This window comes from Canis lupus, chromosome 22, assembly GCF_011100685.1.
Source record: "Canis lupus familiaris isolate Mischka breed German Shepherd chromosome 22, alternate assembly UU_Cfam_GSD_1.0, whole genome shotgun sequence".
NCBI classification, from domain to species: domain Eukaryota; kingdom Metazoa; phylum Chordata; class Mammalia; order Carnivora; family Canidae; genus Canis; species Canis lupus.
The window spans coordinates 49,400,269-49,678,244 of NC_049243.1; the positions used below are offsets into that span (position 1 = coordinate 49,400,269).

The 277,976-nt window shown below is 41.8% G+C and overlaps 3 protein-coding genes, 3 long non-coding RNA genes and 2 other non-coding genes across 12 annotated transcripts; 2 read left to right on the forward strand and 6 right to left on the reverse strand.

The window, feature by feature from the left end:
- The first annotated feature begins 9,186 nt into the window (after window positions 1–9,186).
- Window positions 9,187–188,877, forward strand: UBAC2 (UBA domain containing 2). Of its 2 annotated transcripts, XM_038569945.1 has the most exons (10): window positions 9,382–9,539; window positions 40,679–40,806; window positions 43,941–44,060; window positions 44,603–44,712; window positions 119,387–119,510; window positions 123,105–123,152; window positions 143,765–144,007; window positions 173,329–173,451; window positions 176,665–176,719; window positions 187,646–188,877. In XM_038569945.1, exons 1-9 carry the CDS (start codon window positions 9,509–9,511, stop codon window positions 176,698–176,700), a joined length of 963 nt encoding a protein of 320 aa, XP_038425873.1. In that variant the 5' UTR covers window positions 9,382–9,508; the 3' UTR covers window positions 176,701–176,719; window positions 187,646–188,877. The 2 variants fall into 2 exon arrangements, with proteins under 2 accessions (XP_038425874.1, XP_038425873.1); XM_038569946.1 differs by lacking the exon at window positions 176,665–176,719 and having other exon boundaries at window positions 9,187–9,539.
- Window positions 39,062–42,118, reverse strand: LOC119865225. The gene is made up of 2 exons (XR_005376520.1): window positions 41,978–42,118; window positions 39,062–39,734 (listed from the first exon to the last, which is right to left on the reverse strand). It is a non-coding gene; the product is annotated as an uncharacterized LOC119865225 (long non-coding RNA).
- Window positions 50,846–57,995, reverse strand: GPR18 (G protein-coupled receptor 18). Of its 2 annotated transcripts, none has more exons than XM_038569944.1 (3): window positions 57,837–57,995; window positions 55,424–55,480; window positions 50,846–51,996 (listed from the first exon to the last, which is right to left on the reverse strand). In XM_038569944.1, exon 3 carries the CDS (start codon window positions 51,961–51,963, stop codon window positions 50,968–50,970), a length of 996 nt encoding a protein of 331 aa, XP_038425872.1. In that variant the 5' UTR covers window positions 51,964–51,996; window positions 55,424–55,480; window positions 57,837–57,995; the 3' UTR covers window positions 50,846–50,967. The 2 variants fall into 2 exon arrangements, with proteins under 2 accessions (XP_038425872.1, XP_038425871.1); XM_038569943.1 differs by having other exon boundaries at window positions 55,424–55,777.
- On the forward strand, window positions 66,152–66,258 carry LOC119865291. The gene has a single exon (XR_005376666.1). It is a non-coding gene; the product is annotated as a U6 spliceosomal RNA (small nuclear RNA).
- Window positions 95,507–110,563, reverse strand: GPR183 (G protein-coupled receptor 183). 3 transcript variants are annotated; one of them, XM_038569941.1, is made up of 4 exons: window positions 110,414–110,547; window positions 104,981–105,161; window positions 102,345–102,514; window positions 95,507–97,134 (listed from the first exon to the last, which is right to left on the reverse strand). In XM_038569941.1, exon 4 carries the CDS (start codon window positions 97,102–97,104, stop codon window positions 96,034–96,036), a length of 1,071 nt encoding a protein of 356 aa, XP_038425869.1. In that variant the 5' UTR covers window positions 97,105–97,134; window positions 102,345–102,514; window positions 104,981–105,161; window positions 110,414–110,547; the 3' UTR covers window positions 95,507–96,033. The 3 variants fall into 3 exon arrangements, with proteins under 3 accessions (XP_038425869.1, XP_038425870.1, XP_038425868.1); XM_038569942.1 differs by lacking the exon at window positions 104,981–105,161 and having other exon boundaries at window positions 95,507–97,132; window positions 110,414–110,563; XM_038569940.1 differs by lacking the exons at window positions 102,345–102,514; window positions 104,981–105,161 and having other exon boundaries at window positions 110,414–110,556.
- A 16,891-nt stretch (window positions 188,878–205,768) lies between the features above and the next one.
- LOC119877395 lies at window positions 205,769–210,125 on the reverse strand. The gene is made up of 4 exons (XR_005376076.1): window positions 209,970–210,125; window positions 207,726–207,830; window positions 207,019–207,154; window positions 205,769–206,585 (listed from the first exon to the last, which is right to left on the reverse strand). It is a non-coding gene; the product is annotated as an uncharacterized LOC119877395 (long non-coding RNA).
- Window positions 210,126–217,137: 7,012 nt separating this feature from the next.
- On the reverse strand, window positions 217,138–217,210 carry TRNAG-CCC. Its single transcript has one exon. It is a non-coding gene; the product is annotated as a tRNA-Gly (tRNA).
- A 37,965-nt stretch (window positions 217,211–255,175) lies between these two features.
- Window positions 255,176–257,030, reverse strand: LOC119865151. The gene is made up of 3 exons (XR_005376077.1): window positions 256,734–257,030; window positions 256,226–256,387; window positions 255,176–255,642 (listed from the first exon to the last, which is right to left on the reverse strand). It is a non-coding gene; the product is annotated as an uncharacterized LOC119865151 (long non-coding RNA).
- Between the last annotated feature and the right edge of the window lie 20,946 nt (window positions 257,031–277,976).

Genomic DNA, 277,976 nt, shown 5'->3' on the forward strand with positions numbered 1-277,976 from the left:
TTGGTGAGCAAATAGCTCAGCTTTCTTGCCCGTTGGTGAGACATTTTTGAGGTGCATTCTGCTCAGTCTCTTAGAGTGTCTTTAGCAGGATTTAATTCTCAACCCGCATAGCTGTAACCTGCTCATTATTGACAGCCCTCTTCCCTAGCTTCTCACCGTGCTTCCTGGGATTGCCTCTCAAATACAGAGGTGGGATTTGCACCAAAATCCTTGTCTCGAGGTTGGCTTTTGGGGGAACAGGAGCTAATAGCATTATAATCAATATCCTCTTTCATGGGGAATATTCAATTTTTTAAAATAATACGGATGGGCCTGGAAATGAGGGGTGTGGTATTTATACACCTTCCACTGCAGTGGAAGGCTAGGAATCCATCAGCAAGACTCTCCGGAAAGAAAAATGGATAAGAAGCAGAATAATCCTATTGTGTACAATTATAAATATTCTCAACAATGGTTAGAGTTACGGAATACGTATGGCTATATTAAGATAATTAAAAACTTCTGTGTCTCCTATTTATGTAACATACCTGAAAACAAGGTATAAGAAAATGTCTCGTACGTAATGCGATCATGTATAATTTTGAAGATTACCTAAGACTGCATTATCTTTATTCACATCAGGCTATTCAAAACCCAAATACATTTTGTCAAATGTATGCATGGCATAAATGGCAGAGATCTAGAATAATGGCTCTCAATCCTAAGTGACCCAACTCTTACTTTTATAACAAATATTCTGCAATTCTGCCTTTAGTATACTTAATGAAACTTAAGGAAAATATGCTACACATAATTTTAATAATCAATATAACATCCATACATTGATGATATAAACAAAACAAAGGAAAGAAATTTATAATGAAATAATGCATATTTTCATTTCTTTGTGTTTGAGTATGACAACCCCGGAGGCACAATGCATGCATCCATCTATAAATATGTTAGATGGATGTTTGTGCAGCATATAGAAGTAGGTTCAGGAATGATACCACACAGGATGCATAGAAAAATGAGAGGGGGATGCCTGGGTAGCTCAGCGATTAAGCTTTCTGCCTTCAGCCCAGCACATGATCCTGGAGTCTGGGATCGAGTCCCACATTGGGTTCCCTGCATGGAGCCTGCTTCCCCCTCTGCCTGTGTCTCTGCCTCTATCTCTCTCTCATGAATAAATAAATAAAATCTTAAAAAATAAAGAAAAATGAAAAATGAGAGGGCAGAAGGACGATGCACAGCAGAATAAAAACTAGCACAGGACAAGTAAGTGCACGTCTGGTAGGAACAGATGGGACACGTTTGTATGGACACAAGAAAGAGAAGTAACCTTAACTTAGCCTCTGAGAAAGAGCAGATGGTGTGAGTGGAGAAGATGAGGAAGTGTGATTGTCTCACAAATGTGACAGGTTCTATATGAATGATTTAAAAATACTTCTCTATGGGTAGTGATAAAGCAACAGAAAACTGATCTCCTATTCTGAAATCCCACCACGTTAGGGCATGTGCTCCATCTTTAGAACTTAAATCCAGGAGATCACATCCTTTGATATGTGATGTGAAACAGAGATGAACCAGAAAAAGAAAAAGCTCTATAGAAATAAAGTGGTGGTCTAGGGTGAGCACTGGAGGAAGACAGGAAGGAAAAGGCAAACCAACCCTACCACTTCCCAAATCACACCCCAGCACCATAATTTTCATATGTAAATTTCTCAGCCAAGCTTTCTTCTGAGGGTGCCCTGAAAACATGAACCCCACAGGCAGAATGGTGTCAGGCCTTTGCCCCAAGCCTTAACCTTGCCAAGCCTTACTTCCTACTTGCAGCTCTTCGCCTGGAGTCTGGCCTTGCCACTGCAGCCTCTGCTCACTCACAGCCCAGGCTGCAAGTGCTAGGAAATTGCACTGCTCCCGGGTAGCCTTCTGGGACCCATGGGAGCCAGTGGGTAAATAGCCACCTACCGCCCCCTCTGGTGGGATGACTCGGAAGCACTCGCTCCGGTTGCCCACAGTGCTAATTTGTTTGGTCATTCATCTCTATTGGCTTCTACCCTTCCTTTCCCGGTCTCACTTCCCATTCTCCCACTGGTCTTTCCTAGGACAGCTTCCAGACAACTTAAAACTTTGTTTCCAAGTCTACCTTTGGTGAGACCCAAGATAAGACAGATGGTGATCATCTGAAACATTTTTTTTAATTAATTGATGAAACGTAATGAGGTTCTAATTATCTTAAAAGAAATCTCAAATGTTATATTACATTTTGTTGCTTCTGCAGGAAGTGCTCCACTCACTGAAATCTTTTCCACATAAACATGCAATTGGGGAGCACTTGGGTGGCTCAGGGGTTGAGCATCTGCCTTTTGGTACAGGTCGTGATCCTGGGGTCCTGGGATCCGGTCCAGCACTGGGGTCCCTGCAGGGGGCCTGCTTCTCCCTCTGCCTATGTCTCTGCCTCTCTGTGTCTCTCATGAATGAATAAATAATCTTAAAAAAACATGCAGTTGGGAAAATAATGTGAAGAAAAGAACAACCCCCCTAAATCACATTTTAGTTTAATTAACATTTCTTGCAAATTGGCTAATATGTTGCAGCATTTTCAACTGGATTAGTCACCTAATTTGATATTATAAATCCACACTGATCTTTAGAACTAACCGTTATGTGTTTTTAAGTAGCATGAAAGGTAGTAATACAATCCCAAACCAGTATTTTAGACCTCTCCAGTCTTTTCTGCTACAGATTCTGGAACTGTGAAAATTGTGGATAAGAAAGCATCTCTTAAAATGATATGTTTGTTGAAAAGTTTCACGATAATTCCTTCCTCTTTAATAATCTTAATCTTATTTACTTGCAGTTTAAAGTCTTCACTTAACAGTTCTGATACATGCATTATATGTGTCAAATCACTTTGTAATATTTTGGAATTACTATTTAATTTTTCATTGATTGAAACAAAAATTGCATGTCAGTATCAGAGAACAATTAAGTATTTTAAAACAATTTTCTTTGGAATATCATCCTACTTCATATGTAGCATAAAGCAGTCAATCTCCTTTTCAGTCACTGCAAACATTACAAAATATCTTTTACTCAAGGCATTAGTTTGAATTTTATCAATAGAACTGATAGGGTTCATTGATTTTTGGGTGTTTCACTAAGATTTTTGGTGACTGAGGTTGTCAATGAATAATTCAATGACTCACTAACATGGCTGTTTATACTTTCCAGTTGTTTATCAACCCATGTTACTCACTGACCATCTGTTGCAAAAGGACATTGGAAAAGGAAAACATTTCCTGTGAAATAATTTTTAAGAATTTCAAAATTTCACAACTCTGAGTATCCACTGTCTGTACATACAGAAGTGCATTTTCTGCTCAGTGTTTTTACTTCCGTGGATCTTAAATTTGTGGTCAGCAAAGTTTCATTATCATGTAGGTTACTTGCATTCACTTGCAACAGGCTTTCTTTTGTTTGTAGATGACTCCATAGCCTATTTTTTACCTCTTTGGATTTCTTGTAGATCCTTCTATGTACAATATTATTGCTCAACAGAATAGAAGAAATCTTTAAAATTTCTTACTCTTGCAATAGTTAACCTTTCATTTGGGTGGTAAAATTAATTTTTCTCCTATATTGTTTGGATTACCACAGATTGCTATAATTTGTGCCATTCTATAAGAAATGGTACCTGTATCTTTCAGATTAGATTTAAAAGAAACGTTTCAGGGACAATACTATGATTTTCAAGCTTTCCTTAAATCTGTGAAGTTTCTACCTTTGCCAACTCTATGTCTTTATAAAATATTCACTTAATCTTGGTGGGTTCATCTAAATGAATTGGAAAAAAACTATGTTGTACATATGGACACTTTCAAATATTCAACTGAGTATTCTCAACACTTTTTCTAAATATTTTTCTTTATATAGAGTATTTTTACAGTAACAATTTATAATAAGCGCTAGATTTGTACATCCTTTGAAAGACATAGAATCACAAAGACTACATCAGACACATGTAAACTGGTACTGGTGACTCAAATGCAAAAACCTACTACTCAAATGCTGTAGGTGGTATGGTGTTTTGAATGGGTGGACAACTCTTGATTAAGTTCCAAATAATTGCATTCAGCATGTATTAAGACTCTGCCAAGCACACATTTACATGTAAAATGGAATTGGTTCTATTTTTTTTTATTTTTAAAGATTTTATTTATTTATTTATTCATGAGAGACACACACAGAGAGAGAGGTAGAGACACAGGCGGAGGGAGAAGCAGGCTCCATGCAGAGAACCCGATGTGGGACCCAATCCCGGTCTCTAGGATCACGCCCTGGGCTGGGCTGAAGGTGGGCGTTAAACTGCTGAGCCCAGGGATCCCCTGGGATTGGTTCTAGATTCAAATAAATACAATTGGACTTTTACCTACATAAGAAGCATGAGGTTGGAGAGTAAGACATAGCAAAGAGAACAATTAACTTTTTTTTTTTTTGGTAAAAGGATTGTGTCTGGCAGTTACCGGAACCCATGCAGTATTCTTCAATTTACAAAATACACTTTGAGAACCACTGAAATTTTGAAGTTTAGAAAAACAAAGACAAAAAACCTTTCACTTATTTACATTCAATTCTGCAACATTCTTAACTCGTTGCACAGTAACTTATTATGATATGCTCCCTGCTCAGTAAATATCTATTATGAATATTACTGAATCAGTAACAAGATATAACTATCTTTAAAAAGCTTCCAGACTTATTTTCTTATAAATATTAATTTAAAGAAATTAAAATGCTGAAAATGCATTTGATGTCGTATAAAGGCTCCTTTATCTAAGGACTGACCATCAACCCTAGTCATTATCTACTGATTCCTCGAAAAGATTGCTGACTACAATCCCTGGGGATTTGGAAAGGGTGTCCTGGGCCAGAGCATGGAAATAGGATGTGGTTTACAAGTTTAAGGCGCAAAGGCTGTCATGTGATCAGAACTTGGTACTTTGGAAGTTTGTGGTTCTTTTTTTTTTTTTAATTTATTTTTTATTGGTGTTCAATTTACCAACATACAGAATAACCCCCAGTGCCCGTCACCCAATCACTCCCACCCCCCGCCCTCCTCCCCTTCTACCACCCCTAGTTCGTTTCCCAGAGTTAGCAGTCTTTACGTTCTGTCTCCCTTTCTGATATTTCCCACACATTTCTTCTCCCTTCCCTTATATTCCCTTTCACTATTATTTATATTCCCCACATGAATGAGAACATATAATGTTTGTCCTTCTCCGACTGACTTACTTCACTCAGCATAATACCCTCCAGAAGTTTGTGGTTCTTAATTGGGCTGTTGTCCTCCTCTACTGTTAGTAATCTTTAGGAAAAATTGTTTCTAGCTCTGCTCTCTGCTTTCATAGAACGTTGAGCTAAAGGCAAACTGAAATATAGGGAATGCACCTGTCAGGGATATTTGCTCAGCAACCTTCCCCCAGGACTCTCCTAGAGATTTGCTTTTTAATGCTAAAACTTTAGAGATGCTGTGTTTTATTTTATGAAAGGAAGACAATGCCTTCACACCAAGAGGATACAACATTTGGTAAGACCTATCTATTCCCTGCCTGCTAGGGGCTTACTCTTAAACTACCATCCCAATATAGAAAGCAGATTCAGCAAGACATGGTAAGGCAAATGAGGATTCCTAGTACTTGACAGAATTAGTTCTCCATAATACAATCTAGAGAAGAGACAAGGTAGAAATACAGGCAAGGACATTAGAAATGATATACACTGTTTATCACAAATCTGGGACTGTGTGATAAACATTGGCTAAATCACACCAGTGTAGGAGTGCTCAACCTCACACTACTGACAGTTTTGTTGTTTTTTTAAGTAGGCTCCACACCCAGAGTAGGGCCCAACTCGGGGCTTGATCTCACAACACAGACTAAGACTTGAGCTCAGATCAAGAATCAGACACTTAACTGACTGGCTACCCAGGCTCCTGGGAGAATTCTTAATTGTGGGGGTGGCCCTGTGTCTTGTAGGATGTTTAGCAGCATTCCATCTGCACATTAGATGCCAGTAATGGCCCCCCCTTGCAATTCCTTTTTTTTTTTTTTAAGATTTTATTTATTTATTCATGATAGACAGAGAGAGAGAGAGAGAGAGAGAGAGAGAGAGGAAGAGACACAGCCAGAGGGAGAAGCAGGCTCCAAAGCGGGAGCCCGATGTGAGACTCGATACCGGGGCTCCAGGATCACACACTGGGCCAAAGGCAGGCGCTAAACCACTGAGCCACCCAGGGATTCCCATCCCCCCCCCTTGCAATTCTAACACCAAAAAGGTCTTCAAATATTGGCAAGTGTCCTCTGGAGGCCCCAAACTGCCCCCTGTTGAGAATTGCTGCACCAGTGCTTCTCAGACTTTTAAAGCATACAAAGCAGTTGAGGGTCTTGTTAAATGCTGCTTTAGTAGGTCTGGGGGTAGGGCCTGGCACCCTAGTCCAAACAAGATCCCAGGTGAAGCCATGTTGCCCATCCAAGGACAATACTTGCTTCTTAAAAGACAAACCTACAGCTTTCTCCCAGTTAATATGCACAGGTTCTGAGTACAGAGTAGATGTATACCCAGGGTATGAGTATCTGAAAATACTCTCAAGCATACCATATTGTTACTGTGTATCTAGTTAAGAATGTTGCAGAATTTAACATAAATAAGTGTAGGGTTTTTGTCTTTGTTTTTCTAAACTTCAGAACGCTGCTGTATCTCCTATTTCAGTGGTTTTCAAGCCTTTTATCTTGGGATCTCTTCAGAACCCTCAAGGATAAGTGAGAACTATCAGCTTTTGCTAACATGGGTTTATATCTATAGGTACTTATCATGTTAGAAATTAAGAGACAGAAAAATTTAAAACCCATTTGAAATTCATTTAAAAATAAAAATATATCCATTGCACATTAACATAAAATATTTTTGTGAAAAATTACTGTACATTTCCAAACAAAAAATTATGGGGAAAAATAGCATTATTGCACATTTTTGCAAATGTCTAAGATCTGACTTTATAGAAGACTGGATCCTCATACCTGCTTCTGCTTCCAGTTTGTTGGGATACATTGTTTTGGTTGAAATATATGAAGAGGGATCCCTGGGTGGCGCAGCAGTTTGGCGCCTGCCTTTGGCCCAGGGCGCGATCCTGGAGACCCGGGATCGAATCCCACGTCGGGCTGCCGGTGCATGGAGCCTGCTTCTCCCTCTGCCTATGTCTCTGCCTCTCTCTCTCTCTCTGTGACTATCATAAATAAATAAAAATAAAAAAAAAAAGAAATATATGAAGAAAACTTGGCCTCACACAGCATTGTGGTTGGAAAAGGAAGCATTTTTAATAGTCATTTCAGATCATATGGACTTTTTTTGATACTACAGTGGAACTTAACAAGCAGTAGTTTCTTAAAAGTTAGTTGCAATGAGAACTCTGAAACCCTATCAATGAGCTTTTTGTACTCTTACACTAAAGTTTATTGGTTTATCTTGTTTTTTAAAAAATACTTTATTTAAATTCAATTTGCCAACGTATAACACCTAGTGCTCATCTCATCAGTGCCCTCCTTTTTTTTTTTAAGATTTATTTATTCATGTTTTGTTGTTGTTGTTTATTTATTCATAGAGACAGAGAGGGAGAGGCAGAGACACAGGCAGAGGGAGAAGCAGGCTCCACTCATGGAGCCGGATGTGGGACTCGATCCCGGGTCTCCAGGATCACACCCTGGGGGCTGACGGTGGCACTAAACCGCTAAGCCACGGGGGCTGTCCAATCATGTGCCCTCCTTAATGCCGATCACCCAGTCACCCCATTCCCACAATCCTCCTCTTCTGCAACCCTTTGTTTCCCAGAGTTAGGAGTCTCTTACAGTTTGTTTTCCTCTCTAGTTTTTCCCCACTCAGTTCCCCTCCTTTCCCCTATGGTCCCTTTCACTATTTCTTATATTCCACATGAGTGAAACCATATAATTGTCTTTCTCTGATTGACTTATTTCATTCAGCATAATATGCTCTAGTCCCATCCCAGGGGAAGTGAATGGCATAGGTATTCATCTATCTTGCAGTTTGACTCCATCTTACCCACGCAGGATTTTGTAACATGATGCATTGATCAGCTGGAGAATGTTGGTTCACAGAGTTTGCAGCCCTTCCAAAGGCACAATGGGAAGCTCCACTGTACACTCCTGAGTAAAAGGAAATGTCTTTGTACAATCATGAAAATAGTTCTGGCCTTCTGGATTCCCCAAATTGGGGTGGGGGAAGTAGCCACACCTACTTTGAGAACCAGTGACCTATGCTGGCTACCGGTTTTGTTGCTAACCAACAGCTTCTGCAAAAACAAAGAAAAGCCCAATAAATAAAGTCACTTATACTTTCGCCTTCTAGCAATAAATCCGTGTTGAAATTTTGGGTCACTGGCACCTCTCTTCAGAGGCAGGGACTGTGTTTGATTGATCCACAAATTCCAGATTGAGCTCAGCGCCTGGTCCTTATAAACACTAAAAAAATGTTTGTTTGTTTGTTTTTCCTGTAGTTTTGTAAGGTGTCCTTTCCATTTAGCCTTGTCAATTTCGCAAAAAGTATTCTTTAATAACTACACTAGATAATATAGTTTTCAGGTTCAAACTCATTTAAAAAAAAGCATGACTTTGCCTTAAAGATTAATATCATTTTGGGGATCCCTGGGTGGCGCAGCGGTTTGGCGCCTGCCTTTGGCCCAGGGCGCGATCCTGGAGACCCGGGTTCGAATCCCATGTCGGGCTCCTGGTGCATGGAGCCTGCTTCTCCCTCTGCCTATGTCTCTGCCTCTCTCATCTCTCTCTCTCATAAAAAAAAAAAATTAATATCATTTTGCAAGAGAGGAAAAAAAAAAAAAAAAAAAGGCCAGGTCTGGAGGGCGCCAGAGCAGACGCCTGGGGAGCAAGGCGGCTCAGAGCCTCTCGCCCTCGGCCGGACGCCGCACCCCGGGGAGCCCCTGCCGACGCCCTGGGGGAGCGAGCTTCGGCGCCCAGACACACTGAGCATGCGTGGAGCTCGCCCGCGTCCCGTCCCGGGAGAGGTTAGAGGTCGCCAGGAATTAGCCCCGCACCCCCGCCCCGACGCCGGCACTCGGAGGAATCCGCTGCCACGCTGCTCCACGGGGCGTGGGCGCCGCTGAGCGCTGGAACGTTGCTCGCGGCAGCTGCCCTCCGGCTCCTCCCACCATCTCCCCTTCCTTCACTATAGCAGGCCCGCGGCAGTCGGAAAAACCCGGACGGGCGGACGCCTCCGGCTGCGGACCGACTTCCCTTCCCGGGCAGGAAGGGAGGGGGCGGGCGGAGCGGTGCGGCCCGCGGGCCGCGCATGCGCCGCTCACGGGCAGCCCCAGGAGTGGAATCCAGTTGCCGGATTCGCCGCTGCGCCGGGAGTGCGCCTGCGCGGTCTCCGGGTCCCTCCACCTCCGCTTCCCCTCCCCCTGTCCCCCCTCGGGGGCTCCGGGTCCGGCGGGACCATGTTCGCCAGCACCGGCTCCAGCGGGCTTTGTGAGTACCGGCCGCCGCCATCCTGGCTCTTTCCCACGCGGCACCCTGGGCACCTCCTTGAGAAGCCTGGGGGCAGCGGGGACCCTCGGGGTTGTAGGAGGTTTGGGGGCCGACCCTCCATCCCCGCGCCCGAACCTTGGGGGCTCCTCCTGCGGGTGAGGGGCGGCGGGCCCGGCCCCCCCTCCCCCGCCCTCAGCCCGGAGGGGCCAGTGGGCGCTGAGTCCCGCCGGCAGCCCCGGCCCTCACCTGTGAACCCCAGGTACGATGCTCAGGTGTTCCAGGTGGACCGGAAAGTTAGGGTCGGCCTGGGCGTCCCGGTGTTCTCCGGGCTCGACCCCTTGCGCTCCGCGGCGCGGGTGCCAGGCTGAAAGAGGAGGCTGTCCTGGTGGAGCCGATGCTGGAAGCCTGCCCCCTTCCCAGTCACCTTGCTCCATTTAGGCTACAGAGGGACCGAACTGGCTCCCCCCCAGGTGCACATTCCAGCCTCGGTCTCAGGAGCCGACCCCAAGGGTTTACTTAGATTTTTTTTCTTCCTCGGTTTCCCGTGAGAGTTTTTCGACAAATAAAAACTGATTAAAGTACATTAAAGTGGAAGGAAGTGAAGAAGTCATCTGGCAGGAAAGTGCGGACATTGCTGCTGGATGTTGCTGTCATCGTTCACTTGAACGTCCGCGGTGGTCAGCAGATAGAGGGCAAAGCAGTGCATGGAGCCTTTTAAATGACAATTTTTTTTTTTTTTTTCGCTGAAATTGTTTAGTTGGCTTTCGGTAAGGTGGACTGTATGTTAAGTAAACAGCACCGAGATTAGGCACTGGTACAGTAACAGGAACTGTTTGAACAGGCGTAATTTAAAATTGCTTGTCACTGTTGGTACTTCAGAGCTCTCTGCACGCGAACTTAATCGTGCCTCAGTATGGAAGCAGTTGACATTTTCAAATATTAAAAGATGTATTGTGATTGTCAGAAATCTTTTCTGAGAATACAGGTCTCAGTCCGAGACTGCCCATCAGAGCCACAGGCGCAAGGTTAAATCTTCCTCTCTCAACCTCTCGGGTTCTGGAGCGGGTTGAGTATTTATGATTTTCCTTGTTTCATAATTAATTCGATTTATGGTACTCGTTGGCCTCAGAGTAGGTTACAACTACGAGCTAATCTTCTCCAAACCACCCTTGAGATAAAATACATACACATAGGACTGTTGATACTGCTGGTCAAGAAAGTGGTGATTTTCTTGGGATCACACAGTGAGTCCTACACTGGTGGATATAAAATTAATGGTAGAATCTTCCATTTTAGTTATTTCAGCATTCTGAGCTATTTTTACTTGCTGACCAAAATACATGAAAAAATTAAAAAGGTTACTATACTGCATTACTGGGTTACTGGTTACTGCTGGTGATTACTATATTGTAGTAGCCATTGTATTGCAAAGTTTATTCAGATGTGATACGTGGTGACATTGGGGTTAACACTTGATCACGTGGCACAGGGTTGATGAGTACTGAATTCTAGGAACCAAACTCCTACCCAGGGAGAGGCATAGGCCAAGGCTTAGGCCAGGGCCTAAGCTGTCCTGCCCTGTTTCTAAAGTAAGTGTTTCCTCAGGGTAAGACTTGATGGGATGAAAAAAAAAAAAAAAAAAAAAAAGACTTGATGGGATGGCCATTCCTCAGAAGGCCATGTCTTCTGTGCCCATTTAACAAACATTTTGAACATCGATTGTGAGCTAGAAACTGCTAGGTGCTGGGATTGCGATGTTGAACACGTCTTGGTCCCTTGTGTTTGCAGTGTTTACAGTGGACTTTGGGCGGTTTTTCCAGGACTGGTCTTGGCAAGACTGGGTATGAGCAGTTACCTACTTTAAAATTTCTCCTTGCAAGGCTACCCACTGAGAAGTAAGTGATTTCATTTACTAAGTTGTATGGCTCTTTGGCAAGTCAAAGCTCAGATTTTAAGTTAAGTATCCTAAGGAAGGCTAATCTGCCTACCCATGACCCCATGGATGATGAGTAACATTCTCTTTTCAAGAGAAAAAGTCTCTGCATTTCCTACCACCTGCATAGGTTCCTCATTTTGTGACTGGTAGATAATGGGGTTTTAGTGTTACATTTGCCTTCTGATTTATTTATTCATTAAGTGTCTATTGGGTAAGCCACACACTGTGTACAAAGGATAGAGAGGTAAACAGGATAAAGGAGACCAACATGCAATAAGTTAACAAACAGTGTGATTTCCCTTAGTGTTAAGTGTCATGAAGACAAGATGAGTGTAATGGCATGATTGCCTGCTTCAGCAAGTGTGGTCAGGGAGGGTAACCTGGGAATGTGACATTTGAGGTGAGAACCAAATGGTGGGAAGGAGCCAGCCACGTCAGAATTTGTCAAAAAATGTGCATTTTGCAGAAAGGGAGCAGCAAACACAAAGACCGAAACAGGCACGGCAGGGCATTTTCAAGGTACTAAAGAAAGCTGGGTGTTAAATCAAGGGTAGGGCATTTTTGACTGTCTTTGAAACTGTATTGCTCTCTATCTAGTCATGTAGTTATAACTCCATCAAAGTGCGTAGGAAACATGTTTAAGACGTATTTTAGGGTGCTTGTTTATAGACCAGTGCATCACTTAATTATATGTTGAGTAATAAATATATTATTTATTATACTTACTAATAAGTTTTCCCATTACTTAGTCACTTCGTAGTATATTCACTGGGAAACAATAGACATAACCTACATTAATTGCATGTCTAATGTATTCCAGGCTTAGTTCCCAGACTCAAGGAGTTCATTGTCTAGTGGGGAAATATTTTTAAAAAGAAAGGAAACAACTTGTGTACTTGGTGCTGTGGGTGTATTGCCGGGGATGGGGTGGTGAGGGGAGAGGCACAGTTGTTAGCATAGGGTGATACTTGAACTGAGTTTTGACGGATAAGTAAGAATTTTTCAGGCATGCAAGTTGGGAGAGGGCCTCAAAGAGGGATGGGGCCTGGGCAGGCCTGGCAGAGAAGCAGGAAGTAATGAATTAGAGGATTGTTGGTTATGGCTGGACTGAGCAGTTTAGGAGGTGTGTGGTAAAATCATCCACTTGAAGATAGAGAAGAGGGAGGAGCTAGGGAAGAAGGCAGAGGAATGGCTAAGGTTCCTCCTCATCAGGAACACAGATAGGAATGAATGATAGAGGAAAGTCCAGAGAAGCAGAAGGTGATGATCTAGATCACTACTTGGGAATGCTACATGTTGCCATGGGAAGGAAGATGGGAGATTATTGTTGGTGATGGGAGCAGTATTTTCCACATGCTGCCTGAGTCCTAGCTGTAAAAAATATCAGCCATGGAGCTTTCTTTTTTTTTTTTTTTTAAATGTTAAGATCTCTTTTTTTTTTTTTTAATTTTTATTTATTTATCATAGTCACAGAGAGAGAGGCAGAGACACAGGCAGAGGGAGAAGCAGGCTCCATGCACTGGGAGCCCGATGTGGGATTCGATCCTGGGTCTCCAGGATTGCGCCCTGGGCCAAAGGCAGGCGCCAAACCGCTGCGCCACCCAGGGATCCCAGCCATGGAGCTTTCTGAATGTCCATACACCTGGGTCTCATCCCCAGAGAGACAGATTGAGAAGGGCTAATGTGGGCATCAGAAATCTGAATTTTTAAAGCATCCCCAGGAGATTCTAAGGGAAAAAGAGATTTGGATCAAAACGAGGGTGGCCAACAGAAGAGGCAGAGAGAATAGAGTCCAGTGGGAGATGCTGAAGGCACCAGATAAGGCAGTGAACAGGTTAGAGAAGGAGGATTTTAAAGATGTGCAAGTAGGTAGATTGTGTCAATAAAACTTGTTGGATTTGCGGGAGGAGGAGTTGAAGGTGGCTCTTGCTAGACAGATGGTCTTACTATTCACTAAGGTAGGGGAGGCAGAAAACGGGGGTGGAGGGGAAAGAGAGAGAGGCAGAGACACAGGCAGAGGGAGAAGCAGGCTCCATGCAGGGAGCCCGATGTGGGACTCAATCCTGGGACTCCAGGATCATGCCCTGGGCCAGAGGCAGGTGCTAAACCGCTGAGTCACCCAGGGATCCCAAGATTTTCATTTATTTATTTGCAAGAGATAGCATACACAAGCGGGGAGGAGGGGCAGAGGGAGAGGGAGATGGAGACCTGAGTTGAAGGCACACACTTAACTGACTGAGCCACCCAGGGGCCCCTACCCATCTCATCCTAAGGTACCCCAAAATAGGAGCTGTCACTTGTTTATATCTACCCTTTAACAGTTGTCAGTGACTTCCCATTGTAGGTGATATTTGAGTTGATCTTTGAGGGATGAGTAGGAGTTGGTCAGGCATGCAGATTTTGTTCCTTTCCCTTTTCCCCAAGCTAAAAGAATAAAGCACTCTTCTAGCTGGAGCCCACCTCCCATCTCTTCTTAACTCATTCTCTACTGCCTTTTCTAACACCACTTCTTCATCCTCTCCTCTGAGAGGATGAGCCTGGCATGTGGTTAAATCTGGTGCTTTCTCCTGTTGATGCTGTAGTGGGCTTTCCAGAGACTCCCAGAGTACTTCAGATCCCTTACCTGTGGAAAGGAGAGAATATTATTGTCTATTTTGTTGAGTTGTTGTGAAGATTAAGAGTTACTGTGTGTAAAGCTCCTTGGCCAGGGTTAGGTATTTTTAGCTGGATCCTTCTGAGTGTGTTCTCAAGAATACAAAAGCATAGCCCATCTGTTGACCCTATCCTGTACCTTCCGGGCTGCTGACTTCTGTTTCTTCTTCCCAACCTTGGTCCTTGAAAGATGATCTTCACTTTATTTCCTCTCTCACTTCCCTAATCTTTAGCCCTCTGCAGTTCATCAGCTGTTCTTTGATGTTGCTCACTGGCATGATGGTTGCTCTGTACTCTACCCATTGCAAGCCTGAATCTGCCCCACTGTGCCACAAACCAGGTGACCAGGGACGTCCACTCCAGTGGATCTACCAGATGCTTCTCAGTCCTTGACTTCGTGGAATGTTCTCTTGCATTAGCCTTGGTGAACATTTCCTTCTAAAATTCTGTACTCCTTGACTTTTATTTTTGAATTCCATGCCCACCTGGTTTTCTTCATACCTCTTGACCACCTCTTCTTAGTTTCTCTCATCTCCTCAGAGTTTACTGAATTTGGCATTACTGGGTTATTATAGTTACTGTAAGGAGAGCAGTTTCAGTGGTGCATTAAGGCTGAAACCTGCTTTGTTGAGATAAGGAGTGAACTAGGTGGACAGTACAAGTAGTGAGACTGGACCATGGGGACATGCAGCAGGGAGGGAATCTGGGGAAGACACAGCTGAGTTAGGCCCTTTGAAGACTCAGGAGCTTGGGTGTTTTGTTAGCTAAAATTTACACAGCACTGAGATGGAAACCGGAGCAAATTTATTAGCGTGAGAAATATGGTTTTGAGCTGAACTGAAACCAGTGAAACTGGTTTTGGCCCGAAACCAGTTAGAGAGCCTGGAATCAGATGTAGTTAGGGAAATTGGATGCATCCAAGGTCCAGTGAGTGGTGTGAGCCTGCAGGAAGGACATTCATCTCACTCTAGAGATGGGTGAGCCGTAAGGATTGGTGGGGTCATTCATGGCCTGCCTACTCTGTCCCCTGCATAAGGCTGAAATGGACACCATGAAAATTTACCACTACCGCTATTTTTGTGCTGTAGTGGTACAAAGTACCAAGCTGTGTTATGGATTCAGTGTGTTAAATACCAAACTTGTAGGAGACGATCAAATATTTTTATCTCTCACCATCTCTTTAAAATGTACTCAGCTTGGAGAGCTTTGTGCTTTTGTGAAAGGGTATCAGACCTATGACTTTGTATTTACTCTTCAAGTTATTGATTCAGCAACTGTTTAATGAGCACTCCTGTGAGCCAGCCACTCTTCAGGTGCTTGGAATTCAGTAGCAAATAAAAGACAAAAAGTACATTCAAGTAGCAATAATCTTAGGGAATAAAAGTCACAAAATAGAGGCTCTATTTAAAATTCAAAATATGCAGTTAGGGACTCCTGGATGGTTCAGTTGGTAGAGCATGTGACTCTTGATCTCAGGGTCATGAGTTCAAGTCCCATGTTGGACATGGAGCTTACTTTAAAAAAAAGTAAAAATAGGGCAGCCCCGATGGCGCAGTGGCTTAGCGCCGCCTGCAGCCCGGGGTGTGATCCTGGAGACCCGGGATTGGGTCCCACGTCGGGCTCCCTGCATGGAGCCTGCTTTTCCCTCTGCCTCTCTCTCTCTCTCTCTCTCTCTCTGTGTCTCTATGAATTAAAAAAACAAAACAAAACAAAACAACAACAAAAAAACTCTCTACAAAAATTAAATAAAAAAAGTAAAAATAGGGCAGCCCAGGTGGCTCAGCAGTTTAGTGCTGCCTTCAGCCCAGGGCCTGATCCTGGAGACCCGGGATCAAGTCCCACATTGGGCTCCCTGCATGGAATTTGCTTCTCTCTCTCTCTCTCTCTCTCTCTCTCTCTCTGTCTCTCATGAATAAATAAAAAATCTTAAAAAAATAAAGTAAAAATATAAATATGCAGTTGAGTATTTGAATCAATACTTAAGTCTTCATTCAAAGGTAAGACTTTTTCTTCCTTTTTCTCCTGGTTAAGACTTGTACTTGACAACCACTTGCTGTGAGAGAAAGGAGGGTGATTGGCTTCTGCTCTTTTTGTGTTCCTCTATTGTCTCTCAGATTTTCTGTTTCTGCCCTTATTAGGTTCTAGATTAGGTGGAGTGGGAGGAGGAAGGAGGGAGGAACTAGGAGAGTTCTTTTGTGGCGCCCTCAGCCTGGTACATGGTTACAGCTGACTCTCCTCAGGGCTCTTGAGATTCTTTTGAGATTCCCATGTCTGGTGCTCCCCTGTCTTCAGGGGATGCATCTTTATGTTGTTGGGCTTTCTTTGGTTTGCTATTCCTTAGTTCCTTCCACCTTCAGTTTCCTCCTTCTGGAGTCCTTTGGCTTGCTTAAGGGCACTGTCAGACTGAGCCAAAGATAACCCCAGTGGTGACTCTTACATGTGGTCTACCACGTCTCTGCTGGAATTGCTGATTCTTTGCCTTGGTTGTACATTTTGAACCCTAAAATCAATGTGGGTTCTCCTTCCAGTCTTTAGGTTTCCCAAGGTGGAAATCCACTGGACTCCCACCTCTTGAGTCACTTACTTAACTCACTGGAGAGGCCCTTTGAGCCCCTGACTCAAGGGGGATGTGAAGATATGGTTGTGATGTGAAGATATGGTTGTACTCAAAGCACTTGGATGCTTACTCTACAAATCTTTTTCCTAATTTTCTCTGTGCAGTAGAGAACTCTTGCTATTTCACTCACTCTTTCTGTATTCATAATCGGGCTGAGAGGAGACTAAGAGTTTTGGTACTACATTTAGATTAATTTTCTTTGTAAATTCTGCATTTTGGTATAGAACCTCCCTTTGGTTGCAGCAGCTTATGTATTTGGTACTTTAATGGAAACTCCAATTTTATTGTCTTGTTTTAGTTGGGTTTCTGTTTTGGTGGCCAAGATTCATCTGGCTGGCCTCTTTATTTATTTATTTCTTATTTTGTTTTAAGATTTTATTTATTCATGAGAGACAGAGAGAGAGAGAGGTAGAGACTTAAGCAGAGGGAGAAGCAGGCTCACTCTCAGGAGCTGGATGTAGGACTCTATCCCAGGACCCCGACCCCGGGATTACGCCCTAAGCCAAAGGCAGACACTCAACCACTAAGCCACCCAGGCATCCTGGCTGACCTCTTTAAAGGTGACTTTAGAATTTATATATCTCTGCTCTAATTTCATTCTTCGTTGCAGTAAAGATTAACTAACTCATCAGGCCTGGATTGCCCAAACCCTGCACTGCCTTTAATGCCTGACTCTTGGGGAGAAGCTATTTCCTATATTTCTTAAGTTTTGGAGGAGTATATTCTTGAATTTCTTTTCTTTTTTTTTTTTAAGATTTTATTTATTCATGAGAGACACAGAGACAGAGACACAGGCAGAGGGAGAAGCAGGCTCCATGCAGGGAGCCCGACATGGGCCTGGATCCCGGGTCTCCAGGATCATGTCCCGGGCCAAAGGCGGCGCTAAACCGCTGAGCCACCCAGGCTGTCCTATTATTGAAATTCTTGAGGAATGTATTATTTATTTAAGAAGATGTCCTGAGTGACTCAGTCGGTTAAGTGTCTTACTTCATCTCAGGTCATGATCTCAGGGTCTTGGGATCGAGCCTCGCGTTGGGTGCCCTGCTCAATAGGCACTCTGCTTCTCCCTCTCCTGTCCACCCCTACTGTGTTCTCTCTCTCTCAAAAAAAAAAAAAAAAAAAAAATCTTAAATTTTTTTTTTTTTTAGCTGAGAAGGAAAGGCAGGTATTCATTAGGGAAGGATAAGCTTGGTATTATTTTTTATTTTTTAAATTATTCATTTACTACACCCAGTGTGGAGCTCAAACTCAGGACTTGGAGATCAAGAGTTGCATGCCCTACTGACTGAGCCAGCTGGGTATCCCAAGGCAGAATGCATTTATTTATTTATATATATAAAATATATATAAAAAATATATATATTTATGGGCAGCCCAGGTGGCTCAGCGGTTTAGCACCGCCTTCGGCCCAGGGCCTGATCCTGGAGACCCGGGATCAAGTTCCACATTGGACTCCCTGCATGGAGCCTGCTTCTCCCTCTGCCTATGTCTCTGCCTCTCTCTCTCTATCTCTCATGAATAAAAATAAATAAAATCTTTAAAAAATATATATACATATATTTATTATTTATTTTATTTAAAATCAAGTTAGTTAACATAACTGTAGTATTAGTTTCAGGAGTAGAATTTGGTGATTCATCACTTACATATAATGACCAATGCTCATCCCAAGTGCCCTCCTTAATGCCTGTCACCCATTTAGCCCATCCTCCCACCCACCACCGGTCTAGCAACCCTCAGCAACCAAATTATATTTATAGTTTGCCTCCCTCTCTGTTTTTTATTTTTTATTTTTATTTATTTTTTTTAGATTTTTTTTTCCTTTAAGATTTTATTTATTCATCCATAGATACACAGAGAGAGAGAGAGAGAGAGAGAGGCAGAGACACAGGCAGAGGGAGGAGCAGGCTCCATGCAGAGAGCCTGATGTGGGACTCGATCCAGGGTCTCCAAGATCATGCCCTGGGCTGCAGGCGGCACTAAACCGCTGCGCCACTGGGGCTGCCCTGTTTTTTTTTTTTTTTTTTTTTTTTAATATTTTATTTATTTATTCATGAGAGACACAGACTGAGAGAGAAGCAGAGACACAGGCAGAGGGAGAAGCAGGCTTCATGCCGGGAGCCCGACGTGGGACTTGATCCCGGGACCCCAGGATCACACCCTGGACGGAAGGCAGGCACCAAACCGCTGAGCTACCCTTGGATCCCCTCCCTCTCTGTTTTTATCTTATTTTATTTTTCCTTCCCTTCCCCTGTGTTCATGTTTTTTAAATTCCACATATGAGTGAAATCATATTTGTCTTTCTCTGACTGACTTACTTCACTTAGCATAATACACTCTGGTTCCATCCATATCATTGCAAGTGGCAAGATTTCAATCTTTTTTTTTTTTAATTTTTATTTATTTATGATAGTCACAGAGAGAGAGAGAGGCAGAGACACAGGCAGAGGGAAAAGCAGGCTCCATGGACCGGAAGCCCGACGTGGGATTTGATCCCGGGTCTCCAGGATCGCGCCCTGGGCCAAAGGCAGGCGCCAAACTGCTGTGCCACCCAGGGATCCCGATTTCAATCTTTTTGAAGGCTGTGTAATATTTTATTGTAGGTGTATACCATATTTTCTTTATCCATTCATCAGTCGATGGACATTTGGGTTCTTTCCATAATTTGGCTATTGTTGATAGTGCTGCTGTAAACATTGGGATACATGTGCCCCTTCAAATCAGCATTTTTCTGTCTTTCGGATAAATACCTAGTAGTGCAATTGCTAGGTCATAGGTAGTTCTGTTTTTAACTTTTTAAGGAAACTCCATACTGTTTTCTAAGGAGAAAGCTTTTAAAAACAATGTTTCTTTTTCAGTCTAAAAGTAATTAATCATGTTACAGAAAGTTTGAAAGATAGAAAAAAGCGCTGTTAGTATTTCACTTAATTTTCTTCATCTTTTTTTTTTTTTAAACATTTTTTAATTTATTTATGATAGTCATACAGAGAGAGAGAGAGGCAGAGACACAACAGGCAGAGGGAGAAGCAGGCTCCATGCACCGGGAGCCCGACGTGGGATTCGATCCCGGGTCTCCAGGATTGCACCCTGGGCCAAAGGCAGGCGCCAAACTGCTGTGCCACCCAGGGATCCCTTAATCTTTTTTTCTGACACATTTATGTTCTTGTTTTAAATGAACTGATTTTGTTATGATAAAATGAATAGAATTCATTTTAGAAAATTCCAAAATATGGAAAGGTAGTAGAAAGGAATAAAGATAGCATTTATTGACATCTTGGTGTTTATATTCATACTTACTCTAGTGCAAAAATGAAAATCTAAGTAATTAAAAATAAATTTATCACTCTCAAATACTATTTTGTAACTTGCCTTTATTTCACACCAAGACTTTTAAAAAGCAATCACAGTGACTATGTGTGTATCCTGCTTTTCTCTGATTTATCATGAGTGTTTCTCAAGTATGCTCTTCTTAAAGAATTAGGTTGGTGCTTTTCTTTCTTTCTTTCTTTCTTTCTTTCTTTCTTTCTTTCTTTCTTTCTTTCTTTCTTCTTTCTTTCTTTCTTTCTTTCTTCTCTCTCTCTCTCTCTCTCTCTCTTTCTTTCTTTCTTTCTTTCTTTTTTTCTCCCTATTATGGGGATGCTTAGAGCATCTTAATTTTCAGATGTTTCTAGAAATGAAAGAAAAGTAAATAAAGAGTATTCTCTTGGGAAGCCTGGTGACTCAGCGGTTGAGTGCCTGCCTTTGGCCCAGGGTGTGATCCTGGAGACCTGGGATGGAGTCCCACATCGGGCTCCCTGCAGGGAGCCTGCTTCTCTCTCTGCTTATGTGTCTGCCTCTCTTTCTCTCTTTGTGTCTCTCATGAATAAATAAATAAAATCTTTAAAAAAAAAAAGAGCATATTCTCTTATAACTTTTGATACATACTGCTAAATTCCAACCCTAAAGGATGGTATGTATAACTTCACCAGCAGTTTAAGAGAGAAAGGATTGCTTTACTAAAGTTATTACATTAAAAAAGTTATTACATTTAATTTTCAGAGTAATGCTAGATACTGTTCTGTTTTTGCTATACAAATGAACATTTTGAAGCTCAGAATATAATTTGTCCAAAATCATATAGCTAGTATGTCAGAGAGCTAGGATCTGAATCCAGGTTTGCCTAGGTTTAAGTAAAATGCTAGGAGCAATGGCAATATAAATTCTAAGCATTAGGAAAAATACCTGGGGGAAAGAATCATAATCTAAATGAGGATTCTGTGTATCTATATGATTTCTTAAGAATTTTCAATCAATAAGTAATAGGTTGTTGGTTTTATTTCTGTCACAGTCTAAGTTTCATTTATATAACACATTGCTTATGTAACAGTTACTACTAGGCTCTGTTCTAAGCAGTTTACATATATTAACTCATTTAATTCTCAGAACAATGAGGTATTAGTATTATTATCCCCAGTTTGCAGATAAGAAAGTTTAGGCACAGACATTTAAGTAGCTTCACTAAGATCACATAGCTGGTAAGAAGCACAGTTGGCATTTGAACCTAGGGACACCTATGTGGCTCAGTCAGTTAGGCGTCTGCCTTAGGCTCAGGTCACGATCTCAGGATCCTGGGATCAAGCCCTATGTTAGGCTCCCTGCTTGGTGGGAGCCTGCTTCTCCTCCCTCTGCTGTTCCCCCCATTTGTGCTATCAAATAAATTAATAAAATCTTTAAAAAAAATAGAATTTGAACCTAGACAATCTGAGTCCATTGTGTTCTGAATGAATGCACACTACTGCTTCACAGACTTAAGGGAGTTTATTTATATTTATGTCTCCTGACCACTGAGATAGTCAGTCTGGTGACTAAGATAATAGTTCAGTTTAGCTGCTGAGCTGGTTTCCCAGTCCTTGGAAGCTGCAATACTGTTGCTTTTCCTTCCTCCCCTTGCACCTGCTCCTCTGTTCTACCTGTTGTTTTCAACCCTTACCCCCCCCCCCCCCCCCCCCCCCCCGCCCCGCCCCGCCCCGCAGTCTCCCTCTGTTCCCTCTTTGTTCCTAAGGCGGAACCAAGATCCAGTTTGGCTTTTAGTAGGTATAGTTCATCACCTAATTATGATCTTCTTGTCATTGCTAATGAACTATAATTATTTGCATTTTCTCCTTTTTCCCTTTTCTTCATTCATTAGTCAAGTTACTATCTGCCTTCTTCCATTCTCAAATTGTCTCAGTTGTATTAATGAAGATGGGACCTATCTTAAATCATGCTATGTTAAAAGTATATTTCTATAGAATTTTAATAAGTATAATATGCGGAAGAATATCTTGTTGTGGCGCCTGAGTGGCTCAGTTGGTTAAGTGTCCTACTCTTGATTTTGGCTCAGTCATGATCTCAGGGCTGTAGGATCAAGCCGCCACATTAGGGTCTGCACCGGCCAGAAAGCCTACTTAAGATTGTCTCTGCCCTCCCCTCACCCTCTCTTGCTCTCCATCTCTTAAAAAAAAAAAAAAAGTATCTTGTAAATAATTTACTCCAGCATTTTTGAAGTGTGGGGCTGCTTGAGTTTTTTCTTTTTTTAAATTGCTTTAAGCTTATTTTTACGTTGAATATTACAATGTTTTTTTTTTTTAAGATTTATTTATATTTTTTAGTAACGTCTACATCTAACGTGGGGCTTGAACTTGCAGCCCTGAGATCAAGAGTTGCATGCTCTTCTGACTGAGCCAGCAAGGCACCCCTTACTTAGTTTATTTTTACTAGCTTTATTGAGATCTAACTGACAAAAGCTTTATATATATGTTGTATGTGACATTTTGTTATATGTACATGTTGTGAAATGATTACTGAAATCAAGTGAATTAATGTATCTATCACCTCACATAGTTATCTTTGTGTGTATATGTATGTGTGAAAACATTTGCGATCTACTCTCAACAGATTTCAGGTATACAATACAATGTTATCACCTAGAGTCATTGTTCTGTACATTGCTTAAGTTTTCACCCTCATTTAAATCATGATTATAAATGAGAATTGTAATTTAACCTTCATTTAAATCATTATTCTCTTTCCCAGATATTTGTCTTAAGATTTTGTAAGTTATATTGCCGTTGTTTTCAGACATTTCCCAGTGTTATATCATCTTAGTCCGTTGAATGTAGTATGATAGAGTGGAAAGAGCACAGAATTCTTTGGAAAGTGTTCCGTAGTGGCGTGTGGTCCTAATGTTGTCAGGTAGACTGTTTCTTAAAGACTGAGAAGGCAGATTAGTGCTTCTGAGACCCTTAGAGGCCCTGCAACAAAGAGATTTAACTTTACTCTTTGTCTCTTAAGACTAGAGGGTATGGTTTTCCATTGTATAAAATTTGGGACTGTAAGGAAGAAACATAAAGTTGAATGTCTGTACTGCTCAGGCTTCATCCCTACTTACATATTGGTTTTGTACAAGTTTTTTAGGCCTGTATGTATATGTATAAACATTTTTTAAAAGTAAAATTGGACCTGTACACAGTTTTGTATTCTTTAATCTTTTTAAATGAATTTGCCTCCTATCATTAATAATGCTCAAAGTTGACTTCTAACAGTTTTGCCTTATTACAAAATTGAGACATGCTTGGCTGCCAAAAATTTAAAAATTATATAAATCATAACATAAAAATAGTACCATATAATTACTCCCCCATTTAAATAAACATCACTATAGTTTATTGCTCAGTCTTTTAGACTTTTTTCATGCATGTGCTTTCCTGTGCATTTTTTCCTCTCTCACACACGTATATATGCTTACATGTATGTGTATGTAGTTTTACACAGACATGGCCTTCAAATATGCATTTGTTGGCTCCCCCCAAATTATCTTAGATACAGAATTATAAGTCTGAAAGATTATGTTATATTAAATTGTTTTTCTCCAGCATTTTCCCATTTAAACAGTGTTGTGGTGAACATCTTTATAATTAAGTTATTGATCATCAGACAGCCTCGGTGGTGCAGCTGTTTAGTGCCACCTGCAGCCCGGGGTGTGATCCTGGAGATCCGGGATCGAGTCCCGCGTTGGGCTTCCTGCATGGAGCCTGCTTCTCCCTCTGCCTGTGTCTCTTCCTCTCTCTCGCTCTCTCTGAATAAATAAATAAATCTTAAAAAAAAAAAAGTTATTGATCATCTCTTTGACTTCATCTGAAGAAATGTTCACAGGGGCACCCGGGTGGCTCAGTCATTTGAGCATCTGATTCTTGATTTTGGCTCAGGTGATGATCTCAGGATCCTGGAATTGAGCCTCTCCACCCCCGCCCCCCCCAAGTCAGGCTCCATCATCAGCAGGGAGTCTGCTTGAGATTCTGTCCCTCTCCCCTCGCACCTTCCCCATGCACTCTTTCTCAAATAAGTAAATAAATTTTACTTCACACTTTTCAGCAGTTCAGTAACGTATCTTTCTCACCAAACTTGTAACAGTGGAACACGATAAGTTAAAATAATTTTTGCCCCTTGAGAGATGAAAAAATGGCATTTTATTGTTGCCTTAATCTGCATTTCTTTGAATATCTGGGAAAGTGAACTTTTTTCCTCTTTCATTTTTACTGGCCATTTTAATATAGTTTTTGAACAAATTTGACTGCTTATGTGCTTTGCTCATTCTTTTTCTACTGGAATATTAGTATTTTATTAACTTGATTTATAAAAGCCTTGTAAAGTATTAGCTTTTGTCTTGGTGTATGTTATAAATATTTTTACCACTTATCAGTTGCTTTTTAATTTTATTCATGAATTTTTTCATATAAAATTTTTCATAAATAAGTCATTAAAATAAAGATATTTAGCTCATAAATTTTATTAGGCCAAATTTATTCTTTATCAGGCCCTAAGCCTCTGAGATCTGTTGAATATTTATCTAACATTTTTGTTTCTTTTTACCTAACAATGAAGGTACTATATACTGCTGGTACAAATACGAACAGTCCAGGAGAGTAAAAAACAAAATGTGAAATTCTCTCTCATTGCCAGCAATGGTATGGAGTATACTTTTCTCTATGAATTGTGTATGTGTGTGATTACTATGAGTAATATAAGTGTATGGTAAAAATAATTAAATAAGGATATAATATGAATTTTCCTCACTAGGAGTAACCACTTTTAAGTTCCTTTTTCTTTGCTGCTTCTATTATAGCTTTGAATGACGTATTTATGCCTCTACTAATTTGTTGACTACTGGAGATTGTTTATAGATTCCACATAATGAAGGATGAGGAATTTCCATACCTCCAACATCTCCTTCATCTTTTACTTTTGTTTTGGTTACTCCTTGGTTACCTTTATAGTTTTAAATAATGGAGGAAACTCCTTTTTGTGATTTATCAATTTTTGCCATGATTGGTAGACTCTATTGTGATAATGAAAAACTAGATCAAGAACGTGTGTACCTCTTCTGTACTCTAATTCCTGGTTTGTGTTCTGTATATGCTATGTGTGTTTACAGTCTGTTTTTTTTTTTTTAAGATTTTATTTATTTTTTCATGAAAGACACGCACACAGAGGGGCAGAGACACAGGCAGAGGGAGAAGCAGACTCCATGCTGGGAGCCTGATGTGGGATTTGATCTTGGGTCTCCAGGATCATGCCCTGGGCCAAACCCCTGAGCCACCCAGGGATTCCCTACAGTCTGTTTTGTAATGGTGATGAAGCCTTTCATGCATTATCAGTTAGTTGATTTTTATGTAGAAAGTCAAAACCAATAGTCCTATTTATGTTACTATGATTGTATGTTTATGATAGAACCAAGATGTGTGATTGGAGTCAGGAGGAAAGAGAGCCCACGTCAGAAAACCTGTGCTGTTTCAAGGAGTCTCTTAATCAGTTCTGGTAGTTCTTCTGCTTTAAGTTCAACTCCATTCCTGCTGTTTCTCGAATGTTACATCATTTTTTTCTTGACTTCCTCTTTGTTTTTTCTCTGAGGCCAAGGACACTCTCCTGGAATAAACTTTCATCTAGAGGACACAGGTAGTGAGCTTTCTAGATACGTGCTTGGCCACTCTTGTATGTAGTGAAAGAATTCGTAAGTAGTTGGTGTGGGTTTCTCTCTATTTGTGGGTAGGTCATTTCTCCACGAGGCCCATACCTTAAACGTCAGGGCTGATTGTGAGCTCTGCTCAAGTATGTGGGGCATGTGGATAAGCTGGTCTCCATCTAGGGCGCAGAGATGGGAAGCAGGCCTTGGGGCAAGGGAGGGTGAGAAGCTGGTGCAGACAGCAGAATTAGGCGGGCTTGGCACTTTCTGTGAATTTTAATCTTATGTAAACCCTCTAGCCCCTCTTGTTTCTTTTTTTTAAGATTTTATTTATTTATTTATTCATGATAGACAGAGAGAGAGAGAGAGAGAGGCAGAGACACAGGCCCAGGGATCCCCTGAGCCACCCAGGGATCCCCCCCTCTTGTTTCCATTGCCTGTCACCCAGGCTGTCATCTGCTTTGGGAGTTTGACATTGCCCCAAGCTCTTCTGTACTTTTTTCTCAGACTTCCCGCCCTCTCAGGGTCCTCCTGAAGTGATTTGCCCCCTTTCTTTGGAGAGCATTTCTCAGATTTTATTTTGTAGGTAAAGCCTTTTTTCCAACTGGAGTGGTCGAGTGAATGGCCAAGTATGGGAAGAAACGTGAGAGAGTGTGTCTAGGGGCGGGGTTTTGTGGAAAGGCCTGCAGGCCTAGCTGTCACCTGTACACATGTGAGGTTGACACCACTGGACATGGTTTAAACAGGATGTGGGTCCAACATTAAGTGTCATTGAAACAAAGGTAAGATGATGACTCCCTTTCAGAAAGTTTTTCATCTTGATTGCATCAAAGAGCAAGTCTCAGCTAGGAACTAGTCTGAAATACCTCTTTGATAGCAGCTAGTTTCCTATCATAGCAGAGAACAGGAGGCAGACCCAGGTCTTTCTATCAGCAATAAAATTAGTTAGAATTTAATAAAGTGTGTTTATTTTTGTAGTTACCACCTACTGATGACAAAGTGACACTCATTTTCCATTTATTGTAGTAATTCTAAGTTTCAATTAAAATATGTTTGGTTAACTAAATCATAGTATGATGATTTGAAGAAAATATTAAATAATAGGATACATGATATGGGATATAGCAATTATGGTGCGACAATGGGAATGACTGAAGTTTGAAAAATATTCTTATGAATAATTTATATTATTCAGATGAGTAATTCTTGCTGTTCTTGCTTCTCCCCAGGTCTTCTTATTTATTGATTAGTTCCCTGGACTCACTTGGAAGGAGACATTTCTCTGGTATTTTGAGGGTTGTTCTATTTCAGTATAACTTTAGAAGGGAGGAAAAGTGGACAGGTGTAGGAGTCTGTCATCTTGAACTGAAATTTTATCTAGCTATCTTTTTGGTTTCATTGCTTTTGTTTGATTCTGTAGTCCATTTAGAATTAGTCCTAGTGCTTAGAGTTTAAGTGGGGCTTTTTGCCCCATCAGCTAGCCAATCTCAGTATGAGGGGTTTAGAGATGTCAGTTGCATGTCTGCTCACACACAGATTAGGTGCCCAAAGACCATGTACAGATCCAAAAAAATAGATTTTAAATTTGGTTCTCTTATGATTTTCCAGCAGACATGAGTGGAAGAGGTTCATTAGATCCTCAAAGATTTAAAGTCAGACTTGAGTTTTCCCACCTTGTGGATATTTGTTCTGTTTGCATCCTTTCCCAAAATAGTTCCATTTAGTCTGTGTTTAAACATCTGCTGACTAGGTAACTCCGTTTCCCATTTGTCTTCTCAGATGTTCTAGTGTATATCTTTGTAGCTGTGTCCTTGTCACATTGCATTGATTCATTCAAAGATCCATTGGGTCTTTGAACATGTAGAACCATCTGTGGCTTGTCAGGACGCTGTTACTGGCTACACTTTGCTCTCACTTGGCCTTTACAGTTCAGCCCTCTCTTTTTTTTTTTTTTTTTTCAGCCCTCTCAAATTAGCATTTGTCTGGTAGACATCCACCTCTCTGGTGATTCTCTAGACCAGGCTTTGAAAGCTGATAGGCTAACAGATGTGTTTTGTATGATTCATGTGTTGTTGGTGAGGGTACAGGGGTGGAGAAGAGAGTTACTTTCCCAATAGTTTAAAGTCGGAGTATTAAAGATAAAAATCCAGATTTTGCTTATATCTGGCAACATCGAGACTGAATTGTTATGTGACAGAAATCTCCTGATCACATACTTTATGCCATCTACTTCTGTTTCACTGACTCCTGCCTGGCCTTTTTAGGTACTTGAATGGATTTCCTTGCCAATAATCACACATTTCCCCCTTTTCTAAAATTACTTTTTTTGTTCTGTTTTGTTTTACAATTTATCGCAGGGTTCAGAACTATCTACAGATTCACTTTTTCAGAGTCATTCTTACAGTTGAATAATTTATCCTCTGTGATAAATTTCTGGTTTTCTTACTTTGGTTTTCAAAATTATTATTTCATTATAATTATATTCCCTATTAAATGAGCAGAAGACATTCGTTCCTCCCTAACTTAAGTGCTATTTCTAATTAGCACTTTTAACAATCACTACATTTTATGCTTAATGAAAGGCTTAATGTTGGATTGTTCCTTTTTTTTTTTTTTTTTTTGAAAGGCATTATGTTTGTATAAAATCTTCCTAAAAAGGATAAACCTTGGGATCCCTGGGTGGCGCAGCGGTTTGGCGCCTGCCTTTGGCCCAGGGCGCGATCCTGGAGACCCGGGATCGAATCCCACGTCGGGCTCCCGGTGCATGGAGCCTGCTTGTCCCTCTGCCTGTGTCTCTGCCTCTCTTTCTCTCTCTGTGACTATCATAAATAAATAAAAAATTAAAAAAAAAAAAAAGGATAAACCTGAGGTAGTGGCAGGATCAAAATAAAAGCATAGGTGACTAATGCCATTGTTGATGACTTGCACATTTGGCACACTTTTCTCTGGCATATAAGCCTTTGTGTTAGGTTCTGTTTTAGAACTTTTTAAATTTTATTGCTTCATCCCCACCCCCAAATTACACTGTCTAAATATTTTAGATTTAGAATATATTTTGTATCTAGAGGATTTTGTTGTTGTTTTCTAGAAACTCTTTGTCATTTCTTCTATTCATTTCCCTGATAAATTTACCAGCATTGGTCCAGTAACCAGTGTTTATTGGCTGCCCTCATGAGCCAGGCACTCTGCCAAATTGTCTGGTGACCTACGTGAGAAGCAGTCAGTGTGGCAGGTGCCCAGTATCCTTCAGTTCTGTTCCGTAAATGAGGATGAATATGGATAGGAAATGAATGTGACAAAAATAAAGTTGGAGCCTTTTGATTCCCAGGCAATTTTATGGAAATCTTTGTTGAGATGTTAGCAAAAGACACTCGTTCCTCCCTAACTTAGTGAGGATGTATCATTGAGTTTTCTTCTAGTTTTCTCATAGGCCAAAGAAGAAATCATGATGGCAGCAGAAGGTGGCCCTTGAAGTGCACAGGTTATTGCACTGTTGTGGACTTCCATACTTATTTTTGCTCTAGCCCCTTTCTGATGAAAAACCTTAAGGAACTTACTTCATGAGACACCATTCTTGTGAACCCTGAGAAGTTTTAAGTTCAAGTGGTCAGAAATAGGAAAACCAATATGATAGGATATGGTGGCCTCTCCTCTCTGGGGTGTGAACCACACTGGGGTTTTTGATGAGTGTATTTTTACATGACTGACTTGTAGGGACGGGCGTAGTTGCTGGGCTGCTGCCTTTTTCTTCCCCCCCCAGTCCCGCCCCTCCTGTTTCTCTTTAGCTCTGATGCTTCTGTAACAGCCCACATGGCTAAGCTCTGCAAGACCTGTGGTTAGTGTCTTCAGTATGGAAAAAAAGCTTATTTTTATTTCAGTAACATTGACATGACACAGAATTCACCATTTTGTAGTGTTCACCTATTGACTTCGGTACATTCACATTGTTGTGCAGTCATTACCACTCACTATCTAATAACAGAACATTTTTATCACCCCAAAAAGAAACCCAGTACCCACGTTAAGCAGTCACTTCACCTCCCTTCCTCTGGCAACTGCTAACCTGCTTTCTGTCTCTGTGGATTTTTAAATTCTGAGCATTACTTATAAATGGAATCATGCAGTATGTTGCTTTTGTGGCTGCCTTCTTTCAGTGAATGATGTTTTCAAGGTCCATCCATACTGAAACACGCATCAGTACTTCATTCCTCTGCTGACTGAGTCATATTCTGTTGTAAGGATACACCAACATTTTATTTATCCATTTGTCTGTTGAACATTTGGGATTATTTCCACTTTTTGGCTCTTATGATAATGCTGATGTGCATATTTAGATTTTTGTTTGAACATCTGTTTTTCGGTTCTCTTGGGTGTATAGCAAGGAGTAGATTTGTTGGGTTATATGGTAATTCTGTTTTTAACTTTTTGAGGAACCAAAAAGATAACGTGTAAAGTACAAAAAATAGTAATAATGAAAATCTCTTTGGACCATGGGCCATGATATCAAGATACCATATTTCCTTGTTCCATGTTAGAAAATCTTTTTTTTTTTTTTAGAATCAGGCAGAACTGGGTTTAAATCTCAGCTCCTCAACTAACTAGCTGTGACCTTGGGCAAGTTATTTAACCTTTCTAAGCCTATTTTTCTTTCTTTTTTTAAAAGATTTTATTTATTTTTCAGAGACAGAGGCAGAGACATAGGCATACGGAAAAGCAGGTTCCCCATGGGGAGTCTCATGCGGGACTTGATCCTGGCACCCCGGGATCACGCATGACCTGAGCCAAAGGCAGATGCTTAACCACGGAACCACCCCCCAGCTGCCCCTCTAATCTGTTTTTCATGTAGAGTATGCAGATAACTAATTGCTGCCTCATGGTTACAGTAAGCATTCACTGAGATGGTATTACACAGAAAGTGCTTGTTAAAACACAATGCTTAGTGTAAAGTAATCCACATATACTGTAATAATTATTTTGGGATAATACATAGTCACCAAAGCCTGATTGCTATTCATTGCCACAAAGAGATGGCTGTGTTCTTTGGTCATACCAAAGAGGTGAATGACCCCCCCAAAATATCTTAAACTTTGTTGTTGTATATTATCTTGGCTATAGATGTTTTGCATCTTTACTTTTAGATTAATATATTGTCTGTTATTCTCAAAATTTGTAACATGTTTATTTTCAGAGGTAGTAGGACCTGTTGCAGAGAAGTGACTTTTTTTTTTTAAACTTTCATTTGATCACTGTTTGGGTACTTCATATATGAACCACTTCCTGGCTCTATTCAGAGAGAGGCTAGAATGATTGCTAGTGACTTGCCTTATCTCAGTGTGTAGGGATTTAATGAAACTTTTTATTGAATTAGTAGCTAGTTAACAAAAATTATTTTTTTGAATTCTTAAAATAGATTTTTATTTAAAAAAACTTGAATCTTCTATGAACAGATAATTCAGAGATTATCACTGGTTATACTTTGATAGATGCTTAGAAAAAAACCCATGTACTATTTATGTACTATTTTTAAAAGTATTATTATATAATAATCTTGCTAGAAATATTTTGCACTTATTATTTAGGAACAGTTTCCAAGGCCTGAAATAGTTTTCTGCTACTTAAAATTGAATATTATTTCATTTTATGGATAGAACATAATTTACCCATTTTCCTACTGGACATCATGTTTCTAGTCTTTTTACTATTATATATATTGCTGTGATGAACATCTTTGTAGCAAAATCTTTGTGCATATCCATGATAATTAGTTTGGGCTAAATTCCTAGGTTAATGTAGACTTTTTTTGGATCAAAGGGTTTACATATATTTTAAAACTTTTGATCAGTTCAGCATTGTTAAGTACCCACTGCTCTCTGTTGCACCCTCCCCCAACTGCAGTCTTTATATCTCTATTCACAATTGCATTTAGTTTATTTACACAAGACACCACTTTAATTTCTACTACTGATGTTTGTGACTGTATATGTCTTTCACTTAAAACCTGCCATTCAGTTGAAAATCCCTTTTAGCTCTAGAGTTCTTTTTTTTTTTTTTTTTAATTTTTTTTAAATTTATTTATGATAGTCACACAGAGAGAGAGAGAGAGGCAGAGACATAGGCAGAGGGAGAAGCAGGCTGCATGCCGGGAGCCTGACGTGGGATTCGATCCCGGGTCTCCAGGATCGCGCCCTGGTCCAAAGGCAGGTGCTAAACCACTGCGCCACCCAGGGATCCCTAGCTCTAGAGTTCTATGGCAGTGCAACATAGGAAGCAGTTTTATTTGCAGCTGGATTGTCAGGGTTTGGACCTGGGTCTATCTTTCCCTAACCAGCACAGCAGATATCTTATACTACACAGCATTTCAGTGCACTCAACCTCACCTCTTATTCCATATGTTTCTATAGTCTTGTTTGGATTAGCCAGTCTAGTTTGCTAAAGCCTATTTGTTCCTCCCACAGGACTTTTCTGTGGCCTCTCTACACTATTGAAGGATGATAGATAAAAATGCTTTTCTGTTTGCCAGGTGATAATTCTGAGATATATGTGCAAGACTTCTTAGAAAATCCTGCAGGATCAAGCCTTTGTCAGAAACATCTGTCGGGATGCCTGGGTGGCCCAGTGGTTGAGCGTCTCCCTTTGGCTCAGGACGTGATCCCAGGGGTCCTGGGATCAAGTCCTGCATCAAGGTCCCCTTGAGGAGCCTGCTTCTCCCTCTACCTATGTCTCTGCCTCTCTCTGTGTCTCTCATGAATAAATAAATAAAATCTTAAAAAAAAAAAAGAGAAACATTGTCACTCATAGTGGTGGCCAGCTTGATGATGAATCCTTGCATTGACTCTCCCTGTTTGATTCCCTATATTCTTCATTCCTGCTCCCTGGGATCACATTCCAAAATAAACTCCCTGCCTATAAACCTTTGTCTTTCCCTTTACTTTCATTGGAACCCAGACTAAGACATTTTGTGATCACAGGCAGGTAGTTTCTCTTTGAGTTGCAGTTTTCTCATGTGTTAGTTTGCAGAGTAGTTTCTACCTTACATTATTCATTCACCAAATACATTGAAACACTACTATGTGCTAGGTGCAATTTTGGGTATAGGAATATAGCAGAGCAAGACAAACAGGAACCCTGCCTTCATAGAGTTCACATTGTGATAAAGGAGACAGACAAAGAAGTAAGCAAACAAGAAATTTAGTAAATAAAACAGGATAGTGTGCTCCAGAACAATAAAGTCAGGAGAGAAAGCCAGTCTGAGTAGATGCTGTTTGAAATGAGGACTGAATGATGAGGAAAAGCTGGATTTGGGAAGAACATTTTGGGTAGCAAGTGTAAAGGTCCTGAGGTGCAATTGTTAGGAGCAAGGTAGTATACATAAGTGCTGTGTATAGTACTTGGCATTTCGTAAGTGCTCAATACATTTTGGATAGGATTAGTAGTAAGGTTTGATCAAGGAGATAGTTATCATTAACTACACAACAGTAAGTGGCCTGTTTTGACTGAGTTGACAAAAATGGACTTTGTAGAATAAGCAGATAATTGTACAGGTTGTGAATAGAGTTACATGGTTAAACTTTATTGATTTGGTGAAGTACATTGACTTGCTTTGCATTCCTAATATAAATTTCACTTTGTTGTGATGTTTTATCCTTTTTCTATGTAGCTGGATTCAGTTTGCTAACATTTTGTTGAGAATTTTGCATCTCTGTTCCTAAGAAATATTGGTCTCCAGTTTTAATGCCTTTGTCTGGTTTTGATATCAGTGTAATAATGTTGGCTTCATGAAATGAATTGGGAAGCGTTTCACCTCTTTATGGTGGAAGAGTTTGTGTAGAATTGGTACTCTTTCCTCCTTAAATACTTGGTAGAATTGTTCAATGAAACCCTCAGGCCTGGACTCTTTGTTGGAAGACTTTTAAGAAATTCAATGTCTTCATTTTTATAATTCAAGTTATCTATTTCTTTTTGAGTAAACTTTGGTAGAATATATTTTTCAAGGAATTGGTCTGTTTTGTCTAAGTGGTCAAGTTAAGGGATAGAATTTTATGTCTAATACTCCCTTATCTTTTTACAAAATTATTTGTGATAAAAACTACATACATAAAATTTACCGTTCTAACCATTTTTAAGTGTACAGTCCACTGGCATGAATTACATTTTACAATGTCGTGCAACCCCTTATTAGCCTATTGATGTCTGTGGCATCTGTAGTGATGTCTTCTCCTTCATTGCTGATACTGGTACTTGTATCTTCTTTTTCTTCTGATCAATCCTCCTAGAGGGGTATCAATTTCATTGATCTTCTCAAAGAATTAGCTTTTAGTTTTATAGACTTTATTATATATATTGGTTTTCTATTTCATTGATTTTTGCTCATATGTTATTTCTTTTGATCTGCTTGTTTAGGGGTTTAATTTACCCTTCTTTTTCTATTTTTTTTTAAAGCTTGTAGTCTATATCATCATTTGAGACCTTTCTCTTCCTATACAAGCATTTAGTTCTCTAAGTTTACCTTTGAGCACTGCTTTATTTTTAGGCTACAAATTTTACTTGGCTGTACTTTCACTTTTCATTGTCTTTGACATATATCCTAATTTCCCTTATCACTTCATTTGACCTAGATATCGTTTAGAAATATGTTGTTTTGAAATGCATCAAAAAATAAGACGGATTGCGGCAGCTGGGTGGCTCAGTTGGTTAAGTGTTTGATTTTGGCTCAGGTCTTGTGATCTTGGGGTCCTGGGATAAAGTCCATATCTGGCTCTGTGCTCAGCAGGGAGTCTGCTGCTCCCTCTCCCTCTGCCCCTCCTCCCATTCATTCTTTCTCTCAAATAAATGAAAATCTTTTAAAAGAGTATGTTGTTTAATTTTCAAATTTTGGGAGTATTTTCCATCCATCTTTCTGTTTCCTAGTTTAATTCTCTTATAGTCAGGGAACATACTTTGAATGATTTTAATTTCTTTATATTATTGAGGTGTGTTTTATGGCCTAGAATATGATCTTTTTGGGGGAATGTTCCATATACATGTGGGAAAAAATGTAATTTGCTGTTTTTGGGTGGAGTGTTCTCTAAAAGTCAATCAGGTCAAAGTGATGGATGTTGTTTTTCAAGTCTTATATATTTTTACTGATTGCCATAACAGTATATCACAGACTGCCTGGCTTAGATAACTGAGGTTTATATTCTCACAGGTTAGGAGACTGGAAGTCCAAGATCAAGGTGTTGGCAAGTTTGTTTTTTCCTGAGGCCTCCTTGTTTGACTTGTAGGTGGCTGTCTCCCTGTATGTTCATATGGTATTTTCTCTATATGTCTATATTACTGGTGTCTCTTCTTATATGGACAGACTGGGTTTGGTCCCTACCTTTATGACTTCACTTAACTTTACCTCTTCAAAGGCTCTGTTTCCACATGTAACCACACTGAGTGTTGGGAGGCATGAATTTTTTTTTTTTTTAAACTTTTATTTATTATTTATGATAGTCACAGAGAGAGAGAGAGAGGCAGAGACTCAGGCAGAGGGAGAAGCAGGCTCCATGCACCGGGAGCCCGATGTGGGACTCAATCCCGGGTCTCCAGGATCGTGCCCTGGGCCAAAGGCAGGCGCCAAACCGCTGAGCCACCCAGGGATCCCGGGAGGCATGAATTTTGAATACAATTCAGTCCACAACACTGATTTTTTTCTACTTACATTATTGATTCTAGACAGAGGAGTGCTGAAGTATCCAGCTTTATTTGTGGATTTATCTTTTTCTTTTTTCATTCCTATCACTTATTGCTTCATGTATTTTCAGCGTTTTTTTTTTTAAGATTTTATTTATTCATAGAGACACACAGAGAGAGAGAGAGAGACAGAGAGAGAGAGAGAGAGAGAGAGAGAGGCAGAGACACAGGCTCCATGCAGGGAGCCCGACATGGGACTCGATCCCGGGTCTCCAGGATCACACCCCAGGCTGCAGGCGGCGCCAAGCCGCTGCGCCATGGGGGCTGCCCAGTATTTTCAGCTTCTTAATCAGTTTTCAAATTCTGTGATTCACTGTGTGCCCTCCTTCCATGTTTTCTTATGAACATTTTCAAACATGCTTAAAGTTGAGAGAATGGTACAGGAACATCATATACCTACCACCTAGAATCTACAATTAATGTTTTCTTATATTTGTTGTAGCACATATCCATCCCTCTATTTCATCAATCCCCCCCTCCCCCTTTTTTTAAAGTAGGCTTTATGCCCCGCACAGAGCCCAACACAGGGCCTTAACTCTTGACTCTGAGATCAAGACCCGAGCTGAGATCAGGAGTTGGATGCTCAACCAACTGAGCCACCCAGGCGCTGCAATTCATTTTTTGATGCATTTCAAAAAATTTGTAGCCACTTTGTCTCTCAACACTTAAGTATGCATGTTATTAATGAGAATTTAATAACTTTTTAAAGTTCCTTTTTTTAGTTAAAATTTTCTTTTTCTTTTTCTTTTTTTTTAAGATTTTATTTAGTCATGAGAATGCAGAGAGGAGAGAGAGAGAGGCGGAGACACAAGCAGAGGGAGATCCTGGGTCTCCAGGATCGCCCTAGGCTGAAGGCAGTGCTAAACCGCTGACAACCTACTTATAGTGACAAATTACTTATTAGTGTAATTTTTAACTAGGCTGCCCTAGGTAAAATTTTCATATAATGACCTGTACGGATCATGAGTTGATCACTAAATCTTGCTGTCTGTAGTAATATTGTATACTTATCCTGTAATGTGGGACTTCTTGGACATTTGTATATTGTTGCTTTCTGCATAGACTCTTGAGATCTGATTTTTGTTCATCCTAAGAAGAGGACTCAATTTAAGTTACCAGATCTGTGTTTTTAGGGATTTGTTTAGGCCTGGACAGGATTAAAATGATTGTATAAATTAGGATCAGTTATTCACTCAGTAATTATTTTGTTTCTTTTTAGTCTTGATATTTAATTGTGGTAAAATATATCTAACATAAAATCGACATCCTAACCATTTTTAAGCATACAGTTCTGTGGCATTAAGTACATTCACACTGTTGTGCATCTATCTCTAGAACTCTTTTCATCTTGCAAAACTGAAACTTTATACCCATTGAACAGCTCCCTATTCCTCCCTCCCCTAGCCCCTGGCAACCATCATTCTACTTCCTGTCTGTATGAGTTTGACTACTTAGGTACTTCATATAAGTGGAGTTATATGATATTTATCTTTTTGTGTCTGGCTTATTTCACTCAGCGTAATGTCTGAAAGGTGTGTCCATATTGTAGCATGTGCCAGATTTTCCTTCCTTTTTAGGACAGAATGTTATTCCATTAGATGTGTATACCATATTTTGTTTGTCTACCTATCTATGGATGGACACTGGGGTGGCTTCCACCAGTATTTATTGAGCACCTCTTATGCGTCAGTCACCTTTCATTAAACACTTATTGACTCCCTTAATGGGCCAGATCATGTTCTAGGCATGGGGGATACTGCAACAATGAATATCCCGGACAGAATTACTGCCTTCAAGAAGCAATACACAAAGAAGTGTATTTCTTGGTTCTGAATTGGATTTTTCATGTTTTAGTGATTCTGAAATTGGATGTACTTTATAATTAATAACATCTTATAATTTTATAAGGCAGTATTTCTTTTTTAGTGACACCTACAATAATGGTGTATCTTACAGTCATTTTGAATCATAGATTTGATGAGTCACCAATAAGTAGGTTGTAGATAAGGGCTATGAAAAAAATAATCCAGAACAATGGGGATAGAAAGTTAGTTACATGGGGTAGTCACAAATAAGGTGACATTTGAGCAAAGCACATGTTCAGGTTTTTTTTTTTTTTTTTTTTTTCCGGAGCAGGACTTTCTTCCTGAAGGATACACTGTGCTGGTCACATATTGGTGCAAACTCTGTACCTCTGTGGACTGTGGACTGCTAGCAGTTTGTGGACTGATTACTTTGAGTAGCAGGGTAGAGGGTAGAGCCCTGACAAGTGGGGTTAGGGATGGGGGTTGGGAGTATTTTGCAAGATGGGACCAGATTTTGTATGCCTGGAAAGGGCAAGGCTGATGGCATTTTCCATCTTAGTAAACAGTAAACAGTGTTTCCAGTTGCTCAGAACAAAAATTTTGGAGTCATCTTTGACTTCTCCATTTTCCCATACTTTACATTCAGTCAGCCAGCAAATCCTGCCTGCTGTGCCTTCAAACTGCATCCTGATTCTGACCACTCTTAACTACCCCGACCTAGAACACCATGGTTCAGGCCATCTTCATCTGTTGCCTGGATTATCATGATAGCCTCCTAACCAGTCTCCTTTCTTCTACTTGCCTTCCTGTAATCTCTTCTCAATATAGCAACCAAAATGATCCTTTTGAAACATGTCTGATCATATTACTCCTCCCCTTAGGATCTCCTAAAAGCATCCCGTCACTTTTATAGAAAAGGTTAAAATCCTTATGCTTGCCTACAGGGCTCTACTCCATCTGCTACCCCACTTCTTTGACCTTCTATCCTACTTGTCTGCTTTGTGCTTCTTTTGCTCTGAGCTGCCTCTGGCAGCTTTGTTGCTTCTTAATCATATTGAGCATGTTCCTGTCTCAGAGCATTTGTACTTGCTGTTTCCCCTGCAAGAACAGTCCCCAGATATCTGCAAGGCCCATTTTCTCAGGTCCCTTCTCAAATCTCACCATATCAGAGGGGCCTTCTAAACACCCTATGTAAAATAATACCCTCTTTCCCGCCAGCACTGTGTTTTCCCCTAAATCAGGCTAGATTGAGTTATGCTGCAGTAGCAACAACTGCAAAATATTGGGGGCCTAATTCGACAAGACTTCTCACTGAAGGTATGCCTCTGTTGCAAGTCCCCTGGGTGGTCTTCACACTGTCTTCAACTCCGAGAGCTGTCAGATGGCCTAGCTACTACCATCTTGAGCACTGGCAGAGGCAAACACCATTCACTGCCCTGCAGGTGTCTTCATGGAAGTGACATCTATCACACTGACTTGACCAAAGGTAGTCATTTTGTCATACCTCATTTCAGCTAGGGGCACGTATGAGTGACTGAGCAGTCTTATCACGTATCTGGAAAGAGATCAGGAAATTCATGGTGGATAAATAGCCACACTTTTTTTTTATCCTGCTTAATTTTTCCCTAGCATTTATTTCCTTCTGACACAATACACATTTACCTCATTTTGTGTATTTTCTTTTCTCTTCTGTCTAGACCACAGAGAAGTGGGACTTTGTCCGTCCTTAATTGCTGTACCCTAGGGGCATAGGATGATGTGTGATCTGTAGGAAGTGCTTACTAATTTTATGGGATGTTGAGAAAAACCAGGGCAAATCATTCATTTCTTTACTTGGCAACATGTAAGCTCAGGTGGAAGTGTTGAGTAGAGAGAGATGTTTGAAAAGAAAGGAGGAGACTGTGTGAAATGAGAAGTTGGAGAAAAGCCGTAGAAATGCTGGTCGGTGGAGAGTGTTGAGATCTGACACCATGAACCTGCAGGGAGATCTTGTTGCTCAGCTGTGTGACTTCCTCTAGGAATGTCAAGTTGCTCTGGAGCTGGTAAAGCAGAGGCAGGCAGGAAGGTTGGGGCCCATCTCATAAGGATAGGGAGAGGTCAGGTTGAAGGAGGAAATGAGATCCTCATTGGCCCTTCAGGGTGCAGCGGTATCACCCCTGCTCTGTCTTGCATCCTGTCAGAAAGATGAAGGAGCTCACCTGTCCCAAAGGAAACAGTTTCTCCTGGATGGTGTGGGTGGTGGCAGGAGCCCTCTGGCCTGTAGGCATCCTTTCTTTCATTTGCTTCTCCTACACTTTTGAGATAGTTTTTCTTCTCTTCATTTTACAGGTGGGCAGATAGAGTTAGTGGTCAAGCTCACAGCTGCAGTGCTCTCCTGTACTTGTGTGGTGCTCGGCCATGAGGAGCTCTCTTAGTTTTTAGTGCCTTGTGCCTTGATTGCATCTGGGTCATGAAGATAGTATGGTTCCAATTTAGATGTTTGCAAGACCTTACCAGAAAGGAAACAGTTGGTCTATTTTTGTACACTTCAACGGGTGTGATAACCACATTACCAACTGTAACTAGTATATTCACTCCCAGGGAATTTCTTATGAATACAATTAAAGTGAACCTCACATGATCTAAGAATGTTGCATTGGTGATACTTTTCCTCTGGTTTTACCTGTTGACCTGAACATTTCATATGTGCAAGGAACTGCTCTAGGCTCTATGACCACTATAGAGAAGAAAAGGCAGGTGGCCTCCCCTCAGAAATGTGGTTAAGAAGGCAAAACAAGTATAAAACCCTGATTATTCAAACAGTACCTAGAAACAAGGGTGCAGAGTGGGGGAAAAGCCCCTGAGGTTAAAATTTGTTTCCTTGAGACTCATGGAGGGAAGTGGAAATTGAGCTGTAACTTGAAGGCTGCATAAGACTTAGAGGAGGCTCTCCAGTGGAAAACTGACTTGGGCCCCAGTGGTACCTCTGGTGGAAAATCTCAGCATGCCACTGCAGTCAGCAATGGTAGCATTTTTAACTGCTTTTAAAATTTTTTGAATAATTGTTTTTGTGTGTGAATCTCATAGATGCTCAGGAGCTAACCAGTCAATTTAGCAGAAAACATACTCCTCTATTTCTTCACACTCTGGTGGCCGTTTTCTGAAAAGTATCGTGTGGGAGTTACTGGCTGTAAACTTGGTTTGGTCTCATGTGAGAGCCAAATGATAATGACCCCTTGCCTGCAAATTCCACTTGTTTTCCAGTGCCCTTTGATCACATACCTCTGCAGGTAAAGGTTTTGAAAATATACGTTAATAAGAAATAAATTCTAGAGTTTGTGAACTTTGTCTTCATTCTAACACAAAAGAAGTGAATTCTCTTGCTTTTCACTCAGGTGGTTTTTTAAGTCTTAAAATCAGTCATTCTGAAAGAAGTTTTCTTTTTCCATCTAGATAAGGCACCTCTGTCTAAGAGTCTTCTGCTGGTCCCCAGTGCCCTGTCCCTTTTGCTGGCCCTTCTCCTGCCACACTGTCAGAGGTTCTTTGTGTATGACCTCCAAGCAGTCAAGGAAGACCTCCAGGTGAGCTCTACTTCATTGGCATTTATGAGGAGAGAAGGCAGAATTTTTTCTCGATTGGCTATTTCTTTTCTATTTTTAGTTCCTCAAAGCCTCTAACTTTTAAGAAATATTATTATTCATAATTCATTAGAAAGTGAATTTTCTAGTTGCAGGAAAGCTGGTTGACAAAGCAGTATTTCCTTTCTCTAGTAGGCACATCTCGCATTCATGTCTTACTCATGGAAATGCAATTTACAACTTCGAAAGAAAAACAATATTAAATCTGTTTTTTATCATTAGTATGCATTCTTAACATTTTAAAAAACATTTTCATACTTAACATTTCAAAGCTTTATATTCCAAGTTTGAGTGTTGATTAAATGATCTAAGCTCTTGCAGCTCTAACATATTGTGAATCTCTGAATTACTTTTATAGTGGTAGTTATACCAATATTCCAAGTTTGAGTGTTGATTAAATGATCTAAGCTCTTGCAGCTCTAACATATTGTGAATCTCTGAATTACTTTTATAGTGGTAGTTATACCAAGTAGGAAATTTCTCTTGGGTTTTTATTTCTGGGAAGAGCAGGACTCTATGGCTTTTGAGATTTATGGGCTGATCTCTTTGAAGATGCTGGTGCTGGGTCTTACTGGTGAGTTGGAGCATAAAAGGGATGTTCTGGCACCAATCCTGGAGTGGGAGCTTTCCCCACACCACCAGGAAATTTTTGGATACCAGGTGGGTGTCCTACAATTCAACTAAATCCTACCACAGTCTACCTGGAGATAGCATCAGATCTCACAGGTGAAGGCTGCCTGCCCCCATCTCCATGCTAGTTGCAAAGCCCAGGTTATTACCTGTGCTTCTGACCAACTGGCAACAGATTAGAGATTACCATGATCTCCCCCTTGGACATGAGATGCCAGTTGCAAGTCCAGGTTGTTACTAGTACTAATGATTGATTGATTGGCTTTAAATCAGAGGTTCCCATGACCCCTTCCTTAGGTTTGATTAGTTTGCTAGAGTGGCTTACAGAACTCAAAGAAATATTTTACCTACTGGATTACCTCTTTATCATAAAAGGATAGGATAAAGGACACAGATGACCATCCAGATGGAAGAGATGCATTGGACAAGGAATAGGGGTAGGGCACGGAGCTTCTGTGGTCTCTCTGAGGTGCTACTTACTAACCTGGAAGCTCTCTGAACCCTGTCCTTTCGGGTGTTTAGGGAGACTTTGGCCATTGGCAGTTGATCCAACCTCCAGTCCCTCACTGTCCCTTGTAGATAGGTCAGAGGGTGGAACTAAAAGTTCCAGGCCCTTTAATCCCAAGGTTGGTTCCCCTGGCAACCAGCCCCCATTCTGAGGTACATCTAAAAGTCACACATTGATAGAAAAAAAGCCACCTTTCTGGCTTTCATCAGTTAGGAAATTCAAAGGGTTTTAAGAGTTCTGTACCAGAAATGAGAGTGAAGACCAAATCTGGGGCAGCACTCAGCTGCAGTGGCTGGCTCAGCAGTTTAGCGCTGCCTTCAGCCCAGGGCCTGATCATGGAGACCTGGGATCGAGTCCCACATTGGACTCCCTGCATGGAGACTGCTTCTCCCTCTGTGTCTCTGCCTCTCTCTCTGTGTCTCTCATGAATAAATAAATAAATCTTAAAAAAAAAGAAGACCAAATCTGTATTTCTTTCTTTCTCTTTCTTTTCTCTCCCTCCCTCCCTCCCTCCCTCCCTCCCTCCCTCCCTCCCTCCCTTCCTTCCTTCCTTTTTCTTTCTTTCTTTCAAGATTTTATTCATTTATTCATGAGAGACACAGAGACAGAGAGAGGCAGAGACACAGGCAGAGGGAGAAGCAGGCTCCATGCAAGAAGCCTGATGTGGAACTCGATCCCAGGACTCCAGGATCACACCCTGGGCTGAAGGCAGGCACCAAAGCACTGAGCCACCCAGGGATTCCCCCAAATCTATATTTCTTATCATAACTTACAATATCACAGTGTGTTAGTGCAAATTATGGTGTATAACCTACTACCTTTTCTTTATACTTGATTAGCCATTTTAAGCCTAATACTCTCTTGACATCTTTTCTTCATAGTGATGTTATTAATACCATTGCTTATGTTGACTTTATCAAGTTCCTCTGAAAGTCTTTCAGTTATTTATCCAAATTACTGCTTTCTGTCAGAATATAATATTGCTTCTGTATTATTTCAGTTGCTCTAATGCACTTCTGGATCCTGGTTGCACGTTAGAATTACCTGAATAAACTAAACACACACAGACACACACACACACACACACACACACACACACACACACGCCTAGATCTCACCTTGGACCAACTGAGTTGAAAAATCTAGTAGTAGGATCCCTGGATGGCTCAGCGGTTTAGTGCCTGCCTTCGGCCCAGGGCGTGGTCTTGGAGTCCCGAGATTGAGTCCCACATCGGACTCCCTGTGTGGAGCCTGCTTCTTTCTCTGCCTGTGTCTCTGCCTCTCTCTCTGTGTCTCTCATGAATAAATAAATAAATAAAATCTTAAAAAAAAAAGAAAGAAAAAGAAAAATCTAGTAGTAGGCCTGGGTGTTGGTGTTTTTGTTTTTGATTTTTTTGTTGTTGTTGTTGTTGTATTTCTCTGGGGATTCTATTAAGTGGCCAGCTCTGAGAACCACTGCTGTAAAGGAGCATAAAGGCCCTTTAGCTACAAGTTGATACCTACCTTTCTTTCTTTTCTTTTCCTTTCACTTTTATTTATTTATTCATGAGAGACACACAGAGAGAGGCAAAGACATAGGTAGAGGGAGAAGCCGGTCCCTCCCCACAGGGAGCCTGGACCTGGGATCACGCCCTGAGCCAAAGGCAGATGCTCCACCACTGAGCCGTTCAGGCATCCCTAGCTGATACATTTCTGATTTGGGGGATTAATTTGGTTTATCTGGCCACATAGGCAAGAGTCCCCTTCTAATGCCCCACTATATGAGCACCTGTGCTGTACAGGTGGGGACCCACTTACATGGAGGATTTTCTTTTTGTGCATTCATTGTGATTTTTATTAGAGTATTAAAAATAAGCAGTATAAAGTAAATGTAATAAATTTGCTAAGGCAGAGATCTGAACAAATCTTACTCATTATTCTTTTTTGAATCCCCATTTAGATTTGGAGGTTGATATGTGGAAGAATAATTTGCCTTGATTTGAAAGATACTTTCTGCAGTAGTCTGCTTATTTATAATTTTAGGATATTTGAAAGAAGATATGGAAGCAGAAAATTTGCAGTAAGTTTTTATGTATTTTACCTTTGCTACTTAGGTTATGGAAAAAGTGTTTTTTGTTTTCTTATTTTTAAATAGTTTTAAGTTTGTGTTCATTAAGGTAGGTATTACTATTAACAATTATCTTTTAATTACATGATCCTCTATCTTATTTGGAGCATAGATATTAGCCAAAGAAAAATTTTAAATTTAAGCCACTTGCATAGTAAAATAATAATGATAGTGTTAATAGATAATATGAGGTGTGAGTGGCAAATACAAATTTTTATTAGGATTTTAACTTCAATAAAATTTTAATCACTTATTTTGTTTAATGGTTTGTGTGTTACTTGTTAAAAATAAATTGTGCTATATCTTTTTTTACCATACTTAGAGATTATGGAAGTGATACTACATTTAACCAATATGGCTTTACACCCTCATTTTGAAAACTCTATATAATAAAAACAAATTAAAACAATAATGTACCTGAGCTGGTTCTAGTTAAATGTAAGTTTATTTTTTGAATACTCCTTTCAGTAACAGTCTTCTTGTTTTATTTTTAGTCCTTTTTGCTGGGTTCCTGGGTTTTGTCGGCCTTGGTTGACCTCATCCTCGTTGAGGCTATGTGGTATTTCTTTGGTATTGCTACAGCCGGGAATTTGCCTTCTGGATTGTAAGTAGCTCTCAGAGATTAGCTTAATAATTACTTAAATCTGATTTAAGTTATTGTACATGAAAGTGAGTAAAAGAATATTTTAAACTCATAGATGTAGTGAAATTGATTCTATGCGTAAAAAAATCCAGTGTATACTTAGTCACATTTTCATTTTTTTTTTTTTAAGATTTTATTTACTTATTCATGAGAGACAGAGAGAGAGGCAGACATAGAGGGAGAAGTGATGTGGGACTCGATCCCGGGACCCTGGGGTTAATGACCCCAGCCAAAGACAGATGCTAAACCACTGAGCCACCCAGGCACCCCCATATGTTTCACAGTCATTCTTTTTTTTTTTTTAGCTTTGAAATCCCATATTTTAGAGAATTTTTCATGAATTTCCTGTTCTGGTCCAGAAGGTAGAATTAATTTTGTATTTTTATAGTGGAATTTTGTCTAGTTTTATGAACCAATTAAATAATATTTAGTTCATTAGATTCAGAAATAATTTGTCTGAAGTTAAGCTTCTGAAGCATGTTTTTAAAATTAATATTGTTTAGATACTTCTGCCAAAGATAAAACAAAGTTTATAACTTTGTAGCCAGCCCACAATGGCCAACTGAACACTGTTTGTGTATGTGTGTGTATGTTTTCATATTGTGTTGATCTTCTTTAAAAACCAAACGATAAAAAACCATGTATTAGTTTGTGAAATAACTAGTGTCTAAAAGTAGAGTAAGTAGCACATATAACCTTAAGCATCTTGGAATTAAGTGTCTGAGAGATGAGATACTGTGAACTAAAGATACCAGTATTTAAAATTCTGTGTGTGCTAACTTCTGCCTTATTTTAATTTAGGTATGTGTTTTTGTGAACTGTTTAGGTATTCAATGTATCTTAATTCAGATTCACTTTGGATCTCTATATTAAAAATATAGTTAGTGATCTAATAGCCTACACTTAAGTTGTTAATATTTACAATGTAGCTTTTATGGGATTTATTTAATTGTAGTTGCGTTCATTAAGTGTTGACTGTTAGCTGTTTTAATAATGTGTGATCCTGAATGGTAGCTGAATGGAGACAGATAAAGTTCTGTGTCATAACTGTTACGCAGTTTTTGTTGGAGTACATGGGTTGTAATTATAATTAGATGGAGAAGTTTAAGTGGACTCTTCTGCTATTGTGGAAAGAAGTGTAGTCATCAGGAATGATTTATGTTGGTTCAGAAGAGAAGCAGTGTTACTTAATCTTCAGTTTTCCCCAAACATTTCTTATCCAGGTGAATTCTTTTTGGTTCTTTATATAACCTCCTGAGATATGCAAGTATTTTGAAAGACAATATGAATGTTAATTCAGCCATCACCTGAATGAGAATATATTTCTCTTTCCTTTTCAAATCATGAAACATTCCAGTATGGCTTTTAAGAGTCCCGAAGCTTTTCTAAACATAGACTTCTTGAAACATAAATCTTTATTCTAATAAACTCTGCATTTTGTAAACACGTCTTCCATTAGATGGTAGCAAAGCTTCAGGAACTTAAGAGAGGAAAGTGGGCTTTATAACTTGCAATATTTTTTTTTTAAGATTTTATTTGTTTACTCATGAGAGAGAGAGAGAGGCAGAGAGAGGCAGAGAGAGGCAGAGACACAGGCAGAGGGAGAAGCAGACTCCATGCAGGGAGCCCGACGTGGGACTCGATCACAGGTCTCCAGGATCCAGGATCACGCCCTGGGCTGAAGGTGGCGCTAAACCGCTGAGCCACCCGGGCTGCCCCACTTGCAGTATTTTTTACATCACATCGTGTTACCCTTTTTCTTTGCCGCCAATGCCAAATTTATCTGCACTCTCTACAATTCTTCATGTCTGTTTAACTCTTTTTTTAACCTCACTGTTGTTAAAACTTCTCTTATAAATGTCCCCAACAACCAACTAATTTTTAAAGTCAGGGGCTTATTTTCAGTTGTTCTATTTGACCTTTCAGTAGCTCATAAATCCTTTTGACAGCCCATTATTTCGTGAACTCACCTGCTCCCTTGACCCCAACACTCTGCTCCCTCTTGGTGTGTTTTGATCTTACTATGTGTGGCTCCTTCCTCAAGCTCACTCTGAGCTTTCTCTGGGCTTTCTTGTCCACTCCCATGGCTTCAGTCAGCTACAGTTAACATCTGTTGTTTGTTTCCCAGCTCTCTATTTCCAGCCCGTATTACTCTCCTGATCTTGCTAGAGTCATATTTCCTAGTGACTTCTAAGACTCCGAGAAAATTTGTCATGTTCCAAGCTCTCCTCTCTTCTAATCTCCTCTTTTGCTGGGCTCCCATCTCTGTTAATGGCATTTCCATCTACATGATCATCCAGTCTTTCTCTTTTCTCATCCTTGGAATGGGGCACCACCAGGTCCTATTAATTCGAAGTCCTGTATAAATCATCTGTTCACCCCATCTTCTCTACTCCTGCTATCAGGTCAGTCTAAACTCTGAATTTTTTTTATTTTAAGATTTTATTTTATTTTATTTATTTTTTATTTATTTTTAAGATTTTATTTATTTATTCGAGAGGGAGAGTGGAAGTGCGTGCACAAACAGGGGGAGGGGCAGAGGGAGATGCTAAGCAGGGAGCCTGATGCAGGGCAGACCCAGGACCCTGAGATCATGAACCTGAGCCGAAAGCGGATGCTTAACTAACTAAGCCACTCAAGCACCCCTAAACTCTGATCTTTTTCTGCTTAGACTTTTGCAGTAATTCTTTTAGTCTTGCTGTCCATTTCAAAGCATCCCATGCAATGTGGTCAGAAGTTATCCTTCCAAAATGCAAGTTCAACCATGCCAGTCTTCCTTTTTAAAATCCTTTAAATCCTCATTTCCTTCAAAGTAAAAACCAGATTCCTCCAAGATGGCATCAGACCAGTCTGGAATAGTGGAAATGCAGAGGCTTGGCTATCAGATATACCAGATTTGAGATTCCAGCTCTCCCACATTGGTACATGTGTGTAATCTTGAACAAGTGACCTCTCTCTAGTTCCCTTCCTGAGCTCAGTTTATAGTTGACCCTCATATGTAAATTGAGGATCAGTACTCTACTTCCCAGGCAGTGGAAAGAATTAGCTCTTTCATACAAGCATCCTAGCAGTAACAACACTGACCCCTCATATTGGTTTTCTTCTTTCCCTTCAGAGCCCTCATAATCTGGTCCCAGTTCCCTTCAAGCCACTCCCTTGCTCATTCAGCTTTCTTAACATGTTATGTATTTGTATTCTCATGTCTGCTTGGTTTTCTTTTTGCAGTAATTATCCTTTTATGTGTATTCCAACAAATTTATTAAGATTCCTAACATTTATCACATTATGTTGTCATTGTCATCATTACCTGGGCCTTCCATGCCATTCTTCTGGCTGTTTGAGGGAGAACTAGTTTTACTTTATGTACTCATTGCCTTACATTCTGTAATGTTGAAAGGATAGCCTTGGTTGCAGTGTCGTTTCATAAGGCTATAAGGTAAGGCCTTTGGACATAGACATCTTCATCTCTTTTTCTAGTGTTCTGAATAGAAATTATACCTGGCATCTGATAGATTCTCAAGACTGTTATTTAAAAATCAGAAAATGTAGCCATTATGTTTTGAAAATAAAAATAACTCCATTAAAAGCCATATATATTAGGTGCTTCTAGAAATGCATGCCTGTCACATACCTGTCCTTATATACTTGGTATTTTTAGTTGTTAGCACTTACATATGGGTGTTACAATGTTCTGAGAACTTCTCAGAATCGAAGTTCTCCAGAATAAGTGGAATTTTGAGTTTTCACACATCATGTTAAAATGTATCTGATTTACAACACTTAATGAAATTATTTTTTAATTGTGCTTTAAATTATCTGTAGTTTTACTGTTAAAACCATAAGATATATTTCCACTTTGTGCCAATAAAGCTTTTTTTGTATTTTGTGCTCCCAAATAAAATTCTTCTTATCAAGAAAACCGATTGCAGAGAACTTGTCATTTCATAAAATATACAAGGGGTGTCTGGCTGGCTTAGTCAGGGGAACATGCAACTCTTGATCTCAGGGTTGCGAGTTCAAGCCCCACACTGGGTATACTTAAAATCTTTAAAAAAATAGAAGTTAAATATAACAATAATAAAATAATAAATTATGTAAGAGCAGACTAAACTGTATAGTTGAGAGTAGGCTATGAGTACATAGATACCACAAGCTATATATCCAATACAGGAACTCACATGTTTCAGAAATAATTATTTATTTTATTTTATTATTTTTAAAAAAGATTTTATTTATTTATTCATGAGAGGCACAGAGATAGAGGCAGAGACCTAGGCAGAGAGAGAACCAGGCTTCCTGTGAGGAACCCAATGTGGGACTCCATCCCAGGACCCCAGGATTATGCCCTGAGCCAAAGGCAGATGTTCAACCACTGAACCAACTAGGTGCCCCTAATTTTTTGTTGAAAGATGTTTGTTAAAGTACCTTGCTTACTTGATTATTCAGACTTAAAACTTCAAGTAGTTTTCTCTTTGTGGAGGAACTACGTCTTAGTATCACCTTGAGACTACTTTATCTTATGTAGCTCTGAGAATGTTTGTGTTCTGTGAACTTGTTTGCTTTTAGTATTGAAAATTGGTGGTTAACATAACAGAAACTTGGTTTCTAGTCCTGATTCTCAGCTGAGCAAGTTATATAATATCTTTGGACTTTGGTTTCTTTATATATAAAACAGAAGGATTAGGGGATCCCTGGGTGGCTCAGCAGTTTAACACCTGCCTTCAGCCCAGGATGTGGTCCTGGAGTCCAGGGTTCAAGTCTTACATCAGGCTCCCTGCATGGAGCCTGCTTCTCCCTGTGCCTGTGTCTGTGCCTCTCTCGGTCTCTCTCTGTGTCTCTCATGAATTAAAAAAAAAAAAAATCTTAAAAACAAACAAACAAGGATTAGATGAGAAGATTATGTAAGGGATCTTCCAGTATTAAAACACTGTTTTATGATTAGGCTCCTTCGTGTTTCTCTCTCTTTTTTTTTAAGAATATGAATTTACCCATGTTAATTCTAGAAATCCGTTTCTAACTAATGCATTTATTTGATTCTTAGTCCCATTAGGAGGTGATCATGTTAAGAGTAATGAAAATGATTTAGCAGAGAGGAAGTAATGGTAGACTCATTTGCGTGCTTCCATAATATTTAGAATAATATGTGCTTTACCGATTATAGTTCACTTTCTTTTCTTTTTAAATGGGGAAGTTACTTGGTTTGTTATTTTATTAGGGGAAATTAAATGGCAAGGCTAGGGTGAGAATCCAGGGTCCCTGACTGGTGCTATTATACTGTGATATACAGCCTGGGGAAAAAAATCATCCTCTTGTAATATGATGTTTAATCAATAAGAAGAGCAAACTGTTTATATTGGAGAAAAGTATTTTACCCTACAGCAGAAACTTCATGTCATAGGAATGGACTTGGGTTGTTGGGCAGAAATAGGGTCTCAGATTAGGTCTCTTGCATTGGTTGTAAGTAGACTCTGGTACATAGTAGGCTCTCTGTAAGCGTTATTCAATGACTCCAGTCTGTTTCCAAAATAAAATGAATTCAGAGTAGGGGAGGGCTGATGGTGATTGCCTTTGCAGGTCCCTTCTGGTGATTGTTCCTGCTAATTTTGGTTTGCGGCAAGTAACAGTGATGGGTTGAATATAATTGTTTGTGTAGGAATCTTTGATATTTAGAACACAAAATATTGTAAGATTTAGACCATCAATCCCGAATGTAAACTAAACCAGAGGGAACTTTGGTTTTGGTTTAAATCAAATTATAATTTAATAATTTAATTTATTTTGAACAGTAAGTGGATTTTTTTTTTTTTGGCCTACTGACCTGATTGACATCATGATTCACTTGCACATAGAATTAAATCCAAAAAGTTGTCAACTGTGTATTTAGATAAAGCTTGATTTTGAGATATAAATTGGATATTTTTCTCTCAGTAACTCACGAATATGTTTTATACAAGTTTTGAAAATAAAAATAAAAAAAAATAAAAAAATAAAAAATAAAAAAAAGAAAATAAAAATAATGAATTCATTAGAAACTTAGAATATTTAATTATGTTGCCACATAGTAGGATCCCCACAAAAGTGTTTCTTAAGTTTCTTTTTTTTTTTTTTTTTTTCAGGAGAGAAGGGGCTTGGTAATATCATACAGAATATCCAGTGACCTTAGGATAGTTAGTAAAGTGAATATAAAGAAATTAAAAACAGAAACCTGCTTATCATTCAAAGCATTTCACTGTTTACATTGCTTAGTGACCGTAAACTACCTGATCGGAAGCTTTTTCTGCGCACACTCCGAAGGTAATTTCTGTAGAGCATGACACTAATGACTCGAGCCTGAAATTGTTTTGAAACAATGTAGTAGAGAATCACATCCAGACAGGTGCTGAGATTCATGAGGAAGGTGGTAAAGGCTCCCCAGGGATTGTAACTGTTCTCATCCCCTTCCAGCATCAGGAAAGCAAAACAGATATGGAAAGGCATAAAGCAGACGAGCACCTGTACCATGAGTGTGATGATGATCCTTATAGACTTCTCCTTGACTTTTGGTTTCAGCTTAGATGTCTTCCCGTGAAGGAGACTATGAATGATGATTAAGTAGCACCCAATCATGATGAACAGGGGAATCAAGAAAAAAAATATCAGTCGAGTGAAGTTCAGCATGTTAATAGCTTTTAAGTGGGTAATGTCAGAAATCTTCAGGCAGGTGGGGGGTGTGGAGGCTTTATCTGGGTCTTCATAGAGCAGTAGGAGTGGGATGGTAGTTGTCAGGGTCATTATCCAGACTCCCACACATGCTAGCATGGCTTTGCCTGTGTTTTTAAGTTCTTTGGCATATTTTGGCTGCACAATGGCCATGTATCTGTCGGCACTAATAAAAGCAAGAAGCCATAGAGCAATACTTGGATAAAACACTGTGAGAGCCCCAAGAATCTGGCAGAAGTACTCTCCAAATGGCCATTCACCTTTTGCATAATAAAACATCCGAAAGGGTAAGCTCATTATAAATATTAAGTCCAATAGTGCCACATTCATCATATAGATGGTTACAGTGGTTCTCTTCTTGGTAGTACAACTAAAAACCCATAAGGCAGTGGCATTAACAAATAATCCAATTATGAAGATACAGCTGTAGAAGACAAGGGCTGCGATCTTGTATTCTTCTGGATGTGAATTGTTGGAAGGGCCAGGTTGAGCTTGATTGTGAGGAGTGGTCATCTTATAGATTGTTGGGGGAATGACACTTAGAAACTGTAAAATAGTTAAGAATAATAGAAATAAAACCTTTTTGAAAAATAAATGCTTAACACTGTCCTACTTGACTTGCTGTGTCAGTGGATTTTAATTTTAAGAGTATTTTATGTTGTACAGTCAATATATGTGTCTTAGTATTTATTAAGAAATCCACTTCCTAGATACTATTACTCATGTGCACTGACCCATTAAAATAGTCTGTGTGTTATAAAGCACTGGCAGATTTATTTTTTCTCTCTGCTCGCCTCCCTTTTCCCCTAGGGAATAACCTTTTTTTTTTTTTTTTTTTAAAGATTTTATTTATTTATTCATGAAAGACCCAGAGAGAGAGGCAGAGACACTGGCAGAGGGAGAAACAGGCTCCATCCAGGAAGCCCGACATGGGACTTGATCCCAGGACTCCAGGGTCATGCCCTGGGCCAAAGGCAGGTGCCAAACCACCGAGCCACCAGGGGATCCCCCCCTCCTTTTTTTTTTTTTTTTTTCCCCCCCTCCTTTTTTAAATGACTTTTTCCTGTAGTGTGTAATTGGGTAGCAGTTATTCTTTTTTTTTTTTTTTTTAATTTTTATTTATTTATGATAGTCACAGAGAGAGAGAGAGAGGCAGAGACACAGGCAGAGGGAGAAGCAGACTCCATGCACTGGGAGCCCGATGTGGGATTCGATCCCGGGTCTCCAGGATCGCGCCCTAGGCCGAAGGCAGGCGCCAAACCGCTGCGCCACCTAGGGATCCCGGGTAGCAGTTATTCTTATACTAAATGTTCTTGGATTGGGACTAATTGGGAGAAGGTCATTCTGAATTTTGAATCTTACAAAATAGTTTGCTACTTTTTATCATCTTTATTCTGTTTAAATGTTTTGTAATCCAGGTTAGTAATGTCCAAAAGATGAACTTTTACTCATTAAATATAGTTTTAATGTATAAAATGTGGATTAGAAAACTAATAAAGGAACCACACAACTGGTTGATTCACATTAATTCTCATTTGAGAGCAGGAACTTTTCCTTTTGGCTGCTATATTTCCACTGCTGCTTGAGTCCATAGGAGTCCTCATTAAGTAAATGTTTGCTGAATTGATGGATGAAGTGAAGGAAGGACCCTGCAGCAGCTACTCTAGTTTGTCAATGAATATTTGCTTGGTTAGTTATTAAGCCTATTTTTTTTTTTGAAATGGAAACACTTCCTCATAGTATTATGTTCTTTCTCAATTATCATAGTTCTAGAAACAGCGTGTTCTGCCATGGTCTACAGATCAAGAACCTGACTCTTAGAAGAATAGATGAGCTAGTTTTTCACTCAAAGTTAGTTGGAAGGGCTTAATGCTGTCTTCCCGATGGTATTTACCAGTGTCCCAGAAATGGACGTCACTGATGTGCCAGGAAACAACATTGAGAAGAGGACATTGCTAGTATAGTAACTCTTATGCCCTTACTCTAACTACATAAAGACACAAGTATTATTTGGCAAATTAAATTTTAAAAAGGAATATTAAAGAAAAAGTAGTTCTTAATTAGAAGTCATTCAGTAACTTTAGATGCATGCAAAAACAAATTCCCATCACCAAAAAAAAATGTTCACTTCTAATAGAAAGTTCAGTTGTGATTATAAATATCATCGACCCCTCACCAGAGTAAAACTTCCATCACCCATGATGCAACGTCAACAACAATGATTTTAAGAAGTAAAGGTGCTTATGAAGAGATGGAATCTTGTGGTATCTTAGACTTGACTTAGAGGTGCAAGAAAAGTTTCCTTCAGAAATGTCACTTTGCAGAGTGGGCTGTCTCTAATTCAACCCTGAGTCTGTCTTTGGTGAGAACTGTGGGGGTGATTAGCATTCTGGTTAGTGGCATCAGGGGCTGTTGAGAATATAAAATGAATTTGAGCTAAATAAATAAATAAATAGAATTTGAGCAGTTGCTGTGGACAAACACAAGATATGAGTTTGTTTTTACACTTCTCCCTTTTTTCCTTCCTTCTTGACTATAGCTAGTTTGCCAAGTATCTAGGTTAGATATGATTTTGGAATAGAAGTCTATGTATTAGTAGCCTATACTTATATTATTAAAATATCCAAATATTGATGTGACTAGAATTTTAATTTCTATCAAATGAGAAAAGTATTATATAGAAAAATCTCCAGTATCATATCGAGGAGAATAATTTTGGACTCTTTACTATTTTTAAATTTTCATTGAATTTTTAAATAGTAGTAATTGTAATATAAATGAAATTTTGTATCTTTTCTCTCTCTCTCTCTCTTTTTTTTAGAGAATTTATTTATTTATTCATGAGAGACACAGAAAGAGAGAGAGGCAGAGACACAGGCAGAGGGAGAAGCAGGCTCCATGCAGGGAGCCCGACGCGGAACTCGATCCCGGGTCTCCAGGATCACACCCTGGGCTGAAGGCAGACGCTAAACTGCTGAGCCACCCAGGCGTCCCTCTTTTTTATCTTTTGATACTGTGTTTGGACTCCCTTCCCCCATCCTCATCCCTGAATTTTGTCATGTAAATTTCATAGTTACAAACCCTTTATGAGTAAATTTTTTAACCTCCATTGGGCTCAAGCTGCTTTTATGTCACCAACACTTGTATTCATTTGCTTAAGGTTGAAAAAAATATGTGTAATGCATGTTTTAAAGGCATTACCAGATTGGTTGTGCTCTGCTCTGTACACACAGATACATTTTTGGATAAATATTAGAAAGTGATTGTTTTCAAGTCAGCATTTTATTTTATTTTTTCAAGTCACTGTTTTAAAAACTTTAGATTCAGTGATTATCTATAGTCTTTTTTAAAATAAAGCTTTATTTATTTGAGAGAGTATGGTGAGGGGAAAGGGCAGAGGGAGAGAGAGAATTTTTCTCCAGCAGACTATGCACTGAGCACAGAGCCTGATGTGGGGCTTGATCTCAAGAGCCTGAGATCATGACCTTAGCCAAAAATAGTCAGTGATTTTGACCCTGAGCCACCTAGGTGCCCCATAGTCTTTTTTTTTTAAAGCATTTAATACATTTTGTGGAACAGTGTAATTGAAACCAAGTGACAAAGACTCCTAAATATACTTATGATTTATCATATCAGCATTTTTTAAGTTGAAAAAATTATTTACTATTAACGTAAAACAATGTTGAAAATAAATTTAAAAAATCACATTAATAGTGCAGGAAGATGACAGCATAACCCATTTCAAGGTCCTTTGCCAGCATAGTGTCAGCAACATATTATTAAATGATTTTGTAACTTAGCACTACTTTTTTTTGTCACCATACAAAGTTATTACAATATTATTGATTATGTTTCCCATACTGTACTTTCCATCCCCATGACTTACTTATTTTATAACTAGAAGTTTATACCTCTGTAGTGTAAGCATTACCTAGTGGATAATATGTGATGAAATTAACTAAATGCTACTTACCTCCTGTCCATCAAAAGGCTGTGTTAGAGAAGAGCATTTTTCGTCATACCCAGTTATCTAAAAGAGATATCTTGTGTTAAAATAGCTCTTTCTAGAAATGGTATATTTAAGAAGTTGCAGTATTTCTTTTGTTTCAGGCTCTTCTTTTCCTTTACAAAGTTGTTTCAAATGTAAAACTTGGCACAGGAGTTGGTACTCGTTTGGCTGCAATTGCTGCTTTGTCTCTTTCAGGAAGTACTCTCTGAAATAAGGCTTTTTTAACTTCTGACTTTGCCCTGGATGTGGTTTCTCTCACAAGTGATTTGTTTATGAGGTCATGATTAGCATAAACTCCCCTTGAAGTGATGGCATGTACTTAAAGAGAATCAAACAAAAAGAGGAAAATGTGTTCAGTTTGTTTACTTTGATGCTTAAAGTCTGCATCACCTATTGAAAGAGAATGCGATTCGATGTTGACTAGAATGGGGTTCATAGTAGTTTCTTCACTTTCTAAGTTGTGGGACTTTGTCTAGTTACTTAACCCCTCTGAATCTCTGTTCCTACTTAGTTTCTATACGGTTAAGATAGAAATAATACTCATGTGATAGGATTATGAGGCCTCTAAACCAGAAAAATCCCAAATGCTGAACATAGTGTCTGGCACTTAGTACTAACCTAAACAGAGTTAACCCTGCACTACAAAGTTCCTGAAGTCATAAAATGCCCACTTTTATTGTTAACATATTTCTAAGTGGTTAAAATTGGGGTCCTCTGTTATTTGCTTCTGCGTTGCATTTGCATTTATCCACTTTGGTTTGTCTTTTTTGTTGTTGTTTTAAGAGAGAGGGGATTGTGAGGGAGGGACAGAAGGGGAAAGAGAGAGAATCTCCAGCCAATTCTCTGCTGGACATAGGGCCAATCTAAGGACCCTGAGATCATGACTTGAGCTGCCCCTGCTTTATTTTTTAATCTCCAATGCATCCTAACCCTTTTCTGTTGCATGGAAGTCTAGAAATAATTCCTTTTATATAAACATCTCTGCAAATTGCTAAGAAAGGACTGGAATTCTTTAGTGGAATAATTTACATGTTTGGAGTATTCTAACCTAGAAAGGGAAGTGAAACCAATGGAAAGGGAAGTGAGCAAACCTAATCATTGTCTGCCCTGTTGCATTAAACTTTCTCTTTTCTTAAAAAAAAAAAATCTCATTTGCTTGTCTTAAAATTTTACTTTTCTTTATTTTTGGTTATGCATGATTTGTCAACTTTTAAAAGGTACATGAACTTAACTATTTGTTTTTTGAACTTAAGACAGTTTGAGGGCCTGTGCTCTTTCTGTCCTCAAATAAAAACCATAGTTTCTTGGGGTTGGCATGTGGGGTGTGTGTGTGTGTGTGTGTGTGTGTGTGTGTATAGCAAGCATTTAATAAATATTGGTGGACTGTGACTGAAGAAGTAGAGGGGCAAGGGAGTCATGGGTGGATTACTGAGTGGGGTGATGGCATCAGGGATGCTTTGACCCTCTTAGGGGAGGGGACCTGCCAATCAGCAGACAGATGTGGAGACTCAAGCTCTGGCAGTGACCCTTCTCTCCTCTCCATGACCTGTGACACTTTGCACTGTTCTTTGTGTTGCTGGTCCTCCACAATACCTGTATGTTGGTTGTAAAAAAGAATTAGAGTGGGAACAATTCCCCCAAACCTTTTGGCAACAAGTAAACAATGGATTGAGAAGTAAACTCTTAAGTGTCTAGTTTGCTTCTTTAATACTTGAGCCTAATAAATTTTTTATTCAAGTAGAAAAACTTACGTCATTCTGGGACTGTTCATGCAGATGTACTTTCCTCAGTTATTTTGGAATATGAGTAAAAGAGAAATTTTTCACCTTGCAAAAAAGGGATTACAGATATCCAAGGGGTTTCATTTTGTGAAGTAATCTGTTTTCATTCCATTTTTGAATTCTGGTTTAGAATATTAAAAGAACTCAATGAATTTTTATTTTAGCACTTGAGCCCAGTTTTTGAGTGAATATAGTTTAGTTAGGACAATTTCATAATTATTAGGAAGGATGTAGTTAATAGATTTATACATTAAATCCCAATTATAAAATGTGCTCTGCATTAGAGATTTGTTTACACCACAAATAGAATTATGTTTCCTGTTCTAAACATATTTCTCTTTACCATTGCATGTGTAAGTCGGGGTTTTTGTTCTAATCCTTTTTTAAAAGATTTTATTTATTTATTTGAGAGAGAGAGTGAATGAGAGAGAGTGAGCATGAGCAGGGAGGGGCAGAGGGAGAGGGAGAAGCAGACACCCCACTGAGCAGGGAGCCTGATGTGGGCCTTGATCCCAGGACCTTCAGATCAAGACCTGAACTGCCGGTAGACACTTCACCGACTGAGCCCCCAGGCGCCCCTCATTCTCATTCCTTACCCCAACGTTTTGGGAAGGGGATCACTGTACTTGATGTTCATTTTTCCCAGCGTGGGTGGCCATAAGCAATGAAGGCTGGAGTGGTGGGTCAACAACCCACCTGTCTCCCAAGAAGAGGGTTGTGAGGGAAGTGAGGATGCTCTGAACTAGAAGGAGAATCTTACAGTTTGGCCCTAACGGTCCCCCACTTTGAGGTCGTGGAATCTTTGTTACTCTACTGTCTGTCTCTGTCAAACTTGTATCTAAACGACCTGTTCTGTTTTTGTGTATGTGGTTTTGTTTTTGCTTTTAATGAGGGAGCTTAATTGAATAGTGTTTTCTGGGTAAAGAAGATTGAGGTAGTACTATTTGTCTAAATCTGTTTTTAAGAAAAAATGTCCACAGCTTATAGCTATAAATCTACAGTCAGTTAATTGGAACCTCCTTTTCACTTGATTTCCTAAATTATAAATTTAGCAATCCTCAAATTCCTTTTCCTTGGCAATTTTTGTACAGTTGGAAAATTTTACAAACATATAATCAGGCAGTTACTTAACTCATAGCAAACAAATTGACCCTAGATGACCAAAGTGATCTATATATAATTCTAGTTAAAATAGATGTAAATCAGCAATGAAAGTAGAGCTCTTTAAAGATACTAAGATTCTCTCACTTAGAGGACCTTAGGAGAAGGCTGCTACATGACAGTAAAATTAGTCCTGAACCCACTGAAATCTTGCAAGACCCCAGGCCAAGAGTGAGCAGTGTAACATTCCACTAGCTGACCAGAAGTCCAATCAGAGTCCTGAGGATAGCTGATTGAGTAGAACTGTGTGGTATCTGGTGGCTTTCTACAGACTCTGGTCTTACAGTTAAGGGAAATAGTATATTCCAGCAACTACAAACTCTTGTGTATTGCTGGCAGGTGTTTTAGTTTGGAAAATGGTTGTTAAGTAGTAAAATGAAGATACATCTACCCTATGAATCCAATTCCCCTCCTAGGTAGAAATGCATGGTCTTAGGCATCAGGAAACATAGGTAAGGATATCTATAGTAGCATTATTTCCAGTAGCTCTAGAAACAACCCAAATGTTCAGCTGTAGAATGGATAAATATCACTTGTGTAGAGTACAGGTGAATGCTTCTCATGATCAAAATGAATCCTATAGCAGGCACGTGCAACAATATAGGTGAATCTGTGTATATTATGTTTTGTGAAAAAAGCCAGACATGAAGGAATTTCTGTTTTATGATTTCATTTATGTGAATTTCAAAAAGTAGACCAAATTGAAATACAATGTTTAGGGATTCATGCTTAGGTGTTGAAACTCTCTGGAGAGCTGTGGGTGCATATAATAAGGAGGGCATACCGGGAGAACTTCCAGGATACTGGCAAGTTCTGTTCATTGATCTAAGTGCTAGTAACTCCAGTGTTTATTTTGTGATAATTCATTAAACTGTATATTTATGGTTTGTCCTTGTATCTGTAAGGGTGTCTGTAAAAAACAGATTTTAAGATAAATCAAGGAGGGTTTATTTGTAAGGATCTCATGACACAAGACTGGAACCTTGTGGGGAAAGGGGAAACTGGCCGGACTGTTGCCTTGTGGTGTCTGCCCCCGCTTAGGCACGAAGAAATCTAGGGCTGGAGAGGTTACTAGAACCTGGAAGGAAGGGAACCTGCCTGGAGACTAGTAGTGACTTCCTGTTGAGGGACAGTGAGCCTGAGGGAACCAGGGGAATAAATCCCCCAGCCTCGGGTTTCTCTCCACTTCGGTCTGCTCTGAGGCTCACATCAGCCGAACACAGCGAAAGCTGGGGCCTTTGGGTGCAGTCTGTACCCTCAGCCTCTTGAACAGAACAGGATGGAGAAGGGGGAAAAAAAGCAAATGGATTTTCCGGCATGCTGCACTTTTTGGTATGTGTATTACATTTTATATTCAAAAAGAGTTTTATTTGTTTGTTTTAAAGCTTGTGCTTTAAGTTGGCAAGGACTGGGTTGAGTGTCTCTGCCTCTTGCAAGCTGTATTTGTAACTTTTTTAGACATCTTGTGAGTCCTCTAATTCCTTGGAGCTTATGTAAAATATATGTTTTAGACACCAGAATACTAGTTTTCTCCGTCTCTCTCCTGCCTGAAATGTCCCCTTTCTTGCTTCGCGGCACATTTAAATTTTTCTTGGGAATTTTCAGACTGGGAGTGTAGTGTGGGAGCTCTGCTTCTTCCACTAGTTAATTTGCTGAGTTATCCTAAAAAAAAAATTCATTTCGCTGATCATCACTCTCCCCAACTGGAAGAAAGGGGAAGTTCGATAAGGCTTTCTGGAAAGACTTCCCACCCTTGGCACCATACAATTCTAAGTAACTCTTCCCGCTACAGTGGGTATTTTATCTTTGTCTCCCTCTGAATTTTTGTAGGCCTGCAGATGAGAAACATGGGCCAGGACTTGGGGATCTGTGTCCTTACATCACTGCATGAAAAAAACCTCAATGTGTCCAGGACTCATTTGGAGAAACCCTTGAATGTGTATGTAGGTGTCTGGGGCCTCGTCTGAAACAGAGCACCCAGAGCGCTGAGGGGTCTGTGTGTTTCTGGCCTCTGCCCTCCATCTGTGTCATGTTGTGGTGGTCTTCAGTGTGTGTTTTTACCTCATTTTCCATTTATCTTTAAGTCAACTTGCTCTTAACAGATTTGATTCTACTCATTCTTTACACAGCCATTTCTAGTAGCTTGTTCGATGGTTGCAGCTAATTTGCCTACCTCCTTTCACCTTTCTCCCGTAACCGTCCCTCTTATATGCGGTAGGCAGCAGGAGTGGCTGTGAGAAAGCACCAGGTGCAGGCTGCCGTCCAGTCACTGTGTCTCCCACCCTCTCCCGGGAGAGCTGTCATTCTTGGTGACTGAGGACCTCGAGGAGACATTATAATCAGCCTGCAGAGGAAGACCCCAAAATCATGCAGGCTTTTTGTTTCCTTGGTGATAAAACTGCACTGATTTCTGGGTTACTCAGAAGAGCTGTTTGCCAGAACTTTCCCTCTTATGCTTATAAATTAATGTGCTCCCTAGTGATGAGTCAGTTGCTATTTTCTTATTGCTTATACTTTTCTTGTGGATATTCTTCTTCTTTTTAATTTTAATTAGGCTCTATACCCAGTATGGGGCTCAAACTCACAACCCCAAGATCAAGAGTCACATGCTCTACCAGCTGAGCTGGCCAGGGGCCCCTTGTATGGATATTCGTGATGAGAAGTGTATGACCTTTGTTCATACAGCCTCTTGCCACCAGCCAGCCACATGGTCTAAAAGAATCTCAACAGACAGGGGAAGGAAGCAGGTAGGTGATACCACCTTCAGAGAGTCGCAGAGAGCTTGCAGAGGTGTGTGTTTGGACCGAGGGATGCAGACCCTTGGGCTGCTTCATCCTGCTTCTAGTATAGGCTTTATTCTCCTAACAGTAATCAGAAGTTCTTAGAACTGGGAGTTAGAGGTGCCTGGGATATCTGTCCTTGATGGTTGTATTGCTGTTCCTCCCTTGACAGCACACTTTTCTTTTGTGTTATTCTGTACATTGTGTGTCTGTCTTGGTAACGACCTGGCACATCCATCTTCAGGGACTTCCGAGTACCTAACAGAATGCTTCACATCAATAACCTTAGTAAATAGGCTATTGATTTGACTGGTGTTTGTGTGTTTTTCTGTAAGAAAGAAGACTGCCATGTCCTCAGAATTGAATACCTCATGTTTCTAGGTAGATATAGGTAGATATGATCACAAAGACCTATCAAGCCAAGGAATGAGACCCAAAAAAAAAAAAAAAATTGGGGTTGTTGGAGTACCAGCTGGGGGTGAAAGGATTAGGGCAGGAGAAACATTGTATTACAGAAGTTCATAGAATTTAGTAACAGTAAGAGAACCTGCACAGTTAATGCAGCCACTGAAAATTGATATTTCAAGGCTGCATTGACATAAAACACTGTGCTTTTACTGCCACCTACAGATAAGTAGGTGGTTTGGGAGCTCTTCATCTTTACCTGATTTGAAGTCTTGTTGAGACTGGAATAAAATTTCTATTTTTATTTTAATTTATTTATTTTCGAAATAAATTTAAAAAGCTCTTAATTGGTAGAAGATAATAAAGATATTTTAATGTTAACTTTTTAAGTATTTCTGTATTGTGTAGTACTCAGTGATAGATATGTCCTCATTCTTCTAATAAACATTTCAGCTATAGACCATGTCTGCCTTCATTGCATGTTATCTTTTTTAGGAAACCATTTTCTTCTGTAGGACTTTGTATCCCTGGGCTAGGGCCTTGAGAAAATTCTATTTTAAATGTTATTTGTGCCTGGTATTCTACTAAGAGTTAAACGTAAAGGTGGCCTTGGAACAAATTTGATACTGCTTTTAAAATGTTTTAATTGTGGGAAAATAACATGAAATTTACTGTCTTAACCATTTTTTAAACAAGATTTTGTTTTTTTTATTAGAGAGACAGAGAGATAGCAAGAGAAAGCGCATGAGCAGGGAGGAGAGGGAGAAGCTGGCTCCCCATTGAGCAGGGAGGCCAACTCGGGGCTTGAACCCAGGACCCCAGGATCGTGACCTGAACCGAAGGTCAGAACATTTAACTGACTGAGCCAGCCAGGTGCCCCCATCTTGACCACTTTTAAGTGTATAGTTCAGTAGTGTTAAGTACATTCACATTGTTGAGCAGCCAATCTCTAGAACTTCTTTCCTCCTTCCAAACTGAAACTCCGTACTCTTAAAAACAACAACTCCCATCCCTCTCTTCAGCCCTTGGCAGTCACCTTTCTACCTTCTAGATACCTCATTTAAGTGGATTCATACAGTATTTGTCCTTTGTTACTGGCTTATTTCACTGAGCATAATGTCCTCAAGGTTCATCCATACTATAGCACATGTCTGAATTGTATGAATAAGCCACATATTGTTTATCCATTCTTCTGTTGATGGACACTTGGATTGCTTCCACCTTTTGGCTCTTAGGACTAATGCTGCTGTGAACATGAGTATATAACTGTCTCTTCGGGACCCTACTTTAAATTCTTTTGGGTGTATTCCCAGAAGTAGAATTGCTGGATTGTGTTGTAATTCTGTTTTTCATTTTTGAGGAACCACCGCACTGTTTTCTGTAATGGTTACGCCATTACACAAGGGTGCAAATTTCTCCATGTCCTTGCCAACACTTGTTACTGGTTTTGCTTTGATAATAGCAATTCTAGTGGGTGTGAGGTGGAATCTCATTGTATTTTTGATTTTTGTCTCCCTGATGTTTAGTGACATTGAACATCTTTTCATGTGCTCATTGGCCATTTATATGTCTTCTCTGGAAAAATGTCTATTTTCAAAAAAAAAAAAAAGAAAAATGTCTATTCATGACATCCTTTGTCCATTTTTTCATCAGGTTGTTTTTTGCTGAGTTGTAGGAATTCTTTATATTTTCTAAATAATCCTTTATCAGATGTATGATTTGCAAAATATTCCCTCTTATTTGCATAGGTTGCCTTTTTACTCTGAGTGTGCCCTGTGATGTACAGAAATTCTTTAGGCTTAGTTTTAGGTCCAGCACTCATTTATCCATAGTCTCATGATAAGGAGAAATTGAAAAGCTTTACATTTTTAAATATTAGGGTAGATTTTCCTAAGTAAAATCCAGATGTTTTTAGAGGGCCTTTCCCAGTAATTTAATCTGAAGAGTACCTCTAGTGCTCAACATCTTCCTTTTATCCAGAAGGGTGTAAAATAGGGTAGGCAGAAACAAGCTCTGTTCTAGAATTGGCTTACTTCAGAGCCTTCCACTTGCAAGTGCTTTTTTCTTATGCCCTGAGAATCATTTGCCTCTATTAGTACAATAATATGAAAATGAAGAATTACATTTACCTTCTTAGAGTGTTTTTGTTCCCTGCTCATTCTGACTGATATTTATCAATGATTGCTTTAAAAATAATAGCATGTCTGCTCATCAAATTTTCAAATTACAAAAGCTGGGAAGGTATTTTAGTAGTGGTAGAACCTAAGTTCTTAGTTTTGTTTTATGTGTATTCTTTTTTTTTTTTTTTTTTTTTTAAGATTTTATTATTAGAGCACAAACGAGGGAGCAGTAGAGGGAGAGGGAGAAGCAGGCTCCGAGTAGGGAGCCTGATGCAGGGCTCGATCCCAGGGTCCCTGGATCATAACCTGAGCTGAAGGCAGATGCTTAACTGACTGAGCCATCCTGCCTTAGTTTTTTTTTCTTTTAAAGATAGATAGATAAATAGATGGATTTATTTATTTGAGAGAGAGAGAGCGAGCATGCTCGCATGAGTAGGGAGAGAGGCAGAGGAAAGGGAGAGAATCTCAAGCACACCCCCCATAGAATATGGGACCCTCTAAGGGGCTCAATCCTACAACCCCGAGATTATGACCTGAACTGAAACCAAGAGTCAGAATCTCAACTGACCAAGCCACCCAAGTACCCTTAGGCTAAACTCTTGTAACAAGCCCCGATTGCAGTGATTTGAGAATACAGATGTCTGTTTCTCTTTGTAACATCCCTGGTAGGAAGTTGAGCTCTGTTCTAGGAAGTCATTAAGGAATTGAGTTGTTAGGACTCAGTCATCATCCACAGTGGATCTCCTTGTTTCCAGCCTGCTTGAAGGAATTCCGAGGCAAGTCCAAGATGAGAGATTGATTTTTCATCAGATGCTTTGGAAGTCATAAATGTCACTTCTGCTCACACACTTTTGTCAAGAATTTGATTCTGTGGTCTCATATAATCATAGCAGAGGCCGGGAAACAATCAAACCCCTAGAGATAAAGGAGAGACAGTTCTGGGGGGACTGCTAGTAGTGTCTTCAAAGAGCAATAGCTATGACACTAGCTGGTTTAGCAAGTGGGAGCCATGGGCTCACAATCAACATATAAAACGCTGAAGAGGGCGCTTGTGGGGCTCAGTCGGTTGCCTTTGGCTCAGGTCGTGATCCCGGGGTCCTGGGTTAGAGCCCTGCATTGGCAGCTCCCTACTCAGCGGGTAGTCTGCTTCTCCCTCTCCCTCTGCCATGCCCCCTGCTCGCTAGTGCTTGCTATCTCTCATGTGTGCGCATGCGCGCTCTCTCTAATAAATAAATCTTTTTAAAAAAAACACTGAAGAAAGAACAGGTTTTTCTCTTTAGTCTACAAAAATCAACTTTGGCAATGAATGGCATAATTGTTGCTTTGGCAGAAATGTTTGGAAAAGCCACAGGAAGCCCATGAAATGCCATCATGATGTGGCTACAGTTAACAATAATATGCTCATAGTATTACAGGGCAACAGGTATGGCTCTGGTGCTCCTGGTTGGTGTCAGGAAGGGGTGAGGTTGCACACTTGCCAAGTGAGAAATGGCTGAGAGAGTGGGCAGTGTCTATCCCGGAGAGGTGAAGATAGGGCAGGAGAACAGTCTTCACTTATTGAATGGGCTGCTTTATGAATGTGGAGTTAAAAATTGGGGATGCAGCATGGCCAAGGATGAATTAAGGTGTTATGGGAGGATGCTATAGGAAGTTACTGGACTTGGTAAGGAATAACACTAACACTCACGGTCTCAAGGCAAAGTGATTCCCTTGGGAGATGCTGAGTTTCAGACACAGAAGATACTCAAGTAGCGGCTGGGAAAGCGCTGGGTAGAGATGTTGTCTAGGAAATCCACACACTGAGCAGGTAGCAGGAATGGAGCCCCTGTGGAAGCTCTTCAACCCCTGAGCATCTCTGATTCTGTGTTCTTTTATACTGTGGAGTTCATTATACACACACACACACACACACACACACACAATGGAATATTCATTTAAAAAGAGAGTAATCTTACCATTTGTGACAACATGGATGGACATTTGAGGGTGTTAGGCTAAGTGAGATAAGTCAGAAAAAGACAGATACTGATGACCTCAATAATGTAAAATTTTATTATTTTTAAGATTTTATTTATTTTTTTGAGAGAGAGACAGAGTACTGGGGGTGGGAGGACGGTGCAGAGGGAGAGGGAGAAGCAGACTCTCTGCTGAGCAGGGAGCCTGGCAGAACTTGATTCCAGGACCCTGATTTCTTGACCTGAGCCAAAGGCAGACGCTTAACTGACTGACCCACCCAAGTGCCCTAGTAATGTGAAATTTTAAACCAAAATGAACAAAATTGAAGTTATAGAGAGAATAGATTGGTGGTTGCCTGAACCAGGGATTGAGGGGGGTGGGAGAGATAGGTGAAGGGGGTCAAAAGGTACGAACTTTCAGTTATAAGATACAAACAACTCTTGTTGATGTAATGTGTTTACTGTAATGACAAGTTAATATTATATTGCAGTACTCACTTTGGCAGCACATATATAAAAATCAGAATGATACAGAAAAGATTGGCGTGACCGCTATGCAAGAATAACACATAAATTCATAAAGCATTAAAAAAAATTACTCTATCAGTTGAGCATTTGACTCTTGGTTTCAGCTCAGGTCATGATCTCAGGGTTGTGAGATTGACCCCCATGTCACGCTCCACACTTAGTGGGGAGTCTACTTAAGATTTTCTCCCTCTCCTTCTGTCCCTCTTTCTGCTGTCTCTTTCTAAAAATAAATAAATCTTTAAAAAGAGAAAATTTTGTAGCTATATATGTGACAGATCTTAATAGACTTATTACCACATTGTGGTAAGTGATCATTTTGTAATACACATGAATATTGAATTATGTTGTGCACTGAAACTAATGTAACTTTTATATCAATTCTACCTCAATAAAAATAAAATAACAAGGACAATGATTCAGTGCAATATAGAGTTCTTACACCATTGAAGTAAACTGTACAAATGTAAAATGTACTTATGTGTACAATAAACTATTGTAAAATGAACTGTTATTTTTCTATATAATCTAAATGATTGATTTTGGTTTCTTATGAGCAAGGAGTCTTTAAAAATTTTTAAAGAATATAGTTCCAGGGATGCCTGGGTGGCTTGGCGGTTGAGCGTGTCTGCCTCTGGCTCAGGGCCTGATCCCAGGATCTGGGATTGAGTCCCGTATCAGGCTCCCTCCGGGGAGCCTGCTTCTCCCTCTGCCTATGTCTCTGCTCTCTCTCTCTGTCTCCCATGAAGAAATAAATAAAATCTTTAAAAATATATATATAGTTCCAGAAAATAAAGTACCTAAGGAGGAATAAAATGAAAGTAATCTTGACATTATTAAAATAAGAGTAAAATGACAAGACCTAGATAAGGAGTTGGTAGGATGACTTCTTTGAAACATTTGTAAAATAAAATAATTTATGTTTTATATATATTACTAACAGTTGTTATAGAACTCTGATAGGGACTATTTAAGCTTCTGTGTTTAAGCTATTTTTCTGAAAGAGTAGGTTGGAAGTTTAATAGGCTTTGCCTGCAGTCACTCTGTGAACCACTAGATGGCAGCGTGAGGCAGGACTTGATAATAGAAGCTGTAAGCCTGTTCTGAAAGTTACTAAATGTATCCCAAATGGTGAAATAGTTTTGTAATCAAATAAATGAGAGAGACGTGTTGCAATTGTACAAACAGCCTGAACAGCTTGGATACCATGTGAATATTTTTTAGAGCATGTGTATGCTACAGAATTTAAAACCAGTATTGTGTATGTGTGCTTCTCTTTTCCTAAACTACGTGACCCAAGTATTTCAAACACCATAGGTATAGTAATTGTGAAACTCCTAAAGATACAAATCTAATAATTTTAGGTTCTGATTATGAGTGGGCTCAATACAGTTCAGTTCCAAATTTATAACTAAGCAAGGTGAGGTAACGTCTTGCTTGACCCCAGTGGTAACCTTAAGGAAAAAAAGTACTGTGTCACCTGAAAATTCTTGGGTAACCAAAGAGAATTATAAGCAGCAATTTTTGTTGGAGGGATACAGTAATATTGTTTAGTGATTTGTGTCTCTGAGGTCTTGCATGAGGCACAGGCTGTATTTTTACCAGAATGCATGTGCATGTACCTGTTCGTAAGAAAACGATTGGAATTTAGTAGAGGTGGATATTATAATATCATAATATATCTTAGCTGATTCTGGGGCAGAGATGGAGTCATAGATTTTAATACCTATTTCTAGCATTTCTATATAAAAAACCACATATAAGTATAGGTATCAACAATAAGAATATTCTCAAGACCCATAAACCGGGTAAGTAGGAGACAAGAAGTTTTACTTAGACACATAGTCATATAGAAATTGGTGGTGTTGCTGTGGACAAACACATGAGTTCGTTCTAAGGAAGGATAAAAATAAGGAACAGGAAGCTGAACCGTGAAAGGTGATTTTTATTATACTCTCTGTGTACTTTTAATAACTTAATAATATTTTGTAGTAAATTATTATTTTTGTAAAGTCAGTTTTCATCTTTTTTTTTAATTTTTTATTTTGGAAATGAAGAATTTCCAGTGAGGAAAGGAATACCTTGATGCTCCCCTGTATAAAGTAACTACTTAGTAAATGTTTGAGTGTGTAGTGTGTCCATGCAGATATGAATGAGAGAATTCTCCCACATATTTTACGAGAATGATCATCTCTCTCTAACTTCCCCATTTCTGCATTTCACAAGTGTTTACTGAGCACCAGGTTTATGGTAGATGCTGTTCTGGACTCTAAGGATCCTAAACTGATCAAAACAGAATATTCTCCTTGAATTTACATTTTAATTGGTAGTGGAAGGCAGTAAACAAGATATGTAGTATGTCAGATGATGATATATGCTGTGTAGAAATAAATAAACCAACTAACCAGCCAGACAGGACACGAAATACCAGGGTGTGAGTGGGGTTACAGTTTTAAACAGCATGGTCAGGAATGCCTTCAGTGAGCAGGTGACATTTGAACAGAGCCCTGGAGGAGTCAAGGAGTGAGCCATGTGGCAGGCTGGAGGAGGTATATTTCAGGCATATGGAGCTGCCAGCATAGAGGCAGGCCTTCAGGTGCAGGTCTGCCTGAGGCACCTGTGTAGGTGTAGCAGAGTGGAGGGAGCGGGGAGGTGGTTAGTAGGAGATGAAGTCAGGGTAAGAGGTAAGAGAAGGTCACAGGGCCTTAAGGCGATTGCACAGACTTTGGGGTTTATGCAGAGGGCAGTAGGGATCCATTTATGAATCTTGAGATGGAGGCACCCTAGTATATACTTTCTTTTCCAGTATTGTTCTTGTTCTCTTAAGAAAGTATGTAACCATTTAACACATTTACACATTGTTCTGTTACTTCTTGTTCTCCAGTGGTCAAATTCTCCCTCAGGGCAGCCTGCTGCCTGCTATGGTTTGTGATTTTTTTTTTTTTTTTTTTTTTAGGATTTTATTTATTTATTCACGAGGGACACAGAGAGAGGGAGACAGAGACAGAGGGAGAAGCAGGCTCCATGTATGGAACCTGATGCGGGACTCGGCCCCATGTCCCCAGGATCACGCCCTGGGCCAAAGGCAGGCACCAAACCACCAAGCCACCCAGGGATCCTGGTTTGTGATTTTTGATTGTGAACTCATTTCCAATGGATTTTGTTTGCTGTTGGAGCACCTATGTGCCATCTCATGAAAGGATTCCTACAGAGGGACTTTATTTTTACTACTGATGAGTTCCCAGGGATTTTTGTTGTCCCAGACTGACTTTTATATTATTTTCTTACCTTAGAGTTTCCATACCATTCTATACCATTCAATCTAGACCATAAATTTAGGTATGATATAGGCCATGGATTTTTACTATTTGTTGGAGCAGTTTATTCTTTTCTATTTCAAGGCCCTGATGAGAGCTGAATGTCTTCACTGCTTCAGCGGGCGGAGTGGAGTATTTTTAGCCTTCTCTGTAAAATACACAGGTCTTTGAGCATCTGGGCACAGTCCCAGGTGCTACTCCTTAATTAAGCAGCTTGAGGCCATGTCTTCTTCTTTTTTTTTTTTTTTAATTTTTTAAAAATTTATTTATGATAGTCACACAGAGAGAGAGAGAGAGAGAGGCAGAGACACAGGCAGAGGGAGAAGCAGGCTCCAGAGGCCATGTCTTCTATCTCTGAGTAGGCCTAAAAATCTAGCCCTGACCTGAGGGGCTTGTATTTAAGTTTCTTGAGGTTACTGAAGCAGCATATGCTTTGATTTTTGTCTTTGTTCTGGTATTTGGCTTTATTACAGAAATTTTTAAACAGATACAGAAGTGGAAAGAATACTGTAATGAACCCAAGTTTCAACTTCACCACCTTCAGCAGTGACCAACTCCCGGCCATCTTGTTTTATCTGTATCCTCACTTAACACTTATGTTATTCTAACAGTCCTGTGATAGACTGTCTTTAGTATATAAAGCCAGGAGCAAAAATGAAGGGTCAGAGGGTATGTGTGTGTGTGTGTGTGTGTGTGTGTGTGTGTGTGTGTGTATGCTTACATATGCCTGCTTGTTTGGGCCTTATTCTGTGCCATTGGTCTATTTATCTGTTCATGTGCCCCATACTCCAATGTCTTTAAATGATTTTACTTTTTAGAGCATGTTAATATCTAGTAGAACAAGTCACTTTTTTGTTCATCTTTTAAAAAAATAACCTTGGGATGCCTGGGTGACTCAGCAGTTGAGTGTCTGCCCTTGGCTCAGGGCGTGATCCCAGAGTCCTGAGTCCCACATCAGGCTTCCTGCATGGAGCCTGCTTCTACCTCTGCTTATGTCTCTGCCTCTCTCTCCATCTCTTGTGAATAAATATATAAATAAAATCTTAAAAAAAAATAAAAGTAAAAAAATAACCTAACTCTCCATGTACTTTTATTCTTCCATACAAATTTTAGAGTAAGTTAATCAGTTATTTTAGCTGGAGTTTGAGATGACATTTAGTTTATAGATTGATTTGGGAGAGAACTGATACCTTTGGTAAGTTTTCTTATCCAAGCTTATAAAATATCTGTTTATTTATAAGATCTATGTTTATAAGACTTAAGCATTTTTTGTGCAGATTTTTTTGTATTCTTAGATACTGTGTAGTTTTTATTAAAGTAAATGCTATTTTATTATGTTTCCTAACTACTTGTTTTATTGCTGGAGTAGAGAAACATTATTGATTTTCGTAAGTTATCTTGCATTTAATAGCCATATTGAACTCTCCTGTTACTGATTGTGTTCATTTTTCTATGTGGCATGATAGTGTATGTTTTACTTTTTAAGAAACTACCAAACTGTTTTCCAAAGTGTCAATAACATTTTGCACTCTCATCAGCAATGTGTGAGAAACCCCATTACTCTGCATCACAGGTAATTTAGCAGTACCAATTTAAAAAAAATAGCCAACCCAAAGGATGTACAGTGGTATCTACTGCTTACTATTACTTTATTTTGTATTTTCCTAATGACTAATGATGTGTTGAGCATTTCTTCATATGCTTCTTTGCTATTGGTATATCTTTCAAATCTCTTCCTCCTTCCTGTTAAAACAATTTTTTTTTCTTATTGTGAAAGTTTTTAACATTTTGGACACCAGTTCTTTATCAAATGTGTATTCTGCAGGGCACATGGGTGGCTCAGTTGGTTAAGCATCTGCCTTCAACTCAGGTCATGATCCCTGGGTCTTGGGATCAAGTCCCTCATCGGGCTCCCTGTTCAGCGGGGAACCTGCTTCTCCCTCTCTTCCATGCTCATGCTCTCTCTCATGGTCTCCGTCTCTCAAATAAATAAGATCTTTAAAAAAAAAAATGTATCCTGCAAATATTTCCTCCCAGTCTGGCTTGTCTTTTGACTTTCTGAATCATGATCTTTGAAGACCATAGGTATAAATTTTGATGAAATCTGATCTGTCAGGTTTTTTTTTTTTTTAATAGCTCATGTTTATTGTATTCAGTCTAAGAAAATCTTTAATTCATGGTTGCAGAGATTTTGTACTTTTGTGTTTTTTCACTTCGGTATGTGACCCATTTTGAGTAAATTTTTATATATGTATGAATTATGAGTTGAAGGTCATTTGTTTAAATATGAATGTCTAATTGTTCTAGCTTCTGTTATTGAAGAAAGTATCTTTTTGAATAGAATTATCTTGGAATCTTTGTTAAAAATTACCTGCCCAAGTACATATGGGTCTATTTCTGGACTCTGTATTCAGTGTCACTGATATATATTTCTCCTTTTCTCAGTAGTACTGTGTCTTGATTATTACAGCTTTCTAAATCTTAAAGTCAGATATTATGAACCTTCAAACTTTTTTTTTTTTTTTTCCCCAAAATTGCTTTGGCTATTCCAGTTCATTTGCTTTCTGTTACGAATTTTGGAATTTTGCTGGGATAACACTGACTTTAAACATCAATTTGAGGGGCAGCCCTGGTGGCTCAGCAGTTTAGTACTGCCTTCATTCAGCCCAGGGTGTGATCCTGGAGACCCGGGATCGAGTCCTACGTTGGGCTCCCTGCATGGAGCCTGCTTCTCCCTCTTCCTGTGTCTCTGCCTCTCTTTCTCTCTGCATCTCTCGTGAATAAAGGGAGGATAAATAAAATCTTAAAACAAAAACAAAAACCCACATCAATTTGAGGAAAATTGGTATTTAAATAATACTGAGTCTTTTAATCCATGCACATGTTATACTTCCATATATTTAGTTCTGTTTTTTTTTTTTTTAAGATTTTATTTATTCATGAGAGACACACAGAGAGAGGCAGAGACATAGGCAGAGGGAGAAGCAGGCTCCCCCAACAAGGAGCCCGTTTCGGAACTCAATCCTCAGGCCCTGGGATCACTCCATGAGCTGAAGGCAGATACTCAACCACTGAGGCATGCAATGATCCCTATTTAGTTCTGTTTTTTAAAAAAAATTCTCTCTCTAGGAATTGTAGTTTTCAGTATAAAAATTTTGTTATATCCATATCTGAGTATTTCATGGTAAAAGGTACTTGCATTTTGAAAAAATTTTAGTGATTTGCTAGTATATAGAAATACAATTGATTTTTTTTTTCCAGTGGAGTTTATTCCAGGAATACTGATATAGTTTAGTATAAAGAGATCTATCAGCATGTATCATGTATTTCTTTACATGAAATAGGTCAGTAGGTCAAAGGCATCACAAGTGGTCATTTGACAATTCAGATATAGTCAAGTCATGTCCATGCTTGAAACCATAGCTTTTTCTTGCTTTTTTTAAAAAAGATTTTGTTTATTTATTTTGAGAGAGAGAGAGCAAGAGAGAAAGCATGATCAAGGAGGAGGGCAGAAGGAGAGGGACAGACAAGCTCCCCACTGAACAGGGAGCCTGACTTGGGGCTTTATCCCAGGACCCTGATCTCGGATTGTGACCTGAGCCAAAGGCAAGCATTTAACCAACTGAGCCACCCAGGCACCCTGCTTTCTTTTGCTTTTTAATTTTATTTTTTGGGGGATCCCTGGGTGGCGCAGCGGTTTGGCGCCTGCCTTTGGCCCAGGGCGCGATCCTGGAGACCCGGGATCGAATCCCACGTCGGGCTTCCGGTGCATGGAGCCTGCTTCTCCCTCTGCCTGTGTCTCTGCCTCTCTCTCTCTCTCACTGTGTGCCTATCATAAATAAATAAAAAATTAAAAAAAAATTTTATTTTTTGAAATTATGGTAAAAAAAAAATCCCACATAATATAAATTTATCTAGTCTTAGCTATTTTTATGGGTGGTAATGTTAAATATATTCACATTGTTGTGCAGCAGCTCTCCAGAACTTTTTCATCTTGTAGAACTGATACTGTACTTATTAAACAGTAACTCTGAGAGGCCCCTGACTGCCTCAGTCAGTAGAGCATGTTAGGTTCTCAGGGTTGTGAGTTCAAGCCCCACATTGGGCATAGAGCCTACTTAAAAACAAAAAACAAAAAAACCGCAACAGTAACTTCCCATTTCCCATTCTTCCTAGCCCTTTGTACCCACTAGTCTACTTTCTCACAGAGCTGCTCTAGTAGCCTTTTGTTGTTGTTATCGATCCTTTTAGATTTTCTACATAGATATTCATGTTGTCTGAGAATAGAGATATTTTTGTGCCTCTCCAATCAATTTGCCTTTTATTCATTTTCTTGCTTATTGCACTGTCAAGGACACACAGTGCGTTGTTGCATAGATGGAGAGAGTTGATGGACCTTGTCTTGTTCCAGATCTTTGGGGGAAAAGCATTCAGTCTTCATCATTAAGTATGTTAGTAGAGATATTTATTATTAGATTCCCTTTATGGGGTTGAGGAAGTCTATTTTATTTATTTATTCATTCATTCGTTCATTTATTTATTTATATTTTTAAAAGATTTTATTTATTTATTCATGAGAGAGAGGAGGGGCACAGACACAGGCAGAGGGAGAAGCAGGCTCCATGCAGGGAGCCTGACATGGGAATCGATCCCGGGTCTCCAGGATAACACCCTGGGCTGAAGGCGGCGCTAAACTGCTGAGCCACCAGGGCTGCCCTGAGGAAGTCTATTTTAATTTATAGTTTGCTTAGAGTTTTTATCATGAACAAACTGAGTTTTGTCCTTTTTTTTTTTTTTTTTTTTTTGGCATCTACTGGTATGGTCTACTTAGACTGTTTATATTGTGTGTTACATTGATGTTTGGATGTCATGCATTTCTATGATAAACTCCACTTGATGTATTCTCCCTTTTAGATATTTTGATTTGATATTTTGTTGAGAACTTTTATGTCTATATTTTTGTATGATATTGGTCCATAATATTATGGTTTTCTTATAATATTTTTGTGTGCTTTTGGTATTAAGGTAATGTTGGTAAAATTGACAAATTTTACCAAAACTAGTTGATAAAATTAGCTGGGACGCATTACCTTCTCTTCTATTTTCTTATAGTGTTTCTGAAGAATTAGTATCATTTCTTCCTTAAACATTTGACAGTTTTGGCCAGCAAAGCCATATGGCCTAGAATTTTCTTTTTTGGTAGGTGTTTTTATTTTTTCTCCATGTCTTCAGTTTCTTTTACATATTAACAACTGTAAAAAATTATTCGGATGTTTATACACACGTGAATGTTTATACACACGTTGGTGTTTACTTATAATTACAAAATTTGGAAGCATCCAAGGTGTCGTTCCATAGGTGAATGGATAAACAAACTTGGCATATCCAGACAATGGATTATTATTCAGTGCTAAAAAGGAATGAGATTATAGGGGCACCTGGATAGCTCAGTTGGTTAAGTATCCTGATTCTTGATCTCGTCCCAGCTCAGGTCTATCTCAGAGTTGTGAGTTGGGCTCCATGCGAGTGTGGGGCCTACTTAAAAAAATATAGTAATTAAAAAATGAGATTATCAAGCCATGAAAAGACCTGGAACCTTAAAGGCACACCAATTTGAAAAAAAGGCAATTAAGGGCAATTTGAAAAGGCTACCTGATGTGTGATTTCCAACTATATAACATTCTGAAAAATGGAAACCGTGAAAAGATCAGTGGTTGCCAGGAGCTAAGGGGAAGGATGGGATGAATGGGCAGAGCACAGAGGATTTTAGATCAATGAAACTATTCTGTATGGTACTGTAGTGGTAGGTATCTGACACCATAGAATGTCCAACAAGAGTGACTCATACTATAAACTATGGACTGAATGATAATATGTCAGTGTTAGTCCATCAGTTGTAACAAGTACATGACTCTGGTGGAGGATGTTGATAATGGAGGAGATTGCGTGTGTGGGTGACATATCCATAACCTTTCCATTTTACTATGAACCTAAATTGCTCTAGGAAGAATAAAGTTTTTAATTGAAAAAGTCTAAATGATTTTTTTCTATTCTTTGTGTTCAATATCATTGATTTCTCCCCCCTGCCATTGTTATTTCCTTCCTTCTGATTACTTTGTCATTAATTTGATAGTCTTTATTTACTTTCTTAGGGCAGAAGCCTAGACCAGCGACTTGAAACCTTTCTTTTCTAATATAAATGTTCAGTGCTATACACTTTCTATAAGCACTGCTTTAGCTGCATCCCACAGGTTCTTTGACGTGTTTATTTTCGTTCAATTAAAAATATTTTCTGGCATCCTTTGTGATTTCCTCTTTGATTCATGAGTTATTCAAAAGTGTATTGTTGGGCAGCCCCGGTGGTGCAGCGGTTTAGTGCCGCCTGCAGCCCGGGATGTGATCCTGGAGACCCGGGATCAAGTCCCATGTCAGGCTTCCTGCATGGAGCCTGCTTCTCCCTCTGCCTGTGTCTCTGCCTCTCTCTCTCTCTCTCTCTCTGAATAAATAAATAAATCTTTTTAAATAATCTTAAAAAAAAAAGTGTATTGTTTTATTTCCAGGATTTCCCAAATATATTTGTTACTGGTTGCTAATTCTGAATATTCGGAAAACCTGTTTTGTATGATTCCAGTTCATTTCAGTTTGTTAAAGTTTGTTTTTTGGCCTATCTTGCTAACTATTCCATATGCACTTAAAAAAAGTATATATTCTGATGTCATTGGGTGGTGTGCTCTAGGAATGTCAATGGGTCAAGTGGTTGATACGGTTTTTATGTCTTCAGCATCCCTGCTGGTTTTCTGTCCACTTGTTCTGTTACTTACAGAGTGAGGAATGTTGAATACTTGAACTCTAATTGTGGATTTGTCTATTTCTCCTTTTTGATTGCCCTTCATTTCAGCTTTCTGTAGTTTCCTCCTCAATTCTTTTTTTTTTTTTTTTTTTTATTTATTCATGAGAGACACAAGAGAGAGGCAGACACATAGGCAGAGAGAGAAGCAGGCTCCATATGGGGAGCCCGATGTGGGACTCAATCCTAGGACTTCAGGGATCATACCCTAGGCTGAAGGCAGATGCTCAACTGCTGAGCCACCCAAGCATCCTCCTCCTCAATTCTTTTTTTTTTTTTCTTTTTTAAGATTTTATTTATTTATTCATGCAAGACACAGGCAGAGGGAGAAACAGGCTCCATGCAGGGAGCCTGACGTGGGAGCCTGATTGTGGACTCCATCCCAGGTCTCTAGGATCACGTCCTGGGCTGAAGGTGGCGCTAAACCCCTGAGCCACCCTGGCTGCCCTCCTCAATTCTTAATGAAGCACTTCCTCCACAAGTATTCCCAAAGTTTGTCTTTGTGCATGGCAAAGCCATGCGTTCTTGTATAAATGAAGATTTTTTTCTTGTATACAAGATTTTTTTCATTTGCTGTCACTTTTAAATAATGATTTGTATGGATGAGAATTTTAGGTTGAAGTTCGTTTTCTTTATTATTTTCATAGTATTCCTCCATGATCTTATTGAATCTCGTGTCTTGAGAAATCTGAGGTTGATCTTGTTCTTTGTCATTTGTTTAGCCCTTGGAAGTTACTGAATTTACCCTTTACTTTCTTAAATATCACTTAATTAGTAATGTCTGTACATATAGATTATCTTTAAATTGTATGGCTAACCCTTAATTGAAATATTTTTGTGTTCTTCAAATATATTCTCTCCATCCCTACCCCTTCTCCTCAGCCTTCTGTGCTGACTTCTGGGAGAGTTCCTTAGTTGTTGGTTTTGGTTTCTTTCTTTTCAGCTTGGTAATTCATTCCACAACTGTATCCAACCCATCTGTTATGTTTTTCATACTTAATGTTTCCATATACTCTGATTTCATATTTTTAATATCTTCTCTTTTTCTAGTATAGTTATTAATACAGATGATAATTTGGAGTTCTTCCAAAAATTCTGTTTCATTAATAATGCCATGCAATTTGTTATTTCTCTTTTGTTGTGATTGTATTCTAAGAATGTCTAGCTGTTTGGGCCTCAAAACTCATGTTCCTTTGAGGCATATTAAACTATTTTGGTGATGTTAGATCAGATGTGGGGGGAATGAGCCCCCCAGGTTTGAGAACCCACAGTCACCACAGCATCATTTGTTTCCCACTCTTGTTTGCTGATGTTCCATTGGGCATGTAGGCTACTTGGGTATTCATCTTCAAACTCTTAGAAATAAACAATATTGAGAAGCAGCATTTTTCTTTATATGGTGATTTGTCTGGGGTGGGGGGAAGCAGGATATGAGGAAGAAGTAGATGAGGGAATGCTGTGCCAGTACCAGCCTTGTAGTGTGGTTGACAAATGTATTGGAGATCTAACTAATAATACTTGGTGACAGTCTGTGATGAGGTGCTTTGGACTCAATCTGGCTTTCACCTCTTTTGGTTGTGCACTTGGTGGGCCCCATCAGTCAGGGAACTCATGCGTTTCCATTGAATTTTTCATGAGTTATTTTGATCATCTCCTCTTCCATTTTCTTGGTTCTCTCTTTCCAAAGATCCTGTTATCTGGTTAAACAGGTCTATTTTTAATCTTTTTTTTTCTTCTCTTCCTTTTTTGTATTTTTGCGCTCCTTGCTGAGAAACTACTTGAGTCCTATCTTCTAACTTTTTTTTTTTAGATTTTATTTATTTATTCATGAGACACACAGAGAGAGGCAGAGAGACATAGGCATGGAGAGAAGCAGGCTCTCCGCAGGGAGCCCAATGCAGGACTACATCTCCAGACTGGGATCAAGCCCTGAGCTGAAAGCAGACCCTCAACCACTGAGCCACCCAGGCATCCCTCTTCTAACTTTTCTAATTAATATTTTAAAATAAACTTTTGTTGTTTTTTTTTTTAAAGACAGAGAGAGAGAGAGAGAGAGGCAGAGACACAGTAAAATAAACTTATATTGAAGGACAGCATGCACATGTCCTATGTTCAGAGCCTATTGAATTTTTACAAAGTGACATTCTTTTAAATTTAAACACCATCCAGATAAAGAAGTAGAGCATCACTTGCACTTTTGCTGCCTCCCAATCACTACTTCCTTCCCAAAGTCTGTACTGACTTTTAATACCTTCCTCCCCCAAAGTCTGTACTTACTTTTAATTTTGTCTGCTTTTGAATTTGGTATAAATGGAAATATAGACTCAATGTCTAGTGTCTTTCTCTTGGTATCATGTTCAGTTTCATCCATGTACCTCTTAGTAGTTCACACTGTATCATTTACCATGTAGTGTTCTGGCATGTGAATTGCTACTGTTTATCCATTTTACTGTTGATGGACTTTGGGGTTTATATTTCCTTGATGACTAATCAGTTGAAGTACTTTTTCATCTTTTGAGTAGCTTTTAAATACTTTTGCTCTCCTAGTTTTAATTTCCAGTGGTTCCTTTTTATTTTCAGAATACTCATTTCTGCTAGCATCCTGAATTTTTTTTCCATGGACGTAGTATTTTTTCTTACATCTCTTATGATATTATGGATAATCCCTGCCCCACTGCCAGGGTTTTTCATTTCCCTGCACAATTTCTGTTTCTTCTGAGTTCCTTCTTTTCCTCTTTGTTGTCTGCTTTTGATGTTAGGGGTTTTCCTTAAATATCTCTGAGCCTTTGGCTATCTGTTTATATTTAGGAGCAAGCTTCTAAAAAAGGCTGATTGAAGAAATGGAATTGTGTGCAAGGTGCTGAAAGACCATGAACTTCATTGTAGGGCCTCCTGGTTGGGATGTCACTATGAACTCTCAGTATCAGAATCTATGCATTTATGTCTTTTTTCCTCTCATGAATTGTCAGATTGCCCAGAGCATACTCTCTTGTCTGCTACTTATAGGGTGTAAGTCTAGGAGTCTTAACATTTAATATATAAACTTTGATTTTTATTTTTATTTTTTTTATTTTTATTTTTTTTTTAAAGATTTTATTTATTTATTCATAGACACACACACACACACACACACAGAGAGAGAGAGAGAGAGAGAGAGAGAGAGAGGCAGAGACACCGGCAGAGGGAGAAGCAGGCTCCATGCAGGGAGCCCAACGTGGGACTTGATCCTGGGTCTCCAGGATCACACCTCAGGCTGCAGGCGGCGCTAAACCGCTGCGCCACGGGGGCTGCCCCTGATTTTTAATATTATATTTGCACTCTCATATATGTTTGCATGGGAGCCCCCCAGTTGCAAAGACATTCCTTGTTAACCATTTCTAGATAATATACCCCAGTCAATCACTGGGATGGGAAGGAGCAGTCAGCAGGTGGGCAGACTATTGGGAGAAGATAAGTGATCAGGCTGTGTCTGAGCAGTTCCAGAGAAACCTGGCACTGCCAGTGCTACAGCCCTGGAGAGTGAAGTGTTCATTCAGTTTGCTTCTCAGATTTCACCATTGCTGGTTTCATATTTCATTTTCTCAGATATGCCAAGTTTAGTTAGCACTCTATTCCTGTTTTTCCAGCTTAGGGAAATTTTTATAGTCATCCACTCTTCCTTTTTTGGTGGGTTTATGCCTTTTAAAAAATCTTTTAATATTCTTCTGGCACGGTTCCAGTAGGGAACAGAGGAGGTGAGTACATGGGCTCAATCCACCATTTTTAACTGGCAGTATTGTTTAAAAGTGAGTGTGTGTTTTAAGAACACTTAAAATTGTAGATTCAAATTATTTTTTCTCCATTGATTATATCAGGTTATCTCTACAAGCCTTCAGAAATTTTTTTTAAAGTCATTGTACCTTATGTTCCTCTCAGTGTTCTTTTACTCAAAATAAAATAGACTTTGTAACCAAGTACTATATTGTCTTTCAGTATATCGGTCATTTTATCTCCCCCAATTGTAGCAACCAGTAGCATTTCTTCAAGGCTCATTCTTTGTTTCCTTGCAAATTATGTTTTAGTCATTGACATGCTGTTCCCCGTAGTCTGCTGGAGCAGCGGTGGTGAAAGGAGCAAAGAGGAGGATGCTTGGTATCCATTTCTGTCTACAGAAATTTAATGTTCTGAGTTCTACAAATACTCCCTTTCTAGCAGGATAAATTTCCTACTAATCTCATCATAGGAGGACCTTTCCTGTTGCTCTTGGTGACCAAATTATATGTTTGACTTAGATCTTGCTTTATCCAGAGTTTCTAATTATGCTTCTTGGCATTGCAAAAGGGTAAAACTTTCCAGGAATGGGCACAGATGATTCAGAATGCTAATAAATATGCCACCATAATTATTTGATGGAGTAATTTGGTTATTTGGACCTATTTAAAAGAATCAGTCATAGATATTTAAATGTAATTGTTGATTTTGTAGTCCTATGTTAGACTTTCAGTTGTGCCATGGTGTTACGGTGGTAAAAGAGTTGGTGCCAAGAGGTAGTGTTAACTTTTAATCTTGAAAGTGCTAAGGGATTAGGTTCTCTACAGCCAAGAGCCAATTGGAGAGTTAGCAGCACACCTATAATCATCTGTGGTCATCTTGTATATCAACCGTTGGGATATTTTAAGGGAAGTGGGTATTGTGGGCAAAGTTAACAATAAGTGACAGTTAGCTTTCTGAATTATTTGTCCCTCTGACTAGAACTTGGGCTAAATATTTAACATATAATCATTACAGCTTGAGTGATGATCAATGCCTTTATTTTAGAAGAAAAGGGATATTTCTCAAGACAAAGATAGAGCTGCCAGGGCCTCCAGATTTGAAGTGATCACATTAATGTGTTTAGAATGATAGATTAACTGAATTGAATGAATAGATATTTTAAATCTCTTCTCTCCTTTGATTCCTATCAAAAAATACTTTGTGAAATTTGGTATGGTTATATCTGTTTTACTGGTATGAACATGGATTCTCAGACCAAGAAATCTGCCCAGGAGTATGTAATTCAGTTGACCAGAGTTGGAATTTTGACCCAGATCTCTCCTAGATCTAAAAACAGACCTAGATCACTCCTTGATCTAAAACACAGAGTGTTTCCCAGTCAAGATAAGTTAGTAGAAGTTGACAGGTTGGTGGTTCATCCTGTTTATCAATTTGCAGAGGATTATGTTTCTGAGTATTGATTATAAGAAATATTGAGGTGTTCTCTCCTAATGAGTTTCTCTTTATAAAGTCTCCTGTTGTGTAGCTAAAACCTTTGGAATTAAGTCCTGTTTCCTTCCACTCTCTCACCCTCTTCACCCTTTAACTTCTTCCCCACCCTTCTCTGCTCACCCCTAGTCCTTCTTCCCCCTTCCAGAAATACCTTACTGCTTTGGCTAGACTCACCAGAGATTTTAGTAAGTAGGTACTTAAATGTAATTGTACCAAGCAAAGTTGACTAATGAGACAGAAGTTTCTCAAAACTTATTCAGAATGAGAGATATGAGATAATAAATAACCTCAGCTCATGGGCGGCAGGAAAACTAAAAAGTAACTTCTTGCAGAAGCTTTCTTTGAGCATCCTTGTCCTCAGACTAGGTCACGGTCTCGAGAGATGTTTTCTGAGAACATTTCTCATTGCACTTATCACCATAAAAATTGAATAATTCATTGTGTAATGAATGGTTTAATATCTGTCTCCTCCAGTAGAATTGAAGCTTTATGCAAGCTAATCACAGTCTCACCTACTTACTGATCCTGCCTCGCTTAGCTTAGTGGCTCCACCTAGTGGGCACCTATGTTGGATGAGTGGGTGAATGGATGGCGGATGGGTGGACAGAGTAAATAAATGAATGAAAAGGCATTGGTCTTTTGATTGCATTTCTTCTGCTTTTGTCTGGACTCTTGCAGGAACCTTTCTGTCACCATCTCAAAGCTATCATCTACACTGTTCCACGCCCCCTGAGTTTACCTCCAAAGGAGATCTTATCTTTATTCCTTTACGCCTTCAGAAACCTGTGACTTCCCACTGCTGTCTGTTAGTGAGGCACCTCAGAATTGAGTTCCTACCAACCTTTCTAGTCTCATTTTCCCTCATTCTCCCCTTATACTCTACACATCAGGTTCGGTGCATTATTCACCTCTACTTGTCACTTTTGTGTCATTTCCCATCTCTCTGAATTTGTGTATGCAGATAGTTCTGATTGCAGCATCCTTTCTCCCTTGCTTGGCCAACTTCTGCTTATCCTTCAAGACTCACCTGGAATATCTAGTCTGTGAAACCTTCCCCCAGCCAGAATTAATCACTTATCCATTTGTGTTCACAGATGACTTTATGCTTACAAGTTACATATAATATTTATTACTTGATTTTGTAATTATTTACCTAATTGACTACTCTTTCAACTTAAGAGCAGGCTCTTCTATTTTATGGCTCCTTCAGTGTGGAGCATAAAGTAGCGAAAAGACTGTTTTTTAATATGAGAGAGACCTGGCTGTGATTGAGATTTTGGGCTGCCACATGCTAGTTACTTGAATTATTCTTTTGTATTAATGGCTCGCTCTTTTCTTTTTTTTTCCTCTGTCTCTCTCTCAGGAAGTCACCTCAGATCTGTTACTCAGAAAAATATAAACATTGAATTCCAAATTTGAGTTAAAGAATTGAAATGTGGATTTATGAAATCATTTCCAACATCTTATCTAGAGAGAAATATATGATCCATTCATTCTGTCATTCTCAAAATATCTTTCTCAACCAAGGTCTCAATCTTCCCACCAGTTCAGTATTTGGGTGTGTAATGCCATGTGTATGACGTATCTGTTAGGAGTCAGTGAGCACACACCATGTCCCATGTACCATGTGCTGCCTCGATGTCACTTTAATCCTCAGAATAATCCTCTCCAGTAAGGAAACAGGCTCAGAAACCTTGAGCACCATTTTCTGTAAAGTGATGAAAGAAAAATCATGATGTTAGAAAATAAGTATGGAGAGGAAGTGGCTTATGTGCTTGATATTGTCCCAGGAGTGATTAGGAAATGAAATAGCTACTCAGTGTAATCGAGATATTAGTAAAATTTGAAGCCCAGTGTCTTTAGAAGCAAATAAAATGGCATACAGAATTTCTTAACTTGGAGATTGTTGGTTACTTGTGAAAGGAGATGCTGGCTTTTCATATTGCAGGGTTTCCTTGACAGTTTCAAGGGTCAGAGTGTCTTTCCAGGGTACAGATTTAATGTGTTCTGTTCAGAAGGGTCTGTAGGCTGTCATGAGAGGGTTGTGGAAAGCCACGTGATCAGTGATTTTATATGTGAATGTGAGGAGTTGGTCTAGTTAGCCTAACCCACTTTTCTCAACCTTGGTCAGCACTTTCAGCTACATACTTCTTCACTGGGGGGCGGGGGGAGCTATGCTGTGCTTTTGCAGGGTGTTCAGCAACATCCCTGGCCTCCACCCACTAGATGCCAATAGCAACCCCACCTAAACATGTCTTGACAGCTAAACATGTCTCCAGATATTGCCAGATGATGCTTGGGCGGGCAAAATTGCACCCGATGGAGGGTCACTGACTTAAACTGAGCTCTTATGGCACCGATCACCTGTGTTTTGAAATCCCATAATGTGCACGGTGCTGGGTGGTAAGTAGAACCTTGAAAAGAGCCCACACCCTTGAGTTGCTGGCCTGTGAAGCTTGCTGAGGTCTTTTGACTATGTAGAATATTTCTAGTAGTCGACTGAAATAGCTTTGGTTGAAGCTACTAGTAAAAATTTGTTTCAAAGAAGTTCAACATCTGTTTTCATTTCTGCTTTTGTAAGTTGCTTTGCTACTCAATTCCTTTATTTTAGATGTTTCCTCTTAGAACTTAAAACATTTGAGTATATGTCAGAATTTCTAGTTTAATGGGATACGTTTTATTTAATGCAGAAATAAAACTATTAATAACTTTAACTTAAGATAGGACAGTGGAAAGTTTAATGTTACGTCAAGCTGCAATGACAGCAATGTAGATAATAGTGAAGGGAACTACAAGTCTGGTATATTCGAGATTCACTTCCTGTTCTTGTTTATCATTGGAAAGTTGCACCTTATGAAAGATTTGAGATTCAGATCATTGCATTATTCTAAGAAAAAAAGTTCAAAATGCTAACCACGTCTTGGTAACCATAGCAATCAATATATACAGCATGCAAAAATAATCTCATACCTCTCTTAGGGTTGAATTTTTGTGTGTGTATGATTTGTGTTGAGTTTTGAAGTATTTAATGTGCTTTTGTTATCTGAGGTCAAAGGGAAAAAGGCTTTCTCAGTTATGAGAGCACAGGCATGCTTGTTAGTTGAAGTAATAGAACCAACTCTGGCTTATCTAGCAGAAAGGGAGTTTATTAGTAAAGCAGTTCAGAGAAGATTTGGGATGGCAAAGAACCAGCCATGGATGCAGCAAAGCCAGAATGACACTCAAAAGTTATCCCTCCCCTAAACTGATACTAGTTGTTTACTTAATGTTTTAATGTTGGCTTGGAGAACCTAAGGTTTATGAGGACAACTTGGTCTGCATTATTTTCAACTCTCATCCTGGTGCCTGGAACAGTACTTGGTTCATAGTAAGCACTTAATAAATACTTGTATAAATAAATTACTGCATTGAGGATATGTTTGTTAATATTAGCAACAACATGGAAAAAATACAGAGAGTAGCATTATGAAATGTTAATATTATACATTGTATTTGGAGATTTTTTGATAGCAGAATTTACTCTTTCTGTTAAGGCATCTCGACAGATACATATTGAATATTGAATACCATAGAGCATTGTTTTACATATGTTCCTGATTTAAGTGAACATCCACAACAGTCTTACAAGAGTAGATGTTAGTATTATTGTCTGTGAGAAAGCAGAGGTTCTTAGAATCAATTGAGTCACTAGGGTCATGTCTACGTATTTAGCAGGCAGAGCCTAGACTGAAATTCATGCCTGTTTGACTCTTAGCTCAGACATTTCCTTTTGTGTAACACAGCCTTAATGCTACTTTTCTTTTTTTAAGGTAGAAGATGTAGTGAATGGTCCTCTGTTTACTTGGAAGACATTTGAGTATATGAACTCACCAAATGGGGTCTTCCTATATACATTTTCAACTGCAGTGTTGCAGATGTTTATAAAAGTAGATATTAGTGTCTAAAGACAACTTTTAGACTGCATTCAAATTTTGCTGCTAAAATGAGAAGTACAAAATAAGCACATGCTGCAAGAAACTTTTCAGGGTGAGGGGAAATGCCCCATGGATCAGTATCTGAAAAAGCACCAACTGTATGCCTGCCACTCCAGTTATTTGGCTTTTAATTTTCATTTTAACTTAGTGGAAGAAACTGTGCTGTTCCTCTGTAGAGCTCCCAAATGCTGCAGCTATGTTTTAGGCTTTAAAAAAATGTTTGAAGTAATCCAGGCTCGTAGAAAGGTTACAGGAAGAGGACAAAAACTCCTATAGACCTTAAACCTTAAAATATTCACACTTTTCACATTTACCTTGTCCTTTTCTCTCTTTATATGAATGGAATTTTTAACGAATCATTTGAGAGCAAATTTTAGGTATAATACCCCTTTACACCTAAATACATCAGTATGTATTTTTATTCATATTTGGCAATTGTCCCAATAATGTCCTTTTTTATAGCAAAAAGGAAAAAAAAATCTGGTCTGGGTTCAATCCATTATTGTGTCATGCATTTGGTTATGTCCCTTAACTTTTTAATCTGGAACAGTTCTCATTCTGTCTTTTTTAGGAGCCTGATTTTTTTTAAAAAGATTTTAAAAATTAATTAATTGATTGATTGATTAATTTGACAGAGAGAGAGCATGAGCTGTTGGGGGAGAGACAGAGGGAGAGGAAAATGCGGTGCTCAATCCCAGGACCTCTGAGATCATGACCTGAGCGGAAGGCACTCAACCAACTGAGCCATCCAGGCTTGACATTTTAAAGAGATTAAGCCAGTTACTGTATAGAAGATGGATCTTATTTAATAAATGGTAAAACTAAACTTTTTTTTAAAATATTTATTTTAGAAAGAGTGCATGAGTAGGAGGAGGGACAGAGTGAGAGGGAGACTGAGGGCGGAACCTGCCAGGGCTTAATCTCACAACCCTGAGATCCTGACCTGAGCAAAAATCAAGAGTTGGATGCTTAATCAGCTGAGCTATTCAGGCACCCCTTTTGTTTCTTCTTTTTCAAGGGTGCCTGGGTGGCTCAGTCGGTTAGGCGTCTGCCTTCTGCTTGGGACATGATCCCAGAGTCCTGAGATCAAGCCCCATGTTGGGCTCCCTGCTCAGTGGAGAGCTTGCTTCTCCCTCTCCCTCTGCTTATCGCTCCCCCTTCTTGTGCTCTCTCTCTGCCAAATAAATAAATAAATAAATAAATAAATAAATAAATAAATAAATAAGATCTTAAACATTCCTTCCTCTCTTTTGGTAGAGTATTTTGGTATTTTATGTGGTATGATGGATATGCTTAGATTGACTTGCACATTACCTTTCCCGTGGTCCTTAGTGTACCTCCACATAAAGCAAAGGGTGGGAAGCTGTATGCTTTATTTCTTCAGCCCCCTTGCATCCAGTTTTCTAGATATGATTTAGGCTCCACCAGTCAGAACAATATGTATGGTGCTGAGTTCAATATGAGGCAAGGCAGTAACATATGAAATACCAATTTTGTGGTCTAGTTCTACAGACCCAACTGTAACCTCCAAGGCACTGGAGGTTACAGTTCACACAACTTCCTGATTCCTAGATTATATCGAAATGATGTAACGACTTCCTGATTCCCAGTGTCCTAAATGTGGCAGAGGATGCATTTTTCCAGGTAGACCAGTTGTTCTTTGTTGTTCCTTGGAGGCACAGGCTAAATCTGCCTGTCTGGCTCTTTCAGCAGTTTTATAAGACCAAAATCTGTGTACTAAGTCTTTTTTTCCCCCAAGATAGCTTGAGAGCTATTCTGTTATCTAGAAGTGAATCTTTGCTGACAGGACTGGTAATTAAGAGAATTCGACTTTTACATTTGACTTCAAAGGTATATATACGAAGCAGCATACCTGAATCTGAAATACTTATATTTGAACTGGAACATGGTTTAAGGAAAAGGAAGTGGACTTTGGTGTTAGGAGAATCAATGGAGCATTGTGTGTATGCATGTGTATATGTTTATGAAACCCTGACAGTCTTTTCATGTGGATTTCTAGTATAACCTGTTCTTTGCTGATGACTTCGTTACCAAAAGCCATCTCTTACTAGGACTTCTAGAAGGTCTGTTGAGACTATTCTTACATGTGGTCTTAAAATGTCCCATTCCTGTCCTCTGGTATGATTTGGGTCATGCAGCTTACTGATGAGAGAGGGGTTGGAGCCACGTGATACCCATCTCTCTTTCAGTCCTTTGTGAGTCCTCAAATTTCTGCTTCCACCTCTCATGTAACAAGAGTATGGGAATGTGTTCGAGACTACTTACGAGTTTTTTAACTGTATTACAGGAACATTTTAAACATAACACAAATGCAGAGAGAATACTGTAATGACTACCAAGTACTTGTCACCTTATGCTGATAATTTTGCCAAACACACAATCTTTAAATAATTTGACAACTGGTTCCCTAATGGGATACTTTTTTTTTCTTTCCATCTACCACTTTACCATTTGTTTCCTCAGTTCTGCATGGCCAAGACCTCTAGCATCTTTAAGGCCTGCCCCTGCCTCCAATTGACTGATTTCTCCCTGGGTCTCTTCTGATACCTGAGTGTGTGGGTATAGGCACAATCGTGGGCCATGTCCTAGGTAGAGTACTTACCAGGTTGTAGGACTAAAAATGGGCGTGCATTGATTGCTTGTTGTGTGAATGTGTGTCTATGAGTCTGTTTTGATGATGTCTTTTTCTTAACAGCTGTTCTTTAGGTAAAGCTAGTAACACTCAAATTCTTGATCTTTCCTTGCTCCTGATCCCTTAATAGGGAAAACCATCAGTAATACATATGATGGTTCTTGGGATGCTTTCATTACTCTCTTGAACTATAATAAGTATATGGTAAATCAGTGTATAATCTGGTTGGCATTTATCTTTTAAGCCTGACTGCAAGGCAGTAACTCCATATATTTTCACTATGTATGTTAAAACAAAAAAACCGATGTTTCACTCTAGGACATAAGGGGAAAATTGTAGAGCTGCCACCCTTCAGCAATAAGAACACATAGTGATGTTACCATTTTTAGAGCACCATTAAAACCTTTTGTAGCCTCCTTGTAGTTTCATTCTGACACACTCTTTTCTTCTCAAAACCTGCATGGGAAAAGTCATTCTTGCAAGTGTAGAAAACAGAAATAAATGTTCTCACACTCTGAGAAAACTGATAAAAGCCAATCAAACACTATTTGAATTCTTGGTTTAGATCAATTGTGGTAGGCGCCATGTGGGACAGAAGAGTAATGTGCCCATAAGTGGCTTGCTGTTTAGTTGAGTAGGCAAGACATCTGAAAAACATTGTTAGCAGCAAGAAGCTACATAGTAGGTATGCAAATAAAGAGAAAAGAATGTCTTTAAAACTTTTGAGGAAGATAAACTATTGAAAAATAAGATCATGTATTTTCCCACATGTACTAGTTTCCTCTGTGATCTCTTTCTAATAGCTGTAGTGTGGTAAGGTAGGGCAGTCTGGATATATATTATCAGGGAGACATTAAATAACTATTTACCACACGTTGCTTCCTTGTATGTGGAAGGAAGAGGAAAAGCTGGCGGTATTACTTAGACTCACAGCAGAAAACTATTTTTGGAGGGATTTTGTTTTGTTTTGTTTTTAAAATAAATCTTGATTGATCTCATTGCCATTCCAGGTTCCAATTTAGTATATTTTTCATGATTAATATTCCGATATGAAGCATGTGTTAATCTGTTGCTGCTTAACAAGTTATAACTGGCAATAATAAAACCCCTTACCCATTGCGCTTTAATAGTACAAATTTTTAAAAAATACTACAAATCATAGTAACTTTAGCTAATATTTGATGATTTTTCATCAACATATATATATACATATATTTTAAAGATTTTATTTATTTATTCATGAGAAACAGAGACAGAGAGGTAGAGACACAGGCAGAGGGAGAAGCAGGCTCTATGCAGGGAGCCCAACATGGAACTCCACCCTGGGTCTCCAGGATCATGCCCTGGGCCCAAGGTGGTGATAAACCGCTGAGCCACCCAGGCTGCCCATCATCAAAATATATCTTATGAGCATTTTTGATGTGCAAGGTGCTGTGCTTGGAGTTACTCAGAATAGAAAGAAGTAAGAGTCTCTGCTCCAGAGGCGGTTGTATTACGTAAGAGTAAATGTACATGAAGTAATAGACTGTGGGCTATGTGATGTTGGCAGACTTTACACATTATCTAACACTATTGTTTCATTGATAAGAAAACTGACCCTAGAATGACTAAAAGACTAGACGGAGGTGGTGTCGCTGATTAACAGTCAGACCAGAACCAGGCCACAGGCTTGCAGGCCAGTGTGTTTTCTCTTTTATTCTAAGATAATATACATCTAAAGTTACAGCTACATGGCATTGACTGTATGAGATCCAAATAAATTGAGGAAAGGAAGATGGGTGGCTGTGAGTAGTCAAAGAAGAATTTAAGGAGGAGGTATTATCGGGATATGAGTGTAAAGAATAAATAGGGGAAGTAGAAGAATCCAATTATTGGGAACCAGATATTCGTTATATTCATGGTACAGGAACAAAACCAACTAGACTAACTTGAAAGGTCCATGTTGGGCAATAGAGGGGAATTAGGTTGCAGGGACTTGAAAGTGTGGGAGAGGAACTTGGACTTGGTGTGGTAGATCATGGGGAACTATTCTCAATCCTGGAGCATGAAATGACACAGTGAAAGTGGGAATAAAAATTATGTTTGTTTGCCAGGAGAACTGGAGCATGTCTGCCCTTTTCTAATGTTCTATTTATTGGTCTGTTTCACTCTAACTAGATTAAATACTATATTAGTCAGAAGGCCAGTTTATGTTGTAGCCACAAATTTACTCTGAAATCTCAGTGGATAAATACATGAAGTGTGTTTCTTACTTGTGCCACTTGGCCAACATGAATGGTTAGGGTAAGCGGTAGGGGGGTTCTCCGTTGACTCATTCAAGGATCCAGGCTGACAAAGGTTCCCACCATCTAGAACAGCTCTGGCTGCTGTGATAGGAGGCAAGAGGGGAATAGAATATTTCGCTCTGCTCTCTAACACATCAGCCTAGAAGTGACATATGTCACTTTTGCCACCACTGCATTGGCCGAAAGTAGTCACATATACCCCCTAAGGGAATTTGAAGTTACTTGGTGAGTGTCTCTTTCAAGGCTCTCCGAGGATGTAGGCCATAATTCTACTTGAATAAAACAAATAGTATAGTGATTAAGACTAATGGATAGACCTTGGATTTGGACTGCCAATATTTAGAGCTGTGTGACCTTGGGCATGTTACTCAGTTTCTTGGAGTATAATTTCCTTGCCTGTAAAATAGGGATAGTAATGAGATGAACCTCACTGAAGTATTATGAGGCTTGAATGAGATTATCTATCTAGTGCTTCTGTAGAGAGATTATATATATGTATGTATGTATATTGGTCAAAGCATTATGCCATGTTACTGTCAGCAAGTATTTGTTGTTACTGCTCTGCTGGCTTCCACTATAACATCTGACAGGAAGGCTGGTTTCTGACAGTAGTTAAGGGGCCAGGGGAAAGAAGCTGTAGTAATTTAGGTGTGCAATGTCAGCATCTGGACTGGGATGACAATGTTGGGTCAAGAAAAGATGGGCAAGGGAACATGCACGGGGAGAAAGAACACCCAGGTGGCAGTCACTGGAGAGGAGGGCCATGGAGTATGGGTGTCTGAGAGATTGAAGCTTGAATTGTAGAGAACTTAGGGACCCTGCAGGAAGGAGGCTTCATGGAAGCTCTCATGTTCTGGTGGGGGATGCCCAGGCCACAGGAAGGCACAGGAGGTGGGGGAATGGAACCATCTCTTAATAAACATGCTTTTGTAAGCAGGGACATCCTTGCACTCTTGAGTCAGCCTCCAGGCACTGGGGTCCGACGGTCTGGATTTCATTCCTGGCTCCACCTCTGCATGTGCTCTGGCACTCAAGGTCCCTCATTGGCAAAATTGAGATAATAATTGTCCCCATCTCTTAAGGCAATGAGGATTAAGTGAAATAATGCCTGTCAAGTGCTTGGAAAAGTGTCACGTAGGAAGCAGTCAATAAATGTCCTTCTTAGCTAATTGAGCTTTTATTTTATTTATTTTATTTTTTTTTTGAGCTTTTATTTTAAAAGAAATTTGGAGATTATCTTTTAAGCGATCATTTTTTTCAGAATTTAATGTAAAACAGACTTGCATTGGCAGCAGTTCTCATGAGTGCTTTTAGTACTCCCTGGATTCAAAGAATATGCCATGTTGTCACCAGATCAAGTTTTCATTTTTTTCATTCTGACCTGAGTAATCAGTAAGGACATGTTTTTAAGTTTTGCAAAGAATAACAAATCATAATGGGCTAAGGAGTGACCAAAATAGATCATTTTAAGATCAGTGCTTCCCCATTTAAAATTGCCCAGTATGTTTCTGATTGGTGAGAGTCACTGCCCTCGCCTCTTGAAATATAAAATCATTTCCAAGCAGAACATATTCTAGATTTAAATTGACTTGTTGAGTAATTAGCTCTGTTTTTAAAATATGCCTAGTTTAAATTGCAAGGTCTTAGATGATCACAGTCTTCAATTACATGTATGCTCTAGTGTGTGTGTGTTTGTGTGTGTGTGTGTATATGTATGTATACACACACACACATATATATGTATATACTTTGGCTAATGTAATTAAGCATTTAAGGTGCATCCTCTATTGAGAAATGAAGAACTTCACAGATAATTTTATAGGGCTTTAGACTTTTGTTAGTAATAGTACAAAACAGGCACTATTCAGTTAGATGGATATTTGAGAACTTTTTGTGTGCCAGGCTCTGTACCAGGTGCTGGTACATACATAGCAAATGGCATCCTAGTGTTCATGGAACTCATACCTCAGCCAAGTTTATAATCTACCTACTGTTGGCTTCTTGTCCCATTGAAAGATTAGATGGTCTGCTGGCACATAATGGAACAGTTTAAGCCTTCTAATACTTTTTCAAGGTCTTGTGATACAGTTCTGTCTACTTTATGGCTAGGATAATAGAGTTAGGGTTATATACCTAATGTTGCCTCCAATTTACCAGGTCCCTCTTTGGAACTTTGAGGTTTTTTTGTGTTTTTTTTTTTTTATAGATTTTATTTATTCGTAAGAGAGGCAGAGAGACACAGGCAGAGGGAGAAACAGGCTCCACGCAGGGAGCCCATGCAGGCCTTGATCCCGGGTCTCTGGGATCACGACCTGAGCCCAAGGCAGACACCCAACCGCTCAGCCACCCAGGCATCCCAGAACTTTGGATTTTGTAATAAAGTATGGGTGATACTATATGTTCATCCTGTTTCACAGGAATATGGAAAGGAAGACATTACATAAAGTATGGACTGTTTTGTAAATTACTGAGCTTGTCACATATACCTAATATGATTTCTAACATCTAAATTACTATTCTATACTATCGTTGAAGAGTTGATTCAAGCTAAATAGCTTTGAGGTTTTTTTTTTTTCTTTAATTAACCAAATATCCTTTTAGAAGACAAATTATGAAGAGGTAGATATGATTAGCTGCTATATAACTGTCAGCTTTCCTAGGTAAGTTTTTCTAGCTCACGATTATTATTTAAAATTATTAATAATGTATCACCTGATTCATATAGAAAATACTTTTACAGGGTTGTGATTTTCAAAGAGTGTGTTTTATATAAGGCCACCTCTTTGTAACAGAATACAAAGATTTTTTTAAAAAAGATTTTATTTATTTATTCATGTGAGAGAGAGAGAGAGAGGCAGAGATACACACAGGCAGAGGGAGAAGCAGGCTCCATGCAGGGAGCCCGATGTGGGACTCTATCCCTGGTCCCCAGGATCAGGCCCTGGGCCAAAGGCAGTGCTAAACCTCTGAGCCACCCGGGCTGCTCCAGAATACAAAGATTTTATGACAACTGTCCCTTTTTTCCAGGTTTACATATTCCATGAGGGAAAAAATGTAAAGCCAACTAATAATCCCAGATAGTGTAAGGGTGCCCAAAGGCCAGATATAAACAAACTATGGCTTCATGAATGAAATAGGCAATAAGGGCCTTTTGAAGGAGAGTGAATAGCTGGATTTGACTGGAGTACAGACTTCTTCTTTTTTTTTTTTTTTTAATTAGTTGGAGATAGGTTTAAAGTTTACCTTTTTGGTAATATGGCTACTGATTGGAAAAAATCATTTATATAGGTTTGTGTTAGAATGGAGGTAGAAGGCAGAAAACTAAACAGATAAAAATAATGTGTTACCCATTTGCCAAGTAACATAGATATTTACTTTCTTGTTTGAAACATCTTAAGATCCTTAGCGCAGAGAGGACTTTCTCATCTTCTGTGAAGCAACATGTTGGCTCACATGTAAGCTGGTCTCTGCTCCAGTGTCATCATCGAACTTGTGCACCATAGAGATTCTCTGAAATTATGGTGGCTCTATTTTTGATTTTCCTTCAGTAGCTTTCATTACAATTTTTCTTTTGGGATCCAATTCAAATGACTATGTAAGTGCCACTCTGCCCTGTATAGCATGTATGTAGTCGTCTGCCCTTTCTTCTCCTTTACTTGGGGAGTTTATATGTGGAGGGAAGAAAAGGTCCTAAGATCTTGACTTCCCTCCATGTAGTTTCAACCTGTCTCCATCAGGTGTTAAAAAGATCAATGCCTTTTTTTGGTCAGTGTTTTCAAGGTCAGGTAGCTCTTTGTGAAATACACATAATACAAATCTTAAAGTACTCAGTAAATAGTATTGACTCAACCATAAAGATGAATTTTCTTACAAGGTAAAAGTTTGAAATGAGTAAGATAAGATTTTGAAAGAAAAGATTTCTAGGATATAAAGCCTAAGAAAAATGTGAAGTATGACTCATGATACAGTGTGTCATTTCTTTTTTTTTTTTTTTTGAAGATTTTATTTATTCATTGAGACACAGAGAGAGAGGCAGAGACACAGGCAGAGGGAGAAGCAGGCTCCATGCAGGGAACCCGATGTGGGACTCGATCCCGGGTCTCCAGGATCACACCCCGGGCTGCAGGCGGCGCCAAACCGCTGCGCCACTGGGGCCACCCCAGTGTGTCATTTCTTTATGTTCTATCATCAAAATCGGTATTACTGCTAAAATCATACTATATTGAAGTAATTTGAGGACTTCGTAAAACAAAATTGAGCTGACAGACTAGGGTGACTATACTTGCAAAGGTCATACAATTCATGCTGAGGTATTTATGTGAGCAAATATATATATAATGTTGGAGAGAATCTTGGCAACTCTAAGTTTATAATTGGGCATTTGTCCCCTTTTTTTCCTTTTTAAAGATTTCGTTTATTCATTTATGAAAGACAGAGAGAGAGGGAGAGAGAGAGAGAGAGAGAGGCAGAGACACAGGCAGAGGGAGAAGCAGGCTCCATGCAGGGAGCCTGACGTGGGACTTGATCCCGGGTATCCAGGATCACACCCTGGGCCAAAAGCAGGAACTAAACTGCTGAGCCATCCAGGGATTCCTGTCACCTATCTTATTTAAGCAGGTGGCAACTATGCCTTCTGCTGCTCATGCTCTTTGCCCTTTCTGGTAACCCAGCCCATTGAAATACAGATCAGGGTACTACTAACCTATGAATAAAAAAGAAATGAAATGATCCCCTAGATACCCAAGAAAAACCAAGCATATTTGCAAATTATTTTATTCCTAAGCAGAATTCAGCAAGTGGACCCTCCTCCCAGTGGGTACCTCCACATAAAATCTTTGTCATGTGCCTGACCTGTGGGCCCTAACTACTCTGCTGGCTGCTTGGGAAAGAGCTCAGTGTTTTCATTGACTCTGTCATCATCATTACTTAAAACGTTGTCATCCAAATCTATCTATTGCTAATTCTGTTCTACCTATAAGTAGGCATTGAAAGACATACTCTTAATTTTGTAGTATCCTGCTCTTTATTCCAAAAGAGTTCTTTGAAACAAAATTTTATAACTCAGAACAAAACAAAACAAAACACCAATGTTATTGAGATGAAAGTCTAAGATTGAAAGAAGTATGGATCAAAATAATATGTTACCGTAAAGAAAGAAACATATTACAATATTGACATTTTTACATGGGCAATATACAGTCTTACAGTCTTCTTTTGCCAAATGATTGGCAGGAAATACTGATGCTTAAATTTTTTATTAACACAAAACTTTTTACACTGAGAGTTAGCCTCCCTTTTGGTATAGTATTCCATTTACAAATTAGAACTTTGCTTTATGTTGTTTTCTTGAGTGTAAAAAATAATATATATCAGTTTACTTCCAAGTCGGAGATGGGAGCTCATGCCCAATGAAAGGAATTTACATGAATCCTATTTGGAAGTTAAACAATCATTTTGCTTTATAAGAAAAGTCTGGCAAAGTTCATCATACAGTCTACTTTGCTATAAATCCAAGATTTAATCCTTTTTATTTTCCATTTAAAGACTTGGAATGTATCATTGTTTGAGTTTCCGTCATTTCACGTGAGTTTTCTTCAGGGGCTGACCTCACAGCACTGGAAATTGACACACTGACCTGACGCTTCAGCATCTTCATAACCTTTCTCTTGTACCCTTTACATGCAAAGAAATATATAAAAGGGTCCATGCAGCAATTGAAGTTCATCAGACATACTGTAAAGTGCAGAGAGATCTGGAATGAATGTCTTTGGCTGCATTCCAGGAGATCAGGAAAATGAAGCTTCTTAATCATGTGTTGAATAATTGCAACATGGTAAGGTGTGAAACAGAGAACAAACACAACAATTATAAAAATAATTGTGTTGAGAGCCTTTTTGTTTACACCAGATTTCTCAGTCAGTGGGTTTTGTTTGGCAGTTTTAAAGAGTTTGCAACAGATTTGAGAGTAGCACACAAGAATGATTAGAAGAGGAAGCACATATCCTATGAAACATGCACCAAGCAGAATCCACGGAAGAGATTTTGTTTCTTCAAAGTTTGGATATTCCATGCATGTAGTCCTTTCTTCCTCCTGCTTTGACATAGGTTTTATGAGTAGTGGGAGTGTTTGAGCAAATACTAGAATCCAGACAAATATGCAAATGCCTTTTGCATGTTCGATTCTTTTCATCTTGTTGTACCGTAGAGGGTGCACCACAGCAAAGAACCGGTCAATGCTCAAGCAGGTCATGAAATTCACACCTGCGTATGTATTGATGTAAAACACAAGAGCAGTTATCCTACACAAGGCCTCACCGATTCTCCAGTCAAAGCCCAGTGCATAGTAGGCTATCCGTGTAGGCAAGGCAGTGGTAAAAAGTATATCAGAAATCACCAAATTTGTTGAATATAGAGTGGTAGAGTTGATTTTTTTCCTGTTTTGAATAATAACCACCAAGGCTAGCACGTTTCCTACAAGCCCAATTATGAAGACAATGCTGTAATGCAGAGGCATTAGTATCCTGGCTGTGTTGTAGTGTGCATAGAGATCACAGTCACTTCCCTGAGTAGCTGCAGAGGGTGTAGTTAAATTGTCCATTTTTGTATCCGTTAATGGTGTGCAGAATCTCTAGGAAGAACCAAGAAGAGTACTTTTGATTAAAAGCATATTTAGGTAAAAACAATGTAAACTCCCTTTTATAGATCTAACATCTAAAATTTTAAGATTTATATAATTTTTAAAAATCTTGTGATGTGTTGCACAGTAAAGGAAACCATCAGCAAAACCTTTAAAGGCAACCTAGTGATTGGGAGAAGATATTTGCAAATGATATATCTAATAAGAGGTCAATATCCAAAATATATAAAAAACTTCTCTGACTCAAAACAAAAGTAATCTGATTAAAAATGAGCAGAGGACCTGAATAAATATTTTGCCAAAGAAGACATACAAATGGGGGATTCCTGGGTGGCTCGGCTGTCTGGCGCCTGCCTTTGGTCCAGGACGCGATCCTGGGGTCCGGGATTGAGTCCTGCGTCAGGCTCCCAGTGTGGAGCCTGCTTCTCCCTCTGCCTGTGTCTCTGCCTCTCTTTATCTCTCTCTCTATGTCTATCATGAATAAATAAATAAAATCTTAAAAAAAAAACACATACAAATGGCCAACAGACACATGAAAAGATACTTAACCTCACTAATTATCAGGAACATGCAAATGAAAACCACAGTGAGGTATCACCTCACACTGGTCAGAATGCTAGTATCCAAAAGACAAGTGTTGGTGAGAATGCAGAAGAAAGGGAACCCCTGTGCACTGTTAATGGGAATGCAAACTGGTGCAGCCACTCTGGAAAACAGGATGGAGGTTCCTCAAAAAAAAAGAAAAATAGAAATACCACACAATTCAGTAATTCCACTATCATGTATTTACCCAAAGAAAATGAAAATATGAATTCAAAAAGATATATGTACCCCTATGTTTATTTTAGCACTATTTACAATAGCCAAGATATGGAAGCAACCCAGGTGTCCACTGATAGGTGAATAGATACTAGTCATACACACACGCACTGAAATATTACTCAGCCATAAAAAAGAATGAGATCTTGTCATTTGCAACAGCATGGGTAGATCTAGAGGGGATTATGCTAAGTGAAATAAGTCAAAGATAAGTACCAGATGATTTCTCTTATATGTGGAGTCTGAAATGCAAGACAAAAAAGCAGAAACAGACCCATAAATACAGATAATAAACTGGTAGTTAACCAGAGAAGTAGGTGGGGAGTATAAGTGAAATAGATAAAGGGGATTATTAAGAAGTACCCTCAAAAGGAAAAAAAATCTGTGATATGTAATATGTTTACCTATTTAATAAAAGATCAAAGAATAAAATTTATGTTTTTACTCACAATTTGGTGATTTTGGCAAAGCTCTGGCAAAGGAAATATAACCATCTAAATAGAGCAAATATATTTTTGTGGGAAGAGGGGATGCACTAACTTTTTAGGCAGAAATATCCCCTTTTTTTCCTGATTCACTGTCTGGTTAAGAACAAAATCATGTGCAGCACCCACATTTCTGAGGAGAGTAAAATTCTGCTTTTAAATTGAATTTCAGTTGGACTTTTTTTTTTTTTTTCTGTGGGGGGGGCAAATGCATATCACTGCCAGGAAATGAAATCAGTTACATTTATTTAGTGAAATATGAATTTACCACAGTGATCTGATTTGTGTTAACCTAAAAAGTATGAGAAACAAGCTAAGGCCTTGTTAGGAACTGAAAGTTAGGTTTTCTTTTAAAAAAGAAGAAGATGGTAACCACGACAACCACGACAAAAACGACGAAAGAGAAAGAAAAAACTTAAGCTGTTTAAGGGGGAAAGATTAATTCTGAACTAGATCATTTCCCAAGTACCCCACTGATGCATGCGGTGTACATTCCTGTATTTTGCATGCTAGTAAGCATTACACATATGGTGTCTTGTGTTCTGCTTTATCCACTTAACATGGCCATGGACCAGTATAATCTATAGATCTGTCATATATAGATCTCATGCAGACATTGGATATTTCTACAGTATTCCAGTGTGTTCATGCATAATCTGCTTAGCTACTCCCTTGATGAATTATTTCCAATTCTTTTCTTGTGATAAATAATGTTAAGATGAAATTTCAAGTCCTACATCGAAAAGTGGGAAACTACAATAAAACTCCTTATATGGGGCTGAACTTTGATAAAACTTAGGAAGAGCAGAACAATAAATTCTGTGAAATTATTTTTAAAAGAAAAATATTCTGATAGGACAGTTTCTATGCACAAATCTCATCTGAAACTCAGCAAAATTAGGGAAAATTTCAATATATCTAGTGATGATGTTTATATTAAAAGAGAAAGACTCTATCCCTAGCCATATCAAAGCACCAACTGCTCCTCTGATTGCTTAGTTCGAACAATCTTTTTTTTTTTTTTTAAGATTTTTGTTTATTCATGAGAGACTCAGAGAGAGAGAGAGAGAGAAAGGCAGAGATACAGGCAGAGGGAGAAGCAGGCTCCATGCAGAGAGCCTGACGTGGGACTCGATCCTGGGTCTCCAGGATCAAGCCCTGGGCCGAAGGCGGTGCTAAACTGCTGAGCCACCCCGGGTGCCTCTAGTTCTAACAATCTTACACAGTGAAACTAACACACAGTGGGGGTTATCAGAGAATAATGTTATAATATTATAGGTGTGCATCACATACATAGGTTAACTGTTAAACTATGGAAATATGACCTAGGGATCCCTGGGTGGCGCAGCAGTTTGGCGCCTGCCTTTGGCCCAAGGCGCGATCCTGGAGACCCTGGATCGACTCCCACGTCGGGCTCCCGGTGCATGGAGCCTGCTTCTCCCTCTGCCTGTGTCTCTGCCTCTCTCTCTCTCTCTGAGTGTGACTATCATAAATAAACAAAAATTTATTTAAAAAAAAAAAAAAAGGAAATATGACCTAAAGCAAAAGGGAACAAAAATGGAAGTAGTACATTCTATTAATCAAGAAAGATAATTTCTTTCTTGATAATGAGAAAGAAATTTAAATGGATTGAACTCACCTATTAAAAGAACTGTCAGTTTGGATTTGTAAAAAAGAAAAATCCAGCTGTATGCTGCTTAGAAGAGATACAACTCAAAAAATGACTCAGGTTGAAAATAAAAACACGGGAAAATGTGTATCAGGCAAATCCGTCAGTGAAAAGCCAGAGTAGCAATACTAAAAAAAAAAAAAAAAAAAAGAAAAGAAAAGAAAAAACAGACTTTAAGGCAAATTGAATATTAATAGGGATGAAGAGGGTCACTATAGAAGGTAAAAAGAACAGTTCACAAAAAACATAAAAATAATCTTAAATTGTGCATGTAACAGCAAAATTTAAAGGAGAAATTGGCAAATTCACAACCATAGTGGGAGATTTTAGCACATCTTTATTGGACTATGCCAGATAAAAAAGAGATTAGAGACTTAGATCTACCCAATGTGACCTTATAGAATTTGTGACCTTATAGAATTTGTACATGAGCATTTTTGCAAATTTGACTATGTACGAGGTCATCAGAGGGACTCAGAACTTTCAGAAAACTGTTAATTTAGCAGCTGACATGCCAGAGACTACAGGGCAACTAAATTAGAAATGAATGATAAAAAAATAAAGGATAAATTTGGAATCTAAAAAAATATGTTTCTAAGCACTCATGGGTTAAGAAATGAGAGTGGGAATTTTGAAGTACTTAGAACAAAATGACTAAAATACTTTATGCCTAACTGTGGGATTCAGATGAAGTGTTAATCTCAGAAGTAACGGAGAGCCCTGAATGCATTTATTTGCAGATTTTTATTCTGAAATAATTTTTATTTGAGCTAGTTAGCACATGTTACATTTGTTTCAAGTGTACAGCGCAGTGACTCAACTCTGTGTGCTTGTGAAAGCATTTTTTAAAAAAGATTGAAAATAGATAAACATACAGTTCAGGAAGCTAGAAGAGAATTGTTTGCCCGAGGAAAGTAGAAGAAAATGACAATTACAGAAATTAATAAATTTGAAAACAAAACAAAAACCCAACAAATATGGACTTTCTATTTTGTGCAGAAAAAAAAATGTTTCTTGAATCATGGAAATTGCAGTTGTGGAATGAAAGTAGAAAAACCTTTATCCGCTTAGTTGGGAAAGGCTTTATGTGAGAAGTAACTTTTCAAGAACTGAGACTAGACACAAAGATGTGAAAATCCCAGACAGGGGCTGTAACTTAAGGAACAGGTAGCAAGAACTTTTATTTTTGTACTTTCTGTGAAAATTTTTTTCTGAAAATCTCAACATGTTTGTTTTATTTTGAGGAATATTTCTCGGTAGATTCAGGAAATGCTTTTGAAATACATGCTGGGATAGAAATTCTCCATATGAATAAATATTATTGCAGAGATGAGAAAAGTTATGTTAATGTGAGACTCAGAGAAGAACGTGCATTGTTGCCATGTGGTAAATATGTATCCAACTTCTTACTGAATGAAGTATGGCACCCATTAGAGCCAGAAATGGCAGGGGTTGCAGAACATTTGATTTTCAAGAATATTTAACATGATGTTAATTATAAAGATGAAAATTTGCAAACAAATCAAATGTCCATCATCAGGGGATTGGTTAATACCTTATGAGATAGCTATACAGTGGAATACTCTGCAGTCACTGGAAGTGGCAGTGTGGGTGCCTGTTACTGGGCAGAGACGTATATTAAGTAAGGAAAGCAGATTACACAACATATCACTTCGGGGAAAGGAAAAGCAATTATACACAATCCATACACACCTGTATGGATATGTATGCCAAAACATAATTTTGTACAAGTCATTTTTGAGTTTTGTCCATATACCTTTAAATTTCTAATACCGAACATGAATTGCCTATGAAATGAGGAACTAGATAAATAACTTAATCTAAGAAAAACAATTCTTAAAATAAAAAAAAAATTCTTTAGGTCAGTTCTTCTTACAAAAACCTTATCATCTGCAATGCATTTCAGAGGTGGTCCTTCAGTGCACTTTATTTGGGTCGATGCATGAATTTTTATTAGGCGCCTACCTTGAAGCCCTATCTGGAAGCACTCTCACAGTAAGCCTGTGGGCTAAGTACTGCTCTCACCTACTTACTTGCCGTGTGAGAAAACTGCATGTCATACAAGTTAAAAGGTCATGCTGGATGCTTCTTCGTGGCAACCAGGCTTTGGGTCTCCTACTCTGTCCCATCCTTGCTTGGCAGGGGCAGCTCATAGAACTAAGAGCCTATGGTTTCAAAGTCATCCAGGCTTTAAGAACCATTCTTACCTGTAAATAAACAGCCCGGGAACAATGTGGCCCAGCCGCTCCAGAGCAGGGGAATAATTCTTCTGAGGACGGTGGAGTTCCCACTTCTGGGATAGCGTAGAACCCTGAGGGAAAGACTCTTGATGCGCCTCTTACTGCTCACCTTCGTGCTGAGTCAATCAGAGAGACACCTGCACAATGTGGTCATGTAAATAGGATGGCTCAGAAATGATCTTTGGTAAAGACGAACCAAGGCAGTCTTCAAATCTGGTCATTTGGATGTTTGATAAGCTCTCGAAAGTTGATTTTGTTAGTGACACTAGCATATTACCTTAGTTCTTGATTGTCCTAAGCTATTGATGCTCTAGTTTTAGTCAATTTTATGTTTTCCAAATTGAGAGGAAGATGCTTTCATGTGCTTGACCATTGTTATTACATTCTCAGATGAATGAATCTTAGTTTATTAATATCTTCCCTCGGAGGTATTATTTTATACCTTCCTCTAATCCATTTGATATTACTTTCCTGAACCTTGACTTACTCCATTCTTTTATTCAGCAAAAATTGCTTTTAGTGTTGTCATATGCTAGGTCCTGGAAATGCCGAGAGGAGATCTTTCAGTATGGGAGAGCCTGAAACTGATGGATGTATGTATGATGTTGGGAATGTGCTGCCATCTAAAGAGACATTATCTCACTCTTGTTCCAGTGGCTCCTTCTCACACCTACCAGGGTTCTGCTTGCTCTTTGGATTACAATACTCCTTAGCAACCTTTGGATTGCAAACTGCTCTTTTAATCTTTTTTTTCAGGTATAACTAACTTCTTCCCACCTCCCTTTCTCCTTTTCTTCCTTTATCTGTTTATTTTTTTAATACATTTTAAATATTTTTAAAATAAGTTAATCTTTTTTTTTTAAGATTTTATTTATTTATTCATGAGAGACACAGAGAGAGAGAGAGAGAGAAAGAGGCAGAGACACAGGCAGAGGCAGGCACTAAACCACTGAGCCACTCAGGGATCCCAATTTTTTTTTTTTTTTTTAAAGTAAACTCTACACTCAGCGGGGGGCTTGAACTGATGATCCCCAGATCAAGAGTCACATGCTCTACCGCCTGAGCCAGCCAAGCACCTCTTAAGTATTTTACATTTTTATAATCATTAGACAACAGCTTCTGACATGTTAGTAGTATAGATATACTGTATTGTACTTGGAAGTATTGTGTCTTATAATTTTACTACCTAGAGAACAGCACAAAGAAGTGTTTAGCTCTTTTTTCCTTGGAATACTTTTATCTATAATAATTATAATTTCCTCATAACGCTTTCTAGTGGAAAGGTGTATGTGGTCACGAAACTGTCCTTAATACCCCCATCTCTGAGGGACATGAATGAGGATTGAGACTTTGCCCCAAGAGCACAATTAGTAACTGGGCTGCATGAAGTGTGGGGCTGTATTCAGGTCCTATCTGAGGAACCCCCTTACCTCTTGACAGTGAAGTACCTACAGCCTTCCTGGCAGCCACCTATGCCAGTTCTCTTGCCATTTTTGTTATTAAGCAAAGGAGTCTATCCCAGTTTTGTCTCTGTAATGCAATATTGATAACTCTGCTACTATTCTAGCATATGTAAAACAGCATGTTCTTCCACAGCAAAATATCCTCCACTGTATTTTTACTTATGTTTTCGGAAGTGGGTCTTTGTGTGTTTAGAGTTGACTTCACTGCTACTAGAGCAGCTAACGTTTCTTAAGACATTATCATCTCATTTTTGCATAACCGGACATGTTGACATGAGCTGACAAGTTCTTTCTAGCCACAGAAACTAACGCAAAACTCATCTTTTAGTATTTAAGAAAATTGTCTAAGCTCTAATGTAATTTGTACTCTGGAAGTATTTACCCTGGTACCAACTTGCTTGGATAATGATATCTTAGCTTTTATTTGTAGCAGAAACAGAATAAAACCACTATATTCAAAGATTTTAGTATGAACGAGAATACCAGCTTTTAGTTTTTGCTTTAAGATTCCTGAAATGTTGCTTTTACCTCTGATAATTTATTCACATAATAACCGTCAACAACCTTAAATGAAAAAGAGCTAAACCTCTAGTAATTTTGTGTAAATTCAGGCCTTAGCATTGCTTTGAATGGTTCAAGTCATGTGAGGCAATAGGAGGTGACTTCTCTGTAAGACCAAGTATGCTGGAGACCATATTTACACATCAAGATGATCTCACTCAAGTGCCCACATGCACCAAAGAGGAAGTTCCAGGACCATGCTTTCAAAAACCAGAAGAGCCACACAATGTGGACACATAGATATGAATTATATTTGTATGTTGTTAAATGATAAGTGTTGATTGATCTGATCTTTCTCTGATTTCTCTTGATACATTGTCCTTTGACTATTTTCTGGAGGAGAGGTAAGGTTTAGGAGTTTCTGGAGTGGGGGAAAAAAATGAAAGCTTTGAGAAAGGAGATTATAGGTGAAAGCTTGGGTCCTGCGGAACAATAAGGATTCGATCTGCTGAGGAACTACACAAACACAGATGTATCAAGTAGCAGGCCTTGGCTGTTTAACAGTGCCCTTGAGAATAAACACCCCTCTCCCCCTGCCCACCACACACAAAAGAAAGCTTTACTTCTTCCTCTGGTTACCTAGTTTTATGAGCACTTGTCAGTTACTTGAGAAAGCCTCCTCCTTCTTGACTGATCAGAGACATCTGAGTTTGGTCCAGCATCACACACATGGTGGCCTCGCACTCAACCAATGATTTTTTTTCACCTTCTTTTTAGTTGACTAAAAATCATCACCTGAGCAGTTGTGTGGGCCATTTGCCTGTAAAGTAGGCAGGTGGGAAACATTAATTCCTGCTGGGGGACAGAAACCTAAGGCACAGAAGGACTATGAGCAGCATGGGCACAGCCTTTTGTCACTTCATGGGCAAAGTCAGAAGGGGTGTTCCAGTAAGCTGCCACTCGGCTGCACTGGTAGCACACGCCCAGTTCACTTTAATGAAGCAAATCTTTCTATACTTTCAGGTGATTTTTTTCCCCCAACCAGCTTTGAGTCCTATTTTGGTAGGTAACTGTGGTCGAGTCCTTTTGGGAAGGATATAGGGAACATTGTCCAGGAAGCTGACACACTGACAGCTGCTTGTACTTTGTCAGGATAGAATGTCACACCTGCCAGAGTGTGCTCAGTGTAGTGTTGTCTGTGGTTGTCTGTATGCGAGAACCTCCCTGGCCTGCCCCCTGGGAGCTCGCTTTTTTTGGAAAGTGTGATGCTGCCGCTGATGCCATGGCCTAGGCTGGTTCTGACCACCTCTCAGGAGGTCTGCAGAACATCATCTTATATATCTCCAGCTGACCCAGGACTGAGGCCCAATAACTACCCAGTACAGGACAACAGTCTTACTAAGGCCATGGAGAACTTTTTGAAGATCCAGGAAAAACAAACAAACAAACAACAAAACAAAACCCAACTAGCATTTGCCAATCTGTAGGTTACTTGTGCCTCTGGCATCCTGACCTAGTGGGCACTGAAGACCATGTCACCTTCTGTAAACATGTACCTTGGGATTAAAGGGGAAGGGGCCTGACATTTGGATTATTTGATCAAACACCCACTTGCACATTTGGGGTTTCACATATTCCAGCTATTTTTCTTTCACCTTTCACTGATTTTCTTTGTGTGGCTTTTGGCAGCTTTAGTACTGACGAGGATGGTGTGAAAGTTCTCAAACATGAAGACAAAGGAGGTGGTAGTACAAAGGACTAGAGTTATACAATGTAATGTTTAGGAGTTGTAAGAAAAAAAAGAACCCCACTGTAATACTCATTACAGTGTGAGGAAGACAAATACTGTGTTTCCATGTGGCAGGATTTGACCTATAAGTAGGATAATTGAATAATTTAAAAAGATTTTATAGCGAAGATCTGAGTCTGTAGAGTCTTTATCCTTTAAGTCCAGAAGGTTTCTAGAAAACATATGTGCCTTTTCTCCTTAAAGTTCAAGGGAGTTTCAGGTTTTGTTTTTTGTCTCTTACCTCATGGAAATTAGTCAGAAACATTAAATATCCTTACTTTGTGGATAACAGAATTTCAGAGATAAGGTCATTTGCTTGGGGTCCTCCCTCAGCGTGGGTGCTAGGTTAGGAGTCCCAGAGGTGTCCAGGGCTCCATGCGCTCCTTCACCCACCACCTCCCATCAGCAGTTCCTGTGCCTTCAGCCTCCTGACTCCCACCCTCCACCTCTCCACTGCACTGTGGGTTTGTCTGTCCCTCTGCCTGTCCTTATACGACTCCCACTCCCACTGCCTGCCCCTCAGACCACCCTTGCTTCTCCCTGGAGCTACTGCTGCCACTCTCACGATGCCTTTCAAATGCAGCCTATCGACCACCCTGGGCAAATGGAAAGCTCTCAGTCGTGACACATGATTTCCTTGTGACTGCACTGTCTTCTTCCACAGCTGGCTCTCTGGCCGTCTTCTCCCTGTGATCCCTGGCTCCAGCCTTACTAAATTATTTGCAGTTTTTTGATGTCCTGTGTTCTCTCACAGCTCTGTGCTTTTTAGGCACTCTTGCTTCTGTCTGATGCCTCCTCTCCTTTGTCCTGTATCCTTTTTTTTTTTTAAGATTTTATTTATTCATGAGAGATATGGAAAGAGAGGCAGAAACATAGGCATAGGGATTAGCAGGTTTCCTGCAAGGAGCCTGATACAGGACTCGATCTCAGGACCCTGAGCTGAAGGCAGACTCTCAACCCTGAGCAACCCAGGCATCCTTCCTTTGTCCCAAATCCTTTGCTTCTATTTCCTTCAAGACTTAGTTAAAAATCAACTGTTCCTAGAAACTTCCTTGATTTTATCCTCTCCTGCTTTCTTACCAGCACCCCTCAAGAAAAGCAGCATGGAATATCCTTGTGAGGACACTGTGCTCTGTATTAGCATCAGTGTTGTTAGGTTTATTTTTCTGTTTCCCACTAGCCGGTGCAATCCTTTGAGTAAGAACTGTGAATCTTGTATATCTCCAGCTGACCCAGGACTGAGGCCCAATAACTACCCAGTACAGGACAGCAGAGTGCCAGCTTTCTCCATCCTCAGTCAGAGGTTCCTTATCAGAGTTCTTGATTAGTAATAGTAACCAGTATTGTGAAGTGCAGACTGTCTTCCAGGTACTGTTCTGGGTACTCCATATTTATTCACTCACTGAATCATCACAGAATTTTCACAAACCCATTCCAGTGGTGAAACTGAGGCACAGAGCCTTTACATGATGTGTCTAAAGACACAGCTGTTAGGTGTCAGGATTCAATCCTGGCAGTTTGACTCCAGAAATCACATTCGGTGCAGTGTTTTATCCCTAGCTCCTGTTTCCAACATGATCTGGTGTTATTGGTAGAAAACAGGTAAAAATAGGAAGATTTTTCAAAACTTTAACACATACCAACTTATCCTGTCTGAACTAGAAAGAAGAGGAGAGCTGGGGAGATGGAGGAAGGGAGGAGAAGAAGGGAATATATTGATTTAAACGAAGGCATTCATTAATTTACTTGAAACATATTTTAAAGCAAGTAAAGGTTTTACAAATGAATTTAGATTTTACTATTTTTAATAATATTTCCATAAAACAATTTGGACTGAAAGAAGATGGTAAATACCAAGGATAGCGTCTTTCATTTTTTTATTTTTTAGAAAGATTTTATTTATTCGAGAGAGAGAAAGCAAGCATGACCAGGGGGAGGGGCAGAGAGGGAGAAATAGACTCTCTGCTGAGCAGGGGCTGATCCCAGGACCCCTGAGCCCAAGGAAGACACTTAACCAACTGAGACACCAGGCACCCCCTAGGATAGCTTTTATGCTATTAATTTATTTTTATACTACTTATTTAGGTATTTGCAGACATTTAACACAATATTTTTATTCTTCTCTTTGAGCTTTCAAGACATGTTAACTCTACAGTTTCCAGATGATTTTCATGTGTATTATCTCATCTGACATTGAAGCCCTGTACTTTACAGAGTTCTTGAAAAGCTGAGGAGTTCTATGGGCTGGAGGGGCTTGCACACCCTCAGCATGCTCTGTACTCTGTGGCCTTGAACGCTGCAGCAGGCCCTTACTCACGGCAGGGGGAGAAGCCTCACTTCTAAACTCCTCTGCTGGATGGGAAGCTCTTCCTTTTAAACGCTCATCCTTAAAAGGACCATGGCTTTCTCTCTTACAACATTCTTATCCCGTAGAGTGTTTCAGAACCATCCCACAATAGATAGCTAATAAATGCCTATGGGTTACTTAAGTGAAGGAAAGTCATATAGTGACCTGAGGTGGTGTTTATTCCAGTAAATGACTGGTCGTATTACTAATAAGCTCTTGGAAGCCAATTGAAAGTAACTTAGAAGAGGCATTACCAGCACCATCGCCACATGGTAGATGGCAAGCCAGTGAGTGAGGAGGCTTTGTGCAGCAGTGTGCTCTTTGCAATGTTATGTCCCAAAAGTACAATTAAGCCCTGGAGAGAAAGCATGTACTGAAATATTAGCAGATGCAGAGTCCAGACGGTGAGCACAGTGAGATGTTTACCCTCCACAGACCCAATCTTTATGTAAAATATTCTATAAAGATCTGCAAATAAGTTTAAGAAAAATAACTCTCACAAAATAATGGGGCAAGGAAACTGCCTATTGTATTCATCCTTTGGTAGTTTAATGGGTAGAGGGAGGGGGGAATGATAGTAGTTTTCTAGCATATACTATGTGATGGCCAGGGTGACAAGGACTTAGCTGTATTACTACTCCCCGTTTTACAAATGAAGCAACTGAAGTCAGAGACTACCCTAGGCCACACAGCCTAGAAATAATCAAGCCCAGGTTCAAGGCCTGACTACAGAGCCCATGCTCTGAACCACTGCACTGTGTTGTACTTCGAGTGATACCCGCCAGGACACCCCCCCCTTCCTTTAGAGGAAGTCTCCTCACAGCTTATATTTTGCCAAAAATTTCTATTACTTCCATTCCTAATCTGGACATAAATATTGCAAATCATTGCATATACCTTATTGTTTTATGACATTATTTTAGGCACATGAAATTCTAGAGAAAATAGACATGTGTAGCTTTTGTGATCATCAAATAAATATAAAGCAAGCAATGGGTTTATTTTTCACTTATCAAATTAACAGTTTATATTTATAATTAAAATACTCAGGTTAGCTGAGAAGCAGTAAAGCTCAAACTGTCACTAGTGGAAGGGTAAATTGCTAAAATGTTTTGTAAACCAAAAAATATCAATTTATATATGAAGCTTTAAAAACATTTATACCTTTGCCCAAGGAATTCTAGTACTGAGATTCTCTCCAGAGAAATGCCAGAAAGTATAGAAGTAATAGAGATATAGAAAAGACCTTTATATACATAGATACATGGTCAAATAGTAGAATGTAATGACTCTTTTATTTTAAATTGTGCTGAATAATTGGTATACACATGCATTTAAGTGTAGGAATATTCCATTTTAGAATAACTTTGTGGGACACATACTGTATGGCTCAGTGGTTTAGCCCCTGCCTTCGACCCAGGGCGTGATCCTGGAGTCCCAGGATCGAGTCCCAGGATCGAGTCCCACATTGGGCTCCCTGCATGGAGCCTGCTTCTCCCTCTGCCTGTGTCTCTGCTTCTCTCTCTCTATGTCTCTCATGAATACATAAAATATAAAATTTAAAAAATTAAAAAATTAAAAACAACTTTGTTCCTTTCCTTTCATACTAAAGTATCCTGAAATATTGGCATTATTTACTGATTTATAGTGGATACTGTTTTTTTGCAATTTTGAGTTCACACAGAAGTACAAAGTAAACCCTTTTTTTGAGCATAGATTTCTGGCATGATCCATTATTCTCACCGACCTCAATATTAGCTAATTAGAACTGCCGGTTATCAAAGAGTCTAAACTATACTAATTATACAGTTTTTGTTAGAAATGTATAGTTGCCATTGAATAGATTCTATTCCTATATACCTTCCTTAAGTAGGCTTTTAAAGTTTTACAAAAGACTTTGTTAAAAAATATATATATATATGTATGTAGTACTTACCTCTGAGTGACTTGTTGGGGCCTCCATGGAGTAGCAGTGTTTGCCCAACTGAAGTAGCTTACTTTGGCATGTTGTTAAGAGAGATTATGCAGGCATCCTTTTATGGGTGGTGGCTTTTTTTTCCTGTCACCTTGTGACTGAGCATAGTGTAGCGATCACTTAACCTCATATATGCGTGAGCACTTTTTTTTCAAGTAGGAAGTGAAATTTTTCTGTTAGTGACTTTTTTTTTGAATAATTATCCAAAAACCCCTTGGTAATATCTGTGGAACTTTGTAAGTTTTTTTAATAAAGAGTTAAGTATTAAAATTCTTTGAAGGGAAGACTAAGCAATAAACCTTAACCAGAAAAAAAAAAAAAGAACCAACAATTACTAATGACTTTGTATACATATTCTGTGTAAAAGTGTGAGTTTTTAAATGTTTTAAAGAAAAAGAAAAAAACAATTACTAATGACTTTGTATCCATATTCTGTGTAAAAGTGATTTTAAAAATTTTTTTGAAGAAAAAAAATGGGGGTCCTTGGGTGGCTCAGTGGAGTGGCTCAGTGGTTTGATGCCTGCCTTTGGCCCAGGGCGTAACCCTGGATCCCTGGGTTCGAGTCTCACATTGGGCTCCCTGCATGGAGCCTGCTTCTCCCTCTGCCTGTGTCTCTGCTCCCCCCGCCCCTCTTTCTCATAAATAAATAAAATATTTTTTAGAAATGTTGACTATGATAATTCTGTCTACCTGGAAACTTGTTGCAGAGAGTAGTTTGCTCATTCTGTATCTTAACAGCTTATGAGAAAGAAGCAAAGGATTCTGTGGTGAGTAGGAATGATGCTCTTTTGCATTGTACTAGGACTAGTCAATGTTTTCAGGCAGGAGGCCAACTGACACAATCTATGACTGCATGGACACAGGAGTGACAAGGGAGGAGTTAAAGGGGAACATTTTATAGCTGAAAATCCAGACTTTGTGCATAGGATGGAGACTATGGTGTTCACCGTATAGTTCTAGTTGGCTCAGTTTAAACCAACTATGTAACAGGGCTAGCACAGTGCAATTTATATGTAGGCTAAGTGAATAGACATATAGTTGTCAGAATGAGAGAGGTGATATTTACACTTACCCAGGACTGATATGGCTATTCGCAGTCAGCTCTGGGTGCTGCATTTTACGAAGGGCATATAGATGACTACTGTGACTATGCTGGTAGGGGTCTGGATCCTGAGTCTTAGGAGAAATGATCTAATAAACTGAGAATGTTTAGGCTTGGCAGGGCAGTGATCATCATCATGTATTTGAAAACTGTCTCACAGAAAAGAATTTAGGTTGCGTATGTCAATCTTCCTGACTCTAGAGAATAGAAGGAAGGCCAGTAGAGGAAGTTACTGGAGACAGCTTTCAAATCAAATTATAAAGGTAGTTTCCAAAAGTTAGGATCATAAAAAAATGGAATAGGCTGTTTCTGATTTAGGTGCCTATATAAACTGGTCGACTATTTTGAGGAATGATATAGAAAGAATTGAATCATTTGGTAGGAATTTATAACTCTGACTTCAGACCTTCCACTCTAGGATCTGTCAAAATGGCCAAGGGGCTTCAGCCCCTCAGTGATATCTTTCCATCTAGAAGCATACTTGGTTCTTCTAAGCTCTAAAAGGCTGAAGATCTATAAAGGAACACTGACAGACAGAAGAGCAACAACTTACACAAATCTTTGGACCTCCATCTCACTGTCTGTAAAATAAAGGTATTGAAGTAAATGATCGCCAAGATAATTCCTAGTGCAAAAATTCTTAGGAAATAAAGAGATTTTATGGTTGCTGGATAAATATGATAAAATATATTCTAGGATGAGTTATTTAAAACTTGTATTGAAGAATACTTGAAGAAGACTCTGGGGTTTTTTTGTTTTGTTTTTTTTAAAGATTTTATTTATTTATTCATGAGAGACACAGAGAGAGAGAGAGAGAGACAGAGACACAGGCAGAGGGAGAAGCAGGCTCCACTCAGGGAGTCCGATGTGGGACTTGATCCCAGGACTCCAGGATTATGCCCTGGGTGGAAAGCAGGTGCTCAACCGCTGAGCCACCCAGGCGTCCCAAGGAAGGACACTGTTGAGAAGCTTCTCTCTTTGTTGGAAGAACATCCTTGTGGGGTGTTTTGATTTTTATTTTTTTGAAATAGCTTTTATTATGTAAAACATTGTTATATAATGAAAAACTCACCTAGTTGAAGGAAATGTTCTAGCAAACTGGATCTACCTCCTATTTGGTATTAGAGAAGGTGAGTATGTAAAGAAAAGGGAATGGAGTGATTGTCCTGTGAGATGCTGTGGGGCATAGTGTGCGATAATTGCATGAGCCCACAAGCCTTATTTCTATTGTCTTTGAAAGTTACCAGGGTTTCTTCTGCTGTACTATAAAAGTGCAATCAGTGTCCTCTTCTTAGAAGAGATACGATGGACATTTGTGATCTGAAGTGAATGTTTTCTAGTATTCTATCAAGTACTATTGTGAGTGTATAGTAGATAGTAAATATTAGTGATTTTAGTGGAAGGAAGGAAGGATGAAATGAACTATAACCTCCTTTCCTTTTTCTGTACTTCAGCTTCATATGCTTGAGCCCGATAGGGCTCTCAGAAGTTAGCTAGTCATAGCTTGAAAAGGGTCAAACTGAATTATTGTTGACAATAGAACAGATGTTGTGTCATAAAATAAGGAAAAGAGAAAAACTGGTCAGTGACTAATAACAGTATGATATTTTGTGAAGTCTGTGTGTATAGAAATAGCAACGGAAATTTCTACAAAACAACCTGTATGTTCATGGTCTGAAATGTGTGCTTTTGTATTATGGGTATGTATATGTGGTCTAGTACTTAGTCATCATTTAAAACTACACAGTGATTAATAACTTCTAAGGAATTTTTAAACTTCTTTTATTGGTGTATAAGACATGAACTGTGGTCATTAAAATTCCTATCAGGATTTTTCTTAGTTCACATTGAAATGTAACCTCAAACAGGAACATGGCCTCCAATTCTCTATTGTAACATCATCCTTTACACTGTGTTGCTAAATATAAACAAAAGAACTTCTATAAATTAAGTACCTCAAAAAACCTGTCCTGGTGTGAGATCTCTCAAGTGCAACCAAAATAGAGTTTTATTATTATTATCAGGAGAGGAGAAGGCCATATTTTGAGTATGTATATGAAACTGTGTAGTTTGCCACTTTAAAGAGAAATTTATTTGTTCAGCAAGTATTTTTTAAGCACCGCTCTGTGTCAGGCATCATTTTAGAGAGCAGTGATAAAGCAGCAAACAAAACCAACAGAAATCTCAGGCTCCATGGAGTTTCCCTTCAGTCAGAGAAACAGATGATAAGTCATGTAGTGGATTAGGAGGTTATAGGTGCTATGGGAAAAGGAAATAGAGAATTCTGAGTGGGGTTGGGTCTGTGAGGTGGCCTAGGGGTTGCACTTTGGAATGAGGAGGCCAAGAAGGAGCTATGTAAGGAAAGAGCAGAAGGGTATGAGGGAGTAAATGGTACACGTCTCTGGGAAGGTAGCCAGGAGGTGGACATGCCCGGGGGCACCACATGCCTGCTGGGGCTAGAGTGAGACACGCACTGGCCCAGCGTGGAGGGAGCAGCCACAGCAAGTGGCAGGGAGAGTTCAGGGTCTGGCATGCAGGGCCTTGTAGGTTTAATGGAAAGCTACTTTGAGTTTAGCTAAGTTAAAATATAACGAAAGTGTTCTCTTGTGTGGTATTTAGAATGGCAGGGTTTTTCTTATTACAATTCAGTTAACATATAGTATATTATTAGTTTCAGAGGTAGGGTTCAGTGATTCATCTGTTGCATATAACATCCAGTGCTCATTACTTCATGTGCCCTCCTGAATATCATTCCTCCCACCCTATCCCTCCTCCCCTCCAATGACCCTTAGATTGTCTCCTAGGATTAAGAGTCTCTTATGGTTTGTCTCGCTCTCTGATTTCATCTTGTTTTGTTTTCCCCTCCCTTCTCCTATTGTCCTGTTTTGTTTCTTTTTTTTTTTTTTAATTTTTATTTATTTATGACAGTCACACAGAGAGAGAGAGAGAGAGAGAGGCAGAGACACAGGCAGAGGGAGAAGCAGGCTCCATGCACCGGGAGCCTGACGTGGGATTCGATCCCGGGTCTCCAGGATCGTGCCCTGGGCCAAAGGCAGGCGCCAAACCGCTGCACCACCCAGGGATCCCCTGTTTTGTTTCTTAAATATGAGTAAAATCATAGGATAAATCATCTTTCTGTGATTGACTTATTTCACTTAGCATAATACTCTAGTTTTATCCACATCGTTGCAAGTGGCAAGATTTCATTTTTTCTCATGGCTGAGTATTATATATATATAATATATATTATATATATATATTATATATATATATAATATATAAAACCTCTTTATCCATAGAATGGCAGCTTATATAACTCTCTCTTCATTAAAATTGCTTTGTCAGTTTTTTACAATCAAATATTGAGAGTAAATTATATGTAAGGATTTACATAGTATCAGGGGATGCAATGCCAAATAAAATATTGAGCTTTCTGACAATTAATAATCTAATGGGAGACTTTTATTTTTTTTTATTTTTTTAATTTATTTTTTATTGGTGTTCAATTTACCAACATACAGAATGGGAGACTTTTAAAAAAAGATTTATTTATTTATTTGAGAGAGAGAGAGATCATCCACACGCGTGAGTTGAGGGAGGAGCAGAGGGAGAGAACCTCAAGCAGACTCCTTGCTCAGCACAGAGCCCTACATGGGGCTCAGTCTCATGACCTATAAGATTATAACCTGAGCCGAAATCACATGTTGGAGGGTCAACTAACTGAGCCACCCAGGTGCCCTTCTAATCGGAGACTTTTAAAAACTGTATATAGTTAATTAAAAGGGGATCATAAAAATAAACTCAAAATGGATTAGACCTATATGTGTGACCTGAAACTATAAAACTCCTAGAAGAGCACATAGGCAGTAATCTCTTTGACATTGGCTGTAGAAACATTTTTCTAGATATATCTCTTCAAGGAAGGGAAACAAAAGCAAAAATAAACTATTGAGACTACACCAAAATAGAATGAAGGAAACCATCAACAAAATGACAGGGCAGCCTACTGGACGGGAGAAGATATTGCAAGTGATTTATCTGCTGAGGGATTAATATCCAAAAAATACAAAGAACTTCTACAACACAACACCAAAAAAACCCCACAAATAATTTGATTAAAAAGTGGATAGAGGGTCTGAACATACATTTTTTTCAAAGAAGACATACAGATAACCAACAGACACTGAGAAAAGATGCTCATTCGTCAAGGATACGCAAACCAAAACCAATGGGATATCATTTTACATCTATCAGAATGACTACAATCAGGAAGCTAAGACATAACAAGTGTTGGCAAGGATGTGGAGGAAAAGGGCAGCCTGGATGGCTCAGCGGTTTAGAGCCGCCTTCAGCCCAGGATGTGATTCTTGGAGACCCAGGATCGAGTCCCACGTCGGGCTCCTTGCAGGGAGCCTGCTTCTCCCTCTGCCTGTGTCTCTGTCTCTCTCTCTCTGTGTGTGTCTTCCATGAATAAATAAATAAAATCTTTAAAAAAATTTAAAAAAAGGATGTGGAGGAAAAAGAAGAATCCTTGTGCACTGTTGGTAGGAATGCAAATTGGTACAGCCACTGTGGAAAACAGTATGGAGGTTCCCTAAAAAATTAAAAATAGAATTACTATGATCCATTAATTCCACTGCTGAGTACTTACCCAAAGGAAATGAAGACACTTATTCAAGAAGATAAATGCACCCGTGTTTATTGCAGCAGTATTTGTAATAGCCAAAATATGGAAGCAACTCAAGTGCCCATTGATAGATGAATGGATAAGGATGTTGCATACACCTGTACACACACACTCTCTGGAATATTAGCTATAAAAAAAAAAAGAATGAGTTCTTACCATTTGCAACAACATGGATGGACCTATAGGATATAATGCTAAGTGAAATAAGTCAGAGAAAAACAAATACCGTATGGATTTATTCATATGTGGAATTAAAGAAACAAAACAAATGAACAAAGAAAAGAAAAGACATGAAAAAGAGAGTCAAATACAAGGGAACAAACTGGTGGTTGCCATAGGGGAGATGGGTGTAGGGATGGGTGGAAATAGGTAAGACGATTAAGAGTATATTTATTGTGTGTGAAGGTAGAGATAAAAATGGAAGGAGCAGCCAAATATCTATTTAAATAAAGAACATTTAGAGCACCAAATCACCTCCTTGCCTCAGATCGGTAGATGGCTTCTATGTCTGTTGTCACCCCAGTAGAGTCTATTGTCTAGAGAGGTCTCTGAATTGCTGTAGGGTACTAGGCACAACCCTAACCACTAACCTCAAACCCTTGACCCTAACTGTACCACTAATCCTAATCATAAGCCTCTGGAGAGGTCTCCAAACTGCTAGATATCAGGCACATCCCCTAAACCCTGCCCCTAATCCTATCCCTAATACTAACACTAACCCTAATCCTCTGGAGAGGTCTCTGAACTATAGGATACCAAACATATACCTTAACTCTAACCTCAAACCTAACCCTACCCTAGAAAAAAAAAAGAGTACATTTATTGCGATGAGCACTGAGTAATGTACAGAAGTGTTAAATCACTATATTGCACAGTTGGAACTAATATAACACTTATGTGTTAATTAATACTTCAATTAAAAAATGAGTAACAAAAAGATTAGAATTATAGCCACTAGGCTATACTCATAAGTACTATCACATTTTGAAAAAAAAACCTGATCATACAACTCTTCAAGAATAAGGAATAGTTTATTGCCCTAAATTGAATGAGCCTCCTGTGCTGTGCCAAGTACTGTGGTGCATGCTGGAGGGTCTGAGAGGGTGCATTCCCTCCTTCCCTAGGAGGAAGGCCAGATGAGGCACTTGAGACTAATGTGCTGTGCTGTGTACATACCTCAGCTGCCCTACCCTTGTCATCCTTCTTGTAAGACTGAGAAAGGTTGCATCTTACACATCTGTATCTCCCCTTGTTACCCAGTGTCTAGCACTTAGGTGTTTGCTACTTGGGGTTTTCCCTGTTCTGGCACTTGATGCATTCTTATAGATGCCTATTGATGCTGCTGCCATTTTTCACATTTGCAGTGTATGTTTACTTTAGTTTTGTTTTTAGAAGCAGAATTGAGAGGATAAGGAGTGATTTTTTAATAACATGATCTCTATCAAAGAAGAGAAAACTTTGCACAAGAGGGTCCTGTGTTTCCACAAAAATGGAGAAAGGACATTTCTTGTATTTTTCTCATGGTAAAGATGTACTGGTGCCACTCACCAAAAAAGTAAAGGGAAAATAAAAGACAGATTGAGTCATGAAGCCAAGTGCCTGATAAAAGAATTGGTGCAAATGTGTGTCCAGACCACTCTTCTCATTCGTGTTGCTTGCCTACTCCTGGCAGGAATGTGAGTATGCAGTCCTGGAGCTTAGTTTCTTGGCATTAGAGACTGCTCATTACTTACAGATATAGCTGGAGCTCCTGTATCTGGACTACCGCCTCTCCCACAGTACCCAGGTGATTGATTTACTGTTTCACTGAAACAGTAAAAGTGAGGTAGCAATAGGGTGAAGAAGGGAGCTTCTGGCCACGAGAGGAGTTGGAGTGATCCCTGTGGGAAAGAATTGGGCTGTCCTACACCATGGGTGTTAACTCAGCAGAAAAGTGAGAAGGACGTTTAGTCTGGAAGTATTACTTGTGTCAGTGAATACTTAGAAAAGCCTAATGTACCCAGGGAGCATCTCTGGGGGAGTTGAGATGGGGGGTGGAGCTAGATCAGGGGAAGGGAGAGGAAGCCAGGTGTGCAAAATTACACTAATAAGAAAGAATTGGAGGCCTTTGCTATTCCATACTAATATTTATATTTCTTCTTTGGATACCAGGAGCCTGTAGAAGGATGAGTTTAAACAGGCATGTGATGTGATCAGAGTTGTGGTTTGTGTGTCAACAGTGTTAAGAGATGGATTAAAAAGAAATGACTTTGTTTAGAAAGACATTTGTGACTTTTGAATATGTCAAGTTGCAGGTATCAAATTGAGTTTCATCAGCAAGAGGAGGGACAGGCAGACAGTTGGTGGGTCCACTTCATTTTCGTAATCAATGCCAGGGAAGGGCTTGTGATGAAACAAAGAGAGACTGGAACAAGAAGAAGAGGATATCATGGAACCATAGAGAGAATAGAAGAGTAGCAGGAGAAATCTGGGAAACTAGCAAGAACAGGTTTTAAGGCAGAAGGAAAAAGGGGTTTGAGGGAGGGAAGGCAGGAGTGGTAAGGGTGTCAAGTGCTACAATGTGAGATGAGCCTTTGAGATATGACTGTGATGGATTATGTTTGTCACTTTAGTACAGTCTCTTTCATTAGATTTAAGTCATTCATGGGAAGAAAACATAGCAGCAACTTTAAATTTTCCCACAATGCCCGACAATTAATTAGTAGATGCTGAACCACTTTGCAGTAGTTTTAGGAGAATTGTTCGAGGGGCAGGCTGGGTGGCTCAGCGGTTTAGCACCGCCTTCACCCCAGGTGTGATCCTGGAGACACCGGATCGAATCCCACGTCAGGCTCCCTGTGTGGAGCCTGCTTCTCCCTCTGACTGTGTCTGCGCCTCTCTCTCTCTCTGTGTCTCTTATGAATAAATAAATAAAATCTTTAAAAAAAAAGGGAATTATTAGATAATTTGAGTTTTCATAAAATGTTATAAGTACAAGTTATTTCCAATGTGTTGCATGTATAGAAACCCAACTTGTATATCAGAGACCATGTTTTTAGACAGAAACAAAATTATAAGCAGTGTTACTTCAGATATGTATTTGTTCGTGGTATTTTAAATTGAGTATTATACTATAGTGATTTTGTTTGTTTGTTTGTTTGCGTAGCCTGGCACCTGTGTTTGCTCTGTTTGTACCATTTTACTGCTCCATACCAAGAATCCAAGTGGCACAAATTCTGGGCCCGTTGTCCATCACAAACAAGACATTGATTTATATATTGGGACTACAGGTACAGTATGCATTTTTATGTTCACATTTCTTTAATCAGATCTTTTCGGGGGGTGTGTGTCTTTTTCTCATTTGATCTCCTTGAAAACAATGGCTTTTTTCCCCATAAGTTTGGCTTTATGATCTATATCAAATGTTCAAAGGAAGTGTTACAGAACAAGAACATCAAGGTATATAAAGTACTAGAATACTTTCATAGTCTTTAGAAATCTGATAAGAGCTTTCACTGTAATTTGTATCAGTGGAAAATATTTTAATTGCATTGTACAATTCTGTGTAAGTTCTTTTTAAAAATCACAGTATGAAGTAGAAACAAAGGAGAATAACCAAAAGGTAGAAAGTGGAAAATCACTGTCAAAATTAAATTATTGAGTACAGTGTCCCAAATAAAGTTCTAAAGAAAAAACCAGATATGCCTTACCCACTTTATACCTTATAGCATGTGCTGCATAGGCATGATGGCACTGTCACCATTTGCTAAATGGTTTGATATGAAGACCATTAAGAGTTCTTACTGTTTGATTTAAATTGAAAAAGGTTATGTTCACCAATATCTAGTGCCATTGACCTATCTCTGCTGGGTTCCAGGCCAAGTGACAGAAGATACACGATTTTCATTTTCTACCTATACTACTCTTCACTTTTCTTTCACTCTCAGAGCTTTTGATGTGAACTTTTATTCTTCTGTTTCCTGTGGTACCATGTGTAGCTTGGCCTTTTGATCCACTGTCAATACTCATAACATTCCTTATCCCACACATATCAAACCGGATACTAGTGTCTCTGTCAAATGTCCTCCTCCCTCCCCTTTTAACCTTTGGTGTTTCCTCCAACTTGTCTGGTGTGCTATCAGGTGTTATCAGTGGCTCATCTGGGGTGGGTGTTTCCTCGCCACTTTTACAACTGTTTCTCATGAAATGTTTATTCTTCATCTTTCAACCAGCATGCTGTTAACTCTCCTTTATCCTTCCTAGTGTTCATATCATCTAATAGCCCCTTTTTGCAGTTTATTCTTATTACTAGGATTTGCTGTGACACGTGGACTTTTTTAAAAGATGTTACAGCAGAAGGCAGAATGCAGTGGTGGAAGAGTTCTCTGGACCAGGAGCAGGACAGCCATGTTCTAGTTCTAGCATGGCACCCACTAGCCTGAGACTTGGGGCCAAGTTATGGAAGGGCTCTGAACCTCATGTTGACGCTATAGTTCTTCCAACTCTAGAGTTATAGAGCTCGAGAGGGATGACAAGTGTTGTTTTATTAATTATGACATAGGAATTCAGTGGAGCATTGTGGAAGGTCTTTAGAGCCAAGTGGACTTTGGTTTGATTATTTGCTTTGTCACTTTTGTGAGGTCCCATTTGCCCACCTGTAGAGCAGTAATAATAATGTCTGTTTTATGAGGTCACTTGAAGGATTAGAGATAATAGTATTGGTTGTTTAAAATAATCCAAACAAAAAATAAAATAATCCATACAGAACTAAGTCGATTGGTTACTATTATTAATTAATAATTTATGTCTCTAGAGCTGCCACTATTGGTTTTTCTGAGATTGTGAATGTCCCTTCTTTCTTTTTTCTTTCTCTCTCTCTCTCTTTCTTTCTTTTTTTCTTTTCTTTTTTCTTTCGTAGAAGTTGGTATCAGAAAGTGGATGTGAAGATGCCTCATTGGCTTCTCAATAACATCTAGTCCTTAGCATGAATGGCATCCAGGGTTCTTTTTGCCTGCCCCTCCCCACCTTGAAGTGAATGTGAACCCTATATTCTCAAAGTTTCCGTTCTTTCCCTATCTCCCGCCTCCTTGGACCTTCACACGTGTTTCTGTGCTATCTCCCACAAAACAGCTTTTTGAATCCAGGGACATTGGGTGGATGAATGAATGAGGGAATGACTAAATGACTGAATGATTTTAATCATCATCAGAAAAACAAAAATATATGAGAAGGTATCAAATGGCTTGAGAACCAGTCATGTAATGCCCTGTACTAGAGACTGGAAGATAAAATGATGAGATGTAGCACCTATTCTCAAAGAGCCCAGTAGTGAGAAAAAACATGCACACTGTTAAAACATGAGCCGACGCAATTGAGACCAGACATACAATAGGATGAGGCACTTAAGAGTACAAAGAAAATAATTTTTTGTTGATGAAATTAATGATCTGCTCTTCCTACTTGTGTATAAAACATAGAAGTCATGAGCACTATGCTGTGGAGCCAGACCACTTGGGTATGCTCCCAGTTCCATTACCCACCAGCTGTCTGACCTTGAGCAAATTCCTTAACCTTTCAGTTTTCATGATTAAAATAGAGTTCTTAATAGAACTTACTTTGTAGGATGATTAGGAGGCTTCCGTAAGTTCCATATATGAAAAGCGTTAAGATCCCTGCTTGGCACATAGTAAGTGCTGTGAAAGTGTTAGCTGAAAACAAAAAACAGAACAGCAAAGAAGAAAGCATTAGTATTTTATTATTTTTAGAATAAGACTACAGAAAAATATTTTTCCACATAGTCTTATCCTTGTTATTTTCAGAATCGTTAACACTCTGAAATAACACCCATATTAGATAAAAGGATTAAGTTTTATTTATTTTTTTAAGGATTAAGTTTTAGATCAAGGGATTAAATTTAAATTTGCAACTGGTGCTCTTTTCTGTCTGAGGTAGCACTAGAAACAAAATCTGCCAGCCTCCTTTTTACTGTGCTTTGTTATCTCTTTCCTTTGAATCTGCCTTTTATGGATTTTTTTTTTAATGTATCCTTGATAGATGTGCAGAACTTTGAGGTTTTCATCTAGCATAGTGTCTGCAGTTAACCCCTGGTTCTGCTGCTTTCTCTAGAGGCAGAAGTTCTTATACTCCCAATCTGAATATGAACAAACAGTAGGCTCTAGATCTTTTTTTTTCTTTCAGGAACACTTTAAATCTCTATAACTTTTTTTTTTTTTTTTTTTTTTTTACCCTAAGCACAACTCTCCTATGTGAATAACTAGAAAACAAAGAGAGATTTTATGAAACCTAATTCTAATTACTTCTACATTAATTAACTTTGATATCACTACTTGGTTTGCACTTCTCTGAGAGTTACAACAGTGGCCCGCATGCTTGCAGAAGTCTGCTCATCTAAATTTGGAGTTGCAGTGATAAGAAATTAAAATGAGAGAATAACGTAAACTAATATTACTTGTCATTACTCAACACCAAGCATGGGATGGTGACTACATATTTTGTATGTTCTTGATTGTAATAATTTCTTTGTATGTGGTATTTCATTTGATTTAAATCAATTAATGTCCATTTGTAAAGAAGAATCTGCTTGAATTTCACTTATTTTTCTTTGTGTGGGAGTAGGCCAGGTTTAGTTAGTCTGTTTTAGGCTACGGAAAAGCTGAGAGCTTGGTTAAAAAAAAGAAAATAATAATAATATATCATTTTCTTTTGGATGACAGAATTGATATTTATTAATTTTCTACTTGTTTATATTAAGAGATATATTTGAATAATACTTCAATGATTATCACCGTAATTTTGTAAAAACAAAAGTATGCTGTAACTGGCGGTTCAATTTCATTTCTAGTTGCCTTTTTTTTCTTTTGTAGCTTTTCACCTCTGGTTCCTACATCTGGATTGTAGCCATAAGTGGACTTGTAAGTGTGATTTCCCTTCCCCCTATTCTTTCTCTTTTCTGAAGCAACTTTAGGAAAAATGTCATGTTTGGATTATGGCTCACATTCAGTTGTCTCCAACTTTCTTTTAACTATGTCAGTTCCATCTCTGTGCTGCTCCCTTATTAATGCAAAGGGGACAGTTATACAAGCAGTTGAGATGAGGGGCAGTTTGTCTCAGTTTTCAAGGTAATTTTGATGAAAGTTTTAGCTGAGTTTTTTGTTAGTGTTTTTAAAAATTACCTTAATGAGTCGAACTCCTAGTAGGAAAAAAATGACCAAAAAAATGAAGTTGGATTTACTAAAAATAGCAAGAGATGTTCTGTTTGTTTTATAAGGAGACATTGTCATGCAAAGGGAAAAATAAGGCGAAATGGAAAGTCAGGTGGGCTGGAACTGGCAGGAGAATCATCGGGGTGCGCAGCCAGGGCAGCAGCAGGGATGAACTCAAGGATCAGGTCGTGTCCTCACCCATGTGCAAAAATGCCTTCATCTCACTCATCCCCCTTCCACTCTTTTAAATTTAATTTAATTCATTTCATTTTCTTAAGCATTTGTGTTAAACTGATCAGTTTATGAGATATTTAAAAAGACATCTAGAACATGAAGTTGGGCTTTATCTTTCATTTATGACTTAAATTTGCACTCCCAAATTTGTATAAAAATAAGTTTATAGTTATGTATATGGAATACAGTTTTAATTTCTTTCTTGGGAAAGACTAAGAAAATTGCAGAAAGGATTCATTATGGTGTATATAACATCGCAGGGGAAGGATTTGGAAATAACCATGCCCTCTCCTACAGGCATTGTCAGTAAGTTATCATGATTTATTCTTGTCTGCTCTGGTGAGTGGGATTGGGGCCCCTGTGTCATTATGTTAGGACTGCTCATTTCTCTCCCTCATTTATGTGCTCTGTATCATTTCTTTTCTATGTCCAGTCTTTTCATATACAGTTTAGTCCTTTGTTCCCCAAACTGCCAGCCCACATTTTGAAAGTTGAAGTCACTTTGTTTTTCCCTCCATCAAAATCCATCTCCGATACCCAGGCCTTTAAGACCACAGCACTGACCTCCATTATGTGGTCTTTAAACTCTCCAAGCCACTTGGTGCTCCTAAGACTTTATAGTGACTTGGTGACAGTGTGAGGTCAGATTCGGTCTGTGGGGCAAGATCACCAGGCTCTCCTCGGCCTGATCTGCTCCCACTTGAAACTGCCAGCTTGATTAACAGTTACTCCGCCAGCCTGCCAACAATAGATAGATAGCCTATTGCTCTCACAATGTAAGTGCCATGACAGCCCACCATTTATTTCTTAATACATTGTGTTTCTCTTAGCAGTGAATGGTCTAGAGCCCTGTTTTTGGATATTTTTCTAAAGCACTTAAGAATTTGAGAAGTACCAGACTGTATTCCATTTCATTGTGTTAGTTTACTGTTGATTGATTGGCTCTTATTACCCAAACTCTTCTTTAATAACTCATTATGTGACATTTGTTTTAAGACATCTCATTTTATTTCTCTATTCTCAGACTTCTGGTTTTAAATTAGATGCTTGCTATCACCATAGAAAGTTTAAATTTGTGACATTCAGAGCTCTAGAATTGGATGTTGCCTTATTGTTATGTCTTTGTAGTCTTTTTAAAATCTAAAATATTCATGTTGTGGTGTAGTCTTTTCCAGTACACATGCTTAACAGGTGGTAGATACTTGTTTAAATTTCATTTTTTTGCTTTTTTTAAAATTACGTTTTTATTTTAATTCCAGTATTGTTAACCAATGTCTTGTAATGAGCACTGGATGATGTATATGGAATTGTTGGAAATTTTTTTTTTTTAAGAATCAGAAGTTTAACATTTTTTTTTTTTTTTTTAAGAAAGAAGTGAGGGTAGGGCAGAAGGAGAGGGAGAGAGAGACTTTTAAGCATGGGCCTTGATTTTACAACCCTGAGATCATGACCTGAGCAGAAATCAAGAGTCAGACCCTTAACTGACTCAGCCACCCAGGCTCCACAATAATAAATTTTTAACATAAAAAACTCTTGTTTAAGGAGAGTAAGTAAAATTGCTCAGTATTTGGAATATAGTTCCCAAAGTTTAGCACTTAAATAATCCCCCATTAATGAATTCTTCTGAGTCAACTGAGATTTCACTTTTTATAGTGATTAATTCAGCCAATGTTGACCTACCATGAACACAAATCTGATAAATTTTCATATCACTTTTACTTTTCATTATTATTCCACCACAATTAGATGATACTACATATATTTACAATGATTAATATCAGGATAATCATAGCCAGTTTTCCTTTATGCTCTAATGCTGGTGCTAGTTATGAATTTAATGAATATTTTATTTCTGACTTTTTCCAGAAAGCCATGTTCTTATTATGAAATATTTAATATAGTACACTTTAGATAAGGATAATTATAAAAGAGGGAATTAAAATTATTTGTAAATGTTTGTTTTACACTCTACTGATTGTAGAATTAAATTCTGAGATCCACAAAGCCACAGCCAGATGTCTGTTGCTCAACGTGACTTCTCCTCTCCTCTTCCCATATAAATCAAGTGACTTCCCTTTTTTTTATGCTAAATAAAATACTAAAAAGAAAATAATTCTTACTATCATGAAGAAATGCACAGATGGCATTCAACATTCTGGAAGAATGTTAGGAAACCTGCTAATGAAATTTCACCTTTCAGCATTGAAATCAATAATTCTCCTGACATACTGTGTGTGTTAAGGAAGTGATTTTATTTCAATCTGGCAATTAAGTGTTTATTAAGAGAAAGAGCCTTTTTTTTTTTTTTTAAAGACATTTGTGTAAAACATAAGTCATGTGTATCTGCTGTCATAGAAACCACAAACTTTACTCATGGTTTTCTGGAAAGCTGCCAGCCTCAGCTTTATTTTATTTAGTTATTGGTGGGTTTATTTTGGTTAGGCTAGCTCTTATCTCTCCTTATGTCACTTATTCTTACATGATTGTAAATATTTCTGAATATATAACTTTAGAATACCTCATTGATTGGGCACCTGAGTGTCTCAGTTAGCTAAGTGTCTACCTTCTGCTCAGGTCATGATCCCAGGGTTCTGGTATCGAGCCCCATGTCAGGCTCCCTGCTCAGTGGGGAGCCTGCTTCTGCCTCTCCCTCTGCCCCCCTCAGCTCATGCTCACATGCACTCTCTGTCTCAAATAAGTAAATAGAATCTTTTAAAAAAATAATAAAATACCTCACTGATTGAAAGAGAGATTGATAGATTATAGTCAAGACAGTACTTTCTAGGTGGAAGCCCACTTTCTGTGTTCAGTGATGTCACAGAGAAAAACGAGGACCAAATTTCTTTCCTGGGTTAGAGGGGGAAAGTGTTCAGCTCACCAGTTGCCTGACAGGCAACTAACAACTGTCCTTCTTCAGTTCCATTCTGTGATCCGTCAGAAATTCTGCCTGCTGTCCAGAAAGCGTCAGGGGTATTCAGGATTACAGATAAAAATCATTCTGAGATTAATCACATATAACACTGATACGTGTTTTATGTTGAGTCGTCCCTCCTTTGGAAATTCTGGTTTTTAATACCACCACTTAATATTTAAAATACGATTGTTTCCGTGAAAGACTGCAAAACTGTAATTGGAAAGCTTGGCGACAGCAGCCAAGGGTAAATGTCTCCGTTTAAGCATGAACTTTGACGATGTTCTTATCTACCTCCTTCTGTCATCTTCTCCCCATTGTTTGACTCATCTTCTCAGTATCTTTGGTAAGAGAACTTCAAAGATCAGGGACACTCTTCACATTGTCACAGGTTCTCTAATCATGTTACATATTAACACTTCTTTTCCTTAAAGAATGTATTGTTTACTTATTGAATTTTATTTAAGTTATTTTTGTGGTTCTGCAGAGAACCTCTGGGCTGTCCATATCCCTGCACTTCTTCATTTTCTGCCATCGTATGAATCATAGTAGTGAGTCATTACCACTGGGATGTACCCGGATTCTCGAAAGTTGAAGTCTGGGGCCTGAGCTGATTCTGGAATGATTAAAACAGAAAGAGCCTACTTTTGCCAATTTTCTTTTTACAGTTCACATATTTATCATCATTTGGTCCTCTTTCAAGCTGTTTGGGGGCTAGATAGCAGACAGGCCTGTATTTCTTGGACTCTAGGCTTTTCCCCTTCAGCTCCCCTTCACAACCTACCCATTTCCTATGTTCATTCCCTATTCTGTACAATATACCAGGCTTTATCTTGTGATCAAGCAACTTGAATGTGAAAAAAAAAAAAATCTGTCCTACCCAATAAAGAGATTAGAAACATAGATCAAGGGATCCCTGGGTGGCGCAGCGGTTTGGCGCCTGCCTTTGGCCCAGGGCGTGATCCTGGAGACCCGGGATCGAATCCCACATCGGGCTCTCGGTGCATGGAGCCTGCTTCTCCCTCTGCCTGTGTCTCTGCCTCTCTCTCTCTCTCTCTGTGTGACTATCATAAATAAATAAAAATTAAAAAAAATTTAAAAAAAAAAAAAAAGAAACATAGATCAACACCAGATTATTTAGGAGTCTGAATATGATGTCTGTGTATTTTTTCTATAGACAGTAGGGATCTTTAAAGCTTTTCAAACAAAAAACTTCACGACGATGGGAGATTATAGAAGTCTTACTAATCTTTGTAAATCATAGAAAAGAGGAAGGGAAAAGTGAGCAATCTTGTAGGAGTCAGGATGCCTCATTTGTGGGCTGTGATTACTTTTTTCTCTTCTATCCACAATAGTTTAAAAGAAAAAATATAAAACATTGTCTTATGGTAACTGTAAAAGAAAAAGCATCAAACAGAACCTTACGTTGGTTGCCTTTCTAAGTCATGGTGGACCATTAAGGGGAAAGCTTATGAAACTAGCATCATCGGTGGAAATCCAGACTTGTGTGGAGTAAGTTTTAGAGACCTGACTGCTCTCTGGTGAATGGGAATGTGTGTGGGGTCCTCTGTTCCTTTCTGTGCTTTTCATGTCTTGTTCTTCTCTTCATGCTTCCTTTTCCTTTTTCTTTCTTCCCTTATATTTCTTCTCTGGATTGACCAAAGAACGGTACAGTAGAGTGTGTCAGGTAACTCCCACGATACCCAAAGTTTTCAGTGGAATTTTAAGGATTGAGATTAGTTCCAGCAGTTCAGTGAAATGAGGACAGACATAGCAGAGGGATGTCAAGGCTTGTTGGAGCTGTGAGGGTTGGCTGGGCTTGTGGAAGGCCACTTATAGAAGGAAAACATTAGTTACTTCCCAGGAAGTATCCAGCTGTAGAGGCTGCTTTCACCTTCTTATGGTTAATGTGGCATTTATAATTCCACCATCAAATGGAGTGCTCATCAGCCCATTGTGCATCACTCACACACACACACGTGCAAGTGCACAGTTTCTCTCTTGTATGGAGTCACTCATTCCTTCTCTCTTAGTGCCCTCTCCGTACCCCCTCACTCTGCCCCCATCCCCCATCCTGACCACAGGTAGCCAGGACCTACTGGAAAAAAAACCTTCTGTCCTCTGCCCTGGCATGACAGTTGTAGCTCAATCCAGGGCTGACAGTACAAATGTCCTATCAGGTATCTACAGGGAGGAAGTGACCAGTAGACTTTAATTTTTACATGTTCATTGCAAAAGAAAATATTATTGCCAATGTCCTGATAAAACTGTCACAGAAGTGCCTTATAAAATATAGGTGTAGAGTTTTTATTGTTGCAATTAATTTTTTACCTATAGGTAAAAACCTAGCCTCCTTTCAAAATTTGTTCTCCTCGTGTACCAATCTAACCCCTATGCACCATATACTTCAAAGAAACTGACTAAGTTTAACTTTTTCTGAACATCTTGTCCTGTCTCAGGATTCTGTGCCACTGTGCAGTCACTAATTTTTCCTTAACAAACACATAGCACTTACTGTGTACATGCACTTGTGATAGATTGTTATTCATTCAAATATTTTTGTTTGTTCAAAATATTTGCAGCCCCTCTGTACTGGGGGGCCTCCATGCAGGACCTCTGCGTGCTCTGTTAACATCAGGCTTTACACTGTGACTTACATTCGCCCCTGAAATGTGAGAAGTGATGAGTGCTTCTCAAGCAGAAGTTTTAAGAGTTGCTGCACAGTTCCACCTTTCCTCTGTTCCCTTTGCCGTGAGAAAAGCATGTGCCAGATAGAAGCTACTCCTTCAGCCCAGACCTTGGAATGAAGGAGACACATGGAGCGTGGTCGTGGCTGACATGCATGATGAGTGTGAAGGAAGTGTTTGCTCTAGGCTGCTGAAATTTGGGATAATTTGTTAACACAGTGTAGCCGAGAGAAATCAGACTAATACAGCTCTTTTCTAAGCACTCTATAAGTATGATCTTAATTAGCACTTGTAAAAACCTGATGAAGTAGGGACTATTAGATGAAACTAAGGCACAGAGGATGAAGTGATTTGTTAAGAACACAAGCTAATAAGTAGTAGTGACAGAATTCAAAAGCAGGTCTTCTAGCAATAGTGTTTATGCTTTTAAGAGGTAGATTTGTATAACCATACGCAGTTTCTTCCAACTGTATCCCTTCTTTCACTGTTAGATTCCTTCTTTTCCTAGCAAAATCTTATTCATTTAAGTCCTGACTCTGAAGCTTTTTCGGAGTCAGCCCTATCTTTCAATTTAGGAATTATACACTATTCTTTATAATCCCCAGTGCCTAACACAATGACATTTTATCTACATTCTATAAAAAATCATAGAATTTCAAAATTCGGTATTAACAAAATTCACAAAATAATTTCTGTGCTGTTAAACACTAATATTTTGTGACCATCAGGATACTTTCAGTGCATACTGCCTTGTTAGGTTATCTCTACTGTGGTAGAGAAACTGGGCTTCCCATTTTAAAGATTTCAAAGATGGAGTGACTAAAGTTCAGATTGTACAACTGATGGATGATGTCACTAGGACCAAAGGCCAGGTGTTCTGGTCTCAGTCCATGGGTCCAGTGTCTCCCACTGTACCTTTCAAGGCACTCCTCCATGTCTCTTTCAACCACAAGACACTCACAAAGCTATCCTTAGATCTTCCCTTGACTATACTGCTAAGATGAGGCCCTGTTCATCATCAACGTAGACAGGATTCTGGAGGGAGATCCTGAATATGAAGAAATTTTTAAAGTACCCACAGGTGCCAAAGACACATCTCAAATTTCCATAGCCTTAGTTATGTATTTTGTGGGCTTAACAATATCCAAGAAAATGTTATCCCATTGACAGCCTCTACTACCCTCCTGATGTGCAGACTGCAGCATTTAGCTGTACTTGCTCTTGTAGGATCAAGGTATTTAACTTGTCCTCCGTGTGATGGATAAAAAATGCAGCTCAGACCCCACCTTTTAGCAAACAGTTCATTGCCTTGTGTTTCTGGCATTATCATGTACAAGAAAATGAAATTTTAAAATGGCTTTGAAAAAGTTTAAAGGATGATTTAAAATACATTAACCTGGTTCAGTAGTGCTGCTGGTCAAAGAAAGGAAGATCAAGATAAGATTACCAAGAAAACACCCATACTTTTAAATTTTAGATGATCTCTGGTAGATTATCATGACCGTTTCAGCACAGATCATTTTCACACAGGGTCTTCACATTGTTTTCCTATCAAGAGACAAGGCTTTCAATTTTGGCTCTTTAAACGGTTTTTACATTTTTATTTTATTTTTAAAAATATTTTTTTTTCATATATTCATGAGAGACACAGAGAGAGGCAGAGACATAGGCAGAGGGAGAAGCAGGCTCCTCACAGGGAGCCTGATGCAGGACTTGATCCTGGACCCTGGGATCACGCCCTGAGCCGAAGGCAGATGCTCAACCGCTGAGCCACCCAGGTGTTTTTTTTTTTTTTTTTTAATAGAAGCATCCAATGTTCCTTCCTCTTTGAGACTGATTGTGTTGATACTTCTCTTCTAACTTGATTATAACCTGTAGGAAAGGACTATGGTAAATGAATGCATGTGATTTTGAATTTGTTAATTATAAACAATGGTATAGCTTATTATCAGAAAATTCTCATGTTAGTTCATATTAGCTGGGAACATTTTTAAGATACCAGAAGTTTTTGTTGCTGAAGATTGGTTTTAGTCTGCTAAAGTTCTACCTCTTTTATGAAATTGAAAAGATTTATGGATCTAGAGATATCTAGATATCTAGATCTTCACATTCATTTTCCTGTGAAAACTTTTTTGCCTTTTGCTTAGTAAAGTGTTATTTATATACAATAAAATTCACCAGTTTTAAGTGTACAGTTTGGTGAATTTTGGTAATTGTATCATGTAATCACCCCTACAATGCAGATAATTTTATAGTCATGTAACTAACGTGACAATCAAGGTAGAGAACAGTCCGCTCACTTTGAACATTATTTCATTCCTTTTATTTTTGTATTCTGTTGTCTCACCCAACTGCCATCCCCAGGTAACCACTCATATTCTTGATGTCATTATACTTTTGCCTTTTCTAAAGTTTCATATAGTTGAAATTGTATAGTATGAGCCCTTTGTGTTTTACTTCTTTCACTTAACATAATGTTTTTGAGATTGATCTTTGTTTTATTATTACTCTCAGTCCTTGTTACTACAAGTACTAATCTATAGTATGGTTGTACCACAACTTGTCCATACACCAGTGGATGGGCATTTTGGTTGCTTCCAGGTTTGAGTTGTTCTGAGTAATGCTGCTGTGAACATCTGTCCATACATTTTTGTGTGGGCATAATAGACTTCTACATCTCTTGGGTGAATACCCAGGAGGAGAATTGCTGGGTCATGTGATAAACGTATGTTTAACATTATAAAATAACAATACAATTTTACCAAGTGGCTGTACCATTTTCCATTTCCATCATCAATACATGAGAGTTCCAGTTGGTCCACATCCCTGCTACCTAACACTTGGCCTTGTCAGTGGTTTTAACGTGAGCCATTCTAGTTGGCATGTAGTGTTACTTGTGGCTTTAATTTGCATTTCTCTAATAACTAGTGGTTTGAACATCTTTTCTTGTGCCTACTGACCATTTTTGTAGCTTCCTTTATGAGGTATTTGTTCAGATATTTTACACACTTTTTCATTAGGTTACATTTGTCTCATAATTGAGTTAAAAGAATTCTTTTTATATTCTGGATATAAGCCCTTTGTTGAATATATTTTGTAAAAATTTTATTCCAGTCTGTGGCTTGCTTCTTTGTTTCCCTATTATGGACAAAAGTTTTTCATCCTGATTAATTCAGTCTTCAATTTTTAAAATAGCTTCTGCTTTTGAAGTCTTATTTAAGAAATCTTTCCTAATCCAATGACACAAAGATTTTATTCTGTATTTTCTTCTAGAATGTAATAGTTTTTGCTATTACATTTAAGTCTAAGATCCCATCTGAGTGTAATTCTTGTGAGGTAAGGGTTGAGATTTATTTTCTTTCATACCGATATGTAGCATCATTCCATCATTATTTGTTGAAGAAACTCTTTGCTCCTTTCAATTTTTTTTAAATTTTTATTTATTTATGATAGTCACAGAGAGAGAGAGAGAGAGAGAGAGAGAGAGAGAGAGGCAGAGACATAGGCAGAGGGAGAAGCAGGCTCCATGCACTGGGAGCCTGATGTGGGATTCGATCCCGGGTCTCCAGGATCGCGCCCTGGGCCAAAGGCAGGCACCAAACCGCTGCGCCACCCAGGGATCCCTCTTTGCTCCTTTCATTACCTTGACACTTTTGTTGAAAATCAGTTGACAGTGTGGGTCTATTTCATGACTTTCTTTTTTATTCCAAAGCTTTATATGTCTGTCCTTATGCCAGTACTCTGTTGTTTTGAGTACTTTTGCTTTATGTTAAGTTGAAATCAGGTAACATTGTTCTTACTTTTCAAAACAGGCTTAGCTATTTTTGGAACATTGAGTACATTTGGAAAAATGTACTTTTAAATTAGCTTATAATTTCTTTTTAAAAAAAGGCAGGGCAGCCTGGGTGGCTCAGTGGTTTAGCGCTGCCTTTATTTAGCTCAGGGCGTGATCCTGGAGACCCGGGATTGAGTCCCACGTCAGCCTCCCTACATGGGGCCTGCTTCTCCCTCTGCCTGTGTCTCTGCCCTCCACCCCCCCCCCCCCCCCCGCCGTCTCTCATGAATAAATAAAATCTTTTAAAATTTTAATTAATTAATTAAAATGTAAAAAGGCAGTTAAGATTTTATTTGGGATTGCATTGAAACTATAGATCAATTGGAGAGAGCTACCATTGTGATGATTTTAAAATATGCCCACAACTCCTTTTATAATTCAAAAAATGGAGTTTAATTTCCCCTTCTAGAGTGAGGGCTATACTTAGCAATTCACAGTGGTGGAACTGATGGTGTGTACTCCTAAAAGCAGGTTGTATAAACATGGATACTTCCATCCTGCTCCCTCTTAGATCGTTTGCTCTGGGGAAAGCCAGCTGCCATGTCCCAGAGACACTGAAGCAGCAATATGGAGAGGTCCACATGGCAAAGAATTGTGGCCTCCTGCCAGCAATCAGCACTAATGTGCCAGTTACGTGTTGGAGCCACCTTGGAAGCTGATCCTCCAGTTCATCTAGCGCAAACTTTAGATGAATGCAGATAGGCTGACGTCTTTGACTACAGCCTGGTGAGAAACCTTGAACCACAACCATCCAATGAAGCCGCCCTCAGGTGTCTGACCCTTGTAAACTGTGTGTGTAACCAGTGCTTAGTGCTTTAAGCCACTGAGTTTTGAGTAATTTGTTATTCAGTAATAGATAACTAAATAGAAGCATTTTAATAATATTGGGTCTTCCAATCCACAAACATGGTATATTTCCACATTTATTTAGCAAGTCTTTAATTCCCCCTTTACAGTTTTTAGATTTTCAGTGTATAGGCCTTGCATTTCTTTTATTAAATGTATTCCTCAGCATTTTTGGGTTTTGATTCTATTTTAAATGGAGCTGTTTTTACAATTTTTATCCCAATTGTTGCTGATATATAGAAATGCAGTTGATTTATGTATATTGCTATTTTGTCCTGTAATTTGGCTATATTTATTACTTTTGGTAGCTTTTTTGTCGGATTCTTTAGGGTTTTCTACATGCATGATCATGTCATCAGGAAATATGTTTTGTTTATGTGTTTTACTTCTTTCTATCCTTGTGCCTTTTTTTAAAAATCTTACTGCACTAGCTAAGACCTCTAACACAATGTTAAATAAAAGTGGTGAATAGATATCCTTGTCTTGTTCTTGCCTTAGAAAGCATGGAGTTTTTCACCATTGAGTCTGTATCTACAAATTCATACATCATTCTCCATTTTCACATTCATTTTTATTTTGCTATTTTGAGACCAATATAAGAAACAAGCTGGGCAGCCCGGGTGGCTCAGAGGTTTAGCTCCGCCTTCAGCTGAGGGCGTGATCCTGGAGACCGGGGATCAAGTCCCACAATGGGCTCCCTGCATGGAGCCTGCTTCTCCCTCTGCCTGTATCTCTGCCTCTCTCTCTCTCTCCTCTCTATGTATTTTATTTATTTATTTATTTATTTATTTATTTATTTATTTATAAATAAAATCTTAGAAAAAAAAGAAGCAAGCTTCAGAATAAGCCTATTTTCTCCTTAATTTTAGTTTCTTGAATCAGTTTATGAAAGTGAATATAATTTTACAGGGGGGTTGATCAGGGCGCCTGGGTGGCTCTGTGGTTGAGCGTGTGCCTTTGGCTCAGGGCATAATCCTGGAGTTCTGGGGTCAGGTCCCCACAGGGAGCCTGCTTCTCCCTCTGCCTTGCTCTCTACCTCTCCCTGTGTGTCTCTTATGAATAAATAAATAAAATTTATTTAAATAAAAAAAAGAAGTGAGTTTTTAAATAAATAAAGGGAGGTGGTCTCCTTGTTAAAAGGAATACTAAAAGGTATTTATATTTAACACCTGATGAAGGCTTTTTGCACGTGCCAGAGACTCTAGTTGTCTCCTGATGTAATTTCACTTAGTAGCAGAAACTTCATCTTATTTGGGGCAGCAGTGCCTCCAACCGAAAGAGCACACTTCCCAGTTTCCTTTGCATTTGGTATAGCCATCACACTAAATCCTGTGTCCTAGCCAGTGAGCTGTAAACCCACATATTGGTGGGACTTCTGGGAAGGTTTCTTTAAGTAGCCTTTTGTCCTGTCCTCCCTAATTTTCTTCCCTCTGCCACCTGGAGTGCAGCTAAGATAGATAGATAGAGCCTTTATAACATGAGGGAGAATAAACTTCTGTTGTATTTAAGCTATTGTTATTTGTGGTTTTCTGCTTTGCACACTTAACCTGATAATCCTGATGTATGATTTTCCGAAAGCAAAAGTTTAAAGCAGCCTCCTAATACAGTTTCTTTAGAAACAAAGACTCTGTGATCAGTCTAATTAATTCTGTTCCTATTCCAGTGTAACCTCCCAAGAATCAAGATATCCAGTGCTTTCATTAGATACTTCAAGATGATAGTACAAGAGATGAGAGCTATAGGAAGTTCACCTGAATCATTTTTACACTTCACAAAGAACAAGATTGCAAGACTCTTTCAATAAGTGCTAAAGCCACATGATTCTGTCTGTTAGGAAAAGAATAATCATTCCATAATTAATCACAAATGGCAGAAATAACTTTAGGCATCTCTAATTTGTATACATATTCTTTGGGTAAAAAAAAAAAGATAATTCCAAAGTTTCTTCCTTCTTTTTTTTTTTTTTTTTTTTTAAGTGATGAAAAGGAATATGTAAATGTAAGGTCTGTTAAGAACAGGGATTTTCTTTGTTTTGTTCCCTACTGTATCCCAGCATTTAGAACACAGCCTAGCACATAATAAATGTTGAGTAAGTATGTGTTGAAAGAATAAATGTTAGATGAGAAACCTCAGTCAGTCTGGTTTCCTCAGGACTGGAATACATATGAAGTCTGTATCATGGGGTCTGCATGATGCAAAAGGATGCTTGTTCCCTTAGTTCATCCCTGTCTTAAGAAGGCAGTGCTTTCTCCCCAGGAGAACAGCTCCTCGTGTTTATTCTGTTGTTCTGTTAAATGATAGGCTTATTTTTTTTTTTAAGATTTTATTTATTTATTCATGAGAGACACACAGAGAGGCAGAGACATAGGCAGAGGGAGAAAGCAGGCTCCACACAGAGAGCCCGATGCGGGACTCTATCCTGGAACTCTAGGATCACACCCTGAGCCAAAAGTTCAACTGCTGAGCCACCCAGATGTCCCAGATGATAGGCTTCTGAATGTTGGGATCCACATTTCCAGGACCATGGTTTCTAGTTGGCCATGCAGGTTTTTGTTCAGCCACGGTTGTCTGCAAAAAGAGATCATCAAACACCTGGATGTCATTGCCCAGTCATGGTTTCTCACCTTTGTCTGCTGTGGTTTCATACTAATGCTAAGCAGGACCAGGGGACACTTGAGGTTTACTCTCTATAAGCAAGAGGGTTTCACCTATTTTCTACCCAGCAAATTAAATTACTTCTCATTTCATGATTTTCCTTTCTAAACAGACTAATAATCTGAAAAATCAGAATAAATGTAAGACATCCATGTTTGTTAATGGCTCAAAGAAAACAATCTCCTGTTGTACACTCAGATTTATGAGGTAATAGCTTCTGTTGGCTTATGGGCACCTCCTAGCACTAACCCAGGGCTGTGGCCTGGCTCTCTGGTGTAGGCTTTCAACTGCCTGTAGCCCAGAATGCTCTCTGGTCTCCTGACCTCTGAGTTTCTTTTCCTAGGCCAGGGCTCCTGATTCCTGCTGCTTGAATGCTCTGATTTTGGCTCCAGCTGGCCTTCTCGGACACTTGTTCCATTTCACTATATCTGGTCATCCTGGATCTCACTCCTGGCCTTCCGGAGACCAGTGCTACTACTTTGTCCGTTATCGTTGGGCCTGCCAGCTTGACCTTTGATTTCCTGCTCTAAGGGCTTACAGAGCCCCTCTGTTAGTGTTTCCCCTGGCTTCTTGACATGCAAATCTGAGCATATGGTCTATTTTTAACGCCTCTTTTTTCACGAACAGAGTGTTTCGAGAAAACTCTCATTCAGAAGTCCCAATACATGAAAGGTTTATGAGATAATGAAAATTAAAGTTAAAAGTAATGTATAAATGTAAGGTAGCATAATAATAAGTGGATATTCTCTGAAAGCTCTCAGTAGTAATGAGGTTTAACTCAGGGAAAATTTAACATAGTGATTCTTATCCAGTCTTGTCATAGAATAGGGTGGTGATTATCAAATATTTATAGGAAACTAAACTGTTTAAACTCTTCATATTTTAATCCTTTATGAATACCTAAAACATTTATGGATAGTACTTTATTTAGTGGACAACTTGAGGTCATGCTGGTGTACCAAATGCATGGACGGGTGAACTCTATCTTTGTATAACATAGGAAAGTGGAAACTTAGCACCAAAAATGTGTCTGTTGGCAACTCTCCAGTTTCCTTTTTTTTTTTTTTTTTTTTTTTTAATGATAGTCACACAGAGAGAGAGAGAGGCAGAGACACAGGCAGAGGGAGAAGCAGGCTCCATGCACTGGGAGCCCGATGTGGGATTCGATCCCAGGTCTCCAGGATCGCGCCCTGGGCCAAAGGCAGGCGCCAAACCGCTGCGCCACCCAGGGATCCCTCCAGTTTCCTTTAAAAGAAATATGAAATACTGTATTTTTTTAGAACATTTATTCATTTGCCATTTTCCCAGCAAATACTTAATGAGTTCTTACTATGTACCAGGCACTATTCTAGGTTCAGAAGCCAAACTGATTAAAACCAACCACAGTTCTTCCTCTTCCAGAGCATACATTCAAATAGGAAGTGAACCATTAGGATGAAATTCAAGCAAATGAGCACAAAAGCCCTATTTTATCCCTGCCAGAATTTGCAGTGGTGTATTTGTTTATTACTGGGGTTATAAATTATCATAGTTGTTCACAGAATGATCCAAATAAAACTGAATACATGATTTTGGTGAGTGTATATACATGATAGTGGGGGACAAGAGTAGACACGGGCAGGAAAGTGAAAGTCTTTAGCTTTCATCAATTCCTTGAAAGAACCTATGAACTACTCCCTCACTCTCCAAATTATGAACCCCGGATAAATTGTGAACTCCCTAAGTAGAGGCAACAGCTATGCATTTTCATTATTTTTTCCTAACTTCTTTAAAAGACACGATTGCATAAAGTAAAAATAATATCATATTGCTGGGTTTATAAGGCACATAGGTGTAATATATAAGACAAAAAAGTCATATGGGACAGGGATGATGTTAAGTGAGACTGTACTCTTTTAAGCTTGCTATATTTATTTGAAATAATTCAGTATTAACTCTAAGCATATTGTGGTAAGTTAAAGGTGGGTATTGTAATCTGCAGAACAGACACAAGAAAAGTAAGCAGTGAAGTATTGCTAAAAACAAAACAAAACCCAATAAACAAATGAAAGTGAAATACTAAAATGTTAGCTTAACACAAAAGAAAGTAGGAAAGGAGGAACAAAGAACAAAAAAAAAAAGAGAGAGAGAGAGAGGAGACAAATAGAAAGCAAATAACAAAGACCACCGATATCAGAGTAAGCCCAGTAAGTCTGAAGAGCTAGACACTCCATTCAAAAGGCAGATGGGATCCCTGGGTGGCGCAGCAGTTTGGTGCCTGCCTTTGGCCCAGGGCGTGATCCTGGAGACCCGGGATCGAATCCCACGTCGGGCTCCCGGAGCATGGAGCCTGCTTCTCCCTCTGCCTATGTCTCTGCCTCTCTCTCTCTCTCTGTGACTATCATAAATAAATAAAAATTAAAAAAAAAAAAAGACAAAAGGCAGAGATTGTCAATCTGGAATGAAAACCCAGGAGCTGCTATATGTAGTCAATAAGACAAACTTTACACACAGACATACAAAACAGGTCAAAAGTCAGAAGATAAAGAAAGATATATCATGGAAGCAAAAAGCCAAAATGGCCACATTAATACCTGACAAAATAGATTTCTCTATGAGTAATCCTAAAAACAAAGAAGATCACTTTGTGATGATAAAAGGGTCCATTATATGTGTATGTGCACCTAATAACTGTTTCTGAACACAGACAAGAAATGAAAAGGGAACTAAAGGAAGAAATGGACAAATTCACATTCATGGTTGAGGCTTTGAAGCTAAAAACAAAAATTTAAAATTTTTTATATAATTCAAATCTCATAGTTCTAATCTGATAAATTATTTTCATATTTTGTTATGTGTATAACAATATTCTGCTGTCTTAAGCAAAATCAATGTGATACAGTCCCATTTTCTGTTTTCCTTCATACCCAGATCTTTAGAAAAGGAATTTCTGATCCTTGCCTCCAGTCCATTATGTGTTTTTGCCATAACATACTATCTCTTTCTTTATTAAAAAAAAAATTTATACACACACACACAGATAGTGCCTCCCCTGCACGTCCCTTCTGTTTCCCCATCCTGTCATAGAAAAATCTACCCTCCATGCTTCTGTATTTACGATGCAAGTTTGTACCCATAAATAGTCTATACTATTATCTTGTGCTTTGGAATCTTGTAAAAAGAAGGATGTATGATATATTAAAAATATATTGACACATGTAAACTGAGTTTATTTTAATTGATGTTTATAAACCAGTCCTTAGCCAGTCCTCTTCTGGGGACACTTTGTTTGCATTTCCTAGCTGTTACATACAATGTTGCAGCTGAGTATTCCCTAAAGCATGGCTTCAGCTCTGCTTAGGTTCTATCAGATTGCTCTCTGGAGAGCTTGTCCCACTTTACTTTCCCTCAGGACTGTGAGCATTTGGAGTTCTCCTCGTCCTCACCAAAACTTGATCCCAGATTTTTCCATTTTTTCCCAATTATTATATTTAACATTACATTTCCCTAAAAACAAGGGAGGGTAAACGTCTTTTTCATGTGTTTGTTGGCCTTTTGAATTTCCTTTTCTGAAATTGCCTTTTCATCCACTTTTTAAGTTGGATTGATTGTCTTTCTCTGAGAAATTTATAGTTCTGTGTTTTGAGTACTACCTTTGTTGGCAGCAAGGATTCTAAGTGTGTTCTCTGGGCTCTTACTTGTCCTTTGGCTTCACTTATGGTAACTTTTAGCATACTATAGCTTTTAAATTATAAAGTAAATAACTGTATGTTTTCTTTTATAGTTTGTGCTATCTGGTCCTTATTTAAAAATTCTTCCCATCTCAGTGTCAAAAAGATGTGCCTTCTGTATTTTGTGTAAAAAGATTTCAAGTACAGTGAATTATTTGTTTCCTTCATCTGTTGGGAATTTACAGATGATGTTGGGAAGGGGGGATGTTTTATCTTTATCCTGATGTAGAGCTCCCTCTAACTTACCATTTCTGCTGGGTACCACATGCCCTTCTCCTCCGAAGCCTTTCTATGCTCTCTTCTTTAGGTCGATTTGAGTAGCTCCACATAAAGACCACACTATTTTAATTACTCAAACTTTATATCATATCTTGAAATCTGATGAGCCTTATTACGTTTCTTTAAAATTACTTTGGCCATTCTGGATCCTTTGATTTATTTAAAAATCTTTTTATAATGATACACACACACACACACACACACACACACACCCCAAATATTTCATAAACTATAAATGTCGTGAAACCAAACAAGTCACTATAAAGTGAACACACCCATAAAAACCCATACAGGCCAGAGTACTGCCAGCCTCCAAAGCCTCTTGGCACCTCTTGCTCCTGTGACAGCTCTCCCAGGACAGATGGTCATCACCCTCATGCTTTGCTCCTTCGTTTTTGCCCTTGGTATGGATGGATGTGTGGATGGATAGACAGTTGGATAGATAGATCAGATTGATCCATTCACAAAAGTGGAATCATATAATGTATGCATTTTTTGTCTGGCTTCTTCCTTCTCACATTATGTTTTTTAAACTTAAGCTTTAAATATTCCAAATGCATTTTATTTATTTTTTTAAAGATTTTATTTATTTATTCATGAGAGACACACACACACACAGAGAGAGAGAGAGGCAGAGACACAGGCAGAGGGAGAAGCAGGCTGCATGCAGGGAGCCCCATGTGGAACTCGATCCTAGGTCTCCCAGATCACGCCCTGGGCTGAAGGTGTCGCTAAACCGCTGCACCACCAGGGCTGCCCTCCAAATGCATTTTAGTGTTTGTTTGTTTGTTTGTTTGTTGTAACAGTTTGCTGTTCTGTAGATAATTGTTTTTCCTTTCTAGGCAGTCTGTTTTATCTCTGGTAACTTTTAAGGACTTTTTCTTTGTTTCACTACAATGCATCTAGATATAAATTTCATTTTGTTATCCTTTCTGGGACTCTTGCATTTTCAATCTGAGATTTACATTCTTTATTATAAATTCTGGAGAACTCTTAACTATTATCTCTTGAAATACTGTCCTGTTCTCCCCACCTCCCCCCATAGTCTTTTTCTGGAATCTCTATGAGACCTTCACTGAGGGCCTCTCTTCTCTGTCTGGAATCTTATGGGCAGAGCCCTGGGCCTCCCCACTGGGCAGGCTCTGCCCACTTCAAAGCCTCTTTGATTCACACCCTACAGAGCTTTTACCTTCTCCCTGAGAAGGAGAGAGGGTGGATATGGGCTACATTGGGTAGGGGCAGGATTCAGGGTTCCTTCCTGCAGAGTTAAGGAGGACTCTGCTTCCCTCCTGCCTTCACAGTCCTTGGTGCCTCTAATCCATGAGGCTCTCTAAGCTCCAGGAGACCTTGCCAGCATTTAGATTTACCTTTCTTCCCATTAGAAATCACTTCCATTACTCAGCGTGTTTTCCATTTTGTTAGTGTGGTTCAGGATTGTAGATGCCTTCTAGTTTCATTGAGTGTGGAATTTGTTTCCATTTTCTTTGTTGTTCTGTATTGTTTTTGAGAGAAGTGGCATACAAATGATTTGAAACCAAAAGTCCTCTATATCGTCTCTTCTAGCTGTCCCAGTCTGTCTTTTGCTCCTACCACTGCACCAGAACTGTTCTTACAAGGTCATCAGGGCTTCCATTTCACCAAATCCAGTGCTCATTTTCCTCCCTGGCCTGGTTGAACCTGGAGCTGCATGGTTCATAGCTGGCTTTTCCCAGCCTAAAACTGTTCTCTTCACTTCGGTGATACCAAGCCCTCCTAGTTTTTCTCCTCTCCCTTGGCAGCACTTCCAGGTGATATCACTGGCCTCTCCCACTCTGTCCATGCACAGAGAATTGCTGCGTTGAATCTACATCCTCTTCTCCCTTTTGCTGTTTGTCCCATGCCCTTGCCTAATCCCAGGGCTTTAACCACCGTCAGTGCCTGTGAGCCCCGAATCCTTACCTCTGCTATGTTTTCCCTTGAGTTCCAGATGTGTAGACCTGACTGCCCACTTGATATCCCACTGAGATCTCGAATAGATGCTGCCAGGCCCATTGCTGCATCGCATGTGCTGTTTGCACTGGCTGAAAGGTTCTTCCTCTGAGTCTTCAAATCCCTGGCACCCACCCCATTATCCTGAGGAGCTTTGTTCAAATGTCACTTCCTCCAAAGCTTCCCTGACACCTGACCTACAGACGGTCCCTGCTCCAGGCCACTTGTTTTCTTCACAGAACTTGCTTGATGTTTGCTCATTTATTCCCTAATTTTCCATACTGACCACTATTACCTCTGTGAGTAGGGCCTTGTTGATCTTGTCTTCCACTGACCTCTAAATGCCTGCAACAGTGTCCGGGGTATAGTAGATGCTCAGCAAATTCTTGCCTAATTAATTTAAATTGTATTAAGAAAACATTAAAGTGTACTTTTCTCCTATTAGCACATTGTCAAATACATTCTAACTTGGTGAGAATAATTCAACTTCTTATCCTCAAAATCAAATTCACAAAATTCAAGTTGTTAGTTTTTTTTTTTTTACAAAGGAATAGCCATACTTATTTTAACCTAGAAAACCATAGTCTTTAGATGTCTATTACTGTACAAATTACCTTAAAGATGAAAAATAGGCTTATTTGTAAAGAGAATTGTGAATTAGTATTGGCAGGGATTTTATTTTTTTTAAGGATTTTGAAACTAGAAAAATCAGTACTTGAAAAATGTATTAGAACAAAATGTAGATTGTCTAATTTTGTGATAAATTTATTATATGCTGGATCGCATCATTGGCCATTAAAGTTGTTTTCTGCCAGTACCTGTCTCTGATGGCCATCTGCCAATAAAAGTAACCACAGAGTTAGTACACTGTGAAAGTGTTTTTGATAATCAGATCTCGTATGGCTTTAAGAAAATATTGTTTTTTTTAAATATTTTACCAGTTCGTTGAGTGTTAAGTGGTTAGAATTTTGCTGTCTTTTCTAGCTTAATAAAAACAAATTTGTTCACTGACTAAATTTTTGTTGATTTGTACTGCTTCCTATTCTGCAGCTTAGAAGGAGTTTTGATTGTCACCCAGTGCTACTAAAATGAAGAAAAATCACATCTGAAGTATTTTATGGTTATTGATTTCTGTGTTACTATGTTCTTTAATATCATTACATTGAAACAATCCAGTTGGACTTTTCTCCTTTCAGATATCAGGCATCTGCTACAACAGCAAAGTGTTCCAACTCCAGCAGGTGCTCTGCATTCCCAGATGGATGGCAAAGTTCTTTTCTTGGACACTTGAGCCTATCTTCTCATCTCCAGAACCCACCACTGAAGCCAGAATCGGGATGGGAGCCACAGTAGACATCCAGAGACAGCAAAGGATGGAGCTGCTTGACCGGCAGCTGATGCTTTCTCAGTTTGCACAAGTGAGAAGGCAGAGACAGCAGGTAAGCAACAGGCAGAGACAGCAGGTAGCAACAGAATAGTAATTCAAAATGCAGAAATACTCAGTGGTCTCAGTACACTTCGCCTCTGTGACTGTTGGTGTGATTGAGAGTACATTTTACCCCTATGCATTACAAGGTGGATCATTTGACATTTCAAGGTAGGATGGAGGTCTCTGATAGTGGCTTTCTTAGCTGTGTGTGTGTGTGTGTGTGTGTGTGTGTGTGTGTGTTTAAGTTAAAAAAAAACAACAAAAACTGCAGCCGAAAGACTGGTCAAACTGGACATTCTTGTTCCACTTCTATTAAATAAACATGATTTCTTAGAGAAACACCAACCTAGTTAACAAGATATGATATTTATCTGCTCTTATAATCTTGTAAAAGCCACAGTGTCTTCCTGTTAAAATGCTTATTATCATGTGCTCTGGAGTGAAGAGCAGATGTAAAACTTCTCGATGGAGAGAATATGAAGGTAAGAAAGTTTCAGGGGAATAACCAATGAATCAAATCTGTTTTCTTAGCCTTGTCATTGATATCAGGAAATCTTGAGCATTTATCTACAAAAACTGCTGTATTCAAACACTCTAATAGCACACTTGTCTGTCAGGGGTTACTATATGTCAGCCAAAACCTCACACGTGATCTTGCTTTGGCACCCTGTGATACAGCATACTGGGCTCTTCATTTCTCATGTCCATCTTCTTTACCCTCTGGGGTGTGAGAGAGGATACCGTACTCTCTTGCCATCTCCCTATCTCTTGCCCTTATTGAGTGTGAGAAGTAGGTCTGCAGGCCTCACAGTGGTCTGGAAAAGTGGCATCAAGTGTGGCATCCCAGATGTCCCATTGGAGGTATGGGTCCCAGCATTTAGATCTGGATTGGAAGAAGGGGTCCCTTATGAATGGGTTGACTCTACAGGTGAAAAACAGAAGCAGGGATCCCTGGGTGGCGCAGCGGTTTGGCGCCTGCCTTTGGCCCAGGTCGCGATCCTGGAGACCCGGGATTGAATCCCACATCGGGCTCCCTGCATGGAGCCTGCTTCTCCCTCTGCCTGTGTCTCTGCCTCTCTCTCTCTCTCTCTCTGTGACTATCATGAATAAATAAATAAAATCTTAAAAAAAAAAAAAAAAGAAAAACAGAAGCAGAGGGTGTTCCCTACAGATGTATTTGAACTTGAGATGACTCTAGAATGTACAACAAAGATACCTGTGATACAGTTAAATGTGGAGGACAGACCACCCTCTCAGAAAGGTCAGAGCTGGGGGTAGAGATCATGGAGTCAACTTTGTAGGGTTGACTAGGTGCTAGGTGAGTTCTTTAAGAGAATTACATCCAAGATGAACAGAAGCTATAGATGAAGCCTCATATGTAGCAAGAGGAGGAGCTGAATTCTTCAAGGAAATAGAAGGAAGAATGAAAAGTATGAGAACTCAGAATGACCAGCATCCAAAAAATGAAGTAAGGATGAGTAAAAATATTTTTCAGGTAGAAAGGGCAAAGCTGTGAGGGAGAGAAACAAATAAGGTAGGATTCTGAGGTTTCTGGCTTAATAATGGGATAGATTGATGATAGCACCGTCTCACCAATATCGAAAGAGTAGATTGGCGGGAGAAATATATTGACTGGGGTACTTTTGGAATACCTGGGAATCCCATCAGATGGCTACAGATCTCATGCTCATGAGCAAGCCAGAGAAGTTGAATCGCTCAGCTTAGCATCCCCAGACCCAGTTTTATGCATGAAGTTTCTCAGGGAATGCTGTCAGGATTGGTATCTTTTGGAGGAGTGATGGTCAAGGACACAGGGAGGCTGAACAACAGTTATGAAGAGGGTCTGAGCCAGCCTTACAGAGAGCTGTGGAGATAAGGAGAGCCCTTCCAGATTGCACCAGATTTGGCCAAGGAGCTGAAACTGGCAACCTCCACCAGCTGGTCACTGGGAGCGATTGCAGGTCTTGGACCGACCGGCTCTCCTTAGGTGCATACTATCCACAGAATGGGTGTCCCTGCCAACAATCCCCGCAGCAGGAAGACCAAGCACTTCAGTCCTGGGGAGGTAGGGGATCTGGGCAGCAGACCAAAGCATCCACCTGTTGGTGCTGCTTGCATCTCTTATTTGACATAAATTCTTGGAGCAGCTCCTCCAAGACTCTAATGACAGTCCTTCCCCAGGAGAGACCTTCAGGAGGAAGGTTAATAGGACACATTTCATCCCCTTCTGCAGAAGCTGATCTCCAGGCCATACTGGTCATTATCTCCGTCTTCTACTGTCCATTCCACCCTTGGCTGGCAGACATACTTGTTGCAGTGATACAGAGCCTCATCCCTGTGAGCTCTGAGTCCCCAATTACCACACCTCTCTCAGGCTGTGTCTGCTGCCTTTGTCCTCTTACTGTAAAAAGGGGGCCACGGGAGTACCGAGGGATGCCCTAGTGCCACACGTACTTTTTCCTCCTACTTTTTGTCCCCCTCACTGTACTTTTTCCTGAGGATTGCAATTAATTAGTCCTGCCATGACAATGATTTCTTTCCTTGCCTGTTGCCCTGTTGGCACAAGAGCCCAAAAGGGCAACAGCTATAACTTAAAATGTAATGGCCTTCTTACTTTGTCCCTGATGGAAATGTGTTACCCTCCTGGGAGGCAAGCTCTCTAAACCCACGGAATCTAGTTTCAGGGACCAGAAGCCCAGATTCCCAAGTGGGTTACTGGGTGAGAGGGTATTCAGGGCCACTTCCACTCTGACCTCTTTATTTCCAAGATCCATGTGTTCTACCTGTTAGGGACATAGCACCCAGGTAATGGTTGTTAATTTAGGGTCTGTACTGCTTGGCTGGAGCCCACAGTGCCATCCTTGTGGGGCATCCTCTCCAAACTGGCATTACACTTGTATGTTCATCTGGCTGTCTTATTGGTCTGGCGGGCTGGCAGCTCCTAGGTCGTGTGATACGTGAGAGGATCAGTGCATCCCACTTAACTTTGCTGTAAGTGATCTTGTGATCTGATGCAATGTTAGTTGGAACCCTGGTCAGTAGACCAAACTTCAGTAAACCCGTAGATGGTGGTGCTGGTTGACAGAAAAGGCAGGCAGACCTAGAACCAAAATATGTGTCGATTGCAGTGAAGATGAATTGCTGCCTTTGTTATAGTCAGCTCAGGCTGCCATACAGAATATCACAGACTAGGTGGTCTAAAAACAGAAAATTCTTTTCTTACTGTTCTGGAGGCTAGAATTCCAAGATCAAGGTGCTGGCAGGGTTGGTCTTTGGAAAGGACTCTCCCTGAGTTGCAGATGACAACCTTTTCACTCTGTCCTCACATGGCCTTTTCCCACACTATGCATGCTCCTAGTGTCTCTTCTTATAAGGATACCTATCCTATTGGATTAGGGTCCCACCCTTACAACCTCATTTAACCTTCATTACCTCCTTAAAGGACCTGTCTCCAAATATAGTCACGTTGGGTGTTAGGGGACTTCAATCTGTGAATTTGGGGGTGAATGTATAAGTCCATAACACTGTCCCTTCCAAGGTGGAAAGGGCCCGGTATAGCCTGTCTTGCATGGACTGTTGCTTCTCCTCAAGGGATGGTGATGTATGAGGGCTCTGTATTGGTCTCTGTTGCTGGCAGTCACTAGTCCAGCCTGGACAGTGGGGCCCAGGCATAGCCTCCATCCCTGCCATCATGGTCGCTCTGTTCCTGTGCTAGCACTGGGGGTGCCGGTGAGAGAGGCTGGTTGATGTCCGTTGGCTGAAGTCATTCTGTCTCCCTCTTCTGTAGTAGATGTTTCTGGTAGATGAGCATTCCAATGTAATGCTCAAGTCTTGTTTCAGTGTATGCCTTTATGTTTCTTTTGCCTTGTGCTGTCATGTTTCATCTCACCACCTGGCAACTGCTTAGTATTCTGTCACCCACCCACCTGTGGTCCTCACTTGGTTCTGGGGTCACAGTCGGTTGTTACTTGAGATCTCTGAGCAATCTGGGTGGGTCCTCTGTGGGCACAAGAGAAGTGAAAAATATGCCCTTCCCCTTAATGATTCTGTGATCAACTTCAAGGAGCTTGAGCAGATATACTTGAATTAGATAATACCCGGGTACAACAAAAGCATTGGCCTGAGCACCCTGGGTGTAAGGTATTGGAGAAGAACCCCGTCAGTGTGGCATGATACTGTGTGGTTTCAGGGCTTAGGAGGACAGGCAGGATTGAGTGGGCTGAGATGAGGCAGATTTATCCCCAAGCAGAGGACCAGCAGGAATGAGGCAGGCACAGAGGTGATAAAGAGGTCCTGGAAAGGAAGACGTCTGGGAGGCCCTCTGGTTGAAGCGCAATGGAGCATGCAGTCATCCCCGCCCACCCCCCCACCCCCCCATCCTTCACCCCTGCTGAAGGATGACAGGGCACAAGTGAGAGACGGGAAATCATGTTGCACCTGTAATAGAGGGAGAGGCGTTTAAACCTGATAGCATATTTGGGATTTGACATGGGAGGCTGTGAAATGTGGTTTAGCCAGTAGTAAAGGTAGGACAGTGTTCTAGAAAAATCCATTGTATTGCAGTGTACAGTGGAATGGAGAAAGCAGAGAGCAGGGAGGAGGAGACAGAAGATCTTTAAATCTAGCTCTCAGCTGTGAGCTGAGGGCCGTCTCCTTACTGAGCACCTCTCCGCTGGCTCCCTCTTGTTTCTCAAGGCTCTGCCATCCCGGCAGGTGACCCCCAGTCCCTCCTGTTCACCCCGCCGTCAGCTCCAGCAGCCAGATCTCGATTACAGACCTGACTCCCTCTCTCCCGGGCTCCAGACCCAGACATCCCACCCCCTATAGGACATGCTCCACAGGCTCGTGAAGTCTTCCATTTCTTTGCTAAACTGGCTTCTCCTGACTCCCTCCCTGAATGAAAAGCACCATCATCTACCTGCCCAGAGACTCAAGCCAGAATGAGGCTTCACCTCAGCAGTAGAAAGCCATTCTTCCCTGTGTCCATCCCACTACCTTAGATCATTGTCACTTAGCTCTCACCTGGAGCCTGGCCACAACTCCCTGTCCCCACCCAGCCCCATGAGTCGTCCCCCAGAGTGATCTCTTTAGAGGCACAAATATGATTGTTTTACTCCACCAGACTCCTTCAGAAACTCTTCATGGCTTTCAGGATAGTTAGCACTCATTACCCGGGGCCCTTCTTGTGTTTTAGCCACCTGTCCTCCCCTGCCCCATGGTGCAGCCTTAGGCTAACCTTGCTCAACTGGTCGGAGCACATCAGAGCCCCGGTGTTGGTCACTGCTTGCCTTCACCTTCCCATGCCAACATGCCCACCGCCCACCCCCACACACAGGCTTTGCTTGTAACTCCTATTCACTCTCCAGTCTTCCTTTCAAGGGTTACCTCCTCTGGGAAACCTCATGCAGTCTCTTGGTGTGGCTCTGATCCTCTCCCTGTTCCTACAGCCCCTAGGTATCTCTTGCATGGTACTCCCCAGTTGGACACCTCACTCCTAATTTATTTCTCTTCCTCTACCAGTAGGGTGTCTTGAGGAGAAAGGTGGGTAGAGACCTTTTTCTTTGTATCTGCAGTATGTGAGTAGTGCTTGGCACATGGGAGGAACTCACATATTTGGGAAATTAATGATTAAATATGTATACAATAAATATTTACAGAATTACTTAATGTCCTGAGGCCAGCTGAATACAGGTGAATAGTCAGGGGGAAGGTATACAGATAACCTCAGAAAGGACTAGTGTGAGGCAAACCATTAAAGATCCCCTGAGACCCATGTTTCCAGAGTGCAAAGAGAGGAGAAAGGAAAGCAGTTCCAGGGAGATAAGGAGAAAACCACAAGGTGCAGCAGCCAGGGAGAATAGAATGTTTGAGGGAAAGTGGGAGAGGAGGTGTTCAGATTCAGGTACTCTCCTCCCCAAATTAAAAGCCAAGCAGAGATAGTGAGGAGGAAAAGACCAGTAGACTCAGCAAGAACTGGTTCAATTTTGAAGAGTGTCAGTGAGAATGCAACATTGAGAAGCCACACATGGATTGGAAGTGGAGGAGGAGCATGCATCACTTTTTTTTTTTTTTAATTTATTTATGATAGTCACAGAGAGAGAGAGAGAGAGAGAGAGAGAGAGGCAGAGACACAGGCAGAGGGAGAAGCAGGCTCCATGCACCGGGAGCCTGATGTGGGATTCGATCCCGGGTCTCCAGGATCGCGCCCTGGGCCAAAGGCAGGCGCCAAACCGCTGCGCCACCCAGGGATCCCGCATGCATCACTTTTATTCTGAGCAGCTGGCCTCATTCTCAGAGACAGCTACGGTCATCACAGCAACACTCTTTAAAGTTAACGGCAATGTTATATGAGCAAACATCTTTAGAATGTTCCATAGTGTATACACATTCCATGGCTTCTAAGGACAGTGAACGGTGGGATGACTCTGTAGACCTTGCTTCCTCTGGCTCTTGAGACCAGAACACTGACAGAGTCAGTGTATAATGTCTTTAGGTTCATCAGGCACAGCGGTATGATCTTTCTGAACATTACCATGGTACTTACTGCTGAAAAGCCCATGGACCCTTGTCTCAAGGTCATAATGACGATTACTGAGTTTACCACATGGTAAGGCTCCAGTCCTTCCTTCTGGTTCTCCTCACCCTCCACCACCATGGTCCTCCCACTCCTCTGTGCATTCACATGGGGCAGGGTGTTAGTTATGCCATGACTCCACTCCTCTCCCCATGACAAGATAGCAGGCTGCGTGGCTGGTGACAGTTCAGAGTCTTTTTGCTACTTGCAGCTGTGGATCATTTTTGCATTCGGGGCCATTACATAACTTTTCACAAGTTTGTGCTTTCTTCATTCAAGTAGTATGTGAGCTCTTGAAGACCAGGAGCTATGTGTTTTACTTATTTTTGTCTCTCTTGGTCGTACTAAAGTGAGTAGCCCTGAGGGAATGATGGACATTTCTCTGGCCCACAAGAGATTTGCAGCCCACTCCCTACTAGGGGAAGAGAGATGAGTCAGTTCCAGGTGCTGGGTCCCTGCTGGAGTTCATATGCAGCAAAATGAGAGTCCCAATCCCACTCTGTGGCTGACAGGAACCTTGAAGATGCCAGCATTCAGGTAGGGTTTCAGGCCCAGGAAACCTTGGGAGAAAAAGCAGAGGAGCTCCAAATAGCTGTGGGAGTGACAAGTGATTGCCTTTGCCTGAGCACAGGTTTCCTGAAGGAAGAGGCTGGGGAGAGTGCAAAGGCCCCGACAAAGGGGGTCGTAGGCCACGTGAAGAATTGTTTTTCCTTTTGTTCTGCAAGGAGTCATGAAGCCTTTTAAGCAGGAGAGCATGTTAGGTTTGTTTTTTAAGGATTATTTTTGGCCATAATCTGAGTGATCAGTGGAAAAGGTGACCCTGGATGAAGAAGACCAGTGGGGATGTGATGAGGACTCTGGGTTTTCAGGATATTCATGGTGGCGAGGCAGAGCTCCCTCACGGAATAATAGTAAATGGCCACAATAATAGTAAATGGCCACAATCAGGCTTTGCAGAACCTCCGTGCATTCACACCTCCAGGGCAGCCGCTTAAATTCCCCAGTCATGAACATTTGAATGGGGTTGCTGCATGCATCTGCACAGGTTCTCTGCATATAAGAGCCTCTCCACCAGTAATGATGGGAGAAACTCCAATGCTCGCAATAGAAAAGCAGCAGAATGTAAAAGAAGGAGCAAGTAATTTGTTTAACTAGAGATCAGCTCTGGGTTGACAGGAGATCTGTACGCATACCTAATAGTGTTGTCATGAGAATAAAATAATTTATACAGACTTACTTCATATAACAGAAAAATCTATTAAGTATTAGTATTATAATCTCATTGGACATCTGTTTTCTGGCTCTCAGAATATTTGAGAAAGAGTTCTGGTTTAGGAGCTAACCTGATAGTTGCTACTCTTGAAAACTTGTAACCTTTAGAACAAGGGTCAGTAGGCTGTGGCCCATGGGCCAAACCCAAAACTAAGAATGGCTTTTGCATTTTCAGAGATCTTCAGTTTTGCCTCTTGGTCTTCAAAGCCTAAGACATTCACTAGCTGACCTTTTATAAAAAGAACTTTGCCAACCAGTTGCTCTAGAAGATTATATGGCCAGCAACTTTGAAAGTGAAGTTTTACTAAAAGTCTTAATTCTCTCTGGGTTCTGATCATCTGTTATTTGTGTGTCCACCATTTTCTCTGTTGGCTGATGATATTAATGCCATTATATGCCACAACACTGACTTGGTGATCGAACTTTTCCAGAAGGTACATCTGTAAAAATCTCCATTTCCCTTGGAACCACATTTAAGGTGAAGCCCATTGTGGGTGCACAGTGCTTGGGATAAGCCAAGTGGAAGTTTTGTCAGCAAAGCAATGGAGTCCATTGGTGCTAGTTTCTTTATTACCTCTTTGTTTTTTTGACCTTCCCAATGTTTCCTGAATGATCATCACCTCTGTTTTCAGTAATAAGCAGTCTGTTTGACCTGCAAGGAAAGAAGATGTTGCTGCCTATAGCAGTTCACCATTATTCACAGGTGCATTTCAGTTATTTTCGCAGTGTTCAGTTGAACTGAGCTAGCTATATTCTCTCACCCTCTCTTAGTTACATTTTGTGGCTGTGAAAATTGTTTCTCTCTTTACCCAGCGACGGTTGTTAGGTAACACCTAACACACATTATTATGAGTCATATTTGCCTTGTAAATCATGAGTGTTCCTCTCATTAATCAAGTATTTTTAATTTAGTAAAATATTTTTAGTGTATTAAAAGTGCTTTTAGGTTCTCAATGTGTTTTTTAAGTTTTTAATAACTTTATTGAGATAGAATTCACATACCTTATAATTCATCTACTTAAAGTGTACAATTCCATGATTTTTGGAATATGGACAGAGTTGTACAACCATCAGCACATTCAATTTTAGACTGTGTTTATTACCCCAAAAAGAAACTGTACCCAGTAGCACTCACTCCTCAATCTCCCCATACCCCTAGCTCTAGCTATGTGTTTTATTTATTTTTGTCTCTCTTGGTCCTACTAAAGTGAGTAGCCCTGAGGGAATGATGGACATTTCCAAATGTCACCACATAGCACACATGAGACTTGGGGCTAATGTGTTCTTTCTAGACTTACCTGTTCTGGACTGTTCATACAATGGAATCATACCCCGTCTGGTCCTTTGTGGCCTGCTCATCCTTGTTGACAGTATGCGTGATTATTCTGTGATGTGTTTAAACAGCAGGACCCACCTGGTAGACCTTTGTGCTAGCATGTGCTATCCAGTGGACTGAGTTTCTGTCATTGTCCCTTCATCTGGCTAGGTGTCTGATAAGCTTCTTACTCACCTCTTGGCCACACCAGCACTACAATTTCCATTAACACTTTCCTGGGCAGCCCGGGTGGCTCAGCGGTTTAGCGCTGCCTAATCAGCCCAGGGCATGATTCTGGAGACCGGGGATGGAGTCCCATGTTGGGCTCCCTGCATGGAGCCTGCTTCTCCTTCTGCCTGTGTCTCTGCCTCTCTCTCTCTCTCTCTCTCTCTCTTTCTCTTCTCTGTCTCTGTGTCTCTCATGAATAAATAAATAAAATCTTTAAAAAAAAAATACTTACTTTCCACAAAATATAATTGATGTTCAGCCAGACTCTGGGGAGCATCACAATGAACAAGACAGCATAGCATGATCCTTCCTCTCTCTGAGCCGAGAGTAAAACAAGACAATTACTGTAAAATGTCATGAGCACTCTTCTAGGAGAAGCACCCTGCCTAGCAATTGGGGGTTAAGAAATAGTTTGTGCAGGAAATACGTTCTAAGTGAATCCTGCAAACTGTATACCTGTCCGTACCTTCACGTGTGTGTGTGTGTGTGTGTGTGTTTGTATACACACACACACATAGCATAGGAGTCCACCTTGAATCCAGAGGAGCAAGTTCTCAGCCTGGATGAACCCAGGCAGCCTTGAAGACAGCATGTGGCATGTGGCACACTTCTCAGCACTTTTCCTTTTTAACTTTGCTCTTTCACTTTTTGGTGCAATTTGATTTAAAAACCATTCTCGCCACATTGCTCTGCTGCCTTGTCAACAAAGCAATCTAATCAGTTAGAGCTAGTTTTTTTATGACTTTTTTCTTTTATGAGTATGAAGTGTATAGTATCAGGTGCGGAATAAGTTACTAGTGCTTAGTTGATAAAAATCTGCAAATTAAATGAAAATTAGGTGCGAGAACGCTATTTTCAAGTGAAATTAAAGCTAAGCTGTTTATCTCGATCTGTACCTTCTTGCAGAAACTGTTATGGTTTTGGTGCTCTTCTAGTTGATTGTACTGACCTTTTTGACGAAAATTCAGAAGAGAAAGATAGGATCAATCTAAATTCTAATCCCTTTCCAAGACTGACTCATTAAGTGACCTCGAGAAAATCATTTCTATTTTCCATTTTGCCTTGGTGTCTTCATGAGAAAGAAGAGTGTGGTACAATCTCATGATGCTGTACTCAGTATTTTGGAGAGATAGAAGCTATAAGCAATTCTAGTCCTTTTCATAACTTTTTATACTCTTATTAATCACTTTTTAAAACCACAAATGAATGTAGAGATATGCCCTAAAGCAGACATAATGCTAAACAGGTATATTAGAAAAATCATCCTCATAATCACTTCACAATTTTTTTCAACCCAAAAAAGCCATCCCTCTGTGTTTTCAAAAACAGAAAATGTTTCTAGTGCAGGAACGATCATTGGGGTACCCAGGAGTTTCTTAGGAAAAGTCCTTCTGATCATCTTGTGAAGGAGTCTCTTGGGAAAAATCCTTCTGATCATCTTGATTTCGTGGAACCACCTCAGGCTCAGACCCTGTAGCCCTGGTCTGTGGTTGACAGATGTGGTTTTGTGCATAATGCAGCAGGAGCCCAGGAATTTCCAGAGCGGTGAGTAATGATTCTTGTCCGAGATTATAATACAGATTAGTGATACCGAGATTTTTAAAAAATCATACTTTTTAAAGGGATAGAAATTTATGCATGCATGTTGAGCCTGGATTCCAGGGTAGACAGTGGGAAGTGAGCATGGGCTTTGGGCTAGGAGTGGCCACTGCACAGCGCTTGACTACTCTGCATCTGCCTTCCTCCCTGGGAGACCGTTCACTCTGCAGTTCTAGTAGGGGTGGTTGCTCAAGGAGTTCATAGCTCATAGAAGTCCTTGATCAGTGCAGTAACACTCAGAAATAGACAGGAGAGTATAAAATGGAGGCCCCCTAGACCAGAGTCTGCCTAGGAATCCCTCCTGCAACAGCTCTGGCAAGTGGCCATTGGGCTCTTTTTGAGAGAGAACTGCTTGGTTCAAGATATTCTTTAATCTATTGATTAGGGGCACCTGGGTGGGTCAGTCAGTTAAGCATATGCCTTTGGCTCAGGTCATGATTTCAGGGTCGTGGGATCAAGTCCCACATTGGGCTCCCTCCTCTGCCAGGACCCTGCTTCTCCCTCTACCTCTGCATCTGCCTCTTGCTGTTTCTCATGAATAAATAAATAAAATCTTAATATATTGATTAGGAAGAGGCAACTCTTAATTAGTTTAAGAATCATCTAGATTAGCTTCCCATTTTACAGATAGGGAAACCTGGACTTAGTATTAATATTTTTTAAAATCAGCAACTTGACTGAGTTCTATAGAAGTTCAGCAAAGAGAGAGTAGATGCAGTAAGTATTTGGATTGTCGAGAAAGAAGCCAATTACAAATATAAAACAAGAGCTGGATCCTGTACAAACTGGTAGGAGGAAGGACAGTCAGAACAGGGGTGGGCATTTTAGGGACAGGCACACTTTATGAGGGACACAGTGAGTGGAAGGAACATGCAGGACAGAAGAAGAAATAATTTAAGATGGGTCTGGTTTTGGAAGACCTTCAAACAGGATGACATTTTAGGTACGATGCAGTAAGATTTTCAGTAGAGGCAGTGGCATTGTGAAAGGGCTTATCAGGAAGTTTCACCTAGTTTATGCATTGGACAGGGACAGCATTGATGGCAGTGCTGTCACTCACCTGAGTGCTGCAGGTATTGGACAGGGGCAGCTTTTGTGGCAGTGATGTCACTCATCTGAGTGCTGTAGGTATTGGACAGGGACAGTGTTGGTGGCGGTGATGTCACTCACCTGCAGGGATGTGAGTATTGGACAGGGATGGTGCTGGTGGCAGTGATGTCATCCAAGAAGCCTTTGGCTTAATCTCAGAGTGGAACAACAAGGATTTATAAAGTGGCACACCCCCTTCAAAGGAAAACGCAGTGTACTTGAGAATTGGCTCGGTTTGATGTACAGAGGAGAGAGAAGAGTCCAAGAGTGACCAGGCTTTCAGGAGCTCACCGAGGGAAGATCACTGCCTGCCCAGGCACACTGCTGGTTGAAGGATAAGCAAGTGAGCAAGATGTGATCACTGAAGATATGAAAATGGTTGGCCTCTTTGTGGGGGAGATGTAAAAAGAGGGGAAATCTTGAGTAATACCCACTCTCTCTCTCTCTTTTTTTTTTTTTTTTTTAAGAGAGGGAGTAGGGGAGAGGCAGATGTAGAGGGAGAGAAAGAATTTTAAGCAGGTTCCACACCCAGCATGGAGCCCCATGTGGGGCTTGATCTCACAACCGCAAGATTGTGACCTGAACTGAAATCAAGAGTCAGGCACTTAACTGACTAAGCCACACAGGCACCCCAATCTCATTTCTAATAATGGGCTTCACCTGTTCTATCAAAATACTTATGGTAACAAGCACCAGAACTTATTTTAGCTTTGACTTTTACTTAATGATTTTTGTATAGAGCTCAAGATAAGGAGGGAAAAAAATGACCAGAACTTTGGCAGGCGGCGAAGGGGGAAAACAAAAGACAGAACACAGAAATCAGTAATTTCCATACTGAAAGATGCTTTTATTCCTGTTTTCAGGGAAGCTGCACTGAAGTCCTTACCCTCTGTTGTCCCTACCATCACTTAGGTTCATTGGTTGCAAGCAGGTAAATAAAACTAAGATAGAAAAAAGGCTTTAGAACAAGAGATAGATGTCCTCTTTTCCTCTACCAAGTGTCCCCAGCCTGAGGCTGGGTCTGGGGGACCGTGTGATCTCCCTCACACCACCCCTTCCCACCATCTCCTCCTCACAGAAAAGATTAAGCGTTCCTGTGCTCTGCCAGAACCAAAACTACCCCTCCCCCCAAAACTGGGGTCATCTTTGCTCCTGATTTCCCAAAGAGAGGGGTCGGTTAGCCACCCCCCCCAGAAAAACCGTGAGCACTCTCTGTAGGATTCAGTGTGTGTTCCCAGTACCACACTCCATCCTCATGCCCTGAAGGGCAGACAGCAGAGCCTGTCACCAGGGTGGATAGTCAAGCAGAATCTGAATCCTGCTGCTCTTTTTCCAGTCCTTTCCCCTACCCACTGTGGTTCCCCCAGCAGGAATCTACCAGGTACTATGCTTTATGGCAGCAGAGGGAAGATCCATCTCTTGAGTTTGCAGCTAAAGTAGAAACTATAACTGTTGTTAAAATTGTACCCATGTCTCAGGAGAAGTAAGAGTGGCTGTGGAAGGAGCCTGGGGCCTCCTGAGAGAAATGTCACCACATAGCACACATGAGACTTGGGGCCCCTCCCTTGGCTTGTGCCCCAGTTTTAGTGTTCCTTGCCGCTGTAGCCCAGCCGTTGGGCTGCGTCCTAGGCTGTCACAAAGCTTCCTGATGGCAGACTCTCCAGGTCTCTCTGTGCCCCTCCCCTCACCGACACCGCAGTTCAGGCCCTAGGCTGGCACTCCTGGATCTGGCCCTCTCAACCCGAGAATGGAGTGGACAGGTAAGGCCATGGCCTCCAGCGCTCTGCTGACCAGAGCAAGAAAGGAAGATGAGACGTGGCAGAGAGCAGTAGTACTGTCAGGAACTTCTGCCTTCCAAGCCAAAGGCTATAAACACTGAGCAAAAGGATGTGTTTTGTCTCCTTATCTTACTGCTGTGAAAAGTGGTCTGTTTTGCTGAGAAGAATGGTATGAAATGAAGTATCTGAGCCCCCAAAACTGGTCAGTAGCATAAACCACACACACACAAAAAAGTGAAACCAAGAGCTGTGAGAGTAGACTGGGATTTTGTTCAAGTATTCATTGAGTTTCCCTCTAGCTTATTATTTTCAACACCTGCTAAGACTGCTGTCTGCCCAGGAACACACCATAACACTGGACAGGTGCAAGGGTGTAGCACTTCACACAATGTGCTACATTCCAGGTCTGGGCACTTCCATATTTGTAAGGTATTACCAGTGATTTGTTCTCTGAATATGCAGTAGGATTTATTCTGTGCCTCATCATTGACCCTCCCATCTTTTATTCAAGAGATGGATGGATTGGTAGTTTGTGTGTGTTGGCAGGGATGGGCCGGGGCGGGGGGGGAGGTGAGGGATGATTTTGTTTTTCTTTTTTCCGAGTTTTGCCATGAAGCTTTCGCCGATGACAGCAGCCTCTGATACTGTTCTTTCCTCTAAATGAGTAGCACATATTATTAATTGTAAGTCTGCTGAGATGGCAGTCACAGGCTGCGTCTTCATTGCCCGTTGTTTGGTTTCATGGGCTCCTTTGTTTTGTCACCCCTGCTGGGCTCCTTTGGGGCTGTGGGAAGTTAGTCTTTCTGTGTGTGTCACAGCCTACTTTATCAGGCCCCAGATAGTGCGCTGCACATAGAAGATAAATGAATGAGCTGCAAGCTGTAGCTTCCACAGAGCGCTTAGAAGCAGTGTGGTGAGTTCTGAGTATCCTGTTATGTGAGGAGATAGCGTGTGGCTTCACTGGCAGCCCCCACAGTCTCCCAGCAATGGTTCTTCATAACTACTGGTTCCAGTGTCCGAGGGAGAGTGTGCCTCTCGTCCTTAAAGAATAGATCTGCCACAAGCTTTGTTCTCTGAACTGTCTTGCTTCAGCCCCTCTCATCCCTTCCATCCAAGCCATCCTTATTAGCCTACCACTTAGGTCCCCATAACAACTAACTGTGAAGTTTTTGCTATAGAAATTCCCATAGAACTTAACTCAGCAATATGCTTCTCTGTGGGTTTGTTCATTCATTGATTCGTTCAGCGAATATTTCTTAAGTACTCACTCACATATGAGACTGAGTCTACAAAGACCAGACAGATAGTCTCTGCCCTCATGGAGCTGCTGGCTTGCCATGAGATTTCCACCAGTCAACACGCACCCACAGTGTATATTGTATCATGTGCTGTCCTGGGAAAGTACAGTGAGAGTTGAGCAGAGGAGGAAGAGCATTTGGGGAATTAGGGTAGGCTCCCAGGCAGGAGTCTAGAATGTGAAGGTAGAGAAAAACCATTGGAATGGTGAACAGGAGGCTCACAAACCATGGTAAGAAATTCCAACTATACCCCAAAAGCCTGGGGACTTGCTGAGTAGTATCAAAGAAGAATATCTACAATTATCTGAGAAGACTTTTAGTGTACTTGCTTTTTTTCTTCTTAACTGTATTCTGTTTGTGGCTATATATTTCAGAGGCCAAAGAAACCTATAACAGAATTGAATACAGAAGCAAATATGAGAATCCAACTATCTTCTGTTATCAGACTGTTAAAAGATTTGCAACAGGGAAAAACAGTGACATTCTTCTCATGAACTGATTCTTTTTCATGTCCTTAAAGAATGTATCAGCCCTCATAAAAAACATGTTTTGGAAAACATTGTAGCTTTTTGTAAAAATATATTATCTTAGTAAGTGATGAGTTTGTGATTGTTATTAATGAGTTAGTAAATATTTTAAGATTCATGGAAAGACAATGGGGAGCCATTGATGGGTCTTAAAGTAGAACAACATGGGGATCCCTGGGTGGCGCAGCGGTTTGGCGCCTGCCTTTGGCCCAGGGCGCGATCCTGGAGACCCGGGATCGAATCCCACGTCGGGCTCCCGGTGCATGGAGCCTGCTTCTCCCTCTGCCTGTATCTCTGCCTCTCTCTCTCTCACTGTGTGCCTATCATAAATAAATTATAAAAAAAAAAAAAAAAGTAGAACAACATGGTGAGATTTGTATCTTGGGAAACTCACTCAGAAGCCACCTCACCCTTGATGCAGGTGTTATAGGGCAGTGAGAGTGGAGTGGAGAGAAATGGATGGACTCAGAGACATTGAGGAGTTACTGTTGACAGAGCCCACTGGTCTGGCATATGTGAATGGGTGGTATTGATGTCAGTCCCCAAGAATGGGGACGCAGGTGGAGACATGGGATTGAAGATGAATGTTGTTTGAGACATACTCCACTTTAGATATCTCTGGAATGTCTTAAGTAGAAGTGTCTAGGAGATAAATAGGTATGTAGCTCTGAGGTACAGCACTGAGAGGTAGGAGGTTAGGAGTTTCTACCACAAAAAGAAAAAAAAAAAAGGGAGTTTCCACCACAGCACCTGGGGAGAGAACATGGAAAAGAAAAGAAATAACCCTATACAGAACCTAAGGGACACCAGAATTTAAAGGATGTGAGTAGGAGAAGACAGCTCTGAAGGCCACTGAGAAGGCATGGCCAGAGAGCTAGAAAGAGCAAGAAAGTGGGATGCCACAAGAGCAGAGCCGTGAGAAGTCATAGGGCCCAGGGCCTCTAGGCTTTCTAGCACACAGCTGAGGTGATTGCTTTGGATCTAGCAAAGGATGTCATTGATACCCTAGAAGAAAAAGGGAAAAACTAATGGTTGGAAGACAAAAAAGCTTCTAGAAGGCAGGGGATCACCTTACTTCTCTTTCTAGCTTCTTTGCCTGAGGTACTACAGGCATATTAGTAGACACTCAATAATTATGTGGATTTTACCTTAACTGGTGCTACTGAAACAGACTGGTCTTTTCTGCCCTTGAACTTTATGGTAGGTCATCCCCGTTGTAAACTGCTCACATTAAATGTGTATAGGTATTTCCGAGGATCTGTGGTAGAACTTTACCACCATGTGTCCTGGTCACAGATGGGCTGCGATATAGATCGCCTCAGCCCACGGGGCAACTGGTTACAAGCAACTTTGGCTCTGTGTCCTGAGCATCAAGCAGATATATCTTCTTCTGTATGTGACGTAAAGACTGTTGGAAAGTCTTGGTCTTTAGAGGGTTAGCAATTCCTTGTATAGGTGCCAGCTCACTTCCTCTTTTCCTAAAGCAGACAACACTACACAGTCTTATCAGCTCCCTGTTGAACCCACACCCTCCCTCTGACTCTTCCCGACATGGTCCCCCAGCAGCCAAAGACAGTACAATAGAGGTGGCCCTGCTGCCTGCTTTCCACTTCAAAACCAAACATGAGAAAACCCTTAAGATCACCTAAAACTGAGAACAAAGGATGCATTTTTTTCCAGGGGCGAACCTTCTTAAAATAAGACAATGATGCTTCCAGAAAGAATTTTAATTGTTCTACATGTCACATTCTCAATGTCCATTCCATCATTGTTCTTCATTTTGCTCTTTGACAAAACGCAATCTTCGCTGGGGAATGAGTTCAGGAGGCACTGAGCCTAGAGTTGAGCAAACCACCCAGAGAGTCTGGAGGGAACATTATTCTTACCCCATCACAGAGCCCTGCAGGGTCCCACGGTCAAACTGGGAAGACAAGAAATAACACTGGAAGGCATAATGCAAATTTAGATGAGAATAATAGCTAATATATATCATAAGCTTTTAGAAGTTTTCAGGCTCTGTTTTAAGTGTTTTCCATGTATTAACGCATTTATTTCTCATAACATCCTTACGAGGTAAGTGTCGTTATTGTTCTCTTCTTACAGATGAGAAAACAAGCTCAGAGAAGTTTGTCTAAAACCAAGGCCATAAGTGACAGACCTGGGATGTGAACCCAGGTTGTCTGGCTCCAGAGACTACTCTTTTTTTTTTTTTTTTTTTTTTTTAAGATTTTATTTATTTATTTATTCATCAGAGAGAGAGAGGGAGAGGCAGAGACACAGGCAGAGGGAGAAACAGGCTCCATGCAGGGAGCCCGATATGGGACTCGATCCCTGGTCTCCAGGATCAGGTCCTGGGCTGAAGGCGGCACTAAACCGCTGAGCCACCGGGGCTGCCCTCCAGAGACTACTCTTACTCAGCTTTCCTCTCCCTCTTTGCTCATCTGTCCCGACTCCTTAGCACTGCCTTGCCCCTTGGACTAGGTATAAACCTGTGCTTTTTGGGCAGCCCGGGTGGCTCAGCGGTTTAGCACCACCTTCGACCCAGGACCTGATCCTGGAGACCTGGGATCAAGTCCCATGTCAGGCTCCCTGCATGGAGCCTGATTCTCCCTCTGCCTGTGTCTCTGCCTCTCTCTCTCTCTCTCTCTCTCTCTCTCTCTCTCTGTCTCTCATGAATAAATAAATAAAATCTTTAAAATAAAATTAAAAACAAAAAAACCCTGAGCTTTGAACAGGTGGACAAGAGTGGCTGGTTCTCCTCCATTGCAGAGATCATCCTCATCCTTTAAAATTCCACTAAGCCCCTGTCCTCTCTGAAGTTTTACTCCCACATGTAGGCTGTGGTTGGTTGGTGCCCACTCTGAACCTCCCGAGCCCTTTAACTAATGCTGCTCAGCTTCTTTCTCTATTAAATACCACCTTGCCTCCTGATGTTTTCCCTTTCTGGAGGTCTTGCCTTCCCCCAGGAGATCATGGGCTCCACATGCACCTTGCTTGTACCTTCCCTAGGGAGCTGCCCACAGAAAGCCACTAGTGAGTAACTCTGACCCAGCTTCTCAGTGTAGACACTGCCTCATTAGCCTGTCCTGACACCTGCCACAGCCTTCAGAGGTGGAGTTCTATTCCATGGGACGTCCACTTGATAAAATGTTACGAACATTTACAGGTTTCAGATGGAAAATTAGTCATTTTTTTATTTTCATAAGAAATTTTCTTTCATTTGAAGATCTCTTTACCAACTAATAACAGATACTTCATAAAGCGGTTGTTCAAAATGCAAGCTGTTTCCTTTTTCCTCTCTTAAATATGTGGTTATTGCTTTTGAAGAAGACAAAGTGAAGGAAGCGTTTCCTGTTTGTAGAGGCTCCTAGTTAACCTGCATCAAGAGCAGATTAGTGTGTCAAAACATCCTAGAGCCTAGAACTCCTGTAATTTTCTGCTTTTTAAGCACTTTTTTGCCATCCCAAGAACAGAGGGACTGAGGTTTTGTTTTGCTTCGCCTACTCTTCCACTCTCACTCCCTTTAAAGAAATAAATTGTTACAGTTTCAACCAAAGGTTCATCCCCCTTCCCACTGTCCTGCAGCTGGTGGGTGGTATTTAACCCTAAGGGTGTTTGTATCTTTAGCACATGTTTTTATGTTAGAGTTCCTCAACCTAGAAGCTGCAGACATTTTGGTCCAGACCATTCTTTGTGGTGGGGGTCTGTCCTGTGCATTATAGGATGCTTAGCAGCATCCCTGTTTACACACAGCAGCACCACCACCATCCTATCCCCCGCCTCCCGCACCCTACCAAAAATGCCTCTAGACATCTTCAGATATCCTCTCAGGGGTAAAATCACCACCAGTGTATACCTATAAAGTCATTTAAACAGTATATTGTTCTGAGTTTTTAAAAAATTTATGTAAATGGTATTACATATTCATATTTTCATATAACTTTCTATGTTCATTTGACATTGTATTTTGGAGACTTATTCGATAGATGTAGTTCATTTATTCCAGCTGCTCATATGATAGTTCTTTATGTAATAGAACCATTTATTAATTTATTTCCCTACTTAAGGACAGTTGCATTTTTTACGTTTTCTCTTATTTGATACTATAATCAGTGCTTCGTAGAACATCCTCACAGTCACATTAGACGGTTGTAACTACCTGGAAGTGAAATTGCTGGGTCATAGAATATCTTCAGTTTTACTCAGTCTGGACACATTGCTCTCCAAAATGTTTGTGCCGATTTATACTCTAAATGACAATGCATAGAGTCCCCATTTCCTTCACACCTTCCCTGTACTTGGTTTTGTTAGACATTTTATTTTTGCCGGTCTTGTGGATAAGAAATAATTGCTGTTTTAATTTGCATTTCCTAATCATAGTGAGTGGAACGTCTTTTCTTTTGCACATTGACTCAGGGTTCTCCCTTGTGTAAATGGTCTGTGGGAATACTGTTGACCCTTGAACAACGTGGGGGTTAGAGGTGCTGACCCCAACACGGTGGAAAATCCAGGTATAACTTTTGACTCCCCCAAAATAGAATGACTAATAGCCTGTTGTTGGGAAGCCCACTGATACCACAAATTGTACTGTGTTTATCAAAAAATTGTGTGTAAGTGGATCTGCATAGTTCAAACCCATGTTGTTTAAAGCTCAGCTATACATTATTAGCTTCTCTCAAGTCATTTATTTTTTTTCCTCATTGATCCTTTGTATATTCTGGTTATTCTTTCTCAGTTATATGCTGCAAGCATTTTTTGTTAATCTGTACTTTGTCTTCTAACTTTATTTTTTTAATCATACAAAGTTCTTGCTCTAATTTTTAGCAGTCCTTTTTTATGATTTACTTTTTATATTTTTGTTTTAGAAATTCTTTTCCATCTCAGAGACATAAAGAATATTCTTTATTTCTTCTAAAAATTGTTTTTAAGAGTGGAGTTTTTTAGAGTAATCTCTACACCCAGCGCAGGGCTTGAACTCACAACCCCAAGATCAAGGTAGCATGCTTCACCAAATGAGCCAGCCAGGCCCCCCTTCCAAAATTTTTAACAATTTAGCTTTCCACATTTAAATCTTTAATTAACTTCCTTCCTTCCTTCCTTGTTTTTTATTTTAATTCCAGTGTAATTAACGTTCAGTGGTATATTAGTTTCAGGTGCGCAATATAATGATTTAGGAATTCTGTACATTACTCAGTGCTCATCATGATAAATATATTCTTAATCTCCTTCATCTGTTTCACCCACCCTGCCACCCACCTCCCCTCTGGTAACCATAATTACTTACTTTCTCTGTAGTTAAGTATCTATTTCTTGGTTTATTTCTCTCTCCTTTTCCTTTACCCTTTGCTTGTTTCTTTTGTTTCTTAAATTCCACATACAAGTGAAATCACATGGTATTTATCTTTGTCTGACTAACTTATTTAACTTAACATTTTACTTTCTAGCTCCATCCATGTTGTTGCAAATGGCAAGAACATTCTTTTTTATGGCTGAATAATATTACATTATACCCACATATACACACACACCACCACATCTTCTTTATCCATTCATCTATCAATGGACACTGGGGCTGCTCCATAATTTGGTTATTATAAATAATGCTGCTATAAACATAGGAGTTCATGTGTCCTTTGAATTAGTGTTTTTAGAAATTCTTTTGAGCAAATACCCAATATCCTAGGATTACTAGATCCTAGGATAGTTCTGTTTTCAACTTTTTGAAGAAACCCCATACTGTTTTCCACAGTGACTGCACCAGTTTGCATTCCCACCAACGGTGCATAGGATTCCTTTTACTTCACATCCTTGCCAACACTTGTTGTTTCTTGAGATTTTGATACTAGCCATTCTGATAGGTATGAGGTGATACCTCATTGTACTTTTGATTTGCATTTTCCTGATGAAGAGGGACATGCCTATTGGTCATCTGTATGTCTTTTTTGGAGAAATTTCTGTTTATGTCTTCTGCCCATTTTTTAATTGGATTTTGTGTGTGTGTGTGTGTGTGTGTGTGTGTGTGTGTGTGTGTGTGTGTTTGGTTGCATGTAAGTTCTTTATATATTTTGGATACTAACCCTTCATTGGAAATGTCAATGGGAAATATCTTCTCCCATTCCATAGGTCGTCTTTTAGTTTTATCGATTGTTTCCTTCACTATGCAGAAGCTTTTTTTAACGTCCCAATAATTTATTTTTGCTTTTATTTCCCTTGCTTCAGAGGATATATCTAGAAAAATGTTGCTACAGTCAACGCCAGAGAAATTACTACCTATGCTGTCCTCTAGGATTTTTATGGTTTCAGGTCACACATTTGGGTCTTTAATCCATTTTGAGTTTATTTTTCTGTATAGTGTAAGAAGGTGGTCCAGTTTCATTCTTTTGCATGAGGCTGTCCAGTTTTCCCAATACCATTTGTTGAAGAGATTGTCTTTTTTCCATTGTATATTCTTTCCTCCTTTATTGAAGATTAATTGACCATATCATTTTGGATTCATTTCTGGGCTTTTATTCTGTTCCATTGATCTGTGTGTCTGGTTTTATGCCAGTACCATACTGCTTTGATTACTGCAACATTGTAATATAACTTGAAGTCTAGAATTGTTTTTGTTTTTTTTTTTTCAAGATTGCTTTCGCTTTTCAGGGTCTTTTGTGGTTCCGTACAAATTTTAGAGTTGTTTGTTCCAGTTCTGTGAAAAATACTGTTGGTAGTTTGATAGAAATTGCATTTAATCTGTAGATTGCTTTGGGTAGTATAGACATTTTAACTATCTTTGTTCTTCCAATCCATAAGCATGGAATGTCTTTCCATTCCTTTGTGTCACCGAAATCTTTAAAGTTATTTTTAAAATAAACTTATTTTTGTATATGGTATGAAGTAAAGGTCTAATTTTATCTTTTTCCATATAACCAGGGTTGTCCCATGGCTGTCATTAAGTGGCGTGCCCTCTTCCTGCTGACTTGTAATGTCTGCTTTGTCATAGACTAAGTACCAGTGTTTACTTTTGATTCTTAGACACTCTGTCCTGTTTTCTTTGCATGGTTTGCCTATCATGTACTAATGCCACTCTACTTACTACCACAGTCTAATAGGAAGTCCATTAGGACTGGTAATAGTAGTAAAAAATACCCTTTATTATACTTCTTCAAAATATCCATGTCTAGTTTTGACCCTTAATTCACTCACTTTCACATTATCTAATTCAGCCAAAACACAGCCACACACTTTTGGATTTTGAGTATATAGCAGTTAGGAATAGGTTTAGCTTCATATGACAGAAAACACAAAAATAACAGATGTCTCTTTTTAAAGATTTTATTTATTTATTTGAGAGCGAGAGAGCAGTGAGGAGGTCAGAGAGAGAGGGAGAAGCAAACTTCTCATTAAGCAGGGAGCCCAATGCAGGGCTGGATCCCAGGACCCCAGGATCATGACCTAAGCCGAAGGCAGATGCTTAACTGACTGAGCCACCCACATGCCCCACAAAATAAAGTTTTAAAAGGCAGACACTTGTTTCTCATATAAAAGAAGTGCTGATGTTGACAGCCCTGGCCTGATAACAAGGCAGGGACATGAAGTTGTGGGGCCAGGCTCCTTTACTCTGGGCCCTGCTCTGTCCTTGATACAGGGCTTCTACCTGTCTGCCCAGGACAGCTGCTTTTAGCTCCAGGAAAAAGTAGAACCTGATGAGGAAGGGCACATCCAGCCTCTGAGATCATCTGGAAGTCCTGTTCGCCCCTCTCTTTACATAGTACTATTGGCAGAATTGAGTCCTTGTGGCTAGAACTGAGAAATGTTGAAACCATATGTCAGACACACACAGAAAACCCTATTTTTAAAGAAAAGGGAATATAGATATTCAGAGCCAACCAGTGTGCTCTTTTCTGCAGACTGAAATCCACAGTGTATGAGCAGACTGCAGAGTTGAATCTTTGCAGGCAAGACTGTGCAGTCTTTTCACTTACGTCTTCTGATATCTGAAGCAGTCAAGTTTATTGATGTGAAATGTTGGGGTTCAGGAACAAACAGTCAACAAAGAATTCTTGAGACATCTTCAGTGCAAAAAAGATGGTTTTATTAAAGCACAGGGAAAAGACAGAAAGAACTGCGGTAGGGTTGTAAGGAGGGACTGATCATAAACTTTCAAGTTGAGAGAAGGTCAGGAATAGTGGAAGTGCCTAAGGAATTTGGCAATGAGGTTTCCAGGATCTTGAGGGGTCATTTACTACTGTCTAGTGTAACCTTAGTCACGGGACCCTTCAGATGGATATCCGTGGGCCCTGTGTTTAGAGGATTATTGCTAACATATATCTTGGGGTGGGGGTAGTGATAAAAAAAAATTCAAAGGGATTTTTATATGCTAAAGAAGACTTATGGGATCCTTGAGGTAGGGTTAATGTCAAGCTGAGGTTGCCTTTGTCTCTAACAAAGTATTAACATTTAGGCAGCTGGGCACCTTGAGGAGGGTCACTCTTCCTGTCCCACATACTTGTCCATGGGCTCTAAGTTGTAAGGAAGTTTAATTAAAGTATCTTTTACCTTTGCTTTCCACATCATTTACTATTTTCTCCATTAAATATTGCAGATCTTTTGTTAGATTTAATTCTTAAGTACCTAGTAGTTTTTATTTGTTAGCTATTTTTTATACTTCTAAATGATCACAATAGAGGACTGTTACTGATACTTTTGTGTCTTGTACTCTCTTATTCTCATTTTCCTAGCAGACAATTAATGTGTAAATAATGGCAGTTTTGGGGATCCCTGGGTGGCGCAGCGGTTTGGCGCCTGCCTTTGGCCCAGGGCACGATCCTGGAGACCCGGGATCGAATCCCACGTCGGGCTCCCGGTGCATGGAGCCTGCTTCTCCCTCTGCCTGTCTCTGCGCCTCTCTCTCTCTCTCTCTCTGTGACTATCATAAATAAATAAAAATTAAAAAAAAAAAATAATGGCAGTTTTGTTTTTCTTTTCATCCTGCATTTTCTTTCATGGTTGGTTAGTTTGGCCCTCATTATCCTATGACTTGTATTGAATGCAAGAGGTGGTAGTAGACATTCAAACTGTTAATATGTGAATTAGATTATTATTTTTTCTGAGATTCCTGAGATAAATCCTAATATAGTACGTTATTTCAGATAAGATGCTTATTTTTAAATCATTGTTGGATTGAGTTTGATAGTATTTTATTTAGGATTATTATATCTGTCCATAAATGAAAAACAAATTGTCCTATAATTTTTCTTTCTTGTAATGGCCTTGTCTGGTTTTGGAAACAGTGTTATATAGCCTCAAAAAATTCAGTGGGGAGCTTTTGCTCTTTTTCTGTTCTCGAGAACAATTTCTATAAGATGGAATATCCTTAAAAGTTTTGTAGACTTCACCTATAGATTTTTGGTGGGAACACTTTTTTAAGTATTATTTCAGTTATATTAGTGGCTAAAATAGTCCAGTTTTCTAGCTCTTTCTGTAGCTTTTTATGGAAGTATACATAGAAGTAAATATTTATAAAAGTAATTATATAAATGTACTTTGTGTTTTATTTTATTTAACATTATATTTGAGAGATTCACTTATATTGCTACATATAATTGTAGTTTTTTCACTTTAACTGCTGTGTAATTTTATATTATGTGATTATACCATAATACCATAATTTATCCATTATACTTAGTGCACATTTGGGTAGTTTCCAGTCTTTGTCTATTACAAGTAATGCTACTAAGAATGTTCTAGCCCATGCCTTTTGGTGGACATGCATTTGCATTTCTGGTGTCTAGGAGCAAAATTGCTGAGGTAGACACATGTGTTCAGCTTTAGTAGATGCTCCTGAACAGTTTTCAAAAATGATTATCGATTTTTGTTTCTTCTTGAGTATCAAGTTTTAGTAAGTTACATTTTTCCTAGAAAATAATCTATTTCATCATAGCTATTAATATGAATAAAATATTCTTATGGTTTTTAATGTTTGCCATGGTATCTCTTGCATTATTCCTAATACAATTTATGTCCCTTTCTTTGTCTTGTCATCAGGGTTGCCAGGTTTTCCATTTTACTTGAGTTTTCAACCAACCAACCTTCAGGGCACCTGGGTGGCTCAGTTGATTAAGCATCCGACTCTTGATTTCGGCTCAGGTCATGATCTCAGGTTTTGCACTCAGCACAGAGTCTGTCTCTCTCCCTCTGCACCTCCCCCTCACTCATGTTCTCCATATTTATGTGTGTATATATATATATATATATATATATATACACACACACACACAAAATATATATATACAAAATATATAATATATATAAAATATATATATAATCTTTTTTTTAAAGCCCAACATTGGACTTTATTGATTCTATTATGTCTTTATTTTCCACTTTATTTACATCTCCCAAATCTCTCAGCTAACATCTGCTCTCATTTTATTTCTTTAGATTATTACTATTTTCTCTAACTTCTTGAATATACTTAATTCTTTGTCAGTCTTCATTTTCTTTTTAAGGTCAATATTTTAAAATTATATCTAATTATATCCCACCAGCTTTGATAAGTAATAGTCTCAATTTTATTCTTTTTTTTTAAAGATTTTATTTATTTGAGAGAGAGCACACATACATGTGAGTGGAAAGAGGGGCAGAGGGAGATGGGGAGAGAGAGGATCTCAAGCAGACTCCTTGCTGAGTGTAGAGCCCGGTGCAGGGCTTAATCTCATGACCCTGAAACCATGACCTGAGCTGAAAGCAAGAGTTGGATGTTCAATTGACTGTGCTCAGTTTTATTCACTTGTAGCTATATTCTAATATACATTATGGGTTTTTCCATTTCTGATTTCCAGTGTGTGAATCTTGTTTTGTATTAATTGTAATTTTGATATCAATTTCAAATGTAATTGCATTGTGGCCAAAAAATATAGTCTGTGTAGTATTTACATTTTGGTGTTTATGGACATTTCATAAGGACTTAATCCACCATTACTTTTTAAAATATTTTATCTATAATAGAAAAATATACTATAAATACAGAGTACAAGCTTATATACACCCACTGATATAATTTGTTATTTATATTCTGTCTTATTAAACTTTATCTGCTCTATCAACAGATGCTAAAAATTAAATACATGTCTGAGTAGTTCTTTTAATTTTTGAGCTCTACGCTGTTGTGTTAGTAAAAATAATAGTGATATGGGGTGCCTGGATGGCTTGGTCAGTTGGGCGTTGGACTTGGTTCCAGCTCAGGCCGTGGTCTCAGGCTTGTGGGATTGAGCCCTGCGTCGGCTCTGTGCTCAGTTGGGAGTCTACCTGTCCTTCTCTCTACTCCTCCCCCATTCTCTTGCTCTGTCTCACTCTCAAATAAATAAAATCTTAAAAAAAAAAAAAAAAAAGATACTGATGCATCTCAGTGATTATATCAGCACTAATGCCTTTTTTGCCCTTGAAGTCTAATTTATTTGACATGAATATAATGACATCAGCTTTCTTTTGTTGATACTTCTCTAATATTTCCTTTTCCATCTTTTTCCATCAGCATCTTTATTGATGTTTAGGTTTGTTGTTGGAGGTAGGTGGGAGACATTTCAAAATGGAGAATTTGTCCATGTATATATATTATGATCACCACCATATTTGAATTTCTTTCAAATTGTTCTAAAACAATTTTATATAATATCTTAGTGTCTCTCTTTAATTTCCCTAATTTTTTTCAAATCTTTTTTTTTTTTTTTACTTTTTTTTTTTTTAATTTTTATTTATTTATGATAGTCACACAGAGAGAGAGATAGAGAGGCAGAGACACAGGCAGAGGGAGAAGCAGGCTCCATGCACCGGGAGCCCGACGTGGGATTCGATCCCGGGTCTCCAGGATCGCGCCCTGAGCCAAAGGCAGGCGCTAAACTGCTGCGCCACCCAGGGATCCCTCAAATCTTTTTTTTTTTTATAATATCTTACCTTTTTAAAAGTCTTCCTTCTATGTCTTAGTCATTTTAAAACTTCTGAAATTATGTTTGTTTTCAGATTGTTATAAATTTAGGTTCTTGGGAGAGGGTGCCTGGGTGGCTTAGTCAGTTAAGCATCTGCTTTTGGCTCAGGTTATGATATTTGGGTCTTGGGATTGAGCCCCACGTCAGGCTCCCAGCCCAGAAGGGAATCTGCTTCTCCCTCTTCCTCTGCCCCTCTCCCCCAACTCGTGCTTGCTGTCTCTCACTCTCTCTCTCAAATAAATAAAGTGTTTTTAAAAAATTTAGGTTCTTGGGATCTAATCGTCCTATTTATTGTATATACTGAGTCTTGATTATGATAGGTTTTTCTCCTCGTGGGTTTTGAATTTTGGATACTAAGTATTTCCAATAGGAGTTTTATCTATAAATCTCATGTAATCTCAGGGTAAGAGGGTGGCCCTACAGAGTAATTTTATATTTGCTTCTGCTTGGCTCCTTGGGTATATCCAACTCTATCCCAGAACCAGTTCTTACGTAATTTTTTATGGGTTCTTAAAATATATATTTATGTAACTTCAACCTCAGATTTCTCATTTCTTAATTCTCAGGCAGGTGAGCATTCCTGCCCTCTCCCTCAAAAAGAGCACCTTTTGGGTTTGTTTTTTATCATCTTCTCTTTCACTAAGGATGTTGCCACTTGAGGATTGTGCCTTTAAGTAGGTGATGAGCTCAGAGTCACTACCTCTTTCCTACCCAAGGCCTCGTCTCCTGAACCCAAATGGTGATAAAACCCAAATGGTTCTAGGTTAGCAGGATGTGCTCACCCTTATACCCTCACCCTTGGCAGCTTGCTTGCTTACTATTCTGGTTTGCCAGTGCTTGTCTCTGGCACCTTGGGACCTCCATGTCTTCCTTTTATGTTCAGCTATGCATGTGAAATATTTTTTTTAAATTTTGTCTGACATTTTTAAATGTTTATAGTAGGAAAATTTTCATGTTATCTCAGTCTGTAATTTACCTAAATCTAGAAATAGAGCATTAAATTGATGAATTAAAATATTGGCAGATAGCTAAAAACATGGATTTTTAAAAAGCGTCATGCAGGGCAGCCTGGGTAGCTCAGCGGTTTAAGCGCCTGGGCTTCGGCCCAGGGTGTGATCCTGGTGTCCCGGGATCAAGTACCATGTCATGCTCCCTGCATGGAGCCTGCTTCTCCCTCTGCCTTTGTCTCTGCCTCTCTCTGTGTCTCTCATGAATAAGTAAATAAAATCTTTAAAGAAGAAGAAGGAGGAGGAGGAAGAAGGAGAAGGAGAAGCTGTGGAAGCTCCGGGTTTCTGGTTGCCAGCAGTGAGTTAGCCTTAGCTCTGTGTCATCTTCCCTGTCATGCCCGGTAGAGCCCTGAAGTCCAGGGGAGATGGCACAGGGTCAGTGAGGCTGAGGTTAGGAGTGTCTGTATCTGTATGCATCTTCCCTTGCCTTCCAGAGCCAAGTTGCACAAATAACTCTGGCAGTACCATTACCTTCTTTGTGCTCCTCCCCCATTTCTCTTGATTTCATCTTGTTGAAGGGTGATGTGATACTTCAGGGTTTGGATTGCTTGCATTCAGCAGATCGGCATGACTTTTTATTTCCCAATCTATGGATGCGACTTCATTGCAAGAAAAAACGCCTCCAAGCATTAAGATGGTTCTCCTATGTCTGATCACTATGTATTGATCTGTTTTTAGGGAGGAATGATCAATTGGAATCGTCTTTTCCCTCCTTTACGTCAGCGACGAAATATAAACTATCAGGATGGTCGGCAGTCTGAACAACAAGCATCTCCTCCTCTGGAGGTTTCTGAGGAACAGGTAAGCAGTAACACTGGTGCTTCTCCTAAACCTGTGTTTAGGAGACTTGAAGCAGTCTTGGTAAATCAGACTTGAAAGAAAGCAAGCATACAAAACTTTTGGTAACAGTTAAATTGTTACTGGTAACAGTGATAGACACTTGAGCCTTTATTGGCCACTGTGGGTCTTACAGGTTTGAGGAAGGCATGATTTGAAAAAAAAAAATGTGATCACTTATTTTGAAATCTATAATACTTTATATATAGAGGAAGCTACTGACGTTTGTTCTCTATAAGGGCTAGGAGAGAACAAGACAGAAGGACTGGGAGGGAGTAATGCTTCTCTAAGTATGGCTTTTGTATGATTTGACTTAGGAATCAGGTTACTATTTTACATAATCAAAAGGCAAATCAACAATAGGGACAACCATAGACTAAAAAGAAACAAATAAAGGATCCAACTGTACTTTAAATGAATAACATAATCATAGGAGAGAGGGAAAAATTAATTTTAGTAATTTTTGAACGTAATATACCATCAGTCTAAAGACAAAAAATAATTGCAAAGAAATCATAAGCTCTTCCTGGGTTTATTTTCACAGTAGTAGGAGTACAGCAATTCTGAAATTATATTGTATGTGTATTATAAATTTGAGCAAATGAGGAGCTAGGTTGATCTTACTGTAGAAGAAAGAAAATACAAATACAGGAAGAACCCTGTGGGGTTGGATTGGAATTAGAGGTATTAGTGTAAACTCATGATTTAATAAGATTGTGTGTGTCTATGTGTGTGTGCACATGTGTCTTAACTCTGTCAAACTAAAAGAATCCAAAGCAATGGCATCCCAGTAGCACTGACCACACCTAGTGCCCAGATCTAGTTTCTCAATATGTTGGCCCACTAACAGAAATGAGCCTCTTTAGAGAAATGAAATGGTGGGTCACAGGCCCATGGTTGGGAAGGAACATGATAACCCTGGACCAGCATGCAGGGAATTAAGGAAGTGCTCTGTAACTAAGGGAGCTAGCTTGATGGGATCCCACTGATCAAACTTGGCACATCAGATTTGGATATCAAAATAAATAAGCACAGGGGTGCCTAGGTATTGCAGGTGGTTAAGTGTCAACTCTTGGTTTTGGTCATGATCTTAGGGTTGTGGGATCCAGCCCTGCATCGGGCTTCCCCACTCAGCACAGAGTCTGCTTAAGCTTCTCTCCTCTCCCTTGGCTCCTCTCTCTCTCTCTCTCTCTCTCACACACACACACACACGCGCGCGCGCGCACGCTCATTCATGCATGCACGTGCTCTCTCTTGCTCTCTCTGAAAAATAAATAAAGCCTTTAAAAATAAATAAATAAGGATAGTACTTAATATAATCCACTGGATGGGGGGTGATGCATGAGTTCATACTGATATTAGGAGATATTTATATGGATACATATTTATATGGATACATCCTCAGGGGAAAAGGAATATAAAGCAAAAAATAAAGAATGATGGATAGTATTAGAAAATTATAATTTTGCAGCTATCAGAGCAAAAATCAATTTAGGTACAAATCATCAATAACACGAAGAATGGACTATTTATGTAATCTCAGAGTATCTCCCCACAAGATACTTTGCTTATTAATTACCAAAGGAAAAATAGTTAACTGTACAGTGGAGAGATTGGACACCAGCTTAACCCAGTTATAAGGATCAGTGTACCAGTAATGGACCAAAGACGCCATGGGCATGCCCTTAAAGGATACATCAGTTATATATTACAATAAAAAATCCAGGGGATCCCTGGGTGGCGCAGCGGTTTGGCCCCTGCCTTTGGCCCAGGGCACGATCCTGGAGACCCGGGATCGAGTCCCACGTCGGGCTCCCGGTGCATGGAGCCTGCTTCTCCTCTGCCTATGTCTCTGCCTCTCTCTCTCTCTCTCTGTGTGTGTGTGACTATCATAAATAAATAAAAAAAAGTTTAAAAAAATCCATAACTTTGGTCATAAAGAAAAAGCAGATAAACCCAATTTGAGGGACATTATATAAAATCCCTGACCCGTATTCTTCAGTAGTGACATCACAAGCTGCTTCCAGTTAGAGACTAAGGAGGCATGTTAAGGACATGTCAGACATGATCCTAGACCATGCTCTGTACCAGGAAGAACTTCAGGTGAACAGACATGTTTGACTGACCTGGTGCAGTTGGACACTGGATTAGATCACAGTATTTATTTATTTTTAAAGATTTTATTTATTCATGAGAGACACAGAGAGAGACAGAGAGATGCAGAGACACAGGCAGAGGGAGAAGCAGGCTCCATGCAGGGAGCCCGATGCGGGCCTCGATCCTGGGTCTCCAGGACCACACCCTGGGCCAAAGGCGGCACTAAACCACTGAGCCCCCCGGGCTGCCCTAGATCAAAGTTTTATATAAAGGTTGAGTGTCTAGGATTTAGTATCTCTAACGGACTGTGGTTAGGAAAGAGCATATTCTTGTTCTTAAGAAAATTAACATACTGAAGTACTACAGGGTAAAGGGACATGGTATATGCAGCTTCATCTCACATGTTCCAGGAAAGCATGAGAGAGAGAGAGAGAGAGAGAGAGAAAGCAAGCAGCTGTGGCAAAGTTCTGGTGAGCTGAATGAAGAGTGTTTGAGTTCTTGGTATTCTTGAAACTTTTCTATAAGTTTGAAATAATTTCAAACTAGAAAGTTAAAAAAAATATCCATCGAAGAAGTTCAGAGCATTACAATAAGACTTTTAAATTTCCTTCTGCATATGTTGATTTCTTCTCATCCAACAAATCAAGTGCAGCATTCCAAAGCTGGTCACGCCATCCAGGCTATCACCTGTCCTATCCCCAGAGTCAATAAAGGTCACTCGGACCCAGGGCACCTGGTCTGGGCAGGGTTCCCACTGCTACCCTGGATTAGGCCACCATAAATGCCTTAGAAAGAAACTGGTTGAATATGCCTGATGAATTGATCTAACTTTTCCCCCTCACAACTTCTCACTCAGACTGATCATTTTAGTAGCTTCTTAGGATGGAGAGGTAGAGGAAGGGGATGTTCTCTTCCACTTCCATTAGAGGATTGCTAGAAAAATGGTACCCCCATACATATGAAAATCCCAGTAACTCAGCCTTTTGTACAATATATACGGTAACATTAAAACATAAGCTAATACTCTCCAATTCAGGTAAAAAGAAGTAAAGTTCTGTTCTATTACTGTTTACTTGCCAGAACCGTGGGTCACATTCATCACAGAACAGCCGTTAACGATATGAGGTATTTAAAGGTGAGATAGTTCTTAGTGTTGACATTTTGAAACAAAAGTGTCAGAACATGACAATAAGGAGAATGTGTGTAATTGAAGTCTTCAGGGTGTTTTAATGAATCATTTTCCTTGATCCTCCCAGAATAACAACAGGTTAACATGTTGTCAGAATCCGTTTCAATGGCATTTACTTCCCTGCTCTGATATGAAGAGATGTAAATATATCACAGGCTGTTTTTAACATAAACTTCTTTTTATTCATTGATTTTCTAAACCTTGTGTTTTGTGTTTTTGATTATCCCAAACATGGCTGTTACAGACTGTCATTTCATTAAAACACAGATCCTTCTCTGGGTGTTGCTTGTTATGTAGACTCTTGGCTCTTCTTGTGATAGGTGTTAGCCAAACTGTAAAAAAAAAAAAAAAGTTCTTGCCCTCAGGATGTTTATAATAACATTAAGAAATATACAGTTCGTGTATAATCTCTTGGTTAGTTAGTTGAGGCACACTATCTAAAATAATATTTGTTAGTAATGTAGTCAGCTTGAATGAACAAAACCTCTTTATGCTTCATTCTTCAATTAATCGTGCTATATCTTCTTTATTTAAATATCAGAGTCATGCGATTTTAATACATTCATTAAGAAACTTAATAATTTTCTAAACCAAGGACAATAAAAACGATTGAGGTTTTTCTGATGTAAAAAAAAATACTTTAGGAATTTTAGTGAGAGTTCTTTAAGGTAGGAAAGCCAGGAATATTCTAAGGAAGAATGTGCATCTCTTATTAAATCTAGTAATAGTCAAACACAGGGCCATAGAAAAACTTTTCCACTTTTTTTTTTAAAGGGACAATTTTTTTTTTATTTTTTTTATTTATGATAGTCACACAGAGAGAGAGAGAGAGAGAGAGAGAGAGAGGCAGAGACATAGGCAGAGGGAGAAGCAGGCTCCATGCACCGGGAGCCTGACGTGGGATTCAGGATCCCGTCCTGGGCCAAAGGCAGGCGCCAAACCGCTGCACCACCCAGGGATCCCAAAACTTTGCCACTTTTTCTGCTTATGTTCTTGTTAAGTTTCTGAATTTTTAGTTCTTCCCAACCTACTTTTATTATTTTTCAACTAGTGGATGGACTCAAAACACCTTTGCCAACTAACTCATTGGCCCTTGAAGATGCCATTCCAGTCCCTTTTAAAAATCAAAACCTAGCGCCACCCTGTCAAAACTCTATATAATAATAAAATGTACTCAGCTGTCTATTATCTTAAAAATTATTATTCCATTTCTCAATGTCTCCTATCTTAAAAATAAGTATATATGTTATTCCATTTCTCTTTCTTCTTTTTAACCAGTGATTTTCATTACACCTATACTCTAACAATGAAATTCTGTCCTGTAAGCATCCTATTTTTTTTAAATCAAAGGAGGAAAAAAATCACTAAATTTGTCTTTCCCAAAGCCCCCCAATCTTAGAAAATGATGCTTCAGTTTATTCTTAATGGGATACACAAGAAAACTTGGACTAGGAAATTAAACAGGACTAATCCAGAGCTAGGGGAGGTAAAATGTTACAGATTTCAAGTCACCCCTCTTTTCCTCCTCATCAACCAAGAATTATCACCTGTCTGTTCTGCGTCAGGTTGACCCCTGGGCTTGATTCATGAAATACAGAGATAAATACGGCATCATTTCCTGCCCTTAATTGGTGCAGAGCCTGGTGTAGGGAGCCAGGCCTGGAGACAGCTCTAGCCCACTCTGCACAAGTGCCCCAGTACCATTGAAACTAAGAAAGGACTGCAGCACCGGAGCATGGGGGCAGCGGCATCTGTCTGCATGTGGTGTGGTGAAAAGTGCATTAAGTTTGGGGAAGCACGAGGGAGGAGTTTGGAGTGGAAGATGGCCCAAGGGCCCAGGCGGGCTCCCTAGGGTCCTGTAGTGGTGTGTGAACTTCCACTTCTGCGTTGTAGGCACTAACAAACCATGGTAGGATCCTAAAGGGGAGTTACGTCATTGGGTTTCCCTGGAAGGTGGACTACGCAGGGAGAAAGGAGCATATTATAACTTCTTCCCCAACTGCCCAGGAAATGTGCTTAGAAGCGCTTATGAGACTTCTACCCTGATGAGCTAGCTATATGACCATTTAGTACACTTATGATACATGAGACCTGTCGTGTGGATTCCATTCTCATGTCGTCTGAACTATTCTTTGACCCAAGTAGAGAGAGAATGGCTTTCAGCACAGAAGACACTTCAGTCTTAGCTGGTAAATAGCAAAATGCATTTAATCTGAGAGAATCTTAATCTTAGGTTCTCTTGTTCCCATCTCAGGAACCTTCACCGTCACTGTAAAAACCCACCTCAACCGTAATTACTCAGCCTTGTACAAACAATCCCCTCACTAACATGCTGTTTATTTGGGAAACACTTTGTACTTCTCTGTGTATCTACAATTGCAGCAAGGGGGGAATTGGTCCAGCGGTGACCCAAGTTGTGTCTTTTTCCCTGGTGATGGTGAGCTCCGTGAGGGCTAGTACCATCGCTTCCTGTTTCCCACATGACACAGAGGGTGCCTAGCAGTGGTGAGAGCAGGGCTGAATGTGAAGTTGTGGTCAAAAGAACACTTGTTTCTTTTGTTTCATTTTACAAATGTGTTAGAGAGTAGTATTATGTCAGACTTTTCCATCTGAATGCTTAGATTAGAAATAGGTTTTCTAAGAGAAATACCAAAGCTAAACGTGTTAGAATGAAATATTGCACGACAATCAAATAACCAACTTTTTGGGCTGCCTAATTCTGTTGGGTATCAAAAGATACAAGCACTGGAGCTCATCCAGTCTGTCATGAGGGTCTTCTCAGTATCAAAGTCTAAACAAAGCAGAAATGCAAAAATAAGGGGCCTCTGGGCAGTCTGTAGCCAGGCAAAAGCATAAAATAACCAGTAACCATTCACTCAGCCAACAGGTGTCATCAAAGGGGTTCAGCATTTCTGAGGAGGAGGGGAGTGGTCAAGTGACAAAGTCTAAACAAAGCAGAAATGCAAAAATAAGGGGCCTCTGGGCAGTCTGTAGCCAGGCAAAAGCATAAAATAACCAGTAACCATTCACTCAGCCAACAGGTGTCATCAAAGGGGTTCAGCATTTCTGAGGAGGAGGGGAGTGGTCAAGTGACAACGAAAGAGATCCCCAGGTGATCTGACACTGCACTTGCAGGCCAGGTTGGGGGTGGGGGTAGCCATGAGAGCTAGGAGAGCCAGCTGGCCCCAAGCAGTAATGTGATTGTTACAATGAAGGGGAGGGAAGGGCGAGCCACTTCTCCCTGTGATTTTGGGCTGCTCCTCCTGGCAGGGTGTGCACATGGCCCAGCTGCCTGCCACGAATGGGCAAGGCAGCATGGGATTGGGTCGGGCATCTTTCAGGTGGGCATCACTTCCTACAAGTATCAGAATTTGGGAAGTAAGAACCCTCAAAACCATTTGTTTTTGACACCCTAAGTTAAAGGGAAGTTAAAGAAAACCACAGTTTTACTTGAACAAAACAGTGTATTTCACTGCCATACATTTCATTGGAAAGAATGTCCTGTTTCCTTAGTGTCGAAAAGTAGTTGAATTGCAAGTAGAAGGCCAAAGTGGGATTTCATTTATTCCCTCGAGTAAGAATTATCTTGAGATAGTAGGCACACATGTCCCACTCATAAAGGATTTTTTTTTTTTAAAGGAAAGGAGAACTGATGCAGATTTATCTCCATGTCTATAGGTTTCTTTTTCTTGTTTGGCAGGGTCTCTCTTTAGAAAGCTTATTATGGGGAAAACACATCGTGCCTTGTTTGCCTAAGCGAGTGCTCTCCTGCGCTGCCTGCTGCTGGTCAAGTTCCCGCACTCAGCTGGCCAAATGGGAGCCTCGGACCTTGACCAAGAGCCACTGGTAGAGTCACATGCTGCTGGGGGACCTTCCACATGGCTAGGCTAGATTCCAGGGCCAGCTTCCCCTTACTGTCCCTTACATTGAATTATCTCTGAACCTTGCCTCGAGAAAGTTAGGTCTTCGGCTCCAGAAAACAGGCATTGATGGTGTTCCCCTCAGGTACCTTCAGTTTTTATGAATCAGTGATGTGGAAGACAGGAAAGCCTAACACACTCTCTCTGGATGTTTACCCAACTATACCTGTTTGTTTTTTTTAAGATTTTATTTATTTATTCATGAGACACACAGAGAGAGAGAGAGAGAGAAAGAGGCAGAGACACAGGCAGAGGGAGAAGCAGGCTCCATGCAGGGAGCCTGACATGGGACTCGATCCCGGGACCCCAGGATCACGCCCTGGGCTGAAGGCGGCACTAAACCGTTGAGCCACCTGGGCTGCCCTACACCTGGTTTTTTAAAGAAATTAGAAGGGTTATTTAGATGTTTAGACTAGAAACCCAGGTGAACTCTAATCTGATGTTTTGTGGTGAGAAGTTTTAGGCAGAAGCTTTCCTACGATGCACAAGCAGAAAGAGAGTACTCACCGTGCTCCAAAGTGCAGAAGGAATGTTGAAAGAAATGTTTTCCAGAAAAGTTTACAGAGCATTTTTTAAGTTTCCCAAACTACTGCGAACATAGCCAGGCCCAGACGGACCGAGACGCCAGGTGTGTCTGCCTGTGTCTGTGGTCTGTCTCATGGTCGTCTGCCGTGGTGGCCTTGGTGTTTTACCAGCTTTATAATTTTGGCTGTTTATTAGTGGTCTTCCCCCACCACACGTTCAGTTCGTTAAAGAACTTACATCACTAAACTGAAGCCCCTTCTCTAATCGCCACTGTGCCAGGCTCTGTGGTTCTGTGTCAGGGAGTCAGGGGGACACATGGCCGGCGTGGTCCCAGTCCCCGGGAGTTCATCTGCTGGGGAAGATGGACAGCGCCTGAGTCACAGACACCGGCTCACCGTGGTTACTTCACACAGACCCTTGGAGCCGCCGAGAGAGTCTCTGAATATTTGTTGAGTTAGTGACACTCCTTTTTTTTTTTTTTTTTTTTTTTTATTTATGATAATCACAGAGAGAGAGGCAGAGGGAGAAGAGGCTCCATGCAGGAAGCCCGACGTGGGATTCGATCCCGGGTCTCCAGGATCGCACCCTGGGCCAAAGGCAGGCGCCAAACCGCTGCGCCACCCAGGGATCCCGTCAGGGGACACTCCTATATGGTCACAACTCGATTTAAACTGATCGGGATGTATTTCCATATTTTTATCTAGTCAGAACGAAGAGATACTACATTGATGTTTTCTCTTCCCTTGGACGTTCTAATAGCTGAACTAAAAGGGCAGGAAGCAGCCTGTAGAGGAAACAAATTGGGTTTTCAGTGTGATTTAATGTGTTTTGTGGCTAATATATATGCTTTGGATGGGGAAGGAGGTAGACTGAGTATCTGTAAATATCATTATTTATATAATCATCAGAATTGAATATTTGCCAGAATTTATACAAATGTAAAGTAAGGCTTTATAAGAGTCACAAATAATGTAGGCTTTTGTTAGAATTTTTTTTAAATTTATTCATGAGAGACACACAGAGAAAGAGGCAGAGACACAGGCAGAGGGAGAAGCAAGCTCCATGCAGGGAGCCCGAGGTCTCCAGGACACGCCCTGGGCTGAAGGCAGATGCTCAACCGCTGAGCCACCCGAGCTGCCCTTGATAGAATTTTTAAAACGATTCTTCCTATCTTTTTTCCCTTACTTGGGCTCACCACATTAGATTTTTCAGGCCAGCTCTTCTGTGTGCTATTTGATCACTAGAAATAGGTAACAAAAGTCATTCTTGCCTTCGTGTTTAAGCATGGCTGTTAGTAAGCTCCAGTAGGTTGTGTATGTCAGGGTGGACTTTGCTGCGAGCCAATGTTGTACCAGGTCCCTGGCCTCTGGGCATAGCTCAGGCCTGTCCCTCGATGGCAGTGACCAGGAGCTCCAGAGGGACTGACTCTTCTGCCCTGAGACCCTCCTCCCAGCCACTCGGGGCTAGCTGGGGTTCCTTGAAAACAAACCAGGGCTCCCTAATTGGTGTAATAGACACAGTAGTTCTTTGCCCAACAAAGGATATAAATTGAGTAAAGTGAAAGCAGTTAAAGTGAACGCTAAAAACAAAACCTGAGAGTGGTTTTGTCAGGTTGTGGGAACCCTCTGAACTGAAGCTAAGAGGGTCAGAGGGAGGGACCCACACACCTGGGCCAGTCCGTCTTCAGGGGGGTGAGAATTCTCACCAGGGGCAGTGCCTACTGGGTACCTGTCAGATGCTGGTTACCAGGCAAGGCCCTTCACACATGTCGCCCACCGTGGCGATGCTTCAAGCCCACAAGTTTTAGTTCCCTGCTTGGCTCACACGGTGCATATGTGGCGTGTGAGGCCTGACCCCAGAGCCTGGGCCCTACCTGCCTGCTGATGGGCTTTCCCTACCCTCTCAGCAGCAGGGGCTGGGACAGTTCTCTTGCACTGAGGTCAGAGCTAAGACAGCCGCCAGCCTTCTCTGTGTTTTTATCTTAAGGAGTTGTGAATCTTTGGAGTCCTGTTTGTATTTGCTTCTCTGACTACAGGTCATTGCAGGAGCTCATGCTTCAGGTGCTGATAAGCCTCTTCCTCAGACAGTGACAGAGCACACTGGCATTGGGCAAGCTGGCTAGAGGTCAAGGACAGGTCACTGCTACGGTGTTGCAGTTGTTACATTGTCATGTGATGGTGGAGCACCCAGGGGAGCTGTAGGCACCTGTTGTCTGTGTCGCCAACCCGCTGCAGTTCAAACTCTGCTTGGGAACCTTGTACCACACTGGCAAGGGACGGCAGCGCCAGGCCTCCTTGTGGGCAGGGGAACCCCTCCTGGCACCGCCCCCCATTGGCAAATGGGAGCAGTTAAGAAACCTCTGTCAGAACTGCTGTCTCCCTGCTTCTTGTCTTTTCTGCCTGGTTATTACCCACATTCTTAAGCCCAAGCATACAATTTCACTTTCCCTTGGGTATTTACTGTTTGGGACACTAGGAGAAACTTACAGATACACTTTTTTAGTGTAATTTTTACAGTTTTTTTAAAAGAAGAACTATTAACATTATTTCTACTTTATAAGTTTTTTCATCTGGTTACAGTACAAGGTCATTCATCCAGGACCATTCTCCAATCACACTTGTTGTCTCACCCCTAAAAATCGCAGGAAGCTCTGAAGTCAGTTTTGGCTAACAGGGCCTGATCGCCAGCCTTCAGAGGAGGCATGGCCAGCCGCTGCAACCTTATACGTACAGCCAACGTGCTCTTCAGCGAAGACCTGTGAAAAACCCAGCCCGGTTGTTAAAACCAACGATGGCGCACGTGGGCTTCTTCATTTCTGAGAGAGCAAACTCAGGAGGAAGCCTCACATGCAGAGAAAGCTTTTCCCTTTGCGCTGACGTCACTTATGTTCCCTGGGACACCCAGGAGATCCCCTCTAGGGGGGCAAGTGCAGGGCCTGCATGCAGTCAGTACTGGTGCTCTGCCGTGGTGGTCTGTGCAGCCAGCCCACCGTCAGCACCTTTTGGACTCCAAACCAGATTCAGAGTCCCTGGACAGAAGACTCAAGTACCAGCTGGAAGTTGTGGCCTAGCACCCTCGCCTGCCACCATTGTGGGTCTGGCTCACATGTCATCAGTTCCAGGTTGTGAATCATGATTTGTCAAACAAATAGATTTATTCCTGCTGGCTAGGTGCAAAGAAGCCGCCAGTCTTTAGCTATGCTTGACGTACTAAAGGTGACAAAGTGGTGGTGATGAGTGTAGTGTTGGCCACACTGTTTGAAGTTGTTCAGAACAGCCATGTTGCTGGCCAGTGCTATTGTTTTCATGAATAACAGAGAGAAGGCGGGTAGAGCTGCCCACATCCTCACTAAGCTCCATTAACTCCACTAAAGGTAGTGGTTCTTAGCTAGAAGTAGGTGGAATAGACATTCATTAAGGGTTACTTCAATCCAGGTAATAATGTAGGAAGGATTGCCTCGGTTTGACACGCGTCCAGCCCGAGTCCTGGAGCCCAACTCCCCGAGAGTGTGCTGGTTGGGGCAGAAAAAGCAAGGCGAGTCATACTCAGTTTGAAATCCCCCCAAGGAAAGAGGAAAGTGTGGATTCTGGTAATCAAATGGCAAAATTGATGTTTCATGTCTGGCAGAGCCTAAAATAGATTATCAAACAGATGACTTGAGTGTTAAGAAGAGCGTTGTGGTCTGTAGGTACCAACCTGCTCCTGCTAACACAGGATGTCATCAAGACATCTAACTAAATCTTGTCACTGTGAGAGGTACATCGGTGACAAGTGGAATGGATAGTTATAATATGAAGTGGGTTTTAAGCTGGCTAAAAATCTCTTGGTTCGCCAGTTGAGAAAGGGAGGCCTCTCATGAGTTCTGGGCCACATCTTTGATTTTGCCTGCTTGACATTTTCAATAATCACATGAGTGACCTTATAGAGGTTTACTAATCAGATCTGGGGATGATACAGTTTTGAGGGAGCTGAGTAACTTGGAGACAACAGAATTTAAACTGAAATTAGTTTTTGGCTAGAAAACGGCCAGAGGACATTTAACGGAGGTCCGTGAGGTCCTAAACCCAGAAGAGCACATAAAATTTCCACGGTAGGATATGTGAGGCCTGGCTTGGAGGCATTTCAGGTGAAAATACCGGAGTGTTTATAGCAGGCCCCAGCATACCTGGCCGCACACAAAGGAGCATGGGCACACGCATACACACGTGTGTGCACACGACAGAAGCACACCTGTGCCGTATGGAGGTTGCGACCCCAGGGCGGCGCAGCGGGCGAGCACTGCCGGGAGGGCCGCGAGAAAGTGACGAGTCCTGAAGCTCAGGAGTCGGTGAGGCAGCCACGGCCCTTCTCGGAGGCCGCCCCACGGAGTGGCCGGGAGCAGCCCTCCCGACGGGTACGGGTGCAAGTCACAACCATGGCGAGCACAGGACGCAGGCTCCTTGGAGCCGCAGGATGTCTCTGGGGTTCCTTCTCGTCTGGGAGAATGGGGCAGGGCCAGGCGCCCCGGAGCCCCCGGATGAAGCGGAGCTAACCAGGCCAGGGACGAAGGAAGAGCCCCCGGGAGAGGAGGCACCGGCAGTGAAGGCGGCGAGGGCCCTGCCGGGGTGCTGCCCGGAGAAGTGAAGGTGGGGAGGGCAGGACGGCAGCCTTCAGACGTGCCAAGTGCTTCACCCAGAAAAGGGAATGGGGTTGTTTCCTGGTACTTCAAAGGGCAAAATTAGGACCTTTGAAGTCCCATGGGTGGCAACCGGTGAGAGGCAGATTCTTCTTCGATTGAGGAAGAACTTTCCATCTTGACCAGTGAGTGAGGAGTGCTTGTGACATTCTGGGGAAGGTGGTTCTTTCCTGGAGCCGGAAGTGAAAGCAGAAGAACCCTGCCACTCTGCACACTGCCCGTCGGCCTGGGGAGCGGAGCTGGCCGTTGCCCGTGGCCCCCGGGGCTCTCCCGCGTGTGAGGGCCATGCCTGTCACTCGCCGACAGCCCTTTCCCAGGCCCGACGGTTCTTTAGAAAGCAGCTGTCGAGAGTCTCTGACCACAGCCCACAGTAAGAAACACCGTGCACAGCATGCATATGTGTGCGTATGGAGAACTGAAATGCAGTTTTATGGAAGAAAGACCCCCACTACGTGCATATTTTAAACGCTAATCTTAACCCACTAAGTGTTGGTGATGCACTAAAGAGGTATCACAGCCTCAGTTTGAAAGATTCCAGCTAGAACTTGAGCTTCTGAGAAGTGCCCCCTGCCTCCTCTCTCTCCCTGAGGCTCCTGGAGGGACGAGGGCCCTGCCACCTGCTTGGCTCTGCGCTCCTTCCTCCCCCTCTTCCTCACTGCGGCCCCTCTGCCCGCCCTGCTCACACACCCCTGACTCCCCTAGCAGGGGAAGGAGGGCAGTAGCAGGCTTTTTCTTTCCATTTTGCCCAAGACATTAGAAATGGTGACTAAGTCTTCAGTCCACAAAAGCCTCTTTCACCCACATGTGAAAATCTCAACGTGTGTGTCATTTTTCATTACATATTATTGCAAATGTATATTTCAACATAAGTACGAAGAATAGATTCCTTTGGCTAGTTTGGGGTCATAAATATGTGTATAATACATCTCTAAATGTGAAAAAAGTTTACAAATAAACTTTAGTGGCACTGCCCACTCCATTGGAAATTGTATGTCAAAGTACAGGAAACCTCTGTATTCACAGGTTCAGGATTTGTGGTCAAGAAAATGCAAGCCTCCTCCTCCCTACCCTTGGTAACTTTAGCTACCTCCTCCCCCCCTGCTTCTGCCTCAGGCCTCACCCCCCCCCCTTTTTTGTGCATGCATTCTCTGCTGCTGCCCAGAGAGCCCCCACCACCACCAGGAACCTAGCAAATGTTACAATTCACATGAAAGGTTAATGAGGTATAGGCATCCAAAGGACACTTCTCTATGTGATTCCAAGAACCTGCACAGATTTTTGTCACCGGTGTTTGCCAGCATCAGAAATAATATTCAATTAAGCAACTGTTTACATGCACAAGGAAACATGCCTTGAGGAGTTTGCAGGAATCAGATTTGATACTGAAGAAGTGTGAAAGTTGTGTGAACGGAGGGCTGCTTGTACAGACCAGCTTTCCAGGCAGCACCCCTTGGGCTCATCCACCCTCTGCTCGTTTTGACAGATCACTTGACCCTTGGACGCTTGTTGCTGGTCTCTAAAATAAGGATTAAATGAGATAATTATACTTATTAGCTATATGGTAAGCACTTTATGGCACATTAAGCTGTGCCTAATCAAAATTTTTTAAAGATCAGATTTCAGACTGAAATGAAAATTAGGGGTTTTTAAAGAAACCTCTCCTACAGAACTCTCATGGGGAACATTATGGGGGCTGGTGGCTAAGTAGCAGAGTCTTCAACCTCATCAGATTTCTGGTTTTTCTGTTTTCAGGTTGCTCGGCTCATGGAGATGGGATTTTCTAGGGGTGATGCTTTGGAAGCCCTGAGAGCTTCAAACAATGACCTGAATGTGGCTACCAACTTCCTGCTGCAGCACTGAGAGTCCTGAGTGGTGGATAGAGACTGGCCAAGCTGCTACCCCCCCACCCCCACCCCTCAAGCGGGTGAGGTCCTGACCCTGAGGCAGCCTGGGGCCAGCACTGTCCTGGGCATGCGTCTTCCTGTGCTCTCATGGGCAAACGGTGGTTCCCACCGCTCCTCCCTTCATTCCAAGGCCATTGCCATTAAAAAAAAAGTCTCGAAAATAAGTTTGCCATTAAATCAGCATGTATTTTTCTATCTGCATTTTTTTTAATGGGGCATTTTCCTTCATTTGGTGAATCATCACTCATTCCTAATGTGTTTAAAATCCATTAAAACTGCAAATTTCTGTAAGCAATGGAATAGCACCCACAATGGGAAATTATTGCTAATGTAATCTTCTTTCCACTGTAATGTGTCAGCCTACATTATATCCGATCATAAATCCCATGACAGGGGAATGTTATTCAGGAAGAACATGGCAAAATATTCCTTATGGACTATTTCTTATCACTATTTTTTCCCTCACATTTGCTTTCAAACCCCAGTGGCTGCTGGGTGTCACCTTTTCTAGGGAGTGAACAGCACAGATCTGCTGCCCTCGGTCTTAGCCAGGCCTGAGCGAAGAAGGAGAAACAGAGAAGCAGATTCTACTCCCCACAGTTCCTGCCCATTTCATCCAGGGAGTATCTCTAACTCCTGCTCTTCCTCACTTCCATTAAAGAAAATAGTAAGTTCTGATTCAAGGTTCTGGAATACTCTGTGAAACTTAACTGAGGTTCCTTTTGCTCAGAATATGTGCGGTTATCCTCTCAGGCTGGGGGTGAAAACAGGACAGAGCAGGGGCTCCCTGGAGCAGTGTGGGGCCCAGCCGCTCTGGAGGCAGGAGCTCCCCAGCCCCGTGTGACCTGATGTCTGTGCCAGGCGGGGTGGACTGCCTGCAGAGGACACCGCCACAGGGAGGAGGGAGGCAGAGGGAGGCAGGGGTGGGCCTGGTGAGGGCCAGGGGATGGAAGCAGGGCAACTGTTAAGATCAAAGGCAATGATGTGACTCCTGTGTTCTGCAAAAGGAGCGGCAATGTATCAAATTGATGCAAATTTGGACAAGTGTAATACTTATAATAAAGTTTTTAATGTGTTTTACTTTGTGATATTTTTTATTAGACTTACCTAAATAAAACTTTGTTCTAGACTGTATAATTTACCACCAAAATTCTTTAGTTTTTTGTTTTGCCAGTGCTCATCTTTCTTCAGAAGATTTGGGTGCTTTTTTTGGAAGTGAGAAAAGCCCCTTTGTTCCTGTAAGATGACCCTGTGAGGCCCCATCCTTAGGCTTGTTGGGGCCCTCAGGTGCTCAGAATGGGGGTTGAGATGACTCTGGGAGCCCCACTGGTCCCAGTACAGGCCCTGACTTGATCTGAGTCTCCCTGCGTTGGGTGTAAGGACAGTTGACGGGCAGACCGTCCCCGGCTCCTTTCACAGACCAGTGAGTGGCTCACACAGGACAGGCTGCGAGTGCACTGAGGTGCGCTCGGGTACGAATGGCCGAGCCTGTCCGCGCCCCCCCCTCCGACCTTCCAACGAGAAGGTCCCGGGAGCGCTCCCCCGTGTCGGGAGCTCCACCAGCTCCTGTGCGCCTTCTCTCAAACAGCTCTGCACAAGGCCTAACCAAACCGGAGGCAGAGGCGTCTCAGGGCCCAGGGCCCAGAGGCTGGGAAGCAGACAGCCCCCCTGCGAGGACCCCAGCGTGCAGCCCCGATCAGAAGGGTCCAAGCACCCGGCGGTTCTGGTCAGTTTTCTGGGTCAGGCTTCTCTCCTAAATGGGATCACCTCTCAAAGGTCCTCGTCCTGCTGAAGGAGGAGCCTCCGCGCCCTCCGACTGACGGGAGTATGATGGGGGGGGGGCTATGACCGCAGACACGTACCTGCTCAGGGGCAGAGTGGGAAGTCGCCCTCAAGTTCACCCTGACCCCCAGCCTCTCTTCCAGCTGCCCATCTGTATCACGCACCTGCCAGGCCCAGCCACCGCCGCACCCCTGCAGCTCATCTCGACCCCGACCCCCAACACGCCCCAACCCTGCACAAGCATCTGACTCTTCAGTCTTGGGCACGATATTCTCTTGACCTCACTGGAGTTCCCATCCCTGGCCCGTGGCTCTTCCTGCAGATTTGACCCAACTGCAGCCACTGATTCCAAGAGCTTGAATACCCCAAACCACCCCTTGTCAAGACCCCAGAAATCTTTCGGGCTGATGGGATCCCTAGAGAAAAACCTTTTGTGTTCAATGCATAGTGACGCATGCCAGCGGGGGGCATCAGCGAGCCATGTGGTTTGGTTTCCCAAAGCCCAGAAAAGATCATGCAGACTTGGGACTTGGTGAGAACAGTAGTAACAGATCTGGCCTAATTTTCAAACAAGCAGATTCCAGACTGAAAAGAGAAGGGAAGAAGGAAAAAGTCTATGGTGAACTACCCCCCCTTTCCCCCTCTTTCCAAATTAAGGAAAGTCTGCCTCTGAAGTCCTGATTCATAAACCGAGGCTGAGTTTAGGATTAGAAAGTAAAAAAGCAAAATTTCGGGGAAATGGAGTCCAAAATTGGGAACGCACACCCTCCAGGACCGCTTAGGACTTTTTCTGAGTCCCTGAGCTCAGGTGCCCATGGCAGTGGTTCTTATGTGGAGATAAAAGGGTCTCCAGTCCGAACTTGACTTTTATTTTACTCAGGTAGCTGCAGTGGTACTTAATTTGTGAGAATCAAAGGTTATTCTTCAGAATCCCCTAACCGCTGCAGCATGTTTGTAAAGGGACAGGCCAAGAATGTCAAACGGGCTTTCTGGCTCCGAGTGAAATTTTAGCTCTGAAAACCGCAGTCTTGCACGTGAGAAGACTCACCAGAATCCTGTGAACTTGCTAACCCGCTTGATACGGTCGTGTCTACGGAGGAGCCACGATGGCTACGTGCTGGTGCCTAGACAGAGGTGGGATTTCAGGCAGAGGGGTGGGGAGGGGTGCAGCTGGCTTGGGTCTGGAGGCGGAGGGGGTTTGCCCGGAGTCGGAGTCGGGGTGACCACCAGGGATGGGGGGAGTAGATCCCGAAAGAGGCGGGGATTAGAGACCTAGGTTGGGAGTCCTGCTCCGGGAATCGGGGAGGAAGAAAGCGAAGGCAGGTGACAATGCGGAGAGAGGAAAGAAGAGGGTTAATTTCGTGCATTTCTGGTGAAGGAGAAGCTGGAGAGGAGGTGAGAATCCGGGGGAGGGGCCAGCGTGGCGGTGCTGCAGGCCAGGGCCAGGGGAGAGGTCGGGCAGCCCAGCCGTGGCGGTGCCAGAGGACAAGAGCCGCAGCAGCGGACGGGAAGGAGGCCAGGGGCCGTGTGTGCACCGGTCCAGGAAATGTGGGGCAGGAGGGGGCAGGGGGACGGGTCCTGGGCCCGCTGCAGGTCAAGGTCACTAAGACATGGAGAGCCCCGAGCTCGAGGCCCGGGAAGGCGCGTGAGGAGAACCGAGAACAGGGGTTGGCCTTGGCCTTAGGAACCGGGGAGGACGCTCTGTCCTCAGGACCAGAGGAAGGGGACAGTGAAAGGAGCTAGGTGAGCCGTAACCTTGGAGCAAAGTTGAAGAAATTCAAGTGGCCGTTTCTGGCTTCCTAACCAAGAAGGAAGTGAGGAGGGGCCCCAGGTGGGGCTGGGGGCTGGCGGAGCACTGCTGAAGGCCTGTTACACACACAGACTCCGTATCGGCCACTTGAGGCCCCCTGAGCGGGGACTGCAGAGCCCTAAGAGATGCAGACAGAAATTCAGGCAGTCCCAGCCCAGCTCCCCTGCACCGCCCCTCCCAGGGCCTTCTGGACCCACGACCCACGACTCCGCCTCTCCCTGCTCTGAGCTGCCCTGGGGTCTGAGGAGACTGGGGGCGGGGGACTCCTGAGGATGAGTAGGGCACAGGGGTCTCCTGGGGCCACCCCAACGTTTCCAACCCCTAGATACCCCCCGCCCCTCACCCAAACACACGGGTGCCTTGGGGGCCCTGGGATCACTCCAAGGCCGGCAGAGAGGTGTCCCCCAGTGGCCAGACCCACATATCTCAGGGCCTCCACCTGGCTGCCGCAAAAAGAGAAGCAACAAACGGATTGCAGGGTGACCCAGTAACCTCCAGTGGTTGACCCTGGAGAAAACCTCCAGAACCCCCACATCTGGGCCCAGGCTTGGAAGGAGCCCATTCAATCTGACTTCTGCCACTTGGCCCAGACTCCTTAGCAACCCCCGTACCCCCAAGGCTTCCACAAGCAAAGCTGCCCCCCCCCGCCCCGTGTGGTATCTTAACTTTACGCAGCTCACACACCGGTCAGAGGAGCAGAGAACATGCACCTGCTTCCAGCCTACATTTTATAGTGAGGACATGGGGTCAGAAGGAGCCAGGAGCAGGGACAGGGCAGGATGGACTTGAGGCTAAAAGCAGCCTTCTTGCCCTGCCAGCCAGGTCCCTGCCCCAACCGTGGACTCGGCCGCCCCCACCCTCCTCCCAAAGTTAGCATCTCTCCCTGGGGCTGCTGCAGCCTGGGGCCCTGGGCTCTGGCGTCCTGCTGGGGAATTCAGCATCCCCCCCTCGCCCCCCTGCAACCTGCGGGGGCAGCAGAGGGAGAGAAGGAAAGATGCATCCATTCAACCTCCAGACTTTCCACCTTGGGCGGCCCTGGCTGCCAGATTCCTGCCCTGCTCCCCCCACACCCCGCTCTGACCAGCCCTGGGTCCGCTGGACCCCCCTCCCGGTCCTGCTGCCCTGCCATCTGCACCAAGAGGGAAATGTCTGAGGGAGGCTGCAGGAAGCAGGAGGCATGAGGCCAGGATTCCTCCACGGGGCCAGAGTTGTCCTTTCAAATCACAAAATGTGCCCAAAGCCACGTCCACCTAGCTCTCCCCCACTCCCACGTGCTCCTGAGGAACTAAGGTGCTCTCCTGACGCTGCACAACCTCGGGATGGGGTCGCTGCAACTTTCCAAGAGCACTGGTGGGGGCGGAGCCGTCTCTCCCTCCCCGAGGTAAACGGCATTAAGGACAGGTCCCCTTTGCGAAGGTGGCCGGGTGGAACCCAAGCAGCAGACTGGATTCAATGCCTTTGGGATCTTTAAACAGAGGCTGTGGGTTCCCGTGGGCCTGGCCCCTGGAGCCCTAGTCTGCATTTAGCCCCTGGGTTAAGTGCGCAGCGGGCAGGTCATCCCTCCCTAGGCCGGGCTGCAGAGGGGAGGAGGGATCAGGAGGCGGCAGGGAGCACCCAGGTTGGGGGCCCCTGTGCTGGTGGGGAAGGGGGCCCAGCTCCTTGCTCCTGGTCCCCAGGCCCCTTCGGAGTTGTGCTGTGTCCCCAGGTGGGGGAAGCACCCAGCAGCCTGGTTGGCTGACTTTTCCGTCTTAGGTTTATTCACGGGGGACCGTGGTCGGTTTTGCTCTTTTGTTGTCTCAACAGCTGGTTGCACAGAGGTTTCATTGTAAGAGCACGTAATGATGTCCCCAGGAGCGCCGCGTCGCGCGGACGGCCGGCCCGCCTCGTACGATCTGTGCAGATCTCGCAAAGCCCTGTGTGTATCCTGAACTAACCTCATCTTTCATATGCACGAAGCCGTGAGGGTCACAGAGGTCCTTCCAGAATAGGCCAAGTCTTTGCACGCCAATGGGTATGGTGGCTGAAGTGTTGCCCCCTCAGCAGGTGGGGGCCGTGTGGTGTTTAAATCTGCACAAATCGGGCGCCTGGGTGGCTCTGTCGGTTGAAGTCTCTGCCTTCGGCTCAGATCATGATGATCTCAGGGTCCTGGGATCGAGCCCCATGTCGGGCTCCCTGCTCAGCCAGAAGCCCGCTGCTCCCTCTCCCCCTGCTCATGCTCTCGCTCTCTCTCTCAAATAAATAAAAATCTTAAAAAAAAATACATCTGCACAAAGATGGATGTGATGTCAGCGTCTGCTGCCGCCTTACGGGCCTGTTCAAAGGGCGGAATGAACTTATTTTGCTTAAACACAAAAGCCAAGCGAACAATCAGAAAAGCCAGCGGCCTGAGCAGAGTGGGCGCGGGAGGCCAGCCCTTGTTCTGCCTGGGAGGAGACAGCCCGAATGAGGACGGAGCAGCAGATAAAGCCAAATACCCGCTCCCAGCCTCAAATAAAGACACATTTGAGGATGCCATTGTTCGGAGGCTGAGGAAGGAAGTAGAGAGGGCACGGGGCCTACAGAGAGGCTGTTTTACTGTTGTTTCTAATCTTACATAGATTCTGTATGTGCGCCTTTGTGTTATGAAATAGTCAATAAAAAGCTAAAAGCCTCCAAAGAAATCTTGCATCCCTCTTACGGGCTTGCAGACTTCTTCCAGAGGTTCAGCCTGGGCAGCTTCGCACCCCCCCACACGTCGGGAGCCCCCCAGAGCCCCACCACTGGAATGTGACTGCAGCCTACAGGGCACTAGAACCCAGGAGGACTTCTCATACCCCACCCCCCCCCCCACCCCCCGTTTCAGTTTCTGGCCCAGCTGGGGCTGGGGGCAGAACGCAGCATTTGCTCAGGACTCACCATGGATTCTGGCGCTTTCCAGGGGATTCCTGCATGGTCTCAAACCTGAGTCTTCCTGTCCAAAGCAAGTAGATGTCCTCAAAGAGCACTGGACCCAGGCCACCCCTGGACTGTGGCGTCTGGCCTGGGCTTGTGCTTTAGGTGGAAATTAATCCACCTCAGTCCTTGCATATGCCCCCAGCCTAGCCACGTGGGCTCTAGAACCATCCACCTCAGGGCAGTGCAGGGTACAGATCCACGGGAACCAAAAGAGGGGCTGGTTCCTGGGGCCTGGCATCTGGGGCGGGGAACCCGTAGCCAGGAACGGGAAGCAGCATTTCCCACAGGCCCAGCCCTCCAGGTCATGCTCTGGTGCACGACTGCTAACCAGTAATTCTCCTGAGCCAGGGATCCTCTGCTGGGTGCCTCCTGGCACGGAGGGCTGAAATTACCATAATAAGCCCCCTGTGGGCAAGGGCTGTGCTATCAGCTCCACCCCAACTTCCTCCACATGCCCCAGGCATCCAATGAGTGAGTGAGTGAGTGAGTGAGAGTGAGGACGCAATATTAAAATACAATCTCTAGAGATGCCCAGCTGGCTCATCGAGGGATGCCCAGCTAGCTCAGTTGGAAGAGTAGGAGGCTCTTGATGGGGGGGATTGTTAAGTTTGAGCCCCACGCTGGATATAGAGATTACTAAGAAGTAAAATCGTTTTTTTTTTTTAAAGAATGCATTGTTTACACACATAATAAAATAAAATAAAATAAAATAAAATAAAATAAAATAAAATAATAAAATAAAATTTCTGCCCTCTAAGAGAATGGCCACTATTTTTAGTACAGATGGCCCAGAAGCTGTCCCGTCCAAGCGGGGCACTGAGAGTTATTTGGTGAACACTGGAAAGAGACATCAACGGCAGAACCTATATATGAGTATATATGTGTATGTCTGTAGAACCCATATTTTACATGTTTTAATTAATGCATGTCAATGTAATTCACCAATCTTCTGGTGTTGATGTAGCTAAGCCTGTTTTTTGTTGTTTTTTTTAAAGATTTTATTTATTTATTCATGAGAGACACACAGAGAGAGAGAGAGGCAGGGACACAGGCAGAGGGAGAAGCAGGCTCCCTGCAGGGAGCCCAATGGGGACTCGATCCCAGGACTCCAGGATCACAACCTGAGCTGAAGGTAGAAGCTCAATCACTGAGCCACCCAAGTGCCCCCCCTTTTTAAAAAAATTATAGTTGTACTGGTTAGAAACTTGTGTCTTTCATAATCCACATTCATATGGCATGGTTTGTGAGTGCCACTTTGGATCTCTGTCCCAGCTCACACGAGAGCTCAGTGAAGCGATGAGAGTGCATCATCCCGGATTTTTTACCTTTATCTAACGTCTTAGAATTGTCACCCTCACACCCATTTGGACAGCAGGCTTGGTTTTGTTAGCAACTTACCTCCATCAAATGTTCTAAAGCATTCCCCGCCACTCTAATAAAAACAGCTCCTTTTCTCCTATGTACTCTATAAGTTTACACAATAATTAGATTCTTTGATTTTAGTAACAATTCACATGAGAAGCTTTGGGAACACAAGCAGCTGTTTCTCGGTGAGCACAGCACACCCCTTATGGGGACGGAAGACCATGGACTGGAGCAAGGCCACCAGGCCCCGTCCCCTGCCCGTCTGCCCCCGAGCTAGCTCAGTGGGATCTGCTGAGAAAATTTCCATCATTGGCTACAATTGTGGAGAATAGTGCAGAGAGTCATTCACCTTGGGAGAATCCCCAAAAGGTGTCCCCCAAAGGGCAGCGTTAAGGACATTGAGGGACCTCTGCCCCTGATTTCTTATTCTCACAGAGTTTGGTCTCCCATCTCTGGGGGGCCGCACAGTAGCCCCTTGGTGGCCCCCGAGCCCCTGTCCCCATCCGGCTCTCCCCTCCTCTGTCCCTCTCTCCTGGGGTTTCTGTCCCCAGCATCGTGGCAGCCAGGCTCCACACCGGGCCCTGTTCTCCCAGACTAGAGAGTGGCCACCAGCCAGAGGCGACACTGGCTGTGGAAGTCAAGCCACCCACAAGGGACACATAGGCCGGGAGAAGCTGCTGAAGATGCACCAAGGCAGATGCCGGCCAAGCCCGTGTGCTCACGGACCCAGAGCCAGGCTTACCGGTCTGAAGGGCTCACCCGCAGGCGTCACCCGGATCTCAGGGCGGGAAGGACGTCAGCGATCGTCTTGACTGATGTCCTCTGCTGTCACGGGAAGCCAAGTTCCAGAACTGCCCACGCGTCACTGCAGGACACTGGCCCCCGCATTCTGTGAGGTCCCCGTCCAAAGGGGACGGGACAGTGGGGCGCGAGCCTCGGAAGGGCAGGAGGCACCAGGCAGGGCTCTCCACGGCGCTTCCCCGGCAAGGTGCCTCCGGGCCTGGACCTGTCGCCCCCCGCAGCGACCGGGTGGGCTGCGCTGCCCGGCCAGGGGACATCAGAGGCTACATGCGAGGACTTTACTACTGCTCCCTTCTCAGGCACATCCCCACATGCACACCAGAACCTTCTGTGACTCTAAGAGATGAGCACTTGGATAAAACAACAGATAAGATTAACGAATTCTGCAGAATGTTTGACAGAGCAGGGCAGGTGAGCGAGCTGGAAAAACCATCTTTAGGCCGTAGGACGAGCGTGGGGGCCCCACATGAAAGTTCCTCCATAAATGTGGGTCACCAGCTTGGCCTGGGGATGATAAAGCATCTGGGGACCACGTGGCGTGTGGGGCCGTGAGCCGGGGTGCCGGGGCGCACCCGCCCTGCCCACGTCTCCACCGCTGGCATCGCCCCCGCGTGTCACCTGCCCTAGGAGGCACAGCCGCCGGCTCCTCTCCAGCACAAGCCGCGCTCGAGTGAGGCGGGACACCTCTAGCTCCGGGGTCGGGGGTCCTGGAAAAATAAGCGGCAATAATAACACCCGCTGGATTTTGGCTTCTCTCGTTCTTTCAACACGTAGTAGGGGGTGTGAAGTCTGAAGAAGAGAGCAGAAGCCGTTTACTTTGCTGAACTGCGGTGGAAAGATGGGGAACACCGGGGGGGGGGTTTGCCGGGGCTGCCGGAGCTAAGGACCCCGCACGGGGACCCAACAGCCGAGGTGTATTCCCGCGGAGGAGGAGGCTGGGCGGCTGAGCCCGGGGGTGGCCAAGGGTGCTCTCTTCCCAGGCCGCCCTCCTGGGCTTGCGGGAACCGGCCGCCTGGTGTCTTCGCGGGGTCCTGCTTCTTGTGCCTTCCTGCGCCCCAGTGTCTCCTTAGGACAGCCGTCCATCGGATCGGGGCTCACACTAACCACTCCACTGCAGACTGTCCCCAAGGGCAGTCCCATTGGCAGGTACGGGGCGTTAGGACTTCGACATGAATTTTGGCGGGACGCAAAGCATCCTGTAACGAATCCCTTGAGGACAGAATGAAGGACCCTCCTGCTGGGGACCGACCCTGGGCCCCCTCTCCGCAGCGGTGATGATGCTGACAGCGGCGGGGGCAGGAAGGAGGCAGGTAACTGGGGCGGCCATCACCTCCCAGCCCAGTGGCAACCAGGCCAGCGAGTAGGCTGGGGAGGCAGCGGGCCTGTGGGGAACACGGGCTCGACAGGCGCCACCCCGCGGGCCTCCCTGCCCGCACCGCCCTGCCTGCCGGGCGCCGGGCCGCGGGGCCTGCTTCCTACACCTACACCTACACCGGTAAAAGGCGTATTACAGCAATATTCTTCATGCATTTTGATACTACTAATAGGCTATCCTGATTTTAAAAATGAATACTGGGGATCCCTGGGTGGCGCAGCGGTTTGGCGCCTGCCTTTGGCCCAGGGCGCGATCCTGGAGACCCGGGATCGAATCCCACGTCGGGCTCCCGGTGCATGGAGCCTGCTTCTCCCTCTGCCTGTGTCTCTGCCTCTCTCCCTCTCTCTGTGACTATCATAAATAAATTAAAAAAAATTTTTTTAAATGAATACTAAGCGGGGGCGGGGGTTTGCCTGGGTGGCTCAGTCGCTTAAACGTCTGCCTTCGGCTCAGGTTCTGATCTTAGAGTCCTGGGATTGAGCCCCACATCAGGCCCCCCTGCTCAGCAGGGAGTCTGCTTCTCCCTCTGCCCCTCCCCACTTGTGTGCATGCTCTGTCTCTCTGTCTCAAATAAAAATAAAATATTTTTATTTTTTTTATTTTTTTATTTTATTTTTTTATTTTTTAATTTTTTTATTTATTCATGATAGTCACAGAGAGAGAGAGAGAGAGAGAGAGAGAGAGAGAGGCAGAGACATAGGCAGAGGGAGAAGCAGGCTCCATGCTCCGGGAGCCTGACGTGGGATTCGATCCCGGGTCTCCAGGATCGCGCCCTGGGCCAAAGGCAGGCGCCAAACCGCTGCGCCACCCAGGGATCCCTAAAATATTTTTATTAAAAAAATTTTTTTAAATAGCTTATTTATTTATTCATGAGAGACACGCAGAGAGAGAGAGAGGCAGAGACACAGGCAGAGGGAGAAGCAGGCTCCATGCAGGGAGCCCGACGTGGGACTCAATCCTGGGTCTCCAGGATCACGCCCTGGGCTGAAAACGGGGCTAAACTGCTGAGCCACCCGGACTGCCCTAAAATCTTTTTAAAAAAAGAAAATGAATACTAAAGATTCTGACATATTTAATGTCATGCAGTTGCCCTGGCTGACCTTGGTCAAGAAATATTCCCACGAACCTAGACACCTGTCCATTTATGCATGTACCTCTGCATCCCCTGGTCCTCCTTCTCTCCTCTTAAAAAAAAAAAAAAAAAAGGTTTTAAAATGGTAAACTTCCAGGCACCTGGGTGGCTCAGTCAGTTAGGTATCTGACTCTTGATTTTTTTTTTAAGATATTTATTTATTTATTTATTTATTCATGAGACACACAGAGAGAGAGGTAGAGACCTAGGCAGAGGGAGGAGCAAGCTCCCTGTGGGGAGCCCGATGGGGGACTCGGATCCCAGGACCCCAGGGTCATGCCCTGAGCTGAAGACAGATGCTCAACCACTGAGCACCCAGGTGCCCCTGACTTTTGATTTCGACTTAGGTCTTTATCTCAGAGTCGTGTGTTCAAACCCCACACTCACAGTGGAGCCTACTAAAAAAATTAAATAAATAAAATAAAATGGTGTGTTTCACCAGAGACTCTTCTCCATTGTCTCCTTCTGTCTTGTGTATCTTCACCATCAGCCTCTTCTCTGATTCTTTCCCTGCTAGACTGAAACCATAACAATTTCTATCTGGTTAAAAAAAAAAAAATCCCATCCCTGATTCTTGAAGACCAGTCTCTTGAGACATGCTTGGACACCTGCTGACCCCGAGGTCTCCTCAGCCTGCTGCCATCTGGCTTCGGTACCCCCCCACCACCACCACCAGGTTTTTGCCAAATGCAAGATCACTCCTCAGGCTGCTAGTCATTTCCTCCTTGTTCCCTCACCTCTCTTGGATTTTGTAACATCGTCCTCTCAGTTTTCCTGCCACTTTCTTCCCCATGTCTCCTGTAGGTTTCTCAGGTGCTTCCCTCCCTTAGCATGAATGTTCCTCTTGGTGTTTTGCTAGGGCCTCTGTATTCATCATGCCTTTTTATATTCTGTATTCTGCTGCACTGGCTTCCAGGCCCTTGCGGGAGCGCCTGGAGGGAAGGACTGCCCGCCCCTCCAAGGGTTAGCCAATTCCTGGGGATAATAAATGAGTGCACTTTTCAAATGCAAACCAACCGGTCCAGAGCCCTCCTTTGTCAGGCGGGCACAACTCATCAGCCCTAATCACCCAGGACCTCGGGAACCTGCTCCCTTACCCCATACCCTGTACCCCGGAGCCCAGGGAGGATTCAAGCTCACCTGGCCTGAGTTGGTCTGCTCTGTGGCTCCTGCCACGTTTCTCCTCACTCCCCCTGAGCCCTGACTCCTAACCCACCCTAGAGGTCCTTTGTATGGCTCTGCAGGGTGTGGTGTGCCCCTTCTCTTGGGAACCTTAAGTAACTTTTCTTTTTTTTAATTTTTAATTTAAATTCAATTTGCCAACACATAGTATAACACCCAGTGCTCATCCCATCAAGTGCCCTCCTCAGTTGTCCTTCACCCAGTTACCCCAACCCCCCCCCACCTCCCCTTCCACAACCCTTTGTTCCCCAGTTAGGAGTCTCTCATGGTTTGTCTCCCTCTCTAATTTTCCCCCACTTAGTTTCCCTCCTTTTCCCTTATAATCCTTTTCACTATTTCTTACATAGTAACTAACTTTTCAATGACAAGTGGCTCCTTATCTGTTAGCCCCACCATGCGGAATAATGTCATAGAGCCTACACCATGCAATGAGCTCCCACCATTCTCTCTGGGAGTATCATCTACCTCATACCTCCCAAATCTGTACCCTCACCCTAAATCTCTCTTCTTGTCCTGCATTGTACTGGACACCTCCATGCCTTCCCACCTTCTCCCACCCCCAAACTAGATCTTATCCTGTATTCCCTATCGGGAATGATGCTGCCATCAAGCCAGCTTTCCAGCCCCAAACCTGGGAGCCCTTGCAAACAGCCTTCCCAGGCTCTTCTTCCAGCACTTGACCCCTTACATGCAACCTACTGAAGGGAGTAACATCAGGCAAACACACAGAGGGCTCTTCGCTCCCCGAGGACACACCACCTCCCACTGCCTGTCCCATTGCAAGGCATCTAAGGCAACAGACTGCACGTCGGTGTTTCTTGGAATCAAAGAATGTGAGCACAAGAAGGTGGTGTAGACCTTTGGCATTAGAAAACAAGACTTTCAAGATTGTTTTTAAAGGATTTATTTACTCAATCATTCATTCATTCATTCATTCTAGAGAGAGTGTGTGTGCAAGGTAGGGGAGGGGCAGAGGGAGGGGAAGGATAGAGACAATCCCTGAGATCATGACCTGAGCCAAAATCAAGAATCGGAAGCTTACCCGACTGAGCCACCCAGACACCCTAAGTCTTTCCAGATTTCAACAATTATAGAGGAAGCAGGACTTCCATGGCCTGACATGTGATCTGACCCGTGCAGCACAGGGTTGGGGCCTCTGAGGGTGACACGGCCTGGCCTTGAGCCTGGTTGCTGCAGCCCTCACATGCCAGAAGAACTTCACACTCCCTGTGCCTGTCGCTACGCAGTTGCTTGGTGAAGTGAGAAAGAAAGCTGTAGTGAAAGCTGGACAGTGGTTGACTTGTGGTGTGCAACAACGCCAGGGAAATGTGATTCTTAGTGAAAATGTGCTTTCTGGAGAAAGCCAAGAGACTGTAGGAGCATTTGGGTATCTACGAACTTGATTGATGAAACTCTCTGCTCTTCCCCCTTAAAATGCCAAGGGATCGAGATTCTTAGAAGTTGACATGAAACCCTCACCCCAATGGTAGACTCCCCTGCACAGCTCTGCTGGTTGGGCACCCTTTATACATCCCCAGGGAGTGGGACTCGGGGACCTTATCACAGAGCCCTGACATACATGGTTGCCCGGGGCTTCATAGTGTTCTCTGGACCCATCTCCCATGAGAAGGGTGAAGAGACCTTTCAAGGGGGTCACTCCAAGGCTTCCATTTTGACATGGGTTATTTTGATAGGGCCTAGAAAATAAACCATGACAGTTAAACTATTTTTAAAACCAACTCTGGTTTAAACTAGACTGACCCATCTTACCCCTTCTTCCAAGCCTCACCCTCACAGTGGGGCTCTGAGGCAGTGTGGGGGTTTAAAGCTGGGGAGAGTTGAGGGATGGGATGGGACTCAGAAGAGTCTGGAAACAGGGTGTCCAGAAATGGGTGGGTGTTATGGGTTGATTTTGTCCTCCCACAAGATAGGATGAAGTCCCAAATCCCAGCACCTGTGAACATGACCATAATTGGAAGCAGGTTCTTTGCAGGTGTAATTAAATTAAAACGAGGTTATTAGGGTGGGCCAAATCCAAGATGGCTGGTGTCCTTATGAAAAGACGATGCCACGTGAAGGCAGAGACGCACCAGGAATGCCGTGTGAACATGGAGGCACAGATCAGGGATGCTTTACAAGCCAAGGAACACCAGAGATCACCAGCAAACCCCAGAAGCTGAGGAGAGGCTGGAACAGAGTATCCCTCACAGCCTCAGAAGCAACCAGCCACATCAAACCTTGATTTTGGAGTTCTAGCCTCTAGAAGTATGCAAGAAGGTTCTGTTTTAATGGAACCAACTGACAGTATTTTGTAACCGTAGCTTTGGCAAACTGGCACCGTGGGTAAGAGAGCTGCTGCCCACAGTCTCCTGGGGGGGACATGGTCCTCACGCTTGAGTGAGCAACAGGATTGCCCAGAGGGCTTGTTCGAACAGAGTGCTGGGCCCCTGCCTCAGAGGGGCTGGTTCGGCAGGTCTGGGGTGGGGCCCGAGAATCTGTTCTTCTCTCAGGAGGAACGGAGGAAGGAAGGGGGAAAGGAAAAAAATAGGAGCCTCGCCTTCCTTAGGGTGAGAAGGGATAGCGTCAGGAACCTTTCGCGGCAAAACCGCCCTTCGGCCCCTTCCTTCCGTTCCCCTCTTTCCCTTCCCCTCCTTCCCTTCCTTCCCTTCCTTCCTTCCCTTCCTTCCCTTCCTCCCTTCCCTTCCCTTCTCTACCCTTCTCTACCCTTCCCTTCTTCCCTTCCCTCCTTCCATTTAAGAGAGACAGAGTGTGTGTGAGCTGGCTGGGGGGGGGGGGGGGGGGGGGGGGGGGGAGCAGAGGGAGAGGAAAAAAAGACTCCCCACTGAGCGCCGAGCCTGATTCAGGACTAGATTTCATGAGATCATGACCTGAGCCGAATCAGACAGTAAACCCAGGCGCCGAGAACATACATTTCTAAGCTAGGTGCTGCTGGTCTGGAGACCACAATTGGGGAACCACTGCTCTAGTGGCTAGGACATGACCTGAGTGTTGGAACCTTCTAGTTCCAGTAATAATGAGATATATATCCCCACTGATATGAGTTGCGCTGGCCCACTTAGAAAACTTAAGTGACCGCAATCCATTTTCATTTTAGATAATTTCTTTAGTTTTAAATGACTTATACATGTGGTTGATTCATGGCCATCTCCCCCACCCCAGCAGTCACCCCATGTGATAGGTATTACAGTCCCAGTGGTTACAGACTGGAAAATGAGGCTCAGGTGTGGGTGGGAGTCCTCAGCAGGACACTCCGCTCCTGGCTCCCTGAGCTCAGGATTCTACACTCAGAGCCTAGCCCTGGAGCATCCCTGGCGAGCTGAGCCCTCAGAACTCAGATGTCCCTCTTTGTAAATCACGTCTGAGAAGCAAGCCATCCCTGTCCATCTGTGGCTGGTGTTCATTGTTGTCACTTCCCCCAGATCTCACAACCCTGCTCCTCTTTCCTGATCCTGTTTTATTCCCAAATGCCCTCTGGATATGACTTCTTCCTGCTTGCACGGGCTCTAACAGAACGACTGAGAAGCTTTAGAGCTGAGAAGCCGGGCATGCAGGATGGACAGGTTGTGAGAAATGCTTAAGGGAATGGCAAGAAGGATTCGTAATGTCCGGAGTCAGGTCTGGGCAGTCCTACTTGCCCGGCCCTTCTCCAAAGAGTCGGCCATCTGGTTACAAGGGTTGCTCTGGGGCACCTCACCACACTGCTGGTGGGCCAGGCCCCTCTAGCCACCTCCGTGCCCTTTGATAAGTGCTGGGTTAGTGCAAACAGAGTGGGAATGTGAGCTGTGCACGCCAGCTGCCAGGTATGGACATAAACTGTGGGCCCCTGGGATTTATTCAGCGTGGTTGATGCAGGATGCGGAAAAGGACCACATCTTGAAGGCATCCTGGAGCAGAGTTCCAAATGCTTTGAGCCTTTGGTTCCGCCTCCAACCCCTGCCTCAGCAGGCCAGAAGCGCTCCACTGAGTGCTCGGATGTCACGTCCCCAGAGTGACATCAAGGCTGGGACCTGTCTGGCCACAGGGGCCCACAGCCACGGAGAGTAATTCAAAAGCTGAGTGTCCTCTCTGCTCAGAATCCAGTGGAGCTAGACACTGGGACAGATGGAGGGAGCACGCCCAGAACTTTGACATGAGTCCCTGGGGGCTTTTCATGGACTGCAGTGTATCCGGCTTCAAGAAACCAATACTCCTCATGGGCTAAACCAGTGAGAATGGACTGAGCACCACCTCTCATTACAGGCTGAACCCGTGCTGCCCTGGGGTGGGGGACAGGGACAAGGGGGCTTAGCCACAGACACTCAGGAGCTCCCAGCCCAGGGGCCACAGGGCACCCCCAGAAGACAACAGAGCCTGAAGCTCCAGACGGAAGAGTCAGGTGCCCAAAATGTCAGAAATTGCAAGGTGCATGAAACAGCTCATCAGGGTCACTGGGGGCTAGGGCTGGGGCACCCCATGGAGGACCCCTTCTGCAGCTTGGGGCCAGGATCCAGGGAAGCACGGGACGGGTGGCTGACGTGCCACTGAGCAGGGAAGCACAGGTTGTGTTTCACGAAACTGAAACTGCAAAATCGAAATGCTCCATAGGTTGCTTTTAAACTCTGGAGGTGCGATGAAAGGTTTGTCTTCATGGAATATAAACAACGCTTGCTTGTGTGGATGCGCGCTTTCTGAAAGACTAAACAAACGAGGGACATATGCCTGCTTTTCTGACTTTCTTCCCTTACCCTGCCACTGTCCCCACTGGGGGCACAGGTGACAGGGTGCTTTCCCCTTGCAGGAGGTGGGCTCTGCAGAAGTGAGCCCGAGCCCACCCCACCCCCCACTCCCACTCTGCTCCTACCTCCAGATCTGGAACCAGGGTGCCTCCCCGGTGTTTTCTGACATTTCCAGGAAAACCTTGGCATTTTTGTAGATGTTAACTTTAAGATTTTACAAACTCTGTCTCGGAGGGAGGGGTGCTGTTGCGCTTTACAACATTTTGCCTCCCCAAACTTGAAGCCTTCTTGTTTTGGTCTTTTCTGCATTTACTCTGCAAATTCTCTTTTCCAGAAAGAAACAGCACAAACCCCTTCAGAGGCCCGGGAAGCTCCCTTATTGTTTATTGCAATACATTAAAGGTGCTTCATCATGAAGCTAGCAAGTTCAAGCTTTGGGGTCCCTCATCATCCAAGTATTTATTCTCTCATTTTTTTCTTAACAAACCCACCCCTCAAATCATCTATGCTTCAGGTCTGCCTAGATATCATCTTAAAGCCAGTGACTCATTAGACTTTATTCTCTTTTTTTTTTTAAGATTTTATTTATTCATGAGAGATAGAGACAGGCAGAGACACAGGCAGAGGGAGAAGCAGGGTCCATGCAGGGAGCCCGACGCGGGACTCGATCCCAGGTCTCTAGGATCACACCCTGGGCCAAAGGCGGCACTAAACTGCTGAGCCACCCGGGCTTCCCCTCTCTCACTTTTTTAAAAAAGATTTTCTTTATTTATTTGAGAGTGAGAGAGAACACAAGCAAGGAGAGAGGCAGAGGGGAGAGAGAGAAACAGACTCCTGGCTGAGCAGGGAGCCTGACGCGGGACTCAATCCTAGGACCCTGAGATCATGCAGACGCTTCACCAACTGAGCCACCCAGGTGACCCTAGACCTTATTTGCCTGGAAGGAAGAGGAGGAGGATGCTGACACTCTGAGTTTTCAAATGCTGAGGAGCCATCTCCTGTAATGTGTAGATGCAAAGAAGTCACTGATGGAGTCAATGCCACAGTTCACTGAGTGGCGTGGTGAACTACAGGGACAGTCCAAAAGCCTTGTGCTCCGGGCATCCCCCGAGGGCAGAGCACCCCCGTCGCCATGAACTGGATGATGTTGAGGTGGCAGAGGCCAGAGCACACAAGCACAGCCACCTGCACCAGCAGGGTGAGCAGGTCGGCCTGCCCATGGCATCCCTTCTTGCCCACCAGAGGGTTTTCCCGGGGCTGCCCTGCACACCTGCCAGGTAATCTTCACAGAACAAGATAGTATGATCCCCACTGGCCCACAGATGCTTATGGCAAGGCCACTGGGACCATGAGGGGCAGCCTGAGGATTCCCTCGACACTGTCATGCTCCGTGGAGGCCAGCTGGAGTCCCGCACATAGTAGGTGACCCTTCCAGTAGAGCGAGTGTGAACAGGAGGTCAGGGGCCACCAGGTGAGCCAGGTACACACCTGCTGTGTTGATCTTCTTGCTCTTTTGACAGGCGAGGTAGAAGGTGAGGATGTTTCCAGGGCACTGGAGACCAACGGCCAGAGAGTCAGGCGGACTGCCGGGTTGGGCAGTGAGGAAGCAGGAGGTGGCATCATACGAGAGGCTGCTCAGGTTGCCGGGCTGGAGGCCACGTCATTGAGGTCCTGAGGAGACCAAAAAAAGAAAAAAAACATGTAATATTGCCTCTGCACTAATAATCTGCTGAAGGAACACACATGAGAGAAACCTAGCTCTTTGGAAGTAAACTTTCTGTTGAAGTGCAACATGTCCTTCCAGTTACTATTGCTGCGTAACAAATTATCCCCCAATATGTAGCAGCTTAGAACACACTTTATTGTGTTCATAGTCTTTGAACAGGACACAGGAAGAATGGCTTGGTTGGGGAGCCTCAGCTGGGAAGGGTCAGCAGCTGGGGGTTACCTGATGGCAGAGGCCAGGACCATCTGGGGGTGGCTTCACTCAGATGAGGGGCAGTTGGCGCTGGCTTTTGGCTGGGACCTCAGGGGTGTCACACACATGGGCTCCTTGTGAGACTTACTCACAGCCTAGCAGCCTGAAGGTCACTTGGATTCTTACCCAGCAGCTCCAGGCTTGAAAGGAAACTGTCCCAGAAACCAGACAGCAGCTCCGTGATTTTCTGTATTCCAGTGCTTTCACATCTAGGGCCTTGTCTGACCCCACAGGGATTGCCTCTTCCTGGGTCAGTGGATTCCTGGAATGCGTTTTTTCAAATGCAAACCAACCAATCCAGGGCCACTCCCAACCACCTCCTTTATGGGGCTCCCATGCTCTGGGCCACTATGCACCTGCCCAGCTGTCCCAGTCACCTGCGGGATCAGATGCCAGACAACCAGGGGCAGCCCCTGTGTTCCAGAGCCCCCTGAAATGATCCAAACCAGCCAGTCCTAAGTCTGCCTTCCTGTCTCACGTGTTTTATTCCTGCAGAAACCACAATAACAGTTCTTGCCCACCTTTCTGCCTCTCTCCATCTCCCGAGTGACCCTGGTACTTACGGCCCCCCCAGCATGGCTCCCGGTAATGTGGTCTGATCTGGATCTATGAGTAACAAGCTATGTTTATCAATAGCAACGTCTCCTGATCTGTCAGCCTCACTGCACCTCAGCTTTTCTATCAATACACTGTACTTCAAAACATCTTTTCTGACCTGGCCTCAGAGGTATTACATCACACACACCCCTTCCCCCCCAGTGTTTTGTGTCATTCTTTCTTTTTACAAATTGGACTCATGGAAGAGAGCTGTTTTCCAGCACCCCAAGCCTTACATGCATAAAAAGAGGCGTGCTTCTTGGATCATGTGGAAGAAGCGCCTTTGCCAGGATTTGGGTCTGAGGACAGAGCCTCGCCTGTTCACACCTCCAGTCCCCGAGCTGCTTCCAGGGAAGACAGGGGAACATGCAGGGACAACAAAGATGAGGAACAGGCAGGAAGGGTCTCTGCAGCACGGGGCCCAGCTCAGGAGTTAAGGGTGGACTCTGCTGAGAAGGGCAGCTCCTTTCATGCCTCCTGCTCCTCCTGGGGCTCTGACCACAGTCCAGCTGAAGCCCTTGACGTGGAATCTTGGCCCAGAGACGTTGGAGGAACAGCCCAGGATGGCCTCCTGCCTGCCCTGCGGAAGGCGGCCTGCACTGCGCCGGCACCTGCGCCCGCACCTGCGGGGAGGCGGGAGGATGCTCTTCCTCTCCTGCTGCCGTGGCCGCGCCTTCTTTGTCTCTGGCTCTTACCGTCGCGCACGCCCACACAGTCACTCTGACACACGCACACGTGTTCACCCATGCACTTACGTCACCCGCTCCCACTCGTGTTCACGCACGCACACCAGGCGGCGTATGACCCGGGCCAGGGGCGGGGGGCCCGCGCCGTGGCCGCAGGAACTGGCGCCCTTCGAGGCAGCAGCTCCAGGGAGGAACCGGAACACAACTCGCCCCAGGAGCCTTGCCCGCAGCCACCCAACAGGGCAGGCTCTTCCTTTCTTCCTTGAGTCCTTCCCGAACAAGTCAGTGGTCAGGCCAGCTGAGCGAGCGGGGCTCTGGGGGGGGGGGGGGCGGTGCGCAGGGCAGGTGGCAGAGTCTGAGCAGGCCAAGGGAGCCCCCTCAAGGGGCCAGGTTAGCTCCGCAGGGCGCCGGCCACAGGGCGACTCCCTGTAAGGAGCACCCTTTCTAGCACCGAGCTGCCATTTGATGCATTTGGAACATGCGTGTCCCTTTCCTGGTTTGTTTAGGACTTGCGGGGTACAGGGAAGGGCCTGGCTGCTGCAGTCCCCCTCCCATGTCAGCTGTCCCGCTTCCTGATACTCCTGCTTCTTCCGCAGGGCACATTAGCACAGGCCGGGGGGCTCACCTGCCCCTGCTTGCCCCCTCAGTGGAGGGTACACCTTCCCCTCCCCTTGGAGGCCCCGTAAGTGTCACCTCCTCCAGGACACCTGCCAGCCTGGACAGAATTCACGTGCCCCTCCTCCCCGGGCGCTTCCATAGCACTCGATGGCAACTCTCCGGCATGCTTCTCTCAGCAAAGGACACTCCTCAGTTAAATCTCTGCAGCTCCAGTCCCTGCAGCCCCTGCGGGCCTCTGCTAGTCTTCTTATTTTGGTAGGTGGCACAAAACAAGTGCTCTGGACACTGGGTGCTGCTGGAAGCCCTGTGGTCTCCCTTTCCAGGGACGCCCACAGAGAAGTCACAGCCATGCCCCCAAGGCAGGGAGGGCGGGTGCTGTCACTGCTGTGAATCTAGGGCGATCAGAACCAAAATAGGAGCCATGGAAAGAGGAGCACACTGTCAGGCCCTAACGCCCCAGACCTGCCCGCCTGCCCTCCTTGCTGGTTGGTCCTGTCCCCTTGCTTACTGATTTTGGTGCAAACCTCAGTACAAACTCCTCCGCTCCACAAGTGCACACTAATCGACCATTGTCAGACTGGTGCAGACTTTGTGCTCCACGGACCCTGGTCCGTACCTGCCCATAGGAGCACCCCTTGGCCCCTCTGTGTGTGCATCATCCCCACCTCTCGGGTCCTCCCCCACAGGCACAAAGCGCCCCAATCCCCTCACCCCACCCTATCCACTCTTAGGAAATGACCTAATACTGGTCATTTGTACCTTAATATGAAGCTACTAGTGCATTTCCCTCTCACAAGTGTATTTGCCTTTTGAGACTCCCCGAGCAGTGATTATAAAGTGCAAGGTGTGCCCTGTTCAGTGATTATCAGCGCAACCCTGTAAAGAAGAGTTATCCAAAGGGCTTCCAGAGGGTTACTCAAGGTCTGACCCAGTGGAGGCAGCTCAGTCCTATCAGCAGGTGTTACTCAGTGACTTGAAGGTGACACTGGCCTTCGTTCCTTCTGGCCTGAGCTGTCCATCTGTTCACACAAGAAATGGCAGAGGTCCCGCTGGTAAGCTGAGGTCACTGGGGATGCTGTACCCATTGACCACAAAGCAAGAAGAGATGGTGAGGAAGCAGCTACAATCTGAGATTTTCTCTCACGCCCTGGGAAGACTCACCTCTGATCTACTTACCTTGCTCGCCAGGAGAAGTGCACAGGGAGCCCGGCAGAGCCTTATCCAGGGGCCAGCTGCCTTCCCAAGCAGCCCGGAGTGCCCTCTCCGCGCTGCAGAATTGAATCAGATCACCGCACTAGACTCCATACTCTACCTCCCGTCACCCACCTCTTCTGAAACAGAAGAAAGGAACAAAAGAAACCCCAAGGGTATCAGCCAAGATGATCTCCCTATACAGGACATGCGTGCTCAGCCACAAGGCTCCCTGCTGGGCCTGCCCCCCAACCCCACCCTGCCACCCCCACCACAGCTACTGAGAAGGAGGGCAGGGAGAAGAGTCACTCTGGGAAGCCAGTTTCCATTCTGTTCCATTTCTGTGCCCCCCACAGGCTGGGATTTAAGCCCTCTATATGACTCTCAAGCCACCAGTGTCAGGAAATTCGAAAGCAGTCATCATTCTCCTGACTGGGAGCAATGAGCTGGGGAAAGCACCAAGTGCCATCTGGGGTCTCCAACACTCTCAGCCTCTGTGGCGGAGTGGTGGCCTTGTCAGGATTTCCTGGGTCTCGTGATCCCAGCAAGATGCTTTAATGGAGCCTCAAAGCTGACCTTGCAGCCCTCAGAGGCATTGTTCCCAAGGGTGGCAGCTAGCAGGGCAGGACCGGCAGGATCCCAGATTCAGCCGGATGTTCTCCAGCTGGGCAAGGCCAGACGCCCCCCTCTTCTCTTCCTCCCATTTCCAGAGACTGGTTTTCCTCACCCTACAGCTGCCTAATAAATGAGGCATCAAACCTATCATGTGATTACAACCATGCCTCCCTCCTAAGGTGTCGCCATAGGGGTGTCAGTGTGTACATTGCACTGAGGCTTTCCCTGAGCACCCTGTGGAGCCCGCCTCCATCTGCAGCTTGCTCTCCAGCCCAGACCCCTGTGTGTATGTCATGGTATCCCACGTGCCTCAGTTTCCCCCAGTAAAAAATGTGGGTCAGCATACTCCCTGACCTGACCTCCCACTGACAAAGGCCATGAGACCCATTTTTTCCCATATGTAGATTGGGCCCCAAACATGTCCCAGATTGCTTGATCTGTCAATGACAGCTTACGTAAAGGAGCCCTGTCTTACCAGAAACTTTTACCAGAAACCTCCTCCCACCGCCCCCAGAAGGAAGAGCTAATGCAGTTTCCTGAGTGCCTGAGTTGTACACAGATCACCAACCCTAGGAGAACATTCCTCTGTATCCCCAAGACATTTAGGATTCTATTAAAAGGACCTAGAATGCCTAAGAAGGGCCAGACAGCAGAGAATACCCACCATACGGTGCTCATTCAGGATTAGGTTAATGAGGGTAAGGCACAGGGTGCTGAGCACCCATAAGAGCCAGGAGGGAAAAGCACATCCACCACCCTCTCGGGCTTGGCGGCTGGGCCTGCCCATGAGACTGACAAGACAGGCTGCCAGAAAAGGCTCCACGTTTTATTTGACGTTAATGACTGTGTGTGGCATGGCATGCTTCACTGAAAAGCAGCAAGAACCCAAAGGGACCTAAGAGTTTACAGCGTGTTTTCACAAAAAGCAACAAATTGTACAGAGTGTCAAGACAGAGAACAAAGAGGTGGCAGGGCCGCAGGGGTGGTGGGGGGTGCCTGGGTGGCTCGGTGGTTGAGTGTCTTCTGCCTTTGGCTTAGGGCATGATCCCGAGATCCCGGTATCCAGTCCCGCATTGTGCCCCTTGCAGGGAGCCTGCTTCAGTCTCTGCCTCTCTCTCTCTCTCTCTCTCTCTCTGTCTCTCTCTCTCTCTGTCTCTCATGAATAAATAAGAGACACAGAGAGAGAGAAAGAGGCAGAGACAGAAGGAGGCTCCATGCAGGGAGCCTGACACGGGACTCGATCCCAGGCCTCAAAGATCACACCCTGGGCTGAAGGCAGGCGCTAAAGGCAGGCGCTAAACCGCTGAGCCACCCAGGCTGCCCTAAATAAAATCTTTTAAAAAGGAAGGAAGGGAGGGAGAGAGGAAGGAAGGGAGGAAAGAAAAAGAAAGAAGAAAGAAAGAAAGAAAGAAAGAAAGAAAGAAAGAAAGAAAGAAAGAAAGAAAGAGAAAGAAAGAAAGAAAGAAAGAAAGAAAGAAAGAAAGAAAGAAAGAAAGAAAGAAAGAAAGAAAGACCCTCCTACGAAAACTCCCTACTCACCGCCCGCACCGACATCCCTCCCTCCGACTCGCCCCCTAACAAAGAAAGAAAGAAGAAAAGGTAAGAGCGGGGTGTAAATGTGTGGAGAAGCAATGGAAAAGAGAAGGCGTGTTGGGTGAGTCCCGTGAGACAGAGCCCCTGTCTGTGGCTCCGGGGGGGGCAGCTCCCTCCCTCGTGCGGAGAGAGAAAGCCCTTTATAAATGGACACTTATGTCCTGCTTTCAGGCAGACAGAGAGAGGGCAGAGAGCTTGTTCCTTCTATTTCTTTATTGCCTTTAGCTCCAAGTAATCCTTTTGCCACAGTGGCACGTCTGGGTGGCACGTTCTGGTCCCCGCCGAGGGCGCAGGAAACAGGAAGGTGGGTGATGGGCCTGCTGAGGCCCTACAAGCCACTGCTCGCCCCTGGCCCGGAATCTGGCTGATCCCTGACAGACGCGCCCATCTCTCCTGCTTGTCTACGGGGAGCCATGAGCGGCAGCCCCCACGGCCCTGATTTCACCTTGTCCCTGGGCTGCTCTCCAGTCCTCTCTTGTGATGGGTGTTGCAGGTTGGCCAGAGCCTCAGGGGCAGGGCCTGCGTGGGCCCGTTCATCCCAACCGGCTGCTAGAGTGGAAGGTTCCAGAGACATGATCCAGTCCATGGGGGCCAGAACTCGGGGGTCTGTGAACCTGGATGGAAAAACAGAGACAGCTCTATTTTCACCAGGTTCTTTTCTTTTCTTTTTTTTTAATATTTTATGTATTTATTCATGAGAGACACAGAGAGAGAGGCAGAGACACAGGCAGAGGGAGAAGCAGGCTCCATGCAGGGAGCCCGATGTGGGACTCGATCCCGGGACTCCAGGATCACGCCCTGGGCCGAAGGCAGGCGCTCAACCCCTGAGCCACCCAGGCGCCCCTATTTTCACCAGGTTTTAACTGCAACGTGGCACCACGACCATATACATGAGCAGCCTGCCATATGGTGTGAAGCATACCCACGACTGCGTCACTGATCGAAATCATGGATCTTCCCACAGCCCATTACCGACGATTCGGGTATCTCAAAATATGACGTATGCTCATCACTACTTCAAAATTATAGTCAATATTAGTTAATAAAAAATTCTATATGAGGTGCCTGGCCAGCTCAGTAGAGCGTGTGACACTTGATCTCGGGGTGGTTGAGTTCAAGCCCCATGTTGGGTGTAGAGATCACTTTTTAAAAAATCTTTTTAAAACAAAGGGAATCATATGTAACATTTTGTCCAAAAATCTATTCTTTTTGGACTTTGTTAACTGTATTCTAATATGAGTTGTTTTTTGTAAACTTATATATGTTCCTATATGCATTTAAAATGGTTACTCTGGGGGCAGCCCAGGTGGCTCAGCAGTTTAGCGCCACCTTCAGCCAAAGGCCTGATCCTGGAGACAGGGATCGAGTGATGGAGTCCCACCTCAGGCTCCCTGCATGGAGCCTGATCCTCCTTCCGCCTCTCTCTCTCTCTCTCTCTGTCTCTTATGAGTAAATAAAATCTTTAAAACTAAATAAAAATAAATAAGTAAATAAATAAATAAATAAATAAATAAATAAATAAATAAATAATAAAATAGTTACTCTGGGGGGCGTCTGGGAGGCTCAGTTGGCTAAGCGTCTGCTTGTGGCTCGGGTCATGATCCTGAGGTCCTGGGATTCATTCCTATGTCGGTCTCCCTGCTCAGCAGGGAGTCTCCTTCTTCCTCTCCCTCTGCTGCTTTCCCTGCTGTGCTTGCTTTCTCTTTGTCAAATAAATAAATAAAATCTTAAAAAAAATCCATTATTCAGAAAAAGGTCTTTAGTCTTCACCTGAGGGGTCCATAGCCCAAGGAGAGGTAGAGAACCCTCGATCTAGTGTAATGTTTTTGTTTTCTGAATGGGGAAACTGAAACACCAAATTTCCCCCCCAAAGCCTCCCAGCTTACACCTGGAGTCAGGACCTGAACCCTTGGCTCCTGGTTCCTCTTTGGGTCTCCCCCTACAACACAGAGCCCTTTCTTCTCTACACCCTACTTCCTCCCAGCACCAAACACAGCATGACTCAGGAAGGATTATTCCCTAAAGGCTGGCATTTGGACCTAAGGTGAGACTCTCTGACCCCTGACCCCTGACTATCCTGATTCCTCTTCCTCGTGGCTTGATGAGCCTCTTTCCTCAGAATCCATTTGTCATGACCCACCTAGCCCTGAATAGAGCACAGGATCTTCTCTGCTCACTCAGACCCAGGAAACCCATAGCAATAACAATTAACAATAATGGCATCCTACCAGTGAGAGACCAGCTCTTAATGCAAGCCCACCTCTGGCCCAGGAAGGAAGAAACTTCTGAATAGCCTCTGGACTGGAGTGAATTAGCTCAAGTCAAAATTTCTAGAATCTTTTCTGTGTTCACTGTACATAGTAAATGATCAGTAAAGACCTTGTAGTGTTCTGATCTGAAGGGGCACCTGTATCCCAATGTTCATAGCAGTAATGTGCATAATAGCCAAACTGTGAAAAGAAAAAGAAATAGCCAAACTGTGGAAGAAGCCAAGATGTCTAACGACAGATGAGTGGATAAAGAAGATATATATATATACCACAAATATATATATATATATATATACACAATGAGATATTACTCAGCCATCAGAAAGGATGAATACTTACCATTTACATTGACATGGATAGAACTGGATGATATTATGCTGAGTGAAAAAAGTCAATCAGAGAAAGACAATTTTCATATGGTTTCACTCATATGGGGAATATAAGAAACAGGGAAGAGGGTTATAGGGGAAGGGAGGGAAAACTGAATGGGAAGTATCAGAGAGGGAGACAAATCATGAAAGACTTAACTCTGGGAAACAAACAGGGTTTCTGGAGGGGATGTGGAGGGGGATGGGGTAACTAGGTGACAGGCAGTGAGGAGGGCATGTGATGGGATGAGCACAACTCATGAATTATTGAACACTACATCTGAAACTAATAACTAACAATGAAACTGAAACTAATAATGTACGAAGTGTTGGCTAATTGAATTCAAATTAAAAAAAAAAAGAAGATGTTAGTTGAAAAAAAGAAAAAACATAATGGCATCCTAAACTGAAGGCCTGCTCTCTGTTAGCCACTCTTAGCCATCTATAATGCCTCACTTCGTTCACAAAGAGGCATTATTATCTCCAATTTTATAGGTGAGGAAAAGGAGATTCAGAGAAATTAAGTGATTTATCCAAGGCCACACAGCCAATTGCATCAAAGAGTCAGGTGCTTCTGACAGTCCCAATTACAAGGAGGTTGCAGCTGGAGCTGGAGGTAGGGAGGTAGCCAATAGATAATGTCACCCAGATCTGAAGAATGCAAAGGGTTGATGTCACTATTCTTGGGGCTGGTGGAGCCGCAGCAGCCTTGACTGGTGATGTCTGAACTTGGTGACCATCCTGGGTGTGTTTACCCTCAGAGCACTGATTTCTGACACGATCTGTGCCTGCCCAGGGAAAGCAGAGATGGAACCCCTATCTCATCTCTGTGGTTTGCACATCTGTGTTCCGTGAGCGTCTTCAGCCCCAGGCATAAGTAGAGAGGCACAGTGTGGGTTAGTTCCGGGCACAGCGGCCGTGGGAGGGGAGCGGTTGAGCTGCTGCCCCGAGTGGGGTGGGGGTGGGGGGGCCATTGTCTGTAAAGCCAATGCCTTTTTTTCCTTTTCTTTTTAAATGGTGAGGAGAAAAAGTTAGTACAGATGTATTTGTTTCCTCTTCTTTTTAGCCACTTAATTAACGATCTCACTTCTAGATACTTAAATAACATTCACTTATAGGGGTTCAGGACAGGCCATCTCACCCACCCCCCAAATGTGCCACTTTGGTATATAGATTATTTAGAGCTGAAGACACTTGAGATCCTGCTGGCCCAAGAGAAACTTTTGTCCTCCCTTAACTATGTGAAAGAATCTAAATTGGGGGGGGTCTTTCCCAGAATAAGGCTTATTAACAGAGATAAATTTTATCTGAGTGACCCATCGGTATGGCAGGACAAACATCTAATTACCAAACATCTGCTCTTCTTTTCGCTCTGTAAGATGCATACCTTTCCTCTGAAATCCCAGACCCCTACCCTGCTCTCCTTAGCTGAGAATGACATAGAGACCTCATCTTGCCTGATTGTCTTTGGAATTTCCGTGTCTGTGTGGATTCCTCATACATACACATATTAAATTTGATTTGCTCCTGTTAATCTGCCTCATGTCCATTTGTTTCTTAGTGTGGCTAGAAGGACCTTTGAGGGATAGGAATTCTTGCTCTCTCACAACTCATCCACAGTGAATGTCTAAGTTATGCTGTGTGCTGGGGAGAAACACCAGGAAACCAAAGACGACCACACCACTAACTGTGTCCATCTCTCCAGCCAGGACTCATGTGTCCAGTGTCTCCTGGCCACCTCCTGGGTACATTGGGATCAGACCGCTGTGTTGAACCTCTCAGACCCACTGCCCCTCCTGGATTGGCCCATCTCCACGAGCCACACCCCCAAGGCCATCCTGCAAACCTCCCTCTTGCTCCCTCCACGTGACATCCACCCCAAGTCTCCTCCAGGACAGGCTCAAGGTAGTCTCTGTAGCCCAGGCCTTGCCACGCCTCTCTAGGAAGGCAGCCACAGCTTCTTGTTTCCCAGTGTTGGCTTTCAATCCTGACACTCAATCTACTCTACAGTCTTCATCCCACTGTCACGCTGATTTGGCTAAAATGCACAGTCGCCCTACTTTTCTTATTTATTTGTTTGTTTTTTAAAGGTTTTATTTATTTGAGAGAGAGAGAGAGAGAGAGAGAGAGAGAAAGTAAGGGAAAGGGCAGAGGGATAGGAAGGGGGATAAGCAGACTCCCTGCTGAACAGGGAGCCTGACTCAGGGCTCCATCTCAGGACCCTGAGATCATGACCTGAGCCCAGGCAGACACTTAACCAACTGAGCCACCCAAGTGCCCCTGTATGTTTGTTTTAAATAAGCTCTATGTCCAACGTGGGGCTTGAACCCATGACCCTGAGATTGGGAGTCTCATGCTCTACTAACTGAGCCAGCCAGGCGCTCCTGCTCTACTTTTCTATAGGTCACAATCCTAATTCCATGACCTGGCATTTGAGATTCTCTCTGCTGGAATGCATTTTCCTCTCCCACACGTCCTGGTAACTCTGCTTAACTCCTCCTGGTTCAGGACAGTTTTAGCACCATCTCCTGCAGGCCATCTACTGTGACTGCCCTCACCCCCTCCCCCACCTAACATAGATACCCCTCTTGTCATGCCTCATGGCACTCCACACGTCCCTATGTTAGTGTAACGGTAAATGACTGCCATCTGTCAGAGTGCGAGCCATTGAGGCAAGTGATGAGCTCTCATGCATCTTGGCCCTTCTAGGGTCTGACACAGGGCCAGGTATGGAAGAGTCGCTTCATGGGTGATTACTGCACACTGGAGCAGTGGTGAGGCACTGCTATTCCAAATCCATCTGCCATAGCTCCTACTGGCTTGTCTTCCCACCTCATCCAAAACCTCCCACCTATAAGATTTCATTGAGCATCTACTTTGTATCCTGAGCCAGCCACAAGGGTGGGGATGCAACACAGTCCAATACACATTCACATGCCAGAGATCCTTTTAGTTTCAGTGGAAAGTGGAGTTACTGGCAGGTCATTGACAGCCTTGCAGTACTGGACAAGAGGATGACAGCCTGGGATGGGGAGCCACCTCTTCTGTTTTCCTTTGCCTCACAGAGTCACCAGACAGAGGGACTTCACAGAGGCTCCTATCTAATCATCCCACATTCCAGCTGTGGAAGAGAGACCCAGAGAGGTGGAGTGGATTATCTGCAGTCATATAGGGAGTCACTAGGGATGCTGAAACCTAAGCCCAAATAAATGCTCCTTAAGATAAAGAAAGTATGGGACACTTGGGTGGCTCAGCAGTTGAGCATCTGCCTTCGGCTCAGGTCATGATCCCGGAGTCCTGGGATCAAGTCCCACATCAGGCTCCCTGCACGGAGCCTGCTTCTCCCTCAGCCTGTGTCTCTGCCTCTTTCTCTATGTTTCTCATGAATGAATAAATAAAATCTTAAAAAAAAAAAAGTATGGGCACCTCCCACTCCCCACAACACACACCAAGAATGCAAGCAAAGCTTCAGTTCATGAGAACCAACCATATTTTCTCTTCTCTGTACTCTTTCTTCAAGAGGTCACAATTGAATTGCATTATCTCTTTTTTTCTCTCTCTCTTTCAGCCAGTGATTGTTCTTTAAGCACCTTTCAAGCTCAAGGCGTGCTGGGCACAGTTGAAGATTCAAGAGAAAACCCCACTCTTGCTTTTCAAGCTGCAGGGTTAAGGCACATGTGCCTGCACGGTAACCAAGAATGCAAGGGAAATGCCAAATGGGTGGTTCAGGCAAGGAAGACCGTTTGCAAAAACTTCACAGGAAAATGCCCCAACGAGAAATTTAGTCAGAAAAGCAACTCCGGGGAGATCCCTGGGCTCCACTCAATTCCCAACCATGATCCACCCCCTGCCAGTGGCCATACTGTGCCATCTGACTTCACTGGCGACCCTGTTAGCTGAAAAAGCATAGAAACAACTCAGTGAGATTAAAAACTGGAATTGCTTGTTAGAATTTCTCCTAGACCCATGCTCTTCCAGGAGGATGGGATGCTGATCTTCCCCGGGGCCTGTGAGGCGCCCACGCCTGTCACCAACACTCCCCGCGTGGACAGGATGAATGCATGCATTCTCCTCACTACTTTTCATATTGCAGAGCTTGAATCTAAAAGGAGTATCTCCCAAACTGTTCATTGTTCTTTTACTAAGGTTTTCTTTTTTAAAAAACGAAGATTTTATGTATTTATTTGAGAGAAAGGGAGAGCATGAGAGAGATCACAAGCAAGAGGGAGGGGCAGAGGGAGAAGCAGATGCCCCGCTGAGCAGGGAGCCCACTGTGATAGGGGCTCAGGTGGGGCTAGATCAAGTGGGGCTTGGTCAGGTGGGGCTCCATCCCAGGACCCCGGGATCGCCACCTGAGCTGAAGCCAGACGCTTAACTCGCTGAGCCACCCTTCACTAAGCTTTTGTATTAAAATATAACATACTTACAGAAAAGGGCACAAGTCATTAACTGAACGAATTTTCCATACAGCAAACACACCCATGTATACAAGCACCTAGATAAGACACCTGAACATTCTATGCGCCCCAGAAGCTCCTTCTGGTCACTACTACCCAAGGTTAGCACTGTGTCCTAGATTAGTTTGCCTGCTTTTGAGCTTTATATAAATAGAATCACATGGTATGTGCTCTCTCAACTCGTTTTTATTTTTTTAAGATTTTATTTATTTATTCATGAGAGACAGAGAGAGACACACAGAGAGAGAGGCAGAGACGCAGGGAGAGAGAGAGACAGAGACACAGGCAGAGAGAGAAGCAGCTCCATGCAGGGAGCCCGATGTGGGACTCAATCCCGGGATCCTAGGAACACACCCCCCGCCAAAAACAGGCACTAAACCGCTGAGCCACCTGGGCTGCCCCCCTCAACTCGTTTTGATCAAAAGTATTTTGGTGTGCTTCCTCCATATTGCTAATACTTGTAGCTCATTCACTCTTCTGCTGTAGACATTCCTTGGTTTGGATCAGGTGCTTATTTATTCATTTTCCTATTGATGAACATCCGAGCTGGATCTAGGCTGAGCCTACTATACTACAAAGAGAGGCGCTAGGAACATTCTTGGGCACATCTTTTGGTGAACATACACACTAATTTCCAGCCACATATGCCCACAGCAGGATTGCTGGGCCACAGGGTTTGTGTGTGTTTAGCTTTAGTTTATGCCACCCCCCTTTTTTTAAGATTTTATTTATTTTTTCATGAGACACACACAGAGAGAGACAGAGACACATACAGAGGGAGAAGGTGGGGAGCCCGATGAGGGACTTGATCCCAGGACCCCAGGATCATGCTCTGAGCCAAAGGCAGATGCTCAACCACCGAGCCACCGAGGTGCCCTTATGCCACCCTTTTTGATATTAAAAGAGAAAAAGAGAGAGAGCAAGGGAGACAAAAGTTTTAATTATCTGACCAAAGTTCAAACTTAACACTTTGTCAAATGGAAACTTTTACGTCCGTGATTACACAATGAGATTTTTAAAATAGTATTTGGAGGAGAAGTTAGACACTATATAGTGCAGTATTTTTCTACCATTTAGTTGACATCTACAAGGGGTTTTAAAATGTTTTTTTTTTAATTGTGATGAAACACACATCACACATTCACCATTTTAACTATTTATAGTGAGTTTTGAAGTCATTTTAGTGGCTCATGATCAGAATTGTTAAAAAACCAAACCACATAGACAAGAAAATGCATCCTGGTAAGTGTAAATAATATTTTGTGGAGCTTTTGTTATAACTGTGTGGGTTCTGGGTCAAACTGTAAATCACAGTCTTCACTTAACTCTTAATTTAGAGTGGAAAAATCAGAGGCAGAGGCGATGTTTCTAAACAGCTTGAACTAGGACCATGGAATCTTGGCTTCCAATTCCATGTATTTTCCAGCTCTCATCTTATCTCCTGGGATCATTGTTGCTGATCTTGGCAAACAGGCTGCAAGTGTCTGGTCTTCACGGCCTCCTATTTTGCTGGTGAGAAAGGACCTTCTATTCCCCGCTTCCCGAAGTGGCTCCCTAGAAAGTTGCAGATGAAGCCCAGACCCAACCACCAGCACCTCCTAACCTATTCAGACCCAGGGCACCCATTTGACCCTTTCTGCTATAGGGTCAACCAGAAACAGTACAAACCTAGAAACTTAAAAGAAGATGGGGGAAAGGACCTGTGGTTTGACATTTTTCAGAATTTTTTTCTTGTGTGTTTGTGTGTGTTAAGGGCACTTTTCAAGTGAGGAGCCCTGGAGAGGAAGCGTTATAAATAGAAGGGGCGGCAGGGGGAGGAGGAGGGGGAGGAGGAAGTATGCTTAGAACACCTGCTTGTCTCCCCATTCAGGCCCCTGGTGGGGCTTTTTTGGGGGCCCTTCCCCACACCCCACTCCTGCCTCCTCTTCAGCCCATCAAAACCAGAGCTGGCATCAAAGTGCTCTGGCCTGGTCTCCACGGCCCGGTCCCACCAGTCCCCACCCCAAGTCTACCCAAGGTGTCCCCTAGGAGGAAGAGGACCATCCCATCATGACCCTGAGTTCCCTTGGGTCATTCGGCTCTAAAGGCCTCCCATGGCATTAGCTCCTCACCAGCCAGCCATGTCATAACAACAATTAGGTTGTGTCTCACCCTAGTAAAAACTCAGCAACACCTTCCCAATATCTTAGAATAAAACCCTGCCTGCTGCCCCTTGGCAGCAGATTGGTCCCTTTTGAGCAGGTGGGCATAGCAGGATGGAAGGGAATGGAAGCAGCATTTGGGGGATAGGTTTGCAAAGCCCCCATTTCTGTAAGTTCCCTCCCTTGGGGGCTGGCTTCATGGGAGGAGGTGAAAAGGCCAAGGACATTGTTGGGGGGGCCACCCCCACCCCACCCCACCCCCTACCCCCATCCCTGCCATTCACTGACCACCATCTGGTTTTCCTGGGTATAAGACTACCACCTGAGCTTTGCCCCATCCCCTCTTACTTCTCACGTGGAACTGCCCCTTCACCCAAGCAGTGGTCAATTAGCACCTAACATCCTCAAAGAATATGCACTTGAAAGAGGGCTTAATCCTAGTCTGCCTGGTGCACTTCATGGAGATGTGATTACATACTATATGAATCATACTTTTAAACTGGGATTCCATGATTTTTAGTAAATTTAGAGTTGTGCAGCCACCACTCAGTCCATTCTAGAATATCCCCATCACCCTAAAAAGACCCCTTGTGTCCATTTGAGGTTACTCCTCATGCCACCCACGCCCAGTCAACCTCTAATCTTCTCTCTCTAGAAGTAGATGTGCCTTTTCTGGATGTTTCTTATAGATAGACTCATATGGTGTGTGGCCTTTGGCATCTGGCTTTCTTTCATTGAGCATAACGTGTTTGAAGTTCACAACATAGCATACATGTATTAGTGGTTTGTTTCTTTTTATTGCTGAATAGTATTCCTGGGTCTCAGCTTGTTACCAACAAAAGGGAAAGATATTTTCAGTACTGCAGAAACTATTCCTTCCTTCAAGAAGCCAACTCCAGAGAGACTGGCCAGGGCAAGGCTTTGGTGCCTGAGAGAGAGAACATCCTGTCATGACCATGGAGCATACACTAGATGGATGCAAAAGATGCAAAAGATCTCAAAGGAAGAGAGTGAGAAGCAGAAACTAGTTATGACAAATGCCCTCCACCCAAAAAAATCTCTTCAAATACCAAGTGCTTAAGTGCCAGAGTGCACTGGGAGAACAGAAGAGCCCTAAATTCAGAGAGATGATCTCAGGGCTAATATCAGTACAGCCCAATGCCAGGGTCATCCCTGGACCAAATAAATGAGAATCCCCTAGCACAGATTAGGCATCAGGAGCTGTGTGATTCGAATGCACAGCCAAGGTCAAAGTCAAGGGCAATTGCACTAAAGGATTACTGGGCACCCAAAATAATTGACCCTTCTTTCCAGGTGGTGGAATCTTGGTCCTTCCCCAACAACCCCACACAGACCTCCTCTTCTGGGAGGAGGGAGCCTCACCTGCTGACCAATGCCCTAACGCTGTCCTCACAGAGAGGGCTGCGGCAAGCATCACCAGAGTCCTGAGCCACCACCCACACCTCCCCTGGTGGATACAGACAAGGCCAGCTTGTCACAGGACTGAGAAGGCCAATTCCTCCTGTTTTATTAAAGAAAAAAAATTGCACAAGTACAACATGAATAATTTCTCATAGGAAATTCGTAAAGGGGGATCCCTGGGTGGCGCAGCGGTTTAGCGCCTGCCTTTGGCCCAGGGCGCGATCTTGGAGACCTGGGATCGAATCCCATATCGGGCTCCTGGTGCATGGAGCCTGCTTCTCTCTCTGCCTATGTCTCTGCCTCTCTCTCTCTCTCTCTCTGTGTGTGACTATCATAAATAAATAATAAAAATTAAAAAAAAAAAAAGAAAATTCGTAAAGGAAATGCCCCCCAGAACCAATCACAACCACAGTTTGAGATGTATAGTTCTAAACATTTTTTAACACATTTACCTCCTCAAGTAAAAAAAAAAAAATCTATAGTTTTTATTTAGTTCATAAACAAATGAGATTACACCCAATGCTTAAGGAATTATGTGAAAAACCCACTTCTCAACAGATCACCAAGATGATTTCATGTCAGAACTCACATCTGTGCTTCGTTTTTTTAAGATTTTATTTATTTATTCATGAGAGACACACAGAGAGAGGCAGAGACATAGGCAGAGGGAGAAGCAGGCTCCTTGCAGGGAGCCCAATGTGGGACTCCATCCCAGGACCCTGGTATCTGAGCCAAAGGCAAATGCTCAACTGCTGAACCACCCAGGTGCCCCTCCTTACATGATTATTCACCCATGCTCCTTTTATTTATTTTACACGTAAGTCTTACTTATAGTTATAATTTGTTTTAGTATAAAAGGTGGGCTCCACCTTTTAAAAACTATAACACTATTGTCGTTTTCATTCTTGGTTACATTATGGATTCTGTTGCTCTCCTGAGTAGACCCCATTCCCCCTGACATTTTCTAATTGGTTATAGTTAGTGATTAAGAAAACTAGTGATTTTTATTTTATGATAATATACACACAAAACTTACCCTTTTAACCATTTTTATGTGGATAGTTCTGTGGCATTAAGTACATTCCCACAAATAGCTGTTGTGCAACCATCACCACCATCCATCTCCAGAACTTTTTCATCTTCCCAAATAGACTCTGTACCCACTAAACAATAACTCCCCATTCCGCCCTACCTCCAACCCTTGGCAACCACCATTCTACTTTTATCTTTATGAGTTTGCCCACTCTAGGAATCCCATAGAATATTTGTCCTTTTGTGACTGGCTTCTTTCATTCAGCATGATGTCTACAAGGTTCATCCATGTGGCAGCATAGATCAGTACTTCATTTCTTTATGTCATCCAACGTTCCATTGTACAGATATCACATTTTGTTCATACATTTGTCTGTCAGTGACACTTGGGTTGCTTTAACTTTCTGGCTATTGTGAGCAGTGCTGCTGGGAACATGATGAATACGCAGTGTATGGATTTCTGTTCAAGTCCCTGCTTTCACTTCTTTGGATATACATCCAGAAGTGGAATTGCTGAATCATACAATAATTCTGTTTTATTTTTTGAGGACTTGCCATACTATTTTCCACAGTGGCTGCACCATTTTGCATTCCCACCAGCAATGCACCAGAGTTCCAATTTCTCCACATCCTCACCAACACTTTTTTTTCCTTAATAGCCATCCTAACGAATGTGAAAGCCACTCATATGTATATGCTGATCTTGTATTTACCACCTTATCCAATTCCATTAGTTTTTCATTTGCTGTCTTGAATTCTCTATGTAGTTCACCACATCACCTAAAATAGCAACAATATATATATTTTTCCCCATTTTAAACTCAGGTCCCATTTTCTTATTTTATTGTCAAGGACCCACATGACAAGGTTGAACAGAAGCAGTTATCCTTTCTTTCTAGTGTCGAACTATTATATGTCATGATTTGTGCAAGTTTCTGGTGGATACCCTGGTTAGGGTTAGGAATGTGGCCTTCCATGCTTGTATCTCTAAGAGTTTTATGGACAATATTCAATCTTGTTAAGTGCTTTTTTGGGGAGTCTATTGAGATAACTGTATGGCTCAATGCAGTGAACTACCCTGATAGATACTCTAATGATAACCCATTCTTGCATTTGTTAGATAAATCAAGTATCTGTGTTTAATGTAGAATCCCTGGACTACATTAGATTGCGAATCCAAATGAACAAGTGGCCAACGGTTAAGGAAAGAGAAGTGGTAGTGATGGATATGGATCATGTCCTTGCCACAAGGATGGCACATCAGTGGGGGGAAATCCCCACGGGGCAAGGTTTTTTCATTCTTTATTTTTTTCGTAGGCTTCATACTCCCAGCATGGAGCCCACTGTGGGGCTTGAACTCATGACCTTAAGATCATAACCTAAGCTGAGATCAAGAGTCAGATACTCAACCAACTGAGCCACCCAGGTGCCCCAAAGGAGCAAGGTTTTTTCAAAGACCGGGCCTGTTGTAACAAGATGAAGAACACTTTATTCATCAAAGTTAATCTTAAGGAGAGTTCTGGACATGTTTGGAAGATCCATTTGGGTAAATAGCTTGCAACTGTTGACCTGTCTGCTCAAGGAGATGGGCGGGACGGCGGCAGGGCTGGGTTCTCTAGGAGGTGAAGTCAAGGAAGAAGGCAGAAGCCAGTGAAATCCGGCAGTGCTTGGGAAAGAGGAGTAAAAGAAAAGAAGCCAACCCTGGCACTGGGCAGCCAAGGAGGGCCAATGGGGAGAAGGGAAAGGCTACTGGGCACAGGGGCTATTTGCTGGAATTCCCAGCTGCCGATGCTACTGACACACTAGGAGTGGGCCAGGAGACTGTATGCAGAGAGGGTAGGAACTGAATGACCTGACTTCAGACCATGTCAAGGTTTAAGATGTGGTGGAGACTTGCACTTGAGCTTGAGCTGACTGTGAGCTGCTCGGTACCAGAGCTCAGTCTAACTTGGGAAAATAATGGTTTAGTCTGGAGGCTCTCAATCAGGCACAGATGGATCCTTCGAGAGATTTGTGAATAGAGCTTAAAGGGTCTGCAAATTTATTTTTTCTAGAGATTTTTTAAAAAAATTTTTAAGTAATCTCTACACCCAATGTGGGACTTGAACTCACAAGCCCGAGATCAAGAGTCACATGCTCTGTCGACAGGTCCATGCACCCCCGGTCCATGAACTTCAGTAGGAAAAAGTGACCTCTCTATGTTTACTAGTCTCTAACTGAAAGGGAACATTTCCTTCTTCTATTATGAACATAGGCAACAGCCACTTCATTTTAGCCTCACCCAGAAAAATAATAGAGATTTTCATACCACACTTTAGGTTACTGATGACAAAATAGTGTTTCTATTTGTTGCCACTTGAAATCACGTAGTCATAGATCCCATGGGCATCAGAGTGTGGTAGCGCTGGACCCCAAGGACTGGACCAAAGGCAGGGGGAGGTGTTCCAGCTGCACCTTTGGTTTTTCTTTCTCCACAGCACATTCTCTAGGCTGGACCCTGGTGGCCCGGGACAGGTACAGGACAACAAGGGGGAGACCCTGCCTGCAGGAATCAGGGGCTGGGGGAGGCCGAGCCAGACAAACAGTGGCAATGCAGCGTGAAGTGATTCACGCCTTGAGAGCTCACAAGAGGGCTGGGGGGCGGGGGTGGGGGTGGTCAGACAAGGTTTCCCACGGGAAGTGACATTTAAACTGACTTTTTCAGGATATATTAAGATGTCCGCACAGGGACATAGGATTTTCCTTTAACCAGAAAAATCCCTTGTCAAGCGTGTGCGAATCTCAGCTTATAGTTCAGAGGAGTGAAAAGCAGAAATTTCCCCTGGCTGTGGGGCTGAAACAGGAAACCACCCAGAAACCCTCAGCAGGAGGAGGACGGGAATTCCCAGTTCCCCAGGACCCAGTGGACATTTTCACAGGAAGCACCTTTGGGTGAAGCTGCATCTGTCCCCTCGTCCTCGTCCTCGTCCTCGTTGGAATGGAAGCTCTGTGAGCTCGAGACCCTTGCCTGTTTTGTTTGCTAACGAATCCCAAGCACCTGTGCCTGGTCCAGATCTGGCCTCTGCAAATACTTGTTGAATGGGTGAACAAATAAGGCCTTCCACGGTTGATGGGGGGCAGGCCGTGACTCTGCCTACTGTCTGACATTTGTGTCTCCAAATCACCACGTTTCCCTGACCTCTAGGTGACCGAGGAAGATCGCCCACCGAGACTCCTGTTGTGCAGAAGTGCTTCGTGGCTTTGAGGAGGTGGAGCTCCCAACACCTGGGTTCCTCAGGTACGAGTCATCTCTGCCCTCTTCTGGGACTGCAAGGTGTTGTCACAGGGATCCTTTCCCTCAGAGTGTGGACCACGCTGGAAGGATGAGGTCCCAGGTTAGTGGGGGCAGGGGGCTGGGAGCATCTCCACCCGAGCCTTCGTCCTTGAGTTCACAGTGGGTGAGGAAGGTCACCTCCCCCCAGGGCCTGACTTAGGCTGGTCCCTGATCCATGAAGGATAAAGCAGAGCATTTCTGCCCCATCTCTGCTCCCCCTAGTGATGTTATGGGCTGACTTTCAACTCCCAGATTCATCTGTTGAAGTTCTAGCCCTCAACACCTAAGAATATGACTGTATTTGGAGATAGGGTCTTTAAAGAGATAATTAAGTTAAAATGAGATATTTAGGGTGGCCCTAATCCAATAGGACTTGTGTCCTTTTAAGAAGAGGAGGTCAGGGGCTACCTGGGTGGCTCAGTGGTTGAGTGTCTGCCTTTGGCTCAGGTCATGATCCTGGGGTCCTGGGGTCGAGTCCCATATTGGGCTCCTTGTGAGGAGCCTGCTTCTCCCTCTGCCTATGTCTCTGCCTCTCTCTCTGTGTGTGTCTCTCATGAATAAATAAAATCTTTAAAAAATAAAATAAATAAAATAAAATAAAATAAAATAAAATAAAGAGGAGGTCAGGACACACACACACAGAGAAGACCATGTGAAGTCATAGAGAGAAGATCTATTTACAAGCCCGGGAGTGAGACCTAAGGAAACCAGTCCTCCCGACTCTCTGATCTCGGACCTCCAAACTCCAGAACTACAAGGAAATACCTTTCTATCCCTTAAGAACCCCAAACTGTGGTACTTTGTTGTCTCAACCCTAGCAAACGAATACAAATAATTTCACTGCATGAATTTTTTCAATGGGCTCTCCGAGGTCACACCCACACTTTCTGTTCCCACAAAGGAGAAATAAACAGCAATACCCTTCCCTAGACTCATAGGTCAGAAAGACCTCTTGACTCAAGGAATGGTTGTTTGGTTATTTGGTGACCTTAAGGCTTACTCAGTAAGAAAAACAGGGTTTCAGAGCTCAAATTTCCCAGAAGCATGAGTTGCTCCTTCCTGATGTCAGAGACCCACGCATGAGAGACACTCACGTCAATTTTACACATGGAGAAGGATAACCACAGGCCCTGAGTCAGGTGAAATGGTTCATGTTTGTAGGAAGGTTAGTGGGTTTTGATGGTAAAAAAAAAAAAATCTCATGATAGGTTTATTAGAAATGTACCTAACTTTACAGGACAAATGATAAAAATGGGTCCAAATTTGAAGTTTTGTAAGGGTACTTGGAAGCCCATCTTTAATTTTTTTAAAAAATATTTTATTTATTTATTCATGAGAGACACACAGAGAGAGGCAGAGACACAGGCAGAGGGAGAAGCAGGCTCCATGCAGGGAGCCCGATGCGGGACTTGATCCCGGGACTCCAGGATCACGTCCTGAGCTGAAGGCAGGCACTAAACCACTAAGCCACCCAAGGATCCCCCAGTCTTTAATTTTTCATGCATTTCACTGATTACCGAGAAAGGCCTCAGAAGATTCTGGAAATGCAGACCATCTCTCACTCTCCCAGGCACAAATTGCCCCGCAAATAAGAGCTGCTAGCTGGGCTCCAGTTTAATAAGACCAACTCCTCTGGCTCCCGAGAGAAGAGAGCTGGGGTGAGTGTGCCAGTTTCCAAACTACGATGCCTAAACTCCTGCGTGAAACCCTTGCTGGGCAGTGCCCACCCGACGAACGTCACCGAATTCCTCCAGGGCCCCGGGCAACCTGGCCCAGCTGCTCTACCTTCTGGGCTTCGATTTGCTCCTTGTAAAGTGAGAACCCTAAAAATAGCCCCTCAGGGGCCTCAGAGAACTAAGGGAGAGACATCTGTAGGGACCTGTCTGGGATCCAGCAAGCCCAAGTGTCTGTTCTCTTCCTTCCTGTCCCTCCTGGAGGGACAGCAGGACTGTGGCTTCTCCTCGGCCTCCCCCACGTCCTGAGGCACAACACCGCACACTCCTGGAGATCAGAATAAAGAGCGTTAGTGAGCTGATTTCCTGGTCTCATTCACAGTCCACGTGTTTCTCACCTGTAGCAGTTCCGCTAGGACCACCTTTAAAGTCTGTGAGCTTCAGGGATGCCTGGGTGGCTCAGGTCATAATCCCGGGGTCCTGGGATGGAGCTTCATGTGGGGCTCCCTGCTCCATGGGGAGTCGGCCTCTCCCTCCTCCCCCTGCTCACGTTCTCTCTTTCATTCTCTCTCTCAAATAAAATCTTTAAAAAAAGGAATGTGAACTTTAAAACTCTTTTTCTGAAAAAAGTAATTCACGCTCCTTGGATTCAGTTTGGACTGTGTTTTCAAGAATAAAAAAGAAAATAAATATCATAGCCAACTTCAACCCCCAGAGGTCACGGTTGGTTAAAAGGCTACTACAATATTTCTTTCTGGCCTAGAGCCTTCCAGCGTTTTTGCCCCAGAATCAAAACTGCCCAGTTTCTAAGCCTCAAAGAAAAGACCTCACTGACAGTGCTAAATTTGATAGCATATTCTCTCTCAATATTCGAGGTAGCTCTGCAAACCTGTTTCACGTTTCTGCCTTGCGAAGGGTAAAATCTGCTCCCCTATAAAAAAAACTTGGAGAAAGCTGCTGGGGTGCGTCCAGGCTGTCAGCTTGTAATGAGTCCCTGTTTAAGGGAGGCAAATAATTGAGAGGAAAGGATTTCTCTGGGTTGCCTGACATCTTGTCCTGTGCTCTGTTAGTTAGGTGAAGAAGTCATCTTGGTTTTATTTTGGTTGAAAAGGACCTGGCAGCCAGTCCCCCAAGCCAGATCCTTTCCCCAGATCAAAGGTCCACAGATGCAGTCTGAGGGCTGGCACCCCTGTGCCTCTCAACTAACAGCCACGACTTCCTTGCTTTGCCAAAGTCACCCTGGGCACTCCGCCAGGAGGTCAACTGGATTTGCAAGTCTGGGCAACTTGATCTGATCCAAAGTATTTTTAGGAAATAATAATGCAGAGCTTCTTTGGCTCAGGTATAAGATTTGTAGAGTCCAGCGAGGCTGTCATACACCTCTTGTGATTTGGGGCAGCATCCACAATTTTATATCAGAAGTGAAGGCGGAGCCGTCGCTGTGGTGGGTGGCTCACATACCCAGTCATCATGGCTTGGCTTCCCAAAGTGGGAGCCTTCCAAGCCCAGCTACCCTTCAGATATATAAGGGAGGTGTGTAAGTGCATGTTTGTACATGCGTGTAACGTGTGTGTGTGCATAAACGGCAGAAAGAAGACAATGCTGCAAGTTCAGCCTTGCACAATTTCATCTTGGTTAGGGGTAACTGTAAAATATTTGGATTGAGAATATCTGCTTCTACAAGTTTTCTTCACAGTATTTACTCAGCCCTTCACGCTGACTTATACTAGATTCCTAGAATATATTTAAATGTGTGTGTGTGCATCTATGTATACACACTCATACACACACATTTTCACTTGGTGTCCTGCAGATATGCAAGAAGGGGCAGCTATGATTATCCTTGTTACTTTGGACGAGAGTCTGGCCTTTCGAATTAGGAGTACACGAAAACGGAGGCCCTGGGAGTTCAGACCTGAGACACCCCCCCACCCCCGCCCCCATCCCCGCCCCGCCCCCGCCCCCTAGGGCCGCGGAATCATCTTGGTTGCAAACCAAGCGGCTCCCTGAGGGGGAGAGGAGCGGTGAACTCGCAAAATAGTTGGAGCTTATGCCCCCTTGTGGTGGAAAGGGAGCAAGGCGGGGGCCTGGTCTGCGGCTCTGAAGATGTTCCCTTTGTGTGAATGTCAGTGATCCCTGTTTTATCACTATTATTCGGATCGCTGTGGTTATTAGCTCTATACCTCCTACGGCCCGACGATTACTATTCATGAGGACACGATTTGCCCTATGTCCCGGCACGGTGCTAAGTCAGCACTTCGCACACTGTATTTGGTGAAAGTTTTATGACAATTTTTTGGTGTAACTACTGTTACACTGCCCTTTACAGAGCAGGAGGCTTCAGCTCAGAGAGGCTGAGTAACTTCTCCAGTGCCACACAGCTCTTAGGAAATGGGCCTTAACCCCAGGCCCCCAACCACTTACCCAGGGCACCAAGTCTCACCACACACCATAGCTGGTTGCAGCAGTGCTTCTCCCATGTGAGTTACATTCAGATTCTTTTAAAAGAAAATATTTTCTTATGAACCAAAGAAGATTGAGACTCTTGGGAAACTTCATTGAAAGCAGAACCCTGTATGGGTGCCTGAGCGGCTCAGTCTGTTAAGCATCTGCCTTCAGCTCAGGTCATGATCCCTGGGTCCCAGGATGGAGTCCCACCTCCGGCTCCTGCTCCTTGGGGAGCCTGCTTCTCCCTCTCCCTCTGTCTCTCCCCTTGCTCATGTGCTCTCTCTCTATAAATAAATAAATAAATAAATAAATAAATAAATAAATAAATAAATAAAATCTTTAAAAAAATGTCGAACCCTGTAACCAGAGGTGATCCCCAGGTAGCATCACAACCACCAGTATGGACACAAAGGCCCATCTGAGAGGGGCTTCCCTGGCAGATATCACCTGCTTGGTCCAGAATAAACCTATCTATTTTTCTAGATTATCACTGAAATGAAAACATAGCTAAAGTTAATTCTCAAGGGGCAGATGGGCAAGGCACGGCCTTCCTCCCTCCACTCTGCCAACCATTTTTAAGAGACCTCAATCTGGGAAATACTGGTTGAGAGTATGAGTAAGGAATAAAGCAGTTGGTGCCACAGGGCCCCTTTAACAGTTCCTGAGTAAGGGCGCATGGGCAGCACAGTCAGTTAAGTGTCCAACTCCTGGTTCTGGTTCAGGTCATGATCTTGGAGTCATGAGTTCAAGCCCCGTGTAGGCTCAGCAGGGAGACTGTTTAAGATTCTCCCGCTCTGCAACGTGGGACTCGATCCCAGGCCCCTGGGATCACGACCTGAGTGTAAGGCAGACGCCTAACCACCAGGCACCCCCAATAAATAAAATCTTAAAAGAAATTTTTTAAAGTTCCTTTAAGTGTTATATTTTTTAAAATTCTGTAGGTCTTTCTTGGATTTCATTTGAATCTGTCTGAAGGTACAGACCTGCCTTGGGCAGAGCCCCCTTGAGGCAGAGCTCAGACAAAGCCTGGTTGACTGGGAAGTGACCCCAGGAGGCAGGAGCGAAGGGCTGGGAAGGGAGACAAGGAAGGAGAGCCATACAAGCCGCGCTGCCAGATTGCCCACCAGAACCCGATGCAGAGTGTGGGGACTGATCTCAGCTTGTCCTCCTGCCCAAGGGAGCTGTGGGAAAGCTGTCCTCCCTTGCCTGGCACATTATCCTGCTCGCACTGGTGGAACGGGGCAGTAAGCCTGGCCCTGATGTGCTGCGTGCTGAGATGCCAAAATAAATTAGCAGACTGCGCACTTTTTTTTTTTTTAAGACTTTATTTATTCATGAGAGACAGAGAGAGAGAGGCAGAGACACAGGCAAAGGGAGAAGCAGGCTCCCTGCGGGGAGCCCGATGTGGGACTCGATCCCAGGACCCTGGATCACGACCTGAGCCAAAGGCAGATGCTTAACCACTGAGCCACCCAGGTGCCCCGAGACTGGGCACTTTAAAACAGCAGATGTTAATTCTCTCACACTTCTGGAGACCAGAAGTTCAGTATCAGCTTCACTGGGCCAAAATCAAAGTGTCTTACTCCTTCCGGAGGCTCTAGGGGAGAATCCACTCCCTGCCCCCTCCGACTCCTGGGCTCAGAGCCACATCACCCCAACCTCTGCCTCCTTCATGTTGCCTTCCCCTCGCTGTGTGTCAAATCTCCCTCTGCCTCTTTCTTATAAGGACAATTGTGACGTCATTTAGGGCCCACCTGGGTAATCCAGGATGATCCTCTGAGCTCAAGATCCTTAATCATATCTGCAAGAATTCTTTTCCCAAATAGGATGACATTTACAGGTTCCAGGGATCATGATGTGCATTTATCTTTGAGGAGGAGGTGTGTTTTTCAGCTATCCCCAGATCAAAGCAGGAGATAAGCCTCGCTTGCTGCAGGTGATCCCATCAGTGCAGAGCAGGTGAAGGCTTGTTGGAGCTGTTGGCCTCCCCGTGGCTGGGCGCGTGGGAGAGAACGCAGCGGACGGTGCTGCCTGTCTGGGCTGCCAGAACAAGCCTGCTGGGACGATGGCACAGGCAAGTCTCTGCCGTCCTTACAAATCCCAAAGTTATATTTCAGCTCGGGCAAACATCTCCCAGGTACTGTGGCCCTTGCAGGCAACAGGCAGCTACCACATGTCACTTCTGTCCAGGGATATGTAATTAAGGAAATCTGGGAGAATGCCTGGGGCATCTTTTTCTACCCATGTTTGCTTTCCGCTCACCTGGAACATTACTGGGATAATTGCAGGAGGTACCTACCTGGCCCCCCTGCTTTCTCTTTCTCCACCCTAGAGGGTCTTATCTCCCAAAAGCAAACCAGTCCATACCCCAGCATGTCACCCCTTCAGCAGCCTCCAGGGCCCAAAGTCCTTAATATGGTGCTGTGGGATGGCTCTAGGAGGGCACTGTGCAGCGCCACCCCTGCATTTCCTAGTCTCTTGCTTCTGGGTGTGTGGGGGAGAGACAGATTGACGGAGACAGTGACACACAGAGGAGACTGCTAGCATCGTAGCTCATGAACAGTTGTACTGTTGAGAGCTGGCCAGTATGAGTCAGAGGAGGGCTTACTAGTGGGACATTCTCCACTCTGAGATGTGGGATGCTGTGAAGACCTATGGGTGGAAGCAGCTTTGCCAGGACAGCACTGGGCCTTGCCATTATGCTTCTGTGCCTGCCACGTAACTACTGGCTGGATGTGTACATGTATCAAAGTAAGTTAATATCAATGCTCATAATTTGAAAATATTACCAAATTGGTCTGTTTATTGTGTAGGCTATGCACCTATGGATGCATACCTCCCCACACGGTTGCTGTACAACTAGTGCTATCTGTATGGTACATATCCTTGAAGGATATTTTATGCATATATGAGTAAAAATGTGTGTGCATAACTGCTTTTTTACATTTCATAATATATTGGAAATCATTCCATAGAAATTTTTAAGGAATGAAGTACCACAAACTAAATGGTCAAACAGCAGAAACTTCTTGTCTCACAATTCTGGAGGCTAGAAGTCCAAGATCAAGATGTTGGCAGAACTGTGTTCCCTCTGAAGTGGCTCCTTCTTTCCTCTCCCTTCCAACCTGTGATAGCCCTGAGTCTTTCCTCGGGTGGCAGCAGCATCTCTTCAACATCTGCCTTGCAGATCTGGAAATTACTTCTCTGAAAGGTAATTGGCTACTCCATGTTTGAAAAAAATTGAACAGAATGGCAATGCCCATTAATACACCATGTTGGGGACACCTGGGTGGCTTTGTTGGTTAAGCATCTGAACTTTGATCTCAGGTCAGGTCTTTTTTTTTTCTTTAAGATTTTATTCATTTATTCATGAGAGACACACAGAGAGAGGCAGAGACACAGGCAGAGGGAGAAGCAAGCTCCACGCAGGGAGCCCGATGCGGAACTCGATCCCGGGTCCCCAGGATCACACCCTGGACTGAAGGCTATGCTAAACCGCTGAGCTACCCGGGCAGGCCCTCAGATCAGGTCTTGATCTCAGGGTTGTGAGTTCAAGCCTCATGTTGGGTTCCATGCCCAGTTCCACTTAAAAAAAAAAAAAAAGATCAAGTTAAATAACCTATGGTACATCTATACGATGAGACACTCTGCAATTGCAAAAGAAAGAAGGATGACAGAGTTCCCAGGAAACTAATACACACGCTATCTTAAATTTCATTACCGAGAGATCACATAAAAACATCACAAATATTTTTGTACAGTATTATCACTGTCACAAAATCTCAAAATGTTGTTTAAGTGTATCACTACTTTGAAATTACAATAATTAGACCCAAAGCTACATCTTTATATTTAATAAGGTAATAAATAAACTTTAAATTTGTTTTTAAGATATTTTGATATTCCTGTAACTGTATTTAAGTGTAATTATTTTCTTTATTATTCTCTTCATTCTATTTTTTGCATTTAAAACCATTATTCTGAGAAGGCTTCACCAGAATGCCAAAGGCTCCATGGCCCCTGTGGGTCGGGGGAGCCGCAGTACTCAAAGATTTCCAGCAGAGGGCACTAGAGCACCTATGCAAAGTACCATATACATTCATGCTGCCTTGTTTTATTGTTTTCCTCCATAGCAGAAACAAAAATCTCCTTTAAATTCATATTATTTTTAGACTATTAATAATGTATGCACTGTGATCAGAATGTGGAAATATCTGCAGGCTTACTATCCTATGTATTTGTTGATTCTTTAAATTGTCATACTATTTTTAAAATACTTAAATGAACAGTTGGTACTGAAGTTATTTTTAAACTGTAACTTATAGCTGCAACTACTTTATGATTTCTATGTCCTCTGTGAAAGTACACAATGAACATAAAATGGAAATTAATATAAAGAATAGCCTGGGGCGCTGAGGTGGCTCAGTCAGTTAAGCATCCAACTCTTGATTTCTGCTCAGGTCGTAGGTCATGATTTCAGGGTCATGAGATCGGTCCCCATTTCAGGCTCTGCATTCATCGCAGAGTTGGCTTGTCCCTCTCCCTCTGCTCTTCCCCCTGTTTGTGTACCCGCGCTCTCTCTCTCTCAAATAAATAAGTAAAATCTTAAAAAAAAAAAAAAAAAGATTCTCTCTCTCTTCCTCTTCCTCTGCCTCTCCCCACGTGCTCCCCCACACACAAAAAATAAAAAATAAAAATAAAATAAAAAAGAGAGAGAATAGCCTGACTCCCCTTCTGGCTGGCTCATTCAGTACAGCATGCAACTCTTGATCTCAGGGTCATGAATTCAAGCCCCATGTTGGGTGTAGAGCCTACATAAAAAAAGAAAGAAAGAAAAAAATAAAGAATAGCCTGGCCACATTACATATATACACAAAACACCTAATAATGTGATCCACAGTGATAATGGTTTGAAAGGGCCTTCTAACTCTTTGCCCAACCCAACTAGCACGTTATCTAAAGGCTTCCTAGTGTGTACATAACATAGTCCTTTTTCTCTTAGTGAAAGAAACACTTTCAGAATGCTTTTTCTCAAAGGGTCTGGTCACTTTGATATTTGTTAAATTATCTGAATGAACTGGGTGCTGGGCTATTCGGTTGCTTATTTTATACAAGAGTTTTAACTGGGAGACCAGTGGGAAGGCAGGACATTTTTGTCCTCTTGCTCCCATGTTCAACCCCCAACTCATTGCTCTTCATGACAGCAAATTTCACAGACAGCTTTCTGCATGGTTTTTCTGATGGAACAGGACCAGAGAGGGAGGGAAATGCATAGCAGGTAAGCCACCACCTATTTCTTCCTTTGCCATTGGTAAGCCCAGTGATTAACTTAACAACCATCTCCTAAGCATTCCTGGAGGATATTCTGTGTACCTCTGTGGCCCAGGGAGAAATACTCTCCAACCTAAAAACTCTACACAGGGCAGGGCTTCCTCCTTACATCATAGGGCAACAGTATCCCATAATTTTGGGCTTAGACAAATACGACTTCAAATCTTAACTGCACATAGTAAGTGATGTTGGTCAAATGACTTACCTTTGAACATTATCTCTGATTAATGAATAGTTATATCTGAATACTCTGAATACTTATCTCCATTAATATTTATCTCTGGACAATTCTCATCTCTGAAATTATCTCTAAATGTGAATTGTCTCCTCCATAAAATGGGATAGCAAGTGCTGTTTCATGGGATTGTTGTGCAAATTGGATTCAGTTTTGTTTGTAAAGTAGCAGGGTACCTGTTCCATCAGTGTGAACCTCATCCCCTCCTGCTCCTCCAAAACACGTTTCCTTCTCCTTAGAAAAGCTATACAGACCAAGTTTGCACATTACTTCATGATCCTAAGAGACTTAGAAAGAAGCAAGGTGGAGGCTGTAAAAAGATAAATTTCAGGAAAAGATGAAATTATGACTCTCATTCAAATATAATAAGAATGGACACATGTTGGACAGCCCGGGTGGGTCTGTGGTTTAGCACTGCCCTCAGCCCAGTGTGTGATCCTGGAGACCTGGGAGCAAGTCCCACGTCAGGCTTCCTGCATGGGGCCTGCTTCTTCCTCTGCCTGTGTCTCTGCCTCTCTCTCTCTCTCTCTCTCTCTCTCTCTCCCTGCGTCTCTCATAAATAAAAAATAAAATCTTTAAAAAACAAAAAGAATGGACACATGTTAAAGGTTTTATTTAGCATCTTGATTTAATTCAAGAATCAGATTTTGTAACACTAGTTCAATAAAGAAGTCAAGAAGCAAAAATTTGGTTCAGTCAATTAAGCATCTACCTTCAGCTCAGGTCATGAGACCAGGATCCAGGGATCAAGCCCCACATCTGCCTTCCTGCTCAGCAGGAAGTCTGCTTCTCCCTCTACCTCTGCCCCTCTCCCTGCTTGTGCTCTCTCTCTCTCTCTCAATAAATAAATAAATAAATACATACATACATACATAAAATCTTTTTTTAAAAGAGCAAAAATTTATATGGAGCAAAAGAAATGTTGAAATAAATTGAAAAGAGGAAAACTGGTTTTTTCCCTAAGTTGAGAGGAGAGTTAGCTAAAATTCTCCTAGACAGAACTCGCATAGATACCAGTTATCTATAGCTCACAGTGTTTTAAATAGCTCAGAATCAGAAGGGGGAAATAAATCAGAATCTGATAAGGCAGAAAAGTGTGCGTAGTTCTCCATTGAGAAATACTTTTCTTTTTCTACCACAGCAGGTATGTGTGGCAATAATGGGCTCCTTTGTTATTTCCTACTTCCTAGAGTTAGATCATACAAAGAGCTAAGAGCATGTAGCTTTTTTCTAGGATCCAGGTCCTTGATTTTTAGTGATTTCACAACAGATTTGGGCCAAAGCAGAATGGTATTTGTGAAGGTGCCCCGAGGGAGACTGATGAGCTTAGTGGTCTCCTACTCAATTCCACATTTGCTGTCCAGCAGAGCACCACCACTAGCTCCCATTTTCAAACCCTGGTGGTCTGCTGACTAATACAAAACAAATTCTTTCCCTCACACCTTCTCCAATTGTTGAGACTCCCCAGATGGCCATGCACCCCAATTTGAAACCCTCCCAACTCCCCTCCTGAGCTCAGGAGAATGTTAGTCCTAATGTGGTTCCCTCACATTGCCAGTGGGTGGGCACTTGGTCTACAGCTGTGATTGGTAGCCTATGTATTGCTTATCACAGGGTTAGTAATTAACTGCACAAGGGAAGTGACCTGGAATCATGTTTTCTAATGATTGAACTACCTGGCTTCTATGTTGAACAGCAAGTGGATTAGCAAGTGGGTTCAACTCCATTCAGCCTTTCTCTGCTCCAAATAGGCCCTCCCCCCTGGACTTCCTACTTAGCAGGGCTGGGACTAGGGTGAGGCAAGTGAGGCATTTGCTTCTACTGCAAAATTTAAGGAGCAGAGAATTGTGCCAGAGAAAATCCATTATTAATACTTTAATATAACACATTTAAAAACATCAAAATCAATGCAAAAATCCTTGATAAACAAAATATAAAAATTGTAAATGAAAAGAGGATCTAACCTTATACATGCAAGATAAGTCTTGGCCCTGCAACCTAGCCCAGGCAAAGGCAAATCAGGCCCCACTGTGTTTATGAATCTAGGCTCTTGCAGATTTATGCATGTTTTCATAATAGCAAATGTACATTTAAGATTTGCATTTCATAAAAAAAAGATTTGCATTTCATTAAAGGTAAGTTTTACACTAAAGGAAAAAAAACTAAGTAGACATTGAGTTCTGATTAATTAAATATTTAAGGGTAGGAGCACCTGGGTGGCTCAGTGGTTGAGTATCTACCTTCAACTCAGGTCATGATCCCTGGGTCCTGGGATGGAGTCCTGTATCAGGCTCCCTGCAGGAGCCTGCTTCTCCTTCTGCCTATGTCTCTGCCTCTCATGAATAAATAAACAAAATCTTTTAAATAAATAAATAAATAAATAAATAAATATTTAAGGGTAGATGTACTGATGTTTGCAATTTACTTTATAAAAAAATTGGATGGATGATAGGTTAGTAGAGAGGATAGAAGGATAGATGTTGATAAAGTATAGTAAAATGTTTATTGTGGAATCTATACAATAAAGTAAGTATACAAGTATACTTACTTGTAAGTATACAAGTGTTCACTATAAAATTCTTTCAACTTTGCTGTATGTGTGAAAATGTTCAAAATAGCATTAGAAATTTTTTATTTTTATTTTTTTAAGATTTTATTTATTTATTCATGACACACACACACACACACACAGAGGCAGAGACACAGGCAGAGGGAGAAGCAGGCTCCATGCAGGGAGCCCGATGTGGGACTCGATCCTGGGACTCCAGGACCATGCCCTGGACTGAAGGCAGGTGCTAAACCGCTGCGCCACCCAGGGATCCCCAGAAATTTTTTTAATTAGGGGGAAAAATAATTCAGTCTGCTACAATAAATGTAGGATCACTAGCTCTCAAGTTAGAGATGTTGGATTTGTCACTTTCTCTCTCCTTTAATGAGTGGGAAATATTAAGGTTTTAACTCTAAGCGAACTAAATTTACCGTCCTCAGTGATATGTGTTAGATCACACCCAGTGCTGTCTGGTGGAATTCTCCAGTGTTTAAGAACATCTAACAATTTTTATTTTTTCTGAAGCCCCGATATCACCTAATGTGTGATAATTCAACAAAAAGTGAGTTTTTGCTTTCCAGACCATTTACTGTATGTCATACCCTCACCACTGCACAGCAATTTGCCAACATTTAATAATGACTGTTAGCTATTGAAGAGTGCCAGAACATGCCACCCCAAATATGCACTGTGACATAAGGATTATTTTGAGCTAAAGGCAACAGGGAAGAAACAGATACTAAAATATCTCTCTGCCTTTCCTTATTTGCCTACTAGCAAGACATAAACTTATAAAGGTGTCACTCCTCTTTTCTTACCAGGAAGAACAAAGGTTAGTCTCTGAGACAATTTTAAACTCTTATCAATGGAGAAGGTACCAACCAAAATCTACATAAAAACTTTATTCATGTTTACTGTGCTTTTCCGGGGCACCTCCCCATTACTGGTCTTCCTACACCTTATTTTCTTTTGTCTTTAGGGGAAGATAGTATTTAAGCCTGAGTTCTAAGCCACTCTGAGAGTTACTCATTTTTCCCTGCATCTCTCTCTCACATATACATGAGGTTTACAGGTTAGTAAACTTCTGTCTGTTTTTCTCTTGCATATATTTGCCACCTATATGTCTTAAAGTTTGAGATTTGAGACCAGAAATTTGAAAGCTAAGATACAATAGCATATTTGTGAATAGAAGCAGAGGATGGCCTGGACAATTTTCTAGATAGCCACACTATTTAGCAGCTGTTTTGTTTTCCTAGTAGATGCATGATTGAGATATAATTCACATACTATAAGATTTGTCTGTTTAAAATATACAATTCAATGTAAATTTAGTGTATTCATATAACTGTGCAATCATCACCACATCAATTTTAGAACATTTTCATCATCCCACAAAGAAACACCATAGCCTATAGCCAGCACCTCCCAAAGCCTGTATCTGCACTCCCTCAACTGAGGTAACCATTCATTTACTATTTATTTATTTATTTATTTATTTATTTATTTATTTTTCATTTACTCTTTATCTCTAGATTTGCCTGTTCTGAACATTTCATATAAATGGAAGTGTACCATATGTGCCTTTTGTGACTGGCTTCTTTCACTTGACATTGTTTTCAAGGTTTATACATATTGTAGCATGTGTCAGTACTTCATTCCTTTTCACAGAAGAATAATATTCCATTATGTGATATAATACATTTCATTTATCCATTTCACAGCTGATAGATATTTGGATTTTTTCCACCTTTTGACTATTATGTATATACTGCTGTGAACACACATTTAGAAATTAAAAAAAAATTTTTTTATGATAGTCACAGAGAGAGAGAGAGAGAGAGAGAGAGGCAGAGACAGGCAGAGGGAGAAGAAGGCTCCATGCACCGGGAGCCCGACGTGGGATCCGATCCCGGGTCTCCAGGATCGCGCCCTGGGCCAAAGGCAGGCGCTAAACCGCTGCGCCACCCAGGGATCCCACATTTAGAAATTTTTATGTGGATATGTGTTTTCATTCCTCTTGGGTATATATCTAGGATTGGAATCATTGGGTCATATATGAGTTTTTTGTTGAATCTTTTCAGGCACTGCTAGACCATTTACCATAGTAGAATTTTACATTCCCACCAAGGTATGGGGATTCCAGTTTCTCCACATCCTTGCCACTACTTGTTATTACTTGTTTTTTTCTTTTTATGATAACCATCCTTTAGCAGCCAAACATGCCAAGTTAAGAAGGTCAAGAGTGGAATGGACATCGATATTAGGCTCATTGTGTACTGAGTCCATGGTAGAGAGTGAATTTGCATTTCCTCAGAATTAGACATGGAGACAAGGATTCCAGAGCAAGTAGATTATTTTGGAGGAAAAGAAAATAGTGTAAGGGGAGTAGGGAAGTGAGACCAGAAGGCGAGGCAACTAGTGTGCTGTCAGCAATCAAGCCAGATACTACCATGGACAAGGAGAGCTTGGTCCCCCCAGGGAAACTCTGAGTCAATACTTTTCAGGCCTTCTAAGAGATCAGAGAGCTAGGGTATTTATACCTCTTCTCTCTTTAGCCATTGGTTGAGGCTGCTCTTGGGGGACCTGAATTCCTTGCCCCTGCCATAAAGAGAACAAGAGACAGCCTACCTCTAAAACAGAAAAACGGAAGTTCTGGCAGTTTGAAGTTGAACTTGAACAAGGAGGTATAGGAAGATCACTGAACAAGTACCCTACAGAGGGTATGAAATTGTGACTTACATCTCATCAAGGCAAGATGGGAACACGTGGCAGAAATAGAGGGCAAACAGTGAAATACACTACTATGTCAAATGACTATCTGAACTCATGATCAGAAAGACAAAAACAGTGCAGAGAGATGGCCACATATTAAATAAATCCATTTACAGGAGATGCCCCCAAAAGGCAAATCTCTAGAAAGTAAAGGCAGACTTGTGGTCCTGGGGCTAGAAGGTGGGACAGGGAGAGAGAGCAAATGGGTTCCACGGTTCTCTTGCAGTGATAAAAGTGTTCTCAAATTGGATTTTGGTGATGTCTGCACAACTCTGTAAATGTAGTAAAAATCAATGAATCATACACTCAAAACAAATGAACTTTATGGCATGTAAATTATACCTTAATAAAGTCGTTTTTAAAAAATGCCACAAGAGACTTGTCTGCAGGCACAGGGATTTGGGGCCTGCCTTCATCCTTTGTCTAGCTGCATACCAGGCCTCTTGCTGCTCCTGAATCATAATCCAAGTGACACTGGACAAAACAACTTTGCTGTTGGAAATCCATCAGATATTGATGGTTGTAAGCTGGACAAAGTCACCTGATCTCCCCAGGATGCACTGTCCTCATGTGGGCAGTGTTGGGTGTTTTTTAAAGATCACAAGAGTACCTAATGCCTCAAAATCTAATACTATTATATTTGTTACATAGTGCCATTAGGAGTGATTTCTTGGCACTATGATACATAAATACAGTAATGAGATAGTCATGGAAACAAAAGTGGATTGGAAAAGAATCCTAGCCCAGGACACTTTACAAAATGAATGGAACTTTTAGAATGAATAATGTAACAGCGCTAATAAAGAAGAGTACAGCACAGGGCACAAGAAAAAGTGCAATGGGGAAGAAAATGGCAGTGCGTGGCTTTCTGGGTATAAGGCTTTTAATGATTTATATGGTTGGTAGAAAATCTGGCTTTAGGAAACCTCTAACTCAGTTTGATGAAGAATGAAAGGAATTTTCATTAGTTACTTCAGTTCTTATTCAGTCCTTCTGATGACAAAAGAAAATTGAAACCACTGAAGCGTGTCTTATATATGCAAGAATATTGATTTGATTTGAGCAGGTAATAAACTTGGTGGCAGTACCACATGGGATTAGTTGAATTAGGCCACAGTCATGGGATTTAGTCAAACTCTTTTTTTAAGCACCAATCCAGAAACTTCTCTTGCATTAGACACCTTTTAGTAGCTTAAGATCTGTCATGATTCCCCCCCAATCCTTTTGCAATCAGTTGTGGTTTTTCTGAGTATTTTGAGGTTGAACTTTACTAGCTGCAAACAAAATCAAGCCAACTGCTTAAAGTGATTTGGAAGCCGGTTTCACAAAATATGAGTGCATATTTTCAGAATGTTTATCAAAACAAGAGAATCCTGTGTATGACCAATCTTTCAAATGATTTTGCTCCTAGAAAGTAATGACTCTCCTGGTGAGCTTTATTATCTTTTCAGAAGTATTTTTTTCTGAATTTTACAAATATTCTAAAACAAATTGGTATTATTTTACTTTAATCGTAGGAATTTTAACTTAATTATGCCAAATAATATGTGAATAGATTCTGCTCATAAAATATTCAAATAACCCAGAAGTATCTGGAGTAAAAAGTGAAGTCCTTGCTGTCACCACCAACTCCAATTGTCTTTTTGTTACAGCTTTAACAACTATGACAGTTTAAAATGTGCCCTGCTAGTAATTTATTTATACACATATGTTGTTTTCATTATATTATATGTTTTGGTTCTGTTATATGTTGTGACTTGCCTTTTGTGCTTGCAAAAGTTTGGATGTTCTTTAAATTTATTTATTTATTTATTTATTTATTTATTTATTTATTTATTTATTTATTTACCTATCTGCACACCAAGCATCATACTGGCTTCTCCTTTGACTCTGTGAGCTATGCCATGTACTTTGAATAAATACATTTTTATTTTAGTTAACCAACGTCAGATGGCTTATATTCAGAGAAATCTGAACAAATACCTCCTAGTGGGATAAGCAAGGGACAAACTCCACCATGTAGAAGGGACAGAGTTAAGATAAGGCAAGAGAAGCTCCCATTCTTCACCAGAAAGCTAGAGATTCCTACAAAGTGGTTAGAAATTCCCTGGCTATGCAGATGCCACTGTGTCCTAGAATTCTGGCCATGTATCTTCTGCGCCTAGAGCTTTAGGGGACTTGAGGAGGATGCCATGTCTTGGGTACTTCTTGAGGCTATGAGTAGAATTTTGCCAAAAAGAAGCAAGCTTTGAAATAAAAGAGTGCCCTAGAGGACAGGGAGAAGTGGGCATCTGTGCCTGTTTCTCAAAGACCAAATTCTCCCGTTCTAATGTCAGGATTTCGGGACCATCCTATGACTAGAGAACTTAAGGAACGGAGCAAGGATTGTTAGAATGTGGGGTCCTCAGGACAGGGACTTTGTATTTTTCATTGTTATATTGTCAACTCTAGAACAGTGGCAGGTACCTGGTAAGCACTTAGTGTTTATTGAATGAATGACTCATTATTTCTAGTCCAAGCATTTGATGAAATGCAAACTGGATGAGAGGACACCATGGGTTTACCAGTATTATATCGCCAGAGAAACCAAGGGCCTTACAAATGATGGAGTTTGGGTGGGCATGGCCCCTTGACATTCACCCTCATCCTCAGTCCCAGTGGTAGACACAGAACAGGGACAGCCAAGGCACTGAGCAATCAGTAGAGATAGAAACATGATGCATGCCAAGTCAGTTTGTGCTTTCCGAACTAGGCTGAACTGTGATGTGGATCAGTTACAGTGCCAGAGTACTCAGGAAATTGGTTTGAGAAATGAACTGTCAAGCTGCTCACGCAACTAGGGAGCAGACTGTTTCCATGACACTGCAGGATCCTGCTCTTGTGAGCACTGGTTTTTTTCTTTGCCCTTTCCTGCTGGAGAATTCTCCAAGGTTCTACCCTTGACCTTCAACTCATGCTTTTAACTCTCTCTCTCTCCCTCTCATCCATTGTCACCTCTCCATCTTTACCTTCCTTTGGATAACATTCAAATTCATGTGTCCCTAAATTCTCTTTTCTCCAAAGAAAGATGTATGCAAAGCACAGAGGCCATTCCCAGGATCAGAGTATTAATCACTAAGATCAGGGAGGTTTCCACAGAGGTGGTCACCTGGCTTTAAAGATTAGCAGGAATCAGTTTGGGAAGAAAGGATAGAATAGAAGACACCATGCGAACACGTTCCAGACAGAAGTAGCAACATATGTGAATGTAGGGAGAAATAGCTCTGTGGAAATAAAGTTGTAATAGTAAAGCTTAATCCTTCATTTTCTTTAAAGTTTTATTTATTTAACTAATCTCTATATCCAATGTGGGGCTTGAACTCATGACCCCAAGATCAGAACCACATACTCCTCTGACTGAGCCAGCCAGGCACCTCTAATCCTTCATTTTTAATGTGCAACAGATCAAGTAGAAATAAAATCACTGAAGAAACAAAAGTCTGAAATAAAAAAAAAAGAAAGAAACAAAGGTCTGAACAATGTAGTTAACAAGATAAATTAATCAATCATACAGGAACTGTATGCCACAAGGAGCTATAGCATTTCCTTCCCCAGAATTGTATTCATAAAGCTTTAAGCTTGGAGGGAAGTAAGAGAAGCAGTCCCTCTCCACTGGGATCTCCCGGCCAGTGCCAGGGAGCATACAGAGTCAGAGCACAGGTGTGGCTAAATACGGTGCTGCTTTTGGGGAGGGGGGATATCAATTTTCTTTGGGGATTCTCAAAGGAGTGAAACATTGTTACTATAATCAAATCACCTTGAATATTTCTGAAGCAGAATGCAAACTTCTTATTATTTTTTAAGGTGACCCCCAAACCTTTACAGATGATTCTCAGAACCTTAGGGTATATCTTTGTAGCCTCTGATCAACTGTGTTAATGGTATTACTCCCAGTTATTCACTCCCCTTACCAGCAATAGCCCCTTATTTGTTGCTTTGTGACTTGTGGTGACCTCCCTGTGGGAGGGATATGATTTAGTTGCCTTGCTGATAGCCAGCGTGGCCATATGGCTTGCCTTGGCAAATGGATTTGAGCCGAAGTGACAAACAACCACATCCAAATAGAAGCTCTCAGAGACACTGCAAGGTTCAGCCACTTGTGCTTTCCTTCTGCCACAGGAAAATGGCATGTTCCCAGTAGGGGCTGCTCTTTCAGACCAGATTCTGGAATGAAGAAGACATATGGAAGAGAGCTGTTAGCAATATACAACTGAGGTGTGACATGATTGAGAAATAAATCTTTGTTCCCATAAGCTACTCAGATTTGGGGGTGTGGGAATGGACTCCAAAGCCTAGAGTTGGTATAATTATTATAAGAAGCTAACAAGATTATTATAAGGTTGTTATAAGAAGCTAACTAAAAGTGGCAACTTCTGGGAAATGGGGCTGCCACAAACTCCCCTTTCAGGCAGATCTCTTCCAGGAAGGGAGAACAGAAATAAAACTTATCCCAAAGCCCTTTTCCAGGGGAGATCTGTGGCTCCGAAGGAAACAGACGACTCATACCTCTGTGGATAAACAGTATCACAGATTTTCTTATCTCCTCTTTGTTCTCCTGAAAACCCACTTACCTTCCCCAAAAGTCATTTGTTTTTCTCTAAGTACATTTCTCTTCCTCTCTTCCACCTATTAAGATGGTATATAAACCCTTAATTCTGACCATCCCTTTGTGTCACTTATCACCATGTACTCACAACATCTATATGTGTTACACATGTAAATAAACTGGGTTTTTCCCCCTGTTAACCTGGTTTTCATCAGTCTAATTCACAGGCTTTCGGTACAGAACATAGAGGAAAAGTTTTTCTTCCTTAAAGGAGTCATTTTTTACTGCAGCAAAGCTGAGTAGTAGATAGAGGCAGGCCTTAGTTTCTTTCTTTTTTTTTTTTTTTAAGATTTTATTTATTTATTCATGAGAGACACGGAGAGAGAGGCAGAGACACAGGCAGATGGAGAAGAAGGCTCCATGCAGGGAGCCCCATGTGGGACTCGATCCCGGGTCTTCAGGATAACGCCCTAGGCTGAAGGCGGCGCTAAACCGCTGAGCCACCCGGGCTGCCCCAGGCCTTAGTTTCTGATTGTGTCTGTGCCATTTGCTTGCTGGATGGAGCTTATGTTCTGGAAGACACGTGGTCAAATGCTCCTTTGTAGGTTTTTGAGGTTGTTTTGTTTTTTGCTTTTTGTTTTTGGTTTTGGTTTTTTTAGATTTTATTTATTTATTTGAGACAGAAAGAGCATGGGGAGAGATAGAGGGAGAAAGAGAAGCAGACTCTCCACTGAGCAGGGAGCCCAATGTGGGGCCTGATCTCAGGACGCTGAGATCATGACCTGAGCCTAAGGCAAATGTTTAATCGACTGAGCCACTCAGGTGCTCCTCTCCTTTGCAGTCTTATAAATTCAATATAGTTAATGGTTTTATCTTTCTTGTAAAAAATAGGATGAATAAATTGTGATAATTGTATACTGGTATTAAGTCACAGTTACACATCTTTTTCAGAAGATAAATTATACATATTGCAATAAGAAAAGAGATTGGATAATATTTGCTAAATTCCTGTGAGAAACCTCTCTGTCTAAAAATTATTCTTCCTTTACTGTTTTAATGATCCTATTAAAGAATAAAGAAGGAAGTGTCCATTAAATGTGCTTGAAATCCCCATTTAGAATTATGGCTGGATGTCACATGGCCCACCCTTAGTGCCCTAGGAGAGGTTGTCAAAGGGAGCTGAGTTCCTCACCTTCCTGAAACTGGCATTTCCCCAGAGCTCAGCTGTGGGTCACAAATAGCACTTCTGTATCCATGCCTAAGATAAAAAGGGGCTGGAGAATCATGTAGATATTCCTAGATTTTGTTAAGCAAATTGTTTGAGAGAGAAAATAAGAAACATAATGTATTCCTTATTTGGGTGGTTACTACTTTATGAAACAAGAGATACCACCAGTTGGTGAAGTGATGTAGCTAGGTGATGGGTACATGGAAAGTTCTTGTACTTTGTCCCCACCTATGTGTAATTTGGGTTTTTTCATAAATAAAAAGTTTAGAGATCACAATAGGCTTATTCCAGAGAAGGATGTCAACTGAGCAAACTAACTTTCTAAGCCTTAGTTTCGTTATGTGCGAAATGAGATGAATAATACCTCTGTTGGGCAGCCCCGGTGGCTCAGCGCTTTAGCGCTGCCTTCAGCCTAGGGCGTTATCCTGGAGACCGGGATTGAGTCCCATGTCGGGCTCCCTGCATGGAGCCTGCTTCTCCCTCTGCCTGTGTCTCTGCCTCTCTCTCTCTCTCTCTCTCCCCCCTCTCTCTCTCTGTGTCTCTCATGAATAAATAAATAAAATATTTAAAAAAACAATACCTCTGTTGTAGAATAGTGTCTTAGTAAGGGTTTCCAAGGATAACACCCTTATGCCCACAAAACAGATACCTGTTTATAATGAGATGCTTTTCCTCTGGTTACTAAAGGATCCACAAAATATTTGAAGTTTCTAGGTAGGAAGTTTGCTGCTACAACTTGATTATAACAAACCTTTTAGATTTGGCAGCAATACTTTTTAAAATATAAATATGTGATTAGCTTTTAGCTAAATATTTTAAAGGGTTGGGTGGATATTTTTTTCTGGGTAGTCTCTAATTGCCTGTTTATTCTCTATGGATTCATAATGCCAGCCAGACTGCCTCGTGGACCACTCCTTAAAAGACCCAGGGCTCCTCCCAGCTGACCCTGAAGAGGGAAGACCCAAATTCCATCTCAGCAGGACAACCGTGTTGTTACTTGAACCCCACTGAAGATCACTGTTGAGTGTAACATTCCTCCACTAACCAGAGAAAGACAGAGGGAGGTCTCCTGAGGATAGTTCCTTCTCTCTCCATCATCAGCATGCACTTATGGTTAGACGTTGTAACCTTTGTTGCCTTCTTTGGCTCAAGATGAATGTACTCCCTCTATTCTATTGAGTCTTAGAAGGATGAAAGGTACTTTGAAGGAAAAAGAACCTGATTCTATTTCACTTTGAAACTATAAATGTATTTCTTAATTCAGATTAAGGCAGATAAATTGGTAGAGAATTTGATGCCATTTTCAACCCATAGGAGTTTCTCACTGAGTTCCCATAGATCTTGTTTAGCCTTTAGAATGTTCTGTTGTAGTATTTAAAATATATAGTATATAATTTTTTCCCTAATAAACAGTGAGTTCTTCTGAGATATGATATATGATCAGCAAATGTTTATTGAATAGATAGATGTATGCAAAAAAAAAAAGATAGATGTATGCATGGGTGGAGGAAGGATGGGCAGGTGTGTAAATAAATGACTGTATGGGTCAACGGATGGATGGTTAGAGTGCATTTATTTTTTTTTTAAGATTTATTTATTTTTTCATGGGAGACACACACACACAGAGAGAGAGAGAGAGAGAGAGAGAGAGAGAGAGAGGCAGAGACATAGGCAGAGGGAGAAGTAGGCTCCATGCAGGGAGCCTGATGCAGGACTTGATCCCGGATCCCAGGATCACGCCCTGAGCCGAAGGCAGACACTCAACCACTGAGCCACCCAAGGCATCCCAGAGTGCACTTTATATTTATTTATTTATTTATTTATTTATTTATTTATTTATTTATTTATTTATTTATGATAGGCACACAGTGAGAGAGAGAGAGAGGCAGAGACACAGGCAGAGGGAGAAGCAGGCTCCATGCACCAGGAGCCTGACGTGGGATTCGATCCCGGATCTGCAGGATCGCGCCCTGGGCCAAAGGCAGGCACTAAACCGCTGCGCCACCCAGGGATCCCCCAGAGTGCACTTTAATCTATGTAACTATCTCTCTAAGATTTCTGCATAGATCTGTATTACAGGCTGAATGTTTGTGTATCTCAAAATTCATATGTTGAAGCCCTAACCTCCAATGTGATGTGTTTGGAGGTGACACCTTTGAGAGGTAATTCGGTTTAGATTAATTTAGGAAGGCAGGATCCTCATGATGGAATTATTACCCTCATAAGGAGAGGAAGAGAAACTGGAGCTTTCTCTCTCTTTCCATATGCATGTGTGTTTTGCTTATTAATAAGAATAAAAGTGTAAGCATGAATCTACATGATTACAACAGCCAACATTTATGGAGTATGTTCCATGTGCTAGGCATTATGATAAAAGCCTTTACAAACATTATCTCCTTTCTTCTCTTCAGGATAGTTCTTTTTTAAAAGATTTTATTTATTTGAGAGAGAAAGAGAGTGAGCAAGTGCACTAGTGGGGAAGGGCAGAGGGAGAAAGAATCTGAAGCAGACTCCACATTGAGCAGAGAGCCCAATGCAGGACTCAATCTCAGGAATGCGAGATCATGACCTGAGCCAAAACCAAGAGTCTGACGCTTAACCAGCTGAGCCACCCTAGCACCCATCTTTCAGGATAGCTCTTAATCAGGACTCTTGTCAGCTCATGGGCACTATCACAGCTGCCCCACTTGTTAAAACATGGAAATATTACAGTACTGGTTGGTGACTAGGTGATGCTCAAGCACCGAGTGCCTCCAGCCATCTACCTCTCTGGCCCCAGGAAAGGCATCTGGAGGGGCTGCCTTGGCAACTACCACCAGCGTCCTGCTGGAATAGTAACAGCTCCCACCCCATTTGTAGCCGCCAGATCCATGGGAAAATGATCATTGCCAACCTGGCTTTGCAAGGCTGTGTTTACCTGCCGCCATCTGGCATCCTCCATAATTATGGCAGCTGCTTGGTGGAACGGTCTCCATGGCATATAATACAAGATATTTGATATTTTGAATGTCACTCCTGCCTTTATTTTTCTTTTTCATTTTACACCAACCACAGCAAGCTTAAAGCAAATCCACCTAAAAGATGTGTTTAAATCTCCCTAGAGGGGATCCCTGGGTGGCGCAGTGGTTTAGCGCCTGCCTTTGGCCCAGGGCGCGATCCTGGAGACCCGGGATCGAATCCCATATCGGGCTCCTGGTGCATGGAGCCTGCTTCTCCCTCTGCCTGTGTCTCTGCGCCTCTCTCTTTCTCTCTCTCTCTCTGTGTGACTATCATAAATAAATAAAAATTAAAAAAAAAGTCTCCCTAGAGATCAGACATTTTTCATTCTTACCTGGAGACTCTTCTATCCTGGAACCTTGTTTGTATATACTCACAATTATTACATAGTTGTAATCAGAGCAAAGTTCATCTTTGTCTCTTGCTTCTTTTGAGTAACATTATGTCATAAGCATTTTCTCAAATTATTACATTGGTCTTCAAAATTCCTAGTTTAATGATTAATTAGATCCTACTTTGATTTAAGCCAGATATCTGTCCATAAAAATTAGGTGTGGTAGGTGGTATGTGGAGAAGAGAGAGAGAAAAGAAAGACAATACAATGTCCTCTCTCCCCATTTACTGGGACCTTCCACAGCCTGCAGATTTCCACAACAGGTGTCAGATAGCTAGACAAGGTATATTATTCACATTTCTCCTACTGGGCTCAATTTATAGCCCTGGAGGAGAAATTCCTATAGAACTTCACAAACAGCTGTAATTACAACTTCACCAAGATATCTGGTTCTTTGGTTCTGCATTACTTGTTTTATGGCTCTTTACTTGGGGAGCTCAATCCCCATGATACCCCCAACGCTTTTTGTAAAGGTACTAACACTACTATTAAAGGAGGGCAACTAGAACAAATGGTTAGTTTTGAAAACACAGCCTGTCCATTAAGTTCTAGAAAAAGATCACTAATTTCTCAGATACATCCCTTGATCTCAGAGTGATTGTATACTTATGAGAACACTTTTTAAAAATTGGGCTCTTTTTCATGCCCTAAATCAATGGCCTCTGTACTTCCCCACATCTTTCTACAAGCTGGCAAAGCAATAAAGAAAAATAAGAGAGGACTTGATAACACTAGGTATTCAAAAACACTTTCTTGTTGCTAAGGCTTTAAAATTCCTTCTTCGTGGAACACAATATCATCCTGTGCTAAGCTTGCTATCGGTAATTTAGCAACAGGATTTACTTAACAGAGCAGTTTTTACTTGATCTAATTTTAGATAATTACCTTTATTTTCCAAGCTTGTTTCCCTAGTACTTCTGCTGGTCCTGGTTTGTCACACACACGTTTACCCTAGGAACTCCTGCTTATAAGGCACTAGATAGAACAGCTCAAGTTCCTTCATCAAATTTCAAGCATGAACTCTAAGTAAATGTGTAAAATAAGGAATTCCACACCAGTCATAAAAACCTACCCACAAACAGGTGGAGAATGGAAAAAATAAATAAATAAAAACAAAAAGCAAACAAAACCTGAACCAGAATCCCTAAGTCAATAAAAGATTTCATGAATCCAAGCAAATGCTTAACATCACTGACAGCTGGATACCGAATCTGAGTCACTACCCAAATAGGGCACCCTACTTAATGTTCACCAAATACTGGTGATTTTTTTTTTTTTTTTTTTTTTTTTTTACTGGTGATTTTTATTCCAAGGCTGTTTTCCTGGGACTGGGTTTGCTAATGCCTTAATAAAGCTAGACCCTGGAAATAGGGAAGGAAATCAGCTATCTCCTCAGCAACTACTCTCAGTTTTTGGGAAAACGTGCCTATATTCTTATAGAATCTTTCATCTTTTTGTTTGAGCACATTTGAAAATGCTTTACCTCAAATAGACATCCATCTCCTAATATTAATGACAGAGAACAGAGGAAAAATATCTACTCTTCAGAGCCTCCTCTATGCCAGGTGTTGAGTAGGTGCTTTTTGGGGGTTTCTCACGGAAACTCAGCCAAACCACATACTGAAAACTGTTCCCAGAACTGTCCCCAGAGGCTCCGTAGCATCTACTCTCTGAGTAGGCACTGTAATAGCTTCCCTGCTTTTATCACAAAGTTTTTGTGAGGACCAAATTAATGGGGGTCGTTGGGTTTGGGTGAGGGTGAAGTGGGGGGAGGTTCAAACTCCAAAGAGTGGTTATCTATGTGGGGTAGGAAGCTATCTTCTACTTTATTTTTTTTAAGATTTTATTTATTTATTTATTCATGAGACACAGAGAGAGACAGAGACAGAGACAGAGATACAGGCGAGGGAGAAGCAGGCTCCATGCAGGGAGCCTGACATGGGACTTGATCCTGAGTCTTCAGGATCACGCCCTGGGCTGAAGGCAGCGCTAAACTACTGAGCCACCCGGGCTGCCCTACTTTATTTTTTTTTTTTTTAAGATTTACTTATTTATTTATTTATTTATTTATTTATTTATTTATTTACTTACTTACTTACTTACTTATTTGAGAGAGAGAGAGAGAGAGTATGGTAGGGAGAGGCAGAGGGAGAGGGAGAGAGAAACCCGAACAGACTCCCTTCTAAGCATAGAGCCACTTCCAGTGGCTCCATCGAGGACCCAGAGATCAGACCCCAGTGGAAACCAAGAGTCTATGCTTAACCCACTGTGCTACCAAGTCACCTGGCTACCTTCTGCTTTAGACATTTTTAACGTTATGCATTGCATTTGAAGCAATACACTTTTCAATAATAACTTTTCCTTTACAGAGAGTGTGCTAAAGTATCTTTGAGTCTGTAACGTAGTGTATTAAGTAGAACAGTAGTATTCACATTTAATGATTCATCTCCAACATAAGGATAAATGACAAATACCATCTGAAAAATCTCTTTTTTAATACATAGATTGATTTTTAGAGCAGTTTTAAGTTTATAGAAAAAAATAGCAGAAAGTACCCAGGGTTCTCATATATCCCCCTCTTCCCCATACATCCTTTCCCTATTGTTAACATCCTGCATCAGTGTGGTATATTTCTTAGCATTGATGAGCCAGTGTTGAGATAATATTATTAACTGAAATCTGTAGTTTACATTGGTTCTACTCTTTGATATTATACATCCTGTGTATCTTAACAGATATATAACAGGAACATGCCATGATAGTATCATAAAGAATATTTCACTGCCCTAAAAGTCCCCCACACTCCACCTATTGATCTCTCTCTCCCTCCCCACCAAACAAAGCCATGGTAACCACTGACAATAATTCTGTCTAAACCCTAACTAGGAAAAAAAAAAAAAAAAAAAACCCTAACAAGGCTCCTCTGAGCTCTTTTTTTTTTTTTTTTAAGATTTTATTTATTTATTCATGAAAGACACAGAGAGAGAGGCAGAGACATAGGCAGATGGAGAAGCAGGGTCCCCTTGGGGAGCCTGATGTGGGACTCATTCCCAGGACCCTGGCATCATGACCTGAGCCAAAGGCAGACGCTCACCCACTGAGCCATCCTGGCATCCCCTCTGAGCTCTTTCTAGACTAGGTTTCAACTTTGGCCTAAGAAGACAGGAACAAACACTAAAATAGTTGCTAGCAGCTAATGGCAACATCCCACGGATGACTCTCACCCTCTCAAAGTAGCTGCCTGAGAAAATTCAAGGTTCCCCCAAAGAACTGACTGTTCCAGCTGACACCCAAAGTCAGGGCCCCGACTTGTGGCTTCTGTGGGAAGGTAAGAGCCTAACTTCCACAAGCTCCAGTCAGCAAACCCAGATGGGTTTTATATGGACTAACCTTCCATCCTTGTTTTTTGTAAGTTTTCACTTCTCTGACTCTTCCTTCCCTCCCGTTCCCTCCTCAAAATATAGCTACCTCCGTACAGAGCAAGGTGGAGTTCAGTTCACTCTGGTTTCGTTTCCCTATTGCAATTTTTTGAAATCTGTCCTCACCACTTTAGCTAGCATCCAGCTTTGTTTATCTTTGATATGGATGATCTTTTTTTTTAATATATTTTTTAAAGATTTATTTATTTATTTATGATAGACACAGAGAGAGAGAGAGGCAGAGACACAGGAGGAGGGAGAAGCAGGCTCCATGCAGGGAGCCCGATGTGGGACCCGATCCCGGGTCTCCAGGATCGCGCTCCTGGCCAAAGGCAGGCACTAAACCGCTGAGCCACCCAGGGATTCCCTGGATGATCTTTTTACTGTCTCAATAGTTTTACTTCTTCCAGAATGTCATATAATTTGAAACATACAGTATGGAGACTTTTTAGATTGGCTTCTTTCACTTAACAATATTTGAGGTTCCTTCATGTCTTTTCATGGCTTGATGGCTCATTTCTTTTTATCACTGAATACTCCATCATCTGGATGCATGACAGTTTATTTATGTGTTCACTTGCTGGAGGACATCTTGGCTCTTTCCATTGTAGCAGCTCTGAGTAAAGTTGCTAATAACATTTGCATGCAGGTTTTTGTGTGGACATAGTTTTCTGGAAATGTAGTGTTTGGTTTGCTTTTCTAACCATCATATGGTCTTAAGTGATCTGCACAATTCTAAAATAAGTGACCTTAATGAACTGGAGAATTTAGCATGTACAATGCTCAATTAACCAGGATACTCTCCTTTGCATTTGACCTTAAAAAGAGAGAACAAATATATAAGGAAACAAGCTATTAGAAACTTGTTTTATAAAATCCCACAGCAAAAAAAAAAAAAAAAAATCCCACAGCTTATATGTTATCCTGGGATTGTTGCAGTTTATATTTGCAATTATATGTTTCTATGTCTACATCTATAAAATAGGTCTTCTAAATACATTGTCCAGTTTTGAGAAAATCTTTAATGCTTGCCTTGGCCACAGAGCTCTGCTAAAGCATTCTCTACATACATTATGCCATGCTTGGCACCACACAGTTTCATAACACACTGTGACCCTGGCCAAACTGATTAGACCATTATTAGGAGCCTAGTCCAATAGCAGGAGGTAGCTTTGGAAGGGGCTTTACCCAGCAGGGACAAGGTAATAGGTATTTTTAGGTTGGCCCACCAAGAAAATTACTCTCTTCTAAAAAAACATTCCTTCAGACCATGTGGCACATATGTAGAAAGAATTATGACACAGCAATTAGTCTAAGGATGGGATCTAAAGCCCAGTTGGATCAATCACAACCTTTATCCCAAAATATTTTGATTTGGAACCAGCAAGTCTAAGATTCACCTCCTCTCTGATGATGGAAACGTAGATCTCTGGAGCCACCAGTCATCATGTTCCCTGTCCCATGCAAGTAAACTCTGTGAAGCTGTGAAATAGTTGTAGAAGCCAGAGTCTAGATGATTTTCCAGGCGCTGCTGCCCACTGTTCCTGAGACCCCTGGCCTTCCTACAGATGTGAAATAAGTAATATCCCCTTATAAGACTTGAGTTCTTATAAAACAGTCCTTATAAAAATACAGTCTGTGACTACATTTATAGAGAGAACACCATGTGAACATGAAGACAGTCAACTATAAGCCAAGGAAAAAGGCCTGGAACTGATCCTTCCCTGGCATCCCTCAGAAGGAAACAACCCTATCAACATCTTGATTGAAGACTTACAGACTCCAGAACTTTGAAATAATAAGTTTCTGTTATTTAAGCAACCTGGTTTGTAGTACTTTGTTATGGTAGCCCTAGAAAATTAATAGAATTTATTACATGCAACCAAGAATTCTGACTACCATAACTACCCTCTCATGGATAGTGAAGGACAAATCAATTCAGTCTTCTCTTGTGGATGATGGCAGGAACACTAGATGTGGAGACGCTGATAATTATCCACAGGGACAGGGCCCTAATTCAGGGAACAATAATAGACTCTCAACTTTTATGTCTTCCAGAGCTGCTATCAGATGATTTGAGTACTGTTTTGGTTTCCTTTGAAGACTGCTATCTTTGATATTGAAACATTTTCCTTCTCTCTAATTGTATTCCCTATTACCTGAGATACTTTGAATGTGCCCTTGGTACTTGCAATCTGAAAGATCCTGAATCTGCAAAAAAACCAATAATACATTTTTTAAAATTTATTTTATTTTATTTATTTATGATAGTCACAGAGAGAGAGAGAGAGAGAGGCAGAGACACAGGCAGAGGGAGAAGCAGGCTCCATGCACTGGGAGCCCGACGTGGGATTCGATCCTGGGTCTCCAGGATCACACCCTGGGCCAAAGGCAAGCGCTAAACCACTGTGCCACCCAGGGTTCCCGATAATACATTTTTTAACTGAAATTTTTATTAAGATAGTGATAGACTCACATGTAAGAAATAACAGAATATACACTTAACCTGCTTCAGCGGGATAATGTTGCAAAATTAATCACCATCAGTATTTGACATAGGTACAATCCACCCATCTTATTCAATTTTGTTTTACTTATGCTCCTGTGAGTGTTTAGTTCTACACAATTTTATCACCTGCGTGTGTCTGTGTATCCAACCACAGTCAAAATATTGAACAGCAGCAGACACTTTTGGCAAAGTTTTCCATCAGTAAGAATAGATACAAAGACAGCTTTTTGGCAAAGCCCAATTTAACATAAAACCCAATAAAATAGGGATCCCTGGGTGGCGCAGCGGTTTGGCGCCTGCCTTTGGCCCAGGGCGCGATCCTGGAGACCCGGGATCGAATCCCACGTCGGGCTCCCGGTGCATGGAGCCTGCTTCTCCCTCTGCCTGTGTCTCTGCCTCTCTCTCGCTCTCTGTGACTATCATAAATAAATAAAAAATTAAAAAAAAAAAACAATAAAATAGATCAGCTGTATCCCAACTGGCCCATTTGCTTCCTATACTTCTCTTATAACACTATTATACTTCCTTATAGTTGCTCATTCAATTATGTGTAATTCCTTCTGACTTCCATTCTCCACAAGAGCAAGAGCATTGTCTGGCTTGGTTACCATTATATTCCAAATTCCGCAGCCACTTTCAATGTTCCTAATTATTTTACCTGAGATTTATGCCCAAATTTCTAAACAGTGTGCTTATTATAAATTAATTCTTTTTTCTAGTGAGATGATATAATTGGCCCCTACTATAGTCAATCGGTATTATTTTTTCTTTTTTATATATATAAAGATTTTATTTATTTATTTTTGTACATGCACACTCTAGAGAAAGAGAGAAAGAGGAAGAATGAGCATGAGCTGCAAGAAGGGGCAGAAGGAGAAGCAGATTCCCCACTGAGCAGGGAGTCTGATGTGGGACCCTGAGATCGTGACATGAGCTGAAGGCAGACACTAAATGGATTGAGCCACCCAGGTGGCCAGTATTATTCTTTCTTATGTTATACACGTCACAATCCTCCCAGAATAACGTTTGACATTGCTGAAATTAATATATGTACATTACATTAGGACAATATAAGTATTTCTTCCTGTTGAACCACATGGAGCACTGTAATGAATTATTTTACTACATAAATGTTTGTTCTTAAATTAACAACTAAATTATATTTCCATCTGCTAGTTTTCTATGTACCTTTATTAAGTTTTCTTCCAGACTTTATTAATCATACATACAGAAATCAATGGGGTTTCTTCTTCTCTTTTTTCCCCAAATTTGTATTTAAATTCTAGTTAGTTAACATATAGTGTAATATTGGTTCTAGGAGTAGAATTCAGTGATTCATCACTTACATCTAATACCCAGTGCTCAGTACTAACAAGTGCCCTCCTTAATGCCCATCATGCCCATCCCCCACCTAGGTTTTTTCTTCTTTTAAAATCCATTTGTCCTCTTGCTCCAATCTGGACTGACAGTAAGTTCTCTGTGCTTACTGCACAGTGCTTCTCATTTTGATTGTTCTGAGGAGTCTTTTCCCCTTTTTTCTGTATCACATGTCCTATTTTCATATCTTTTTCTTTCCTGGCTTACTCCCTCATTTTAGTAAAGGATGTGTTCCGGTCGCTTCTTAAGAAAAGGTGCACAAGTAGTAAAAATTTTGATGCCTATCTGTCTTTATTTTCATGCTTGAGAGTTTAGCTGAGAATGGAATTCTAGAGGTATACATGCCATTTCTGCTTCCTCATCCTCCTTTCATTTCTGGCCAACAATCAAGTACCAAATTAATTTTTCCAAGGGGTATATATCATTCAAACCACTATCTGTTCCTGGGTTTTGTTCCTCTCAAACTCTTGAGATTCTCACTTCCCCTGGCTTCTATAACCTTGTCCCCTCCTGGTTTGCTATTGCTCTAGCTATTCCTGTTCTCCCTCACTTTTTATTCACATACCTTCCTCACAATTTTAGCCTTCCTCACAATCATGGGCTTCTTTATAATTATACTAGGCTCCAGAGAGAAGTAAGCCATTAGTAACAAAGGCTGGAAATAGGAAATAAGACAGGTTTCAAAACACAGAAGTCTCTTATGAATGAAATCCAATGGGAGCGGGTCCAGCGCCAATATGGCCACTCCAAAAGTCAGCAAGGAGCTTTCTGCTCTGTAATCACTGAACTGCTGCTAGTTTTCTAGGCATCATGTCTGCTTTTCAGGAAGAAGATAAGAGGAAGGACTCAGGGGAGGAAAAAAGGTACCTGCCAAATGTCTGCCCACTTTTTAAAGGAGGTTTAGTTGAGTTCCCACCCAACTTTGGAACTCAGGGCAAATTTAGTCACATGGCCACCCCTAGCTATAAAGAAGTTTAGGAAATAAATCCTTCTAGCTCTAGCTAGGTATAGTGTCACTTGCATACAATGAGTGTCTTTTTACTAAAGAAGAGAAATATATTGGTCATTTGCTAGATAAGTAACAATCTCTGCCATTCTAGTATAGCTCACACCCTTGGTTTTAACTGTCTGTACCCCTTCTTTTGGTGAGAGCATCTCAGTTTTCCCTCCCCCATTGCCTGAAGTCTTGGCAAGACTCACAGTCAGGATGCTTCTATGTTCTCTTGGCCAAAGAGTAAATACCTGACCTAAGATAGGACAATCACATCCTTTCTATATATAATTTGACTTTTGAGTAGAGTATCAAAAAGACTGGAAATGATGGAAAGTGACTCAAGCAATGTCCTGAAAAGATTCTCCATTAGTTCCATTAAGTGGTTCTGATTCCTATAAGTATTTTCTTTCAATTCTTTGAGCTGCCTCCATTCTTCTGATAAATTCACTTTTCCTCCTTAAGTTAGACAGTTTCTACTGCTTGCAATCAAAGCATCCCACCGCTACCATTCTGCCTCTCCCATCTCCACTCTCAAGGCTTATGCACTGCACATCTTCAGAAGACACCATTCATATTGCATTCTGTTGAGCTGTGAATGGTGCCCTTGACATGGTGCAATAAATGACCCTATAATGCCAATTTGTTCTCTATGCCACTGCTGGAGTTAGCTTCCTGAGGAACATGTATCAACATTTTGCTTCATTCCTTGAAAACCTTCAATGGCTCTCCAATACAACAAATAATAAAAGTCAAACTGACTTCAACACACTTCACAATCTGGCTCCTGTCAGTTTTCTTAGCACTACTATCCACTACATGTTCCTCCCTTTCACAACATCTTGCACCCAGGGCTGGGCATATTGGACAAGCCATATTTCAATACATCCTGTGTTCTTCAGCCCTCGTGCCTGGTCCAGTGTGAGAATCTATTTCCTTTTTCCCCCAGTACCTCAGCAACCAAAGTCAGCCCTGCTGACTTTCTACTGTCTTTGACTTCTTAGGTCTTCTAGTTAAAAGGTATCACCTCATCTTCATTGGCTATTATACTTTGTGTCTCTGATTACTGTATTTCTCACCTCTTGTCTGTAATTGTAGTCTTTTTTGAGAGAAAGAGAGAGTGAGTGCATGTGTGAGCAGTGGGGAGAGGCAGTGGAAAAAAGAGAATCTCAAGCAGGCTCCATGCTCAGCACTGAGCCCTATGCATGGCTTGATATCATGACCTGAGCCAAAATCAAAAGTCAGATGCTTAACCAACTGAGCCACCAAGGTGCCCTTGTAATTATAGTCTTAATCAGACGTCTCTCTCTTCCATTTTATCATTAGCCCCTAGAAGACAATAACTACCCTATCTGCTTGGTGTATACCCCATAGCTTCCCAGCAGAGCTCTTCACTCAATTCAAGTTTTCCATTCAATGGAATGGAAACCTTTAAAATTGGACAGAAGGTAGTTCAGGGAGCTGAAGAGAGTCACTCTGGGGAATCACAGGGAAGTTATTTTTCTGAGCTGGCTTTGTCTTCTTCTGTTGCCCACTATCCGAGTTTTAAAGCTCTGTGCCCATAGCTCCACCAGAGTCTCTTAGTCCTTAGTCAGCTTTATTATGCCAAAACAACTAACAAGGAAATCATCTTCATGTAAATTTCCTTTGTTTTATTACTAAAGAGCACCATGAAAAGAACCTGAAAGAATGGGGATCCCTGGGTGGCGCAGTGGTTTGGCGCCTGCCTTTGGCCCGGGGCGCGATCCTGGAGACCCGGGATCGAATCCCACGTCGGGCTCCCGGTGCATGGAGCCTGCTTCTCCCTCTGCCTGTGTCTCTTCCTCTCTCTCTCTCTCTCTCTCTGTGACTATCATAAATGAATGAAAATTAAAAAAAAAAAAAATTAAAAAAAAAAAGATGGAGAACCTGAAAGAATGAATGAATTAAATGAATAAATGCATTAAGGAAGAGATACCTGAGTGGCTCAGTCAGTTAAGCATCTGCCTTTGGCTCAGGTTATGGTCCCAAAGTCCTGGAATTGAGCCCCACATCAGACTCCCTCTCCCTCTGCTGCTCCCCCTGCTTGTGCTCTCTCTCTTTCAAATAAATAAGTCTTTTTAAGTCTTTAAAAAAATTGGGACACCTGGGTGGCTCAGTGGTTGAGCATCTTGCCTTTGGCTCAGGGCATGATCCCAGAATCCCAAGATGGAGTTCTGCATCGGGCTCCCTGCATGGAGCCTGCTTCTCCCTCTGCCTGTGTCTCTGCCTCTCTCTCTGTGTGTTTCTCATGCATAAATAAAGAAAATCTTTTAAAATAAATAAATAAATCTTTAAAAAAATTAATAAATGCATTAGGGAAGAAGATTTTCTCTAAAAACAGATGTCTTTCTTCAAATACTAAATGACCTATCACCATCTTATTTTCTGAGAGACACTGAGTATACATGTGATTTTAATATATCTTGGACAATAATATCTTAGGTTTTAATAAAAGGAAAAATACAATTATGTATACATAAAAGAGAGTCTCATAATTATTCTATTACTTATTTTCTTATTAAAACATGTCAAATTATACCCAGAATAAAATGATAATATAATTTAAGGGCAATCATCAAGGAATCTTTTTTATTGGAAACTTTTTTATTGGAAATTCTGAATACTAAAAAGTGGGATATATTTAATAACTATGGTATTTTGTACTTGTATTTTAGTTACTTGTTCCCTCCCTGGTAGAACATTTATCCCTGTAACTTCTGTGAACTTCTATTGCTTTTAACCTAACATGGTGACTCGTTTTCCTGTACTGAATCACATACTGTAATTTCCTAATAAAAGGTCATTATATTATTTGTTATGGCCCCTTTGAAACATTCCTATTCTTGATTCTCCTGAAGCAGAATTCCTTAATGATGGTAGGAAAGAAGAAGGAAGAGAAAGGAGGAAGGAAAAAAAGAAGTCTTCTGCTGCCTTTCTGCTGTTACTGATCACTGAACCAGACTCAGAATTGAGCTTCCAAAAAAAAAAAACAAAAACAAAAAACGAAACAGTGACTCCACTTTTCAGCTTTTTTTTTCTTTTTCTTTTCTTTTTTAAAATACTTTTGCAGATCTCTTTAATATCTGATTTCACGGAAAATTCAATTCTTTGCTTCTCCATTCAATCTGTTGAAGTATCTGGGTTTTTGAAATTATGATTGAGGAAGAATTGACACACAATGTTGCATTAATTTCAGTTGTACAACACAGGAACTCAACAACTCTATGGGTTGTCACACTACAACCTCATTGCAAATGTAGCTGCCATCTGTCACCACACAACACTATTGCAACACCATCGACTATATTCCCTGTGCTGGGCTCTTTTCAGCTTTTTCTTAAGATTGACTCTAATTCCATCTTCTCCTTTCTGTGAGAGTTATTAATATCATATACAACACTTCTTGTTCCTCTAAGATGTTGCTCTAGGCAGCCCCTGGGCTGTGCTCTGCCCCCATATCTAAATTTCTGGTCCCAGTGGTTCTCCTCCTCATCCTGCTGGTCCTGCCCCATTACCAAGTCCTCTAAAAACCTTCCCCAGCTACTTGTGTCACAACCTCCTCTCAGATCCCCAGTAGTGAGTGATTTGTCACAGTGAATTATCACCATTCTTTTGTCTGGCTTCCTCACAGGACAGGAGGCTCCTCAGGAACAGGAACCTGTGAAATCCCACCTCCCTCAGTGGGGAGTCACGTGAAAGCCCACCTTTCTTTTCACTTTCTGCCCAGGAGAATGTTGCCAACTTCCTCTGGAGCTGACACACAGATTCAGTGAGGCTCTTTCTCAAAAGGCCTCACCTGGCCTCTCACGGCCCATGACATGAATTCTAGACACTTATATGGTTGTGGATGATTCTGAACTTATTCCTCCTAACCTCATCCCCAGTTTGCTCACCTGTATCCCTAAGCTGTCTACCATATGTTCCCCTCCAGATCTCCATCTCTTTTCTTCTGGCATGTGGTCACTTTGTTTCTGAGTATTCTTTTTTTTCTTAAGATTTTATTTATTTGAGAGGGAGAGTAAGAGAGAGCACGAGTGGGGACGGGGAGAGGGGCAGAGGGAGAAACAGACTCTCAGCTGAGCAAGAACCCACCATGGGGCTTGATCCCAGGATACTGAGATCATGACCCGAGCTGAAGGCAGATACTTAACCAACTGACTCATGCAGGTGCCCTTGTTTCTGGGTATTCTAACACTTCACATTCATTCACCAGTAAAAACAGAAATAATCCAGTCTGAGAACTTTTTGAGTATTACTAGACCATCAAATCCTATTGAATAACTTCTCTAAGCTTCTTTTCACTACTATGAAACCACCTTCCCTGTTCAGTGCTATGCAAATCCTAATTCCTTCCTTTGGTGTTGTGTATACTCCTCTGGACTTCCATAGTTAACGAAACAATGTAAGACCCTCATTCCTCTCAAATTCATCTGTCCTAAGCTCCTTCCAAACATCCACTCTTATAAAAATGACAGAATAGAGCACCTGGGCAGCTCAGTGGTTGAGTGTCTGCCTTTGACTCAGGTTGTGATCCTGGGGTCTAGGATCGAGTTCCTCATCAGGCTCCCCACAGGGAGCCTACTTCTCCCTCTGCCTATGTCTCTGCCTTTCTCTGTGTCTCTCATGAATAAATAAATAACATTTTTAAATAAATTAATTAAATGACAGAATAGTGAATTTATCCATCTTTCTTCCTCCCAAAAAAGATCCTAAGATTTGATTTTAAAGTATAAGATAATATAATATGTAAAAACTTCAATAGTTCCAGACCAATTTAAAGTACCCCATTTCCAATCTTTAATATTGTCACTAGTCTGGTATGAAGCCTTCCAGACATATCCTATGCATGTACATATATATGTTTGGGTAGCTGTAGAAATAGATAACATTTTTGGTTTTGTTTGAGTTGCAGAACTATTCATTGGGAGTCAAGGCCAAACCCCTAAGAAATTACAACATGTCTGCTCTAGTCTTTTGTAATATCCTTGCTCTGTGTGGTATAGTTCTCAAGGCAGCCAATTGCTCACTGTCAAACTGCCAAGCTAAAGCATAATGCCTGATAATAACTGGATTTTTGAGAAACAAGTTGGCCTGGAGGATGCCTGTAGCCTCCCTTCCTGCTGGTAGCTGTGGCAGGCAAAGATGAAGGAGGCTGGGATACCCCAGGGAGTGATTGGAAGTGTTAGCTGCCAGGGTTCCAGTAGGGGTCTGCTCTCAGGGCCAGTTCTCATACCACAATCTCAGGCTTCCGTCATAAAGGTGGCAAATATGAGCAAGTAGGCCAAATGCCTACCTGAAACTTGGTTTAAGTTTTTCTCTGTAGATTTTTGGATAAAACCACTGAAAAATTTTACCTAGCATAACTTTGGCTAGTGTCATAAAGCAAAATCATATAAGTCAGATGCTATTGGAACTCCTGATTTCCTAATGCTTAATACTTGATGAAACTTCTGATCTGTTTATAAGACAAACTGAGTTGATGAGAAAGGGGAGCAAATACTCGATCTATGGTATTGCATCATTACCCTTACATTTTCCATTTCACAAGGAATTCTGGCTACATACCATAAAGTGGAATCTGTTGGTTAATGGATGCTAATGGGAGACCTAATGGTACAGCAGAAGGCCATGGCACTCTCTGCTGTGGCCCATGGCAAAGCACAAGATTTATGGAGAAAAGACAGCACTACCAGTTCTTTCATAAGTAAAAGAAACATCTTATCCAAAAGATATTTTTTCCAATAACTCAGTGAAGCTTCTTTGCCCCCCAAAGCCTGAACCAATATGAGATAATGGCAGGCATGACTCAAGTTTTCCTATAACAAGATTTATTTACACATATATTACCTATCTAAAGAAAATCTCTTCATAAATGAAACATCTGTTCAGTATTTTTAAAACTGGAAATACTCCATAATCGAGATAGAAGCAAGCACTTGTATTTGCCTGCATGGAAATAACTCCTCGCAAAAATTGTATGTGTATCTTTTCTTTTTTTTCTATGTTTATATATTTTTTTCCATTTTTAAACACTCCTTTCTAAAAGTTTTAACACATGTATAGATTTATGCTACACCCTCCAAAATCAGGATGCACAACAATTCTATCACTCCCAAAATTCCTCTTGTTATCCTCTTTGGTCATATCTTCCTTTACCCCTAATCCCTGGCACTGGAAATACTTCTCTGTCACCACTGATTTGGGTTTTTGAAATTTCATATAGGGACGCCTGTGTGGCTCAGTGGTTGAGCATCTGCCTTTGGCTCAGGGCATGATCCTGTGGTCCTGGGATCCAGCTCTGCATCGGGCTCCGCACAGGGAGCCTGCTTCTCCCTCTGTGTATGTCTTTGCCTCTGTCTGTGTGTCTCTCATGAATAAATAAATAAAATATTTTTAAAAATTTCATATAAATGGAATCAGAGAGTGTGTAATATTTTGAGATTGGCTTTTTTCCATCAGTGTGTATGGGATTCATCCAAGGTGCTGTGTGTATCAATAGTACATTACTTTTTATTGTGAGTATTCCACTGTATGCATGTATCATGGTTTGTTTATATATTTACAGGTCGAAAGACATTTGGACTGTCTCCAATTCTTGTAATTGTGAGTGGAGCTGCTATAAATATTTGTGTACAAATGTTTATGTGAACCTAAGTTTTCCTTTTTTCTAGAGTTTGAATACCTACTAGTGAAATTGCTGGGTTATATTATAAGTGTATGTTTACTTGGTAAGAAATTACCACACTGGGCAGCCCAGGTGGCTCAGCGGTTTAGTGCTGCCTTCAGCCCAGGGCCTGATCCTGGAGACCCAGGATCAAGTTCCACGTCGGGTTTCCTGCATGGAGCCTCCTTCTCCCTCTGCCTGTGTCTCTGCCTCTCTCTCTCTCTGTGTCTCTCATGAATAAATAAATAAAATCTTAAAAAAAAGAAAAAGAAAAAGAAACTACCACACTGTTTTCCAGAGTGTGTTACATGTTACCTTGTTACATTCTTTTTTTGTTTTGTTTTGTTTTTGTTTTTTTTTTTTTTTTTTACCTTGTTACATTCTTAGTGGCAATGTGTGAGCCTTCTGTGCCCTACATCCTTGCCAGCACTTGTTATTGTTGCTGCATTTATTCTTAGTCACCCCACTGGTACCTAGCGGTATCTCAGCATGGTTTCAGTTTGCATGATCCCATTGACTGATGTTAAACATACATACTTTATTTGGTGTCCACATAGCCTCTTAGATAAAGTGTCTGTTCAAGTCATTCACTATTTTTAAATTGGAGTTTTTTTCTTACTGTTGAGTTTTGGGAGTTCTTTATACATTGAAATCAAGTCCTTTGTGGGCTAGATAATTTACAAATACTTTCTTCTGGTCTGTAGTTTACTTTTGTATTATTATAACAATGGGTATTCATGTTTTAATAACAAAACTGAAATCAGAATGAACATGCTATTTTATAACATATCTCTTTCATTTAGCAATGTATCTTAGACATCTTTCCATGTCATTAGTTCTTAGCATAATTCCAAAGGCTGCCAAGTAGTCCATTGTGCAGATGTAGAATCATAATTTATTTAACAAACTCATCTGTTGAACACTGAGGTTGTTTTTTATTTTTTTTTTGTTTTGTTTTTTATTTTTTACTGTTAAAAAACATTACACTGGGGAATATCCTTAGAGCTGTATCTTTTCACACATTCTAAAATTTCCCTAGGACAGATCCTGAGAAGCAGAATCATTCTTTCAGATTATACACATTTTCAAGGCTTTTAAAAAAATACATAATGCCCAATTGTCCTCCAGAAAGGCTATTGAACTCAAATCGTCAGGGTATGAAATAACACAGTATTACTGTTGCTTTTTAACTTTGCTTCCTTGATAGCTTAAAAGAAGTATCTCACTGATTTTTAAAAATGTAGCATTCTTGGGGCACTCCGGTGGTGCAGTCAGCTCAGTGTCCAACTTTTGGTTTCAGCTTGGGTCCTGATCTTGGGGTTATAAGATCAAGCTCCATGGTGGGCTCCATACTCAGTGCAGGGTCTGCTTGAGAAACTTTCTCCTCTCCCTCTACCTTTCCCTGCTCCTGCTCTCTCTCTCTAAAAATAAATAAATGAATCTTTTTTTAAAATAAGCCATTTGGGCAGCCCAGGTGGCTCAGCGGTTTAGCGCCGCCTTCAGCCCAGGGCGTGATCCTGGAAACCAGGGATGGAGTCCCACATCAGGCTCCCTGCATGGAGCCTGCTTCTCCCTCTGCCTGTGTCTGTTCCTCTCTCTCTCTCTCTCTCTCTCTCTCTCTCTGTCCCCCCCCCTCTCTCTCCTCTCTGTGTGTCTCTCATGAATAAATAAAATCTTTAAAAAAAAAATTCCATTCTTGGGACACCTGGGTGGCTCAGCAGTTGAGTGCCTGCCTTCTGCACAGGGCATGATCCTGGAGTCCTGGGACTGAGTCCCACATCGGGCTCCCTGCATAGAGCCTGCTTCTCTTTCTCTGCCTATGTCTCTGCCTCTCTCTCTCTCTCTCTGTCTCTCATGAATAAATAAATAAAATCTTTAAAAAAATATATGCCATTCTTTCATTATAAGTAAGGGTGAATATTTAAGTGCTTTTTGCCGTTTGTATATTTTTTTGTGTGTGTGTGAATTATCTCTTTGTGTCCTTTGTGCATTTTTGAGCACCTTCTTTGTTTTTGTTTTAAAGATTTTTGTGCATTTTATATAGGGGAATTTCCTCTTTTTCTTATTATTCTATAATAACCCTTTCATTGCAAATGTTTTCTCCCAGCTTTTCATTTCAATGTTCCTTAATTGTGTCATCCCCTTTTGAAGCCTCAAAGAGAAAGATCCATCAGTGTGAGGGTGGCCAGATTTAGTAAATAAAAATAAACAACAAATAGGGCCACTAGGGTGGCTCAGTTAGTTAGGCATATGATGCTTGATCTCAGGGTTTTGAGTTCAAGCCTCAAGTTGGGCTCTATGCTGGGTGTGGAACCTACTTAATAAACAAACAACAGATAATTTTTAATAATTATGCCCGAAAAATATTTTGTTTATCTGAAATGTAAACATAACATAACATAACTTGTATCTTATCTGGGAACCCAGCCAGGAGTCACAATTGCGGTGAAGTATGGCTGAATTGGGTGCTTGGTTCTAAACTCAATACATTTGGTGAAAATTGTGTAAGACCAAAAGTGCCTTTAAAAGTCCTTTAGAGGGGTGCCTGGGTGGCTCAGTCAATTAAGCATCTGCCTTCAGCTCAGGTGATGATCCCAGGGTCCTGAGATGGAGCCCCGAGTCACGCATCCTACTCAGCAGGGGAGCCTGCTTCTCCCATTCCTTCTGTCCCTCTGCCTGCTTGAGTGTGCTCTTTCTCTGTCAAATAAATAAATAAATAAAATCTTTAAAAATAATAAAATAAGTAAAAGTTATTTAAGAAGCTTTAAAAAAATTTTTTTTGAATTATTTATTCACGAGAGACAGAGAGAGAGAAAAGCAGAGACACAGGCAGAGGGAGAAGCTGGCTCCATGCAGGAAGCCCAATGTGGGACTCCATCCCAGAACTCTAGGATCATGCCCTGGGTTGAAGGCAGGTGTTCAACCACTGAGCCACCCAGGTGTCCTCCTTTAAGAAGCTTTTGAAGATCAGTATATATGAAGTTCTTTCTTCTACCTTATAGAGTAATTCATTCATTCATTCAGAATGTGAGTGGGGGGAGGGGTAGAGGGAGGAGAGAGAATCTTAGTGCTGCACTCAGAAGCGCATCACTGGGCTGCATCTCACGACCCTGAGCGAAACCAAGAGTCAGACTTAACCATATAAGCCACCCAGGCAACCCCCCCCCCCCCATGTATGGTAATTCTTATGCTCAATGAAGTTGAGATCCTCTCAGAACAGAAGGAAAGTCCCTGGGCAGATATCTGGTTGTTCAGACCATTTCACTCCATGAAAATAGTATGGGCAGAAAAGGGTGAGGAAGTTAAAGTGTTTGCCTTTAAACAGTGTCCATCTGTTTGCCTACAAGCTTTTTCTGGTTTATATCAGTTTCTAAAATGTTTAAACAAGTATTTACTGTTAGTTTGTAATTCAGATATAGTAGTGAAGTTCATCTCACATGGGCATCATGTTCTAAAGTTAGCTCTCAAGGAAAACATGACCAGGCTGTGATTCCACCGGATTATTTTTATACAGTTACCCTTCAGTTCATGCTTCCCAACTTCCTCAGTCCAAATTTTCAATAAACATTCTGACCCCAAATTACTCAAATATTTTTCTTCTGGGAGAACATGTATATTTTGGCCCATTCAGCAGCTACTTAAGGGTAATCATGGTGATGGGCTTACAATGCTTGTTATGCAATCATGTGCTCTTTCAGGCAACCTCTGTCTTTATTTCTTTTTATGGAAGTTTTTCTAAAAACTTTGCCCAACATTTTATTTTACTGAAATATACATACTGATACTCAGAAGTTTCAAACCAATCATTAGCCCAGAGTCCAAAGCAAAATGTATTCATTTTTTCAAACAATTCATGAATGACATTCAAATCTCATGTATTTCAACCACATTTTTTTTTAAGATTTTATTTATTTACTTATGAGAGAGAGAGAGAGAGAGGCAGAGACACACAGACAGAGGGAGAAGCAGGCTCCATGCAAGGAGCCTGAAGTGGGATTCGATCCAGGGACTCCAGGATCATGCCCCAGGCCAAAGGCAGGTACTAAACCTCTGAGCCACCCAGGGATCCCTTCAACCACATTTGAAACATTCCCATGAAATAAAAAATGTATAATCCTAGCCTAAGTTCATTTTTAATAGGATTTGCCCTGTCATAATAGGTTCTGTCATATTGTCTGCCTTCTCTTCCATGTATTTGTATCTATTTCTGTAATATACATATAATACATATTCAATATATTTCTATGAATATATATGTATATGGATTTTCATTCAGATTGTTATTTTACATATTAGGTACATTGGTTTTATTGGCTAATACCATATAAGCACACAAACATTCTCCTTATATGTTAATTTCCAATCTAACGTATTATAAAGGAATCCCAGGGCTCTATTCATGTTGCTGTGATCTCTGGGAAATCATGTTCACTTTTGAATAGACTGGCCAGTCCAAGTGCAACTCAAACATTTATGAATAAATATACATACAAAAATACACATACATAAGTATATATGTACACATATACATATACATACATGCAAACATATGTGTTTATATATATTTAAACTTTTTATTGTGGAAACTTCCAAATGCATAAAAGTGGAGAAAATGGTATAATCAACCTCCTGTACCCAATACCCAACTTCAATGATCACTAAGTTTTTCACAATAATAATATATATTTTATTTTATTATTTAAAAAATATTTTTATTCATGAGAGACACAGAGAGACAGAGACATAGGCAGCAGGAGAAGCAGGTTCCCTGCAGGAAGCCCGATGCAGGACTTGATCCAGGACCCTGGGATCATGTCCTGAGCTGAAGGGAGACACTCAACCACTGAGCTACCCAGGTGCCCCAATGATATATATTTTAATAAGCATTTTTTTAGAAGTACAACATACGTACAAAAAAAGTACACAGATCATAGGTATCCAGCTCCAAGAATTATTACAAAGTCCCTGCATCCAGGTAACTATCACCCGGAACAGAAGGAAAGATTAAGATACAGATTAAGATACAGAACAATACAACCACTGCAGCAGCCCCCACCACATGTCCTCCCAATCACTACTTCTTTATAGCTTTTAAGAGGTATCCACTAACCTGACCTCTAACATCATAGGTTACTTTTGCCTATTTTTGAGGCAAAAACTTCATATAAATGGAATCCTGCAAGTGTTCTCATTCCCTTTGTTTTACTTAATATGTTTGTGACATTAATACATGTTGTTGTTTTTAACAGTGATTTGTTTTCATCGCTGTCGTAGTACTCTATAGTAGAACTATATTATATTTATCCACACTACTGTAGAAAAACATTAGAGCTCTGTTTTGGTGAACATATCTTTTGGTGAATGGAAGTAGGTATTAGGTCTAGAAGTGAAATTTCTAGGCTATAGAATATGTGTGCGAAACAATTTCCCATCAATTTATACTCCCACTGGCAGTGTATGTACCTTCCAGTTGTTCTACATCCTTGTCAATGCTTAATGTTGTCAGTCTTTTAAATTTTAGTTCTTGGGCAGCCCGGGTGGCTCAGCGGTTTAGTGCCCGCCTTTGGCCCGGGGCGCGATCCTGGAGACCCGAGATCGAGTCCCACGTCGGGCTCCCTGCATGGAGCCTGCTTCTCCCTCTGCTTGTGTCTCTGCCTCTCTCTCTCTCTCTCTCTCTCTCTCTGTGTCTCTCAGCACATTTATTTATGAATAAATAAATAAACTCTTAAAAAATAAATAAATAAATTTTAGTTCTTCTGCTGTGTAGCTCTATTTCACTGAAGTTTTAATTTACAATTTCCTCATAAGTAATGAGGTTGAAGATGTCTTCATTTTTCTGGACCACTATCTACTCTTGTGATATTCTATCTTTTGCCCATTTTTCTACTTACTTGTCTTAAAAAATGATTTATAACAATTCTTATATCATGGATAGAAACCTTTTGTCAGTTATATGTACAGCAAATATTTCTAAACTCCATTTGAAAGATTCAGGGTGCTGAAAGAAAGCAAGTAAATAAAGAGTACTAATATTGTTGTTCACTGCTTCACTTATAAAAGAAAGGGTGAACCATTTTAAAATCCATAGAAATGATCACAATCTGAGTTTGAGGATTGGAGGTTACCCAGTGTCTAGTATTTTTGCAGAAATTTCAAGAAAAAGGTAAGTATATCTAGTAATACTGAGGAGTGAATAGCTGGATAATTACCCAGACAAGTGGATGACATTATTTTGGTGAGGAGAACAGACCCTGACATGAGGATCTGGCATGGTACTTTAAAGGTAAGCCTCATTCGTTGCGTATAAATAATTTCACAGAACATGAACATCAGACAAGGCCATTCTGACCATGGTCAAGACAAAACACAACCCCTCTGTAATTATGTCTTAAGGAGGGACAAAATCTGAACATTGGCCAAACCACAAAATCACCAAATATTTCCCCTACTCTAAGAATAGTGACTGCTGTTTCTTTACCAAACACAGCTTTAGCCAACAGTCTAGCCTGTTGGCTAGATAATTCTAGATAAGGTTCATTAAGATATCCAGTCTTAAGAATTACCCCTGCTTCCTGGCAACATCCTATCCAGAGCAAAGCGCCTCTTCTTTAATTACTCCCCTAAAACATCCAACAAGCTCCAATACCATAATGAGTCCCTCCTAATACTCTTACTGAGATGTCCCATAGTTCACCACGATGTGCATCCTCCCTCCCTGTATTGAATAATAAATCTGACTAGTAATGAACCCAGCCACTAGTGTGGTCCTGAAGGCCTTTGCATGGAGGGCATTGACATTGTGGAATCCAGGACAGCCTAGCAGCCTGACACAGGTAACTTGTCAGGACACTGAAAATATACCTATCCATGGGTTGAATTTACATTAGCTACAGACACAGAAATCAATAGATGAATACAATTATTAATTTATCATTTTAAAAACCCAAAGGAGACAGAAAAGACACATTGTAGAGACAGTAGATTTGTGGTTGCCTAGAGCTGAGTGTGGAAAGGGGGATTAAACATTAAAGGTCATCTCATTGGGGTGATGATGACATGACTCAGTAAATTTACTAAAAATCATTGAATTGTAGACTTAAACTGAGTGATGCATGGTATGTAAATTATACCTCAATAGAGTTGTTAAAAGTAATTCCACAGAACAGATACTTGAATCCAGCAAACATTCGCTCTCTGTAAACAAGCTACATGGCAAGCTACATTATAAGCTCATAAGCTTGTGGGCAGCCTGGGTGGCCCAGCGGTTCAGCGATCGAGGATCGAGTCCCACGTCGGGCTCCCTGCATGGAGCCTGCTTCTGTCTCTGCCTCTCTGTCTCTGTGTCTCTCATGAATAAAAAAAAAAAACATTTTTTAAAAACAGAAAGCTTGTAAACTTGTAAATCGGTTGCTGGGCATACATTTAAAGTAGCACTAGCTACATGATTAGAATATGTCACTCTGTATTAACAGGGACACACCACCACCCGTGTTGCAGACGCGCAGGCTTTGAGCCAGGCCATTATTGTCTTCTCGGGGTTCTCCCTTGGTGGTGTTTGCCTCTGCGGATTTCATTCTCCTAGGTTCTGCTGGCTAAATAATCCTTCCGGTTGCGACTCCTATTTTAGCTAATAAATCCCAATGTCCCGGGAACCATTCTTTCACCTTAAAACTTAACATTTCTTATACGTTGGCTCTGAACTTGCCTTTATAGCCTATTGTTCAGGGACAGTTTGGTTTCCTACTTGCAGTATTTAGACTGGGGAAGGGGACCATGGATTACTCACTTTTTGTCTCTTGGACTATCACATTTTCCTATCAGAAGTTAAAGGACAATGAGGTGATTTTTATCTTCTAGAAATTCCTGAAAGCCCATTAATTGCCAAGCATACAGCTAGCGGACTACAGCGGCCCTTCCTGCAACGTGACGTAGACATCGGGTTGCCAGGTCAGACGCATGCATGACCCAGGGAATATCTGGGATGCACATGCACTAAAAAAATTGTTTATTATTAATCTGGTTAAAATTTAACTAAGCATCCTGTACTTTTATTTGCGAGGAAACACATAGAAGCCGTGGGAAACGCAGAAAAACAGCTGTCTAAATTACTTTGGCAAAGAGGAGTGGAAAAACTGAATGCCAGATTATTAAGAGACTAAAACAGGAGTCATCCAATGCTATCTGCCTCGGAGGAAAGGACCAAAGCATATCCCTCAACTTTCACAGCCGGGTCTGAGCTAGTCCTTGGAGAAAGGGAGCGTCACAAAGGGAGGATGTAAGGAAAACTTCGTATCTTCCTAGTTTGGAATTGGAATCCCCACCAGGGTTTCTGCATGGCAGAGCCCGAAGGAAAGACCCCCTCCAACCAGAGACTCCATTTTGTGGCCCGGACGAGGAGGTGGGGCGATCTCCCCGAGCCACGCCCCCGGCACCGCAGCACGGTAACCAAGGGAACCCCGGGGACGGCGTTTCCGGGAGAGGCCGGATCCGGAAGTAAGCGCTCCGCTCCTCCCTGCGGCCGAGCCCCGCCCCCTGTCCTACCACCGGGCCCGGCCGCGAGGGGTGACGTGTCTGATCTGTGGAGGCGGAAGCCGGAAGGAGGTCGCAGGGGTAGGAGTTGGGGAGGAGCCGCCTGTGGGCCCTGCGCATGCGCCGTCCGCACTCTGGTCAGACAGGTTTGGGACTGGAGTCCGGGTACCATTTATTGAGGAAGACTCCACTTCTCCGGGTTTTTGGTGATGCTGAGTTTCGGGGGCTCGAGAGGCGGCGGGGTTTGGAGGAAAGGAACCCGGGGACTTCCTTGAACCCCCAGGTCTCTGAGGTCTCAGCCCCAATAAGTAGCTGATTGGCTGCGGGCAGCCACGCCCCTTCATTGTTCTATAAAAGGTTAAATGCATCTGGAAAACCTGAGGTTTATTTCAGCACTAGAAGTCTGCGATTCTAAATTCAGATTTGGAATTTCTGTGGTCCGGCCAGTGCTGGTCTTGTAGTGCTTTCCAGTTACTGACTCCACTTGTGTTCTACACGCTGCTCCAGGCTCTGGGGATGTAGAGATGTAGGATGTAGAAACAGAGTCCTTATCTCCCACAGAGTTTATATATAAAAGGGAAGTGAGCTGGTAAGCATAACCACGTTAATTCCAGATAGTGGAAGCATGGGGTGCCGGAGTTAAGCAGATGAATGGTTTTGAGGGATTTAAAGACTATAAGATCGCTGTTGGCAGGAGTGGAAGCTGAAAGGCTATTGCGGTAAGGGTGAAGTTCAGGGGGATCTAAGATTTTGGCTTGGACGAGGATGTGGCCGCAGACATGGAAAGGATTTAGTCTTGTTCAGCGCCCAGCAAGCAGACTCTATGTTAGGAGTGAGGAAACGAGACACTTGGGTTATCTCCCAGGTTTGGATTTTTTTTTTTTTTTTTTTTTTTTTAGTTTATTTATTCATGAGATAGAGAGAGAGAGGCAGGGACATAGGCAGAGGGAGAAGCAGGTTCTCTGCAGGAGCCTGATATGGGACCCTATCCCAGACCCTGGGATCACGCCCTGAGTCAAAGGCAGACGCTCAACCACTGAGCCACCCAGGCATCCCCAGGTTTGGATTCTTTTTTTTTTTTTTTTTTTTTTTTTCAGGTTTGGATTCTTGAGCAAGGGGCAGCAGTGTCATTCCTGAGATGGGGAAAACTGAGCGAAGAAAGGTTGGGGATGGGGGCAGTGGGGGTAGTGAAGGTCAAGGAAAAATAAAAGATAATTGAACAGAAATGCTACTTTTCCTTCCCTCTCCTTGACCGTCTGCTTCCTCTTATGTTGGAAATCTCCATCAGAATGTTATAAATCCTTTTCCCTAGCTCAAACTGGATGCTCAACAGATATGTTAATTGATTTGCCGGAAGAATGGCCACTGCTCAGGCCCCCAGTACCTTGGCTTTTGTTATAAAAATGACTGCCATTTCTCTGTGCCAAGCAGTGTGTTCAGCACTTAACTTTTTTTTTTTTCATTTAATCTTCACAACAACCTTAAGATGAGCATTCTCTTCTCTCTGCTTTCCAGTTCTACTACCCTAGATTTGATTAATTAACTTGCTCGGGGTCACATTAACTAGATAGTAGTGTTCTCACTGGAGTTAATGCGATTTGCCTTTGCATGAAAGAATTTTATCTTTCATTGTTCTGGTTACTCCACAGTACAGAACAGTGAGTGGTTTTCAACCTTTTTTTGTAGTCATAGATCCCTTTGAAAATTTACTGAACACTGTAAACTGTCCAGGGGAGGAAATACCCACAAGAATTTAGATAAAATTACATGAGGCTGCACACTTTCCTGAGTTACTGATTTAACAAATTTGCCCATTCTTGAGTTGGAGGTACTCCCAGGTTTTCATTCCTTGATATATAGTCTAAGAGAATCCATCCTTACAAAGTCTTTCAAAGCTCAACTGAATTGACATTATGTTACCAAAAGCAAGTTGCTCCTTGAAAAATACTCAAGAAAATACACACACACACACACACACACACACACAAATACATAAATACACAGATGGTCTTCGCGTCACTTCAATCAGGAAAGTGACAGAAACTTGCTCAAAGGTGATCGTAACCAATGGCAGAACAGAGGACTAGCTGAGGACAAAGCACGAACCTGGGGCAGCACATTGACAAGTCTTTGAAGGCAAAGGGACATTCCTCTACAGACTCAACTGCCTCCATGTTAATACTTTGCTAAGGACAAAAGGCAATCTTAGCCCCACCCCCAGGATCCTGTAAGTGTATTTTAACATATAAAAATTCCTTTAAGGCAGCCTGGGTGGCTCAACAGTTTAGGGCCACCTTCAGTCCTGGGCCTGATCCTGGAGACCTGGATCAACATCCATCTCCCCGCATGGAGCCTGCTTCTCCCTCTGCCTGTTCTCTGTCTCGCTCTCCCTCTGTGTGTGTCTCTCATTAATAAATAAAATCTTAAAAAAAAAAAAAAAAAAGAAAAAAATTCCTTTAGAAATTTCGTTAACCTCTCCCCACCAAAGATACGTGTTGGCAATCAATCATCCCCCAAGCACATCTGAAGGGTCTCATGACTCAGGTTTTATGAGACGGTAGTAAATGAGCTTTTCCCAACAACAGCTAGGCCCCTCAAGGTGCTGGAAATCTTGCTCCCAAAATCCCTTAGAGAATACAGTATCCTCAAACCCCTCACAACTTTCAGGTATATAATCAGCCACCCCTCATAGGCCCCGGGGCAGCAGCTTTTCCTGCCCATGGGTCCTGTCCCCGTGCTTTAATAAAACCACGATTTTGCACCAAAGGCGTCTCAAGAATTCTTTCTTGGTCGTCAGCTCCGGACCTCACCTATAATTCCAAAACTTCATCAATACCAGATTGCTATTTCACTAGAACGACTATCCTCACTTAACTGTTGCCCATCTTCTTTTGCAAAGAAACATCAACACTACCTTCTGTTTGCCCACTCCTGATTCCCCCCCCCCACCTCATTTCCACTCATCTTTAAAGAGATCTCGTTTATTCTGTACTATTACTGTCCCAGGCAAAAATGGCTCACGGCATCCAACGCTTGGAACCTGTCCGTGCAAACAGGGAC

What these genes read in the sequence shown, in the direction of transcription:
- UBAC2 (XM_038569946.1), top strand. Translation starts at nt 9,509, where the DNA reads ATGTTCGCCAGCACCGGCTCCAGCGGGCTTT. An exon ending in CAGTCAAGGAAGACCTCCAG is followed by an intron (nt 40,807 to 43,940) that starts GTGAGCTCTACT and finishes ATCCCCATTTAG; the next exon opens with ATTTGGAGGTTGATATGTGG. An exon ending in ATGGAAGCAGAAAATTTGCA is followed by an intron (nt 44,061 to 44,602) that starts GTAAGTTTTTAT and finishes TTTTATTTTTAG; the next exon opens with TCCTTTTTGCTGGGTTCCTG.
- GPR18 (XM_038569944.1), bottom strand. Translation starts at nt 51,963, where the DNA reads ATGACCACTCCTCACAATCAAGCTCAACCTGGCCCTTCCAACAATTCA.
- GPR183 (XM_038569940.1), bottom strand. Translation starts at nt 110,440, where the DNA reads ATGGAGGCCCCAACAAGTCACTCAGAG. An exon ending in CCCCAACAAGTCACTCAGAG is followed by an intron (nt 97,135 to 110,413) that starts GTAAGTACTACA and finishes GGTTCTTCCTAG; the next exon opens with AGATTCTGCACACCATTAAC.